General features: G+C 44.5%; 4 protein-coding genes, 1 non-coding gene and 1 pseudogene across 19 annotated transcripts; 2 read left to right on the top strand and 4 right to left on the bottom strand.

Moving 5' to 3' along the window:
• Nucleotides 1–80,465: 80,465 nt before the first annotated feature.
• ATP7B (ATPase copper transporting beta) lies at nucleotides 80,466–165,237 on the bottom strand. Of its 9 annotated transcripts, none has more exons than XM_053564026.1 (22): nucleotides 164,949–165,237; nucleotides 152,704–152,897; nucleotides 122,115–123,352; nucleotides 116,820–117,077; nucleotides 113,934–114,097; nucleotides 110,035–110,196; nucleotides 107,884–107,960; nucleotides 106,361–106,526; nucleotides 105,199–105,432; nucleotides 104,397–104,488; nucleotides 97,831–97,958; nucleotides 97,575–97,729; nucleotides 97,225–97,359; nucleotides 94,361–94,555; nucleotides 91,700–91,882; nucleotides 90,450–90,618; nucleotides 89,032–89,175; nucleotides 86,967–87,109; nucleotides 85,211–85,414; nucleotides 85,015–85,132; nucleotides 83,583–83,685; nucleotides 80,466–82,708 (listed from the first exon to the last, which is right to left on the bottom strand). In XM_053564026.1, exons 3-22 carry the CDS (start codon nucleotides 123,304–123,306, stop codon nucleotides 82,435–82,437), a joined length of 4,296 nt encoding a protein of 1,431 aa, XP_053420001.1. In that variant the 5' UTR covers nucleotides 123,307–123,352; nucleotides 152,704–152,897; nucleotides 164,949–165,237; the 3' UTR covers nucleotides 80,466–82,434. The 9 variants fall into 9 exon arrangements, with proteins under 9 accessions (XP_053420001.1, XP_053420002.1, XP_053419999.1 ...); XM_053564027.1 differs by lacking the exon at nucleotides 164,949–165,237 and adding an exon at nucleotides 154,891–155,038; XM_053564024.1 differs by lacking the exon at nucleotides 152,704–152,897.
• Nucleotides 165,238–165,534: 297 nt separating this feature from the next.
• On the top strand, nucleotides 165,535–184,595 carry ALG11 (ALG11 alpha-1,2-mannosyltransferase). Of its 3 annotated transcripts, XM_053564036.1 has the most exons (5): nucleotides 165,535–165,606; nucleotides 168,908–169,138; nucleotides 173,816–174,744; nucleotides 180,425–180,718; nucleotides 181,706–184,595. In XM_053564036.1, the coding sequence occupies exons 1-4, from the start codon at nucleotides 165,563–165,565 to the stop codon at nucleotides 180,694–180,696; spliced, it is 1,476 nt and encodes a 491-aa protein (XP_053420011.1). In that variant the 5' UTR covers nucleotides 165,535–165,562; the 3' UTR covers nucleotides 180,697–180,718; nucleotides 181,706–184,595. The 3 variants fall into 3 exon arrangements, with proteins under 3 accessions (XP_053420011.1, XP_053420009.1, XP_053420012.1); XM_053564034.1 differs by lacking the exon at nucleotides 181,706–184,595 and having other exon boundaries at nucleotides 165,549–165,606; nucleotides 180,425–180,800; XM_053564037.1 differs by lacking the exons at nucleotides 180,425–180,718; nucleotides 181,706–184,595 and adding an exon at nucleotides 179,944–180,402 and having other exon boundaries at nucleotides 165,549–165,606.
• Nucleotides 184,596–213,837: 29,242 nt separating this feature from the next.
• LOC128567014 (U6 spliceosomal RNA) lies at nucleotides 213,838–213,944 on the bottom strand. Its single transcript, XR_008374690.1, has one exon. It is a non-coding gene; the product is annotated as a U6 spliceosomal RNA (small nuclear RNA).
• Nucleotides 213,945–220,096: 6,152 nt separating this feature from the next.
• Nucleotides 220,097–250,619, bottom strand: NEK3 (NIMA related kinase 3). Of its 3 annotated transcripts, XM_053563112.1 has the most exons (17): nucleotides 250,491–250,619; nucleotides 250,170–250,308; nucleotides 246,550–246,725; nucleotides 242,692–242,785; nucleotides 242,507–242,604; nucleotides 241,236–241,319; nucleotides 240,646–240,713; nucleotides 240,470–240,556; nucleotides 237,002–237,056; nucleotides 232,797–232,997; nucleotides 231,757–231,829; nucleotides 226,914–226,963; nucleotides 223,958–224,060; nucleotides 223,283–223,426; nucleotides 222,930–223,064; nucleotides 221,140–221,266; nucleotides 220,097–220,694 (listed from the first exon to the last, which is right to left on the bottom strand). In XM_053563112.1, the coding sequence occupies exons 3-17, from the start codon at nucleotides 246,664–246,666 to the stop codon at nucleotides 220,610–220,612; spliced, it is 1,521 nt and encodes a 506-aa protein (XP_053419087.1). In that variant the 5' UTR covers nucleotides 246,667–246,725; nucleotides 250,170–250,308; nucleotides 250,491–250,619; the 3' UTR covers nucleotides 220,097–220,609. The 3 variants fall into 3 exon arrangements, with proteins under 3 accessions (XP_053419087.1, XP_053419088.1, XP_053419089.1); XM_053563113.1 differs by lacking the exons at nucleotides 223,958–224,060; nucleotides 226,914–226,963; nucleotides 250,491–250,619; XM_053563114.1 differs by lacking the exons at nucleotides 223,283–223,426; nucleotides 223,958–224,060; nucleotides 226,914–226,963; nucleotides 250,491–250,619.
• A 9,765-nt stretch (nucleotides 250,620–260,384) lies between these two features.
• On the bottom strand, nucleotides 260,385–280,861 carry CKAP2 (cytoskeleton associated protein 2). 3 transcript variants are annotated; one of them, XM_053563109.1, is made up of 7 exons: nucleotides 280,532–280,861; nucleotides 279,572–280,431; nucleotides 278,148–278,355; nucleotides 274,893–275,063; nucleotides 271,886–271,955; nucleotides 262,416–262,656; nucleotides 260,385–261,660 (listed from the first exon to the last, which is right to left on the bottom strand). In XM_053563109.1, the coding sequence occupies exons 1-7, from the start codon at nucleotides 280,532–280,534 to the stop codon at nucleotides 261,408–261,410; spliced, it is 1,806 nt and encodes a 601-aa protein (XP_053419084.1). In that variant the 5' UTR covers nucleotides 280,535–280,861; the 3' UTR covers nucleotides 260,385–261,407. The 3 variants fall into 3 exon arrangements, with proteins under 3 accessions (XP_053419084.1, XP_053419086.1, XP_053419085.1); XM_053563111.1 differs by lacking the exon at nucleotides 262,416–262,656 and adding an exon at nucleotides 264,641–264,714 and having other exon boundaries at nucleotides 261,454–261,660; XM_053563110.1 differs by lacking the exon at nucleotides 260,385–261,660 and adding an exon at nucleotides 264,641–264,714 and having other exon boundaries at nucleotides 262,422–262,656.
• Nucleotides 267,441–267,530, top strand: LOC128567137 (uncharacterized; annotated as a pseudogene).
• Nucleotides 280,862–288,358: the final 7,497 nt, after the last annotated feature.

Here is a 288,358-nt window from a genome sequence, read left to right as displayed (position 1 = left end):
TCCCTGCCTGTCCTGCACATTTGGCACACAGGTCTGTAACGAGGCTGTATGAGAAATGCCTTGAGATTAGAGCATTACAGATGTGTCCCTTCACAAGAACACTTGCCTAGCAATGGCCGTCCACACCAATGAGTTAGCACCAGCTCCTGCGACGAGCCTCCGCCACCAGGGGTTTTTGTTTCAAAATTTCTCCTTTGCCTTTTGAAAGTTTCCCTTTATCCTCCAGCCTCTCCGAATATGCCTACACTCGACTACAGCTTGTGTATCCTGAATCACACACCTCCTGTCACTCGAAATAAACTTTTATTGAGAGCCTCTCTGTGTGTGATTAATATGAATTCATACCCTCCCCCCACAGACACACGTATCATGAGTAAGGACAATCTTACCTTCCCTTATGTCCATGGGCATAGCTATTCAACATTTTGCTGGTTAGGCTTTCCAACCTTTCCAGAAGACCGTCTTTCAGGATCTGATACATTAGTTCTGTTTCCTTTGCAAAGCCTGTGTCTGCTCCATGGGGATTCATTTATTCATGTTTGGTTTCAACAAACTCTGGAGTGTAGTCACTCTCCAAATTATGACCGATCTCTCAACTAGGAACTATATTTATTAAAGAAGAAGTTGTGAGCTTTCATTATCAGTCAGTACAAATTACTGGAGAACTTTGGCAGTTAGGTTTAGTAGAGTGCAGTTGACTCTATGCAAGGACAGCTTTCAGCCCACTGCGGCTGGGCCCCCAGCATTCAATAGCACGGTTTTTATTGCTTCCATCACATTCCCTTACCTGATGCTCTTCCTGACCAAGGGTGAGAGTGCTGTTTAACCAGAGTCATCCATTGTCTTTGAAAAGGTTAAAAATAACCATAGAAAGAGTCTTTACTCAATTTTTGACTTTCAAAAATCAGTTCTTGACCTGCTTCAGAAGCTTTATGAGGGGAGAAAGAAAGAAAAGAGAGTAATTTTCAAATCAAAGGACAAAGCCCAGAAGAAGCAAGGATGAAAGAAAAGAGGAGGGGTGTTCAGATGACTCCCTACCGAAATCTCGATAACATAGCAAAGGGATTGTGTAAAAAAACAGACATACATCTTCAAGAGCAAAGAGAAGCAGAGGAAAGCCAAAAGAAACAACATTTTGAAAGTAGAAAACAAATGGACAGGTGGGAGCTGACTTAGCAGAAACGGTAAAGCTGAATTTGAAACTGACAGTGGGGAGAGCCGAGAGCCCGCCCAGCGCACACAGAAGATCCAGCTCTCTGCCCAAGGCTCCAGAATTAGCAGGCCAGGGGCTTCCAGAAGCGCAGGTAAGGGGGCAGCCAAGGACAGGAAGACCACGAGAAAGTCTGTAAGAAGCAGACTCCTAGATCCTCTCCCCTATAATCTGCTCTTCCATTTTGTAGGAGATAGGATGTTTATTCTTTGGGGAGGACAAAGGTCAGCGTCCTTGAACTGAAGACATCAGATATTGCTGAAGATGACGCTATCTTGCTGAACATGGCTAAAAAGCAAAATTGTACTTCGTGTGTTAATACCTCCCTCCCTGGACGGTACCTGTGGCTCAAAGGAATAGGGCGCCGGCCCCATATACCAGAGGTGGTGGGTTCAAACCCAGCCCCGGCCAAAAACTGCAAGACCTCTCTCCCTGCCACCCACCAGAGTAACCAACCTGCAAGATGGCTCCTAGCAATTCTCCCTCCCAACACGCATCCCCCCAGTGGTCCCCTCCCACATTGATCTGGTGAATGATAGGACGTTAAGGAAAATGGCAAAATATGACCTTGGAGGTAGGTCATCAAAGACATTGTGACTTCTGCCCCATTCCCTCTGGAGTCACTTGCTCTGGGGGAAGGACACTCTGGGAGGAAAGGAAGCCTCCTGCCAACAGCGAGCATCACTTGCCACTTGCCAGGATGTAAGTGAGCCACTTTGGAAGCAGAACCCTCAGACCCAGTAAGATGATTGCGGCCAGCCCACATCTTATTGTAACCTCACGAGAGTCCTCAGCTAGAACAGCCCAGCTAAGCTGTTCCAGGATTCTCAACCCACAGAAATTGTAAAATAATAAAACTTTATTTTTTTAAGTCATGATGTTTTAGGGTAATTTGTCTATACAATATTAGATAACTAATAATTCCTCCACCATCTACACACACACTCACCCACGCATAACACCCAGCCTTCCTTCCCTACTCAGAATGCTGGCAGCCACACTTGTCCCCTCTACAAAGGAGACTGGAAGCATCTTCCTGGGGAAGTTGACCATCTCAGGAGAATAGACCTCGAGGTGCTGACTCTCAGGGCGCAGCCATGCCAAAGAAGGCATTCGAGGCCGTGTCCCACAAAGAGCTTCCAGTGGCTCAACAATAAAACTCAGCTTTATTGCTCTTAAATGTAACATCACAAGCCTCTAATATGACATAGCCTAAAATTAACAGAGGACCATAACTTGGAAAAGATAGAGACTATACACTAAGAAGAAACTTAAAAGTTACTAGATTGTTATTAACATCCTTAGAGAAACAGGAGAAGACACTGCATGTCTTAAACAAGAACAAAATGTGTGGAATATTCAGAAAACCAAAACAGTAAAAATTAGCAATATGGTGCAACAAGCAACAAGTGGGTTGGAAGTGAAGGCTGAAGGACGCTCTGAGAAAATGAGCAAAAGGACAAAGATGGGTGACAGAAATTTACAGACAGAGAGAGTGAGGCCCAGGAGTTCCATCTTCCAAATAATAAGATCCAGAAAGAAGAAAGGAAAAGAGCGTAGGGGAAAGAGTGATCAAAGGCATTCGAGGCCGTGTCCCAGAACACAAGTTTGCAAATGAAAAAGATTCCTAAATCCTAAGAACAGCAGATGAAAATAATCCGACCAAGACATATCACTGTAGAGTCTCAGAGGGCTAGAGGCAAACGGGAGATCCTAAAAATCTCAAGAGAGAGGGAGAGAGAGTAAGAAAAAGTAAAAATAAACGCCGCATTAAAAAAACCAGAAAGCAAAATAGTTTCAGCTTCCTCCACACCACGACAGGGCGAGGTTGGAATAGGAGACACGGAAAGAAAGACAGCAACATTCTGAGGGAGAGGATCTCCAACTGCAAGTTTACACCCAGCCAAATTCTCAACAGAGAGGAATAAAGGCACTTTCAGGCACACAAGATCTCAATTTATCACTGGGCACGTTCATCCTGTCCTGGGAATCCCCATGAAAATGAGGGCGACCAGGACAGATTTGGCCTCGGGAAACATGAAATCCAAGGCCAAGGGACAGCTGTGCCCAGCCCCAGGCAGGAGCCCAGTCCAGAAGGCATTAATCCTGTAAGTGCCTTCTTACAGGAAGACTGTCCCCTGCGCTCTTCTTCTGTACGCACTTCAAGTGGTCCAACATCGCCCTGTGGTGGTATTGAGGAACCTGAAGCTATTTTGGCTTCTGGTCTTCTTCACGTGGCATTTAAATTTTTTTTATTTTTTACTTTTTCTTGCCTCCCTCCCTAAAGCAACTGAATGTGTTGAGCAGAGAGAGTGTGGGAGTAAATAAGTGGTAATTATGGAGAAAACTCAGCAACTGGGGTGAGAGCAACAGTTACCTATTAATGTAGAACAAAGACCTGTGCAGGAGAGGAAAATAGCTCTGGATGCCACATATACAGCTGTGGATTGCACCATGTAGTCATATAAATCTGCACAACAAACAGTGATCGGCCCACATTACAATGCATAATAGTGGAATGAAAGGAGAGATGGGAAATCTGCTCTTTTTTTTTTTTTTCTTTTACTGAGACAGAGCCTCACTTTGTTGCCCTTGGTAGAGTGCCGTGGCAGCATCAAAGCTCACAGCAACCTCAAACTCTTGGGCTCAAGCGATTCTCTTGCCTCAGCCTCTCTAGTAGCTGGGACTATCGGCGCCCGCCACAATGCCCAGCTATTTTTTTCTTTGTTTGTTTAGCAGGCCCAGGCCAGGTTCGAACCCACCATCCCCGTAGCACGTGGCTGGCGCTCTAACCACTGAGATACAGGCACATAGTCCTGCTCATTTTTTTATTGTGGGAAATCATTGTATACTCCATAGCACTGAAAAGTCACAGGTTGCAAGATAAGCATAATATTTAGAGCTGTGTTTCTCAAACTTTAGCATACAGTGGAATAATCTAGAAAGCTTGTTAATTCACTGGTTGCTGTGCCCCAGCCCCTCCGGTCCCCACACAGAACATCTCTTCCTTTGAACATGCCCTTCCTAACTTGAACCACACATCTGGGTTTACACCCAGGCTGTGCAACCTCAGACCCAAAAGGAGGAGAGACAGCCCCTTGATCCATGGAGGGTTCCATTCCAAAGAATATGACCATCTCTTTAACCCCAGGAAAGGGTGGATATTTGGGAGATGTGCCTCATTGCTGCTGGTGGGTAGGAGCCTACCTCATCTCTTGTTTTCTCATTTTCTCACCCACTGTGAGCTCCACTAGCCAGAAATGCTGTTTTTGCTCGGGCCTTCTGACTGGGCTGTCTGGCCTGCCTCCCTCCTCCTACACAATCCGAACTGAGCTTCTAAGTAATATAAACAATGCTTAGCATAGTCTGACTAGGTGGGATTGCTGGGGGCAGTCATTGCACACCCAGCTGCAAGCTTGCACACTTGGAGAACTCAGAACTGGTTGCTTAGCAACAAAATGAGATGCTGGCTTAACTAGTTCTAGACCCACATTTCCCTAATCGATGCAGCTTTAACCCATTTCTGTAGAGCAGAGACCCTAGCAAATCCTGGCGAGGGGAGAATATGTTCACTGAAAACCTATTCTGTCATGTTATATCCCAACTGATCCTGATGACAAGCCAGCCAAGAGGCATGGGCATTAATTTGCTCCAGTTACAGATGAGGAAACCAGGGCACAGGGAGCTGAAAGTCACACATCCAGTAAGAAATGGAATAAGGACTTTGATCCAGGGCACCTGGCTCAAGAACCTGTTTTATTCAACTGAGTTAAAATGCCCCATTCCATAGCCACTGTCACATGCCTTTTACAGAAAGCAGCTAAGTCAGGAAGCTGATCTGATGGACAGATGTGAGTTCTGTAGCCTTGTGAACAGTTAAAGGTGGACGGACATACTCCCTACAGCCCCAAGCACTGTCTCTGTGAATGACCAGCTTCTGACGCCAAGGCCCTTACCACAACCTGACACATGACCAAGAAGGTATTCTGATGACAATTCCCTTGAGCTCTACCCCGTCCCCCTCTCCAAGCACAGCAGAGTATCAGCCAAACTCTGCCTTGGCCTGGGAATCATTTCTTTTCTTTTTTTTTTTGAACGGGATTTCTCTCCACCCTTCACCCCCCTCCAAACTAACACAATAGCGTTAGCAAGATAGTCTGAAATTTCTTTTTCACTCCTGAAGGTTACTAGAAATGGGAAAAGTGCAAGAAAAACCACTTTTGAAAATTCTTAATTATTCTCCTTATATGAATGTATCTGGAAGAAAAAAGTAGATCCTTTCTGTGAGAGGAGTTGAAGCCTTTATGGGTGTGTTTTTTGTTTTGTTTTGTTTTTTTTTTTTTGAGATAGTCTTGCTCTGTCGCCCTAGGTAGAGTGCTGTGGTGTCATCAGAGCTCATTGCAACCTCAAACTCTTGCTGACTGAGCTCAAGTGACCCTCTTACGTCAACCTCCTGAGTAGCTGGGACAACAGACACCTGCCACAACACTCAGTTAGTTTTTCCTATTTTTTTTTTTTTTTTTGGCAGTTTTTGGCCAGGGCTGGGTTTGAACCCACCACCTCCAGCATATGGGGCCGGTGCCCTACTCCTTGGAGTCATAGGTGCTGCCCTAGTTTTTCCATTTTTTTAGTAGAACAGGGGTCTCATTCTTGCTCAGGCTGGTCTTGAACTCCCAGGCTCAGGCAATCTACCTACCTCAGCCTCCCAGAGTTCTAGAATTACAAGCGTGAGCTGCCACAACTTGCCAACTGGGAGTCATTTCTTGAGGGATGACTCAGGTTAAGGAGAGGCTGTGGCTATGTGAGGAGCCCAGCTGGGGGCAGAGAACTGGGAAAGAAAGAATCTACTTGCAGATGCTGCTGACCTGGATGTGACCAGCCCTCCCTGTTGGGCCTGGCTCCTGGTTCCTGTGCAAAACCACCAGGCCTCCCCTTCCTGAAGGCCTGTAGATGTGACACCTGTGTCTCTTCCGCCTTAGCCACAAAGATCTTTGTAGACCCCGACTCCAAAACCAAAGCTCTTTATTTCTCCCCTGCCCTTCCTCCCTTTGGGGTCTCCAGCCTGAGGTAATCGTCTTCCAGCCTTTCACTGTCTGCCTCTGGCCAGCCCGGCTACTTCCTACAACAGACGTCTGTTACTAAGTTGGGGTTTCACTGACTACCTTCCTTTCCTCCTCAGCCCTGTGCCCTCTCTCCAGTTTGTCCTTTGAAACTCTTCTGGAGCAGCTCCCGGAAAGAAAGGACCATTCATCACCAGAGGGTGACCAGGAGCCATTTGTCAGAGAGCGCTGGTCTCTTGGCTTCTGCAACATCTCCCACATCCTCACTAGACCCTACCCTGACCTCTTCCCAAAGTATGCTCCCTTTTAATTGTTCCTGGTGGATTTGTCCTTGAAGTGAGGTCAGCAGACCACAGTGTGGCCCCTGGTGGTCTGTTCATTAAGGGGTCCTCAGGCAGGGGATTCAAAGAGTCATGGAAGCATTTCATGAGCATGCGTAACACCAGTTTGAAACAAAGCTTAATCTGGAGTGCAGAAACCCTGTTAGGTTCTTAATAATCATTATGTATGCACAGATCTGCACACGCTACGGAGATGAGTCTGTGTGTGCCCTGCTTAATACGCAGCAAGCTTAACTTCTTTTCTTATTCTTTAAGTTCATGTTACTGTTTTCTCTTGTTAAATTTGCATGCTCTGATTTTATTACTGTGTTGTCTTATAGCCTCATTTCTGAAACGGAATCATTGGCTCCCGAGTGGCTTATTAAATGGGAATTTGATGGAATAGAGAGGTGTTATAGGGAACAATTGGTGGTGAGAAAACAGGTAATGGTGTTGCAGGACTGGCAAATCGAAACTGACAGGCTCTCACCAAAGAGTGTAGAGGAAAAAATTTTACTAGCCCATAGGAAACTCAGCAGGCGGTGAGCCTTAAAGCACTAACCTCCCGCCCCCACTCATTCCCCCAGAGCTCTTTTGTACTATGTTAGCAAAACATACAGTGCCGGTTATAGTTATAGAGTTACTGTTACAGATGTTCGGTCACGGGAAATTTTTAGTTAGCAGGCAAAAAAGTCATAACAAGTTAGTGATTCTATTTCTCAGGAAACCAGAATGATATTTTGTTGCATAGTTTATTCTTGTTGAGTGTATCTCTTAAAGTTCTTTCTTATCTTTGGAGGCTGATTCTTCTGCAGCTGTTTGCTGAATTCTCAAGACCACCAGGAAGTATAAAGTTTATTTCTCCTTCCTCAATGAGGGCCTGGAAATTTAATTTTTCACACACAGATTTATTATCAGGGATTGGGGAACCATGACAATTTTTTGTCTGCTTGTTTGCTTTTGTTCATGAAAATTTCTTTTGCTGTTTAGAACCCAAACTAACTTAGGGGAGATGGAATTGCATCAGACAGAGGGTCCTTTGTTCAAGGAATATTCTGACGAGTTTGAGATGCAAACTGGGGATCGGGATGAGAGAAGAATTTCTCTGGAAAAATCTTTGGAACTCCCAATGATGACTCCAGAATTTTTACACTGTAGGAAAGGGAAGATTTGGTTGGAAGGAAAACCTGACGCTAATGTGCCATCTTCTGGCCCAAACTTGATACTCATCATTGTTCTCAGAAGTGACCCGAGAAGCAGGTAGTGAGGACCAGAGATGGGAGAGAGAACAGAACCTGGAAAGATGCAAACAGCTCTATATAAGCTGTATGATGTGACCTCAATTTATCATTTAAATGCTGTGTGGCATCATAAAGTCCCAAAGCTGTGGATGTGGAGAGAAGGGAACACTTTTACACTGATGGTGGGACTGTAAACTAATATAGCCTCTTTGGAAAGATGTTTGGAGAATCTTCAAAGAACTCAAATTAGACCTCCCATTGGATCCTGCAATCCCATTACTAGGCATCTATCCAGAAGAAAAAAATCACTTTATCATAAGGACATTTGCACTAGATTTTTATCACAGCTCAATTTAAAAGATGTGGAAACAACCTAAATGCCTACTAACCTAGGAATGGATTAACAAGCCGTAGTATATGTATACCATGGAATACTATTCAGCCATGAAAAAAGAATAGCGACTTTACACCTTTTGTATTAACCTAGATAAAGTTGAGGACATTCTTCTTAGTAAAGTATCACAGAAATGGTGAACCATGTCTCCAATGCATTCAATACTCATCCAAAGCCAGTAGACAATCTAATACACCCTCATACAAAAGAAAAACTCAATTTAATTCAAGGGGAGGTGTTCTTAATCTAAGAAGCACAGCGTGAGGGTATATGGCACACCTCCTGGGTGCAGAACACAACTGCAACAGAGACCTTGCCTAACAAATGCAAACATTATAATCTAATTGTTTGCACCCTTTATATTACTCTGAAATAAAAAATAGATAAATGCTGTCTAAAGGCTAAATAAATATGCTAAATACTTCAGAGGATTAAATGTGATGATATATGTAAAATGCCAATAGCCCCTCAATAAATGCCTACTTCCAGCCTTTTCTCCTCACTGCTGAATAATATACCACATTGCACCACAGGTAGGGCAGAGAGTTTGCCTGTTCATCTCTGTAGTGTCGGCTCCATGCAGAGAGCCCGGCTGTAGCAGGTGCGGAGAACCCGGCTGTAGCAGGTGCGGAGAGCCCGGCTGTAGCAGGTGCTCCATGAGTGTTCGTGCTTGAGAGAAGGGACCATAATTGACTCAACTCATTAATCATTGAAGGCCTGTTTTCAATTTTTATTCATTTAAACATCACTACAATGTATATATTTGTTCCTATTTTGGATTGTTTCTTTAGACTAAAGAAAGTAGAAATAATAAATCAAGAGGTAAATTTTCCCTTATTATTTTTGACATGCCTATAGTGATCACCCTACCAGAGTTTTTAGCATTTTTCTTAGCAATTTGTATGACGTATTTAGGTATTAAAGATACTTAACTTGTCTTATCTGCAGCAAATGCTTTTCCCACTCTGCTGTTTATTGTGTTATTTAGTACTGATATATGGTTTCCATTAAGATGTGTTCCCCTTCAGTTTTTTGTGTTTTTTTTTTTTTTTGAGACAGAGTCTCACTTTATCGCCCTCAGTAGAGTGCTATGGCGTCACACAGCTCACAGCAACCTCCAGCTTCTGGGCTTAGGTGATTCTCTTGCCTCAGCCTCCCAAGTAGCTGGGACTACAGGCGCCCGCCACAAGGCCCAGCTATTTTATGTTGCAGTTTGGCCGGGGCTGGGTTTGAACCCACCACCCTCAGTATATGGAGCTCACACCCTCACTGAGCCACAGGCGCCGCCCTCCCCTTCAGTTTTTAAGAAACTTGAATATGTGATTTTTTTTTCTCTAGGAAATTTATCCTTAAAAAGTCTTTTCTACGTACAAGTTTGGTAAATATCACTTCTATTTTCTTCTGTATTTTTCCTCCTCTGATAGATTGTTTTTAACTATGTAACACTTGAATGTATATGAAATTAAATTGGCACTTGGTAGCTAGATAGAGGTAAGGGCCATAGATATTTTTATGAATTGATAATTAAGAATTCCCTCACATTATATTAAATAACTCTTCCTTTTTCTATGTGGAGACTCTTTCATATATTAAATTTATATGTAACGTATTTGTATCTGTTACATCTACTTAATGTTTTATTGCATTTGTTAGAATTTCCAAGAGCAAAGTATATACAAATGGTAACATTGAACTTCCTGGTTTTGTTTTTGGTTCTAATGACAGGTTGATTTGTATTTATGCAGAGATTTTTCTTTTTTTTTTTTGAGATAGAGTCTCACTGTGTCGCCCTGGGTATAGTGCCATGGCATCACAGCTCACAGCAACCTCAAACTCTTGGGCTTAAAATGATTCTCTTGCCTCAGCCTCCCAAGCAGCTGGGACTAAAGGCACCCACCACAACACCTGGCTATTTTTTGGTTGTAGTTGTCATTGTTGTTTGGCAGGCCCGGGCTGGGTTTGAACCCACCAGCTCCAGTGTACATGGCTGGCACCCTAGCCGCTGAGCTACAGGCACGGAGCCTGTGCAGAGATTCTAAGAATTTAAGCCTTCTTCTCTTAGGAGAAGCCCTGGACAAGAGAACCCCCCACATTGGACCCCACAGATTATAAATGCTAACAAAGATTTAGGGGTTTTATATGCACTTAGGTCAAAGGGGATGATAGGAGAAGGACCTGGGAATAGAACTGGGCCTCCAGGCCAGAATATGGTGAGCACCCCAGCCTCAGTTTGACAGCTATTTTGAAAAGAGATTATAAGGTCAGGAGCTCCTGACAATGGACATGCTCTGCTCACAGGGGTTGAGATACAGATAAAACCAATCTGCAGCAGGAAAACAACCCATGTGCAGAAAAAAGCAGAGTGAAAGCCAGGGGCAGGGGCTCTCTGTGCTCCTCATAGCATGCTGGTTTCTGGTCCCCCATGTCCCCCGCCCAGGTTTCTCTGTGAGTATTCCAGTGTCCTTATAGCATCAGTACGAGGTCTGACAATTAAGCTTGAGAACTTGCCCCTGTGCACTTACGCTGGCAGGGCTGTACAGCTTGGTGACGTTGTATAACCTTAGTATATCAGGGTCTCACGGTTGTGATTATGTCAGTGTGTGGCCGTGTCTTGCTGAGTGGCTGAGTGGCCTTCATTATTGTTGTGTTTGTGTGCTGTTCCAAGAATGTCGGAGCTTAAATTAGAGCAACAAAGAAGCGTTAAATTTCTTGTTAAACTTGGCAAGAGTGGAAGTAAAACCAGGAACATGTTGGTTCAAATGTATGTGGATGCTGCCAGGAAGAAAACAGCAGTGTGGAAATGGATTGAATGTTTTTCTGAAGGAAGAGACAGCATCACTGATCATGAGACGGCAGGACGGCCAGTAACAAGCAGAACTGACAAAAAGGTTGCAATAATTTGTCAAATTGTGTGTCAAAATCATTGGCTGACTGTGAGAAGCATAACAGACCAAGTAAACATTCATCAGAAACAGGAAAACCTTACCTGAAACTCTTGGGAAGAAAAAGATGTGGCTCTTCCATCACAACAATGCACCAGCTTACACAGCACTGTCAATAAGGGATTTTTCAGCTAATAAACAAATAACAACTAGAGCACCCTCTCTACCCACCTGATCTGGCCCCCAGTGACTTTTCTTTATCCAAAGATAAAGGAAATATTGAAAGGAAGACGTGTTGAAGGCATTCAGGACATCAAGGGTAATATGACAACAGCTTTGATGGCATTTCAGAAAGAGTTGCAAGATTGCTTTAAAGGATATAGTGGGTGCTGGCATTGCGGCATAAGCTCCCAAGGGAAGTGCTTGAAGGTGACTGTAGTGACATTCAGCATTGAGGTAGGTAGCACTTTTTTCTAGGAAAAAAACTATCCCCTCTTCTTACACTAGTTGATGTTGCTCCTATTTCTGAAAACGAAAAAGTCCTAAGTGACAGGAGCTACTGTGGATCACACAAGCTGTCCCCAGTCACCACTCACGAGAGGAATAGATCAAACCAAGGAAGGAGAACATTGCTGATGACTTTGAGTGTTCCCTGTGTCGTCCAAACCGGCATAGAGAGAGTGTGACAGTTGGAAGAAGTCTCTACAGTTTAGGGGAAGGTTTGGAATATGGGTTAAGATAGGCGGTGTCTGTATAAAGCCAAGTGAAAACGTCTTCTTCACCTTCTCACGCCCTCTCCCCTCATTGTCCAGGAATTTTCAGATCCTCTGTTTCTACCAGGAACTTCAGATCGCCAGCTCTGTGCCAGCACTAAGTGTACAATGGCCACTTATAGATAGATAGTCCCTGTCATCAAAGATAGTAAAATATAGTGGGGGAATAAGTCTTTATTTCAATAGAACATGATAAAGGCTTAATGAGAGGTTTGGGGAGTGGAGAAGGGTCACAAAGTGTGCCGTGTCAAGTTCTCGAGCCTAATTGTCAGACCTTGTATGCGTCTAAGGACACTGGAGTACTCACAGAGAAACCTGGGCTGGGGGACATCAGGGACCAGAAACCTATGTCATTTAGCACAGGAAGAGGGTTCAGAAAGGACTCCCTGGAGAGTAAGAGAGGAGAGACAAGCCCTTGTGGATGCCTCATGTTACAACCTTGGTAACAGCAAGAGTTAGATGCTCTAAATATTCTCTTGTAACAACCAGAGTTCACCGCTGCTTCTTCTAACGTGCCCCATCACCCACAAGGAAGGATGCTGTGGGGTGCTTGGGATGGTCAACCAGCCACAGAGTGTCTGTTTTTAAGCTTCAGTTTGATTTGAGAATATTATCAATGAACATGCACAGGTAATAAATAACAGAGTCTGTAGTTCTCCTGGGTGCTTATTTTTGGAAAGCAGTAGGCGGCAGCAGTAATTTTGAAGCTTCTAGATTGTTGACTTTTACATTCGATTCCTTCCCCTCAAAAGACGTAAGAATTCTAAGCTAAGCTATGAACAAAAACAGACTGAGAGGCAACTGAAATGCTTGAAGAGAATCTCTGTAATTATGATTCTCTTTCCAGAGGCATGGGCCTGTAGTGGTAGGATTTGGAAATTAGAATTGGTTGTTTTTAAAAATGTGATTGGGATGTTTTTAAGAGCCTGAATAATAATGATACATGTTGGGGAATTTTTTTAAATTAATACTTTTTGCTGTACAACGTGGAACAACAAAGAACAATACAGAGGAAATCATCAGTCCCCACCCGGCCCTCCCAACCTACAGCAATCCCTCTTTAATGAAAAATAAATTGACCAAATAAACAAACATTAATGACTAAAATGAGAAATCTATAAGTGGAAATGGTTCAAGACTATTTTTTCCCCATTGGGATCACTTTTTTTTTTTTTTTGTAGAGGCAGAGTCTCACTTTGTCACCCTCGGTAGAGTGCCGTGGCATCACACAGCTCACAGCAACCTTCAACTCCTAGGCTTAGGTGATTCTCCTGCCTCAGCCTCCCGAGCAGCTGGCACTACAGGCACCTGCCACAACAAGGCTATTTTTTTGTTGTTGTTGTTGCAGTTTGGCCAGGTCTGGGTTTAAACCTCCCACCCTAGGTATATGGGGCCGGTGCCCTACCCACTGAGCCACAGGTGCCACCCAGGATCACCTTTTTAAACTTAGGTGTCAGCCCCCATAGTGGGCACTGTGAGAAAGCCAAGGTCCTGGAGAAAGTCAAGGAGATGTGACTGAAGTGGTGAAAGTTTATGCTGAAACATTAGAGGAACTAAGTTTGCTCAGCCTGTGGGAATGGAGGCTGAAGTGTGAGTTGTAACAAGCGTGGAGTATTCTGAGTGTGCCCAAGCGCTGGAATGTCAACGGGAAAGGTGTGGAAGCTGCAGCACCTGGGAATTCTGGGCACACCTGCTGAGGCGCCTATCCTGATGGTTGTTCTGTCCTGGAAAGGCTGAAAAATCCCTTCTCTGGGGATTTCAAGAACAGGGTATATTGTCATCCAGCGGGGAAGGCTCTAATGTTAACAGCCTGAAAGGATACATGAGAACTTATGCTCCTGGATGGTTCATTACTGTTTTTCCCAATGATGACTTAAAAAAAAAAAATTAGCGAATGGGAAATGAAGGAAAGACTAGAAAGGTGGGAGGAGGAATGGAAGAATTGAAACCATCTTATCTCATAGAAAATATAGAGAAACGAAAGAAAGAGGGAGGGAAAGGAGCAAAAGCTGCAAAGGCTGGACACAGTGGTGAGGGACATCAGTGAGTAAAAAGCTGCAAAGGCTGGACACAGTGGTGAGGGACATCAGTGAGTAAAAAGCTGCAAAGGCTGGACACAGTGGTGAGGGACATCAGTGAGTAAAAAGCTGCAAAGGCTGGACACAGTGGTGAGGGACATCAGTGAGTAAAAAGCTGCAAAGGCTGGACACAGTGGTGAGGGACATCAGTGAGTAAAAAGCTGCAAAGGCTGGACACAGTGGTGAGGGACATCAGTGAGTAAAAAGCTGCAAAGGCTGGACACAGTGGTGAGGGACATCAGTGAGTAAAAAGCTGCAAAGGCTGGACACAGTGGTGAGGGACATCAGTGAGTAAAAAGCTGCAAGGAATAAGTGCTATGGGCTGACTGTGTGAAATCCTAACCCTCAAGGAGATGGTATCAGGAGGTGGGGTCTTTGGGAGGTCAGTAGTCTGAGGCAGGAGCCTTTGTGAATGGGATTCTGTCCTTAGAAATGAGCCCCAGCGAGTCACCTTGCCCCTTCCACCTTGTGAGGACATGGCGAGAAGGCATCATCTATGAACCACGAAACAATTCCTCACCAAGATGCCTTGACCATGGACCTCCCGGCAATAAATATCTGCTGTTCATAAGTGACCCAGTTTAGGATATCAGAACTGCCCAAAAGTACTAAGATACTAAGGGTGCAAGCCAGAAGGGAAGAAAAGAGGTGCTGAAGAGAGCACAAAAGATGGTCTTGTTTGGTCTGTGCCATCGTCTGCCATCCTCTGGCAGTGCCGTACCAGGGTGCTGAGTAGAGAGAGGATCTGTGTGCCTGGGGACGGGAGAGTGAAGTGATCATGGGGCTTTGCATTGGAACTCAGGGCCACCCCATCATGGGGAGACACAGCATAGGGCAGAATTCTGCTGCTGCCCATGGAAGGAACATTTAGAACAGCCTGGCCAGAAAGAAACCCTCCTCTCAGAAACCTGAGTTCCAGCCAGCCCACCACTGGATGGCAAAAAAGCAGCCTGGTCCTGAAATACATTCACAAGGCAGTCAGGCCACAAAGGTGCAGTCCTTGGGCAATTCCTGTGGCTGTACAGGCTCAGAGCCAGTAGATAGGAAGTGCACATGCCCAGTGAGACACCAATGGCAGTGGCCACACCAAGGCCTGTGTTATCTCTCCCAAAACTCCAAGCAGTGCAGTTCACAGAGAGTCTTCTTAACACTGGGGAAAGGAAAGGAAAGCATCCAGAGGACTTTTTTTTTGCGACTTGGGTATCAGCTCAACCACAGTAAAATAAAGAATCAAGCAGATTCCCAAAGCTCCTGATTCCAGGCCTTAGATCCTGAAAGGTATTTTTTAGACCCACCCTGGGCCAGAAAGAAACACACTGCTCTGAAGAGAAGAACCCAGTTCTGGCAGGATGCACACATACTAACTAAAGAACCCTTGGGCGTTGAATAAACGTCAGCTGTAGGCAGGCGGCAGTCACCACCAGTGAGAATACACTGGCTTCAGGTGTGACCTGGGCTGATGGCCCGGAGGAAATGTGGGCATCACTCCTCCCTCAACTCCAGCAGCCCAGCATGGAAAATGAGATAAGATAGTGAGAAAGTTTGCATGGTAATCTAGGGAATTCTCCCATATCTTACCCAAGTCTACCTACCTGTTTAATGCTCAGGCATCAGCAAATATTCACAAGCATCAAGAACATCCAGGAAAATGTGAGCTCACCAAACAAACTAAATAACGTACCAGAGACCAATCCCAGAGTGATGGAGATATGTGACTCTTGCTTCAGTCTCTTGAGGAGCTGGGACTACAAGTGCCCACCGCAATACCCAGCTAGTTTTAGAGATGGGGTCTGGCTCTTGCTCAGGCTGGTCTCAAACCCCTGAGCTCAGGTGATCCACCTGCCTCGGCCTCCCAGAATGTTAGGATTCCAGGCGTGAGCCACCACACGGGCCCTGAGTTGTTCAATATGAAAGAAAAGGATTTTAATGAACAATAAGAAATCATCTGAAGATATAAAACACATTGATAACATTAAGTACACAGGTACTGAATACTCTATTGCTGTAACCGTGGTATATAAACCCCTTATATCTTGAGTAGATAGACTAAAAGATAAACCTATCAAAATAATAACTAAAAGGAGCAAAAGCTGCAAAGCCTGGACATAGTGGTAAGGGACATCACCACCATGAGAGAGAGATAGTATACAAAGATATAAATGGGAACAATAAAAAGTGAAAAAGCAGGAGGCAGAGGGAGTTAGAATTTTTTAGATTTCTTTTTGATTCCTTTTAAGCAAAGTTGTCATAGTTCAATGTAATTGGTTATATAATGTTTTTTGCAAGCTCGTGGTAATAGCAAATCAAAAAATATATATATAAATAAAATGTGAAAAATTAAAACGCACTAACCAGAGAAAATCACTTCCATCAAAGAAAGACAGGAAGGAAGGAAGGATTTCAGAACAACCAGAAATCAAATAACAACATGGTAATAGTAAGTTCATACTTATCAACAATAATATTGAGCATAGGCTCAGCACCCATAGCGCAGTGGTTACCGTGCAGCCACATACACTAAGGGTGGCAGGTTCAAACCTGGCCCAGGCCAGCTAAACAACAATGACAACTGCAACAAAAAATAGCTGGGCATTGTGGCGGGCGCCTGTTGTCCCAGCTACTTGGGAGGCTGAGGCAAGAGAATCGCTTAAGCCCCAGAGTTGGAGGTTGCTGTGAGCCACTGCACTCTACCCAGAGCGACACAGTGAGACTTTGTCTCAAAAAATAATAATAATATTGAGCATAAATGGATTACACTTTCCAATCAAAAGACACAGAGTTACTGAATGGATAAGGAGACAAGATGAACTATATGTTGTCTCCATGAAAACCATTTCACCTATAAAGACACATATAGACTAAAAATAAAGGGATATAAAAAAATATTCCGTGCAAATGGAAACAAAAAATAGCAGGAATAGCTATATTTCTTTCAATTAAACTAAATTTCAAGGCAAAAACTATAAAAAGAGACAAAGAAGGTCATTGTGTAATGGTAAAGGGGTCAATTTAGCAACAAAATATAACAGTTCTAAATATATAATGCATCTAATACTAGAGCACCAGGACATAGAAAACAAATATTATAAAAGCAAAAGGGAGAGCTAGATGCTCAAGCAGTCATCACTGGAGAGCTCAGCACCCCACTTTTAGTAGTAGATTTTCCAAACAGAAAATCCACAAAGAGATTCTGGATTTAATGTGCACTGCAGACCAAATGGGCCTAATAGATATTTACTGAATGTTTTGTCCAATAGCTACAAAACACACATTCTTCTCAGTGGATGAATCATTTCCAAGGAAAGAGCATGTGTCAGGCCACAAAACAAGTTTTAAATAATTTAAAAACATTGAAATCATATCAAGGACAGTAGAACCCCCAATCGATCACCTCTTTACATTGACCACCTCCTTAAATTAACTTCATTTTTTTAGACTGGACATGTACCATATGTACATATTAATATAGTAGGCCTACGTCTTTATGTTGACCACCTCTATAGGTTGACCAATTTGTTACAGTTCCTTGTGTGGTCAACTATAAGAGGTTCTACTGTATTTTCTCTGATAACAATGGAATAAAACTAGAAATCAATAACAAGAGGAACACTAGATATTTTGCAAACATGGAAATCAAACAATGCTCCTGAATTACCAGGAGGTAAATGAAAAGATTAAGAAGGAAATTAAAAATTTTCTCAATACAAATGAAAATGAAAACAACATATCAAAACCTATGGGATGCAAAAAAAAATCATACTAAGAGGAACATTTATAGCAATAAGTGCCTACATCAAAAAAATAGAAAAATTTCAAATAAACAACGTAACAATGCAGCTCAAAGAACTAGAAAAACAAGAGCAAACCTAACCCACAGTTAGTAGAAGAAATGAAATAAGAAAGATCAGAGCAGAAATAAATGAAATTCCAACAAAATAGAAAAGATCAATGAAATGAAAAACTGGCCTTTTTTTTTTGCAGATTTGGGCCAGGGCTGGGTTTGAACCTGCCACCTCTGGCATATGGGGCCGGCGCCCTACTCCTTTGAGTCACAGGCGCTGCCCCCAAACTGGCCTTTTTATAAAATAAAAAATATTGACAAACTTTTAGCCAGACTAAGAAAGAATACTCACATAAATACAATCAGAGATGAAAAGGAGACATTCATCTTCTACTAAAGAAATCCAAAGGACCATCAGAAACTACTCTGAGCAACTATATGCCAATACATTGGAAAACCTAGAAAAAATAGATAAATTCTTAGACACATACAACCTACCATGATTAAACCAGGAAGAAATCCAGAGCCTGAATAAACAAATAACAAGTAATGAGATAGAAACAGTAGTAAAAATTCTCCCAGCAAAGAAAAGTCCAGGACCTATGGTTCACTGCTGAATTCTACCAAATGTTTAAAAAATACCAATCCTTCTTAAACTATTCCAAAAAATTGAGGAGGAAGGACTACTTCCAATTCATTCTACAAGGCCTATACCACCCTGATGCCAAAACCAGACAAAGGTATAACAAAAAAGAAGATCATAGGCCAATATCTCTGATGACCTTAGATGTAAAAATCCTCAACAAAATACCAACAAACCAAAAACACATTAAAAGCACATCAACAACACATTAAAAACATTATTCATTATGATTAAGTGGGATTCATCCCACAGATGCAAAGATGGTCCAACATATGCAAATCTATTACTGTGATACATCATATCAACAGAATTAAGGACAAAAATCAGGTGATCATTCAACTGATGCTGAAAAGGGATTTGGTAACAGTCAACATCCCTTCATGATGAAAATTCTTAACAAACTGGGTATAGAAGGAACATATCTCAAAATAAAAACTATACATGACAGACCCACCGGTAGTACCATACTGAATGGGGAAAAATTGAAAGCTTTTCCTCTAAGATTTAGAACAAGACAAGGATGCCCACTTTCACCACTGTTATTCAACATAGTACTATAAGCTAGAGTAATCAGAGGCAGAAATAAGGGGCCTCCAAATTTTGAAAGAAAGAAGTCAAATTATCCTTGTTTGCAGACAATGTGATCTAATATTTAGAGAACCCAAAGACACCAAACACACACACAATCAAAACTAATAAACAAATTCAGTAAAGTTGAAGGATACAAAATCAACATGCAAAATTAGAACCATTTTTATTTAACAATAGCAAACAATCTAAAAAAGAAACCAAGCAATACAATAGCTATGAATTAAAAACTATCTATGAATAAAATTAACCAAGGAAGTGAAAGATCTGTGTAATGAAAAATAAAAAATATTGAAAGAAATTGAAGAGGACACCAAAAAAATGGAAAGATATTCCATGCTTATGGATTAGAAGGATCAATATTATTAAAATGTCCATACTATCCAAAGCAATACACAGGTGCATTGCAATGCCCATTAAAATTCAATGATACTCTTCACAGAAATAGAAAAAATAATCTTCAAATTTATATGCAACCACCAAAGACCCAGAATAGCCAAAGCCATGCTGAGAAAAAAGGACAAAACTAAAGGAATCACATTACTTGACTTCAAATTATAGTACAGAACTATAGCAACCAAAACAGCATAGCACTGCCATAAAGACAGACAAATAGTCCAATAGAACAGAACAAAGAACCCACAAATACACCCACACATCTGTAGTGAACTTATCTTAGTCAAAGATATCAAGAACAAACATTGGGGGAATGAACAATGTCTTCAAAAAATAGTGCTGGGAAAACCAGATATACAAATGCAGGACAATGAAATTGCACATATACAAAAATAAAATCAAAATAGATTAAAGACTTAAATCTAAGACCTGAAACTATGAAACTACTAAAAGAAAACATTAGGGAAATGCTTCAGAACATTGGTCTTGGCCAGGACTTTTTGAGCAATACCCTCAAAGCACAGGCAACCAAAGCAAAATTGGACGAGTGGGATCACATCATACTAAAAACTTTTGCATAGCAAGAAACAAGAAAGAGAAGCAGTAACCCACAAATTGGGAGAAAATATTTTTCAAACTACAGACAAGGGATTAGTAGACTAGAATATATAAGGAGCTCCGACAATTTCAAAAAATTAAATAATCTGATTTTTAAAATGAGCAAAAGGTATGAATAGACATTTCTCAAAAGGAGACATACAAATTACCAAGAGGTATGTGAAGAAATGCTCTACGTCATTAGTCATCAGAGAAACGCAAATAAAAACCACAATGAGATATCTCACCCCAGCTAAAATGGCTTTTATCAAAAAGACAGGCGATAATGAACGCTGGTGAGGATGTGGAGAACGGAGAACACTCACACACCATTGGTGGGACTGTAAATTAGTGTGATGCAAATGTAAACTGGTAAAATGGAGCAAATCATACCTGACTCAGAAGGCTAGTGTGAGACTAAATGAAATAATTCAGCTTCTTTCACGGTGGCCTGGGGCATAGCAAAAGCTTTCAGGATCTGTGTGGTCAGTGCCATTTTTCCTATGCCAGTTAAAGTCAATCAGGGTAATTCTACCCTTGGCCTCTGATAAGTTTAGAAATGAGCACCTGACCCATTTCTGTCCAAGGGCCTTCCATTTAATCTTTTGTAGGAGAGCCAGAGGAAAAGACTGCCTCTGATTTGTGTCTTTTCACTGAATTCTCATATACAGTAGAGCGACAAATGAACATGCCTGTATAAAATTGGTGGTCGCCAATAAATTATGGTATGACAACATTTCTGTAGGCAAAAAAACTGGTAAGAAGCCCAGCTCTGGGCTGGGTTGAGTCTTGGATACTGATGTTCAGAAACCGGTCTTGTGGAACTAGAGGTCTTAGAAATATGACCTTACTACCCAAACCACAAGTTCCCAACATTGAGTCTCTGTCCCACCTGAAACTTAGGCAAACGAAGAAATGTTCTAAAAGAGCAAAGTGTTTCTAAAATTATGGCAAGGGACCACACACAAAGCTTGCTGGCTTTATACCCAGACAAGAACTTCAGGATTGTGAGGTTTCTTAGATCACTGAAAACTCTTGTTCTGGAAGAACTTCTTAGTCTTCAGAAGGTTCGTCCTCCACATTCAGCTTCACAGCCTTGTGCCTGGACCTTTGACCAATCTGGCATCTTCTTTATTTGCTGTCAGGCTTTTCCTCCCCGGATTCTGGCCTGGGAACATAGCACAGTGATCCAGAGAGAAAAGAGACGGGCTGGTACAGGTGTCAAAGGGGCAAAGGACAATAGACTCTAGGAACAAGGAAAAAGTGCTGGTTGGAGACACAGGGGTTGAAGAGCCAGCAGATGGGGTTCTTTGCTTTTAGTTTTAAATAACTTAACTATCGAGTTATTAAGTAATAATACACGTATTTGTTGAACAGTTAGCATGTACCAGGTAATCTTCCAAATGCTATAAGAATATTAATTTATTTAATCCTCAAAATACCTATGAGGAAGGGACTTATATTGTTCCCATTTTATTTTATTTTATATTATTACTTATTAATTTTATTATTTGAGACAGAGTCGCACTATGTTGCCCTCAGTAGAGTGCTGTGTCATCACAGCTCACAGCAACCTCTAACTCTTGGGCTTAAGTGATTCTGTCTTCTCAGCCTCCTAAGTAGCTGGGACTACAGGTGCCTGCCATAACACCCGGCTATTTTTTATTGTAGTTGTCATTGTTTAGCAGGCCCAGGTCGGGTTCGAACCCGCCTGCCTCCATGTATGTGGCTGGCGCCCTAACCACTAGCTATGAGTGCTGAGCCCATTGTTCCCAAAAATAAGACACAAAGATGGTAAAGTGACTTAGTCAAAGTCACATAGCTAGTAAATGGCAGAACTAGCATTGAAACTAGGCAATCTATCTCCAGACAATGCTCTTCACGTTTTCACTGTTGGCCTAGTAAATAAATTAAAACTTGTATTTCCTTAGATACAAATTCCCTACATCATTTTTACTCCAATCCAGAGTAACTACAACATAATCCATTATAAACAAAGATTTGGGGCAATATCTTGAAGCTAACTGTCATGGTATTTCACCTGCAATAAGCTCCCAGTTATGGGAAATTTGAGGCTGGTAAATAAAATTTAGTAAAGAGACCAAGCACAGTTTCTTGCCCCTGAGTTAAACAATGCTGAGACCAAACAAAACTAACTTAGTTGCTTGCTCCAGAAATAATTGTTTCCAGAAGTACAAATCAACTAAAATAGTTAATTGGGGAAGACTATTAGCTGGCTTCCGGAAACTAACTATAAGATGCTTATTTTCCTGTGCTCCCCAGTTCAGAGCTGTTATGTCAGAAATTCTGCCCAGTCTCGACCAATTTCTCACTTGCAAAATCCACTTTAAAATCACCCAGCCAAAGACCTAAAACTCTATAAAGATCTTTCCCTTGTGCTCCCCTTCTGAGACACGGCTGAGACCCTATAAGATGGTGTGCTCTCTGTTGTGGGAAGTTTAATAAACTCAGCTTTGCTGGGTATGCGGTGTGTCTCGTGGTCTTAGAGTTGACAGTGAGAACGTCTTCCCTTACTCATGGTGGGCTCCCCATCCTCCTCTGAGTCACTCATCTGACCAACTGGGTAATTACTTGTCAATCATTTGAGCACGACTTCTCTTCTTAGATGTGCTTTGGCTTCAGGACTTTGAGGAACAAGGTCCTTGAGACCGTTAAAGGTGCATCAAGGGAGCTGTAATTTCAGCCTCCTGTATTTTATTTGTTACTATATTTTAAAAATAAAAAAGTGATGATATTAACAAATTCTTTGCATTTCAGAAATGAAGTCCATCATTCTACTAGCCGATGGGCTGCCCAGGACAGCCGGAACATGAATGTCTCGTTGTGACAGTCCTTGGCCTTACGCTGTCTTTGTCACACTAATCCAGCAACATATATCAGCGCGTGCTTGTTTTATTTGCCAACTTACAAGGAATTAGAGGTATTTGTTTCCATGACCAGACGGCAGCATGAGGAGAATTGTGAGTCCTAGGGGACAGTAAATTCTCTGTCAACTGTTCTCAATCCTGACTCTCCCATTCTAGAAGGTTTCGGGCCCACCAGGAACAAGAGGCTGCTGAGTGGAAAGGTGAGTCAGGCTCCCATCTCTAGCCTGCCTGTTCTGTCTCGTCAACGTCATGTTATTCCGCTGCCTGGGCACCTCCAGGCAGTCCTTGTTCACAACCTTGGTAATCGCACAGCAGCATGGCTCCATGGAAGGTTTGCTTTCCCGTTGTTTATAACCACCTGCTGCACACGTTCCTGCATCTTGCTCTTCTCATCCAGTAGCATATTATAGGAATGCCTCCCAACAAACTGGTACAGTTCAAATTCACCCTTCTCAATGGCCATATAGTCTCTGGGGATGTGTGTGGCACCGTGACTTTCTTCAACCCTTTCCCACAGATGGACGCGTACATTGCGCTCAGGTGTCAGTTTGCCACCGGTCAGCGCAGTGCTGCCTCAGACACAGGTCATGTTCACGTGGTTTTCTAACTGTGGGATAGTTTTTTAGAATAATGCTGGATTAAAAAAACATGTTTTAAAGAATTTTAACATATATAATAGATACTGCCACAATGCTTTTGTGAAAGGCTGTAGTATTCACACTTTTCCTCACATTTCTCCTAGTGTGAACTGATGTCCTTCCAAAATCCACAGGTTAAATCCCCAACCCCTAATGAGACTGTAATGGGAGATGGGGCCTTATTTAAAGAGGTAATTTAGTTAATCGAGGTCCCAAGGGGAGGGGCCTAATCCACTCAGACTGCAGCCCTGGAGAAACACCAGGATGCACGCAAAGGCATGTGAGGGCACAGCAAGGTGAGGAGAGAGGCCTCAGGAGAAATCGAACCTGCTGGTACCTTGGTCTGGGACTTCCAGCCTCCGTAACTGTGAGAAAATAACGTTCTGTGGCTTGAGCCATCTAGTCTGTGGTATTTTGTTATGGTAGCCGAGAGAGGGTAGCAAGGAAGGACAAGGGCTGAAGGTGGAGGCCTCCCAGATCCCTTAGGGGTGCAGGCCTAGTGTTTGGAGTGCCAAGCAGCTGTAGCAGTGGCTGTGAGGGGCCCTGACTCAGGATGAGCTAGAAATACAGAGAGGCAGTGCTCATTTTCAAGGATTCCACAGATGGTGGGAGCTACAGGTGTTCCCTGGAGACAAGTCAACACTCTCCCCTGCCCTCCTGCCCTAACTGAGTGCACACAGACTCATGTGAAATAAAACTGATGGGAGGCCATTGTTTTAGACGGAGCTTCTACACTGGGGGCCCCAGCAGACCAGACAAAACCATAATGGAGTGGCTTGTGCTAAGTGTTACAGATCAAACTGAACTTTAAAACAAGCCAGCTTTCAAAAAAAAAAAAAAAATACCTGCAGACTCACAGCAGCCAGTCGGAATGGGCCCAGTGTACCTAAACCACATGGTAAGGAAGTCCCCTCTCTTTCAACCTTGTAAGGAGAGCATCTCTGAACCCACCAGTCTGCTTCTCGCTCCCCAGTTCTGTCTGCTTCTTCAGCTCATGAAAGCATCTTTTTTTTTTTTAGACAGAGCCTCAGGCTGTTGCCCTGGGTAGAGTGCCATGGCATCACAACTCACAGAAACCTCCAACTCCTAGGCTCAAGATATTCTCCTGCCTCCGCCTCCCAAGTAGCTGGGACTACAGTCGCCCACCACAATGCCCGGCTATTTTTTGGTTGCAGCCGTCATTGTTGTTTGGTGGATCAGAGCTGGGTTCGAACCCACCAGCTCAGGTGTATGTGGCTGGCGCCTTACTCACTTGAGCCACAGGTGCCAGCATCTTTTAAATGCTTTGGATAGGATGCTACTTAATTCATGAAAGTCTAATAAAAGCCAATTAAATCTTGAATTTATTGAAATGTTGTTTTTTAACATTTCCTTTCATGAATATTATACACAAGTCTCTTGGAGTGGACATAAGGGCCCAGGAAGCGTATTGCTGTGGCCACCTCTATCTCAAGAGTGCCGTGACCAGGGAAGGGCCAGGCCACTGCCCAGACATTGACACAGCAACGGACTTGTGTTTGGGGCCCACATATGCTGCACACCACCAGCCCGCATCGTCCAGCCAGTGGACACCAAGGAAATGCCCGTGGGTGAGGTTCCTGCACCCCCTTTCTCTTCTGTCTTCTTGGAAATTTCTGTCAAAGAAAAGAAGATCACCAAAGGAGAAACCTTGATATTTGTTTAGAACTTACAGTTTACAAACCACTTTCAAATCAATTATTTCATTTTATTCTTTCCTGCAAACTCTCACCGCATAAGAATAGGGATTATTTTCCTATTCTGACACACTCATATTAGGCAAAGAGCAGACAGATAGGAGCATCTGGAAATCTTTGTGACAAACCTAATATACATTCTGTCTCCCAAAAGAGTTGCTAAGGAGTTTGTGTTCTTTTACTGAATTGCCCAGGAGCAAGACTTTGTACAAACTCTCCTTTGAAAAGGCCCAGGGGTGCCAAGAACGTGTCTCAGGGTTCTCAGGTTGGGAGCCATGAGGAGAGGCTTGTGGTGTCCAAAATTGAGGCTCCTGTGCCCAGGTCAGACCCAGCAGCTTCCCTTTCCCTGCTTTGTGTACCCTGTTTCCACAAAAATAAGACAGTGTCTTATTAATTTTTGCTCCCAAAGATGCGCTAGGTCTTATTTTCAGGGGATGTCTTATTTTTCCATGAAGAATATGGTACACATTTATTGTTAAATGAAAATAAAGGAAATTTATTACCTGTATACAGTACAGTAGTATGGTAGTTGTCAACACAAACCAGACGAACTGTGAATCCTACCTTCAGTCATCATGAGGGCGGTGCATCAGGCAGTGTCACCAGAGACGGACCAGCACTCACCACCTTCGCTTCCTGTCCGCTCTGATCCTCCTGTTCTTGTATGCGCATCTGTGAAAGTCTCCTCCTCTCTCCCGCCCCACGCTCACTCCAACCTCCGCTCCGCCTCCACACAGCAGTGACGTCAGGACTCCCCATAACATCACTGGTTGCTAGACGCCAGTCGGGGCGGCCCTAGCAACCAGTTTAAGGTAAATTAATTTTCATTCCGAGACAGAGCCTGGGGGTCCTTATTTTCAGGGGGATGCCTTCTATTTCACCCAGAAGGAAACCTGTGAGTAGGTCTTATTTTGGGAGGATGTTTTATTTTCTGGGAAACAGTATTATTTGGAAAGGATTCTACAGGGGTGGGTTGGGGAAGAGAAACAACTACTGTTTTAAGGAAACAGAAGAAAAAAGGGGTAGGACTGTGTCTTACTCATTTTCGAATTCCCAACTTCTAGCCCCGAGTAGATGCTCAATTAGTGTTTTTGGAAAGAGTATTTGGAGAGTAGAAGGGTGAACTTGATCAGCATTATTTAAGGCTCGGGCAGGGACAGTCAGCAAAATGGAAGTGAAAGTCAAATAAAAGTGTTGGAAGGTCGATGATTTTTTGAAAATATTTGTAAACTTGGATTAAGCAAAACTCTGAAGATCGGGTAGGTAAGAAGTATGATGCAAAGTAACGTTTAGGGATTTTGCTTTCTCTGAGTGGCAACAAAATCTTACTTTCATGCTGGGAGGTGGAAGAGGAAATTGGGGCCAAAAAGGGGGCTGAAAGATTCTCCATTCACTACCTAATCCAAGTCTCCCGCAGCAGCTGCTGGTTGTTGGGAAATTGAGGGAGAGTGATGGAGAGGCTGTTGTTGAATGAACAGTCTCATTTCCTGCTGTGCACTATAGCCAATAATTGCGGTGCCCGATTTTGAGAAAAGAAAGGCTTTTATTATAAAACCGGTCAGTAAAGAGACAGGAGCAGGCTCAAATACGTCTCCCCAATTTGGAGTTTGGGGTAAATTTATGGGCTTAAAGGGCAAAGGAAAGAATTTAGGAATGTTGGCTTGGCTGGGTCTGATTAGAGGGCTTTACTTCTGCCCATTTATGGTGAGGTATGTTGAGGCAGATTGTAGCCCCAGATTTTCTGGGGCAATGGACCCCTCACTTGTCCAAAAAGTAATAGTGTTCAGGCTCAGGTCCTGTCTTGGTCTTCTTGGTTTCGAGAGGAGAAATTGCTGGTTCTGGGTGTTGTTAGAGGTCAAAGCTTTTTTTTTAACTAAGAAAAAAAAGAAAGCCTGGGCTAAATAACTTGCAATGTTTAGCTCTGTTATACCTACAAGGTGACTTGACATTTTGCTACCAACAGAGTAGGCCCAGTTTGGGCTGGTCTTATTGTTACAACCTGCTCCTGTTTTGTTTTTGGATTATTCTTCACTCTTGAGGGAACGGGACAATGACAACTCTAGCTGCCTTTTGTTAACAACGGGGATAGGTATGGGTCTGAGGAATGAAATTGTTTTGTAATTAGTTACAAATACTCACCAAATAGGAGGATCAGGGAACTTTTTCTACATTGGTGTCATGAGCCAGTGCGGTGAAGGGGAGCCAACCACAGTGGAATTGGTGGGGAATGAGGAAAATAAAGAACAAGAGAAGACGCGGAAACAAAGTTTGGAACCAGGACTGATTGAGCTGATGGCTACAGCCAGCCCCAAAGCACAAAATCAGCTTTATTTTATAGTATCTGTACAGGGTTGTCCAGGGGGAAGTAGCATAGACAAAATGGGGAAATAGCATAAACAAAAGACATAGTTTTGGTCTTACAGTACAATAGAAAAATGTAAATGACAAAGACAAACCATCTTGTTAATGGTTTCTGCTCAACTTCGTTAATATATGACAAGAAGTAAGAAGGGTAAGATCACAAGGATTTCAGCATAGTTGACAAAACAAAGGAAGAACTATGCGACTTAGTGGTTACTACTTAACTTTGTCAGCATATGACAAGGAGAAAGAAGGGAGAGATCTCAAGGATCTCTGCATAGTTAACTAAACAAAGAAAGGGCTACATGACTTCTGGCAGAGGGAGCAGGAAGAAATGAAAATGGCTGTTTCGGCAACGGAGGAGAAGCAGTGGGGGTTCATTCTCTGAATGTTCCCCAGGCTGTGAGGGCTCTGCTGTCTCACAGCATGCTCTCTACATATTGGATACTTAATTTCTTAACAAGGGAGAATTGATTTAAAAATGCTAGATAGACAATAGCAGGTACAGACCTTGACTAGAAGGAAGAGAATTTTCAACAGATTTATAATTCTTAGTTTAAATAGACTCACAAAAGTAGAATTTATTTCCAGTGGAAACTATGAAACTGGGCTTGCTAACATATCTAGGTTTACTAGGGGACACTTGATGGAGCCGAGTGTCTTCTTGTCTAATTTTATTCAGGTGGGTCTCAACTTTGTAGACATATTAATGTAAACACAGGATGACTAGTTAGCCACAGCACAAATGCCATCTTGTTTAACCAATATATACTCTAGAGCAGGGGGTCCTCAAACTGCGGCCCACAGGCCACATGAGGCAGTGTGATTGTATTTGTTCCCGTTTTGTTTTTTTACTTCAAAATAAGACATGTGCAGTGTGCATAGGAATTTGTTCATAGTCTTTTTTTTTTAAACTATAGTCCAGCCCTCCAGCAGTCTGAGGGACAGTGAATTGGCCCCCTGTTTAAAAAGTTTGAGGATGCCTGCTCTAGAGTAATTCTATTATCCAATACTATTTTATTAAAAAAAAAACTCTGGCCTCTTCTGTTGAGGCCAATGTGATCTTATTGGCAAGACTTTCTAGGCTGAAGAAGGCAACAGAGTTTGCCCAAAGAAATATCTCACATCACCTAATAGGCTGGCTGGTATTTATGTAGGAGGGGGTCAAACATAGATTTCTTGGCTTGTGTAAACAGTTTTATGGTGTTAGTCTATTGCCAACCACAAACACTATGGATGGAGAATGCAGGTCCTAGGTTCCCTAGTAAGCAGATGCTTCCTAGTGCCAGCTGTCAATGCATTTGTAACCCCAGGGCTATTCATTTGTTCTGTAGACAAAGATATACCCTGTGGGGGCGATGGGCTACTAGACAAATTATTAAAACTTAAGTTCTCATTTTTAGGGATTTTATTTAGGACTTGTTCAAACCAGGGGTCAATGTATAGTGGTGTCCTAGAGGAGTTATCTAACTTACAAGGTGGTAGGAAAGTGGGCAGCCTTTGAAAGTATATCAATTTTTGCTATTAAAAATTTGATGTAAGTGTGCCAGCAGTGTCCAACCCGTGGCCCACGGACCATATGTGGATTATGTAAGGACTTTTTTTGCTTAGCTGTGGTGTTGGATATCATGAAAATTATGCATGAACCTTCCTTTTTTTCTCATCAGCTTTTGTTAGTATTTATGTATTTCACATGTGGTCCAGGACAACTCTTCTTGGACCAGAGAAACCGAAAGGTGGACACCCGAGCTACAGATCTACAATTTGAGGATGTACCCATGTGTCAGTGTCAGACTAGATGGTAGAAAAAGGAAGTGGAAAGCAGGTATTACCAAGCAAACAGGTGATAGTTGTCCCTGTTAGCCAAGGTCTAGTTTATGTGGGCACCTGTACCAACCTACACCCAATCTACCATCTACAGTGGTAGATTCTACAGGTAAAAGCAATACCCATTTATAGTCAGGTTTCTCCTTGCCTACTTTATAATTCCCAGGTAGGTCATACCTTTGATAGACAAAGAAAAACGAAAGGACCAGATTAACAAAATGCCCACTGACTGTGAAGGCCCATGACTGACTTTTCCACCAGGAAATACACTTGTGAATCCCTAACTAATCTTAAATTACTTTTCAGAAACAAACAAACAAACAACAACAACAAAAAAAAATAAAACCAAAAGAGCTCCTGGATCTCCAGATAAATAAAAGCTGTTCCTGTCTCTAAAACTAGCCTTCACCTGATCAAACGGGGTGACCAGAAGCAGATGGTAACTAAAAGAGACAGCTTGTCCAAGACACCCAACCAGACCTAAATGAAGTCACCCTAATGTTTATGTTGTTGTCACACACACTGCACTACCTAACTAGTCATCCCTAAAAAGATTACTCAGAAACTTTGATTCCTCCCTTGAGTAGAGTTTCTTCTGATTCTTTTCTTCCTACAAGTCAATTGTCTCCTCTGAGGACTGAACTAGTTCCTCTGTTAAGAATGCCCCATTTTCCCTTACCTTTTGCTTGCCTTAACTTCAGCATGGAAGAATAATTCCTTGATAAGAATTCTGCAATTCCCAGCTGCCTATCAGTCTGTTTAGGTTGTAGTTGGTCTTCATGGTGGTGATTTTTTTCAGGTTGTTCTTCATTTGAGACAGAGTCTCACTCTGTTGCTCTGGGTAGAATGCTATTATTCATCATTATAACTCACAGCAACCTCAGACTCTTGGGCTCCAGTGATCCTCCTGCCTCAGCCTCCCAAGTAGCTGGGACTACAAGTGCTAGATCTAAATATTGAGTATGTCTTCCCTTACCCTCCTCTGTCCCTCCTTGAGCATGCTGATCCTCTGGTTGTCCCTGCGATCTATTTCTCTAGTGTGCCAAATTTTACAATGACCTATGATCAAAAACCCACAAGTACAATCTATGGCTGGCAAAAGGATGCTCAGTTCCCTGTTTTCCATTAACCTGACTCACAAAGACACCATGATAACATCTAAAAAGCAATGTAAAGACAAAGAGCCTGTGCCACTGTGGATTCTACAGGTGGTTCTCAACCTTCTTCATGCCTCCTAATGCTGTGACCCTTTAATACAGAACCTCATGTTGTGGTGACCCCCAACCATAAAATTATTCTCATTGCTACTTCATAACTGTAATCTTGCTACCATTATGAATCGTAATGTAAATATCTGATATGCAGGATGTATTTTCATTGTTACAAAGGGGTCGCGAACCACAGGTTGAGAACCGCTGCTGTAGATGAGGAATCCAGACCCTTAACCCTCTTATCTTTACTGAGGAGTAAATCACCAGGAGAACTTTATAGGGTCCATTCCATCACTCTACTTGGATTGTAGTTGGTCTTCAGGGTGGCGATTTTTTTTTTTCAGGTTATTTTTTGTTTGTCTTCTATTTATTTGTTTGAGACAGAGACTCACTCAGTCACCCTGGGTAGAATGCCATGGCATCATAGCTCACAGCAACCTTAAACCCCTGGACTCAAGCGATCCTCCTGACTCAGCCTCTTGATTAGCTGGGACTACAGGTGTTAATTTTTCTATTTTTAATAGAGATGGGGTTTTATTCTCGTTCAGGCTGGTCTCAAACTCCTGAGCTCAATCAGTCCTCCTGCCTGAGCCCCAGCCAATTTTTTCAGATTTTGAGGTATACCCAGTCTCCTGGGCTTAGACAATGTAAAGGAACATCTGTAGGAGACATTTGTCAATGGAAAAGAACCTAAACTCTGTGAAATAATTTAAAGAGGTTTACTCTGAGCCATTCATGTATGACTGTGGCCTAGGCAGTGACACTCAAGAATCCTCGAGCAAGAGGTCCCATGGTTTGATGGGCTATAGTTTGGCTTTATACATTATAGAGAGATAGGAATTACATGTAAAATCATAAATCAGTACATGGAAGGTGTATGTTAGTTTGGCCCAAAAAGGTAGAACCTCTGGAGGGCGGGTGCTTACAGGTTACAGCTAAGTTTAAAGATTCTTTGATTTGAAATTGATTAAAAATTGAAGCTTTGTCTAAGGGCTTGGACTGTTTTAAGTTAAGGATTAACTGTTAAGGATTGGGCTGTTTTGGGGTAGCGCCTGTGGTTCAAGGAGTAGGGCGCTGGCTCCATATACCGAGGGTGGTGGGTTCAAGGCCCCCCCTCCTCCAGCCAAAACTGCAAAAAGAATTGGACTGTTTTAAGTTCAAAATTAACTGTTACTCAGAGACAAAGCAGCTTACCAAAAGTCAAGTTAGCTGTTAAGCAAATTGACGGCCTGCAGGTGTGGTTTAACTTTTGCCTTATTTAGTATCTTATTGTCACATATAGTAACTCCAAAAGGGAGGGAGCATGAAGAGGTGTGTCTGACCTATCCTCTCCTCATGGCCAACAACTCAGTTTTGAAGTTTTTCTGGGATCCTCTTGGGGTCCAAAAGAGAGGGTGTCCATTCAGTCACCTGGAGGCTTAAGATTTTATTTACGTTCACATGTTAAATGGCTAAAACATACTTGTGTATAGCAGGCAAATTTGTACCCAGATATTGTACACATTTTATTGTTAGGCCTAGTAGGCCTAGGCTAAGACAGAAAGGTGTCAGGCCTAGGCTATAATGGAAAAATACTGTCGGAAGCCATATAAGGTACAGCTTGGCCTTACTTCCTTTTTAAGTAAAAAACAGTTTTACCTTTTCCCGGTAACTTTACCTGGCAACTAGCCAACCAATCACCTTATGCCCCATCTTACTTACTCTAGCCAATCCCCAGTTAACAACTCCTCTGAACCTCCCAACAAGACCCACCCACCTTCCCCGTAATGCTTATAAGGCACAATTTTTTTCAATAAAGTTGGAGACTTGATCAGAAAACTGTCTTGTCTCCCTTTCTCGCACCCCTTGTTTGTTTTTCTCCTTTAGGTGGTTCCTGCGGCCCCCCTTGCTGTCCCGCGGGTCGGGACATCCTGGCTCCCAACGTGGGGCGATAGGGACCCCCTGGAGGAGAACGCTTGCCTACGGAAGCCCCGGCCGGGCACCCTTCGGAGCTGCAGCGAGGACCCGCGTGCACTCCCCATTCAGATCGCCTCGGTTCACCCACCGTGAGACGGATCAGAAGAGAAGATAGGCAAACGATAACTTACAAGATTTCAAACATTTCACCCCTTTGTCTTGGCTGTTATTATTGGCTCTCCCGGATCTAATTCACTTACCAAGCTCACAGGGCCAAAGCGGGGAAGGACGAGAGGTACCCGTTTCGGCAGTGAGAACTCCAAAACACTTGGACTAGTTTTTCTGCCTAACACTCTCTAACAAACTCTGAGCTCACTACGTCTTACACGGTCGTCCCAGGGACGCTGCCTCCCAAAGGCTAAGCCTGAGGGCGGTAGGCAGCTGTCCTGCCTGAGAGGGTCCGAGCAGGCGGATTATACCTGCCGACCTATGACATGCGAGCAGAGATCATAAGGCACAGGGAGAGTGGTCACAGAGAAACTTAAGTTCCGAGTCGACTGGAGACTTGCGTGAACCGAGATCCTGAGAGAGCCATCCAGCCAACATAATGGGGAATTCGCTTAGTACACATGAAATGTTCCTTGACCGGGATCAAGGGATCACTCAGAGTGCAAGGAGTAAGGGTTAAAAGAAAGGACCTTAAAGAATTTTTTAATTTTATTCATGAAACCTGCCCCTGGTTCCCTTTAGAGGGAACGATCAGCCAAAAACGCTGGGAACGAGTAGGAGATGCCTTGCAGGACTTTTACCACACCTTTGGTCCTGACAAAGTCCCAGTTACAGCCTTTTCCTACTGGAATTTAATTCATGACATGTTAAAAGTTCATTCACTAGATCCTGACATTCGAGATGTCATCAAAGTAGGAGAAGAAGTCCTTAAAGAGGCTTCTCGCCCTCCTTCCACCTGCCCCTCTGTCACGGTAGAAATTCCTGACAACCCCCCAGTTTCCCCTAAACCCCCGAACAGCCCCGACAACGCTCTTAAAACTCCAAAAACTATATGGGGCACCTTGTGACTGTAAGGGAGGAACAACTACAATAATACCCACCTCCCATACTAGCCAAGTTGATTGCAGCGGCAAAACTGCCTATTTAACTTTCACGTCACAGATAGGAGGAGGACATAAGCAAAACTGGCAATGTGTTAATGCACCCAAAATAATACTCCCAGTTCAAAACAAACCAGGACCTTGTCCCACGGAGTGCGAAATAACCGATCAAATGCACTCTATGTGTTACAATAGTGTCCAACAGTGCACCCACACAAACGGCAACACATATCAAACAGCCATTTTACAAAGAACTTATTCTGGCTCCTTTGGAGGTGAGCTTGATTCTACTCATAACCTGGGACACTCCAAATATGCCCAAGCCTCCTGCTTAGGCACTATTGGCAAAAATGTTTGCTGGCCACTAAAACCACCAATTCACACATCTGATGGCGGTGGGCCATCAGATAGGGTAAGAGAAGATGCGGTCCAAAAACAAATTGAAAAAATAATTAAAGAGAAATATACTCCCCTACAATACCACCCCTTAGCTTTACCTAAATCTCGAGACATAGATCTCTACATCCAAACCTCTGATATTTTAGAAGCCACTTTCAAAGCTTTAAATAATTCCAACCCAACCCTCGCGGAAAACTGCTGGCTATGTCTAACTCTTGGCACACCTATGCCCCTAGCCCTACTAACAAACACCTCCACTTCACATCTAAACAACTCACATCTAAACTGTAGCGACAGTCTACCTTTTAGAGTCCAACCTATAGAATTTACACAAACCCCTTGTATATACAAACCTCCCCAGAACAATAATTATGATGTAGACTTAGGAAGCATCACCTTCACAAACTGCTCCTCCATTTCTAACATCACCTCACACCGGTGCCCCCCTCCTGGACATGTTTTTGTATGCGGAGGAAATTTGGCCTACACGGCCCTACCAGGTAACTGGACAGGCTATTGCGTAACCGCCCAACTACTCCCTGATATCTCTATTATACTAGGAGATCAACCTGTTCCTCTCCCCAGTCTTGATTATATAGCTGGACATCCACGCTCTAAAAGAGCTATTCAACTTATCCCACTAATAGCAGGACTAGGCATCACTACAGCAGTAGCCACAGGAGTTACCGGAACAGGAATATCTATACATTCCTACCACAAACTGTCTCATCAACTAATAGAGGATGTCTCAGCTCTTTCTGAAACAATTCACGATCTTCAAGATCAAATAGACTCCCTAGCAGAAGTAGTCCTACAAAACCGTAGAGGCTTAGATCTCCTCACGGCAGAGCAGGGAGGTATCTGTTTGGCTTTACAGAAAAAATGCTGCTTCTACGCCAACAAGTCAGGCATTGTTCGAGACAAGATAAAAAACCTGCAAGACCAGCTCGAAGAAAGAAGAAAGGAACTTCGTGATAACCCCCTTTGGTCAGGACTCAATGGACTTCTTCCTTATCTCCTCCCACTCCTAGGCCCCCTATTAGGTTTTCTATTAGTCCTTTCCTTTGGCCCCTGGCTATTCAAAAAGGTCACCACTTTCATTAAACAACAAATAGACTCTGCCCTAGCAAAACCAATTCAAATTCACTACCATCGCCTGGCTCTGTCTGACCAAGAAACCGACTCTTATGGCTTCCCCTCATAATGAGGGCAGTGTATAGATCAGAGGTACACTTACCCATTCCTAATAAAAGGAAAAAAGGGTATGGGCACCGAGTTGAGTGCACAGCAAGGCATTGCAAGAGAAGGTCCCCAATCCTTCGACCTCCCGATCCCAAGGAGAAGTCAAATGAAGGATCAGACCCCCTCTGATTTTTCTCTGAGAGCAAACCTGGCTTGCATAGAGGTTGGTATCAAAAATTTCGCTTACCTCTCCTCTCCAAAAGATACCGCAAATAACAAATGTGGATCTGGGAAATCCACGAGAGGAGCCAGGTCACTACTCCCTCTCTCGGTTAATGCCCACCTCCTTAAAACAAAAAGGGAGGAGATGTCGGAAGCCATATAAGGTACAGCTTGGCCTTACTTCCTTTTTAAGTAAAAACCAGTTTTACCTTTTCCCGGTAACTTTACCTGGCAACTAGCCAACCAATCACCTTATGCCCCATCTTACTTACTCTAGCCAATCCCCAGTTAACAACTCCTCTGAACCTCCCAACAAGACCCACCCACCTTCCCCGTAATGCTTATAAGGCACAAGTTTTTTCAATAAAGTTGGAGACTTGATCAGAAAACTGTCTTGTCTCCCTTTCTCGCACCCCTTGTTTGTTTTTCTCCTTTAGGTGGTTCCTGCAGCCCCCCGTTGCTGTCCCGCGGGTCGGGACAAATACCAGTTAACTCCTGGCAAATTTCTGAACTGTAAGCTTTAAAAAAAAGAAAGAAAGAAGTCTAGTTCACTCCCAAGACAGATGAAAAAGTACTAATTGATTTCTTGTTTCTAGTTCACTCCCAGTTTCTTGCTTGGCTAACTCCTTGGGAAACGAACTGGGAGGCACCAACTGTCCCCGGACTGACCTTTAAACAATATCAGGTGGGGAAAGTACTGAAACTAAGATGTATGGGAGGAAAATACTGAAACTAAGATGTATGGGGGTAAATATTAAAACAAAGATGTATGACATATGACTAATTAACTGCAAAATTCTGCTTCTGTACAGTGCTTGCCTGCTACCCTACCCAGATGCAACTGGACAGCCTGCGTGCCAACCAGGATACAGACCAAGCCTTAAAAACCTGACTCCTTGGGCAGCGCCTGTGGCTCAGTGGGCAGGGTGCTGGCCCCATATACCGAGGGTGGTGGGTTCAAACCCGGCCCCGGCCAAACTGCAACAAAAAAATAGCTGGACATTGTGGCAGGCGCCTGTAGCCCCAGCTACTCGGGAGGCTGAGGCAAGGTAATTGCCTAAGCCCAGGACTTGGAGGTTGCTGTGAGCTGTGTGACACCATGGTACTCTACCATGGGCGATAAGTGAGACTGTCTCTAAAAAAAAAAAAAAACCTGACTCTTTAAGCACTCAGCTGCTCTCAGAAACCCCATGTTGGGAAACTGAGGCAGTCACCAGCTGGCTTTTCAATAAAAGGACTCCTCTTTAAATTTAACTTGCCTGGCAGTGTGGTCTTTGTGGAACTCCTGGGCATAACATTATAGCATCTAACTCTTTGACGGCATGATCATTTTTAAAACAGTAATATGTAGTCTTAAGGAAGGGCCATACAATGCAGAGCAGGCAGCCAGGACCAAAGAACCTTTTTATAAGGGCTTAGTCAGAGCTTGTTTTTAGGGGCTACTCTTATTGTCAGGAGAGTAACTAGCAAGACCTCATCCCTTGTTAAGTTGGGTTCTTGACATACTTTGGTGGGTTTTTTTTTTTTTTGAGACAGAGCATCAAGCTGTCACCCTGGGTAGAGTGCTGTGGCATCACAGCTCACAGCAACCTCCAACTCCTGGGCTCAAGCGATTCTCTTGCCTCCACTTCCCAAGTAGCTGGGGCCACAGGCACCCACCACAATGCCTGGCTATTTTTTGTTGTTGTTGCAGCCGTCATTGTTGTTTGGTGGGCCTGGGCTGGATTCGAACCCACCAGCTCAGGTGTATGTGGCTGGCGCCTTAGCCGCTTGAGCCACAGGTGCTGAGCCTGCTGATTATTTTTTAAAAGTATGGTTTATCTTTTTAGTGGTCTGGGGCCTATAAGAAACATGGAATTTTTATAGTATCTCAAGAGCTCTAGACCCTTCTTGGGTAACTTTGGCAATGAAAACACCCCTGTTGTCACTTCGTGTTGAAACTGGCAATCCAAAGTAAAGAATGATGTCTTTAGGAAAGCATTAGTTAGTCTTTTTGTTTGACATGGAGCAACCTTGACCCATCTGGTGAGGGTGTCCGCATACACTAGCAAGTATCTATAAGTTTTTCTGATTCTTGGCATAACCATGAAGTCTATGTGCCAATTTTTTTCTTGGCTTTATGTGTTGGGATTTAGACCCCTTTGACTGCTGGAGGGGGTGCTGTTTTTGGATTATTATCCTCAGCACAAATAAGACAATGGTGAACGATCTTTTGGATAGTCTTTTGTATGTGTGGCCCAACAATAAACTTTTATAACCAGTGATAGGGTGTGTCTCTTTTTTAATGCATTCTCTGATGTAAATGGGCAATAATCATTTTTATCAAATGCTTGAAGATAAGCACTATTTCTTGTTTATTACAAATCTTGCCTTTTTCAGTTGTCTTTAGTGTCCTCTGTCTATGTCCCAAGTATCAGTATAAAATTCCCATTTATTTGTTCTTTTTTAGATCTATTTTTTTATTATTATTAAATCATAGCTGTGTACATTAATGCGATCATGGGGCACCATACACTGGTTTTACAGACCATTTGACACAGTTTCATCACACTGGTTAACATAGCCTTCCTGGCATTTTCTTAGTTATTGTGCTATGACATATATATTCTACATTTAGTAAGTTTCACAAGTACCCTTGTAAGACGTACGGCAGGTGTAATCCCACCAATCACCCTCCCTCCGCCCATCTTCCCTCTCCCTCCCCTTACTCTCCTCCTTCCCCATATTCTTAGGTTATAGCTTTCCTATGAAAGCCATAAATTTCTTTCATAGTAGGGCATATTAGATACTTTTTCTTCCATTCTTTTTTTATTAAATCATAGCTGTGTACAGTAATGAGATCATGGGGCACCATATACTAGTTTTATAGACCATTTGACACATTTTCATCACACTGGTTAACATAGCCTTCCTGGCATTTTCTTAGTTATTGTGTTAAGACATTTATATTCTACATTTACTAAGTTTCACATGTACCTTGTAAGATGCACCGTAGGTGTAATCCCACCAATCACCCTCCCTTCGCCCACCTCGCCCCTCCCTCCCCTCCCTCTCCCCCTTCCCCATATTCTTAGGTTATATAACTGGGTTATAGCTTTCCTATGAAAGCCAGAAATTAGTTTCATAGTAGGGCTGAGTACATTGGAAACTGTTTCTTCCATTCTTGAGATACTTTACTAAGAAGAATATGTTCCAGCTCCATCCATGTCTTTTTTAGATCTATTTTTGAGAGTTCTGGGGCTTAAATAAGGATCCACTATACCTGGAGTCTGCATCAGAGCCTTTGTTTTGGGTTCTTTGGTCTTGGCTGCCTTCTCTGTTTCCCAATCAGCTAGATGATTGCCCTTAGTTATACAGCCGTCAGTCTTTTGGTGGCCTGGGCAGTCTGAGACTCTTGGTAACAATAGGAATTTTTCTTTATCAACCATCTGTAGTTACACTAATTTATGTTCATTGAAGCCTGAAAGTGGGAACATCCATTCCCCAATATGTTGCATTTTTTAATCATCACTGTCATCTCATCTCAGCCAGAGACATCCGCTATGCTCCGAAGTACCTCAGACTCATGTGGCCGGGAAATAGCTGGCACAGGTGGGCAGGTATCTGCTCATTTGCTTCCAGACCCATTCCCCATCTTCCCTTGCTCTACAAACTACACTTCCCAGGCTCCTGTGCCCACTTGCCTCCTATTAGGTTGAGCCAATGAGAGGCCTGGAAGGGGGTAGCTGAGCATCACAGTACCCCTTCACCATATATCCCAGCTTTCTCCAGGGTAACAGTTATCTCTCTGTGGATGACAACATTTCTTCCTTGGACCCAGGTTCAAGAGACTCCTCAGGTGGCACCATATGTAGCCCCCCTTCCAGAGTTCCAGCTTACAGATCTGGGTCTAGACTTAGGCTTCTCCCTTTGTTCTGTAAACCTGAAATAATTGAAGGGATCAGAAGCCAATTTAAAAGAGTTTATGCAAGTGCAAAGCTGAAAATGGCCTTTCAGATAACACAGATGCCAAAGGAATGGGGTTGAGGCTCCAAAGTTATAATAAAAGTTAAGGTCTTGTCTATATAGTCAGAAAATGAAGAAATTTAGTAATATAACATTTTCTACACAGGCTTGTTTCTGAGTTCCAACAATTTAGTCACAGTTTAAGGCTTGTTTTCATTCTCTTTCCAATTTAAAAGTGTATATTTGACATTCCATCTTAGACAATGTGATAGTGACAAAGTCTTTGTGTAAGAGAGGTAAGAGGAAAATTAATCTGTAATGAAGACGGTCTTTAGTCATTTACAGTATTTCATGCAACAGTAAGAAAGAAGGCTAGCATATAATCAGAGAATCAGAGCAACAAAGGTTATGACTCTGCAGGTACAGCTGCCTGTCATGTGACTCATGCCCAGTGATCACCTTCCTTTAAGGCTCAAAAGAACGTAAAATTCCAACAGCTTAGATTTTAAAATACTGATTTTCACAGTTCCTCCAGCCCTGGCAGTGATAGTGGGTTTGTGCATTTGCACGAGGTGGGTTGCCTCACCCTCCCCGGCTCCATAACGTCTTTGTAAGTAGCCTGCCTGTTAACTCCTCCTACTGAACTCCCTGCCCTGTGATCTGCTTTTTAGACTGCACCCTGACTACAAAGATGGAGGGTCAATTAACCCAGTAAAAGTTCTCAGGGAATTTGTTTGTATCTCTTTCCATTCTCTGATGAGCATTGTAAATCCATCCTTCCCACTCCTGGAATTGCCTGTATTGGGGTTCAGGAAACATTACCCCAAGATTAAGTCCTCAGAAGCAAGAGTTTTTCTCTGACCTTCTCCTGCACTCCTGTCTCCCAGCCCCATTCTCTCCTAAGGCTAGCCATAGAAACTAGAATCCTCTTCCCCTAGGTAGGTCATAAAAGCCAGAATCCCATGTGAAAACTGGCCATAAAGAAGTTATCTGACCTACCTTTTTTGACTATAGGTCATAAGATCCCTAGGCCAGAATGGCCCTGCCCCACACCCAAGGGAAAGGTGCTGCCCAGAAAGGCCAAGGAGAATCTAGACAGACAGGCCTTGCTGGGTTTCCTCACTCAGTCTCCAAGCCTTAGATCACACCCTTCTGTCCAGTCCTACTTCTACACAGCTATCTATCCTTTGTTGAACCTAAATACAAAAACAAACAATTTCCCTATGTCTTTGAATCTTCATTTTGAAGTGTCTCGTGTATACATATTAAATACATTTGTATGCCTTTTCTCCTATTATTCAGTCTGGCCATGGCAGTGATTTTTCAGCAACCTTTTGGGGGCCAAGAGCCTTGGTGTTGTGTGAGGGATCATGGAGTGACTGTCATCACAGGTATAAGCCCGCCACTGAACTGGTATGAAAGCAAGAAAGGGCTACAAGCTCACAGTGGCAAGTAGCAATATTCTTTATTTCCAGCCAGCTTAAATAGCCAGCTAGTCACATACATACTGTTGATCTATAATCACACAGTATTTTACATAACATATTGTAAAGCTTGATTAACCTTTTCTTGGTGTTTACTAATCTACTGATTGACTGATATACGTTTTTCTGACCCCAAAATAACTATCACATGAAACATACATCAGCTGCTTTGCTCATGAGCTGATAAGTCACAAGACCACAATAAAGAAAGAGTAGATTGTTCCTTTAAATCTCTGGAAACCCATAACGACCTAAGGGGCAGAAACTTAGTATCTGGCTTAACCATGGTCCAGAGGCCATTCAGCTTATTGATTACATGACTTGCATGCATCAGCCTCTGGGCTATATCTCTGGGAGTGGAGCTTTCTGCTTCAAAGACCCCAGGCTTAACAGCCACATAGTTGTGGCACTGAGGTTGGGCTTCTATCTCCAAGCCTCAGGCTATCAACTCTGTTTACCAAGGTAGCCAGGCCTGCAATGAAACCTTTTTGTCAGCGAGAAATTGAAACTGCTTTTCTCAGGCAGCTTGGGCACAGAGCATATAGGCTTTTAGCCTATACCTTGGTCCCTACATCTGCACACACACCCTAAATACCCACCAGTCCTTTGCTGTGTTGCTCCCTGGCCAGGACTTTGTACCAGGGTTCTCTCCAGCGGTTCACAGGAACAGAAGTCAGCCAAGGAAGACCTTGTCAGATGGAGATTAGTTCAATTTGTTTTCTTTGCATTTCTCAAAGATTTGTTTAGGAGATTGAGAGAGAGTTCAAACTCCATGTGTTGCTTCAGCCATTTAAAAATAATTTGCCTGGCAGCGCCTGTGGCTCAAGGAGTAGGGCGCCGGTCCCATATGCCGGAGGTGGCGGGTTCAAACCCAGCCCCGGCCAAAAACCACAAAAAAATAAAAATAATTTGCCAGTATTAAATGCATCAAAAGCTCCATCTCCCCCAGTAAGGAAGCAGAAGCAAAAAGATCCTAAATTGATGGTTTGGTCTTGTCCCTGTGCTATAGACTGTGCCTCCCGGCCCCCCATCCTCTGATCTTCTCCTCCTTTCCAGTTCAACCAGGGCCTGGTGCCTCAGGATCACTCGGGTCCTACAACTAGTTGGAAGAACAACAGCAACAGCAAGGAATGTGCGCTTTTCTGGGGCTCTCCAAAAGCCATTTTTATTTTGAAGAAGTTGTGCAGAAACCTCGTCCTCTAGCCCTCTCCATCTGTGCTTGCTTGTGTTCAGCTGCTCCACCCTGAGACTATGAACATTCAAGGGATCACCGTCAGCCAAGGCCCCATCACCAGGGAGTGTGACAGTGCTAAAGAAGGCCACACAGTCGGCTCTGTGTTTTGGAAAAATGCTTCTTATTTAATTAGTATTACTGTTTATTGGATGCATGCCCAGAATTAAGATGAGACCTGAAAATGATGTTTTCTAAAATGTAAAAATCATCCCCCAAATTTGCCATCTTGTGGAAAAAACAAATATATGACATCCCCAATGCCAAATGTTGTAATCATGATGATAATAAATGACAGAAATGGCTCGGCTGGAAGCAGAGCCAGGAGGGAAAGGGTCATCATACAGGACAGAGTGTAGGACCCGCGACAGACCAGCAACATTTGCTTATTTTAAAATAGAAATTAAACGGATAAAGACATCCTGTCACCTGTGTTGGGGAACTGCGTGGGGAACAAGATTGTATCAACTGCAAATTTAAAGGTTAAAAATGTGGGAATCTATTGAAATAGTCAAACGGAGAGTAGAATCTGTTGATTAGGGACAGAAGGGATCTCCGGCACAACTGGACACGGAAACTAACGTGAGGGCGTCAGCACTCTCCAGCTCTCTGCAAGTTTTCTTGCCTGTCCTCATCTCCAGCTTCCTCTCTCCTCCCAGCTAGACCCTGACATATCCCCCATCCCCACAGCCCTCTCTCTGCCCTGAAATAAGGGAAAAGTGAAAACAGCCCATCTGGTGGCTAACAATGGTATTTACGACTCCCAGCATGGAGTATTTCCAAAGTGCTAAATGTTTCACATGCCTTATGGACACCACCCCTGTGATGGTAAATATTCCCTCCACTTTTCAGATTCCAGGACACAATTCCTGAGAGTCAAGATGTTCTTGCCACAAATCTGTCTTAATGGTTGTCTGATCCACCTACTTTTAGCCCAAAGGCCTCATCTCTTTTTTGTGGGCAGTGCCTGCTTTAAAACGTCTCCTTTTTTTAGGGAGAACAAGAGTGTGTGACACTATTAGCTCCCAGCAGATGCTGAGGGCCACCCCCAGCACTGGCATAGGGACCAGCTTTCTGTCTCCCTTACCTAGAGGAGCCAGCACATGCGAAATCTAACTCTCAGCCTACCAGAAAGCTCCACATCACTTTTCTCTTTCTCTAGCTTCTTGGAGCAGCGCCATTGGGACAGAAGCCTGTAACAGACCATGCAAATCGAGGGGGAATAACACAAATGTAAGATTTTTTGGCCACAATTATTGAATTTTTTTTTTTTTTTTTTCAGTTTCTGGCCGGGGCTGGGTTTGAACCCACCACTTCTGGCATATGGGGCCAGTGCCCTACCCCTTTGAGCCACAGGCACCGCCCTTTTTTTTTTTTTTTTTTAATCATTTCAGAGACTCAGTTTTAAATTTGTGAGGAATGTTTGGCAATAGCATTTCCAGGAGAAAGTACCCTCTCACAGCCTGGCTAAGATGCTCTGGGCAATTCCAGGGTCTATGGAGTCACTGCCCTTCAGGAAAGGTTGTTCTCTGAGAAGTTGTGGGTACACTTGCCCTACCACCTCTCCTACCCAGATGCCTTGACGGGGGTGTGGAGGGGAGTGCTGTGGTTATCAGGCAGAGCATGGTGAGATCACCAGAGATGCCCGTCTTTTCCCACAGGCCACCAACACACCCACCTTCTCACTGTGCAGAGTCTCCAGAACCCCTCTGGGTACTTCTGCTGTGCGCTCATCCCTGTCAGGAGCTTGGCCAGCCTGGTAGGCCTGCCAGGGAACCCAACTATCATGAAAACAGTGGTCTCAGCTGGAGTGTGCTCAGAGCCATCCAGAGACTCATGCAAACCCAGGTGCCTGGATCCCACTCCAGACATACTGAATTTAAATTTCTGGAATGAGGCCCAGAGTAGTATGTATTTTTGAAGCCCCAGAGATGACTTTATATGCACCTTGGCAAGAGTTATGCTGTCACAAGTTAGCCTTCCACAGATCCACAGATCCTTCCGGAAGACATAAGATTCAAGAGGCCTTATTATTCACAGTATAGTAGGCGGCAAAGGTTTCATGTTTTGGGTGGTTCCCCTTGTTTCCCTGGTACCAGGGAGTGATGCAGAGTAGACAGGGTAGATACTGTTATAGTTCGGATATGGTTCTTAATCCCCACCAACTCTCACATTGAAATTTGATCCCCATTGTGGTGGTATTGGGAGATGGAGCCTGGTGGATGGTGTTGGGGGTAGATTCCTCCTGAATAGCTTGGTGCCATTTTTCTCAGTAGCAAGTTCTTCCTCTCATGCAAGACTGAATTGGTTACCTATCAGGGGAATGGATTCATTCTCCTGAGAATGAGCTATAAAGCCAGAAGGCCCCTCGGGTTTGGTCCCTATTTGCATGTGTCTGTCCCCTTCGACCTTCTTTTCCATGTTTTGATGCAGCAAAAAAGTCCTCAGCAGAAGCTGAACAGACACTGGCACCAAGTTTCTTGTACAGCCTGCAGAGCCGTGAGCTAGATAAACCTCCTAAGCGCATAGTGGGTTTGTCACAGCAGAAGAACCCCGTGTTTAAGGAACCCAAATCTTTTAGAAGGACAGCAAGAAAAGCTGCCCAGGTTTTATGCCAGCATGAGACATTATTATCCTAGACAGCAAGCAAATCTGCCCTCTGCCCTGGAGTGAGACATAATTTCTGTCTTCCAAGGTGATTTGTTTTATAATCTTCTTGAAAAGGGTAGTCAAGAAGAGTGGTAAAGCTAGTCTAGAGCAAGAGCACATTGCCCCTGCTCACACACGGGCAGAAACACAAGAGACCATGAAGAATTTCCTCCTAACACTCTCGTGGTTAAGAATCACTTGCGTGGGTGAGGCATGGAAGAGGCTCCCAAATGGGCAGCTGGGGAGATCTTTATGCCTAAAACATGGTCAGTCAGGATGTCCAAGCAGGAAGACTTGTCAGGCCCAGCTCTCCCAGAACAACTGAGAAACCAGAGTCAGTCAGGCGGGCTTTGGATAGGAGATTTTGCCTGCAGCTGTGCCTGGGGATGGATGCCATGTGAGGTGATGGGGTGCTGGTTGCTGTAGGTGAACTGGAGCCGCGGGGCAGAGATCTGACACCAGAGGCAAATCTTGCATGGGCCACTGGCAGGAGGCCTGGGCTGCAGCCCCCTCTGTGAGCTGCGGAGGTCAGAAGCAAGGAAGCCTTTTTGCAGCTTTGGGTTCGCAGGGGAAGGATGTTGAGTGGATTGCCTGGAAAAGTGGGCAAACCTGAACAGTATATAGCACCCAGAATTGAGGGCTGGATGGAGCGGACTTGCCACCCGTTCGGCAACGGTAGAGACAGCCCTTCTGAGAAGATCCTGGCAGCAAGGGTCAGCTGTTATGGCAAGGTCGTGAGGCGGGCCCCCTACAAAAACATAGCCATTTTAGTTCCACCCGCTACTATCGATCCTCTAGTTGTGACAGGCTCAGGGACTCCAGCACCACAGGAGAACTGTTGTCTGGGGGCACAGTGAGACCTAGCTCTGAAGGATTCAGGAGAGATCTGAGTTCCCACCCCAGGGGAACCTGAATGCTGAAGAAATAACCAGTGATCACTATGGACAAGTTGGGGATCTGGTCTATGCCCGGGCTCTAGAGAGAGGTTATCAGCTGTGTTGTCCGACCCCTAAACCTACATCGCCACCTGCTGTCCCAGCAATATATTGCAATACAAATATATTCCTACTGAAGTTGGACCCTCCTGCCATCTATATACATATATTTATTTATTTATTTATTTTATATAGATAATTAGTTTTTTTTATATACATATTTTTTTCTTCTTGTTGTTAGTACTTTCTCCTTTGTTGTTGTTCTTTTGTTTATTTGTTATTGAGGTTGCTTTTTTTTTTTTTTTTTTTTTGCGTTTTTTGGCCAGGGCTGGGTTTGAACCCACCACCTCTGGCATATGGGGCCAGGGCCCTACCCCTTTGAGCCACAGGCACCGCCCCTGAGGTTGCTTATTTAGGGTTATTTAGAGCCGTTTGATATTTTGTGTTGATGTGTTCTGTTTCTTGCTTATTTGTATGGTTGGTTCTTTTCTTAACCTTCATTTTTACTTTCATCAAGGACAAGAGCTCCTGTCTTTTTTGGTTATACTATTTTAGCCTCATTTATTCTCTCTCCATATTTCACTCCAGTACATTCTCTCTTTGGACAGAGACTCTTCTACTTTTCTCATCTTTCCCACAATAATCGCCTCTACAACAGCTAAAATATTCCTTCCCTTTTTCTGGTCTTTTCCTTTCATTTTTACTCGACTTCCCTCTCTCTCCTCTATTAGATACAACAGTAATTTTTTTTTTTTTTTTTTTTGGAGACAGAGTTTCACTACGTTGCTCTTGGTACAGTGCCATCATGTCACAGCTCACAACAACTCGTGCCTCAGCGTCCCAAGTAGCTGGGACTACAGGTGCCTGCCACAATGCCAAGCTATTTTTTTCTTGCAGTTGTCATTGTTGGTAAGCTGGCCCAGGCCAGGTTCAAACCCTCCAACTTCGGTGTATGTGGCTGGGCCCGTAACCACTATGCTACGGCCGTTGAGCTAAAATACAGCATTATATATATATATATATATTTTTTTTTTTTTTTTTTTGTAGAGACAGGGTCTCACTTCATGGCCCTCGGTAGAGTGCCGTGGCCTCACACAGCTCACAGCAACCTCCAACTCCTGGGCTCAAGTGATTCTCTTGCCTCAGCCTCCCAAGTAGCTGGGACTACAGGCGCCCGCCACAACACCCGGCTATTTTTTGGTTGCAATTAGGCCAGGGCCGGGTTTGAACTCACCACCCTCGGTACATGGGGCCGGCACCCTACTGACTGAGCCACAGGCGCCGCCCTACAGCATTATATTTTTAATTTCCTTTATCCACTCTTATTATTATTATTTTATTATTATTTTTGTTTTTGCTGAGAGCTGGGTGGGGACACAGCTGTGGTCTGGCAGGTAGGCCACAGCAGTGATCAAGCTCAAGCAGGCTAAGAGACCTGTCTACCTCTGGCCCCAGGAAGAGTATATTGGCAAGACCATGCTGCAGAATTTTTCTATTTTGTTTTCATACTTACTTAATTTTTCCTTAGTGTTTTTCGTTTTTGCTCTGTTCCTTCCTTTCCTAGTTTGGCAAAGGAAGAGTCTGAGTCTGCTCAGGCTGGTAAGGACTGCCTGATTTTAAGGAATCCTCCCAGTTCAGCCCCCTCAAAACCCTTGAGTTATAAGTGTGACCTTAGCGCCATCCTGATCAATACCATTTCTTCCTTACTCTTAGCCTCTCTTCCTGACCTCCTTCTCTTCTGTTCTCCAAATTATTTTTCCTCTTTCTTCTTCTATTATTCCTCCTTACCTTTTTTTTTAATCTTTTTCTTTTCTTTTCTTCTTTTTTTCTTTTTTACTCTTTCTTTCCCCCCTGTTTCTCCCTGCCTGCTCCTTACCCTTCTCTGCATTTTGGCCTCACACCAAGAGGTCTCTTCATCCGATAAACTCTGAGATGAGGTAATTTGAAGCAATGGAGGAAGTGCGAAGGAAAAAGGTGAACAAAGAGGTGAACAAGAAGAAAGCACACATAAGGAAGAACCAACAGAAAAATTCAGGCCCCATGAAAAACAAAAATAGAGCAACTCTTCCAAGGGACCATGAGGCACTTTTACAGAAGACTCATCCTATGAAGAATTAATGGACCTGACAGAAAGGGAATTTAAAATATGGATGATTAAGACAATGAAGGGAATGGATGAGAAAATAGAAAGACAGAACCAAAAGTCAACTGAGAGATATACAGAATATAGAAAAGATATGGATGAGCTTAGGGTGGCACCTGTGACTCAGTGAGTAGGGTGCTGGCCCCATATACTGAAGGTGGTGGGTTCAAACCCAGCTGCAACAAAAAATTTGAACCCGGCTGCAACAAAAAATAGCCAGGCTTAAAAAAAATGATATGGATGAGCTTAAAGAAATGAAGGAGACAATCAAGAAATGTAAAGAAGCAGTAGAAAGTATCAAAAATAGATTAGATCATGGAGAAGAAAGAACATCAGAGTTAGAGGATAAGGTCTTTGAGTTAACACAAGTAGTTACAGAGTCAGAAAAGAAGAGAGAGAAAGCAGAGCAGGCACTTAGAGACATCATGAAGCATTCAAACACACAGATAATTGGAACCCCTGAAGAAGAAGAAGATTGTCCGAAAGGTATGGAAGAAATGTAAACTTCCCAAGTGTTACTAAAGATCCTAACACCCTCCTTTCAGATGGATATTGAACCCCAGGTGATTTCAACTCTAACAGAGCCTCTCCAAGACACATTGTAATGAACCTGTCCAAAGTCAAGATGAAGGAGAAAATACTGCAAGCAGTTAGGAGTAAGCACCAATTGACCTACAAGGGCAGAACCATTAGGATGACAGCAGATTTTTCAACTAAAACTTTCCAAGCCAGATAAACATGATCATCCACCTTCAAAATCCTTAAACAAAATAATTTTCAGCCCAGAATCCTGTATCCTGCTAAACTTAGCTTCGAAATTGATGGAGAAATCAAGTCTTTTGCAGATATACAAGCACTGAGGAAATTCACCACAACAAGACCAGCTCTGCAGGAAATACTTAGACCTATTCTCAATACTGAACACCAACAGTCAAGCCAGAGCTTAGCTTCCACAATGGCACAAAGGATAAAACTGCACAACATCCTATCTCCTAATGAGACAAATAGAATTCTACCACACTTATAGATACTCTCAATAAATGTCAATGGATTGAATTCCCCACTGAAGATGCACAGGCCAGCTGATTGGATAAGAAAACACAAGCCATCCATATGCTATCTCCAGGAGACACACCTAGCCCTGAAGGACAAATCAAGACTCAGGGTTAAGAAATGGAAAACAGTGTTGTGGCTCAGTGAGTAGGGCGCCGGCCCCATATGCCGAGGGTGGCGGGTTCAAACCCAGCCCCGGCCAAACTGCAACCAAAAAATAGCCGGGCGTTGTGGCGGGCGCCTGTAGTCCCAGCTGCTCGGGAGGCTGAGGCAAGAGAATCACGTAAGCCCAAGAGTTAGAGGTTGCTGTGAGCCGTGTGACGCCACAGCACTCTACCCGAGGGCAGTACAGTGAGACTCTGTCTCTACAAAAAAAAAAAAAAAAAAAAAAAAAGGTGGTGCCTGTGGCTCAAGGAGTAGGGTGGCAGGTTTAAGCCTGGCCCTGGCCAAAACTGTAACCACCACCCCCCCCAAAAAAAAATAAAACAGTGTTTCAAGCAAATGGAAATCAGAAGAAAGGAGTGGTTGCAATTTTATTCCCAGATACACACAGATTCAAAGCAACTTTAGTTAAGACAAAGATGGACACTTCATATTTGTCAAAGGAACAATACAACAAGAAGACATCTCAATTTTAAATATTTATGCACCTAACTTAAATGTTCCCAGATTTATGAAACAGACCTTGAGGGGTCTGAGCAATGTGATATCCCATAATGCCTAAATAGTCTGGGACTTCAACACCCCTCTGACAGAACTGGGCAGATCCTCTAAACAGAAACTAAACAAAGATACAAAGGACTTAAACATGACTCTAGAACAAATGGAAGTAATAGATCCAAAGCAAAACATCCCAAATCAAAACACTATACTTTTTTCTCACCAGCTCATGGCACATACTCCAAATAGATCGCATCCTAGGATACAAATCAAAACTCAGCAAAATTAAATGAATAGAAATTATACCATGTCTCTTCTCAGACCCCCAGCTATAAGGGTGAAGCTCAACTCCAGCAAAAATGTTCATTCCCCACACAAAGACTTGGAAACCAAACAACCTTAGGCTGAATGATAGTTGGGTCCAGGAAGAGATAAAAGAGGAATTTGTTAATGTCCTCAAACATAACAACAATGAAGACACAAGTTACCAAAACCTGTGGGATACAGCAAAAGCAGTCCTGAGAGGAAAATTTGTTGTGCTAGATACCTACCTTTGAAAAACAGAAAGTGAGTGCATCAGCACACTCACAAACCATCTTATGGAAATGGAAAAAGAGAACAATCTAACTCAAAACCCAGTAGAAGAAAAGAAATAGCCAAAATTTAATCAACGATTAATGAAATTGAAAACAAAAAAATCATTCAGAGAACCAATGAAACAAAAAGTTGGTTTTTTGAAAAAGTAAATAAAATAGATAAATCTTTGGCCAGACTAACTAGAAAGAGAAAAGTAAAATCTCTAGTAACCTCAGTTAGGAATGATAAAGGGGAAATCACTGCAGATTCCACAGAGGTACAGGAGATTATCTCTGAATATTACAAGAAACACCATGCCCCCAAATTTGACAATGTGGAGGAAGTAGATCAATACCTGGAATCACACCCTCTCCCTAGACTTAATCAAGAAGAAATAGATCTTATGAACAGACCAATTTTAAGCACTGAGATCAAAGAAGCAATAAAAAATCTCCCAACAAAAAAAAAAATGCCTTGGTCCATATGGCTTCACAACAGAATTCTATCAAACCTTCAAAGAAGAGCTTATACCCATACTGCAGAAATTATTCCAAAAAATGAGGAGGAAGGAATTTTCTCCAACACAGTCTATGAACCAAACATCACCCTGATACCAAAACCAGGAAAAGACCCAATTAAAAGGGAGAGCTACAGACCAATTTCATTAATGAATATAGATGCAAAAATTGTCAATAAAATCCTAGCCAATATATTACAGCTTATCATTTAAAAAGTCACATATCACAATCAAGTAGGTTGCGTCCCAGGGAAGCAAGGTTGATGTAGCATACGCAAATCCATAAACGTAATTCACCATATCAATAGAAACAATAGGAAAGACCATATGATCCTCTCAATAGATACAGAAAAATCATTCAATAAAATTCAACATCCCTTTCTAATTAGAACTTTCTAATTAGAACACATTTCTTAAACTGATCGAAGCCATCTATGACAACTTTAATTAAGAAAGACAAAGATGGACACTTCATATTCATCAAAGGAACAATACAACAGGTAATATTATACTGAATGGAGTAAAACTGAAAGCTTTTCCACTCAGAACTGGAACAAGACAAGGTTGTCTTCTCTCTTATTCAACATAGTGCTGGAAGTTCTTGCCAATACAATCAGGCAAGAGAAGGAAATAAAGGGCATCCAAATGGGGGCAGAGGAAATAAAACCCTCCCTCTTTGCTAACAATATGATCTTATTCTCAGAGAACCTCAAAGATTCAACCACAAGACTCCTGGAAGTGATCAAAAAATATAGTAATGTCTTAGGAAACAAAACCAATGTCGACAAATCAGTAGCCTTTGTGTATGCCAATAACAACCAAGACGAGAAACTAATCAAAGACACAATTCCCTTCTCAGTAGCTTCAAAGAAAATGAAATACCTAGGAATATATCTCACAAAAGAGGTGAAGGACTGCTACAAAGAAAACTACAAAACTCTAAGAAAAGCAATAGCACAAGTGGCAGCAACCATAGCTCAGTGGGTAGGGAGCCAGCCACATACACCGAGGCTGGTGGGTTCGAATCTGGCCTGGGCCAGCTAAAGCAACAATGACAACTACAACAGAAAAATAACCAGGCATTGTGGTGGGTGCCTGTAGTCCCAGCTACTTGGGAGGCTGAGGCAAGAGAATCGCTTAAGCCCAAGAGTTAGAGGTTGCTGTGAGCAGTGACACTACAGCACTCTATCCAGGGTGATAGCTTGAGACTGTCTCAAAAAGAAAAAAGAAAGAAATAACAGAAGATATTAACAAATGGAAGAACATACCATGCAGAGCCGACCCCTGGGATGGTTTATTTGTTTTGGTTTTTTTGACAGATATTTTTATTTTTGTCAAAGTGAGAAGTGGCTCGGTGCCTGTAGCTCAAGTGGCTAAGGCACCAGCCACATACACCAGAGCTGGCAGGTTCAAATCCAGCCCGGGCCCGCCAAACAACAATGACAACTACAACCAAAAAATGGCTGGGCGTTGTGGTGGGCACCTGTGGTTCCAGCTACTTGGGAGGTTGAGGCAAGAGAATCACTTAAGCCCAGGAGTTGGAGGTTGCTGTGAGCTGTGACACCATGGCACTCCACCCAGGGCGACAGCTTGAGGCTCTGTCTCAAAAAAAAAAAAGTGAGAAGTAAGCAACAAAACATTTGTTGGAACTTCATTCATTCATTCATTTCATAATTGGCACAATCAACTTCCTTGGTGAATTAAAATATAATTTTTTAAGCTAGAAGAATGTTTTTTCAATGGCTATTCACAAAAAAATGGACACAGAAACAACCCAGTTTTAAATTTAACCCACATGGACAGTAACAGGGTGTTTTTAAAACATGTTCTCAAATTCTTTGGCCCTTCTCCCTTCAAAAAGGGGAGCTATGAATGAGGGCAGGACTTGCCTATCCAGCGACAAAAATTTGTGATGTCCGATGACTTCTGAGGTGAGGTCAGAAAAGGCTTTGCCACCTTGCCTTGTTCCCTCCGAGTTGCTCCCTTGGGGTAAACCAGTTGCTGAGTCATGAGGATCCTCTGGCAACCAGGAAGGGTGCCATGGTTAGAGGAACAGAGCATCCTACCAACAACCAGCACCACCTTGTCAGCCACACAGGTGAGCCTCCCAGGTCTGCCCACCTCAGCTGAGCCTGCAGATGCCTACAGCCCTGTGGACATGCTGCCTGCAGCTCCAACCTAAGCTGGAATCATTCAGCTAAGCTGCTCCCAAATCCCTGGCCCACAGGAACTGTGAGATAATAAATGTTTATTGTTATTTTAAGCCACTAACTTTTGAAGCAATTCATTTTGAGAAACAGGTAACTGACACAGCCCTGATGGCAATCAGTCATTGATTGTGGTATGACGAGGACATGGATGGCCTCCTGAGCATGGTGGCTCCTGTTCTGCCAGGAGCAGTTCTTCAGGAAGCTGGCAGCTGCTGTGAGCCAACACTTGAAGACGCTGGGGGATGGGTGCACCCTCCTGGTAAAGGGGGCTGGGTGAGGTACCAGTAGTATTCACGTAGGTAGTGATTATAAACTATCTAAATATGGTTTTGGTTTTGATAGTTCTGAGTACACACACACAAACACACACATGATTACGGAAATATTTTGGCACTCCCTTTGTGGGCACCATGTTTTTAGTTTGTGTAACCAGAAGTGCACATCTGGAGCTGCATTCTTTAGGAGGACAGCGGGGGCAGTGGTGTGGGAAGCAGCAAGGTGGTCTGGGGCACTTTATTACTAACAGGTCTTGAAAAGCGCTTGCCCGTGTAGAAAGTGCATGAGGAGATGATCGATAATAACTAGCTAGAGTGTCTTCCTTTCATTACTATTCCAGCCTTGTTTCCCAGTGTGACACTTCATAACTCACTCCTGAGTGGGCCATTGGAAGAGAAGGGGAGGGGCAGTGGCCCTGGGAACAGGTGGGGGAGGGGAGAGCCTCCAGAGCAGGGCTGACAGCGCCTCTGCTGTCACTTCAGATTCCGGTTGCTTTCCCCACTGGACAGGTGAGGAAAGCCAACCGAATAGAGAGCAGACTGTCCCTAACGTGCCCCAAGGCAGCCTTTATCTCAGTCTCTAAGTATGGAGGCAGGAGGGCCTCAGCATCTCACTGAGTGAGACGCTCCTGGAGCTCTAGTTTCTGAGGCCCAGGGTAAAAGGCAGAATGCAATTTCCACTCCACTGGTAACTGAAAAGTGGAAAAGACTTGTGGGGTAGGGGAGGATGCCCCAGAATACCCAAATTGTGGCTTTAGTAGACCAATGGTAGCCATGAGGGTGGAGGCAAAAAAGAGGTACCAAGTAGGGGCTTTTGCTCTGGCAAAATCGCACCTTGTTGGGCTTCTTGCTGGTTTCTCCGCGTATGGGGGGTGGGGGTGCTATGCATGCATACACACATATTTATTTATTTATTTATTTTTATTTTATTATTTTTTTTTCAGAGACAGAGTCTCACTCTATAGCCCTCGGTAGAGTGCTGTGGCCTCACACAGCTCACAGCAACCTCCAACTCCTGGGCTTCAGCAATTCTCTTGCCTCAGCCTCCCGAGTAGCTGGGACTACAGGCGCCGGCCACAACGCCCGGCTATTTTTTGGTTGCAGTTTGGCCGGGGCCGGGTTTGAACCCGTCACCCTTGGCATATGGGGCCGGCGCCTTACCGACTGAGCCACGGGCACCGCCCCCTATTTTTATTTTTTTGAGACAGGGTTTCACTATGTTGCCTGGTAGAGTGCTGTGGCATCACAGCTCACAGCAACCTCCAACTGTTGGGATTAAGCCATTCTCCTGTCTCAGCCTCCCAAGTAGCTGGGACTATAGGTGCATGGCTATTTTTTGGTTGTAGATGTCATTGTTTTTTGGCAGGCCTGGGCTGGGTTCGAACCCGGCAGCTCCGGTATATGTGGCTGGCACCCTAGCTGCTGAGCTACAGGCACAGAGCCATACACGCATATTTAGAAAGAAAGACCTGGTCACCAGGGGCTCAGGTGCCAGGAACTCTTAACAAAAAGGCATTCACATTAGACTAAGTGGAGACTCAGGCCCAAGGCGGTGTGTGGCCCCGGGCTGTGGGCAGTGTGGCAGAGCTCTGCTGCACTGTTCCCCATTCCCCATTAGGATCTGCTTTGCCTGGTTTGCAAAGATCATGACAATGGTGTTGCCAACCACAGTGATGCTGCTGCTGATGGTGGTGTTGATGAGTCCACAGACCAGATTTAGTGCTGCCTACATTGAAATTAAGAAATACATGAAGGCCAGAAGTGAACTCAGGCAGCACTGGGCTATAGGCAATGGATTGATGATTGCTCATTGGGTAGCTTATATGCAATCCTTGTAACGACCCCAAGGTCATTATCATTAATGATGATGATGATGTTGTTGGAGGGATAAGTCTGGGAAACCATCTGGCCTCCAGAAGCTAATGGATAGTGGTGGATATAGTAATGGATGATTTTTCCCAGACTTTTATAGGATTTACTGTTATGGTCCTGGAGGAGAAGGAGGCCCTGGATCAAAAGAGATACCACAAGCATGGTCCATTTTTAAGGCATTGTAAAAAGTGTAGATTGTACACCTCAAACTCAAAAATTTGAAATCTGCAACTTTTTGAGTGCTCACATGACACTCAAGGGTCAGGCCCAAAGGAAAGGGCATTGGAGCATCTCAGATTTCAGATTTCAGACAAGGGCAGCTCAGCTGGCAAACATAATGCAAATATTCCAAACTCCAAAAAAATCGGAAACACCTCTGTTCCCAAGTATCTTGGATAAGAAATACTCAACTCGGGGTGGCACCTGTGGCTCAGTGGGTAGGGTGCCAGACCCATATACCAAGGATGGTGGGTTCAAACACAGCCCTGGCCAAACTGCAACAAAAAACAGCCAGGTGTTGTGGTGGGCGCCTGTAGTCCCAGCTACTCGGGAGGCTGAGGCTGTTGTGCCCAGATCTTGAAATCCCCAACAAAGACCACTAAGGACTTGAGTCCGATGCAAAAGCAAAAGAGCCGTTTATTCACAGACTTGAGTCTGGGCTTCTCATTCCTGGCACAGCAGGAGGGCAGACAAGCCCCGACTGCAGAGGGAAGAGCAGTTTTAAGGATACAGAAAAGAAAAAAGCGGGGGGAATAGGGGCTTAGGGACCTAAACAAAGTTTGAGTTGGGCTGAGTTTGAGTTTGAATAGTTGCTTAGGGGAAAGATTTACTACCACTGGGGCCAAGGGTGGGGGGCCGTTATTGCTCGGGGCAGACACGCTGGAGCCCGGGGTAGGGGAGGAAGCAGGTTGCCTATCACCTTTGGTATGCAGCTGTAAATTGAAGGCTGTGGGGCAAAGTGGGGTCAGTGAAGGCTGTGAGACAAAATGGAGTTAGCTTGGGCCTTTCATTCCCCCCTTTTCTAGTGCATAGAACATCCAATCATGGGCCTTCAGCAGGTTCTACGGGCCCTAGCTCTATGCTCTCACCAGTGAATCCAGGGCTGAGGGGAGTCTCCTGTGCCCGTAAAACCATTATTTGAACCTCATTGATCCTGGATCAGATGAGGGCTAATAACTTGTTAATTATGCAGGGATCGAAAGTTAACAGTAGTAACAGGATTGCAAGTGGGCCTGCTATAGTCGAAATTAAGGTTGTGAGCCAGAGGGATTTACTGAACACAGATTTATTCCAGCTCTGGGACTGTTCCCGTTCGAGTTTCCTCAGGCTTCAGCCACGCATTGACCAGCCAGCTCCCAGTATGTGGCTGGAGCAGGGCATGTTGGATGTCAGGATAATGGTGTAAAGTTCTTTTTACCTTGGTTTCCGGGGGACCAGGTTCTGATTCTAAACTTAGACTTGGTCCTCTTGATCTTCCAGAGAGACAAGAGGTACAGACACAAAAGACTGGAAGTCCTCAAAGAGCATTGCTCTATATGACTGGATTCTTGGGGGTACCGCTGGTCCTTGGCACATGTTGAACTGGCTGCCAGTGACACACTGTAGACGGACAGTTTTGGCTAGGGCTGGCAGGTGGGAGATGTAAAAGTACTGGCCCAGCAACTTCATCGAATACTCCTGTCACTACGGTGGCTCTTAGAATTTGGGAGACTGTTACTCGTCTGTCTGGCATCTTTACTTATCCTCTCTCTGTTTCCTGGCTCCCCTCCGCTGCTAACTATTTCTTTTCCTCCTGGGAGTAGATAGTAGTGAGCTCCGGAAGCCCTGGGATGAGGGGAGCTACTCGTGTCACCTGGTAAGGCTGGGATGCAGCCCTTTTTGCCTCAGTACTAACCCTAGTGTTCTCTTTAGCAATGGTGGAAGCATTTCTTTGATGTCCACAACAGTGCATAACTGCCACTTCTTGGGGTTTCTATACTGCCTCTAACAGCTGAAGTTATCTCCTGCTGATACTTAATGTCTTCATTTTTTCCCCAGAATTTAATAGTTCTTTCTCCTGGTACAATGTCCTGTGTACTCAGAGAGTCAGAAAAACATTTAAATTTTTCCCTTGACTTAGTTCTAAGGTTCCAGTCAAGGCAATTAGCTCAGCCTTCTGGCTCAATGTCCCTTGAGGGAGGGGCTTAGCCTCCACAGTCTCTGTTAAGGTGACCACTGCATACCCAGCCCATCGCTCACCTTGCACTGGCATGCAACTGCTTCCATTTACATATAAGTTCTAGTCTGTATCTGTCCAGGGCTGGTCACGCAAGTCAGGTCTGCTAGAGTACACATTATCTATAATTTCTGTACAGTCATGCTTAGTCTCTCTTCTATTGACTGGAAGGAGCGTGGCTTGGTTCAGAGTGTTGCATTAGAGAGTCAAAAATGTCCCTCAGTGTCCATTAAATTAACCACAGAGTGCAGTACTTTCACTCTGAGACCCTGCCCAGAGTCAGCTTATTACCTTCTTGCATAAAGAGAGAAGTAGCGGCTAAGGCCCGTAAACAGGGTGCAGACCTTGGCCAGGACCCATCAGCTGGGTTAGCACACCCATGGCCATTTTATTTTTCTCTGACACATATAGTGTAAAGGGCTTGGCCAAGTCTGGCAGTTTTAATGCAGGTGCAGCTATCGGCCTCATCTTTAATTGGGAGAAGGCATGTTCTTGTTTTCCTTTCTACTCCAAGGGCTCTCCCTCTTTTAGTTGCCTCATACAGGGGCTTAGCTAAGAGGGCAATCTAAAGACGACAGAAGCTGACCAGGCCTGAGAATTCCCGAACCTGCTTTCGCCTCTTTTGGGGAGGTGATTAATGACCTGCCTTTATTTCATGCCTTGATACTTCTACCCCTGCTGGACAGTAAATCTTAGATAACGTACTTGCTGCTGGCAGACCTGGGCCTTCCTCTTAGACATTTTATAGCCACATACCTCTAGATGTCATAAAAGACAGTCCATGCCTCGGGCGCAGCCCTCCTGGGTAGGGTGTCCTGAAAGGAGGTCATTGACATATTGGAACAGCACACATACCTGGATTTAATACAGGTAGGCCACAGCCTCTTTTTCCTCCTTTCAAACTATTTTTCTCTCTCCAATTTCTCTCTTTACTAAAGGCAAATTATAGTAGAATTAACTTAGTTGCCAAAATAAACTGTACTTTCAATATACGGGGTCTTATTATTTGCATAAAGTGCAGTAAGAATAATTATTAGCCATCTAGGCTCTTTCCTTTAAAATTGGCTTTGCTGGAACCTTTTATAAGGAATCTCAGGCTGGACTTTTTGAAAGCCTTTCAGAGCCCAGGTTTCATCTGTGCCATTAGATACCTGTATGCATTGGGTAAATTTTTCTTCTCTTGAGGTCCCCAAGCACATTTTGATTCCCAAACCTGTCAGCAAGCGACCTTCGTTACTTACCACAGATAAGGAAATGTTACTGATGGGTATCTGGCCAGTTTTCCAAAGGGCTTTTTTATTGGCCTTATAAAGTCAATCTGAATTCCTTAATGCAGTCTGGACACCTCTGGAAATGTTATTCCAGCCAAAGCCTTGGTAAAATAACCAGCGCCTTCATTATGTTCTATAGAAACAAAACAGATTCTTATTGAACTTATGCAAATTACTGTATTGTCAGAAATTAAGAATACTTACAAATGGCTTTCAAATTCTAGAGAAATCAAGGAGAGAAAAAAATACATGTTTCAAACTCTGCTCATAAGTACATACATTGCTTAAAAAGTTACAAATAGCTCAAAAGACAGAAAATTATTTTCTTGACTTCTGGAAAACAGAACACAGACAGAATCAACAATATTTCGAACAAAAAGCCATTACAAACTAGCCCAGTTCCACGTAACTGATTTCTGTTCTTTTTGAAGTTAAGTTAGCAATACTTACAGACATGTTATCTTTCTAATGAAAGTTTTAAAAATCTGCTTTTAGTCCGAAAGTATTCAATTTTTAAAGACATCAGTAATTTGAATTCAAGAGAATTCATTGGCCTCTCTTAATATTTCTTTTCTTTTTTAGGACAAACTTTGGACTTGGTCAGTTATAAGAAAAACACTTTTTTTAGACGAATTAAAATTATTACCAATAACATGTTAGGACAGACCAATGTCTTATATGTTAGGACAGACCAATGCTTTATACATTGGAACATATATAACTATAATCCACACAAAATTAATCACCTTTCATATTTGAAAATGTTTCTTATATATATTTAACAAATTCAACAAGTTTAATTTGTTTTCTCATGACTTTCAGTGGTCTTAATATTTCAAAAAGACCAAATTTAAAGTTGTTGTTGTTGCCCTGGGCCAAGTTTGAATCCTCCAGTCTCAGTGCATGTGGCCGGCGTTGCAACTACTGCTCTCTACGGGCACCAAGCCCCAGATTTAGAGTTTTGATTTTGGAAGGTTTATCAAATATCAAAGGCTTAAAACATTTGTTTAAATAAAATTACAAGCCAAAAGATTTTAAAGGAAATACATAGTCAACTGGATCATACGTAAAACATCTTCACAAATTCCTTTTTATGAGCAATTTAACCTTCACAGACAATCTACAAACTTTCTAAACTTTCTTTAACTTTTGCCCTGCCTTTCACTTCTTTACACAACCATTCTGTTTCAGGACAAAATTTATCACACAAGATTCTTTCTTTACACAATGCCATTCTCTTTACTCTCAAAAACTCACTTTCTGGGTGGCGCCTGTGGCTCAAGGAGTAGGGAGCCAGTCCCATATGCCGGAGGTGGTGGGTTCAAACCCAGCCCCAGCCAAAAACCACAAAATAAAAAACCAAAACTCACTTTCTATAAAACAGGATCCCAGTTTACCATTAAGTCACCCATTCATTCAGCCAAACTGATAATTAGAAGGTTTAAAAGGTAAGAATCTTATCCTTTGACAAAGATTCAGTTTGTAAAAATATCTTTCTATTTATACAAATTACCAGTAGCAAAGGGCCAATAATAAAAGGTTCTTAGCTTTATCCAGGCATCAAGATCCACCAGCACTGCTGCCAGGGGGCTGTAACACTCGGGAGGCGGGCCTTCTCTGCCATCCTGGAGCTGCCCGGTGGCGGCTGGGCCCCTGCCGTGGCTTTCATGCGAGTCCCCAACTTGTGCGTAGGTGTTAGACTTCTTGGTCCATGTTTCAAGACGGGTGGGGTGGGTAGCCGACATGGCCACTGACCCCATGCACTCACTTGGCTTTTTTTTTTTTTTCTCGAGTGGTCCCTGGAGAGATAAAAAGTCCTCCAGGCCCAAAGGCACGACCAGCCCCCGCCCTCACAGCGTCCCCACCCCATCCTGGCCAGGACAGAGGGTTAATGCGAAGGGGGTGGGGAGAACAGTCGCGCCGTGGAAGGGGCGGCCTGACCCTGGGAGAGCACCGGCGCAACCCCCGCAGGGGAGACATTCAGCAAGGGGTGATGCAAAGGAGGGAAAAGTAAATCTGGGTCTGCACTATGCTGTAAAACGGAGTAAAGCGGTACAGAAGGTTTATGAGGTTAGGGGGACTTAGGAGACTCTTGCTGTGAGAACCCAGAAGTGCTTTCAGTCAGGGAGGGGGAGATGAAAAGTTCCCTCTGGAGGCTGGCCAACATTGAATGTCCTGCAAAAAGTAATCAGTTTAGCTCTCTTTTTTTTCCACCATAAGACCCAAATTTTGAGCTCTGAGTTCAGCCACACTAAAATTCCAACATAATACAAGAAACATACACACTGAAGACATACAAATCCACGGCCAACAGAAACAATAGGATGACGGTCCCTGACCATGCTGCTTCATCCACCCAGAAAAACTGCAAGCCACCCACACCCCAAGGGTTCCACATCTCGGGGGAAGGGCCTGCATCCACACCACACCCCGAGGGTTCCACATTTCGGGGGGAAGGGCATGCGTCCACACCACGCCCCAAGGGTTCCACATCTCGGGTGGGGGGAGGAGCCGAACATCTTCTCAGCACCCCTAGCCAGCAGTCTCCAGCATGTCCACCTTGACTTTACGCTGACCATTTTTGCAGATTCCAGACTTCCAAAAACAACCATGACAGACAAGGCAGACAAGACAGACACTTACCACACAGCGGCTTTTCAGGTCAGATGTCCTCAGGGGTCTTGGGAGACTTCCCAGCCAACGCACCAAATGTTGTGCCCAGATCTTGAAATCCCCCACAAAGACCACTAAGGAGCCGAGTCTGATGCAAAAGCAAAAGAGCCATTTATTCACAGACTCAAGTCTGGGCTTCTCGTTCCTGGCACAGCAGGAGGGCAGAGAAGCCCTGACCGCAGAGGGAAGAGCAGTTTTAAGGATACAGAAAAGAAAAAGTGGGTGGGGGATAGGGGCTTAGGGACCTAAACAATGTTTGAGTTGGGCTGATTGCTTAGGGGAAAGATTTACTACTACTGGGGCCGAGGGTGGGGGCCGTTATCTCTCGGGGCAGACACACTGGAGCCCGGGGTAGGGGAGGAAGCAGGTTGTCTATCACCTTTGGTATGCAGCTGTAAATTGAAGGCTGTGGGGCAAAGTGGGGTCAGTGAAGGCTGTGAGACAAAATGGAGTTAGCTTGGTCCTTTCAAGGCAAAAGAATCGCCTCAGCCCAGGAGTTGGAGGTTGCTGTGAGCTGTGATGCCATGGCCCTCTACCGAGGGTGATAAAGTGAGACTCTGTCTCTAAAAAAAAAAAAAAAGAAAGAAAGACTCAACTCATTCTGATGCTATGCTTGAGAACACTGGGTCTTATTTACTCGTAAGGGGGAAACCATGGTCAGCGGAGTTTCTTAACCCTATCACCAATGGCATTTTGGACTTTCTAACTCCTTGCTATGGAGGCCTGCCAAGTTCAGATGGGAAATTTAGCAGCATCTGTCACCTCTGCCCACTTGATATCAGCAGTGCAGAGTTCAGGGGAAGGTAGGCATGCAGAGCAGTCTACAAAGAAGAGTCTGAAGCAGGAGAGGAAAAGTTGGGCTGAAGGTGGCTCATGTAGGAAGAAAGAAGATTGTCCTTCCTATTCTGTAGAAATCATGTGGTCTTTATCTCCACCTGGATGCAGGTGGGGTGAAATCAAGAAAGGAATTCCACACATGGGTTACAGTGGATGGGGATTTAAAGGGTCAGGGCGCACAGCAATTGGCAGCATTCCTATTTCCTGGGAGGGACATGAGTCTGACCCTTCCTGGGTAGGTCATGCACCTAATCCTGCCTGGGCGATGCAGGTCTATTTGGGCAGGTACACCTCAGAGAGGGCCCTGCAGGTGTATCCATGGGGTCTCCTTAAGAAGACCTGTTCTCCTAGACCTCACCCTTCCCAGGTATCCTCTCTCAATATCAGGTATCCTCTCTCAATATCCTCTCTCAGAGCAGCAAACTGGTGCCTAGCAAAAAAATAATCAGGGTCTGCAGAAACCAATTAAGCAAAAATATTTATAGAACATCTAGTGCGTGGCAAACATACTACACTGGAAACCTCCTGGGTCCCTGTAGGAATTTTAAAAATCTCTGAGTTCCAGGAAATGCAGAATGTGTTCATGGCCAAGCAGCATTTAAGTGAATACACTCTGGTTTCCAAACAAACAGGGTGTTATTACAGGATACTCCATCCTCACCAGCCTCGGTACTGTCAGTGTCTGAGGAAAATGTCACATGTACCACAAGGGAGAGTGACTCAAGCAATGATTCAACCTTCTTTTGCCCAACTGGATAACAACAGCTTCACTTGGGGTTCAAAGCCAACAGATGGGGGTGTTCCTCAGACTCCCCACAATGAATCTCTATCACTGTATAGTAGAATATTCGCTGCACCCCAGAGGCCACCTGGGGCTTTGACGGCATGTTTGGCTCATCACAGGCTGTGTGTTTGGGGGGGACGGAATTCTTCCCCCAGCAAAAGTGGGTGAGGAGCTAAGGAAATTTCACCCCAAAATATGATTCCTTGGTATAAAGAATATTTAAAATTTTTTTTTTTTGTAGAGACAGAGTTTCACTTTATGGCCCTCAGTAGAGTGCCATGGCATCGCATAGCTCACAGCAACCTCCAACTCCTGGGCTTAAGCGATTCTCTTGCCTCAGCCTCCCAAGTAGCTGGGACTACAGGCGCCCGCCACAACACCCGGCTATTTTTTTGTTGTAGTTCTGCCGGGGCCGGGTTTGAACCCGCCACCCTCAGTATATGGGGCCGGCACCTTACCGACTGAGCCATAGGTGCCGCCCCAGAATATTTTAAATTAAAAGGCTAGTTTTGACCAGAAAGCACTAGCCTCTCTATAAAACCTGAGTAACCTGATTTAGAATCAGAAAAGGCTTCTGACTTCCTTATCACATGCTAATAGACCTGGCCTTGAGGTCATCTGAAGCACAAGACCTGACTCTCAGGGTAATTTACACATCAATCTGTTTCCACCCATCTACCTTCTCCCTCACTAGCAACCACGGGCTACACGTATCCTTTCCAGTTTCTCTCCCCCTCCCATCTAATAGGCACCTTTAAAAGACACTGACCATCACTGAGATTCTGGGAAATCATCCTGTGGTTCCCCCCATGCTCATGGTATTTGGAAATAAACCTTTCTCTTATTAATCTACCATAATTGTGAGTTGATCTTTCAGCGAACCAACCAAAGGAAAAAGGGCAGGTTTTGCTGTGACCCCTACAGGGGACCAGGCTGGGGTCCTTGGAGTCAGAGCTGGTGGAACAGCAGGCAGGGCTGGGTTGTGACTGGGGAGTCAGGGAAGCACCCCAAGAAAGGCTAACTCCTTAGCACATTCAGGGCACTTCCTGAAGCATCTAATTCAAAGGACAAAGTAATCTCCTAGTGAGTACAACCAGAGAATAAGCAGGTGTGAGGGACAGAAGTGACTTACTGAGAGCACAGGTGTGTGGTGGGAAGGTTTTGTAGGGCACCATAGCTTCACCCTAGATCTCCAGCTAGTCCCTGAGCCCCACAGCCTCAGGGTCCTCATATGACAGACTGGGATAATGAGGCCTACCCCACAGGTGACCGTGAGAACAAACGAAAGATAGGAGAAAGTGCTTTCTGGGCCCTAAAGTGTGGGGTAGATGTTGGTTATTATTGGCCCAATCCCACAGCTTTATGAATGGCACTTTTTATTATAATAAAGCATCTGTGTTTCTTTATGGGAAAGTTATAGGGTTACTTTACTCCTGATAAAAAAATAATATGTCCACAAGAAGGCCGACCCTAAAGCATTCAAACAATTTGCGAACAGGCCTGGGCTCCCTGCCAGAGTGGGCAGACAATCTCCCAGGATGCCGGGCCTTCAGGCAGCCAGAGGGACAGAGTCATGCCAACCCACCTCGGAAAGTACAAAATGTCCCTGCAAGGCTCCCGGGCAGACACTCAACTGACCCTGTGTGCTGGACCAACTGTTCTGAGGAAGTCATACTCCATCCACACTCTGGCAAAGACAAACGAGCTGGAGCTCAACTTCTCTCTGTTCCTCCTGTTGGCTCTGATCAGCTAAGAAAGGCCCCCACAGGGCAGTGCCTGGGGCTCAAAGGAATAGGGCGCTGGCCCCATATACTGGAGGTGGTGGGTTCGAACCCAGCCCCAGCCAAAAAAAAAAAAAAAGAAAGAAAGGCCCCCGCAGCACTGTGAAGCCCCATTTTCTGCAGTGGCTTTTGTGCAGAGATGGCTGCAGCAACCCTCCCATCCCACACAGTGGGTGTTTGTCCCTTCTCATCAAGAGCAGGGTCTGTGACTTGCTTTGACTTGTGGACTGCAGGGAAGTGATGTGAGCTTGGGCCTTACCTGGCCTTGTGGCTTCTGCTCTTGCTGTCTTGGACTGCCCTTGACATCATTTAAGGAAGCTCCCCGCAGAGCCCTTAATGAGAGACCATGTGGACAGAGAGGGTCTGATGCTTTTCTGTATCCTGACGTTTTGACATCTGGAGGTTCGCTGGCTTTGGAGGGTCTCTCCCTCCCAGGGTTAGTTCCTTGCTGGAAATCCCTAACTTATTTCTTCAGGACTTTTCCAGGAAGCCTCCGTGCCCCAGACACAAGCATGACCCGGACCCTGGGCTTTCTCTGAGAGCAGCTCTGACCTTCCCCCCAACAACGCAAGAGCAGGGACAGGATCCCCAGTGTCCAGCACAGTCCCGGCACATGGACGTCACTGAATGGATGAGTGACTGTAGGAACCAACAATGCAGAAGAATCTGCAGCATTAACAATGGGAATGACTAGTAGAAGGGATTTCACCTCATGAACCCAGAGTTCCGTCTGCCATTTGAGACTAACAGGTGTCCCTTAAACAAAGCTTTGCAAGAAAAAAGAATTACACAACGTCCCTTCTTCACCAAATTAAGAAATAGTTGAGTGGGCAATTTGCATCCCCAGGCTGGGTCTGTGCTAACTGCTTCTCATGGAACCCACCTGAGGCCATTGGCTCCTCCCTCTGCTCCTGGGCACCAGCTTTCCACAAAGGCGGGTCAGGGATTTCAATCTCTTTCAAAAAACCATTCTAAAGAGACACATTAAATCCTAAGCAAATCATCAAGGAACCAAGTGAAGCAATTTACTTCTATCTGTGGCATTTCGAAATTTACCAGAGGTTTTTTAAAAAATTGTATGGACACCAGAGAAATGGAAGGGGTGCTTCCCAAAGGGGCCATTCAGCAGAACCCATCTCCTGGAATGACTGTAATTACGTCGCCTCCCTGTTCTCTAAGCCAGGGCCAGCTTGTGCTTAGCAAGCGATTCCCTGGTGAGCAGGCCCATGTTCCTCTTTTTCTGGATTTGCATCTGCGTTGCAGGGACAGCTTAGAATAACCCAAATCCAGACTGGGCCACAATGGAACAGCAGACCCTGCGTCTACAGAGCTGAGGGCAGCACAGTCCAGAGTGTGCAGTCCGTACGGTGCCTGTCCCTGAGGGTCACCGACAACCAGGGAGCCTCCAGGGGAGCAGGACAGCTGGGGACACAGCAGGTCTCCATCTGTTTGCATTTTCTCCTGGAAAGTGGAAACATCTAAAGCCTCTAGGAGAGAAATGCAGCTACACATGCGCTAAAGACAACAAAAATCACCAGGCAAAAACCACCTGTCATCATCAGGTGGGCCTGTGGTGAGCAAGGGAGTGGCCAGGAATTTCGGTGCATTTGGGAGGAAGAAGGGAGAGCATGCTAGAGGCCGTCACACTGAGAGAGACAGATAGGGCAAGCTGACATCCATCAGGGGACAAATTAGCTGCCATTAAGCCCTTAGCCTCTGCTCAGCCCTCTGCAGGATATGAGACGTTTCCAGATGTCCTTGTCGTGCACACTAAGCAGAAGGAAGCTGGGAGCAGGTGCTGTGAGAAGTCGTCACCTGATTTCCAATGTCAGCTTAGCCCAGGAACAGCAACAACCAGCCTCATGGGGGCCAGGAGCCAACATGCACAGAGAGGTATCATAGAATTTGCCACATTAAGCTCTAAATAACTATGAGCTGCGTCCTCTTAGGCCCATTTAATGCACAAGGAAACCGAGGCTCGGCAAGGCTAAAGTTCTGCCTCTAAGGTGGAGAAAGCCAGGCACAGCGGTCACACTGGAAACTCCAGCGCTCTCCTTGCAGGCTGCTCACCTTCACAGGGCCACGCACCTCTCCAGGTTGCAGTGAGAGAAGAGGGGCTTGTTAGTGACACGGACGCCATTCACGGGAAGCAGTTACCATGATCAGCACGTGGGGTTATTTTGTGGTGATCCTGGTATGAAGGAATCCAGGAGGCATTTTGATAGTGATTTACATGCTTGGAGTCAAAGAACATCCTCTCAGCACACTGTTTACATATTAACAGAAAAACGAGGGCCAGTTTCTGTATTTTGCACCAGTGCTTAAACAAGCATCTGGTAAAAGCTAGTTATAGAGTATGTATAGTTTTTAAACTATAAATAGAGTAGTTAGTAGTTTTTCAGATGAAGGGAAACCACGTCGTCTTAAGCCAGCTAAAACTAGACAGAGAAAAGACAACAGTTTGATGGCAATTTGGCCAATATATATGTGACTTCTGCTCCATGCCAGGCAGCTCGGGTGAGCTCCACGGCCTCTTCACCTCCCATGTCCCTCTCTTCCTGAAAACCCACTAAAGTCTTCTGGCCCCCGGGAACAAAGGGTTGGCTTCTTGCTCCGCAGGCACACCCCCTGCAGATCTGGCCTGCCTCCTCCTACTCCAACAGCCCTTCCAGCCTCCCCCACCCTCAGTCCCCTCAGGTCTGTCACACCACAGGCCGTCCCCACCCCCACCATCACTGCCACCTCCACCCTTATGACCTGCTACGGACATGGAGGCACTTTCCACTAGCAGAAATTACGGGATTTATTTGCCTACTTGCCTATTACCATTGTCTCCTGAAAGACTTGGGGCAGAACCCCCCACTCTGCCCGGAGCTCTGATCACCCCAATCAACCGCAAGAGACGTCGCTTGATGCAAAAACGCAAGAGGATTTTTATTCCTGCATGCCGGGGCTTGACCCACAACTCTTTTAGAAGCCGAGGAGTCAAGCCCCGCACAGCAGTTTTTACAAGCTTATAAAGGCAAAAACTACAAAGTAGGCGGGAATAGCAGACATGGCAGGGGCTCTAACCATAAAGTAAGAGGGAGTAGACATAGCAGGGGCTCTAACCAGATAAGAAGAACTCTGGTTCATTATTCAACTGTCTTAAGATAAGATCAACAGTCAAATATTTGTCTTTAACAATAAACATTCGCTTTAGCTCTTCTGGAACAGTTACAAAAGGTCACATTCCTATGGTAGGGAGTGAGAGGTGGTCACATTCCTATGGTAGGGAGTGAGAGGTGGTCACATTCTCATGGTAATATTTTCTTTCACCTATTACCATTGTCTCCTTGTTCCACTAGAATCGAAATTCCTGAAGGGCAGAAGCCTCGTCTGTTTTGTTCCCTGGTTGTGGACTCAGCTCTCATGATTGTACAAGGTGCCCAGTGTTGGGGCTCAGAAAACAGTAGCCAAGACAAAGACCTCAGAAGCAACAGCTTTTCTCGGGGCATCTCCTGTGCTCCTCTCAGTCCCCTTTGCCCCCAGGACTGGGCATGAGATACATGTGGTGTGAATACTGCGGAGTCAGTCAGGGTAGGGCCGACAGGACAAGGCTGGTCTGGTCAGTTTAGTTTCTGCGTGACCTTTACTTCCTCCCGTTCTTAATATTTTGTAAATTTAGCTCCCACCTGAGAGATGCCTATTTTGAATAGTTTAGGAGGATTGATTTAGGAGATTAACTTTTGAATTGGAATGTTGTTTGGATGGTAGGTTATGCTAATTGTTACAGTTTAAGATAAAGATTAACATGGTTTTTACTTTGAACTCACATGTATAAAGCTGTGATTTTGGAACTGGAAGAACTAAACAGTCTTGGAGAGGCTATTCTCACTCTTCTCCAGAATTGCTGGCCTTCTGACAAAGTTTGGAGGACCTACCCTGGTCTCTGCATGTTGGCTGACAGTGACAGGCAGCCGACTCTTCCTCCCATAACAGGCATAGAAACTAGAATCCCTCCTCCCCAAGCAAGTCAGAGAAACCAGAACCCCTTTTCCTGAAAGCCATAAATCTAAAATCATTATATGTAAAAACTGGCCTTAAAGAAGTTATTCTACCTGCTTTGACTATACGTCATAAGACCCCTAGGCCAGAATGGCCCTGCCCCATACCTAAGGGAAGGGTGCTGCCCAGAGAGGCCAGGGAGAATCTAGACAGACAGGCCTTGCTGGGTTTCCTCACTCAGTCTAGACCCTTACATCACACCCTCTGTCCAGTCCTACTTCCACACAGCTGTCCATCCTTTGTTGAACCTAAGCATAAAACTGGACAATGTCTCCTTCATCCTTGAGTCTTCATTCTGAAGGGTCCTGTGTATACACATTAAATACATTTGTATGGCTTTTCTCCTATAAATCAATCTGGTTCATGGCAGTAATTTTTCAGCAAACCTTTAGGGGACTGAAGCCTTGGACCTTCCATCAGCCATATTAGCTGCATGGAGGGCTAAGGGCTCCTGGTGGCCTGCAGAAGCCCCATACCCTATTGCCCCATGTGCTCCCGCACTCTCCCACACCATGAATCCCCCTTTGGCCTCAATTAGTTTGATTTGGCTTCTGATTCCCACAATTCGCAGTTTTGCCAAGCCTCAAGGGAGAGGAACTGGGCAGGAAGCTCTTGGAGGAGGAGGCAGCCGTGGCTTCTCCGATGTGCTGAGACATTGAGGGGGGCTGGCAGTGACTGCACACCCCTCCAGCTGTGCCTGTGATGAGCAGTAAGGTGTATGTCCAGGGATGGGGGCCAGCCTGGGCTTCTCCTTTGGTACTGGTGGTACAGGGTTCCCCCATTCAGGGCTGGACAGGACCCCCATTTTCTAGGCCTGAGCAAACAGACTTTTTTCTCCAAACAGCACTCTCTGAATACAAGCTGGGTAGGAGAAAAGCAGTTTGGCCAGTATTTCCTGTAGGCAGGCCCCTTCTGAAGCGGGAGCATACTCCCTGCAGCTTTGCCCTGAGCTAGAGGGGTGGCCTTCATTTGTTAATAGGCTCCGTGGCTCATGAACGCTGGGAAGATGTTTTCTGTGTGCCAGCTGCTGGCTAAGTGATTTTTACTCCCAAGACCTCCCTGTTCCGCTGTTCTGCTGCCCTTCTTCCTTCTGTATTCCTTTCCGTCTAATAAATCCTGTCCTGTCACTGATCTGTGTGGTCCCTGGGTTCATTCTCCAAGTCTCTGAGATCAAAGACCCTGCAGCAAGAAATTCCACCCGCGCGGCTATAGAGGAGGCACTCGGACAGCTGGCAGGTTTGTGTCTCCCTGGGTAAACTCAGGTCTCTAGACAGTCGCTGTTGCAGCCCCTAATCCAACTGGGATTTACAAGTCGGCCATTACTGGACTCCGGGCACTCTCCACGTCTCTCAGGAATCCAGGAGCCCACATGATCCAAGAGCATGAACCGGGCCTCGTATCCCCAGCTGAGCAGGTCTGCTCCGAGTGTCCCAGGAAGGAGTGGGACTGGGGGCTGTGCCTCTCTGTGTCACATTAGGTAGCCCTGCCTTGGCCACCTGAGCACGTCCAGGCAGCACCTGTGTTTGCCGGCTCAGGTAATGAAGGACCTCCAGGCACCTCCTCTCCCAGGGCATAGACGCTGCACTGGGAATAATGGTGGGCTCTACTTTTTTTTTGCTTTTGTAGCCAGAGCCAGGCTTGAACCTGCCAACCCCAGTATATGAGACTGGCGCCCTATTCCTTGAGCCACAAGCGCCGCCCCTCGTTGGCTCTACTTTCAAGCTATCAGAATTCAAGGGGTTTTCAAGCATTTTCCCCCACAAATATATGCCCTCTTATCCCCCCTCTCTCCTACTCAGCTGGGGTATCTCAGTCACTCTGGGTGGGTGTGTGTGTGTTGGCTCAGCCAGTCACGCATTCTCTCCACTCTTTCTTTCATACATCTGGGCTGTTCCTTTTTTAAACAGGAGGGCCGCCCTATGTCCTTGGTCTCTGGTTCCTCAGTCACCCCTCTCTCCTGGCTGGCCCTGAACAGGGAGGATCACAGGTGTAGGTGAGTAGGCCAGAGAGGTGGGGGTGCATCACTTAATCCTGTACAGACCGTTAACCACAGAATCAGCCCTTGAAAACAGGGTTTCAGGCTCGGCACCTGGGGCTCAAGCGGCTAAGGCTCCAGCCACATACACCTGAGCTGGTGGGTCGAATCCAGCCCGGGCCCACCAAACAACAACAATGGCTGCAACCAAAAAATAGCTGGGCATTGTGGTGGGCACCTGTAGTCCCATCTACTTGGGAGGCAGAGACAGGAGACTCGCTTGAGCCCAGGAGTTGGAGGTTGCTGTGAGCTATGATGCCATGGCACGCTACGCAGGGCAACAGCTTGAGGCTCTGTCTCAAAAAAAAAAAAAAAAAAAAAAAACAGTTCACAGAGTGTTGGGAGAAGGCAAGATCAGCCCCTTTTCCTGAATACTCATGAGGTAAAATAAACACATAAAAGGTTCCGAGAGGTTGTTTCCAGGAAAAAGCCTTGTTTACAAAATAGTGATTCCCAAACTCAGTCAGGGTGAGAGGGTTCTAGGGAGAACTCTTGGGTGGGTGTGGTGTGGCCTCACTGCCCCTTGCTTGCATCTGGGCCTCTGACAGGGCCCCTCAGGAGATACTTTGATGGGAAATGCGTTCCTGTCACCAACACATCCACCCGGGAGGCAAGGGAATGGGTGGCTTATGAAAGGAGAAACTGATAGGGTAGAAAGTACCGACCTGCCCAAATAATATTGACCCACCTAGGAAGGAGTGAGCCCATCAGCGTCCCACTGGGGAAAATGAATGCTCCAGTCCCTGCCCCTCTGACCTTTTAAATTCCCGCCCGCCATAACCCACGTGTGGAATTCCTTTCTGATTTCACCCCACCTGCACTCAGGTGGGGTGAAGACTGCGTTGCCCACATAGAACCAAGTCTCCGTTTTCCTTTCTCCTCACTTCTCGGCATGATCTCTCATCTTTGGGTCTTTAACCTCTCAGAAACAACACACTGTCAGCTGTGCCAAAGCCACGCTGAGGTTTGGAAAGGCATCAGCCAGCTGCCAGAGCACTATTCTCAGGCCAAGCACCAACCCCTGGAAAGGGCGCAGCCACCAGCGAGGTGGCTCTGGGGCTGGGGCTGGAAGCGCACCTGCCTGCGATCAAAGAAGGAAAGTGGGGAAAAGGGCAAAGGGAGTGGGGACGGTGGGAGGGAGGGATGGGGAGACACGGTCAGGAGAAGGAGGGGGAACCCCCAGTACCCAGTCAGCCCCTCAGCCACCCAGGGGGCTCTTTGGTTTCCACTGCAAGTGAATTTCCTTTTAAACAGGAATTCCATCCACTGCAGCCTTGCCCCAGGTGTTCCGTGGGTCTGGGGGCTTGGTGAACAATGCCTGTCAGGCCCCCTCAGGGCTGCTCTGGAGGCACAGGAGGAGCTCCCTTCCTGGGTTTGGTTTGGGAAATCACCCCTTCCCCAGCCCTTGTCTTTGCCATCCCACCTCACAGCCTCGCCACCCCAGGGCCCTGTCCTTTGGTCACCTGCCTATTACTGACCATAGATGACCTTCTAGAGGCCAGAGCCCCACCCGGGAACCCCTGCTCTGAGGCTGGCTGGAATCTCCTCCTCCACTTTCAAAGCAAAACAATAATAAACACCCTCTCTTGTCTTTCCCCCAGTCCCAGGGGAGGGAGTGTCTGTCTGCTAAGGGTCCTCACAGAGCTGCCAGAGGGCTGGAGTCCAGGGACCGGCCTCTGGGTCAGCCTCTGATATTATTCCCAGGGGTCTCGGAGAAGGGGGGCGATGGCAGAGCCTCCTGAGCTGGGGGAAGAGAAGAGAGCTACCTCACAACTGTCCCTGTGTCCCTCTGTCCACCTCCAATGTGGCCCCACCTGACAGTTCAACCCCATCCTGCTCCTCCCCCTCCCCACACGCAGCACCCTTCTCCCACCCTAGACCGCAGGCGCTGCCTCTCCTGCGGCAAATCCCTCCTATGCTTGTGCCTCACTCAGTTCGCACCCTGTCTGAGAAGCACCCCCAGAAGATGCCTTCTCTGTATGTGATCATCCGTGTTGTGGAAGGAAGGATTCTGAGGTCGCTGCAGTGTGTGGGAATCGTGATTTCTCTCCTGCAGGACTTGTCAGATCCTTCGCTGTCATTAACAAGGCCCGCCAGCAGGGGGCGCAGCGTGGGACCGGAGCTGTCCTTCCATGCCTGCTCCTGCAGCTGCTGGAGCTCCCTCCTTTCTGAGCTTCTGTATTTAGGCGCAATGCTACTTAGCTCTTACTTCACTCTTGGTTCCCCACAACTCCACCGCCTCATCTAGGCCACCTAGCAAGGCGACTGGAGGGCAGGATTTCATACTAGGGTCCTGTGCGCACCAAGCAGGCACTTCACACTTCCTCGATGGGCTCCCTAAACACAAGAACTGAAAACGGTGGTGGCGAGGCAGGAGAGGATCACTGGAGCTCAGGAGCTGGGGACCAGCCCATGCAAGAGTGAGACCCTTCTCTACTAAAAATAGAAAAACTAGTGGGTTGTGGTGGCAGAAGCCTGTAGTCCCAGCTACTCCGGAGCTTGAGCCCGGGGGGGAGTTTGAGGGTGCAGGGAGCTATGATGAGCCACAGCATTCTAGCTAGGGCAACAGACTGAGACTCTGCGTTTAAAAAATAATAATGATCATAAAAATAGGAATAGGATCAGTTTTTCTTTTTTTCCCCTTTTTTTAAAATTTAAGACAGAGTCTCACTTTGTGGCCCTCTGTAGAGTGCCAAGACGTCACAGCTCACAGCAACCTCCAACTCTTGGGCTCAAGAGATTCTCTTGTCTTGGCCTCCCGAGTATCTGGGACTACAGGCACCCCACAACGCCCAGCTATTTTTTGAGATGAGGTTTGGCTCAGGCTGGTCTCAAACTCATGAGCTCAGGCAATCCACCTGCCTGGGCCTCCCAAAGTGCTGGGATTACAGATGTGAGCCACCATGCTGGCCTAGGGTCAGCTTGTCTAATTATTTCTCAACTTAAAGGCCCTCTTCTACTACCAACAATAGAATTTCCTGTGAGTACTTTCCATAGAACTTGAAAGAAAAAAGGAAATAATTCTAACAACATATGCTAACAAAAGCAGAATTAACTTTTTACTTTACTAATATGGACATTTAACAATAGCAACACACACACAGATATAGAGATATCCAAATGTCTCCTCGGTCCTGTTAGTTATGGGGAGATACCTAGAAACATGAGGGCCGTGCCTGTGCTCAGTGAGTAGGGTGCTGGCCCCATATACTGAGGGTGGTGGGTTCAAACCCCGCCCCGGCCAAACTGCAACAACAAAAAAAATACCCGGGTGTTGTGGCGAGTGCCTGTAGTCCCAGCTACTCGAGAGCCTGAGGCAAGAGAATCACTTAAGCCCAAGAGCTGGAGGTTGCTGTGAGCTGTGATGCCACAGCACTCTACCAAAGGCAACAAAATGAGACTCTGTCTCTAAATAAAAAACAAACAAATACACAAACGAACATTTCCTTGCAACTCACACCCTTTCCTCACCTTCCCCCACAACTTGCCATGGAGAGGTCTTCTGTCCATTCCTGAACTGTAGCCAATGTGTGTTTCCAGTTCTCGGAGGGCCACCTGTGACACTGCCAGGCTGCCTCCCAGCACAGCCCTGACCAGCCAAGCTGGCCACTGGGCTCTCTCTTGAACACCTTTTGCTCCCTTTAGGCTTCTCCCTTCATGGTCTTCCATAAAATCACACTTAGCACCCAGCACAGCCCTGACCAGCCAAGCTGGCCACTGGGCTCTCTCTTGAACACCTTTTGCTCCCTTTAGGCTTCTCCCTTCATGGTCTTCCATAAAATCACACTTAGCACCCAGCCCAAATGCTCCCCTTCCTCGCCAAATCCCTCTGCTAAGACACAGGATCTCTTTCTGCCGTTATTTGCATGTGTAATGTTCCAGGTGTGTGCAGTACGGTGGAATTCGAGTGGCCTGGGGGTTAGAGTAGCCTGACAGTAGCCTGGGGGTTAGAGTGGCCTGAATTTCAGGCTCAGGAAGGAGGAAGAGCACAGGAGAGGCAGAACAGAGTAAGGCCCCTTTGTGGTTGCTGCTGTAGTTGTTTGTTGGGGGGCACATAGGCATGGGGGTAGAAGCTGGGGGCACCCTAATTTGTGACAGGGAGCCAGGATAATTGAAAGTGCAAGCACAGGTAAGATTAAAAAATTGATCATTTCATGTATATTTATATTTCAAAACATGACATTGTACATGATAAATACATACACTTTATCATCAGCTTAAAAAACAAAATAAAATATAAAGCACTCTTCCCTAGCAAAACCCCCCCAAATCACGTAGAGATGAGTGGAGCCTTAAGTGAAAAAGGAAGCCGCCAACCTGAGGAGTCTAGTATATTTCATTTTTTTTACAGGAAACCCTGCTATACCCCAAATAGCTGTATCCATCCAAAGTCACAGACAGGTAGCATCAGATTCTTCTAGATTCCCAGAAGTAATAAATACAAACATTTAACCGAGTTCTAAGCTCATATGGATTTTGGCCTTAAGTCTGAGCATTCAACAGCAAAGAGAAAACACAAGTTTATAAAACACCTACATTCCTCCAAAAAAAAAAGTACAAGATCCTAGGAACTATTACAAGCAGGTTATTCTGTGACTAAATGTACACGATGCCGCAGCCCACTTGCTTCTAAGATTAGCCCACATCACAAAATCAAATTTTGTGATTTTCTATCACGAAATCTATTTGTGATAGAAATACCACACCACTGTGCTGGGGTTTATATTTAGCCCCCAAAGCTGGGTCATCAGAAATAGCAGAGCAACAGTGTTCTATTTAATCGAAAATTAGTACTTTTTTTAGGAAACCATACCTAAAGATGGTGATGTAATTCTATCCAGGAGCAAAGGGAAAGACTGGTGAAAATGCTCAAATTCCTGAATACAATCCGGGTGGGTTGAATGAGGCAAAGTCCTGCCTTCTAAACCCAGACTAAAACGCCACATTTCCACAGCTCTTGCTCACAGCAACCCTGAAGATAGGAACTCTTATTACCCCCATTCGTGTGGACAAGAAGGCTGAGGCCTCAGATCACATTTTTGTTATTTTTTCATTTGCAAAGAGATAGAACACCAGCACCCTTAGTGCTCATGTTCCCTGCGTTGTGTGCTCAGTAAACACTTCCCAAGAGCCTGCATCCTACTCCAGGGCCATCCCAGATCTTCCCTGACAGCTTTTGCCCTGTGTCTCTCCCTGGGGGCTCCACAGAAGTGTCATTTTCATGCTGAATGCATTTTACAAGGGTCTACCGTGAGCTAGGCACTGCACATACATAATTCCACACAACCTTCACATTGAACTTTCATGAGCAATAGAGAAGGAATGAACTCATTTTACACTGATTCAGAAGTTCAGAAAGGCAAATAAAGCCAGATTTTGAACTCAGGTCTTCCCAACTCCAAGGTTGGTTATTTAGCCTCCCCTAAGTTATATGGCCTTCCGTGGAAATGTAGTCTTGAACACAGAGCATGCAGAAGTGGAGGTCAAATGCTAGGCCCACCAGGAAATGAGACAGTGGGGGTCTGGCCTGGCATTCCGAATATGGGCAAAGGCAGCTCCTTTTTAAGCAAACTTCCATGGACAGTCCTTCTAAGTCTGATTGGCAAACCATAAATAAAGAGGTGCTTCTGGGGCGGCGCCTGTGGCTCAGTCGGTAAGGCGCCGGCCCCACATACGGAGGGTGGCAGGTTCAAACCCAGCCCCGGCTGAACTGCAATTAAAAAAAAATAGCTGGGCATTGTGGCGGGCGCCTGTAGTCCCAGCTACTCGGGAGGCTGAGGCAAGAGAATCGCTTAAGCCCAGGAGTTGGAGGTTGCTGTGAGCCATGTCACGCCACGGCACTCTACCGAGGGCCATAAAGTGAGACTCTGTCTCTACAAAAAAAAAAAAAAAAAAAGAGGTGCTTCTGTCCCAACAAACAAGGATGGCTTTTATCTGCTCAGGGCAGAAAGGCTGAGTTGTTTTATTTTATTTATTTTTTCTAGAATACAGATACCATCATTCATGACAGCAATGATGCCAAACAGTAGCAGCTGACCTTGCTGAGCCCTCAGGATGTGCCAGGCCCCAGTCTGAGGGCTTTACTCAGACTGCCTCATCATACCCTCACAGCAACCCTGGGAGACAGGAACTCTCACGACCCCCATTTGTGTGGACAAGAAGCCTGAGGCCTCAGATCACACTTTTGTTATTTTTTCTTTTGCAAAGAGATACAACAAATGGTCTGGAGACTGGACAGCACATTCGGTGTCTGTTGAGACTGTCTGGGACCAGAGGGCATCCTGCAAGGCATGCTGGCTTCCTGTGGGCTGCCCCTTCCGCCCTTGTATCTGAGGAGAGCAAAGAGGGCGGCTGTAATTGGACACATGAGAAAATAGAGGCTGGAGCAGGCAAACCCTCCTTGGGGTCAAGCAGCCAGCCCCCAAGGGCTTTGGTGAGGATCTTCCAGGCCACTAGGGTACCAGCTCTGTCACTGACACTGCTGAGGGCTGCCACCCAGAGGTTGAGGCAGAGTCCTGTAGACCCAAGGCAAACCTGAACATGGTGCTCTGGAGCCATGGAAAACACTGTGAGCCCTTTACAAAAATCCTTTTTTTATTCTTAAAAAAAAAAAAAGTTCAAGGCCGGAAAAAAAACCCAAAAAACTTACCCAAACATGCAAGAGTATTTAATGTGAAGCTCAGATGAGCATCATGATAAAAAGAAACGTGGAGATTGCTACATCACCCCAACATGCACTCTGCCTGGCTAACGCAAACTTGAGGAGGCCCCAAAAGCCTGGGCTGCGAGTATAGGGGTTACATATATTGTAGGTACCCAGGGGCAGGGCTAAACCCAGCCTCATTCTCTTCCCCTCTTCCTGCGTTTTCATCAGGATTATGCTTATCTGAATTTCCAGGTACTTATTTTGGTCAGGGAGACATCTGGTGGCTCTTGAGATAAACCACATTGTCCTGCCAAAAGACAGTCAAGGGGGGCTGAGGAAGCGCAACCTGTGTAAAGGGGTGCGATGGCATTCACTTTGGGGGGAGGAGTGAGCTTTCCAGAGGGAGCATTGGCTGTGGGGCAGAGCCCAGTGGGTTTGAGCGCCCCTGCTGCCTCAGGCCAGGACAGGTGCACCCTGTGGCTCAGTACCTGCCTGTGGAAATGGGGCCGTGTGATGCAAATGGCAGGCCTGCCAGATGAGAGATGGCACCTACCTCAGCGCCAACACCTGGCCTGACCAGGGGCTGGGTCAGCTCACAACAGGTCCACTGAACACCCCTGTTCAGACGGTTGCAGCTCAGTCATGAGTCGGGCACCCGTGGCAGGAAGACTTGGCCACCTGTGTCCTGACACAGGCCACTCATAAAGGACAACCTCTGTAACATGAATTATGAGCTTTCTTCTGTGGCTGGGGTGAAAGCATTATGGGAGACCTTCTCCCCTCTTTTCTGTATTTCTGTATGCTTATATTTTTGCTATAAGCAATTGTGTTTATACTAAGAAGAAATAATAGCCATTTCAAGTTCAGAGGGGAAAAATGCTAAATTTCCACCGATTCCTGTTTTCATTTTATTCTTTGGATGATTTTACATCTGTTTATTCATCTTTTTTGAATAGAATAAAGGAGACTCTAGGATTTCACAGCATTACTTAACATTCTCATATTCTATCCTGTAATTCCAATCATCGTCTTCGCACAAAGGGAACAGCAGACGAGTAGACATCTCCCTCCGGAATGAAAACCCAGACAATGGTGTTTGTATGCCTGCCCAAGTTGAGCTTGAATATGAAGTAGACTGGTTTCATTCCTATCAGCTCCACACCACTTCCCAATCCCAGTCAGCTTCCTCACACATCGAGGGAGTCTGAAAATGAACTGAGAATCAGCATGAAATGCTTAGAGCATTTCTTGTATGTTGCTTCTATTTTTAACAAAATAAGAAAAAAAAAATTTGTATGAGAACAAAAATTTCCTAACTCAATTTTATGCATGTTAGGGAAATTACTGAAATACTAACAAAAATTTTAAAGGAAAAATAACCCTCTGTAATTCGAATGATCATTTTATCTTTTTCTTTTTCTTTGAGACAGAGTCTCAAGCTGTGGCCGTGGGTAGAGTGCTGTAGTGTCACAGCTCACAGCAACCTCCAACTCTTGGGCTTAAGTGATTTTCTTGCCTCAGCCTCTCAAATAGCTGGGACTACAGGTGCCTGCCACAACACCCGGCTATTTTGTTATTGTTGTTGTTGTAGATGTCATTGTTGTTTAGCAGGATGGTTCAAACCTGCCAGCCCCGGTGTATGTGGCTGGCACCCTACCCACTGAGCTATGGGCACCGCCGCCATTTTGCCTTTTTCTAATTAAATTACTTTATTGGCTGATTTTAATCTATGCTGGATTTTTAAAAAATAAAGGTCATCTTTATTAACCCTGGTTCCTTAGTAAATTAGAAGAATAATTTGAGGACCTATTATTTTACATGGTCAATTTCCAGAAGTCATTTTTTTTTTTTTTTTTGTAGAGACAGAGTCTCACTTTATGGCCCTCGGTAGAGTGCCGTGGCCTCACACAGCTCACAGCAGCCTCCAACTCCTGGGCTTAAGCGATTCTCTTGCCTCAGCCTCCCGAGTAGCTGGGACTACAGGCGCCCGCCACAACGCCCGGCTATTTTTTGGTTGCAGTTTGGCCGGGGCCGGGTTTGAACCCGCCACCCTCGGTATATGGGGCTGCCGCCCTCCAGAAGTCATTTTTAAAAGAAAGCTAGAATTACATTCATTTATTTGAAAGGTAATCCTATTGCAATTCTCCATTAAGATCTTAAAACTGAAAATTGATCAGGAATGCTGGGAGTTTTCTGGTGCCTGGTGAATCTATCAGGGAAATCTGCTCAAGTTTTAGAAAGTGGTCCCAACTCTTGCTTTTCATAATGGGACATGCACACAGCATGAAATTTCCATGTCTGGGTATCCAGAAAGTTGTGTACCTGTGACACTGAGCCTCCTAGAGGGCGCTGGGGGTGCCAGCACATGGGATCTGGAGCTGGCCAACTAGCTGTACCTGCTGTTTTGAGCACATGATAATCACCTCAGTGACTCAATGAGAAGTGTGGGCGCCAAGATGTGGATATGGGGGAACCTCAAAATGTGATAAGGAGTAATGTCACTAGCATGCCTCTGGAACCTACAATTGTGCACACTTGTAAAGTAGGCAGTTTGTCAATGGTGACTTCATAGTTTCTATTGCCCTTTGAAGAAGGTAAATGTCCCAGCTTGCCTGGAGAGTCCCAGATTAGGCCAGTTGTCCCCACATAACTATTAATAGTGTCTCATTCTACCCAAAGCATCCTGGTTCAGATGACAAATCACACTGTCACCTCCCTTCATGTACACCCCATGAGGGTCCCCTCGCCACCCCAGGTGCCCACAGAGGTTCCCAGCAGAGCTCCTCAGCTCAGTTTTCTGCTATTCCATCTGCCTTACTCTTTCAGGGCCAAGAAACCCAAATCAGATCCCCCCTGACCAAGCTATGAGTGTCTGAGAACAGCCATTTGTAGAAAATCACCTTAACGCAGAGAACTGGAGAGATGGGGTAACTGAAGCCCTACCCCTCCTCCCTGGTGGGGGAGGGACTCGGACAGGGGCTGCCTATGAGTTCTCCCCACACTCTGAGGCCACCTGCACCTGGTACTCAGGAGAGGGGTTCACCAAAGCTGGCAGGTCAAGAGCACTGCAGTCACCCTCTCATCCCAGCTGTTCAGACCTCCCCCCTTCCGCCTCCTAAAAGCACAGCCAGCACCCTGAGGTTCTTACCACAGACAGGCTGTGCTGGCCTCTGACCCCACTTTACTCATAGACTAGCAGGGCAAACTTTGAAAGGGATAAAAGAAACTTTATTCTAGTAGTATATGGAAAGTTTTTGAAGAAGGAATTATCCAACCACAAAAAAAAACAAAACAAAACATTCCTTATCCTCGAACACTAAAAAATTATTTTCTGTAAAATTATATAAATATTTTTATGCTCACATATGAACATGAAGTTTATGGTCCTAAAAGTTTTAGAGATCAACATAATTTGATTCTTTAGATAGAAAACAAGAAATATTCCCCGAGTAACAATGAGAGGGCACAATTGGGGCACAGGGTGGGCTGGGTGTGGGGGGAGAAGCAGAGACTGAAAACAATAAAAACACAGCAAAACCCTGTGCTTGGATTTTAGAAGATAAAACGTGGCAAAAACTACATTAAAAGCAAAAACTGAAACTAACCATCCAAGGTGAAGGTGAGATGACCTCAGCAATCAATTGCATTCTAAGTTGATACAACTAATATGTCACCTGGCTGATCTGTCATTCCAGGAGGCAAGGACCTTTCCCCTGTTTATTCTTATCAAGCAAACTGGTGTCCAAGGCAGCAGAATTAATGAAAAGCCTTCAGGGCCAACAGACGGGGCATATGCACTGGGTGCTGGCTGAGTGACCCCGAGCCAAATTCTCAGCCTCTCTGAGCCTGTTTTCTTGCCTGTGAAATGTGGGCAGTAACAGCTACCTTGCTGATTTAGTGGGAGGATTAGAAGCAACCTAAAAAAACACGCTGCTAACGTTGCCCCTGGCAAATAATGGACACTCAATAGAGACAAGGGCTTCAGTTTAGAAATTAATCTCACGCTCCCTTGTAGTCACAACTGACTTCCAAGTCTAAACCAGGCCCATGCCTGACCCTCTGATGTCACACAACCACAAAAAGACACTGACAGGTAAAAACAGACTTTGGGGAGCTGTGGCCCCTCCCCTAAGGTATCCACACAGCAGGTGGAAGGCAGGCTCGTGGGGGCACGGTGCTCTCCTCTCGCTTGGGGAGCACTGCTTCCTTGGAGTCTCCAGGGGTACCAGTGACATAGATTCTCTACTGGACCCCAGGAGGTGACAGAAAACCATGTAAAGGAAGCTCCTGGGGCCATGCAGGGAGTCTCCCGCGTGCACACACCTCCCACTGGGCATCTGTTTCAGCACCACAGGCTGCAGCAGAAACACTGAGGATGCCCTGGCCACAAGTGCCTGGACGGCACAGGAGGCCAGTATGGGCTCAGGTTAGGCTCTGGGATGTGCACTCCTGCTGGTGGCAGCAGCGCTCAGCCCTGGGAGGAGAAGCCAGGGCTCCGGGGAGACGGCTGAGGTGTGAGTGTGAGAGCCAGGGAGCAGATTCTGGCGGGAAATGTACACACCACCACCACCACAGGACAACAGGCCTGTCCTCTGAGGTGACAGATAAGGGGTGGGGGATACCCAGTGTCAAGGGTGCCAAGCACAGAGAAGGGGAGAAAAAGCAGACTGTGCCAGCAGAAGACAACAGGTGCACCTGAGGTAAACTGTAGTTTCAGAAATGCAATGCACGTCGATGTCTCAGCAAGAGTCCAACAGTGAGTTCTGATTTAATACAAGGTCTCTGGAGAGGCCCAAGCTAGGTTTTCAGTCCCACTGAGATTGTTCCTCATTATACAGGTAGTCAACCCAAACACCACAAGCAGAGTCTCTGAGAGCTGACTTGCTTCTCGTATTCTGGAGTCCAGGCAGGATTCTGACAGCACGGTGAGGCCACAACACTCAGCCCAGCACCAGCAGGACCCAGGCAGGGTAATCCTCTGCAGGCCAATGCCAGCTATATCTGGACAAGGCCATGTGCTACAGGGTGAGATGACTGGAAATGTCCAGGAAGTGGAGTCCCCAAAGCTGAGCCAAGTTTTGCCCACCCTGCTTGCTGGCCATGGGCTCAGCACCTGCTTCCCCTGGGGAGCAGGAGAGCTGGCCGCGCGGCTGGAGGGAGCCGGGTCGGCCCCACCCGGGGCTGTCAGATGTACTGCTCCTCATCCCTGTCATTCAGGAGCAGAGACCACTTGTCCCCACCACCGTCCACAGAAGTGCTATGCCGACGTGGCCTGTCGGAAGTCAGAGAGGACAAAGACACCTGGCTGGCATAGCTGACCTGGTCCCATGGGGTGGCCCTGGGGGAGTCGCGGCGCCGGTCATCCATGCCAATATGCACACTGACTTGCGACACGGTCAGAGGCCTCATGCGGCCGTGGGCCTGCGCCTCGTACCTCTCCAGGTCGGGCTTCTTATAGCTGAAAAGCAAGAATGCAAGAGCATCAGAGCCATTCTGGGCACAAGACTCTTTTGTTCTCTTTCTTGAAGTCTGGTGAAGACCTCTCATCCATCTTTCAATAACATGCAGCATGAAAACCTCAGGGGTTTTAAAGAAAAAAGGATATTAAACTTCAATGGTTCAAGTTCGCCTGATTTAAAAACTTCCTAATAGGGCAGCGCCTACGGCTCAGTGGGTAGGGCGCCGGCCCCATATACTGAGGTGGCAGGTTCAAATCCAGCCCTGGCCAAACTGCAATAAAAGAGCAGCCGGGCGTTGTGGTGGACACATGTAGTCCCAGCTACTCCGGAGGCTGAGGCAAGAGAATTCCTAAGCCCAAGAGCTGGAGGTTGCTGTGAGCTGTGACGCCACAGCACTCTACCAAGGATGACAAAGTGAGACTCTGTCTCTCTCTAAAAAAAAAAAGAAAAACTTCCTAATAAGCAAATGCCTTACATATAGCAGGCTGCCATTACCTTTTATTAAATCCATACATTAACAAATATATGAACGTCTTCTGTAAAGAAGGAAAAAGATAACATATGCGGGGATCCCACATCTCCATGATATTCACATACACAGCCCTTGCACAGAGCGGTAAGAACAGCCCAGCAGGTGCGACTGCTCAGTGGCAGACCACCTGGCTCAGGGCTGCTACATCGCTCCACACACAACCCCGGCTGCCACGGTGGGGTTTGCCTCCCATGGTGAATGGGGAGTGGGGCACAGGCGCTCAAGCCCACTCTCAGCCCCGATGCACGCCAGTCAGCCCCGATCTGCTGTGAGCAGCAGCAGGGCCTCCCAGAGGCTGACACACGCTCCCCCCACACCCCCCACACCCCTGCAGGACTCACCACTTGAGCTGCAGGGAGGACAGCACCACAGACACGGAGGAGGCTGCCATGGCCGCCGAGCCCATCCATGGCTGCAGCACGATGCCGATGGGCATGAAGACCCCTGCGGGGGAAGGAGGCCGAGTGAGAAGCAGACCTCCAGAATCCATCTAGGACCTACCTCTAGCCGCCCTGCCCACATGGCACCTACAGGCCCCTTGGGGGGTTATCCTAAAAGCTGGGGCTGGGGTACTGTCAGGGACCTGGCTCTCCCACACCCGCCCTGCCCTTCCCAGAGCCGCCCGTGGGAGCACTCTGAGGAGCAGTGAGTGCAGAAGAGGGGCTGCAGGTGGCACAGGAGCCAGCTGTCCTGAAACGAAGCCTCGTCTACACAGAGCAGCCACCTCCAGGGCCTCACAACACCTTTATGAGAGAAGTGAGTGCCAAGCCCACAACAGAGCCAGGACGCAAGGGTCAACTGTCCATAGCTGGCCCACGGACCCCGGAGTGAATGAAGTTCCTGAGCCAACTCTGGGGGAAGGTGACCCGCCTGACTCACCAGACGCACCAGGAGACTGAAACGGACACACCGGTCCCACAAGAGCGACTAACTGCTTGGACACAACAGTGGAGACCAAGTTCTCCTCCACCAACGGAGGAGCGCTACCACACAGAGGGGCCTGGAACTCTTTCTCACCAGGTTCCATAAGATTTGAAGGGGCAGGGGAAGTTAGGAAGCAAGAAAGTTTTCATTTCTTTCCACAATCAGAGGAAACCTGGGCAGGATTAATTTTTTGGTTTTTTTTTTTGACAGAGTATTGCCTTTGTACCAGCTGGGGTGCAGTGGCTTGATCACAGCTCACTGCAACCTCAGACCCCTGAGCTTAAGAGGTCCTCCTGCCTCAGCCTCCTGAGTAGCTGGGACTACAGGCGTGCACCACCACACCTGGTTAGTTTTTCTATTTTTGGTGGAGCTGGGTTCTCACTACTGCTTAGGCTGATCTCAAATGAACTCCTGCCTCAGGCTCCCGTGAGTGCTAGGATTACAGGCCTGGGCCTCTGAGCAGGATCCATTTTTAAGACAAGGTTTTGAAGCACCAGTCACTGTGCCTTGCATGCATGGTAGCAGGTGACCCATGACTACTAATAATGAGTATTTTCCAGACTGTACGTCTTAATAAATGGTTCAGAAAATAGGGCCACAGTAAGTAAAGCCAAACCTCTCAACCAGCTTTGTAGAAAGGACCAGTATGAATAAAGGTCTGGGGTCCCCACAGCAGTTTCTCATTTACCTTTAGAGATATGCACATTCATAGAGACACGACTCATTACAGGGCACGTAACGACACTGGTCTTTCTAAAAGGCCGCCAGCCAGTCAGCGAGGCAGCTCCTCACCAAGCTCTCTAGGAGCCTGGCAGGGAGAAGGCCGGAGCAGATGACAGCCACCCCTACCTGCCGCGATGGGGACCCCAATCAGGTTATAAATCAGCGCCAGGACCAGATTGACTCGGATTCTGCGGACAGTCCTCTTGGAAAGGTGAATGCTAGCCACCACATCGAGCAAGTCATTCTGGAGGAGAGAAGCAGGAGGTGAGGGAGTCTATCCCGACCCTCCCCTGCCCCACCCACCCACAGCAGTGGTGCTCACTCTGATGAGGACGACGTCGGCCGCCTCGATGGCGACGTCTGTGCCAGTACCGATAGCAACACCCATGTCCGCCTGGGCCAAGGCCGGGGAGTCGTTAATTCCATCTCCCACCATGGCGACTTTCTTCCCTGTGTCCTGCAGCTCCTGGACTTTGGCCACCTTGTGAGAAGGTAGCACCTCCGCAAAGACCTTCCTGATCCCCACCTGAGAGGAGAGAAAGGGAACGCCTGGTGCTGACAGCACAACCCACATCACCCACACCTGCCACTACAGCCGCCAGGTCCAGCTAGGGAGGCCAGCCAGCCATGGCCTGCAGGTCTGTGGCCACAGGGCACATTTCCACCCAGCTCCTAGCTCAACCACCTGCACTGACTTAGGCCTGTCCTTTCTCAGATGGCCACCAGCCCCCTGCTGGCCTCCCTATCCACATCTCAGCACCCCAACTCGCCCCTCACAGAGGTCTTTCCAAAACAACAATTGCTGGACTAGCAATCATGTGGATCTCCTGCTTCCTGTCCTCTGATGGATCCAACCTGCCTGCCTGGTGGCCACACTGGGTGCCACTCTGGACCTGTGGCTGCAGCTCCCTGCAGCTTCTCCAGATCACCAAGCTACTGCACCCACTCTGTGCCCTGATGAGGCTCATGCTGCCTGCTGCAGGGAAGGTTCAGTCTCCCTCCCCAGACCCTCCTGATTCTCAGATCTCGGGCCAGTCGCTGCTGCACCCCGTTCCTTGTCCACCCTCCTGTAGGATCAGGAGCCCCTCTTCACCCCCCCAGTGCCTGGCCCTGGGCTTCTCTGTCACATCCCTGGTGCTCTGTACCCCTGCTGAGTACAAACGACGTCTAAATGGGAAAAGGGGGGAAGGTATTCAACAAGCCCATCACTAGCAAGGAAGACCACCGAAAGCAGCAAGGTTGTGTCTTCCCTCACAGGATGCAATTACTTTTCTTTTCTTATTTTTGAGACAGTCTCATTTTGTCACCCTCAGTAGAGTGCCGTGGTGTCATAGCTCACAGCAACCTCAAACTCTTGGGATTAGATTGTCTTGCGTCAGCCTCCCAAGTAGCTGGGACTATAGGCACCCGCCACAACACCCGGCTATTTTTTCTATTGTAGTTGTCATTGTTGTTTAACAGGCCTAGGCTGGATTTGCACCCACCAGCACTGGTGCATGTGGCGGGTGCCCTAACCACTGAGCCATAGGTGCCACGCCAGGATGTAATTACTTTTCAAAAGCATACAGCTCTGTACACCTTTGTGGGGAAAGGGGAGTATAATTTTCAGGAATTCACTCTGGAGCTACTGCTGTGTGTGCAGGCAGGCAGCTGGCCTTCAGTGCTGTCTCTCAGCCCAACTCAGCACCCAGGGCTGCTGGAGGACTGCCCAGGCCTGCGCTGTTCAGCTGGGCACATGGATGAGAAGCACCACGCTGGCAAAACCTCCCCCAACATAAAGGGTAGAACATGTCTCTTAGCCCCCGAGCCACACATTATTTTTCCCTATCACAAAGCCTGGGAAATGGTTAGAGAACATTGGAATAGCTTTTTCCAGAATGTGTGACCCAGGCCCTAGGGACGAGATCTCCCTGGTAGCAGCACAGTGATGGAGACGCTGCAGAGCTCGGAGCAGAATGGAGCACGTGGGAAAAGCAGCTGAAAGAGAAGCCAAGCTGAGCGTGGGTGCCCCGTGCTTACTTTAGTCTCCAACTACTCCTCTGAATTTAACAGTCTGTAATCTCTAAGGGGGACTGTACCTGAGTAGCAATGGCTCTGGCCGTCTTCCGGTTGTCCCCCGTGATCAGAACCACATCAATACCCATGCTCTGCAGCGTGTGCACAGCCAGGGCGGCCTCCGGCTTGACAGCGTCTGCGATGGCGATCAGTCCGCACAGCACACCTGCGCAGAGCAGCCGCGTCAGTGCGTGGGGCGGGGCACACCGAGCCCACGAAATGTGAACATTTGCAAAAGTTCTCACCACGTAATGTGACATAATACAGGCAATCCTGAGTTACAAACACCCAACTTAGGTGCAACTTGCACTTACAAACAGAGGCTCTTAGAGTAAGTCCCTGAGTCCAAGAATCCGACTGACATATGAGTTGCACTTACAAACGGAGGCTATTACAGGTAATAGATAAACATGCCTGTTCCAACTTACATACACATTCAACACAAGAACAAACTTACAGAACCTATCTTGTTTGTAACCCATGGACTGCTGGTATGGTTTCCTAAAAAATTATACACATTTATTTTGCAGGGTTTTCTTTTTTTTTGGCCAGGGCTAGGTTTGAACCCACCACCTCCGGTATATGGGGCTGGCGCCCCACTCCTTTGAGCTACAGGCGCCACCCAAAAAATTATACACATTTAAAGATGCACACAAAACTCTGGAAGCAGTACCAAAATGTTCACAGAGGTTCCCTGAGCACTTTCATTCTCTTCTTTAAGGCTGTCTGAATTTTCCAAATTTTCTGCAAGGAGCACGTAGTATTTCGCAAAGTACCTGGCTCATAACAAGAACTCAATACATATTATCTATTAAAACTTGGGAAACATAACAGACATTAAAGTGATGAATGTCCAAACTAGAAAAATCAGTCCTTCCTTTTTGTCTTTTCCTACAGATAACATTTCTGCAGAAGTTTTCTTCCAGTGCACCTTTAAACACAGAGGCAGGCATCTAGGGCTGAGGGCTGAATGGACAGAATGCAGGGGGTGTCAGAGGGCACAACTCCTTCAGTGGTGCCACTTCTAGTTTGACAAACTGCGGGGACAGTAGGATTACAAAGGCTAGGATAAAGGGGGAGAAAGAGTGGACAGTATCATAAATTATTTTTTATTTGCATACAGTGTTACATCTATTAGCAGAAACTAACATTGCCAAAGCAAAGCAGGTGGATTGCTGAGCTCAGGAGTTTGAGGTTGCTGTGAACTAGGACACCACAGCGCTCTACCCAAGGCCCAGAGCGAAACTGTCTCAAGAAACAAACAAGTAACAACAAAAAATAAAGCAAAGATTCTGCTCTCTCTCAAATGCAGATAGACAGAATCTGAGTGCTAAGGCACACAGTCTTGAGGCTCTGTGCACATCCAGTCTGCACAAGTAGGCACGGATAGCTGCGTACTATTTAAAGGTGTCCTGTAGTTGAAGCTGTTGGGAAGTGAATGCCTGGTTTGCCTACAGGGATAAACAAGAAGGATGACTTTGAACCACCCACATGGACAGTAGCCGTGATAATGGCAAAGACAGTTTAGGATACCAACAACAAAAAGACCAATGCCAGGGCAGAGCTGAGGTCAGATGAAGACAGTGAGGAAGAAGGAATGTCAGAATGGGAATGAAGAGAAAAGACCTTGCTGGTCTCCAACTCCTGAGCTCAGCAATCCACCTGCCTCTGCCTAGCAAGACAACTTTCTAGAAAACAGACCTGAAATTAACAGAGAGGAAGATTTGTTTAAAAAAAAATGAAAGGAGGGGGCGGCGCCTGTGGCTCAGTGAGTAGGGTGCTGGCCCCATATGCCGAGGGTGGCGGGTTCAAACCCAGCCCCGGCCAAACTGCAACCAAAAAATAGCCGGGCATTGTGGCGGGTGCCTGTAGTCCCAGCTGCTCGGGAGGCTGAGGCAAGAGAATCACTAAGCCCAAGAGTTTGAGGTTGCTGTGAGCCGTGTGACGCCACGGCACTCTACCCGAGGGTGGTACAGTGAGACTCTGTCTCTACAAAAAAAAAAAAAAATGAAAGGAGGACTCTTTTTGCCTGACATCCACAGAAAACTGCATTTTGAGAGACTGAAAAGAAGGTCTGAGTGGGAGTACCATCAATGGCCACCAGGATGGCCGTCTGCCCTTTCATCTCGTGGTCCGTCATAGCGTCACTGATGTCACTGGAAATGGTTAAGCCGTTGCGCCTCAGCCATTCCCGATTTCCAATCAGCACAGAGTAGGTGTGAGGGGCTGCATCTATTCACAACAGACTGTGGTTATTCCTCAGCAGTCCAATTACATTATGAACTGAAAATCATGCAATCCTTTTTATAGCAAAATATGCATTTAACCATTCTGAAAAACCATAACCTAGTCAGCGCCTCCTCTAATGCCATCCTTTAAAATGGGAAACAAGTACAATAAATGTGCAGAACAGATGGATATGAATTAAAATGGGGTGTTAATAGCATATGCTGTATGTGTGAAAATGTCACAAGCATATTAGAACATCATCATGAGATGTCCTTACCTGTCTCTAGACCAGCGGTTCTCAACCTGTGGGTTGTGACCCCTTTGTAACAATGAAAATACATCGCGGCATTAGGAAGGTTGAGAACCACTGCTCTAGACGTACCCACTGACTTGTGGTTATTAAGACCCAGTTGTCAGCCCCATATCCAAAGCATGTGTTGACTGGATTCACTACTGCTTGGTATCAATGGCCCAAGGTAGTGAACAAATAATCAGACAAGTCTATTTCTGTGAAATGTTTTCTCCTATACCTCCTGAAAGGCCAAGTGCATTTCTGACCCGTCACCTTCTAGCAGTGTGCTCTGAGGTGTCACTGTGCAACCCAGCCCCTGAAAGCTATAGTGGAGAGGTCACCCTAGGGTTTTAACTCAGTAGAAGGTGGCAGACAGAATCTAGCACAATGTAAATCAAGATTTCATGACCCAAATTCTTAGGGAAAAAACACTACACCTGAGTTTTGGGGTGGTCCCTCCCCCCTTATACTGATGGCTGGCAAGCTGCCCTCAGAATAATAAAGGCCGTTTTTTTAAAGCAGGTGTTGCTCTGAGCAGTGCCCTTCCTGGCTTGGACGGGACACTTTGTGTGCTTTCCCTGAATTCTTCTGCTGGTTCTGTAAATACTCCTTGTCCCGTGGTTCAAGCACAAGGGAGGGAAACAAGCAGAACGAAGTCCAAGCGCTCTCTCGGTCTGTGCTGCAGCTTATGAGAAGCACGATCAATTAGCAATAAGAAGGAAAATCAAACTAGTGGGTCAGCTAAGCACTGCTCTGTGAATCTAAGCCACGTGTACATCTGCATGCTGTGAGCATCAGAGAACACCGGGGACAAACTGAGGCTTTCCTGGGGAAGGCAGGTGCAGGTGCCCAGCCATGAGCCTCTTCTGTCACAGCAGGGGAAGTGTGGCAGGCAAGCCCGCCTGGCAACTCTCTGTGGTTTGGCACGCCTCCACTTTACCCAGCCAGACCCAGATCCAGCTTCAGAGACAAAGGCCGCAGATACCTTTTTCCACAGGAAGGCTGCCAAGCCCATTCAGATGACCGGCCCGTTCACCTGGCGGGCGCTCCCTGTGGGCCAGGATGCCTTCCACGTTGCTGACTTTGCACCCGATTCCACAGCCTGGTACAGCCTGGAAGTCTGTGCAGTATCCCAAGATGTCTGTTCCAAGTTCCTGCAGGGACAGGACGAAAGGGGGAAAGGGAGCTGGGACCAGAAACCGAGAGGGGTGCAGTCAAAGGGAGGACAGGGTCACAAGCGAAGGCAGTAAGAGGGGCACAGGGCAGGACAGGGGAGGGGGACAGGTGGGGAGAGCAACTAGGAACAGCGCTAACTTCTGTCACCTGCCCCTGACATCATAGCGGGGAAACTGAGGCCTGATCACCCCTGAGTGACACCCCATGGGTGACTAGGCCACAGACTGGAATGGAGAAACGAAAATTCACACCAAACACCGTGAATTGAGGAGGGGCGCAGGTGCCAAAGAGAGGAAGACGCCACGTTTACGTTGTGAATGATTTCATATAAACAACGAAACAAGCAGGTGGCGGTGATGCTGCTTCCAGGCTCTCCGGAGGTGAGGAGCGGGGGACGGGGCGCCAGGGAGAGACAGAGCAGAGCCCTGTGAGGGCTGCTGTGAGCCTGGGTCTGTCTGACTCTCCACCAAAGGAAACACAAGAAATCAGGTTTCTGGAAAACCCCTTGTCCGGAAATAGCTGTCAGCTTCTTTTCAAGGCACCCATCTTGCCTTTCCTACATTCACTAATAACTGTACTGCTCAGGCTGTTTAAAAACCGTCAGGGTGATATACTGGCATATTCTCATGCCTCTATATGCAGACCGAAAACAGAGAAGAAGAAATGGGGAGAGCAACGCGTCTCCACGACTGTGCGGGCCCTGCTGGTGCCTCTCCATTGCAGGCGTCCCCTGGGGATGCATCTCCCCCAGTACTCCCCTTTCACAGGTGTCCCCTTGCACTCGGTGCTGACAGAAGACAACAGTTTCTAGACAACCTCCCTCTCACCCTAGGCTATAAGCTCCTGAGGGCAAAGTTCACACCTCGCGAGTTCTGTTGTCCTGAGATGCCCAGCAAAACATACCCTGGGACTGTGACGGAGGCTGCCTAGGAGCCTCCTCCAGAGGGGCCTGCTCAGTGGTCTTCTCACCCACAAGGCAAAGGCCTCCTCCAGGACGGCTAGGAGACGAGGTACAGGGGAGTGGGGAGGGGGGACAGAGCCACGCCCAGGACCACCTACCTCCTTACAGTATCTGGTGACTGCCACCCCCAGGGGGTGTTCACTGCTGGCCTCTGCAGTCCCCACCACAGCCAGAACCTTCCTGAGGGGCAATGAGGCCTCGTCAACCAGCAGGAGGAAGCGCATGACTCTGGGGACCCCGTGGGTGATGGTGCCAGTTTTGTCGAACATCACAGTCTTTATCTGCAAGAACAACCGAGCCTCCGTGACCACAACACAGATGCAAGTTTCGTAGTCCACACAACCTTGAGGCAGAACTTAAGCCAACCGCCTCGGGAAGACAGCAATACTCCTTCTTAACTTCTTAACACAACCCTCTATAGTCAATCTTGGGGCTCAATAACGCCTACTGCCAAGAAATGATTTCTCTATCTGCCAACCACAACCACAGGGGCTTCACCCTGACTGGATAAGGCCAGAAACTCTCACTTGGCTGTAAAAGAGGCCGCATGGCAGTCTCCAGACCCTGATGTCCTCACAGACTTCCTAGGTCAGGGGTCAGTCTCCCGGACCCTGATGTCCTCACAGACTTCCTAGGTCAGGGGTCAGTCTCCCGGACCCTGATGTCCTCACACACTTCCTAGGTGAGGGGTCAGTCTCCAGACCCTGATGTCCTCACACACTTCCCAGGTTAGGGGTCAGTCTCCCGGACCCTGATGTCCCACAGACTTCCCAGGTCAGGGGTCAGTCTCCCGGACCCTGATGGCCTCACATGCTTCCTAGGTCAGGGGTCAATCTCCCAGATCCTGATGTCCTCACACACTTCCCAGGTCAGGGGTCAGTCTCCCGGACCCTGATGTCCTCACAGACTTCCCAGGTTAGGGGTCAGTCTCCCAGACCCTGATGTCCTCACACGCTTCCTAGGTCAGGGGTCAATCTCCAGACCCTGATGTCCTCACAGACTTCCTAGGTCAGGGGTCAGGACCATGGGTGTCCTCCCAGCTCCCCTGTCCCCAGGGCTATGCACAGAACCCAACCACTGTTTTCTCTTGCCTGCGTAAGTGCAGAAGCTACTAGAAATTAAGTCGTCACCCACTTAAGCCTCTCAGCCCAACTCACAGCAACTTCAAAGTCTTGGGTTCAAGTGGATCCTCCTGCCTCAGCCTCCCCAGTATCTGGGACTACAGGCACCCCCCCACATTTTTCTATTTTTAGTAGATGGTGGGAGGGGGTGGTCTCATTCTTGTTCAGGCTATTGTCAAACTCTTGAGTTCAGCCTCCCGAAGTATTAGGACTACAGGTGTGACCTACCGCACCCCATCTACAGTTCTCACTTGTTAGCAAACAATGAATTCAGCTTTTGTTTCTGAAGTGAGTGGTGGCCTCCTCCTTCAACACCACTAACCCATCTTCCCCTGGTGATTCTTGCCTCCTCCTTCATTTCTACAGCCAGGTGATCTTTGGAAGACGTAACCCAGTAACACCACCTGGGTGCCCCCACAGCCCTCACAGCTCTTCTTCTTAAGGTGAAGTTCAGAACCCTTTACCAAATCTCCAAGTCTTCATATTCTGGCCCCTCCCTCAACACCTTCATCTCCAGTTTCTCTCTTTCTGTCAATCATTTTCTTCCAGTTCTTCATTTATTTATTTAGCAAATAACTCCTCCTGAATGCCTTGAATGGGCTAGGTCCTGGGCTAGATGCTGGGGATACAGTGGCCAGGAGAGCGTCAGTCCCTGACCTCACAGAGCGTACGCCACAGCAGCACAGCCTCCTCAGGCCTCTCCACCTGCTGTTGCCATTGCCAGAACATTCTTCCCATCTTCTGCTGAACAGCAAACTCTCATTCAACTGTTAGGGCTGGCAGAGCCCTGAGCCCTTGCTTGCAGGCTCCCCTAAGCCCTCCTAAAGGCCAGTGTGTTGCTCTGTTCAGACTAACCTTTGAATTCTCTTCCCTGACCACCAGCCTTCTTCACTCCAAGAAGGACAGGAGCCACGGGGGCTGTGACGCACCCAGGTGATGTTACTGGGTTACATGTTTGGAAGATCATTCTGGCTGCAGAGTGAGGAGGAAAGAATCACTGGGGGAAGATCAAGTCCATACAGCGGAGTCTAGGTTAGGACCCTGCTAAAGTGTCCCCATGACATCTCACTGTCCCCAAATACTCAGCATATCTGTTGTTCATCTGTCTTTCCACTTAATTTTTAAGGTCCTTGATAGCTGGGAACCATGACCTCATCAGAACCTTCCTGGGGTCCACACGCACAGTAAATAAATGGAAGTGTGGAAGGTAAGGCTGGTGTGTTGGACAAAAGGAAGCTGCCGTAAACACCACAGCCACTGCTCTCATGGTCACAAGACCACGCACCAATGCCACGCACATGGGGCTGGCGCTCTTCTCCTGGAGCCTGGCTCTGCTTTAACTGCAGGCCTCTGGGCAAGTCACCTAACCTCTTCCTGCTGCAGTCTCCTCAACTGCAAAATGGGAATAACAAGCACCTACTGCAAAGGGATGTCAATGCGATTAAATGACTAGTATTTATGCAGTTGCTACAGTCACTGCTGCTGTTAATCCCGCTTAGACGCGTTGACACCGTTACCCTCAGGTGGCGCTAAGGCTTTTCTTTCCATCTAAAATAGTAAACAGATACTATTTTCATTAAGACTCTTAAGAAAATGGCCCCCCAGACAGGTGGGAGGAGAGGGTGGTGAAGGGCTGACCTTGTGTGCCATCTCCAGGGGTTTCCCGCCCTTGATGAGGATGCCATGCTGGGCGGCGACACCAGTGCCCACCATGACGGCCGTGGGCGTGGCCAGCCCCAGGGAGCAGGGGCAGGCGATGCACAGCACGGTGATGGCTGTCTGGAAGGCGAAGCGGACCACCACCTCCGTCTGAGAGATGTGTTTGGAGGGGCTCTGAGGGGAGGACAGAGGCAGAGGTGGGTGATGAGGGACAGTGAGGAACCTCCCAAAATTCTCAACATTTCAGCGGGACAGTGGGGCCCAAGACAGCGCAGAGAGCTCAGGTTCAGGAGCCCCGGTCACACTGTGCTGCTTTAGGACCAGAGTCCATCTCACTACTCCACACCCCGGCGTAACCTGATCCCATTGGCTTCCCTCAGAGAGGCATCACAGGCGCACAGACACTGGCATCGGACCAGGTGAATCCTGGCTCTGACACCAGCTTCACCACCCTGTGCCTCAGTTTCCCCATGTACAAGATGGAGATAATACCCAGCTCACAGGTTGTCATGAGGATTAAAAGAAGCAATACACATGGAAACACATGTTGTATAAACATACAAACCTGCACAGCACAGCAGATGGCACAGGAAACCCATCTCAGACACTATAATTGTTTCATTATTATTTTTATCATAATTTTCATTTGATGGACCTCCAACAATCTATCCTGAGGTTATAATCATACAAGCGAAAAAGATACAAGGATATTCATCACAGTGTTTTGTTTTGTTTTTGTGACAGTCAACTGCACTGTGAACATGGCGTGCACAATGGAGGAGTATTACACAATTGCTGGAATGATGACACATACCCATGCTTAGTAATACAAGATACTAGTAATGCAAAAGTAAAAAGCGAGCATAAAAAGGCATGTGCTGTGATTTTATTCATGCAAAATTATCTATCTACATCTGCATATCGGGAAGTACTGGGAAGATGTCCCCCACAGTCCAAATACAACTACTTCTAGGACGTGACTCTGAGTCATCTTGTCTTCTCTGTATTTTTCATTATTATTTTCTCTGTAAACCCCAAACAAACAAGGAAAAGATGGGTCTACTTTTCCCAGATAGCTGGTGGCACATGCTGTTAATATTAGTTGAATTCTAATAACCTGAATTATCTGGGTTTAGTTTTCAAAATGGCTGGTTGCTATGGGGTATAATCAAAGGATAACATATTCACTTAATTATAGGAAAAAGCATGTTTTCTAAATTAAGGACACAGACCACAATCTCTCTAGCTTCCCCTTACACTTTTTGATTTCAAAAAGCAGGATTTTAAAATAAAGTATTTTATTGAAGTGTTATTTAATTTTCACAGAAACAATTCTATTAATATTTAGGTAGAAGAGCATGCTGTGTAAGACAAAATTTGTAGAAATAAAGATGTAATTTTTTTATAAACCCCAGTAATTCTCATCAAAGTAACACCTGGCATTATGACAGGCCTGGGCAAACTTCCAGAAGTTAACCCAGACTCTCCCTAAGATGACTTCTGTGTACCAGAGTGATGACAGGATCTTAAAGGAGCATGCAGTACCTCATTTGCCAGCATCCTCCCTGATATTGCAGATAAAAACAAAAGAAGCCAAAGTAAGACAGAAGAAAGCCACATCTTCCCACGTGTTTGGGACTGAGTCCTCCCAAGGCCACACACCAAATGCACTGCTCTCCCAACAAAGCGGAAATTCTAGGCAGCCAGGTGCCGTGAACAGCCAACGGCAAGTTCTAGGAATACATTCTTAGGTTACTCTTAAAAGCACTGAGGTTCCCTTAAAGGGCACAGAGGGCTGAACTTGGACAATTTTTCAACTTAAGATAGGAAATTTGAGGGAGAAAATGACATTTTAGCAAATGACATGCACTCTAAGAACATGTAATAGATCTTAAAATATGGGCAGAAATTTCTTTTAAAGAAAGAAAATCTCCTATTCCCTATTTCTAGTTCTTATTCCACGGCTCTAAAGTAAAATAAGCCTCACGCTGGGCTCGGGATGAGAGAAGGTGAAGTGCTGCTTCTCTCCTGGGGCAGCTATTACACAGCTTTTCAACCTTAGCACCACTGGCATTTGGGGCCAGATAACCCTTTGCTGTAGGGTCTGTCTTGTGCCTTGAAGCACATGCAGCGGCGTCCTGGCCTCTGCCCTCTAGATGCAAGTAGCAGCCTCCCCCAGTCATAGAACCCAGAGCTGTCAGCGCTCCCAGTGAAGAGCCATTGACAGATGTGGTTCCCATTTCTCAAACAGGTAAACTTTGAGAGAGGAACTGTATTTCCCACTTTTTTTTTTTTTTGAGGTTGGATAAAACTATGTTTCCTACAATAGTATTCTTCATCTACTTCTTTTAACTCAAAAATGTATATTCTATTGTCTCACATAAAATTGTTCAACAAATGTTTAATTATTAAAAAGCGATCAGCATTACTTGGGAAGTTGGGAAGTCAAAGATAGTACTGGTGGAAATAGAGATTAAAAAAAATGTGTTTCCTTTACAATCTATTAAATTACCATGCCATGAAAATTTGAAGTGCACTACTTTCTATAATGTATGTATCCCTCATAATCTCCAAAATGGTCAAGAAAGCATCTTGTAAATGCCAGCATTACAATGACAGCCAATTGGTGTCTGTGAAAATCATCTAAGTAGGAAGCAAAAGATAACTTTAATAAGAATCTGCAGAAGGGAAGTGACTGTCCTACTCTGGTTTAGACTTTGCTGCCAATAGTGAAGCAAGCAAATAAAATATAATGAATAATCAAACTTAAGTGAATCTAAGACATGAAAGAATAGGATTAACGGCAGATTATTTAAACATAACAACTAAGGCATTCGACTTACAGGAAAGTATTTCTGAACAACACCAAAATCGATAAGACCGATTATAATCCATACCACCAACGTCAAAGTTGAAATGATGACGATAAATGGGACAAAATACCCGCTGAACCGGTCAGCCAGCTGCTGAATGGGCGCCTATGAAGACAAAACACCAAGAGCAGGGGAAATTACAACCCACAAAGAAACAGACACCGTCTGTGTGGACGCAGACTGGGATCCTGATCGCCCTCATTCAACACGTTTACTTAGCAATCTCTAATGAACAAAACTGCCTGATTCTATGGAACTCCTGAAATAATTTCTATAATGAGGAAACTGAAGTTACACTTTTTTTTTAATTCCTCCATTACCTTTGACATCTGAGCCTCTTCCACCAATTTCACAATCTGAGCCAAAGTGGTGTCGTTGCCCACGTGGGTCGCTTGAATCAGCACAGAGCCATGTGCGTTTATGGACCCAGCGATCACGGCGCTCCCGGGTTTCTTGGTGACTGGCATGGCTTCACCTGCAGGGGGGACAGGACTGACACTCAGCCCCACCCGGCACCCACTGTGACCTGGCCCCCCTGTGGTGCCCACCAAAGGGAATAGGAAACAAGCACCTAACCTGTGATGAGGGACTCGTCAGCCATGGTATTGCCTTCTAGGACTTTCCCATCCACTGGGAACTTTCCCCCAGGGACCACCTTGATGATGTCACCCCGCTGCACCAGCTCCATCGGGACTTGCTCCTCTCTGCAACAAATGCCACTCTCGTCACACACAGGGCCTCTCCCTGTGGCCCACTCTCTGCTCTGTCACCCAGGTCAGGTTTTAGACCGATGCATGAACTAGTTACACTACACTTGGCTTTGAACTAAAGCAGTATTTATTGTATCTGTTCACTTACAGCTCGAATCAAGATCGACTATGCAGCTACTAAATCCCAGGCACTGTTTTAAGCACCGGGAATACTGCTGTGAACAGCGTAACCACGTCCTTACCCTAATGAAGATAAATTCCTAGGTGGAAACACACAAGCAAGATAGCATCAGGTATTAGATAAGTGCTATGGTGGGGTGGAACCAGGACACTGTGGCCAGAGGGCTTTGAAATGGTGCTCGGTATAAATATGTTAAACTCAGTAAGCATATGCAGGCAGGTATATTAAATATTTGCATATGTTCCTTTTAAAGAAGGAACATTTTCTGTGCAGTGAGCATTAGAGGCCTGCAGGGGTCCCAAGGCTGAGCTCCATTCACCATGTGGACACCTCCCTCCAAGGGTGTGAACACCCCTGCTTCCAGCCAGGTCCTCAGTTCTGAGATGAGTTCTGAGAGGTGCCGAGTACTGAGAGATGAAGGCCGCTTGATAAGACTAAGCCCAAGCTCTGTGCTTGTAGCTCAGCAGCTGGGGCACCAGCCACGTACACCAGAGCTGGGGGGTTCGAATCCAGCCCAGGCTTGCCAAACAACAATGACAACTACAACCAAAAAAAAAAGATAGCTGGGCGATGTGGTGGTCGCCTGTTGTCCCAGCTACTCAGGAGGCTGAGGCAAAAGAATCTATTAAGCTGAAGAGTTTGAGGTTGCTGTGAGCTGTGACACCACAGCACTCTACCCAGGGCGATAGCTTAAGACTCTGGCAAAAAAAAAAGGATAAGCCCAGGCGGCGCCTGTGGCTCAGTGAGTAGGGCGCCGGCCCCATATGCCGAGGGTGGCGGGTTCAAACCCAGCCCCGGCCAAACTGCAACAAAAAAATAGCCAGGCGTTGTGGCGGGCGCCTGTAGTCCCAGCTGCTCAGGAGGCTGAGGCAAGAGAATCGCTTAAGCCCGAGAGTTGGAGGTTGCTGTGAGCCGTGTGACGCCACGGCACTCTACCCGAGGGCGGTACAGTGAGACTCTGTCTCTACAACAACAAAAAAAAAAAGACTAAGCCCACCCAGAGATTTACTTTGTGCTGCTGGGTACCAGCAGGATGCTAGTGAGAATCAAACCTGGCCCTGACCTCCTGGGGCTCAGAGTCAGCATTTAAAGATCTAGGGGCAGCCTGGTTCAAAAATCACTGTCTCCTCCTTTCTAAAGAGGTGGTTTTGTTCCCAAGATTAAGCAAAATGGTATAAAGTGCTTAACACGAGCCAACATGCAGGAACTGCCCAGCAAATGCTGGCAATTCTTACTGATGACATTCCCACCATTGTTTAGCCTCTGTGATGCAGGCACAGGCTAGGCTGGGGTTACAAACAGGACAATGTAGAGCCTTTCTTTCAAGGGGTTTACAGCCTTGCAGCTAAAATCAGACAAGGAGATGGGAAATTAAGACAATACATTCAATAATGGTGATGATAAATGGAATACTGAAAAGCAGACTCTCAAAGTGTGAATCTTCTGTGCTGGGAGGTGTGTGTAAGTTGGTTTGACAACTCGGGTGGGTCAGTAGACCAGAAGGGAAGGACCTCGACCACCCAGGACCATCTTCTGCTTATTTTCTAAGTCTTCCAGCTCTGATGTACCTGCTGACACCCCTTTTACACAACCAAAGGAATTCTCACCCAGAGGCCACTCCGAGTGAGAACAGGCACCACCGTACAGAAAACACACCCAAGGCCCATAGGGCAGACGCTTCTCCTCAGAAGAACCTACTCACTGAGTTTTAAAATGTCTGTTTCTGCAGGGAGACTTAAAAAAAATTAGAGCAACAGTCCAGCTGGGTGTCTTTTAAAAAAATCATTAGTAATGCTATAATCTCTGCTTAATCTAACTTTGAATTTTTTCTTTGATCTAAATTAACCACCCCTCTAACTCTAAACAGCTTAATTTAAAGTGAACAGTCCTTTATGGGAGTTAATATGGCTTTTTCTGGTCAACTCCCTGCAGTATTTCTTCTTCAGAAGGTGATATTCCCCCTAAATACTCAGTGGCGGGCTTTGGGTTTTTCTGTCTTTCTTCATATCTAAGCACTTCTGCCAACCATTTACCTCCCTTCTCAACTCGCTTTCCTCATCAAACATAAGAAAAAGATAAAACAACGGTCACTGCTGTGGAACAAATGTATAATTTTGTTTCCCCTCCAACTACAAGATACAGAAGATCCCCACAGGCTGCACCGGCCTTTCACTGCCCAGCAGGTGCACGTGTGCAGCATCTGACGGGAGCCTCGCCCGCGCAGCTGGTGCAGCAGTGCCAGCCGGATGCAGCACACGGCGCTCACTCTGAGCCAGGCCTGGAGAATTTAAATTAGCTTCAGGATGTGGCCTCCAGAACAGGACCTGAGGACAGGGAGCCTGGGAAAGGAGGAGGAAAGAAGTTCAGGCCTCCAGGAGAGCAAGCCCTTCCTAGGAGGCAATGGTGAGAAGGAGAGCAAGGCAAGGGCTGGGCAGGACACGGAGCCCTGCTGCCACGTTACCGGATGTGGACGTCATCCTGAGGACAACAGGGAGTGGCTCAGGAATTTTCCAATACGGTAATGTGGTTAGGTCTGTGCTTTCTAAAACATCACAGGTTTGGAAGTGGAAATATTTTTAAGGAGACAGGCAGCAAGCAGGTGGCAATTAGGAAACTGCTCTGGTGCTTTAGGGGTGGGGATCTGGACAAGGGAGGAGGCAGTGGGGCCAACAGACTGCGGCCCTAGGAATCAAAGAGCTGCATGGATCCCTGAAAGGTGCCCAGATGTGTCATGGGAAGGGGGCGGCCGAGGCCGCACACGCTCTGCTCGGGCAGCAGGCACAGAGGGAAGGGGGGTGCTAAGCCTCTGTGAGCCACCCAAGAGAAGGGTTCAACCAGCAGGTGATCCCTGGGACCTGGAGGTAGGTTTGAGCTTCCCAGGCTGTTAACTATCAACATGGGGTTGACATGATGTCCTAGGGACAGTCTGTAACATACAAAGGGGCTACCACCAAAACCCCAAGGAGCACCTGGTGTAATTAAGGGATAAGGAGCAAAGAAAGTCCACACCAGAGACTAAGCAGCAAGGGAAGGAATTATAACATGCCAGATTGACTGCAGTGACCAATGCTCTCGTCACCCGAGGCTGAGGACAAAGCGAGGACAGGTGTCCCAGCAAAGGCAGGGAGGGAGGGAGGGAGCCTCACTAAAAGGAGCCAGTTACGTAGGAAACTCCACCGGCCTTCAAAGGCATCTCGGACTGTCCACACCATGGGCTGTTCACATGAGCAGAGGCCCGGATACAGGATGCAGAGGTGACCAAGAGGCCTAGCACCCAACATGACTTGTAGGACATAATACTGAGCCCCTCAGGAGAGGCCTAGACTGCTACATCCACGGGGCAGAGGGAGTGGCCTGGACCTGGGAGAGTGAGATGTGACCATGGGCCTGGCACACCCTGTCGGGAGGGCAGATAGGAACAACTCCCCACCCCAGAATTGCACAGCGAGCACACTGGACATGCTCTGAGGACACAGCCCCCACTATGGAAAAGCCAGAATGAGCTCTGGCTCCTGTGATGGCAGCAGTGTGTCCAGAGCCCCAAAATGAATCACCGTCCTTGGAAAAGAACTGAGTTATGACAGAGGTAGCCCAAGTTTCATGGGAATTTTAGCTGGCGTGCACCTTCAGGAGGAGGCCTACCCCTGTGTTCAGATCCCTGGAGCGGCTCCACGCACCGGCAGCAGGTGCCATCAGAGCACTGCAAACTAGAAAGCAGACCTGGGAGAGCTGCAGGGCAGGTGAGGCAAGCACATGCACATGCAGCCACCTGCAGCTCTGCTACTCGTCTGAACAGTCTCACTCTGCAGGAACTTTCATGTTATTCATTTATGAAGAAGGCAGGGCGTGTGATTGCTATGGAGGCATGAGGACCCGGGAGCCCAGAGTGCCACCTGCTCTGCCATGCAGGTCCCCTCTTTGGGGACAGCATGGTGTGGTGACCAATGCCCTGTGCCTCCAGGAGACCAAGCCAAGCTCTATCGCTTGCCTGCAGGTGGACTTCGGGTGAGTTACTTCACCTCGCTGAACTGACGTCCCTCCTGAAAAAGCAGGATGATGACTGCACCAGCCTCGCGGGGTTGCTGTCAGGGCTAACTGGACAATCTGTACAAAGTGCTGACGAGTGTGCCAGTGCATCCTAGGGACTCAAATCCCAGCTGTCACTACCATCATCATGACTATTATTTAAAAGCCAGCATTGGGGCTGGGCATGGTGGCTCACATCTGTAATCCCAGCACTCTAGGAGGCTGAGGCGAGTAGGTTGCTTAAGCTCAGGAGTTCGAGAGCAGCCTGAGCAAAAGTGAGAGCCTGTCTCTACTAAAAATAGAAAAACCATGGCAGGAGGATCACTTGAGCCCAGGAGCTCGAGGTTGCTGTGAGCTATGATGATGCCATGGCACTCTACAATGCTATGCTATAATTATGTTGCCAGGGCAACAGAGCGAGCCTGTCTCAGAACAAAAACAGTACTAGGAACAATCAGTGCTGTGCTGCAGTCCACCTGGGCCTCATTAACTCCTCGGGTGTCCGTGTGGCCCTCATTGGTTCAACACAAGATCATCAATCCCACAGGGAGCCCTCACAGGGTTGCACACAGATCTGCAACCTGGCACTGGTGACAGAGATGACTTGGGCATGAGCCGGGTGGGGAAAGGGCAGAGGCTCACTGGTTCTGACGATGCTGGATGGTCGGAATCACCAAAGATGGATCTGCTGAAGACCACTGGAAAACCTGGGGCCCTGAGCAGCCACCTTTTCCCCTGGTCAGCAGAGGGAGGTATGGGGGAGGCCAGCTGCGCAGGCCGAGTGCCAGGGGACTGGTGGGTTTCCAGTCCCATGCCTCTACTTTCAGAGTCAGAAGAAAGATCACAAGCTCAAGGGGAAAGTAGTGGGGCCGGAGAGATGTAGGAACGTGAAGGAGACCTGAAATTACTCTTGTTCAGATGATAAAGCAGCAGCTAACCAAGGAAATACAGAAGCTTTAACTCATAAAAATTTCCATGTTACTAAATGTGCTTTAAAAGTCAGTGTAAGGATTAAAAACGTGGAGTCTGGATCCACTGGCCTGAAATATCTCAATTCTACTGCTCAGTACCTCTGTGACCTTGGGCCAGTTGATTTAGCCTCATTGAACCTTAGTTTCCTCATCTGAAAAATAAGGGTATTAACAGTCTTATAAAGTTGGGGGTTTTTTGACACAGAGTCTCACTCTGTGCCCTGGGTAGAGTGTTGTGAGCATCACAGCTCACAACAACCTCAAAGTCTTGGGTTCAAGTGATCCTCCTGCCTCAGCCTCCCAAGCAGCTGGGACAACAGGCACCTACCACCATATCTTGCTAATTTTTCTATTTTTATTTTATTTATTTATTTTTTTTTGAGACAGAGCCTCAAGCTGTCACCCTGGGTAGAGTGCCGTGGCATCATAGCTCACAGCAACCTCCAATTCCTGGGCTCAAGCAATTCTCCTGCCTTTGCCTTCCAAGTAGCTGGGACTACAGGCGCCTGCCACAACGCCCGGCTATTTTTTTTTTTTGGTTGCAGCCGTCATTGTTGTTTGTCGGGCCCGGGCTGGATTCGAACCCGCCAGCTCAGGTGTATGTGGCTGGCGCCTTAGCTGCTTGAGCCACGGGCACTGAGCCATAATTTTTCTACTTTTAGTAAAGACGGATCTCGCTGTTGCTCAGGCTGGTCTTGAACTCCTAGGCTCAGGCAATCCTCCCACCTTGGCCTCCTAGAGTGCTAGGACTACAGGAGTGTACCACGGAGCCTGGCCCAGTATAAAGTTTTTATTCTCCCTTTGGTTAGATGAAATACAGGAAGATTGGACTAGTGTCTGGCAAACAGTAAATGCTATATGAGTTCCCAGCAATAATGATATTATTTTATGAGGAAGATAAATAAGTTGAAGCCCTTATCTCTCCCTGTCTGAATTCAAATCTTGCAAGGAAGGCCGAGTTCATATTCTAGGTTCTCTGTTAGGCTTTCTCTGACTCCCACGAGCCTTCCTCTTCCAGACTCAGGGCACACTCGTCACCCTCACCTCTTATGTGCCATTTAGACACATACACCTCCTCCAACTCTTGTTTTTTCATATTTAAATGCCTTGTTTTTAATACCTGGACTGAGAGGTAGGATCTTACTAGAAGTGTCTCTCTGCTCGTCCTCACGAGGTCTAGTGCAATGTCACCTCACCAGGGGTGCTGGATGCATGACGTAAACTGGTCAAGGACTTCCCATGAACACAACCCACCTGATGATTAAGTTGTCCTCACCAAGGGTCACAACAGTGGCTTCTGTGGCTTGGAGAGACATGAGTTTGGCAAGGGCTTCTGAAGTTTTACTCTAGGAAATAACCAGAATATAAAATGAGAGCTAGCATAAGCTGACCTGTGCAGACACAGACCGACATTCACAAGGCTGGGGTGAGAGGGGTCAGAAACAGCTGTAGAAATGGCAGCTCCCTACCACAGCCGCACCACACAACAGCAGGCTCTGTGGGGTGGCATGACTCACTATGCCCACATGTCACTGCCACACTGATACATAGTGCCTGTGCACGGAGTTCCAGGGATTACACGTCAGACCGTACACCAGTCTGCCCACTGACTGCTCTCTTTTAGGTTCCATCTAATTTCTTTTAGGGCCTGAGTAGCAGTCTCTTACGGGGTATGTTTCAATGCTAGGGTCAACACAGGGTATTAAAAATGGTGTGATCCTGAGGTGGCAATACAGATTTCTAGCCCAACAACCTATACACACACTCAGCTATGTAGGAAAATGCAACACAGGCTCTGACCTGAGGGCCAGACTTCTTCCCTTTACAGAATACATCTGAACAAAGGTTTAAATAATTAACCAGATTAGCTGGGATTTTAGAAGTGGCCTCCAATTTGGAGATTAGCGCCTGGAGCACCTAATTATATGGAGGTTTCCTATTTCTTCAAGTCTGTCTCTACCAGGTATAATCAGTAACTCTAAACACGGTGCTGAGAGGCCCTGGGGTTTGTGTTACTGAAGGAGCAGCTTGCTCCAGAAGCTGGCGCTGCTGGTACCTTCGCCACGTGCTCCAACCAGCGCCCCAGGGCGATGAACAGGAAGAGCATAGGGGGGGTGTCGAAGAACGTCACAGGGCTCCTTTCAGCCCTCTCGAACACTGCGACCACCAAGATGACCAGAGAGTAGACGTAGGCAATGCTTGTGGCCAGGACAATGAGCACGTCCATGTTGGCAGACCTGTGTCTCAAGGATTTGTAGGCCTGAACGTAGAAGTACCACCCACCAAGGACCTGCAAGACAAGGTGAGCAGAGGCAGGCAGGAGACGTCATCAAGCGGCCTGGGGCCATGGACCCGGATGCGGAGACTGCAAATGCAAGCATGCCTGTCCTCTGTACGGGGCCAGCTGGAAAGATGCAGGCCCTGCTACAGGAAGCCGGTGGCGATACTGGGCAATGGGACTGGGCTTGGGGCAGGATGTAATAAGCAAAGAATATCTGTCCCTCTTCATACTTCAAAATGACTTAAATTGTAATAAGTATGTATGTTTTCAAGTAATTGAAAAAACATAGAAAAAACAATTTCCATTTCTTTAAGTCTATCTCTATATTATGTATTATTAGTAATTCCAAACATGGTGTTCAGAGGAAGTAAATACAAACTACAAATGCTTGTCCCCGCATATCCCTAAACATCTAAGTTAGGGATAACATCCCTAAAGTACTAAGTTATGCTTTAGTTTTATATTTAGTTTCCAAAATACTGGCTAGTTCCTTACTATCACCATCAAGAAGACATTCTACAAGGTCTGTCTTTCTACATCTCTGCCTTTCAAGATAGAAGCACGAGCTCCAGGGTGATCCAGCCGCTTCCTCTAACGACCATGGTGAATGTAGCAGAGTAATGTTCTAAGAGGAGAAACACAGCTTCACCAGTCCTCACCCAGAGAAGGCTGTGACTCCAGGGAGAGTTCTGATCTCCTGTAATCAGCTGTGAGACTGACAGTGAAACCAGGCCCTTAGTCCCTCACATGGGAGGACACTTCTGCTCCTTGGCTGGTCAAGACAGAAAAAAGCAGCAACTGCCAGAGTAGGGCAGGAAAACAGCAGGAGTGTGACACTTAAACCGAGCTACGGACCTGTCTGGCCTATGAGGGCACAGTATCTGCTGGCCCCACACAGGAGCACAGGCAGCGGTCTGCTCATCTTTCTCACACGCACCTGGACAAAGGTACACAAGATAAAGAAGAAGAGATTTAAAACGGACAGTCCGGGAATGATGTTGTGGTCCAGGACATGGGGCTCATTGCTGGGTACCAGCATGTAGATCATTAAACCCATGACAGGGACGCCAAACAGCAGGCTGCACAGGAAAGACTTCTTCCACCTGAGGAGCAAAGGCAGCAACACAGACAGATCAGACACCCCCTGTCACGGGGCCACTTCCCTCCTGAGGGCCAGGCTTTAATGCTTGCCTTTGTCACATGTCTGGGACAAACCACCAAGGGCTAAAATGAAACTAAGGATCACTGCTAGACACTGGCCATCCGAGGGACTATCTAAAGGTCTACACCTTGGTGCAAGGATGTTCCAGAGATGCCCAGGCCCAGCCCCTGCCTTTACAACACTGATATGTCACTGCTGATTCGCAGGTGAGGCAAGTGAGGCCCAGAATCTGAACATTCAGCCCCAAAGAGGTCTAATATCCTCAGCCTGTGGCTGTCTACAGTTCTTAGTTCAAAATTCAATGATATCCAATCCCCCAAAGAAAAAAAATCAATAAAAGCAGTGTTTTATTAGTATAGACTTACTTATGCATGCAATTTTTGAATAATTATGAGGATAATGAGGCTGTCTTGATGAACACCAGAGCTGGATAGCAGGATATGCCAGCTGTGTCTCACATCAGCTGTAGCGCTCATGAAATTCCAACTGAGAGGTTGCAGAGCCTCCAAAACACCTTAACTGGCCTGGGCCTGAGAGGCCAAAGTCCTAGGCTCTCTCAGGCTGCTGCCCAAGGCCTCTGGACAACCAGTCCCCCACAGTGCCCCAGATGCCTCTCCTGCACCCACCATGCCAGTCAGACCAAGCACGTGAGCCCCTGAAAGGCCCCAGGAGATCCCCAGCCCCGTCGACTCCTTCAGCCTTGCAAACATCCACTCATTTTTTGAGCCTAGATCTTTAAGGCCCCTGGTTGGAGGTTTCCTACACCTTCCAGAATCTCCCTGAAATACTGCTGTCATTTCTCACTCTTGCTCCCAGACCATTTTCTTTCCACTCTGCCATAATGCCTGTCCTCAAATCCTAGTTCTAGAAATCATACAAAGTCTGAAAACATTGTCAAAGCAAATAAAAAAACTACACTCTCTTCTTCCTCTCCAATTTGGAAGTGCTGTTCAATCTGTTACCACCAGTTGCAGGTGGTTATTTAAATTAAAATTAAATAAAGATTAAAAATGCCTTTCCACAGTCACACAAGCTGCATTTCAAGCACTCACTAGCCACAAGCGACAAGGGGCTTCTACCATGCAGTGCAGACACAAGGCCCTCCCTTGTCACAGAAACCCCTTTTGGACAGTGCTGTTTTTAAAGGGTTAACGTGCCAAGGGTAAAGGCCACGATCCGTGACAGCAGCCCGGGAGCCCAGAGGCAGCAGGCACGCATGCGCGCAGCGTGCGTCAGCCCAGGCAGAGGAAGACACCAACACCACCAAGACCACCATGTACCTTGCGTGTTCTACTTACTGCTTTATTTCCATCTTGTGGTCCAAGTGATGAGCTCTGGGGTTTCTCTGGGCCGGGGAAGCATGAAAGCCAATTTCCTTGTTATTAAAAATAGAGGGGTGGAGTGGGGAAGGAGGAAGGTGCTTGGTTAAACCACGCACTGGTAGAAAGCACGTCACAGCCTTGGAAACCAGCAAGTGAACTGAACACTGTTTCAGACAGGTGTGGCATGTTTCCCCTTGCAGCTGCTTTACCCAAGTTGCCCCAAAAACCTTGCTCAGAAGTCCAGCGCCCTTTTACGCTTAGAGATTGCCCCACTCCCAAAAGGGGGTACAGGCCACTCCTATTCTGGCACTATAGCTTCACCAGGCCCCAACACCAGCCAGTGCTGACTTATACAAGCTCCTACATTTTGAGTTAAGAAATCCCAAATACTTAATTGTGAGCCATTTTCATTCCACCCACGAGGCACCGAATGTCAGAGAGGTTAAATGCTGTGCCGGAAACCACAGTGTTATCAGAAGAGCTGAGTCCAGAGCTCAGTCTTCAGACTTCCAGCCCAGGCCTCCTCCCAGTGGAGCTGAACGTGGCTCCTGCAGTGTCTGGAAGTGTGGCTTCCACTGTGGCCTAAGAGAGACTGCACCTACACATTGTGCTTTTCTCATGGATTCAAGCACTTCTGTCCCCACTTTGGTCTGGTCACTGTCTCTGATCCTCTTTCGGAATAAATGCAGAGAAAACTGTTAGAAAATGTCTTGTCAGTCAGCACAGCATAGAGGGGCCCCAAAACTCTGGTGATGGGACTTTTATACAAAATTAAAAGTTATACTAGGAGAAAGCATCTAAGACTGTCTAAAGACAAACCATTTATGGGTGGCTCCTGTGGCTCAAAGAAGTAGGGTGCCAGCCCCATATACCAGAGGTGGGGGGTTCAAACCCAGCCCCGGCCAAAAACTGCAAAAAAAAAAAAAACAAAAAAAACAACAAACCATTTACAACTAATACCATCCTAATTACATCAGGAAAAGATCCCCCAGAGATGCAGAAAGGGGAATATGCCTCCCACAAGAGAGACCACATGTGGGTAAGATGCCTCGTGCGAGGGAGACCACACGTGGGCAAGATGCCTCCTGCGAGGGCAGAGGCTCCGTGGGCTGGGCAGAGGTGCACGCTCCTTATGGCCGACTGTAACAACCTAACACCTAAGCCTCACCAATGCCCTATCACTGCTGCTCATTCAGATTTGTGGTGTCACAGAAATAGAAAGGCTTCTGAGCTTGGAACTGTAAGGCCGGGTTTGAATGCCAGGTTTCTCATCTGTGAGCTGGTACCAGTGAGCAAAGCCACTTAACCTCTCTGACGATCTTCCCTTGGACAGCTATGGTGTCTGCCTCCAAGAGGGAGGCCCTAGGTCAGCAGCAGCAGCAGCAATATGTCCACATCTGAAAGTGCCACTGGGCCATGCCACAGACATCTCTCTTTAAATACACACATACACACACACACACACACACACACGCACACGCACACACACACACAGAACATTAAAGATGATATCATATGAAGACTGCTCCAAGAAGTCTCACTTCATAAGCAGCTGCATATGGAACAGTCCCACTAAACTTAACAGGCCCTGGCCACTAGCTGCTGTAGGTTAACCTTGTTCAGTTTTGACTATCTCGCCCATTCAGATTGGATGCGCTCTCTCATATGGTCTGGTACAGTATACACTTTAAAAAGGAAATGGGCTCTGCGGACAAACTGAGGAAGGGAGTGGGAGGCAGGGCATGCATGAAGATTTTAACTGATTTTTCAACACAGAAATGGCCCAACTCTCCAGTAACCAGGCCTCCCAATACAGCAAGAAGGTAGCACCATTCCTCCCAATGCCAACATTTCTTTGTGCAGACATAAAGAATACTTAAATATGTCTCAGGGATGATCTAAAATTACAACAACAACGTCTTTTCCCTGATATCCCCCCTCAGATTATTTAATATTTACTTATCTTCGCAGTTTATTTTAAAATGATTGAGCTCGTTTCCCTGAGAAAACTTGAAGGATTTGAGGTGATTTTTGTTTCTTCTTTTTTGTTTAGCTCTATTTTCTCATTTTTCTTCAATGATCATGTTTTTTAAAAGGTTAAGTATAATTTTTTAATGAATGACTTACCTCAATAATTCTGATAATATCCCGTGGACCAATAATTTCTGGATCAAATTTAACAAGGGCTTTACTGGTGGCAAGGGCCACAGAGGCGTAGGTGATGCCATTTGTCCTTGTGAGCTTGGACTCGATGGTGTGGACACAAGACGTGCAGGTCATTCCCGTGATCTGCAACACAGGATGGCAAGAATCCCACAGACACAAGGTCAAGACGAGTCTATTGTCAAAGGCACGCCAAGGAGTCTGCATACCAGACAGCTACGAGACTGCTCCCCATTCTAACATCATTCCCAAGACTCTGGACCCCCTTGACTTCCAGCTCCGATAACGAGAAGCCTCCACAAGCCACTCTCCACTCTGTCTCAGATATGTGACTGGGATAGTGACTGCCTCCAATGAGAAGCCTTCACAAGCCACGCTCCACTCTGTCTCAGACATGTGACTGGGATAGTGACTGCCTCCAGTGAGGAGCCTTCACAAGCCACGCTCCACTCTGTCTCAGGCATCTGACTGGGATAGTGACTGCCTCCAATGAGAAGCCTTCACAAGCCACGCTCCACTCTGTCTCAGGCATCTGACTGGGATAGTGACTGCCTCCAATGAGAAGCCTTCACAAGCCACGCTCCACTCTGTCTCAGGCATCTGACTGGGATAGTAACTGCATCCAATGAGGAGCCTTCACAAGCCACGCTCCACTCTGTCTCAGGCATCTGACTGGGATAGTGACTGCCTCCAATGAGAAGCCTTCACAAGCCACGCTCCACTCTGTCTCAGGCATCTGACTGGGATAGTGACTGCCTCCAATGAGAAGCCTTCACAAGCCACACTTCACTCTGTCTCAGGCATCTGACTGGGATAGTGACTGCCTCCAATGAGAAGCCTTCACAAGCCACGCTCCACTCTGTCTCAGGCATCTGACTGGGATAGTGACTGCCTCCAATGAGAAGCCTTCACAAGCCACGCTCCACTCTGTCTCAGGCATCTGACTGGGATAGTGACTGCCTCCAATGAGAAGCCTTCACAAGCCACGCTCCACTCTGTCTCAGGCATCTGACTGGGATAGTGACTGCCTCCAATGAGAAGCCTTCACAAGCCACGCTCCACTCTGTCTCAGGCATCTGACTGGGATAGTGACTGCCTCCAATGAGAAGCCTTCACAAGCCACGCTCCACTCTGTCTCAGGCATCTGACTGGGATAGTGACTGCCTCCAATGAGAAGCCTTCACAAGCCACGCTCCACTCTGTCTCAGGCATCTGACTGGGATAGTGACTGCCTCCAATGAGAAGCCTTCACAAGCCACGCTCCACTCTGTCTCAGGCATCTGACTGGGATAGTGACTGCCTCCAATGAGAAGCCTTCACAAGCCACGCTCCACTCTGTCTCAGGCATGTGACTGGGATAGTGACTGCCTCCAATGAGAAGCCTTCACAAGCCACGCTCCACTCTGTCTCAGGCATCTGACTGGGATAGTGACTGCCTCCAATGAGGAGCCTTCACAAGCCACGCTCCACTCTGTCTCAGGCATCTGACTGGGATAGCAAATGCCTCCAATGAGGAGCCTTCACAAGCCATGCTCCACTCTGTCTCAGGCATCTGACTGGGATAGCGACTGCCTCCAATGGGTAAGAATGTGCACCTCTGCAAAACCCTCTGAGCTCCTGGAATCCTCTCTGTAATCCTGAGCGTCACGCGCATGTGGTTTGCAGCTGCTACTGGGACCCTTCCTATGCAGTGCTCTGCTGGGTCCATGGGTGGCAATGTCAATACCGTATTATCTACAGGAGGAAAGGACTTAGGAAGGAACTGAGGGAGAAGGTAGGTCAGGGGTGGCTCCAAAGTGTGGACAGGGTGCTTCCAGGCAAAGGTAAGGGTACCCAGGGACGCGGAAGCTTGGAAAACACAAAAGGCAGAGCACTCAGGCAACCACCAAGAGACCATCAACAGCCAGGTTGGCTGGCACAGGATGGCAAGGAAGAGTGGGAAGGCTGTAGTATGGCTGGGTCCTTGGCCTGAAGGCCCTTGAGCAGCCAGCTGAAAACTGTTGCCAAGCCAAGACTCAATGCAAAGTCACCAAAGTCACCAAGGGGTGAGAAGCATTGGAGCTGCCCTGTGAAGTCTGCATCAGTGATCCCAGAATAAATGCTGGAAGAGATGAGAGAGTCCCATCTGGAATTAGGGAGGAAGAAGAGGGCTGATCATCTGTAATCAAAGCTCAGTCAACTTGGCATGAGACCAAGGAGAAGGTGAGGCCCAGCAGGCAAACTTGGGAGTGCACCTGCCGGCACCTCTAAGCTCCCCTTTGACTTTTCCAGCAATAACAACATACTTCGAATGTGCCTAGTACTGTCCCTGTCACTGTGCTGCTCACACCAACCCCACAGGTAGGTCTCAAAACTGTAGTTTTAGGAACTCATCTAGTTACACAACCAGGAAGGGGCAGAGCTGAGCATCTCCAGTCTGCTGCTGGAGGGAGCCTTCACAGACCAAGCCAAGAAGTAACCCTGCCGTGAGGCAGCCACGCAGCGACGGGCAGGGCCAGAACTCAAACCCCACTGGAACCTATGCCACCGAGGCTGGAGCCTATGCCACTGCAGCCACATCATGCTGTGCATCCTGACATGAGAAAAGGAGCCTGAAGGGTGGCGTGCCAGCCCTGGGGCACATACCAGGAAATTGGGCAAGTCACTCTTCTGAGTAGCAGTACTCAGCATTTCCTAGAATACTAAAATGCCTGTGACCATGTGATAACAAAAGAACTATTGATAAAAGTTATTCAAGAAGTTATTAAAAAGTAGTTTTTTAAAAAGAAACTGCAATAAAAAACTGTTGAAAAAAAGTTTTCACCTTTTCCAGTAATACCCCTTGCTTCCACGCAGTACTCTGAGATGTCTGGTGTGGAACGGGAGGTTTGCAGTGAGCCCCTGCGCCTCTCACTGGCTGATGCAGCTGTACCCTCCACACCCAGGAAGTTCTGCCCGAGAGCAAAGGAGCTACTTGGCAGAGAATGCTCACCGAGAACTCACATGCTACTGTGTCCTCAATGCTTTCCTCAACCATTCACTCAGCACTGATTGTAGAAAATTCTTAATGACCAGATGCACTAAGGCAGTGGTTCTCAACCTTCCTAATGCCAGGCCCACAGGTTAACACAGTTCCCGTAGGTCGCAACCCACAGGTTGAGAACCACTGCACTAAAGGGTAGAAACCCCTCTTCCCTCGGTGAAGCAGCATTACTCAGTTCTCTGCGGGTTCTTCTAAGATTTCCTTTGTTTACACAGGGAACTGTGTACAGAAGTGCTTTCACACATAGCATGTTCTAGACACCACACACACATGTTGTTTTCAATGATTTCTTGATATGTGCAGCTGGTAACATCAGACAATGGGAAACAACGTTTCTCCACCCATCCTGGGAACCACAACCACCTTGGGTGCTCCCCTAAGACTGCGTGTGCCTGGGTACAGGCCTTCTCCATGTTGGAGGGCACTTCTACCATGAAGCCTCACCTCTTCTGCCTCAAGATATCTATAGGCACGCTAGCTCCTCTTTAGGCTTGAAGGACTGTTTATATTCAACCTCCTTCAAACCATCCAATTCGGGACAGCCCGCTGCTTTTAATTCCTCCTTCTCCTGTATTCCTGCACATCACCAACACTTTTTCCTGACACTCTGGATACTCTTGGTACAGTCTCTCCTGTGACTGCTGACATAAATGACCTCCCTGCACAAAATGAATGAGTTGCTGGCTTCAAAGGAAAACAAAACAAACCAAAAACCCAGCAACAACAAACAGGACAGATCTCATGTGAGGGAAACTAATAAATCACAAAGATGATCGCTGCCAGAAACTCACCTATGACTTGTCAGAAGCCTGCAGCCCCCTGACGTGGCCATGATACTTACAATCAGCTCGATGTCGCCACTGCAGCCTGCGTAGTCCTCCATGACCGCAGCCTCAAAGCCCAGGTCTGTGATGAGCTGAGCTATCCGGGGCGGCTGGATGACTTCTGGATTATACTTGACCTCTGCCTTTCCCGCCATCAAGGCAACCAACACGGAGAGAACACCTGAAACCACCAGGTCACGGGTATAGCACTCTGGGAAGGCCTCTGGATGACATGGCCAACATAACCTAATAAAGACAAATGTCTTCCCAGAAACCTCTAGACGGTGGCTCCCAAACTTGGCTGCACATTAGGATTGCTTGAGGGGCTTTTAACAGTTGTGGTGAGAATCTCTCAGTATAGGTGCCATTGATTCTAATGTACAGGCAGTCCCCAGATCATGAACAAAATAGGTTCTGTAGGCTTATACGTAAGTTGGAACAGGCACATTTACTTACTACCTAAAACACTCCCCATCTCTAAGTGCAAGTTGTATATAAGTCAGATGTTTGTAAGTCAGGGACTACCTACACAGAAAAGCTTGAGAAACACTATTCTAGAATAATGCTCCTCAAACTATAAGGGGCATCTGAATACCCAAGGACCTTGTCAAAACAGCTTCTGACTCAGTTGGTCTGAGATGAGGTCCCAGATTCTGCATGTCTACCCAGCCCAGGTGATGCCCATGCTCCAGCCTGTGACAAAAGCTCTGAGTCAGGCTTAGAAGACACCCAGGTGTGTAGTAGCTCACACCTGTCACCCCAGAACTCTGCAAGGCTTGAGCTCCCAAGTTCAACACCAGGCTGAGCAAGAGTGAGACCCTATCTCTTCTAAAAATAGAAAAACTAGCCAGGCATTGTGGCAGGTGCCTATAGTCCCAGCTACTCAGGAGGCTGAGGCAAGAGGATCACTTGAGCCTAATCAGCAAGAGTTTGAGGTTGCAATGAGCTATGATGACACCACAGCACTCTAACTAGCGTGACAGAGCAAGACTGTCTCAAAAAAAAGACACTCATGAAGCTTTCAACTAGTCTTACAGAAAGGATATACTTTTTTCTCTAGATACCTTCATACAAGGAGAATAATTAAGAATTTTCAAAGGTGGTTTTTCCTACACTTTTTCCATTTCTAATAACTTTCAGGAGTGAAAAAGAACGTTCAAACTATCTTGCTAATACTATTGTGTTAGTTTGGATGGGGATAGAGGGTGGGGAGAAACGTCATTCAAATAAATGAAAGGAATGATGTGCTTTGGAAAGCATGCCATAAGAGATAAAAATGGGTGATCCAAGTTAGGAACAGAAACACAGGCACCAGGGGACTAACGGTTACCTTTATGAGTAGCAAGCCCTGGAGTGAGAAAGGCACTAACTCCTAGTGACACCTCAATATGAGAACAGTCATCCTGGAGCTCCAGGAAGCCATAACCTTGCAGGAAGAGTGCAACCATGGCCCGCAGCTGGCTCTAAATGGTTATCTGTGGTGACAGAGACCATGAAAATCACGCACAGACCTTCTTTGCTCATCAGCTTCCATGTTTGCTCTTCCATGAGCATTCACAGCCAGCTGCAGGCCACAGGTGGACTCCCTTGCATGAAAAGGATGGTAAACAAGAGGCTAGAAAACTGTATCACTCAAATTTAGGGTTGATTCTAAACAGCAGAGAGTCCCAGCAGAAAGATACATGGAACCACTGGGATGAGGAAGGAAAGTGACTCCGGAAACAAGGTAGAGTCACAGTTAAGAGGACAATTGATGAGACCACACCTATGGTGCATCTTACAAGGGTACATTGAAACTTACTAAATATAGAATATAAATGTCTTAACACAATAACTAAGAAAATGCCAGGAAGGCTATGTTAACCAGTGCGATGAAAATATTTCAAATTGTATATAAAACCAGTGTATGGTTGGGTGGCACCTGTGGCTGAAGGAGTAGGGCGCTGGTCCCATATGCCGGAGGTGGCGGGTTCAAACCCAGCCCTGGCCAAAAACCACAAAAAAAAAAAAAAAAAAACCAGTGCATGGTGCCCCATGATTGCATTAATGTACATAGCTATGATTTAATAAAAAAAAAAAAAAGAAAGAAAGAAATACTCCAGGCTCAGCACCCATAGCACAGTGGTTACAGCACTAGCCACATACACTGAGGCTGGTGGGTTTGAGCCCAGTCCAGGCCAACTAAATAACAATGACAACTGCAACAAAAAATAGCCAGGCGTTGTGGCAGGCACCTGTAGTCCCAGCTATTGGGAGGCTGAGGCAAGAGAATCGCTTGAGCCCAAGAGTTTGAGGTTGCTGTGAGCTGTGACGCCACAGTGCTCTACCAAAGGCAATAGCTTGAGTCTCTGCCTCAAAAAAAAAAAAAAAGAAAGAAAGAAAAGAAATATTCCAAACAAAAAAGTGGCACAGGATTTCTGTTGTACTTTCGGGTTTAAAAACATTGGGAATGTAGTGTGGAGGACACAACTTTGGCATTTCCACAACATTCTATGGTTTATAGGGACAACAGGACAGAATATTTGAAATTGGAACTTCTACACAAAATACAGGCTAGTTAGTGATTTATAGTAACTGGTTAATGGGATGGGAGGGAGAAAATAGAAAATAAAATTAGGACAAGCTAATTGAGAAGTCTATCTGTAGAATGTACCTTGATCTATCTTTAAACTGTATTTTCCACGGCTAACTCACTCAGAGATATATTCTATCTCAAACTAAGTGCTTCTTAAAGAAAAGAATGTTAATTGTACAAGAACATCAGACAAACTTTAACACGATCACATAATGAACTGGCCACTAGGTTATCAGAGCTACTGACAAATACAGTTGAGGATTCTGAAAGGAGAACACAATGTCTACAGATAGCGTTCCCAAGTTCAGCATGGGCGCAGGGCTCTTACCAGCTTCTTTCTGCAGATTCCTTTCTATGTTAGACACACAGGATGCACAGGTCATGCCTTTGATTTGTAAAAAACATTTCTGCGGCCCGACAGTTCTGGTGGCTTGAAGGGCCTTTGGCAAGTGACTGGGCCCGTGGCTTTGAGAAAGCTCCCCAGCATGGGGAGCCACTTCCTGCACAGACGCAGGTGGGACGCCCGTAGTTTGCACCATGGAATTGCTACCACTGAGGTTTCCAGCAGGGTTGAAAGAATAGTTTCCTAGGATAAATGTCAAAATAATTCAAATTAGAAGCACAAGTACTAATTTATTTTTCAGAACAAGAGGTTCACACCTGATAATTCTCAGATTAAAGCTCCTGGAGAGGCTAAGTGGTGTTTCCATCTCTGCCTCTCCCTCCCCACAACCAGAGGCAGGCCCACAATCAGACATGTGAAAACATGCCAAAACTTCAAGAAGAATCATTCTGATTACGCAAATGTTCTAATTAGATGATAACATCAATAATAATGATAATAATTCAGCAAGTGGTCTGCTAAGTACATTACATGTGCCTTCCTTTAATCACTAAAATAGCCCCATGTGGCAAGTACTATTATCTTCATTTTACAGATGAAGAAATGAGTTATAAGAAATTAATTTATCTCAGATCCCTCGGGCAGTAAGTAATGAAGCCAGCCTCTCAGCCAGGCCCCTCATCTCCAGGGTCTGTCCGTCTACCCGCTCCCTCATTCTGGCTAACAGACGTCTGGCTCCCTTTCCATGAGAATCACCTTGACTGATGGGTCCGCCTTTTTCTCATTGTTTGTACAAGGTGTATATGTATCTAGGTGTGCATCTTTTGTCAGTTGCATGAGTTGCTAATATCTCCTCCCAGTTATACTTTTAGTATCTTTTGATAAAAGAAGTCCTTAATGAAGTCCAAATTATCCATATTTAATAGTATTTTTTTTGTGGCTTGGTGCCTGTGGCTCAAGCACCTAGAGCACCAGCCACATACACCGGAGCTGGCAGGTTCAAATCCAGCCTGGGCCTGTCAAACAACACTGACAACTACAACAAAAAATGGCTGGGCGTTGTGGCAGGCACCTGTAGTCCCAGCTACTTGGGAGGCTGAGGCAAGAGAATCGCTTAACCCCGAGAGTTTGAGGTTGCTGTGAGCTATAACACCACAGCACCCTACCCAGGGGGAAAGCTTGAGACTCTGTCTCAAAAAAAAAAAAAGTATGTTTTGTGCCTTATTAATAGATGTGTCTACTCAACAATGAGTCTGAAACTATCCAAGATGTTTGCTTCTAAAAACTCCATTGTTTTAAACTCCCACATTAAAGTCTACAATGCATGTCAATTATTTCCTGTGCAGAGTGTGAGGTGATTCACGTGGCATCTGGGCCCTCAGCATGTTCTGGACTGAGGGAACGGTGCCTCTGAAGTGACACCTATTTACCAGGGTGGGACGCAACAGTAATATTCATTCACCCATTCACTCAAAAAAACATTTACCACACAAACAAGTAAGCAAACCCAGAGCTGCCTTCTAGGCAAAGACCAGGTCTAAATGTATTTTCAGTGGGGTGAATTTCAATGCCTGTCCTTGCCCGTCTTGTAAGCTGTTCCCCTCCCTTCAATCACAGGGTGGAGGCGGTGGGAGAGGGGCCTGACCCTGCAAACCACTCTTCCCAGGCTTCCTTGCCAACTTGTTTCTGATTACACTGGCCCACGGGAGGTAACAAATGGAACAGGGGAAAAAAACAAAGTGTTTCTGCCTCTACGAGGGTCCCAGTTCCTCCTGTCGCCTTTCCCTTCTAGGGTTCCAGTGGTCCCAGTTACCACCAAGTAACCTCAGCCCCAGGGCCCCAGTAACTCCCCTTGGTCTCTCAGACCCTCCAGCCCTCCAGGAGTTGGCTTTCTGGGGTTTTCAACTCTGAGACCTTTGTTACTCAGTGCCTGTATTAAATGCCTCCACTGAGCCACCTGCCACTCCACCTGTCACAGCCCACAGCTTCCTCTCTCACTGCCTTCACAAATACCTACTCCGTCCTGGGTACTAGAGAGTCTTAGGAGAAACAAATCATGCTGGTTTGAAGACTGTCTTCAGGGGCCTCCTAATCAATCAAGGACTGATCAAATACAAATATGAGTTTAGCATTTAAGTGGTTATAAAAGACAGTCATTGGCACACTAATGGTTTATTCTAAATTAAAGTTGCCGTTGCCACATATAATGCAGGACACTCAGTTAAATTTGAATTTCAGATAAACGACAAATAATTTTTTAGCCTAAGTATACCATAAATATCTTATGACGTACTTACATTAAAAAAGTATTCACTGTTTATCTGAAATTCAAATTTAACTAGGTATCCAATATTTTTATTTGCTAAGTCTGACACTCTAAATACTTCTTGGACTAAATATAATTCTCATAATTCTTCCCAATTAAAAAAAAAAATCACTGTTCTTTTCTTTCTAGGTTTACCTAATCAAACACGATTATTCTGGAATATGTAGTTGGGTGCTAATTTCTTTTTACTTCCAATAACCAGACTGCCCTCTGGAAAGGCTTCAAACATCACACAAACACAGCAGATGTTGACTTAATACTATATATTTCTTACCTTTGAGTATGGGATTTACTGTTCTATTGTGTTTTCCTTATTTATTTTTGTCTTTTAAAAATTCCTTCCTGAAATGTGGTACGAAAGACAAAATACACACTGTGGCTAGGCTGCCCCTGCCCTGCTGTGTGCACCACGTGTGCAGAGGCGGAGCAGGGAGAATCACGATAGAGGGAACTTTTCAAGGACACAAGCCTTATCTCAGTGGCCACGGGAACAGGGTGTGGGAAACCAAAGTCCACTTGGCTGAGTGTGGAGCGACTGCGACTGGTCCATGATGCTGAAGGCAGCTCTTCCTGGTGCTAGGCCGGCTAGTCCCTATGGCACCACGCTCAGCCGACAGCAGAAGCAGCCAGCAGCATGAGTCTGGCCTACAGTGGTGTGCACATACAGGCCCTGTGCCTGGGACCCAAACAGTTAAAACACACTACCCACGGGCCAGGTATGGTGGCTTACGCCTGTAATTCTAACACTCTGGGAGCCCGAGGAGGGTGGATTGCTTCAGTTCAGGAGTTCAAGACCTCTCTGAGTAAGAGTGGGACTCTGTCTCTACTAAAAATCGAAAAGAACTAGCCTAGTGGCATATTGGTGCATGCCTGTAGTCCCAGCTATTTGGGAGCCTGAGGCGAGAGGACGGCTCGAGCACAGGAGTTGCCCCTCTAATACAACCTGTGCCTTTCCCTCCTTATCTGCACCTTTCTCTATCCTCACCCACCTATCACCCTCTCCAGTACTTCTGGCCTAAGCTACTGGTAGCCCCTAGCCCCTCCCCACAAGGCAGGCTGGGCTCCCACCTTCCTGGGTTCCTGATGCAGCTGCCAAGGCTTCTACTGGCCTCCCCTAGTTCACCCTGAAAGACGTGGTTCAATCCTGAGTTCCTGTGCTCCAGTGTCACATCCGTGTTGCCTGGAAACCGCCATCCCCTGTGTCCCCTTCCGCCCTCTGCTTCTTTCCCGTCCTATACTTACTCTTCCCGGGCCTCTGTCATCTCCCAGGGCCCCCATACTCTCCCCTGAAACTCAAGACCCTTCTATCCCATGGTCCCCCAGCACATCAGCTAGTGGCCCACCAGGCCCTGCTTCCCTCCCACAGTCACCCTCATCACAGCCCCTGGTTGGCCCCCAAGCTCTACGGAGCTGACCTCCTTGTGTCTTTCAGATCCACATCCTGCTCTCCAGACCCACTCAGTCCTTGCCTGGCCTCCCATGCAGCCTCACTGCCTCTGTTCACACTGCCTGACACCAGACTGAGCCTCTGAAACATACTCTAACTTTTGTTAGACCTTTAGGGGCTCCCTTGCCTCACAGCTATCAAAGGGGACAAAGGAAGTCACTGTCATCCTCTTCTCTTAAATCCCACTTCTAACGCAACTAAAGTTCTGCTGTTTTTATTGTTCTGTTTTGTCTACCAAAGCAATCTCTGGAGTTGGTTAATAGTTCCTTCGGTCAGTTTCTGAGTGCTCTATCTCAGAATGCAGAGTTAAAATCTCTCCAGAAAGGCGGTGCCTGTAGCTCAATGAGTAGGGCGCCGGCCCATATGCTGAGGGTGGCAGGTTCAAACCCAGCCCCGGCCAAACTGCAACAACAAAAAAAAAATAGCTGGGTGTTGTGGCGGGCGCCTGTAGTCCCAGCTGCTTGGGAGGCTGAGGCAAGAGAATCGCGTAAGCCCAAGAGTTAGAGGTTGCTGTGAGCCGGGTGACCTCATGGCACTCTACCCGAGGGCGGTACAGTGAGACTCTGTCTCTACAAAAAAAAAAAAATCTCTCCAGAAAGAAGCCCCAACTCAAGGAGTTTCTGGCATTTAAGTCTGCTATGGTTTGGATGTGTCCCGCAGATTTCATGTATTGGAAACACAATTTCCAATGTGGCAATAATGAAGGGTAAGGCCTTTAAGAGGGGACTGGATCATTAGGGCCCAGCCCTGGTGAACCGATCCATCCATTCGTGGGTTAACAGATTAATGAGTTTTCCTGGCAGGGGAACTGGTGGCTTTACCAGAGGAAGAGAGACCTGAGCAGGCATCTTAGCACACTCAGCCCCCACCCTGGCCACATGATGGCCTGCGAGTCCCCACCCACAAGAAAGCTCTCACCAGATGCCACCCCTCAACCTTAGATTTCTCCTTAACCATCAGAAACTGCTTCCGTTTCTTTATAAATCACCCTGTTTCAGGTATTCTGTTATAAGCAACAGGGATGGACTATTACAAAGTCCCAACTACATTTGAGGCAAAATCTAAACATTAGAAATTGTACTTCCGGGCGGCGCCTGTGGCTCAGTGAGTAGGGCGCCGGCCCCATATGCCGAGGGTGGTGGGTTTGGACCCAGCCCGGGCCAAACTGCAACAGAAAAATAGCCGGGTGTTGTGGCAGGCACCTGTAGTCCCAGCTGCTCGGGAGGCTGAGGCAAGAGAATCGCGTAAGCCCAAGAGTTAGAGGTTGCTGTGAGCCGTGTGAGGCCACGGCACTCTACCCGAGGGTGGTACAGTGAGACTCTGTCTCTACAAAAAAAAAGAAATTGTACTTCCTCTGCCCTGATGACTGTAACACGTGAGGAGCGGCTGCAGGAACTTGTTAAAGTGTGGCTACGTGCAGCACGGAGCAGGCTCACCTCTCCACCATCCAGGAACCAAACAGAGGAGACACCCCAGGACACGCTGCACACACAGACCAGCTACGTACCTGCAGGAGCGACCGAGGCCACAAACCCCATGTCTTCCACAGCAACTCTGAGGTCTTCTGAGCTAATTACAGAGGGATCGTGAAGAACCGCTCCAGTCCCTTCAGCCAAAGAGACTGACACCTGCTGCACCCCTTCCCGCCGGGAGATGGCGCCTTCGATGGCCTGGGCACAGGATGCACAGCTCATGCCTGCAATGGTCAGCACTGTGGGACTGCAACTGCCCTGCCCCTGGTCTCTCTGCGGGGAGCCAGGGTTGTGGCAATTGGATGACCCGAGACCTGTTCCACTGCCCTCTGCTCCATCAGGAAGAGAAACTTTAAAGTTCCCGGGTGGAAGCGCCTCAATGGCCCTCCGCAAAGACATGGGGCTAGTACGAGAAGGATGGTACTGTACTCGGGCAGTTCTGTCCTCCAAGGACACTTGAATATTTTGAACCCCTGGGAGTTGGCCTATATTTCCTTCAATATTCAAGACGCAAGACTTACAGTGCATTCCCTGTATTCCCAGTTGGAGGGTGACCACATGGCTCCCTTGGTTGCCCCGGGTCTCAGAATTACTGGAATTCTGGTTAGCAAAAGCTGACGGCATCTTTGGGTTAGTGCTCTGTAACTGCCTAATATCAATTGGTCCCAGGCTTAAGGGCGTCACTTTGTTCTTGATGGCAGCTTCAAATCCCATGTCATTTACATGATCCCTGAGGTCTTCTGGCTGAATGAGATAAGGCTGGTATGTGATGATGGCCTCCTGGTTGCTAAGGGAGACTCTGGCCCTCACTACTCCTTGCAGTTTCCGGACCTTGCCTTCAATGGTGCTGACACAGGACTGGCAGGTCATGCCCTTCACACGGAGCCTCACCACAGCCTCCTGGGAGGGCCAGGACCTGGAGGGCCAGGAAGCAGCCTTTCCGGGTGTGACGCTGGCTTCAAAACCCATGTCCCCAATTTGATGGCAAACCTGCTGCAGGCTGATGACTGATGGCACATGTTTCACAGTGGCGCTGCCTTGCTCCAGGGAAACCTCAATGCTCACGATGCCTTTCAAACCGGAGATCATGCCCTCGATGGACTGGACACATGACTGGCAGGTCATACCCCAAATCCTGATCAGGTTCGTGGCCACCTGAGGGGAAGGGCACAGACCATCCGGACTGCCTTCGAAGCCAACATTGTCGAAGGCAAAACTCTGCTTCATTGCTGGTTCCCAGGCCACAAGTAGGCAAAGAAAGTTTAGATGAGATCTAAAAGGAAAAGACATAGCATTTTTTACCCTTAAAACTAAATATTTTCTACAATATTTCAGTTTTCCTGATACTGAGATAATACAAAAACAAAGCTACTTGTGTCAAAACATCCCAAGGGTACGAGAACATAAAATACTGAGGTAGAAAGTTAAAGACATCATGTCTTTAACTCCCATGGGCTCCCGTGAGCTCTGACACTGTGATTCTGCCCTCCTTAATGAAATGTCTTTCTCGCCCAGCAGGCGTGGAGGATCTGAAGGAGAGAAGGAAGGCACAGTGCAGCTTTATGCACAGAACACAGCACTGCAGCCCGAAATGGGAAAGCACGGGTGTTACAAGAGAGCTCCCAACTCTGGCTGATTCCTGAAACCTCCCTGCAAAACTTAAGTCTTTTCAGCTCAAACTCTGGGGGTCCTGCTGAATTGCAAACCCCGAAATAAACAATACCACACTTCCATATCTCCCTCGAGGGCAGCGGTTCTCAACCTGTGGGTCTCGACCCACAGGAACTGTATTAAAGGGTCAGGGCATTAGGAAGGTTGAGAACCACTGCTCTGGGGGCGGGGGGGTGACGGGTGGGACCTGACTCTCTTAGCAGAAATTAAATGTGATTAACACTCTTTGGGTGCAGGCTCCCAGTGCAGTTTCCCAGGCCCCTCGGGTCAGAATCCACAGGTGGGCCACAGGCCTGTGAAAAGAACTGCTCTCTGGGCCAAGAGGGGCGGGAGGGGAAATACTGGAAGAACAGAAAGTTAAGTTGAACAAGGAACTTCACTGACCTCCTGGGTCTTCATAGGAGTTATAGTCATTACCTAAATTTTAAGTACGTCACCAAATTAAATTAAATGGCCATATTCCTTTTTTTTTTCGGAGACAGTTTCACTATGTCACCCACGGTAAAGTGCTGTGGTGTCACAGCTCACAGCAAGCTCAAACTTTTGGGTTTAAGTGATTCTCTTGCCTCAGTCTCCCAAGTAGCTGGGACTACAGGCGCCCGCCACAATGCCCGGCTATTTTTTCAGTTGTTACAGTTGTCATTGTTGTTTAGGAGGCCCCGGCAGGGTTGAATTCACCAGCCCCAGTGTATGTGGCCAGTACCCTAACCACTGAGCTATGAGTGAGGAGCCAAATGGACATATTTCTTAATGCACTACAGTACAAGAGTCATTTCCTGACTTCTATACATGATGATGTGGCCACAACCATTCTATTAACAAGACAAAATGTTCCTGGCTTGGCAGCTGTAGCTCAGTGGCTAGGGTGCCAGCCACATACACAGGAACTGGTGGGTTTGAATCTAACCTGGGCCTGCCAAACCACAATGACAACTACAACCAAAAAATAGCTGGGCGTTGTGGCAGGCGCCTGTAGTCCCAGCTACTTGGGAGGCTGAGGCAAGAGAATCACTTGAGCCCAAGAGTTTGAGGTTGATGCCACAGTTTGAGGTTGAGCTATGATGCCACGGCACTCTACCCAGGGCAACAGCTTGAGACTCTGTCTCAAAGAAAAAAAAAAAAAAAAGACAAATGTTCTTTTCACAGGCTCACAATCTTCTACTCTCTCAATTAGATGTATTTTTTATACCAATTATTAGTTAAGTGTGCTTCGAAAATTTAGAAACGGGCTCTTGAGTATCATTATAAAAAACTCTACCCAGGGCAACAGCTTGAGACTCTGTCTCAAAGAAAAAAAAAAAAAAAAGACAAATGTTCTTTTCACAGGCTCACAATCTTCTACTCTCTCAATTAGATGTATTTTTTATACCAATTATTAGTTAAGTGTGCTTCGAAAATTTAGAAACGGGCTCTTGAGTATCATTATAAAAATCATGTTTCTCTCTCCTGTGTACCACCCTCGGCATCCTCCGATGAATCCCCGTCAACAGGCTGCATCATCTCCACATCCCTGCACATAAAATGCAGGTCTTTCCAACTATGGCTTATGAGCAGCTTAACAAGATGAAGGTCTAAGTAACTTTTAACATGGAGACTGTAAATGTTGATTTATTATCCACAAAGGGAACAATAAGCTAGTTGGAGATTAATAATTACAAGAATTTTTTTTTTTAATCACCGTAGTGTTTCCTAAGACAGCAGAGAAAAAGAGAATAATTAAGTGATGTTGGAGAAAGCAATTCAAGTGTTTATTGAATTTGATAAACCCAGTGATACATCCCCTTCACTGGTGCTGAGGCGGGACGGGCACAACCACAGCCTGGGAAAGGAGTCATGAGGCGATTTCGTCACCAGGTGAACACCGCAGGGTGGACTCACACAAACCTACAAGGCACAGCCTCTACACAGCTGGGCTGCAGGAGACAGCCTGTCGCTCCCAGGCCACACGCTACAGAGCACGTTACCATACCGAACACTGCAGGCAAATAGAAACACAACGGTAAGCATTTGTGTGTCTAAACGCAGAAAAGGTACAGTAAAAATATGGCATAAAAGATAAAAAGTGGCAAACCCATATAGGGTACTTATCAAGAATGGAGCTTCCAGGACTGGAAGTGACTCTGGCTGAGTGAGTGAAGAGTGAGTGTGAAGGACGTTACTGAGCACCACTGTAGACTTATAAATGCCAGATACTTAGACCACACCAAATTAATAAAAAAAAATTTTCTCCCTTCAATAATAAATTAACCTTAGCTTCCTGTAACTATTTTACTTTAAAAATATTTTAATTTCATTTACATTTTTTTTTAATTAAAAAAATTTTGTAATATGTAACATTTAGGCTCGGCGCCTGTAGCTCAAGCAGCTAAGGCGCCAGCCACACACACCAGAGCTGGCAGGTTCGAATCCAGCCTGGGCCCGCCAAACAAAAATGACAACTACAACCAAAAAATAGCCGGGCGTTGTAGTGGGCGCCTGTAGTCCCAGCTACTCGGGAGGCTGAGGCAAGAGAATCGCCTAAGCCCAGGAGTCGGAGGTTGCTGTGAGCTGTGACACCACGGCACTCTACCCAGGGTGACAGCCTAAAGCTCTGTCTCAAAAAGAAAAAAAAAAGTAACATTTAGCTTAAAACACAAACACACTTTACAGCTGTCCAAAAATATTGTCTTTGTGTAACCCTAGTCTACAAGTTTTCCTATTTTTATTTTTTTAACTTTTAAAATATTTTTGTTAAAAATTAAGACACATGCACAGTAGCCTAGGCCTACAAAGTACCATCCACATTACCATCTCCACAGTTCATTCCACCTGGGGGTCTTCAGCGGCAATAACACACAAGTGACAACAAAGCTTCTGTAGAAATACTTCCTGAACTGTTCTATAGTTAACTTTTCCTCTTAATAAGTAGGAGTACTCCCTAAAATAATGATTAAAGCACAGTAAATAGAGTAACACGGTCGTTTATTATCATTGTCTAATATTATGTACTGCACATAATTGTACATGCTAGACTTTTATGACCAGCAAAGAAGTAGGTTAGTTTAAACCAGCATCACCACAAACACATGCGTAACGCTTTGTGCTACCACAGTACGAAGGCTGCGTCACTAGGCCATAGACTATCGTGGGACCACGGTCATGGATGTGCTCCATCACTGACTCAGCATTACAAGGAGCGTGACAGTCTGTGCTAAACACGACATGGCATAACAGTATTAACAGACAACGGGATGGCCACTTCAGAAACCTAACTGGAAAAATAAAAATTAGGGAGCTGTAGGCTAAAAGACATTTCAGATAGAACAAAGACTTAGATGTAAAAAGATGAAATTAATAAAAATACTAGAAGAAAACGTAGGAGACTATCTGTAATAAACTCAGAGTAGGGGGAAACTAAATATGAGAAACAAAACAAAAACAAGAAAATACAACAGGTATAAAATAAAAGACTGATGTAACTATCTGCAATTAGGAAAAAATATTCCTCAAACCACCAAGTTTGAAAAGGTAAGAAACTGGGAGGCGGAGGGAAATGATGTACTTCACACAGCTACAGTAAGATCTAATTTCTTGAATATGTCGAAACTTCCTTCAAAGAAGAAAAAGCCCAGTAACCCAAACAGAAAAAAGAAGATAGCTCAAAAGGAAATGCAAATGACTTTTAAATAGGTGAGAAAATATTAAAGAGTAATATAACATTCCAACTGCGCGGTAGCATAGTGCTCACCAGGCAGGCAGCTGAACCATAGGCATGGTCTTCCTACATTGCTAGCGCTAGTGTAACCTCTTTAGAGGGCAATTTGGTGATACCTATTAAAATGACACATTTATATGCTCTTTGACCCAGTAACTCTACTTCTAAGAATTTACCCAGTAAATGTATGTGCTTGAATGGAAAATGAAGCATGCAACAAAAATATTAAATGCTATGTAAGAATAGAAACAACATAAATGTCCACCAATAAGTGACTAGCTAAGTGATTGTACAGCCATATAGAATGGAATACTATTCAGCTCCTAAAATGAATGAAGCAGCTCTGTAAGTACTGACATAGCCTGACAGCTAATATATTATTCAATGAAAAAAGGGACAAAATATACCATATATGGTATGTGTCATCTATCGCTGCCAGAGGCACCAAATTCAGTGACTTATTAGCAATAGCTCACAGTTTTTCAGTCTGGACAGGGCTTGGCAAGGAAACCTTGTCCTTGCTACACACAGCATCTTCTGGGGGGCTTGATGAGGCTGGAGGTTTCACTTTTAAGATGGTTCATTCATCATATGGCTGCCAAGCTGATACCCACTGCTGGCTGGAAGTTCAGCTAAGGCTGTTGGAAAGGACCTCAGCTGTCTTCCATGTAGCTGTTTTATTTAATTGGGAAAGAATCTCACAGCTGGGGGCTTCTGGATTCTAAGAGGGGAAGTCACAATAGCAAGCATTCCTAAGGAACAAGTCCCAACATGCAGGCACTTCTGCATGCATTACACTTGCTAATTCCCATTGGCTAAAGCCATTCACATGGCTAAGCTCAATCAATATGGGTGGGAATTATACAGGGCCTGAATACAATGGAGTGCAGGTCATTGAGAAGGCCACAAGTCCATTACAGTACGGTAGCATGACCTCTGTAAAGCAAGAGAATAGCATACAAATGGATGCTTGTGTATGTAGAGATTACCTCCAAGAGAATGCATAAGGAACTGGTCAGAGTTTGAGGACGACAAGGCAGCTGAGGCAATGAGGTGGCCAAGAGACAGGCCAGAGTTATTTTCACTTATAACTTACTGTGCAATGCGCATGCATCACCAAATTCCAAAAAGTAATTAATTTAAAAATTAAAGAAACATGAGCACAAACAAGATTCAGAACAGTGACTTGGGTGGCACCTGTACCTTAGTGAGAAGGGTGCCAGCCCCATATACCAAGGGTGGCAGGTTCAAACCCAGCCCTGGCCAAACTGCAAAAAAATAGCCGAGTGTTGTGGCAGGCATCTGTAGTCCAGCTACTTGGAAGGCTGAGGCAAGACAGTCACCTAAGTCCAACAGCTGGAGGTTGCTGTGAGCTGTGATGCTACCGCACTCTACCAAGGGCAACAGAGTGAGACTCTGTCTCCAAAAAAAAAAATAGAATAGTGACTTGAGTGTAGATGGTATTAATTAAATGCTTGTTTAACCAACAAAGAACCAGGAATAAAAGGAAAACTAAAAAGGTATTCAAGGGGAGGCGGAGCAAGATGGCAAACTAGAGTCATCTCCTTAGCAGCTACTTGCAGTGAGATGGGGAAGAGAGGATTCCAGCCACCTCTGGCTGGGGTGTCCTGCCCAGAAACATCACTCCAGTGGCACAATGAGACAGCAGGGGACTCCGGGAGCCAACAAGGAGGTCAGAAGCAAAGAAGGCACTTCACCACCTAAGCACAGAGACAGGTAATTTAAAGTGAAGGAGGAAGTGAGAGGAAAAAGTAGAAGGAAGTGAACAAGAAGAAAGCACACACGAGGAAGAACCAACGGAAAAATTCTGGCAAAATGAAAAAACAGACCAGAGAAAATCCCACAAGGGATAATGAGGTAGCTACCGCAGAGGAATCCACCTATAAAGAAATAATGGAAATGACAAAAAGGGAATTTAAAATATAGATAGCAAAAACAATAAAGGGAATTAAAGAGAAAAGTGGAAAATAATCAAAAAGAAATCCAAAAACAGACCCAAATAATGAATGAAAGATATGAAGAATTTAGAAAGAATATAGTGAAGATTAAGGAACTAAAGGAGTTAATCAGGGAACTGGAACATGCAATAGAAAGTATCAATAACAGATTAGACCATAAAGAAGGAGGAATGTCAGAGCTAAAGGATAAGGCTCTTGAGCTAACCCAGGCGTTTAAAGTGACAGAAAATAAGACAGAAACACCAGAGTGATCACTTAGAGAATTATGGGACTTCATGAAGCATTCAAACATACGAGTTACTGGTATTCCTGAAGGTGAAGAAGAATTACCCAAAGGAATGGAAACCCTACTGGAGGATATCACAAATGAAAATTTCCCAAACATCATCAAAAATTCTGACACATCCCTTTTAGATGGATATTGAACCCCAGGTCATCTCAATACAAACAAAGCATCTCTAAGACATATTGTAATGAACTGGTCCAAAGTCAAGACAAAAGAGAAAATCTTGCAAGCTGCCAGGAATAAACACCAATTGACATACAGGGGCAAATCCACCAGGGTGACAGTGGACTTTTCAGCTGAAACTTTTCAAGCCAGAAGAAAGTGGTCATTTACCTTTAGCATTCTTTTTCTTTTTGAGACATTCTTATTTTGTCGCCCTCGGTAGAGTGCCATGGCATCAACAGCTCACAGCAACCTCCAGCTCTTGGGCTTAGGCAATTCTCCTGCCTCAGTCTCCCAAGTAGCTGGGACTACAGGTGCCTGCCACAACACCCAGATATATTTTTGTTGTTGTTGCAGTTTGGCCAGGGCCGAGTTTGAACCTGCCACCCTCGGTTTATGGGGCTGATGCCCTACTCACTGAGCCACGGGCACTGCCCTACCTTTAGCACTCTTAAACAAAACAATTTCAGCCCAGAATTCTGTGTCCCACTAAACTAAACTTCAAAACCAATGGAGAAATCAAATCTTTCCTGACAGACAAACATCTAAGAAATCTGCCACAAGACCAGCTCTAAAGGAAATACTTAGACCTATTCTCCACACTGACCATCATAAAGGACCACCCCAAAGTAAACACCCAGAAACTAAAAGACAAAACCTAGCTTCCAATTGGTTCAAAGGATAGAACTGAGCAAGTGATTTTTATCAATTCTCTCAATAAATGTAAATGGTTTGAATTCCCCACTGAAGAGGCACAGGCTGCTGGACCGGATTAAAAAAACACAAGCCATCCATACGCTTCTCCAGGAAACAAACCTAACCTTGAAGGACAAAACAAAACTTAAGACATAGGGTTGGAAAACAGTATTTTAGGCAATGGAAATCAGAAGAAAGGAGAGGTTGCAATCTTATTTTCAGATACAAGTGGATTTAAAGCAACTAAAGTTAAGAAAGATAAATATGGTCACTTCTTACTGGTCAAGAGAACAGAACAACAAGAAGATATTTCAATTCTAAATATTTGTGCACCCAATTTAAATGCTCCCAGATTTATGAAACAGACCTTTATTGGCCATATGATATCCTATAACACCATAATAGCTGGGGACTTTAACACCCTGCTGACAGGCTGAAGGGATCCTCTAAACAGAAACTAAACAAAGATACATGGGACTTAAATGTGACCCTAGAACAACTGGACTTAATAGACATATACGGAACCCATCATCCCAAAGCTAAGGAATATACATTTTTCTAGTCAGCCCATGCAATATACTCCAAAATAGATCATATCCTAGGACACAAATCAAACCTCAACAAAATTATAAGAACTGAAATTATACCTTGTATCTTTTCAGATCACAAAGCAATAAAGATGAAACTCAGCTCCAACAAAAATTTTCATCCACACACAAAGACATGGAAACTAAACAACCCTATGCTGAATGACAGTTGGGTCATGGAGGAGATAAAGAGGGAAATTATTAAATTTCTTGAACATAACATTGAAGCCACAAGCTACCAAAATGTGTGGGATACTGCAAAAGCAATCCTAAGAGGAAAATTTATCACATTAGATGCCTACCTCCAAAAAACAGAAAGAGCACATCAACAACCTAATGAATAACATCTCAAGGAAAGGAAAAAAGAAGAGTAATCCAATCCCAAACCTGGCAGAATAACCCAAATTAAATCAGAAATAAATGAAATTGAAAACAAAAGGATTGTTCAGAAAATCAATGAAGCAAAAATCTGGTTCTACAAAAAGATAAACAAAATTGATAAACCTTTGGCCAGATTAACTAGAACCAGAAAAGTAAAATCTTTAATAACTTCAATCAGAAATGAAAAAGGGGAAATAATAACAGATACTAGAGAGATACAACAGATTATATCTGACTACTACAAGAAACTCTATGTCCAGAAATTTGACAATGTGAAAGAAATGGACCAATACCTAGAATCACAACATCCCCTAGACCTAACCAGAAAGAAACTGATCTCTTGAACAGACCAATATCAAGCACTGAAACTGAAGAAACAATGAAAAAGCTTTTAACAACAACAAAAAGCCCTGGACCATATGGCTGCATAAGAGAATTCTATGAAATCTTCAAAGAAGAGTTTGCAACTGTATTATAGAATCTATTCCAAAACACTGAGAAGGAAGGAACCTTCCCCAGCATGTTCTATGAAGCAATTATCACCCTTATACCAAAACCAGAAAAGGACCCAACTAAAAAGGAGAACTACAGACCAATCTCACTAATGAATATTGATGCAAAAATATTTAATAAAATCTTAGCAAACAGACTGCAGCTACACATTAAAAAAAAAAAATTACACATCACATTCAAGTAGGCTTCATTCCAGGGATGCAGGTTGGTTTAACATGCACAAATCCATAAATGGAATTCACCATATCAACAGAAGGAAAAACGAAGATCGTATGATCCTCTCCATAGCCGCAGAAAAAGTATTTGACAAAATTCAGCATCCTTTTCCAGCATAGGTGGCATAGGTGGCACATTTCTTAAGAGAATTAAGAAATTCTATGACAAACCCACAGCTACTATCATACTGAATGGAGTAAAACTGAAAGCTTTTCCACTTAGAACTGGAACCAGGTAAGGATGTCCACTATAACCACTACTATTAGACATAGTTCTGGAAGTTCTAGCCAATGAAATCAGGGAAATGAAGGCTCTACTGAGGATAGAGGAGGTTAAACTCTACCTCTTTCCCAATGATTTAGAAAATTCCAGAGACTCAACCACACAACTCCTGTAAAAGATCAAGAAATACAGTAATGTCTCAGAATATAAAATCAATGTCCACAAATCACGATCCTTTGTATACACCAATAACAGCCAAGTCAAGAAGCAAATCAGGGACATAATTCCCTTCACAGTAGCTTCAAAGAAAATGAAATACCTAGGAATAAATCTAATAAAAAAGGGGAAGGACCTCTACAAAGAGAATTATGAAAGCCTAAGAAAAGAAATAGCAGAAGACATTAACAAATGGAAGAACATACAATGCTCTTGGCTGGGGAGAATCAATGTTGTTAAAATGTCTATCCTGCCCAAAGTAATCTACAGATTCGATGCAATCCCCATTAAAATACCAACTTTAGCTTCCTTTCAACTGGAAATGCCATCTTCCAGTAATTCACCAAAATGACAAACACAAAGGGAAAAAGGAGAGGCACCCGATACATGTTCTCTAGACCTTTTAGAAAAGATGGAGCTGTTCCTTTGGCCACATATATGCGAATCTACAAGAAAGGTGATATTGTAGACATCAAGGGAATAGGTACTGTTCAAAAAGGCATGCCACACAAATGTTACCATGGCAAAACTGGAAGACTGTACAATGTCACCCTGCATGCCATTGGCATTGTTGTAAACAAACAATTAAGGGCAAGATCCTTGCCAAAAGGATTAATGTTCGTATTGAGCATATTAAGCACTCTAAGAGCTGAGATAGCTTCTTGAAATATGTGGAGGAAAAAGATCAGAAAAAGAAGGAAGCCAAAGAGAAAGTTAACCTGGGTTCAACTGGAGTGCCAACCTGCTCCACCCAGAGAAGCCTACTTTGTGAAAACCAACGGAAAGGAGATCCTGGGACCCATTCCCTATGAATTTATGGCATAATAAGCATATAACACAGCACACAGGAGAACCAATGGAACCATAATATTAGGTGCTGGAACCTATTTATTCCCTGTGAATTCATGGCATAATAGGTGTACAGCACAGCACACAGGATAACCAATAGACCCCATGTAACAATGATACAAGGAGCTGGAACCTATTCCCCATGAATTCATGGCATAATAGTAATATAATGCTTTGTCACATTCAATGGCAAGGCACCTCCTTGAGCTACTGGAACCTTTTCCCTATGAATTCATGGCATAATAGATACTAAAAATAATAGCTTACTACTACTATAAAAATGTTTCTCATCATTCACTAAAAATGTGGTATTTTTTGCCCCCAAAAAGTATTAAAGCAAATTTTAACAGTGTCCTAAAAAAAAAAAAAAATACCAACTTCACACTTTGAAGAATGGGAAAAAACAGTTCTTCATTTTGCATGGAATCAGAAAAAAACCCATTTAGCTAAGGCAATTCTTAGTAATAAAAACAAAGCCACAGGCATCACTCTACCAGACTTCAGGTTATATTATAAGCCCACAGTAATCAAAACAGTGTGGTATTGGCACAAAAGAGATACAGACATACAGAACAGAAAAGGAAACTAAGGGATGAAACTAGTCTCTTAATGCCATCTGATCGTCAATAAACCAAACAAAGGCGTACAGCGGAGGTAAGAATCCCTATTTGATAGATAGTGCTAGGAGAGCTGGATAACTACATGTAAAAGACTGAAATGGGACCTGCACCTTTCACCACTTACAAAAATTGACTCAAGATGGATAAAAGATTTAAGTCTAAGACATGAAACGATAAAAACCCTAGAAGAAAGTGTAAGAAAAACTCTTGAAGATGTTGGACTAGGGAAAGATTTTATGACAAAGACTTCGGGGGCAATCACGACAACAAAAATAAACAAATGAGACATAAGCTGAAAAGCTTCTGCACAGCTAAGGACACAATAAGTAAAACAAAAAGACGATCTTCAGAATGGGAAAAGTTACTTGCAGGGTATGAATCTGACAACGAATTGGTAACTACAATCTACAGAGAGCTCAAATTAATCAACAAAAAAAGAGCAACAATCCCATCCATCACTGGGCAAAAGATATAAACAGAACCTTTTCTGAGGAAGACAGATGAATGGCTAACAAACATACGAAAAAAATGCTCATTGTCCCTAATCATAAGAGAAATGCAACTCAAAATGACCCTGGGAAATCACCTAACCCCAGTAAGATCAGCCCACATCGCAAAGTCCCAAGGCTGCAGAAGCTGGCTGGCATGGATGTGGAGAGAAGGGAACACTTTTACACTGTTGGTGGGACTGCAAACACATACAGCCTCTTTGGAAGGAAATATGGAGAATCCTCAAAGAACTCAAATTAGACCTTCCATTGGGTCCCACAATCCCATTACTAACCACCTATCCAGAAGGGGGAAAAAAATGTTATAAGGATATTTGCACTAGATTGTTTATCGCAGCTCAATTTACATTTGCAAGATGTGGAAACAGCCTAAATGCCCATCAACCCAGGAATGGATTAACAAGATGTGGTATATGTATTCCATGGAATACTATTCAGCCATAAAAAGACGGAGACTTTATAACTTTATATTAACCTAGATGGAGTTGAAACACATTCTTCTTAGTAAAGTATCACAAGAATGGAAAAGCAAGTATCCAATATACTCACTACTAACATGAGCCACGTTGCCAGTAGACAAACAATACATGCCCACATAAGAGAAAAACTCAATTTAATTCAAGTTGGTAAGAAGGGGAAGGAGGGATTGGTGAGCTCTCACTGAATAGGCACAATGTGGGGGTCTATGGCACACCTCCTGGGGGTGGGACACAACTACAAGTGGGACTCTAACCAACAAATACAAATATTATGACCTAGTTGTTTGTACCCTCATTAACCTGAAATTTAAAAAAAAAAAAAAAAGATATTCAAAGACATTCACTTTCATATCACATCTTAATATATAAAAATGTCTTTCTTACAGTAATATAAACCTCAACGATATAGACTGTTGGAAAAACAAATCTTTCATGATTTACTACCCAAATTATATTTTTTGGTGTAAACTCCAGCTCCAACTTCACTCTCCTCCGTACCACAGTAGTGGCTTTTTATCTCTGTGCTGTTGATTCTTACATTCCCGCCAAAAAGGTCTGAGAAGTGCTGAAAGCTATCTGTGACAAACAGCACTCAGATGTCCCCTTTCTTGACAGGCAGGTTTCTAAGGACAAGCAGTTACAGAAGATAAAGCTCTACAAATAATACATCTTTATAAAACTAGAGTACCTGTTGGTTTAGGAACAAACTTCCAACAGTTACGTGGTGTTTTTAGATATAGACACGTAGTGAATTTATGTTTTTTATTTAGTTCTTCAATAAGACAAATGCTGGGGGAGGGGAGAACCTCCTGATAAATTTTGAAAAAGCAAACATGTTTAGAGTCTATGAGCTCACTGAACAATCCTGAGGATGGATAGCAGGGCAGAGTTCTGACCGGGTGTCCAGGGAAAGCCTTGTGGAAACCCCGGTTTTGTGTAATTACCAGCAGACTCTACATTCCTTGCAGACTAATGTTTGGGACTTTTCTGCAGACCCAACACACCAGGTTGGAGAATAACTTCTGCTAACTTGTGAATTTTTGATATTAGTCTGATAGACATCAAGAGTAGAAGGGACTGGGGACGCAGGAGACCGCAGAGGGGAATCCAAAAATGAATTCCAATTCTTTTTTTTTTTTTTTTTTTTTTTGAGACAGTGTCCCACTCTGTTGCCCAGGCTAGAGTGCCATTGCATCTCACAACCTCAAACTCCTGGGCTCAAGCGATCCTCCTGCCTCAGCCTCCCAAGTAGCTGGAACTACAGGTACTCAACACAAGGCCCCGTTAGTCTTTCTGTTTTGAGTAGAGACAGGGTCTTGCTCTTGCTCAGAATGGTTTTGAACCCCTGAGCTCTAGCAATCCTCCCGCCTCGGCCTCCCAGAGTGCTAAGGTAGGCAGGACCCATTGTGCCCGTCCCTGAATTTCAATTCTTTGCCACCTCTCTAGGCACCCAAGTCAGACAGAATTTGCTGAGGGTGCCAGGGCTTTTAACACAAGATAAGTTAAGAAAGAATATTAACTGCTGATTCACCAAAATGGAGGCCAGCAAGGAAAATGAGACCTCTGGACAGGCCAGTCCCGTATAAAGAAATCAGAAACTAAATGCTATGTTTTGAAGAAAGATTGCAAAGCCAGTCTAAAGAGAAAAAAACAGAAACAACATGCCTCGTTAGAAAGCAGCTGTGATCACAAATCAGACAGCAGTACTAAAACATAGGGGCAACTAAAGGACCCCATGACATTCTGAGACCTCTTGGCTACACCTGGGGCCCCGTCATCCTCAAGAAGGAGCCCACTCACCCACCTACCCTCAAGATACCTTTCACTCTGAAGGGTACGTAGCACCCTTAACAAGTTTGGAGGCAAAAGTGTTATAACCGTATACAACTTTTCCAATATATAACCTCCCACCCCATACAACTCTAACGTTTCAACTTACACAGAATTCAAATTACAAAAAAGTTCTGATTCTTTCATATGCACTCCGATCCATTAATAGCAAATAATGATAGACACTGCATGTTATGAGGATGGCATTTTATATCCCTCTTGTTCAAGACAATTCTAGTAGTAAATGTTATTACCACTTCACTGTTGAGGGCCGGCACCTGTGGCTCAGTCGGTAAGTCGCCGGCCCCATGTACCGAGGGTGGCGGGTTCAAACCCGGCCCCAGCTGAACTACAACCACTTCACTGTTGAAACTGACTTTCAGAAGCTTAGCTAAGGCCACAAACCAAGGTAAATCCAGCTCAGAAGTCCAGCAGGCTCTATATTTTTAAAAAAAACACCTTTTAAAGTTACCTTTTCTTTTTATCCATGCTAATTACAGGAAACGACTACAATGTAGAAAATCAAAATGAAGAAAACTTAACAAAGAAAAACAGCCATATCCCACCTGCCAATAACAAGCAGGGCTACCATGTAGACGACTGAAGTGCCTGCGCCCTGATTTCAGTCCTTAGTATCTGTCACCTCAGAAACACTCACTCTGCTTTCCTCAATATTTCCAACTGCAAACACACTCGAGGCAACCACACTTACACGGGGAAGCTGGACACAAGCAAAGGCAGCGATGATTCCTGGACCATACACGTCATCCCGAACCCTTGACAAAGAATCACTGTCTTGCTCAGGCTTCTTTAATAACTCTGTGGATACCACAGATTCAATGGGGGCTGGGGATGAGGGGTTCAGGAAAAATGCCAGACTCAAGAAAGGATCTCAGCCAAACCACCCCAGGCATCCAGACGGGCAGGTGTCTTTCTTTAAAACCCCCAGTGGGTAAGAACTGAGGAAGAATCAGCGTTCCCATGATAAACCTCTGTGTACACATGTACACACTCATATTAATACACAAAACTGCAGTTATCTTTGGGTGAGTTATGCTATCCTGATTTTTAAAATATCTGTATGCGTGTTATTGTTCAATTTTTAAAACTTAAACTAAAAAAAAAGTGTTACTTTTATAACCGGAAAATCAATGTGCCGTTTGGCAAGGAAGAAAATATTTTGTTAAATCATTCTAATCCGGGAGCAACAGTGACATTAATAATTGTGATAAAGATAATCACAATGATGAATGAATGATACATTTGTGCATTGCTTCATACTCTAAAGAACATTTTCACATATATTTAATGAAATATTTGTCTTTCTTACTTGTGAATTTCTTTTCTTTTTTTGGTCTTTTTTCAAACCTCAGAACATTGAACAGAACTACTTATGAATTTCTTGAGGGCATGTGTGACAGTCTTGGGTATGAATTGCAGTCAAAGTGAGGCCTCAGTTTCCTTGAGGTATAAGATGGAAGTTGTAACATTGCCTGCCCTAAAAGTAGTGCAGGGAGGCCTGAGCACTAAGGGGACTTAACAGGTTAACATCACTAATGAATGGTTATGACGACATGCTTAGCCAAACATGGCCCAGAGAGGCTGCAGGTCACTTTACATTTTCCCTCATTTTACTGATAAGGAAAAGGATCATTAAAATTTATGTACTTCTCAACCCTCATTCCAACCTTTACCCTGTACTTCAAAATTGTTTCACAAAGCTCCAGAAAAAGCTTCCAATGGTAATTACCTAAATGTTATGAACCACGTGTGAGAGCCTACTGTGCGCCTGGCCTCTGCCCTCCAGAAGGTGGACCTACACTTGCTAGGTGACTCTGTACAAATGACTCTGTACAAATGACTCTGTCCACTGCCTGTTTCCTTGTCTGAACCACAGAGGAAAATATTAATCCAACTGAGAACCAGGATGCCGAATATTGATAGTTGCCTTGGAAAAAAGTCAACAAATAAAACTGACAGACCGCAATACACACCCACATAATAGTATGTTGTTTTCGGGTAGTGCATGTGGGTCAAAGGGGTAGGGCGCCGGCCCCATATACTGGAGGTGACGGGTTCAAACCCAGCCCTGGTCAAAAACCACAAAAAAAAAAGAAAAAGAAAAGTATGTTGTTTTCAACATACAACAAAATAAAATTTAGAAAGTCACAAATTATAAAACAATGGTAACCTCTCCAAGGAGTATTCCACAAATATTATCTCAGAAAACCCATTTGTAATCTCCGGCTACACAGCTTTACCATCAACTGTCAGACCAGAGAATTTGTTACTTTTAACTTATGCCTAATGTAACAACTATTCCTTCAGACTTTTATCAATCAACAGCACTTTTCTGCTTCGGAATCTTCTCTGATAACACTCCATGTTTCAAGGCTCTCCCCAAACAAGGGAGTTTTAAATGACAGATTGGTTTGTCACTATCAGTTAGTACCTTGCAAATTTTATATGTTTGAATGAAATAGTCTAATTTAAAATCATAAAGCCATACTTCTCTTATGTCATTTCCCAGAATTATGACTAAGATCATAATGTAAAAGACCATGGCTAATGGATGCATTGCTTTCTGCAAAGAATTAAGTGTACAACCAGCTACACATAAAACAAATATATTCCTTTAAAAGACAGGTATAAGGCCAGGCATGGTAGCTCACGCCTGTAATCCCAGCACTCTGGGAGGCTATGGTGAGTGGATTGCTTGAACTCAGGAGTTCGATGCCACCTGAGCAAGAGCGAAACCTCATCTCTAAAAAAAATAGCCAAGTGTTGTGGTGGGTGCCTGTAGCTTACTGAGGAGGCTGAGGCAAGAGGATCACTTGAGCCCAAGAGTTTGAGGTTGCTGTGAAAAATGACACCATGGCGCTCTACCGAGGATGACAAAGTAAGACTCTGTCTCAAAAAGAAAAAAAAATCTAAAAGGCAGGTATAAACCTAATGTTTTAAAGTTAGCATTGCTTTATAAATGTATCATGGGAATTTGGTATTTAAAATAATCCAAAGAAACAAAAATACAAGTCTCTGATAAACCTTTTATAAAATATGAATTTAAACAAGTTATCACTTTTCACCCAATTGGCTAGTAAAAATTTATAAGGTTGATGATGCAGCGAACAAGAGCATAAGGACAAATAGTTCTTTATTTTCTTTTTCTTTTTCTTTTTTTTGTTTTGCAGTGTTCGGCCAGGGCTGGGCTTGAACTTACCACCTCTGGGATATGGGGCCATCGCCCTTCCCCTTTGAGCCACAGGCGCTGCCCAGGAAAAATAGTTCTTAATCCCTGGGTAAATGTATACCTTTTTGGAGGGCATTTAGGCAGTATCTAACAAAATATTAATGCCATTGCCTTATACTAGTAATTCCATTTCTGGGAATTTCATCATATAGAGATACAATTAGGTAAGAATGTTCATTGCTACCTTTAAATGGCGGGAAAAACTGGAAACCATCCAGGGGTCCACAAACTGTGGCCTGCGGGCCACATGAGGCAGTGTGATTGTATTTGTTCCCGTTTTGTTTTTTTACTTCAAAATAAGACATGTGCAGTGTGCAGAGGAATTTGTTCATAGTTTTTTTTTTAAACTATAGTCTGGCCCTCCAACAGTCTGAGGGACAGTGAACTGGCCCCTGTTTAAAAAGTTTGAGGACCCCTGAAACCTTCTATAGAGAACTGGCTACCAGCTGGGCATGGTGGCTCATGCACGTAATCCTAGCACTCTGGGAGGCCAAGGCAGGTAGACTGCTTGAGCTTGGGGGGTTAGAGACCAGCCTGAGTTCAGGAAGACCCCCTCTCTAAAAACAGTTCAGGAAGACCGCCTCTCTAGAAACTGGGCATCCGTAGTCCCAGTTTCTTGGGAGGCTGAGGCAAGAGTTTGAGGTTGCTGTGAGCTGTGACACTATAGCACTCAACTGAGGTGAGCAGAGTGAGACTCTGTCCCAAAAAAAAGAACTGGCTACATAAAATAACAGTTCCTCCAATAGACTTCCATACAATTATTAACAACAACAACAACAAAAAAAGTGGCTCGGCACCTATAACTCAGTGACTAGGGCACCGGCTACATCGAAGCTGGTGGGTTTGAGCCGGCCCAGACCTACTAAACGACAATGACAACTACAACCAAAATATAGCCGGGCATTGTGGGAGGCACCTATAGTCCCAGCTACTTGGAGGCTGAGGCAAGAGAATCGCATAAGCCCAGGAGTTTGAGGTTGCTGTGAGCTGTGGCATCACAGCACTCTACCAAGGGTGACTAGTGAGATGGTCTCATTAAAAAAAAAATGGGGGGGTGAATTCACATGCACTGATATGGCCAAAGAGGTCAATACAGTTAGAGTAAGGAAGCTTAGACACTTGTTTCTGGAAACAAAAGGGAATTCTATACATACTTGGAAGAAGTTCGTAGTAACCTCCAACCACTCCCCACCGCCAGTGCAAGTACAGAAGTGAGCCAGAGATGGAGACCTGGGAGTCTCAAAGGCAGGTATCCATCCACCCTTCTGGGCTTGAACGGCTATGGCCCAGAGAGGCAGCCCAGAAGTCTGTGGAAGCTTCCATGAGAGCACTCAGGCTAAGGCACTGAGGCCCCGGCCTTCTGGTTAGCATTCTTTCCCCAGGGGGTGTGGGGACAGGTCCTCTTCCCTATCCCTCGTCCCCTTTTCATAACTAGTTGCCTAGGAATCTCCCCAGGCTTACTCTTGTTTACATCAGCAAAGGAAACAGACTTTCTACAGGGATGGGAAGAATGTCTTCTTTAGACTTTCAGTTTTTACCAGTTATGCCTGAAAAAAAAAAAAAAAAGACTTGGCTCAGCACCCGTAGCTCAGCAGCTAGGGTGCCAGCCACATACATCAGGGGCAGGCAGGTTCGAACCCGGCCTGGGCCTGCTAAACAACAATGACAATTACAAAAAAAAAAAAAAAAAAAAAAGCTGGACATTGTGGCGGACACCTGTAGTCCCAGATACTTGGGAAGGCTGAGGCAAGAGAATAGCTTGAGCCCAGGAATTTAAGGTTGCTGTGAGCTGTGATGCTATGGCACTCTACTGAGGGCGACATAGTGAGACTCTGTCTCAAAAAAAAAAAAAAAAAAGACTTTTTCCCCCCTCTGCCTGCATAAAACACATAAGAATTAAAAATCTTACAGCTTGCTCAAAATCATGATTTCATCCAAAACTGTACAATCTACACTGTATAAGAAATATAAACACAACCCAACAAATCCGCTAACCGTAAACAGCAATTTTAAGCATACATATGTATACATACATGTTTATATCGTCACTGTTGATCGTATTCCCATCGTATATATACATATGTCGACACAGAAAACGGACCACAAAATACGAAGTAAAAATGCATGCACCCATATGTGCTATCTGATACCATACTTGTAAAAAAAAAAAAAAAAAATTACAAGTACACACATTCACATGTGTGAGGGGAAATGGTTGTTTTGATTTTCTTTATGCTTTTGTGTATTCCCCTCACCCCACAGTAAATTTATTTTTTATAGTGAGCATGTGTTACTTTTAGAATCAGAGCTTTTGGAAATAGCAGTTGCGACGGTACTGAGACAGATGACTAGGTTAACACAGTCCTATCTGGATACTTGAAAGCACATTAAACGGACCTCAGAGCTGGGAAGTCCCCCGGAAGCGTAATTCTGGCAGATGTAATGCCACCTTGCGTTTGTACAGGGATCCCCAAAGTGAGGCAACCAGGAATGGGAAGACCCGGAAGCTATCATCGGCAGGGTGGACCTACATTCGGATCGGTCCCCCCAAGGCCTTTTCCCCAGCCCTCTTTTTGGAAGGGGGTCCTCCAATCAGGTTCAGGGTAGGGGAGATCAGTGCTGGCTATTAAAAATCACTAGTATATGTTACATCCCCAAACCTTAGATGTAAACTGCAATTTGAAGTAACAGTTTGGACATTTTTAAAGAAATGTTTTCAATCATCCACCAAATATTTAATATTTCACTATCTCAAACACTCAGATAAAGGTGTAAATGTTCACCATGTATTACATAAACAGGAAACATGAAAATCCAGATTAAATGCTGTGTCATTCTTTAAGATTCTAAATGACTAAGCCCATATTAGTTCAGCTAGTTAAGAGATATATATAATGAAAACGGCACACCTACTTGGAAAGCAGAGTAGTTAAAATTCAGAGAGCATGGAGCTTGCAGGATTTTACCTATCACCTGTCCCCCCTACGTCCGAATCACACTAACCTCTACTCTGGGTAGAAGATACCCAGACCCGCAGCCAGTAAATCAAAATGATTCTACGCTTCCTGTTGTTAAATTTGCCTGGAAAGAAACCCTGAAAGAGTCTCTTGGAATTTTCCACAAATTTAGCACAGCAAAAAAACATTTTTAATATTTTAAAATAATACCTGAGAGCCTAATTATGTCCTTGGTTAAAAAGATGACAGCGAAATGCAGAATCTTGACTCAAAAAGAGTCTCTGTCTTCAATATCCAAGTACTATGTGACTAAACTCTTTTGCAAAATTTCCTCTAGTTGTAGGGATTTTTTTTTTAAGCAACACAAGAAAAATAAGTCATAGAGGAGGTGAAGTACTTAGGAGAACTTTCCTTCCTATCTAACTAGTCGAATGCCTTTAAATATACCTTTTGTTTCACCTATGTCAATAAAAAAGCCCCCATATGGACCGCCAGTCCCACAGAAAAGCTGCTAAGGTGCTATTTTACCAAATGTTACGCTGCCCGACTTTGGTACAAGACCTGACCTTTGGAGTAACAAAACTTCCATTTACTCGAGAAAAGCAGCTTCATGGTGCAACAACATGGCTTTCACAATGTTTATTTAGTTGAAATATGTACATTGACAAAATAAGGTACACATTTTACAAAAGAAAAAGGGGGAAGGGCCACGTTTATCCGACCTGCATTTTGGAAACCTGCTCCACAGCTTACAAAATATCCTAACACGAGGAAGTAACAAACCCAGACTCCACCCACGGTGGGATCAATCCCCTTGACTCCTACTCAGCGCTACATTCCCACCCTCACTCCCCACCCACTATCTCCCAGCCCCTCCCACCAGGACCTAGAGGGAGACCTCAATCTATAAACTTGGGCCAAGCCCCCTTTGGCTTGCTAGCCCACCTGCAATAACACTGACCTGATTGGAACTCATTTCCAGGTTCCATTCAAAACTCGGTGGAAATTCTGCCTCCTCTGGTGGGCGAGTGCCTTCCTCCTCCAAAGAAAGTGGCAAAGAGACTGGCGTGGCCCAGCGCCCAGTCCCCGGGCTCCTCCTAAAGGACCACTGCTGGGCATAGGAAGCAAGGTCTCCTGAGGGTCACTGAGTCACCAGAAAGGACTGCTCAGGGCTCTGCGGCACCTGGCCCCCAGCTTTCTCTATCGCCCAATCCAGTCATTCCTTCGCCTGCACTAACGCAGTTCAAATTCACCAGACTACTGGTTGAACAAAGCGCTTTCAAAGTATCCTCCCGATCAGCAGGGGGAAGGCACTCTTCTGCACCCAGGGTCAGCAGTCTGCAGTCTGGCCACAAGCCTCAGGCACTGGGTCTGACTGCACACCACTACACCTATTTGCTTCTGTCTATCCGCACATGTCCCAGGAATTGGCACCTTCTCGCTCATCACGCTGCAGGCGGCACTGGGATCTTTGCACCCGGCCCAAGCACACCCTCACACAGCACTGCCTGGACACACGGCCAGTGTGTCCAGTGTGTCCATAAGCCCAGCACGTAATCAACTCCCAAAGCTAAGCACAGCTTCCTTTTGGCCATGCTCAGTCCTAGAAACCTGGCCTAGAGGCAGGGGAGACACTTCCTCTTATTACCAAACTGCCAGCGTTTTCTTGGAGTAACTTCAGCTGCCTCTTCCATAGCTCCAATGTTGGCAGGGTGCAGAATACTTGGTATGAGAAGTATTTCCAAGGCAACATGACTTGCATTTTCAAGAAGGTGTAAGAAAGGTCCATGTTTCCTAAAGCTTTGTATTCCATTGGACCACAGGCTTGACTTCAGTAAGAACTGACTGCACGAACTCACTGGCTAACAAGGCTCATCTGTTTTTTACATGCAGCCCGACAGCCAGGAACTAATGCACAATTCAGGCTTTTCAGGCTACCTGCTGTTCCACGTGAGGATTAACAGGGGAGACACTCGACAATGTGGTAATCCACCGGCTCCGACCAGCCCCACTCCCTTCCCAGACCCATCCCCCACCCCATGGGCTCAGAGTCAGTAGAGAGGCACCCTCACTGCCTCAGGAGGACCGGCTCTGCCTGCCACTAATCCCGGCAACACCTCCAGCCGCAAATGCCTGTGGAGTGCCCACACTGCAGACTGAACTGGGTTAGGAGGTAACATGGTCCCACGGTCATGGAGGATTCTGCCTCCTTTTGAGTTGCCCCTTCCACCCCCATTAAAACTGCCATCACTGTCTCCTAGAACCCTGATCAAGAGACCCCTTCTACTTGAGGACTCGCTTGTGCTCCTTCTGAAGCACACTCAGGGCAACCAATTCCTCCAAAATGTATCCGAGTTTGCTTATCGTCCAAGAGCTCAGTCAAAAAAGAACCTGCCATTCAAACTAAAAACGCGTATTTGCTGCTAAAGGGCTCGGGCCCAGACCCCCAGCCTCCCAGCCTGAGCCACACCACCCGGAGCTGTGCAGCCACCTCTGGAGCCAGTGTGGGTAAGTCTGGGCATCTGCCCAGCTCCTCTGGATCACTCCGGCCGGCTTGCCTATCTGTGGCTCTCCCTTGCTGACAGGTTCTAACAGGATCTCTGCACGCCCAGCTGATCGCATCTCATTCACGGGAGTTGTAAGTGGGTTTTCCAGGTGACTGAAGCTTATCTCATTAAAGCACTAGATTTTTTTTTTTAATTGCAGTCATTTGGGGTGAAAATCCTCCCCAAATCTTGCTTCTTCTATGCTGTGTCTGTGAATGGTAAATAAGGAAAGTATGCTGGGAACCTGTCCCCAGTGCTCTTGGGAAATTTAAATACTTTACTATCGGAACCACTTCTCCTAGAGGCTCTGACCCAGAACACAGCCAGAGTGCCAGGTCTGGAAGAACAGGAAGTGTAGCCTTTGTCCTGTGGATGGAGTGCAAAGTCACTAGGAGTTTCTGGTTTTCTTTCCTTTGCATTTTTTGAGTCAGAGTCTCATTCTGATGCCCAGGCTAGAGTGCTGTGGCATCACCATTAGCTCATGGTAACCTCAGATTCTTGGGCTCGAAAGATCCTCCTGCCTCAGCCTCCCAAGTAGCTGGGACTACAGGTGCCCACCATAACACTCGGCTAATTTTTCTATTTTTAGAGATAGGGTCTCACTCTTGCTCAGGCTGGTCTTAAACTTCTGACCTCAGGTGATCCACCTGCCTCAGCCTCCCAGAGTGTTAGGATTATACAGGTGTGGGCCACTACTCCCAGCCAAGAGTCACCAGGAGTTTTAAAACAGAGAAACTGCAGAATTACATTTATGATCTAGAAGTCCAGTTTGGGTAGGAGTAAGAATGAAGATGGGGCAGGATTACATGAGGCAGGACAATAGTAGAACAGGATAAATAAAGTACACCAGCAAGCCCACCTGGCACAGTGATCATCAACAATCACAGCAGGTGACAAAGAGGACTGGAGGCTGGCATCGTCACTTCTAGTCTGGCAGACTGGGCACATGGTGACATGTAAACCAAGATGAGGAAGAATGGTGGGAAGAATGCAAGTCTGGGTAACAACAGTGGATTTTCCTTTGTTCCCATGGAATCTAAGGAACCTATAGAAAAGCCAAGGCCTGAGCCACTTTCCCAGGCTGGAGAATTAAGGCGTCTCTTAGTGATCCAGTCGCACAATCAGTTAGCACATGGTACTAATGAGAATTAAAGCATCTCTTTCTGGCGCCTTACCCTGTCCTCACACTTACCCCTAGGTTCCTTCTCACCATCTAATCTCACCCCCATCCTTGATCCTTTAAGTCTGGCCTCTCTGTGGAGTGGCTGACAGCCACCCCAGCGGCAGTGCTCTCTCAGCTATGTGAATCCCAACATCGGGAACCTCAACACCAGTTGCTGGCAGGCACTCAGCCTTTATCACTGCTGAGGGCAAGTCCTCTCGGCCCTTAGGCTGCATGCAGGTCAGCTCATACCCATTACTGACGTCCAGGGCGTGCTTACTCTGGGAAACACACGGAGCCCTAGAACAGAAAGATCTGACATTCTAGCTGCCTCTGACCAAACATGAGGATGAGCCAATATCAGACATTAAGTAAGTGGTTACATATTTACATATTCAAATTTTAAGCGTATTTAACTATATGTAAATAAGTGTATTTGAATATATGGGTTGAACTATACACATACCAGAATGTGTTTTCTACCTAGAATGGAATGGTGCTTCTTTGCTCTCACACTGTAAGGGTAAACTCCATCAGTCTTTCACAGAATCGTTCTGGAATGACAGGTCTTCAAGGGTCTCCTTACCCTATACTATTCTGCCTTCCGCATGTGCACAGCTCACCAGCCATTTTCCAGGAAAAAAAAAAAATCATTCTGTTTACCTCCTACTCACCTTCTCAGTCCTTGTGGATCTTTTCTGTATAAAAATAAAAGTAAAAATCTCTTTGGTGTCCTAAACAATCCTGTTGCAACCTGAGAAGCCTGGGCCCAACGGCAGATGGGCAGCTCATGTTTACATGAAACTCCTAGACAAAGGTCTCTATTTGGAGGAATAACATCTAGTTAAAATATTTCAGCACTCACAAAAGCTACCTGCTTAACCCAGCTAGAGGCTCACTCTGGGAGGGGCTTCCCAGAAAACAACCCTAGGCCTGAGCTCCCAAGATGGGCAGGAGTCCTAGACGTTGTGAAAGGACAGGATGGCAGAACAAGACGCTGAGCTGCGTGCTGGGAAGCAGCAGACTGAAGGTTTTCAGACAGAGAACATGAGTGGTACAAAATGGCACTCCCACCAACTGTCAGCCTTCTTTTCCACCAGCCCATCCTTGGCCACAGAGGCAAGTGGGAACAAAGGGGCATCATTTGGAGCCAGAGAACTGATTATTCAAATGCACACGCAACAGAAGATATATATATGGCCTTCATAAGTTTATTATCAGCAAGTCAGAGAGAACGGCGGAAGGCAATATTAAAGTCTAAAAAATGATTCAAACTTGAGGAGCTGGGGGTGGGCTAGGGAAAGATCAGTGGAGTTGGGAGAGCTGCACGGCTTCTCCTCCTACCAATGCAGGTGATTTCCAAGACCGAAACAGCTCGTCTGCAGGGCTGACATCCGAGCTTAGTAACGGGAGAGAGAAACACACACAGTACCCGTGCAAGTGCACTGGAAGGAGTGCTTTTAAACAAAACCGGTTGGCTGAACAATCTTAAGTGAAAAAAAAAATTACAATTCCAAATTATAAAGAAACTGAATGAGGCCAAAAAGAAGAAACACTGAGATTACCAAAAGTAAAAGCCAACGTTCCCATTCCCCACTCATCACCTGGACCTTCAGCCTCCTTGGCCGCCCTGGTCATTGTGCTGCCACCTGCCTGAGAAACTCCAACACTGGTTACTCTCCGTTCCGATCAGTTCCACACCTGTCTCACTGCAGCTGAACAACTTGAGACTGAACACACATCCAGGCTGGCTGGCCGCACTCCGACTCAGCTCCACTGACCTGGAGAGGGCCCTGGCTGCCACCAGCAGTGCAACCGTATCCTCTAAACCTCTCCCGTTTCACTCTCCTCCACCCACTTCCCTGATCCTTAGACCTCCACCCTCCACCCCATCCTCATCTTCTCACTGCCCCAGGTGACCTGGCCTTGTCCCCAAGGTCAGCCTCCATGTTACCCCACCATCCCGGTGTTCCTCCTACCCTCTCTGCCAACAGCTCCTATTCAGTCCTTCACCAGAGCCTCCTCTTCCCCCAACTTCCAAGTGCTGGAGAGGCTCCAGCTCAGCTCATCCCATTTCTATTCACTCCTCCGTGGGTGGTCTCATACAGTCCAGTAGAAACGTCACCTTTCTCAGTCTGCTGTGGCTGCTATAACAAAAGACCTTACACTGGGTAATTTATAAGCAGCAGAAACTTACTGCTCATGGTGCCTGAGGCTAGAAAACCCAAGAGCAAGGCTCCCGCTGATCTGGTGTGTGGTAAGGGATGCTGCCTGCTCCCCAGATGGAGACTTGCTGCTGCGTCCTCTCATGGAAGAAAAGAAGGCGGCTCCCTCAAGTCTACTTTATTAAACGTCAGAGCACTAATCCCATTCACGGTGCAAGAGCCATCATCACCTCCTAAATGCCTACGCCCTATTACCATCACTTTGAGGGAGGGCTAGGTTCAGCATGTAACTTTCAGGGGAGACACATATATTCATACCATAGTTCCGTGTAGAGTCAACAACTCCCGAACTCCACACTTACAGACCCCAGTGCTTCATCAGCATCTTCTTCAGATGTTTAATATACCCCCAAACTTAACTTGTCTAAATGGAGCTCCCAATATTCTGCCCCGCCCCTGCTCCTCCCACAGGCTTCCCTGTCTGAACAAATGCAACTACTTCCCTCCTCTTTCCTAGGGGAAAATATCTTGGAAAAATCATCTCATCAGTCAAGACCACTTATTCAGCAAATCCTGTCAGTTCCACCTTTAAAATACACCCAGCACCCAACCACACATCGGCACATCCACTCCACCTCTGGTCTAAGCCAGTGGTTCTCAACCTTCCTAATGCCACAAACCTTTAATACAATCCAAAGGGGTTGCGACCCACAGGCTGAGAACCGCTGGTCTAAGCCAACAGCACATCTCACCTGCTTACTCTGAAAATATCCTACACAGCCTCCTTCCTGGCCACTGCTCTTAGCTCCTAAAATCAGTTCTGAACACAGAAGAATCCTTTTGAAAGCCTGCTGGGGGTTGCCCTAACTTAAAACTTGAAGTCCTCACAGTGACCTTAGGTTGTCTACCCCTCCCATTCCCCTTCAATCCATCCTCACACTCCCTGGCCTCACTCACTCTGCTACCCCATTCTGATCTTGCTGTTCCTGAAATAAACAATGTATGCTACCACTTCAAGGACATTAAACAGCTTAAACGCACCTCCCCCCAGCACCCCATACCCACTTCTTCCCCGCCTTGAGGCCTTTGCTGACCACCAACTTCTCAGTGACTTACCCCAAATTACCCTATTTAAAGTTCAGACGCTCCAAGCTTCCTATCATCCGTCCTTGTCTTATTTTTATCCATAGTACCCAAGAACCACATGATATAATAGTATATATTTTACTTATTTATTCAATAACTACCTCCCTAGTTAGGATGTAAGTTCCAGAAGTACAGGAATGCTTCATATCATTTGTTTATTCACCACTGTATTCCCAATACGAGGCTAGTACTTTCCTGATAATTAAAGTTTCTCAATAAACATTTGGTGAATGAATGAATGACAGAGAATGATAAACAAAAGCAACTTAAACATCAGCCTAAGGTAAAAAAATTGCTAAACTTTCAGACAAATATTCAACATTCAGATGGTACCCCGTGCAAAGTTGGCTCCCCCAGATCATCACATGAAGTGAGTCACAGGAACTTTTTTGGCATTCCAGGACACATAAAAGTTATGTTTACAATATACTGTTATCTGTTAAGTGTGCAACATCATTGTGTCTAAGAAAAAGCCATCTGTATTCCTTTATTTAACAATACTTTAGGCTGGCCATGGTGGCTCACGCCTGCAATCCCAGCATTCTGGGAGTCTGAGGCAGGTGGATGGCTTGAGCTCAGGATTTCAAGACCAGCCTAAGCAAGAGTGAGACCCCATCTCTACTAAAAATACAAAAAAATCAGCTGGGCATTATGGTGCACACCTTTAGTCCCAGCTACTCTAAGGCTGAGGCAGGAGGATCACTTGAGCCCAAGATTTAGAGGTTGCTGTGAGCTGTGATGCCACACTTCTCTACCAAGGGTGACAGAGTGAGACTCTGTCTCAAAAAAAAGGGGTGGGGGGTGGGGGGTGGAAGAGCAAGACACTGTCTCTACAAAAAAATAGAAAAAGGAGCCAGGTACAGTGGCATGGCCCTGCAGTCTGAGCTACTCAGGAGGTACAACAGGAGGATTAGCTAAGCCCGGGGACAGAGGCTGCAGTGAGCTGCGATGATGCCACTGCACTAGCCTGGGCAAAACCCTGTCTCATAAAACAAAAAACTTTACTGCTAATAAATGGTGATGATTATCTGAGCCTTCAGAGAGTCAATCTTTCTGCTGGTGGAGGGTCTTACCTTAGGCTTCGGAACATTAAGGCTGGTTTGACCTTCTATCCAAACCAAGCAAACGTTCTCCAAACAGCAGTAAGGCTGTTTTGCTTTCTTATATCATCTGTGTGCTCACTGGACTAGCAATTAATTTCCTTCAAGAACTTTACTTCTGCATTTACAACTCAGCTGTTTGGCTTAGCTTTTTTTTTTAAGACAGAATGTCACTCTGTCACCCGGGCAGAATGCTGTGGCATCATAACTCACAGCAACCTTAAACTATTGGGCTCAAATGATCCTCCTGCCTCAGCCTCCTGAGTAGCTAGGACTACAGGTGCCTGCCACCATGCCTGGGTACTTTTCCTATTTTAGGAGATATGGGGTCTCACTCTTGTTTAGATCAGTCTCCAACTCCTGAGCTCAAGCCATGCACCTCCCTTGGTCTTCCAAGAGTGCTAGGATTACAGGTATGAGACACCCGCCAGGCAGAGGCCTAGTTTTCAGCCTGTCTCAGCTTTTGCCATACCTTCCACATTAAGCACAATCATTTCTAGCTTTTGATTTAATGGACGTGAACTTTTCCTTTCACTTAAACCCTCGAAGATATTGTAGGGTTATTGCTGGGGCTGATTTCAATATTGCTGTATCTCAGGGAATAGGAAGACCTGAGGAGAGGGACAGGGGTGGGGAATCACTGGTTGGAACACACATAACATTTATTAAGTTTATTGCCTTATTTGGGTGAGGTATGTGGGTCACAGAACAATCACAGTAGTAACATCAAAGATCACTGATCACAGATCACCATAACAAATACAGCAATAATTAAAATTTTTAAATATTTTGGGAATTACCAAAATCTAAGAAAATCGGCACCAACAGACTTGCTCCACACAGGGCTACCACAAACTTCCCTTTTGCAAAAAATGCAGCGCCTGAAAAGGGCAGTAAGGCAAAGGTGTGTGTGTGCTCTCAGGAGCAGCATAGACCCGACCATTATGAGTAGGGCAGGCTGGGCGGGGCTGGCGGCCCCCTGAAGAGTTCCTTCCCCACCCAGAAGAGGCAGCTCTCCCTGAACTCCAACCAATTGTTGTCAATGAGCATCACCAGAGCTTCCTCCAAGAGGAGGCAGATAAGTGAAGTTTCACGTAGAGAAATCTTCCAATTTTAAAATGCTGAAAACTAGTTCAAAGTTCTAGCCAATGAAATATAAGGCCAAGTTGTTTATCAGAACTCCTGAGCAGGCTCCTTAAAAGATTGTGGGTGTGTTTCCTTTGCCCTTCCTTTCCTTATTTGGGCTGCATAAAATAGATGGCTGGAGCCCTGGCAGCCTTCTTAGGCCGCGATATATCAAAAAGATGGAGATGCATCCTAGCATGTGTTAAAAAATAATTAATCGGGAAACCATTAGGCTGACATAGCCTACAGCTTTGGGTACTTACCTAAGCAAACCAAAATTCAGGCCGAACCTGAATTTTGAGCCTGTTTCTACTAAAATTAGAAAAAATAGTCAGGTGTGGTGGCAAGTGCCTATAGTTGCAGCTACTTGGGAGGCTGAGGCAAGAGGATCACTTGAGCCCAGGAGTTTGAGGTTGCTGTGATGCCAAAGCACCCAGGACATAGAGAGAAACACCGTCTAAAGAAAAACAAACAAATCGAAATTCAGCTCAATGTAAACAGTAAAATGAAACTTAAGCTTAACCAATCAGAAACCACCAACTAACCTCTAACTAAAGAGTGGACCAATCAGAAACTGCCAACTAACCCTAACTTTCCACTTGAACCAATCATGTATTTTCTTTGTTTTGCTTTCTTGAACATTTCCTAAGTTTCCCCTCAGCCCCCTGGATGGGGCCCTGAACCGTGTACCCATCTGGCACAGCCCGATGCCTGCTCTCCCAGCTGCGGCTACAGCAGGGGCTCTTTACGGTGGCCCTACCTCTATAGGAGTTTTCTGGCTGGGCCTGCGGCTCCCCAAGCCACACCTCCACAGCTCTGGCCCTCTGCACAGCTGCAGAGTTAGCACCACATGAGCACCTCCAGGGTTTACTGCCTGTTCCTTGCACAGCAGCAGCCCATGTCACACCTGAGCTACAGCCGGGGTGCCACCAAGCATGCACCGGATGGCTCTGGGCTGTGGGCCCCACTGGTGCCTTGAGTCACTCCTTTGAAACTGTTCTGACCCCAAGGCCCAGGCACTCTAGACCAGTGATACCTCTCCCTCCACACCACCACCAAGATTTCCCAGATGCCCACAGGGTCAATCTTCCAAATAGCCTTTTTATTTTTCACAACCTGCTAGTTTGAGCATTTTCCAAATGTTAACATTCTGGTTCCCTTTTGTTTATAACTTCCATCTTTAATTCATTCTACCCCACATTTTGTTACAAGCAATCCAGACAAGCTGGGCAGCTTCCTGCACACTCTAGGTAGAACTTTCTTCCATCACATATCCTAGGTCATTGCTCTTAAATTCCACCTTTCACAAAACATCAGGACATGACAATTCACCCAAGTTATTTGCCGCCATGCAACAGGGGCAGCCTCTCCTGTAGTTCCCATAAAGTAATCCTCATTTCTGACCAAGACCTCATCACAGTCCTCTTCGCTGTCCCTACTCCTGCCATCATCTGACCACGACCTCTAAGAAGATCCAGGCTCTCTCTCCTACAGCTGTCCTCTTCTTCTGAGCCCTTGTTAGAATCCCCCTTCACACTTCATGCCCACCCACCTAGGCTTTTTCTGGCCCTCACTGCCACACTCGTCCAGCCTCCACCTTTTATCCAGTTGCACTGACACGTCCACATTCCATATACTTACTAGAGCAATGCCCCGCTTCTCGGTTTGTGCTGCCATAACAAAATACCACAGACCATGTAATTTGTAAACAGTTCTGGAGGCTGGGAAATACAACATCAAGGTCCTGTCGGGCCAGTTTCTGGTACAGGCCGCCCTCGGCTTTAAGGAGGAGCCTTGCTGCTGTACTGTCCGAAGGGGAGGAACTCTGTCTTCACATGCAGGAATAAAAAGGGGCGAACGCTCTCCATCAAGCCCTTTATAAGGACCCTAATCTCATTCATGAGGGTCTTAATCACCTAGAAAGGGCCACACCTCTTGCACTGGGAATTAAGTTTCAACATAAATTTTGGAGAACAAAACATTCAAACCAGAGCAGAAGCCATTAAAATAAGTCTTGAGAGTATATGCCCTTGGCATTCAGGGAAACCTAAACAAGAGAAGTCTCAGAACTGTGGTGAAGGAAACAGCAAAAGTCATTGAGCAAAGCAGTGAGAGGCTGTCCTTGCACACCAGGGACACAAACAAGAATGTTCACAGCAGAGCTGATGCGCACACTGCAAAAACCACAAACCACCCGGTATCCTCCAAGGAGACTGGACAACGTGTGCCACGGAGCCACGATGGCATTTAACACAGCAGCGAGTCTTAGACATGTGGGATTCCAGTGAGAAAAGCCAGTCCTTTAAGACTAAACATACTATACTATTTTTATAAAGCTCACAAACAAGTAAAACTAAGTATTAGTCAAGCCTACATATATTTGTGAAAAATCTTTACAAAAAAATTAAAAGCTCGCTTATAACAAACACAACATTGAGGAGAGTTGTTACCTCTGCAGCGGGTGCTTCTCTGAGTCATGCAAAAAGACACGGAAGGAACAGCTGGGTGGACGCCACGGCAGGCAATGCTTTGCTCCTGGGTCAGGTGTGGATTCCTAGGCACACACACACGTGTACGTGTGCATCTTTCACATCCAATAAACCGATCAGATAATGAAGGAAAACCCTTAAAGTGAATGGAGCAATAGAAACAAATAAGCACAGACCATTCTTTCTAGAAAATGAGGAAGAAAAGGAAGAGAGAAATAGTACAACAGCTACTGGGAAACACAAGGCCTTGAGAGGATTTTAGAATAAAAGCAAACTGGATGGCTTCACAGGCAGAAGGGGCGATGTCTACAGACAAGGGGGAAGACTGGAGGTGCAGAGACAAACATGGCCAGGAACACGCAGAAAGTACAGAGACAAGAACACTGGTCCAGGGAATGACCTTGAAAAGAAGGCAGGCCTGTCCTCTGATTTTAGAGATAAAGAGACAAAAACCAAGTTGTAGGCCAGAGGGTGGCCCACACATGCAATCCTAGCACTCCAGGAAGCCCAGGAAGGAGGACCACTTCCAAGATTCTGAGACTAGCCTGAGCAATAGAGACCTCTACCTCTACAGAAAAATTATTTTAAATTTAAAAAATAACCACGTTGTAGGTCTAAACAAAATTCCACCCACCTTCTTGTGGGTGGAGATAGGTAGAAAGTTGAGTAAAAGCTACCCAATAGTGTAAACTTCCTTGAGGTAAGAAGTCAGGTCACCTGCTGAGAATAAGGGACAACAGAAATTGACAGAGTACTGCCTGGAAGCAGTAAAAGCTGGGAGAGGAGAAGGCTGGGAGTATAGAAGCCTGGAAGCAGTGAAGGCTGGGAGAGGAGAAGGCTTGAAGCAGTGAAGGCTGGAAGCAGTGAAGGGTGGGAGTAGAGAAGGCTGGGAGCAGAGAAGGCTTGGAGTAGAGAAGGCTGGAAGCAGTGAAGGCGGGAAGCAGAGAAGGCAGGAAGCAGTGATGGCGGGAAGCAGTGAAGGCTGGGAGCAGTGAAGGCTGGAAGCAGTGATGGCGGGAAGCCGTGAAGGCTGGAAGCAGTGAAGGCTGGGAGCAGTGAAGACTGGAAGCAGTGATTACGGGAAGCAGAGTGGCGGGAAGCAGTGAAGGTTATAAGCAGGGAAGGCTTGGAGTAGAGAAGGCTGGAAGCAGTGAAGGCGGGAAGCAGAGAAGGCTGGAAGCAGAGAAGGCGGGAAGCAGAGAAGGCTTGGAGTAGAGAAGGCTGGAAGCAGTGAAGGCGGGAAGCAGAGAAGGCGGGAAGCAGTGAAGGCGGGAAGCAGTGAAGGCTGGAAGCAGAGAAGGCGGGAAGGAGTGAAGGCTGGAAGCAGTGAAGGCTGGAAGCAGAGAAGGCGGTAAGCAGTGAAGGCGGGAAGCAGTGAAGGCTGGAAGCAGTGAAGGCTGGAAGCAGAGAAGGCGGGAAGCAGTGAAGGCTGGAAGCAGAGAAGGCGGGAAGCAGAGAAGGCTTGGAGTAGAGAAGGTTTGGAGTAGAGAAGGCTGGAAGCAGTGAAGGCGGGAAGCAGAGAAGGCTGGAAGCAGAGAAGGCGGGAAGCAGTGAAGGCGGGAAGCAGTGAAGGCTGGAAGCAGAGAAGGCGGGAAGCAGTGAAGACTGGAAGCAGTGAAGGCTGGAAGCAGAGAAGGCGGTAAGCAGTGAAGGCGGGAAGCAGTGAAGGCTGGAAGCAGAGAAGGCTGGAAGCAGTGATTACGGGAAGCAGTGAAGGCTGGAAGCAGAGAAGGCGGGAAGCAGAGAAGGCTTGGAGTAGAGAAGGCTTGGAGTAGAGAAGGCTGGAAGCAGTGAAGGCGGGAAGCAGAGAAGGCTGGAAGCAGAGAAGGCGGGAAGCAGTGAAGGCGGGAAGCAGTGAAGGCTGGAAGCAGAGAAGGCGGGAAGCAGTGAAGGCTGGAAGCAGTGAAGGCTGGAAGCAGAGAAGGCGGTAAGCAGTGAAGGCGGGAAGCAGTGAAGGCTGGAAGCAGTGAAGGCTGGAAGCAGAGAAGGCGGGAAGCAGTGAAGGCTGGAAGCAGAGAAGGCGGGAAGCAGAGAAGGAGGGAAGCAGTGAAGGCTGGAAGCAGAGAAGGCGGGAAGCAGTGAAGGCTGGAAGCAGAGAAGGCTGGAAGCAGTGAAGGCGGGAAGCAGAGAAGGCTTGGAGTAGAGAAGGCTGGAAGCAGTGAAGGCGGGAAGCAGAGAAGGCGGGAAGCAGAGAAGGCGGGAAGCAGAGAAGGCTGGAAGCAGTGATGGCGGGAAGCAGTGACGGTGGGAAGCAGAGAAGGTGGGAAGCAGTGAAGGCGGGAATCAGTGAACGTGGGAATCAGTGAAGGCGGGAATCAGTAAAGGTGGGAAGCAGTTAAGGCTGGAGGCAGTGATGGTGGGAAGCAGTGACGGCGGGAAGCAGTGATGGTGGGAAGCAGTGACGGCGGGAAGCAGTGATGGCGGGAAGCAGTGACAGCGGGAAGCAGAGAAGGCTGGAAGCAGTGATGGCGGGAAGCAGTGAAGGCTGGAAGCAGTGATGGCGGGAAGCAGTGAAGGCTGGAAGCAGTGATTACGGGAAGCAGAGTGGCGGGAAGCAGTGAAGGCTGGAAGCAGTGAAGGTGGGAATCAGTGAAGGTGGCAATCAGTGAAGGTGGGAAGTAGTTAAGGCTGGAAGCAGTGATGGCGGGAAGCAGTGATGGTGGGAAGCAGAGAAGGTGGGAAGCAGTGATGGCGGTAAGCAGTGACAGCGGGAAGCAGAGAAGGCGGGAAGCAGTGAAGGTGGGAATCAGTGAAGGTGGGAATCAGTAAAGGTGGGAAGCAGTTAAGGCTGGAGGCAGTGATGGTGGGAAGCAGTGACGGCGGGAAGCAGTAATGGTGGGAAGCAGTGACGGCGGGAAGCAGTGATGGCGGGAAGCAGTGACCGCGGGAAGCAGTGACAGCGGGAAGCAGAGAAGGCTGGAAGCAGTGATGGCGGGAAGCAGTGAAGGCTGGAAGCAGTGATGGCGGGAAGCAGTGAAGGCTGGGAGCAGTGATTACGGGAAGCAGAGAAGGATGGAAGCAGTGAAGGCTGGAAGCAGTGAAGGCTGGAAGCAGTGAAGGCTGGAAGTAGTGAAGGCTGGAAGCAGTGATTACGGGAAGCAGAGAAGGCTGGAAGCAGTGAAGGCTGGAAGCAGTGATGGCGGGAAGCAGTGATTACGGGAAGCAGAGTGGCGGGAAGCAGTGAAGGCTGGAAGCAGTGAAGGTGGGAATCAGTGAAGGTGGGAAGTAGTTAAGGCTGGAAGCAGTGATGGCGGGAAGCAGTGAAGGCTGGAAGCAGTGATTACGGGAAGCAGAGAACGCTGGAAGCAGTGAAGGCTGGAAGCAGTGATGGCGGGAAGCAGTGAAGGCTGGGAGCAGTGATTACGGGAAGCAGAGAACGCTGGAAGCAGTGAAGGCTGGAAGCAGTGAAGGTGGGAATCAGTGAAGGTGGGAAGTAGTTAAGGCTGGAAGCAGTGATGGCGGGAAGCAGTGACGGTGGGAAGCAGAGAAGGTGGGAAGCAGTGATGGCGGTAAGCAGTGACAGCGGGAAGCAGTGAATGCGGGAATCAGTGAAGGTGGGAATCAGTAAAGGCGGGAATCAGTAAAGGTGGGAAGCAGTTAAGGCTGGAAGCAGAGAAGGCTGGAAGCATTGATGGCGGGAAGCAGTGACGGCGGGAAGCAGTGACGGCGGGAAGCAGAGAAGGCTGGAAGCATTGATGGCGGGAAGCAGTGAAGGCTGGAAGCAGTGATGGCGGGAAGCAGTGAAGGCTGGGAGCAGTGATTATGGGAAGCAGAGTGGCGGGAAGCAGTGAAGGCTGGAAGCAGTGAAGGCGGGAATCAGTGAAGGTGGGAATCAGTGAAGGCGGGAATCAGTGAAGGTGGGAAGTAGTTAAGGCTGGAAGCAGAGAAGGCTGGAAGCAATGACAGTGGAAAGCATGAAGGCTGGAAGCAGTGAAGGCAGGAAGCAGTGAAGGCGGGAAGCAGTGAGGGCGGGAAGCAGTGAGGGCGGGAAGCAGTGAGGGCGGGAATCAGTGAGGGCGGGAATCAGTGAAGGCGGGAAGCAGTGAAGGCGGGAATCAGTGAGGGCGGGAATCAGTGAGGGCGGGAATCAGTGAAGGTGGGAAGCAGTGAAGGCGGGAATCAGTGAAGGCGGGAATCAGTGAGGGCGGGAATCAGTGAAGGCGGGAAGCAGTTAGGCGGGAATCAGTGAAGGCGGGAATCAGTGAGGGCGGGAATCAGTGAAGGCGGGAAGCAGTGAAGGCGGGAATCAGTGAAGGCTGGGAGCAGTTGAAGGCGGGAAGCAGTGAAGGCTTTCAAGAACCCCAGGGAGCCAACAAAGAACAGTAAAAGACACTGTAAGGTGCGACTGAGATCCGAAACAGAAACTGCTAACACACCAACCACATGGTTGCCTGATTTTCTGGCTCCAACAAAACTGCCATGTTCTGCAATGACGATTTCACAACTCCCGGTGTTTTAAAAGTCAAATTTGCTATGTTAGTTACAACACAATGAGAAGTCACCCTCTGCTTTCCCCTCTATCTCATCTACCTTTGATCTGCTCAGATTTTCTCCTTTAAGTTAGTCTTAAAAAGTCTACGGAAAAAAGAAAAAGCTACAAACATTCCAGAATTTCACTTTGCAATGATTTCAGTTTTCTCCTCCAGATGAAAATAAGGCTGAAGTAGATACTTCCTTGATATCTATGAGGTAGGATCAGTGAGCAGAGAGCAGGTCACTGGGCAGTCTCCATCCTTCCCACTCATTCAGAGGAAAATGCGTGTCTGGGAAAGGAACATTTAAAATCCAGCCTTCCCGCTCCCTTAGCTAATCACCCAGCTACTCAGGTCCCAACGCTCTCTGTTCTTTCATTCTTTTTTTTTTTTTTTTTGCAGTTTTTGGCTGGGGCCAGGTTTGAACCCACCACCTCTGGTATATGGGGCCGGTGCCCTACTCCTTTCAGCCACAGGCGCCGCCAGCCAATTCTCTCTGTTCTTACAGTTATGACTGCTGTTAGTCCCTGACAGCTGATCTACACGGCCCATTTTGTTTTTTACTTCAAAATAAGATATGTGCAGTGTGCACAGGAATTTGTTCATAGTTTTTTGTTTTTTTTTTTAACTATAGTCCGGCCCTCCAATGGTCTGAGGGACCGTGAATTGGCCTCCTATTTAAAAAGTTTGAGGACACCTGCTCTAGACTGTGGGGTAAAGTCCAAACTCCCGGCCTGACAGACAGGGCCTCCTAAGATCACTATTCCAGTCTTGCCCACCCCTCACGGCTCCCTAAGTGCCCCTTCCACCCCCAGGCCCTCTGCCCACGCTGCTCTCTGCGTCTCACACCCTTCCCTCCACGCTGTTCCGCGTACCCAGCCTTGGCTCTGCCACCGAGGCCCACAAGGGCACCACCTCCTTTAATGTGCTTTCTGTGCCCATTCTGCCCACATTCTCGCCTGTGGCTGCTGTACTGCGTAGACACCTCTGTCTCAGCACTTTCCAAGTACAGTGCTCACCTCTCTTCATCTTTGTATGTCACTGTTTGGCCTAGTACCAAACAAACAGAATGTGATCAATAATGTTTGAAGATTGAAGGGCAAATGACCTAGGTCATATGGTCACTACTGCCCCACAGAGGCCTCTAAAGAAAAAACAAAGTAAGGAAATCATAATCGCATTGATCCCAGGACAAGGGCAAGGCACCTACATGTGCTGGAGAAAATATTTTTTAAAATGGTACAAACATAGTCACCACATACAAGCAGCACAGCGTTGCAAAGAAAAGCTACATTCATTATTTTTAAATAATCACACCAGGTGGTATAAGCAAGTGTCAAGTAAGTTTGGAAAACAATGTGGACCTGAGAATGGCAGGCCTGGCTAGGCCTCAATTCTAGATCTGCCCCTTGACCTTAGTTAACTGCTCCTCTGCCTCAGTTTCTCCACCTGTGCAGTGATGATAAACTTTGACCTCATGTTCTATTGCTCCGCCCCCTTCCCCCTGGACTTTCTTACTTTCCTAAAACACTAAAGTCACTCTTTCTGTATTGTTTCTGCTCATGACACTTCCGACATCACTTTCTTTACACCGACGGATTCTCCATTCTCCACCAACTGGGTGCCCTATATTTCTTTCTTTCTTTTTTTTTTATTGTTGGGGATTCATTGTGGGTGCCCTATATTTCAATTCAATTCTGACCCCAATTACTCAAGGTTAGCAAAGATCTACAGGATAAGGGCTCAGCCCCACAGGACTGCTCACAGTTCAGACATCAGTCACCAAGTCTGGCCCACCCATCCTTCTGACCAACTGGCTATAAAGTCGGGGGTTCCTACAACTCCGTCCTCCAGACAGATAATTTGCTAGAGCAGCTCACAGAACTCAGAAAAGCACTTTGTGTACCACCACTATCCTTATAATAAAGGATACAACAAAGAAACTACCAAATGGAAAAGACAGAGCAAAGGAGGGGAAGGTGGGTTTCAAGAAGCTTCCACACCCCCCTGGAAATGCCACCCCCTACCCCCCAGCATGTCAATGTACTCACTGACTAAGAAGCTCTCCAAACCTCATCATTTAGGATTTTTATGGGGGTTCCACTCTGCAAGCATACTTGATTAAATCACCAGCCATTGGTGATTAGCTCCAGAAATTGGAGGTTAGGGCTGAAAGTTCTAATCTCCAATCACATGGTTGGTTCCTCTGGCAACCAGCCCCCACCCAACTACCTGGAGGCCCATCAAGAGCCCCCTCTTTAGCAGAAACTCAGGTGATGCCAAAAGGGGCTTATCATAACAAAAGATGCTCCCATTATTATCACTCAGGAATTTGTTTGGGTTTTAGAAACTGTATCAGATACCTAAATGGATTTTTTTTTTTTTTAATCACACCACAGCCTTAGGATTTTGACACCTTTTGGTTCTTCAACCCATAATATGTCCCTGAAATCTGAACCATTCAGGTCTCTACTCAAATCTTTCCTTCTTATAGAAATCATTCCGTGACCACCTCCTTAAAACAGCATCTTCCTCCCACCCATGTCATTCTCTGAGTTCTTACTCTGCCTTTTTTCCTCCTTAGCATTTCCAGTAACTGAAATAACACTATTGAAGGAAACAAAAACATTTCATCCTAAAATATACTTCTTTGACATATTTTGAGATGGCTGTTCAGAGGGTCTACAGGTAGGAGAAGTCTTTTTGTCAGGGAGGTTATGTACCTGGAGAGAACGTGCATTGATACTCTTTCTCAGAGGCCCTCTTTCATCTGGGTCTAGAAGAGATTAACTTTGAGTCTGACACTTAAAATCTGAAAAAAGTGTTGATTCTCTCTCAGGGGTGCTACCAGTCAAGTTCCATCTATACAACGAGACCACCTTTGCAAACCAGGCTGCCCCGTCCCCCTGCCCATAACCCAATTTACCATTATAACCTGGTTTGGGTCATGCTTCCATTCCCCCATTCTTTATGTAACCTCAAGATGGGATACAAGTGGCTTCCTTTGAGATCTTATTTTGTACGATTCCCTTGGAATGTTAGTAAACTTGTATGCCTTCTCTCCTACCAGTCTACCTTTTATCTGTTGACTTTTCAATGAATCTTCAGAGGACAAAGGAGATGTTTTCTCTAGGCCCTTACTCTATTTATTTGTTCACTTCCCCTCACCATCTCCTATTAGAATGTAAATTCCTGAAGAAAGTTGATCTTCCCTAGATCCACAGTGCATAAAATGCCTGACACAAAGTACTCAAAAAATATATATATATATTTGTTGAATAAATGGTGATAACAAGATAATACCTATAACAAAGGGTTATGTGATTCAACAAAAGAGTGCAGATAGAGGAATATACAATTCTTAACACTCAAAAGTGTTGGCCAACGCTATCATCAAAAGAACCCAGAAGACAGCCAGGTCAACATGGGCAGGGGGAGTTACAGGTTTCAAGGATGTGACAGGACTTGAGCTTGATCTGGAAGGATAAGGATTTTTTTTCTTGGGCAGCGCCTGTGACTCAGTGAATAGGGCATTGGCCCCAAATACCAAGGGTGGCAGGTTCGAACGCGGCCATGGCCAGTTAAAAAAAAAAGCAGTGACAACTGCAACAAAAATAGCAGGGCGTTGTGGCGGTGGGAACCGTAGTCCCAGTTACTCGGGAGGCTGGGGCCTAAGCCCAAGAGTTGGAGATGCTGTGAGTTGTGATGCCATGGCACTCTACCCAGGGCAACAAAGGAAGACTGTCTCAATAAATAAATAATCATGTATGTCCACTTGAGAAAAAAGCAAAACACACATGTCCACTTGAGTGAAAAAAAAATCATGCATGTCCACTTGAGAGGAAAAAAAAAAAGAAACCAAGAAGCAAACAGAATGTCCACCCACAGGGAAATAAACCATGGTGCCTCCATACTGTGCAGAGGTTAATCTGAATAAGATACACACTTAGTGAAACAATCTCTAAAACATAGTTTTTTTGTTTGTTTTAATTGAGACAGTCTCACTTTGTCACCCTTGCTAGAATGCAGTGGCGTCTTAGCTCACAGCAACCACCAACTCTTAGGCTCAAGCGATTTTCTTCCTCAGCCTTCCTAGTAACTGGGACTACAGACGTCCACCACAACGCCCAACTATTTTTTGTTTGTTTAGCAGGCCCAGGCCAGGTTCAAACTCACCAGACTCTGAGCATGTGGCTGGCACCCTAACCACTGACCTAAAGACGCCCCCTCTAAAACATATTGTTAAATTTAAAACACAGTTGAGAACACACCCCATGTGATCTGATTTAGGGAAAACAAAAATTTTAAAACCACAAACAAGGACTGGTGCTGTGGCTCATGCCCATAATCCTAGCACTTTGGGAGGCCCAGGAGGGTGGATTACTTGAGCTCAGGAGTTCAAGACCAGTTTGAGCAAGTGTGACCTCATCTCTAAAATAAAAGCTGGGCATTGTGGCAGGCGCCTGTAGTCCCAGCTACTTGGGAGGCTAAAGCAAGAGGATCATTTGAGCCCAAGAGTTTGAGGTTGCTGCAAACTATGACGCCACAGCACTCTACCAAGGGAGAAAAAGTGGTAGGTACACTGTCTCAAAAAAAAGTAAAAGTAAAAATAAAAAAAGAAACCATACACAAATAAGATTTCTCTGAGTATGTGTACCTAATTTATATAGATAGATACATATGTTATTAACCACTGTATCAACTCCTTAACACTGTGCCTGAAACATAGCTAAGTTTTTGTTAAATATTAATTGAATGAATAAAAAAGGACCAAAAAATAAATCTGCTTGTCATGTTAAGTACGGCTGCATTTTTAACAGACCACATTAAAGTACTATTAAAATGAATTCATAATACTTAAAAAAGTAAAATTCCAAGACCTAGATATACCATCAAGGGGTCCAGGCACCAGACCCTAAATCATGTCCCCAGGTAACTAATTTAGTTGTTTTCAGTAATCAGAGCTCTAAGACAGCAACTTGTACGCCCACCTTACCTCTCCAGCATAAGGCCCCTTAACAGCAAAAAGTGCTAGGCTTTCGATCATTCCTGAACACCAAGTTACCAGCACGCTCTTTCTAAGGGTACTTTTCCACTAAACCGCGGTAGCTGGAGCTGGGGCTCTAGCTCTCGGCCTTCCCAGCACAGAACCGAATGTGGGCAGGAAACTTCCCTCCGGCTCCTTCCCTCGCTGTAATCTGCCTCTCCGGCTCAGGCATCATTCCCTGCGGACACCAAATTCCTCTCTGATCCCACCACCTCCCCAAAGGTCACCAAGGCAGCTGCGTTGAAACGCGGCGCTAAGACCAAGGAGAGGAGCAGAGGAGCGTGAGCGCACCTGTGCGCTCGGCTCTACCCGAGGAGGGGTCCGGGAACCCGCCGCTTCATTTAGGGCCAGGGACTCCGCAGCCGTCACCACGCGAGTGATTCAAAGCTGCGCGCTGCCGCGCCCCTGACTTGCCAGGGGAGGTGGGCCTCGCACCCAGAGGGCCCTGGCGGGGCCGGCACTACAGGGCAGGGACCTGTCCCCTCCCCGGTCTCCGCTACCTCAGGCCGGAGCGCTCGCGACTCGGTCCTCGGATCTCAGGAGTGTGCTGGAGAAGGACGCAGGGCGGGCGAGCGGCGCAGAGCCGGGCCGGGACCCGAGCAGGAGCGCCGGGGGTTCGCCCACCGCCTGGGGGCAACGAGCGCAGTGACGACGCGTCGGGTCAGCTCCGCGCTGCCACTCCTCCGGCTCTGCGCCCAGCTGCAAGACGCCGCGGGTCTCAATCGCAGCAACCGCGGCGAGAGTGTACTCTGCACCGGGGAAATCGATCCGCGACGCGCAAGGTACAGCCAGGGCCTCCAACCGGCCGCGGGCTCTGTGCCAGGAGCGGGGCGCCAGGCGGGGGCCGAGGGCGTGAGCGCCGGCTGTCCATCACAAGCCACGCCCACATAGCGCACGCCCACTACGGCCCTGCCCACGGGGGCGGGCCCCGTGTGTGCCACGACGAAAACGTGTCTCCGCCCCTTCAGATTCTATTGGCTAGAAAGCCGTGAGAACTGCTACCCGCAACCAGTTGAAATGCACAATTGGCCCGTGGGGGCGGGAGGGCGAGCCTCCCGCTTCCTCAGGAGCCAATAGAGAATGGGGAAGGGTTTCTTGAGGTGGTTGGCGGAAGATGGCGGCTGCCGAGAGGGCCTGGTGTGTGTGCGAGTTGTTGAGGTGAGCAGCCGGCGGCGTGGGTTTTTAGGCGTTTTTTGTTGCGTAGTGGCACTTTCTCGTCCAGTGTAGGTAAAGTTTACGTGGCGGGGGAATGGCTTCGTTCCTTATCTTGAGTGTAAGGCGTTTCCTTAAGCCAACGAGCCGTCTTCGTCCTTTCGGGGGGTCTTTGAGATGGGACGGGGCCGACTCGGTGCTGAGATTCCGGGTCCCGAGTTTTCTCCCGCTGGCTCAGGGGTCGCGTTTCCTTCCCTGCTTCAGTTTTTTCCCCTCCTTTTCACACTCCAATGAGTGTGTCGTAAATTATTGATACTAATTCTTCATTTTCTCTCCTGATGGAGCCACGAGAGATTTTCCAGTCTTTTCATTGTCTGTTTTTGGTAAAAAAAAAAGAAACCGAATCTTCCTTCGCATCTTAGTTTCTCCCCCTTAACTCATCCAATTTGCCATTGTGAACACGTCACTCAAATATAAAACTTAACGTTGAATTCTGTTTTTTGATCATCCATTGATTTATTTGTTTTCATTGCTGTAAATAAATTGTATTGCATTTGCATGACGTAATGCATTTGCATGACGTAAGATAGGTAATAGACTGTTTCTTCTAGAAAAGTTAGGAAATAGATAAGTAAAAAGAAAAGTCCCTGGAATGCTACCAACTGGCGGTATCTAATGTTAACATTTTGGCGAAAAAAGCTCCTAAGTTTTCCACCTTTGTTGTTTTAATACTACTGCCTTTTAAATGCCTTGCTCTACACTAATAGAAAGCCTAGTATATTCTGCCTACCTAGTTCTTTTTTTTTTTCCTACCCCGTTCTTTTAACACTCCCGTATTTGTGGTAAATATCTGAGTTAGCCTGAGTTTTCTTCGTATACTGCAACCTACACAACATATAACCACAGATTCAATGCAGAAGCAGAGAGGAAAAGCCACTATCTAGGTTGATGTTAAGCAGATGTTCAAGAGATTTGCAAAAATGTAAAACACCGACACCCTTTTTTGATGTCTTTTTTGTTTGGAAAATATATTTTTTATATAAAAACATGAAGGTAATTTGTTACTTTTTAATCAATTTATAAATTTTAAAAAATTCTTCAATTTTCATTTCTAATATGCTAAATGTTGGTAGATATATAGTCAATGTAAACCTCTGGTTCTCAACCAGGAATGATTTTGCCCTCCATGGACATTTGGCATTTGGCAATGTCTGGAGATACCTTTGATTGTCATCCTTGAGAGAGTGCCACTGGCATCTAGTGGGTCACAGCCAAAGGTGCTGTTAAGTATCCTATAATGCACAGAACTGCCCACTACAAAATTAGCTAGTCCAAAGAAGGTCAGCAGTGTTGAGACTGAGAAACCCTATTGTAAACAAAAACTACAATTGGGTCCTCAGTAATTTTTTTTTTTTTTTTTGGAGACAGAGCCTCAAGCTGTTGTCCTGGGTATACAGTGCTATGGCATCACAGCTCCTAGCAACCTCCAACTCCTGGGCTCAAGCGAGTCTCCTGCCTCAGCCTCCCAAGTAGCTGGGATGACAGGCACTTGCCACACAACGGCCAGCTATTTTTTGGTTTCAGCTGTCATTGTTGTTTGGTGGGCCAGGCTGGATTCGAACCTGCCAGCTCAGGTGTATGTGGCTGGCACCTTAGTCGCTTGAGCCACGGGCACCAGGCCGGATCCTCAGTAATTTTTAAGATTATAAATGTATTCTCAGACCAAATTATTTTAACAAATCAAATAACCTTTGCAGGTAGCAGATTTGTTCACAGCAGGATATCTCACATGAGAAATTTATTTCAAAACTAAATATCAATAAAATATTTATTTCTCAGAAAATGTAATATGTTTTCTACTTAAGACAATGAAAACTATGCAACTGTATAAAACATCTCCTATTTGCTTTGTTTGCTAAGCAAGCAGCCCATAGCCCAATTTGCCATTCTCTAATATGTACAGACTTCCAGCCCGCGTATCTCTGTCCCCCATCAGCCTCTACACTAACATACATACTATCGTTCACTCTATTTTCCCTGGTCCTGGCATTTTTTAATTTAAATTTTGGTGCTACATTGTTTTTGTATCTTCTAAATTTCTCAAATCCTTTATAAGGCATAGGCAGGGAAGAAAAAATATTGTTAGTAAAAAGAAAAGATATATTGTTAGGTACCCACTATATTAGTCAATCTTAAAAGAAACACATACCTAGAAAATTTATTTTAATGTAAGAGACATTTAAAGAGGTGATAAAATTATGCATTAATCAAACATTTATTGGTTGCCTTTTCTATAAAGCATTATGGTAGGCACTGGGGCTACAGTAATGACGAGGCTGGGCCCTTGATTTTGTAGAGCTTCTGTAGACTTGATAGTCATAGAGAACCTTTTTATAGTTTGTGAATGAGGTTATTAACATGCAGTGAGTAGAACATTAGTGGCTTTTTTAATTCATTCAGAGGCACATAAGGGAGTGGTAGTAAGTCATGTAAACAGATCAAATGCAGAATTGAGAACAGAACTGGAGAAATCTAAGTTCCATTTCTTTTTTACCCTACTTTTTTTTTTTTTTTTTTTGAGATACAGTCTCACTATGTTGCCCTTGGTGGAGTGCTGTGGCATCACAGCTCACAGCAACCTCAAACTCTTGGGCTTAAGTGATTCTCTTGCCTCAGCCTCCCAAGTAGCTGGGACTACAGGAGTCCGGCACAACGCCCAGCTATTTTTGTTGTTGTTGTTGTTGTTGTTGTTTAGCAGGCCTGGGCCGGGTTCGAACCTGCCAGTCCTGCCAGCCCCGGTGAATGTGGCCGGCACCCTACCCACTGAGCTATGGGCACCCAGCCTCTTTTATCCTACTTGAGGTGAAGTGAGAGGAAAAAGATGATTTACTACCTCATGAAACTTAATGGAATAGTGATCATTAAATAAGTGTATTTCTTTGAATTACATACTGTCATTTTGAGAGATGCCATTCCTAATCATGTCTTGTTTAGGTTAATAGTTAATTGTTTTTAATCACTTAATGGATACACAGAGTTAGATGGTTCAATGCTGATAAAAGTATATTAAATTGAATGCTGTAAAGGTTAGAATGAAAGAGGACTTATGCTTTCAACATTGGATATTTGGTAGTATTAGAATTTTCATAATTAAAAAAATTCAATACTTGAATATTAGCAGACTTGCAAACTACAATTCTCTCTTTTTTTACGTATTTGTAAAGTAGATATGTAAAAGTAGGCTGTAAATTGTAGTCTTTTCTCAATGGTCATCTTACTGATTTTCAACTTTCCCCACTTATTTCAGGTTTTTTTATTCATTATTCTTCCCTGGGTTAATTGTATGTGGAACTTTATGTGCATGTTTGATCGTTGTCCTTTGGCAAATCAGACTGCTGCTACAGAGAAACAAAAAGTCAATGTCAACTAGCAAAAATGGGAAAAATCAAATGGTGATTGCATTTTTTCATCCATACTGCAATGCTGGTGGAGGTGGAGAAAGAGTTTTATGGTGTGCCTTAAGAGCCCTGCAGAAAAAGTAGGTATGCATCTTTCTTAGCTAATTTGCTGTATTGTTGCCATCGTTTAAGAAATCATCAGCCAGAATTCTTCTTTTTCTAGTACCTTACAGATATCCAGGAATTCCTTTGACTGTTCTTCAATAAGAAAACATTTCTGACCGGGGTGGTGGCTCACAGCTTTAATCTTAAGCACTTTGAGACACCGAGGCAGGCACTTGAAGGCAAGAGTTTGAGACCAGTCTGGGCAATGTAGCAAGACCCCATCTCTACAAAAAATTAGCCAGATGTGGGAGCACGCATCTGTAGTCTCAGCTATTCAGGAGGCTGAGGCAGGATTGCTTGAGCTTGCAGGAGGCTGCAGTCAGCTGTGGTCATGCCACTGCACTCCCACCTGTGTGACAGAGCAAGATCCTATCTTTTTCTTTTTCTTCAAAGAGAAAGAAAGAAACTGTGTCTCTCACATGCCCACTTGCCTTATATGATCCTATTGAATTTTAGTTGCTATAATAAAGAAATGGACAAGAGAAAGTGTGTCCTCTTTTATGGCATAATGAGGATAACCAGTCACCTTTAGGAGAATGTATGCAGAATAGATTAAATAATAAACTGAAATATACCAAGTATTGCAGAGCACTTTAAACCTGAATATTTTTAGTCAGTGGTAGCACCAGAAATAATCTCTGAAAACATCTGTTTGATTCAAATTTTGATGTCATTACAAGTCGTATAGTCTTAAATTACCTATGTTAGAAGGAATATGGTGTTATACTTTATTTAATGTTTTAGGCTTCCTCATCCCCACCTCCTCCACCCTGAAAGTATTTATGATTTCCTTTTAGAAAGAAAAAAGCATAGTAAAGTATAGGTTCTATTGTTGTTTTATTACATAAGGAAAACTATTATCCTTTCATGGTTATCCTACAGCCTGGCACACACCATTCAATTCCAAAGCTTTCACACGATTCCGTATGCATTTTTATATTCTTGGTCCATTCCAGCTTCCAGCCACCACCCCTGTATTTGCTCTGCCATCTTCTGTAACTGCCAAGATCCAAAGAATTCTCTTCAATCTTGGCTCAGGGTCCGTAGCACAATGATTACGGCGCCAGCCACATACACCAAGGGTGGCGAGTTGAAACCTGGCCCAGGCCAGCTGAACAACTGCAACAAAAAAATAGCCAGGGGTTGTGGCCAGTACCTGTAGTCCCAGTTACTTGGGAGGCTGAGACAAGAGGATCTCTTAAGCCCAAGAGTTAGAGGTTGTCGTGAGCTGTGATGCTACAGCACTCTACTGAGGGTGACATAGTGAGACTCTGTCTCAGAAAAAAAAAAAAAGAATTCTCTTAAATCTCATCTCCTTGAAGCCTTCCCCACTCTAATCAGTATTTTTTTTTTTTTTTTTTTTTGTCTAACTGCATTATCTAACTCTTGAGGGCAGTGGCAAAATCTTGTATCTGTACACTTAGCCCCCAGCAACCCCTGCTACTCCTAACGAACCTACAAGGGAAAGAAAGCCAACTACAGTAGAACCTCCATAGTTGACCAGCTCCCTAAGCTGACCTGGTTTTCATAGACCAGACATGCACCATATGTCCATAAAGTGAGTTCCTTATGTTGACCACTTCCGTATGTTCACCAGTTTGTGATAGTCCCTTGGTTGGTCAACTTACAGAGGTTCTCCTGTAATTAGCATGACATAAATACTTTTCATCTTCCTCTGGCCACTTTTTATTATCCTCCCTGTTCCTTCACATATACTCTGCTCCAGCATGCTGAACAGAGAGCAGCTCCCTGACATACCATGCTCTCTCTAGGTTCCTTTGCTTTTGTAGATAGTTCTTTTTATTCTGAAATAACTTTTTTTCTCCCCAGTTAATCCCTGTAATTAACTCCCCAGTTAATCCTGACACAGCATGTGCTACAGTTCACTATTCATTTTTACTTTGGGGACCTGCTATGTATCAGGCATTAAGTGAATAAACAAGATATATCTTGAAATTAAATGATAAAAAAGATATATCAAGTCCCTTTCTCCTGGATCTTAGATTTTAGTTGAGAGAGATAAGCTAATAAAAGCAAACAAGAAAAATATCAAGTAAGGAAAATGCTATATAAAAAGTTAAAAATAGGATAATATTAGGGTGACTTACTACTTTGGATTAAATGATTAGGGAAGATCTCTGAGGATATTAACACTTAAATCTGAGTGACAAAAATAGCTACTGCATTCACCTCGGGTGGCATTGTTCGAAGTTCTTTATTTGTGTTAGTTCACTCAGTCCTCATAACAACTATTATCCTCATTTGACAGAGGAGCAAAACTGAGGCTGGAGAGCCTAAGGGGTTGTTTTGTTTGTTTGTTTTTGTTTTTTTTGAGACAGAGCTTCAAGCTGTCGCCCTAGGTAGGGTGCTATGGCATCACAGCTCACAGCAACCTTCAACTCCTGGACTCAAGCCATTCTCCTGCCTCCGCCTCCCAAGTAGCTGGGACTACAGGCACCCGCCACAATGCCTGGCTCTTTTTTGGTTACAGCCATCATTGTTGTTTGGTGGGCCTAGGCTGGATTTGAACCCGCCAGCTCAGGTGTACGTGGCTGGCGCCTTAGCCGCTTGAGCCACAGGTGCCTAGCCGAGAGCCTAAGTTTTAAACCACGTGCGGAGCTGCCTACCTTGTGAAAAAGACAGTGATTACTGGAAAAAGAGTACTCAGACAGAGGGAACTACCACTGCTAGCCCCCTAATGCTGGGCAGAGCTTGGAATGGAAGATTACAAAGGGAGGCAGGACCCAGTTCCTCAAGACTTGAGTGAGCAGGGTATGGAGTTTAGATTTTATTCTAAGTGCTAGAGAAAACCGTGCGAGGATTGTCAACAGAGAGACGATACTCTGATTATCTGCTGCTGTATAAAAATCACCCCAAAATTTAGTGACTTAAGACTATTATTTCTCATAGTTTGAGGATTGACTTTGTCTTATGACATAGCTTTGGGGGACCCTGTTTGGAGTCCATCACACTGTTGCAGGCAGATGGCAGCTGGGGCTAGAGGGATCTGAAGGTTTCTTCACTCACATATCTGGTCCCCTAGACTGAAATGGCTGGGACAACTGGGGACTGCTGTCTGGCATCAATCACTCTTGCCAAACAGCCTCTCCACGTGATTAGTTTGAGCTTGTGTACAATGTGGCTTTTTCAGGATGGTCAGACACCTTACATGACAGCTAGCTGTCTTCTCCTAGAACAGTGGTTCTCAACCTTCCTAATGCCTCCTAATGCCATGACCCTTTAATAACAGTTCCTCATGTTGTGGTGACCCCCAACCATAAAATTATTTTTGTGCTACTTCATAACTGTAATTTTGCTACTGTTATGAATCGTAATGTAAATATCTGATATGCAGGATGTATTTTCATTGTTACAAAGGGGTGGCAACCCACAGGTTGAAAATTGCTGTCCTAGAGTGAGCATTCAAAGAGACAAGAAGTAGGAGCTGTTTCTCTTAGAGCCTGGGACGGGAAACGGGGACAATGTCACTTTTGCTGTGTTCTATTGGTCACAACAGTTCCAGAGCCCATTTATTCCATGGTAGGGGACACTGACACTTTTCCCAATGAGAGGTGATATCTAAGAATTTATGGCAGAGGTACGTCTTCTTTTACCTTTTTTTTTTTTTTTTTTTGCCGTTTTTGGCCAGGGCTGGGTTTGAACCCACCACCTCCAGCATATGGGGCCGGCGCCCTACCCCTTTGAGCTACAGACACTGCACTGTCTTCTGTTACTTTTTTTTTTTTTTTTTTGCAGTTTCTGTCCGGGGCTGGGTTTGAACCCGCCACCTCCGGCATATGAGGCCCGCACCCTACCCCTTTGAGCCACAGGTTTAAAAAGATCATTATGGCTGCTAGGGAAAAAGTGGCTGGGAGGGTGGCTTGGGAGGAGCAGTTAGATTCTCATCCTTAGGCTTCCACAGCACCCTGTGGCTGCATTTATCAATACATATCACACAGTTTTGCAGTTATTTGTTTACACGTCTGCATTCTCCATTGGACTAAATGCCTTAAGGATAAAGACTCTCTCATCCCTGTATCCCCAGAGTTTCATACTAGATACTTCATAAATATTTTATGATTCAAAGAATATATAGTCAGAGGGAGGCCAAAGCATTAAAAGTCCTAAGAATATACATTTAGATGCTTCCATTCTAATTATATCAAATTGTGGTCTGGCTTTTAAAACCTTTTTGCATTTCTCAGTTAAAAACACTGAATAATGCTTTAGTATTATAAGCCTACCTAAAGATACATTGGGTGAATTTAGCTCTTGTTTGAGTGTTTCATTAATATTTTATTACTAATTATAATCATTTTATTTTTTTATACTGAGAACATTGTCAAAATAAAATTTATTATTTCTTAAAAATGAAAATGTATCATTTATATATAAATCAGCAGTTTTTGTTGATGCTTGCTCTATGTGAAACCCTCAGTGAAAGAAACCTCAAAAAACTAGAAGGCAAGGTCTCTTTTGAAGGACTAACATTTTAGTTGTAGGGCAACTCAGTGAATGTAAAACAGTGGAAAATTTTGTTGTTTAGCGTAAAAATAAGTTTCTTTATGTTTGTGAGAAAATAATTATCTGCAACTTCTTGCTTGATTTTAACCTAAGATAATGGCGTTCCTGACCATTGTATTCTACTTCAGGTATCCTGAAGCAGTTTATGTTGTTTATACTGGGGACACTGACATCAGCGGTCAACAGATCCTAGACGGTGCTTTCAGAAGATTTAACATCAGATTAACTTGTCCAGTGCAGTTTGTTTTCTTAAGGAAACGCTACCTTGTGGAAGATTCACTCTATCCTCACTTCACACTGCTGGGCCAAAGTCTCGGATCCATTTTTCTTGGCTGGGAAGCTCTGACCCAGTGTGTTCCTGACATATACATCGATTCAATGGGATATGCTTTCACACTCCCTCTGTTTAAGTATTTAGGGGGATGTCAGGTTGGAAGCTATGTTCATTATCCCACTATCAGCACTGACATGCTCTCTGTAGTGAAGAATCAGAATGTTGGATTTAATAATGCAGCCTTCATTACCAGGAATCCATTCCTCAGCAAAGCAAAGCTCCTCTACTACCATTTATTTGCCTTCATTTATGGACTTGTTGGTTCTTGCTGTGATGTAGTCATGGTCAATTCTTCTTGGACACTAAACCATATCCTGTCACTGTGGAAGGCTGGGAATTGCACTAACATTGTTTATCCACCTTGTGATGTGCAGACATTTCTGGACATTCCCTTACATGAGAAAAAGATGACCCCAGGACATTTACTGGTTTCTGTTGGCCAATTTAGACCTGAAAAGAATCATCCTTTGCAGATCAGAGCCTTTGCTAAATTGCTGGATAAGAAGGTGAATAAGTCATCTCCTCTTAAACTTGTCATCATTGGAGGTTGCCGGAACAAAGAAGATGAACTTAGGGTAAACCAACTGAGAAAGCTGTCTGAAGATTTAGGGGTTCACAAAGATGTGGAATTTAAAATAAACATTCCATTTGATGAATTAAAGAATTACTTGTCTAAAGCAACAATTGGCCTGCATACCATGTGGAATGAGCATTTTGGGATTGGTGAGTTTAGCTTTTAAATAACTTCTTTGATGCCACAAGATGTACATTTTAGGTTCTTTTGATAAAGTAATCCTCTGGAAGTCTATATCAAGTCCTGATTCTCTTCCCTTAATCCACCAAGTATGCTTTTCTCATTTGAGACTCATTTGTAAGACTGTAGTTAATAACAGGTAATATTTATTAACTACTTACTATATATAGGTCAATGTGTTGAGGTTTTTACAATTACTGTCTGATTTAATCCTCTGCAAAATCATGTTTGATAGATATCGTTGTTACTTCTGTTTTATAAATAAGGAAACTTGAGCATGGAAAGATTTAGTAATTGCACAAGGTAAATCTCTAGGAAGTGGTGGAGCCCAAATTCTGACTCAGATATCCCTCCTCTTAGTGCCACATTTTTTCTCCCAGTCTGACCCTCTAAGGATTAGTACAGATTCCTGAGTCCTACCCTAATTCTGCTGAGCGACCAAATCAATATCTGGATGGGCCCAGATGAGTGTATTTTGGTAGAGCTGCTCCGGTGAGTCTGCTGTGCATCCCTGCAGGTGGGCTTCTCACAGTCGTTCTTTTGTTCCTTTATTCTTTGAGCATTATTGGAATGGCCAAATTCTGTAAGTGTTCAACTTACCTCTCCTTGCCCATTAGCCATTAGTTTGCCATTAGTTTACTCTAGCACAAATTGCTGTCTCTCTTCTGACTTCCTGTTGAGTACATATTTCAGTATGAAATTAAGTACTGCTTTGTGTCTAATCTGGGTCAGCATATTTTTCTTTTTTTTTGCAGTTTTTGGCCAAGGCTAGATTTGAACCCATCACCTCCAGCATATGGGGTCAGTGCCCTCCTTTGAGCCACAGGCGCTGCCCAGCATATTTTTTCTTAAAGGCTTACTTTATGCCTCATGCTGCTAGTTCCTAGGGGAAAATGAGAAAACAAAATGAAGTTTCCTATACTAAGACTACAATCTATTTTATATATATATATATATATATATATATTTTTTTTTTTTTTTTTGTTTTTTATAGAGACAGAGTCTTACTTCATTACTGTCAGTAGAGTGCCGTGGCGTCACACAGCTCACAGCAGCCTACAATTCCTGGGCTTAGGCGATTCTCTTGCCTCAGCCTCCCAAGTAGCTGGGACTACAGGCGCCCGCCACAACACCCAGCTATTTTTTTATTGCAGTTTGGCCAGGGCCGGGTTTGAACCTAACACCCTCGGTATATGGGGCCAGCACCCTACCCACTGAGCCACAGGTGCCACCCATATTTTATTTTTATTAAGAGACAGGGTCTCACTCTGTCATACAGGTTGGAATACAGTGGTTTATCCTAGCACACTGTAACCTCAAACTCCTAGGTTTAAGCAGTCCTCCCACCCTAGCCTCCCAAGTAACTGAGACTGCATAAGTTCTGTGCATACTTCCTCTACCAGGTAATTTTTCTATTTTTTTTAGAGATGGGATCTCACTATGTGGCCCAGGTCTTAAACTACTGGCCTCAAGTGACCCTCCTGTCTTTGCCTCCCAAAGTACTAGGATTATAGATGTGAGCTCTCTTATACTTTTTTTTTTTTTTGTCTTTTTTTGTAGAGACAGAGTCTCACTTTGTTGCCTTTGGGAGAGCGCCATGACGTTACAGCTCACAGCCACCTCCAACTCCTGGGCTTAGGCGATTCTCTTGCCTCAGCCTCCCAGTAGCTGGGACTACAGGCGCCCGCCACAACACCCGGCTATTTTTTTGTTGCAGTTTGGCCAGGGCTGGGTTTGAACTCACCACCCTCAGTATATGGGGCTGGCACCCTACTCACTGAGCCACAGGCGCCGCCCTCTCTTATACTTTTCTAACCTTAGTTAATGGCAGAGTGCTTGGCCCAGACATTCAGCAGGAACATATTGATCCAATCTTCTTCGTGGGATCTCACCTCCTGTGCTGCCTGCCACAGATAGTTACTAAGCATTCACTCTATGCCAGGCACTGCAGTGAGGTGCTGGGGATGTGACAGCAACTGGAGCTGCTCTGCCTGTCAGAGACCTCTCACTCTTGGTTGGACCCAGCAGGCCACAGGTGCTGTGCTAAAAAGTGCAGGCGGCTGGGTGGTCTTGTTTGTTGAGAGTAAACAAGAATGGCTAATGGGCAAGGAGAGGTAAGTTGAACGCTTACAAGATTTGGCACAAAGAGAAGGAGGGGCCATCCAATAATGTTCACAGATTAATAAAGGAACAAAAGAATTACTGTGAGAAGCCCTCCTGGAGGGATGCTCATGCCTGTAATCCCAGCACTCTGGGAGCCCAAGGCCAGTGGATTGCCTGAGCTCACAAGTTCCGAAACCAGCCTGAGCCAGAGTGAGACCCCGTTTCTCTAAAAAATAGCCAGGTGTTGTGGCAGCTACTCAGGAGGCTGAGGCAAGAGAATCACTTGAGCCCAAGAGTTTGAGGTCACTGTGAGCTACAATGCCATGGCACTCTACCGAGGGCAACAAAGTGAGACCCTGTCTCAAAAAAAAAGAGTAGGTGAAATGAAGCCCCGAAGAGAAGCACCTACCACAGATCTGTGGGGGCAGGGAGCAGTTGCCCAAGAAGAGTACGTGATGCTGAAGCTGGGCCCTGAACAGTAATTAGAAGTTAGGCAAGAGGGGAGAATGTCCAGCAGAGGGAGCAGCACTTTGACAGGAGTGAGCGCAGGAGCATACATCAGCTCTTTCAGGGGACTAAGCACAAGGCTGCTGGAGCCCACAGGGGAGACAGCAGAACCATGGAGAGGTAATCTGAGCCAGTCCAGGTCAGATGGAAGGACATTAAATATTGGATTGAGTTAAGTGCTTTTCTGGCCAGGTGCCGCTCACATCTGTATTCCCAGCACTCTGGGAGGCCAAGGTGGTGGATCCCTTGAGCTCAGGAGTTTGAGACCAGCCTGAGCAAGAGCAAGTCTGTACTAAAAATAGAAAAACTAGCCAGGCGTGTGGCGGGCACCTGTAGTCCCAGCGACTCAGGAGGCTGCTGCAGGAGGGTTGCTCAGGGCCAAGAGTTTATGGCTGCATTAAGTTATGATGAAGCAGTGCACTCCAGCCTAGGAGACTGAGACTCTGTCTCCAAAATTAAAAAAATAAAACAAAAAAAACTTGTTCCCTAAAGTCCATTCTGGCTGCAGCATGGGCAGTGGGTTGGTGAGGAACAGAGAAAGCGAGACCCTGGAGATGGAAAAAGGAGTGGCTGCTGCGGCAACCCAGATAGGAGGTGCTGGCCAACTGGACTCGTAGGTGAACATGCTGGGGAAGGATTAAACAGGACTTGATAGTCAGCCAGATGCTTTATATGAGGGAGGAGGAGGCCTAAATAACGGGAATGGTTTGGCTATGAGCAGAGGCCATTGGTGGGTCAGGAGCAGTTGGTGAGCCAGCACCGGTAGTATTTGAACTGTCCGTGGGGTCCATGAGCGCCTGTGCCTGGGAGGTAGTTGTATACCGTGAAGGAGAGGAATCTGATCTGGTGATACAGATTGAGGCATTGTTCTTGTGCAGGTAGGTACTGAAACTCCCATGGATGTGGATAAGATTGTCCGTGGGACACGTGCAGAGTGGAATGACGCTCTTAGTGTAAAATGCAGGAAACAGGAACGGCTGAGAAGTGGGCAGAAGAAATGCTAGGGGGCGGGGGAGTGGGGGACCAGCTGAGCATAAGCTGAGTACACTGACTCTTCAGAAAGAAGGGGAAGGGCAGACATTCCAGTGCTGCTCAGATCTAGAAGGACAGTCATTGGTGACCTGGGCAAGAGCTTTCTCAAGGGAGAAGTGGAAGCAAAAGTCAGACTGAGCAAAACGTCAAAAGTTGAGCATTAAGAGACAAGCGAATGGAGTTAATGAGTGCAAACCACATTTTTAGGAAATTTCTCTGAAAAGAGGAGTGGAGGAGGGAGTGGCTGGGAGGAGCCTACCACACCCGAGGATAAGCATGAGGTACAGAATCTACCGTGCTGATGGAAAGGGTCCAACAGAGGAGGCATGAAGTTGACTAGACCAAGGCCTCTCAGAAAGGACCAGGGTGCTGTCTGTCCTCAAGCAAATACAGTCTGAGCTGCAGATATTTTCCCACTGTCAAACACTGGAATGGTTGCTGTCCTGGGCATCTGAGGTATCAGCTCTCTACCATCTTTCAGAGATTTGAGAAAGCAGTCCCTTAAATCATTCTCTGAAGGGCTTCATTCTGCCAGGATTTTGGCTAAGAAAGGCTGGCTAGAGGAATTTATACACTCACCTGTATCATTTGACAGAAATTAACCACAACTTCCATTCAGTTCAGCACTGCTGTTGGGCATTGCCGTGGTCTCCAAAGTGCCGGAAATCCAGGCAGGAGCACAAGCTCCACCTTAGTGTGCTGCACTGAGGTGTTTCACGTGGTTTTTTATTGTTGTTTTTAGTGCTAATAATGTAATTTGAACTCTTAAAATTTTGCTTTTGGTATCTTTTTACTCCTTTTGTCTTTCTAATATCTGCTAACATTCTACCACCTTGCTAATACTCTCTAGTCTTCTAATTTAATTATCTGTGATGTATCCATGAGGTTTCACAGTTCACAAACTTGCCACCATGCCCTTAATGTTGGCAGTGCTGTACGAACAACTCAGAAGGGCTTCATCACCGTGGTGTATCAGTGTCTCACGGCTATGTTTGTATCGACGCGTGGTGGTGTTAGCGTTCTTGAGTGTTTTTGTGTGCCCTTGCAAGAATGTGGGAGCTTCAGTTAGAGCAACAAACAAACATTCGTAAATTTCTTGTTAAACTTGGCAAGAGTGAAAGTGAAATCAGGGACATGTTAGTCCAAGTTTATGGGGATAATGCCGTGAAGAAAACAGCAGTGTACAGATGGATTAAATGTTTTTCTGAGGGGAGAGAAAGCGTCACTGATGAAGGGGGGAGCAGTAGCAAGCAAAACTGATGAAAACATTGCAGGTTTGTTGCATTGTATGTCAAAATTGTCAGCAGACTGTGAGAAGCCTAACAAACTGAGTTACTTTCCTGAGAGAATCAGGAAAAGCTTAACTGAAAATGTTGGCATGAGAAAGGTCTTACATCACTGCAGTGCACCAGCTCACACAGCATTGTTCGTGAGGGAGTTTTTAGCCAGTAAAAACAAATACTTACATTGGAATACTCTCTCCACTCACCTGATCTGACCCTCAGTGACTTTTTCTTTTATCCAAGGATCAAAGAAGTATTGACAGGAATCCATTCTGATGATGTTCAGGACATCCAGGGTAATACGGTGACAGCTCTGATGGCCATTCCAGAAAAAGAGCTCCAGAATTGCTTTGAAGGGTGGACGAGGCGTTGGTGTCAGTGCAGAGCTGGCCAAGGGGAGTACCTCGAGGTGACTGGTGATGTTCAGCAGTGAGATATGGAGCACTTTTTCTAGGATGAGTTCATAAACTTAATTGTCAGATCTCATATTTGTTGAAGGCTATTCTTACATCTACTTGTCTATTGTAATTTTGGTATTATTGTGAAGACTAAACTTAAAATTTTTTATTTTGCACCATGGAAGTTAAATAAGCAAATTTATAGACATGCAGACATTGAATTGAATTTTTTATGAATCTCTTGAAATTGGGAGGTTTCTGCTCATCCTTGTTCTGTGAATATACTCAAAAACTTAAAAGACTACATGATTGTTTTTCTTTCTCAGGAGTTGTGGAGTGTATGGCAGCTGGCACAATCATCCTTGCACACAATTCAGGGGGCCCAAAACTTGACATTGTTGTTCCTCATGAAGGAGAGAGAACTGGATTTCTGGCCGAGAGTGAAGAAGGCTATGCGGAGACTATGACTCGTATTCTTTCCATGTCTGCAGAAGAGAGACTCCGAATCAGAGAAAATGCTCGCGCGTCTGTAAGCAGATTCTCTGATCAGGAGTTTGAAGCAACATTCCTGTTATCTGTGGAAAAGTTATTTAAATAATGCAATATATGTACAATTAAAGGTATTTTATATAAAATTATTAAACATCTTCATATGTAAATATTTTTCTAAACCTATTCCCTATTGTAATAAAGTCAGCCTGTGCAGTATTCTTTTTTTTTTTTTTTTTTTTTTTTTTTTGTAGAGACAGAGTCTCACTGTACCGCCCTCCGGTAGAGTGCCGTGGCGTCACACGGCTCACAGCAACCTCCAACTCTCGGGCTTACGCGATTCTCTTGCCTCAGCCTCCGGAGTAGCTGGGACCACAGGCGCCCGCCACAACGCCCGGCTATTTTTCCGTTGCAGTTTGGCCGGGGCCGGGTTTGAACCCGCCACCCTCGGCATATGGGGCCGGCGCCCTACTCACTGAACCACAGGCGCCGCCCCCTGTGCAGTATTCTTAGCATTATGTACATAGGCCAAGGTATTTACTTCAGTCTAGAAAGGCAAAATCAGATTAGTATGTAGCCCTAAGCTCTAAAACATAGGAATCTGAGAGAAAAAAATTGTCATGAAATTTGCTATAATCCATATTTTTAAAATTTCATTTGTCAAATCACTTTTAAGAAACAGAAAAGAAATTTTCCTTTTAGAAAAAAATTAATGTTCTGTCGGCATCTATTTTTGCTTAAAAAACAAAAGGGAAATGAAAATGTTGAAAAGAAAATGAATGACTGATAATTGACTAGCACTTTAGAATAATTCTTCTGACATTTTTGGAACACAGAAAAATTCTGATACATTTAAATTCTAAACAATATTGTAGGGGACCCTTTGGAATGTACCTAACGATTTTCTTGAAAGAAACTTTAAACAAGCTTATTTGATCATGTTCAAAAAGCATACAGTCAAGAGACTAGCTGAGTGACGTTTTCTGAGTGTATGCGCATGTGAGGGGAAGGTACTGCCAGCAGCCCTTTCAGTAATGAGGAGTTTGTTCCTAATTTGAGAATGGTTTTTGTGTAGCACTGTCGGCACTTCATGTGACTCTCTCTCTATCTCTTAACAGCTCCACATCTCAGAGGCTGGAAGCTACCTTTAAGTCATTCAGGAGAACAGCAGTTGGTTTTTCTGACATAAGCTCATCTGTAAAATGCATTTTGAAAAGAGCATTGGATAAGCAGTTAGCATTCCTAAGCCTACCCTTGGCCTCATCATGACAAACGTCTGACCTTTTGACACTAAAGCTGCTCCTTAATCTTTCTGAGGCTTAGAGTCTGCATGTATAATCTGGAGATGTTAATCCATATCCTCACTGCCTTCTACGGTTGTGATACTGGGATGGAAAGTGAGTGAAACTACTTTGAAAATTATAAACGTTACTTTCTATAAAAGTAACAATATACAGGATAAACATAAAGTTCATGTGCAATTTAAATCAGTAAACGTACATAGTTATTAGGTAATCCTATGCTTATGGATGCATTACAACTCTGTAGATTCTTTAGGAAGTGGTGTAAGTTTAATATGATTTCTGTCCTGAATAACATGAACACTGTGTGTGTTTAGACAATAACCATAAAGACCTACGGTGTCCGCATTTTCTGCCTATGTAGCATTTCCTGCTTGTTCAGGGAATTGAAACCCCTCACAGTGTGATTCATCTTTGTGTGAGGGGCACAGGCAACAGGTATGTTATTCCTTTACAATCTGCTCTCAACCATTTATCAGTATCTACTCCCAATTATGTTGTTCGTTCATCTGCAGGCCATCTTTCTGTCATCAGATCTAAAAGCAATGAAACAGAGTCAGTCACAGGGTGTTCTGACAGACCAGCACAGCTGTGTGTTCAAGATGACGCCATCTAGAAAAGAAAGACTAGTAGGAATTGGAGCGAAAGGCACCCCACCGATGCTCTAGTCCATTTCTCTCTGATTCTCAACTTCACAGACAAGAACAGTTTAAAGAATTTAGTAGACTCCTTCAGTGTACAATGCTGTTTGATGACAGAATCACGATTACAACCTGATACTCTGACTCCCCTCCCAGTGCTTTTTCTCATTTTATACCTAGTCTTTGGGGGAAGAGTCACACTCTTGCCCACTCAGCCTCCTAATCTGCACAAAGAAAATTATGGGACCAAAGATAAAATGGACAGAGCAAAAATAGAGGATGTAGTGAAGAAAGTATTCTGGAATTTCATAAAACATTCTTTAACCTTTTTTCTAAATGATTTTCAAATCACAAACATAACAGTGAAAAATATAATTTGCAAATATGTTCACTTTCCATATTCCTAATACGATATCACATGTATTTTTATTTTTTTCTGGATGACTGATAATTGTGAAAAGTGTCAAAGTGGCGTATCAGCTAGTGTCTACAGAACTTCTGGATGACGATTCTAAGACATCGCTTTTGAGGGGTCCAAGCATGCTATGTTTTGAATCCACAGTAATGGAAATTCACATTTCTAATTGTGCTCTACAAATTATGTGTTACATAATCTTTATATAATAATCATTTGTATGTAAATATTTAAACTTAATAGATACAAAATCCATTTGTATCTAAATATAATTTAAAGAAGTGATTTCTCATTATTTTAGATTCTTTTACAGTATGGTCCCTATTACACCCTTCATGTAGTCTACCAATTCTCCTACTAATATTCCAAAGCGCCACATGCCAAGAAATTTTTATTTTTCTTTAAAAAGAAACAATTTTGTTCTACCTGTGGAAACTAAGAAGAATAAATTATCAGGTTTAATAGCCTTTTTTTTTTTTTTTTGTAGAGACAGAGTCTCACTGTACCGCCCTCAGGTAGAGTGCCGTGGCGTCACATGGCTGACAGCAACCTCTAACTCTTGGGCTTACGTGATTCTCTTGCCTCAGCCTCCCGAGCAGCTGGGACTACAGGCGCCCGCTACAACGCCCGGCTATTTTTTTGTTGCAGTTTAGCCGGGGCTGGGTTTGAACCCGCCACCCTCTGCATATGGGGCCGGCACCCTACTCACTGAGCCACAGGCACCGCCCTTAATAGCCTTTTTTTAACTGAATATTTTAGAATAGGAAAAACTGCAGAGTTTTTTACACTTTATTGTAATAATTTTACATGGTCATCTTACAGGCTGAATTATGAGAGAGGCCAAAGCTGTGTTCAGCAGAGCTGTGTTCCCTCTGGAGGCTTTAGAAGAAGCTGTTCCTTTACCTTTCCCAGACTGTAAACAGCCTGCATTGCCACCTCCATGTTCAAAGGCAGCAACAGCAGCTCAGCACTGCCTTCTCCCTGGTTTTCTCTTGTGCCTTCCTCTTCCCTTTTTAAGGACCCTCCTTAAAAACCAAGGTAACCTCTTTATTTTAAAGTCAGCTAATGGCAAACAATTCTACCGGCAATCTTAATTCCCCTGTGTGGTGTGGCAATACATTCATAAATTCTGGGGATTGGGATGTGACATCTTTTGGAGGTGGATATTTGAGCTGCATTATTTTGCCTACCATATATATTATCTAAGATATCTCTTAACAGAAGTTTTAAAGTAAAATTATTAATTTCTACACTTAAAAATTAATTGTCTAAATTAAAAGAAAAATTATGAAAAATCGTTGGGATTACTAGAAAACACAATAAATGAATTTGACTGTCCTCAAAAAAAAAATACTATAGTTATTGGAGATTATTATTTAAGAAAAACTACATAATCACACATATATTTTGACTGGTTGTTGCTGTTCCTTGGTCTTCATCAACAGTACAAGTTAGGATGTTAGATGGAGTCAAAATATCCCCCAGACCTTCATCTGCTTCACATTTCAGCGTGCTTATCCTCTCTCTTTCTCCTGAAACAATAAATGGTAAAACTTAACATTGTGATATGAAAGCACTGAAGAATACATACGAAACTGGTTTCCCTTTTCACTCCCCATCCCCACATGAGCAATATCAAAGTTGCATCTCACCCAGGTAATGAATTATTTATTGTCTGGTTTTTTGAAGGATGATAAGCAACCAAGGTTGGGAGAATCAGTTTTCTGTTTAGTTGCATTTAGTTAAACATATTCAGCAAACTTACTAATATCCATCTGCTCTTAGGTTTAAAAGGAGAGGAAGAAAACAAAAACTGTTGCCACATGTTGAACCTTTACTCCAGTCCCTGTCCTAGGACGCTACACATACCACATGTCATCTACTGCTAACAACACTTTGCAGTGGACACAATTACCATCAAATCACAGATGCCAAAACTCAGGTTAAAAAGTATGTCCAAGTCTCACAGCTACTAATAAGTAGAACCAGGAACTGAAATTGTGTCTAAGACCATAACATTAGTATTTTTAGAAGGGAAGAGAGCAGGAGACCAAGAAAATCTCAAAGATCACTAAAAAATTTAAGTGGCAAATGAAGGAGACCGAGACAGCTGGTAAGAGCCAAGAAAGTGTGTATCATGGAAGCTAAGAGAGCAGTCAGATCAGATGAGGACTGAGAAGAGATCTGACAGGACAGTTTTCAAGGTAATGACAGCCCATTGGAGACTATTTCAGAGGGGTGGCATGCAGCAGGAACCATAGTGCAGCGGGTTGAGAAAGCAACGGAGGGAAAAAAGTGATACAGGGAGACTGGCCTTGGGAAGGTTGGTATTACCTACAGGACCTGGGACAGTGGTTTTTTTGGCTTCATAAGATGGAAGCGATTTAGGCATATTCATATGCAGAGGGGAAGAAAGTAACAGACACTGAGAATACAGGACATGCCATGCTCAGTGGCATATGCCTGTAGTCCCAACTACTTGGGAGTAGTGAAGCAGAATTGCTTAAGCCCGAGAGTTCAAGTCCAGCCTGGGCAACATAGCAAGACCTCATCAAAGGAGAGGTGAGGAGGGGACGGGGGTGTGGGGATGGAAGGAGCGGCAGGGAGGGCAGGGGAGGGAAAGGAAAAAGAACATAGGGGAGAACGGTGGAATAGGGACAAGGTCATTGACAAGAGACTGGGTTTTAGAGCACCTGTGGAAGGATGGGCTTTCAGCAGGAAGGGAGAAGGAAGACAGGGAACACAAAAAATAAAATTATAAAGGCATTGGGGTAAAGTTCTGTGAAAGAAAAACAATTAAATGATAGCAGATTTCTCTCTCACAATAATAGAGGCCAAGAAAAAATATTATCAACCTAAAATTGTGTGCCCAGCAAAATTACAGCTAAAGATGGAAGGCAAAATAAAAATAATTTTTAGTATGTAAAGAATAAGAAAGTTTGGCACCCACTAACCTATCATAAAGAATTTATTTTTTTTGTTGTTGTTGTTTCTTTTTGAGACAATATTGCTCTGTCTCCCTGGGTAGAGTACAGTGGTGTCCTCATGGCTCACTGTAGCCTCAAACTTCAGACTCAAGAGATGCTGCTGCCACAGCCTTTTCAGTAGCTGGCAGTGCTATTTTTTGGTAGCCACAGTGTCTTGCTCTTGCTCATGCTGGTCTCAAACTCTGGACCTCAATCATTCCTCCCACCTTAGCCTTCCTAAGTGTTAGGTTACAGGCGTGAGCTACTGTGCCCAGCCCACGAGGAATTATTAAAGGATATACATCAACAAGAAGAAAAATGAAACCAGAGAGAAAGCATGGGATAGAAAACAAAATGCAAAGTTCAGAAAATGATAAACTATGTTGGCAAACTGAGTTAAGTTTGAGAATAAGATACATATATATCATATAAGAGAGACATGAATTTCTGTTTTAAAATGGTAAAATTGGATTAAATGATTTGATATCTAAAACTTAAAATATTCTACATACAAAAAAAGTGCAGGGGAAGATGGGGATAGAGTAAATAATGTTGATAATCGTTAAAGCTGGATGATGGACAGATGAGGGTTCATTATGCCCATCTCTCTAGTTTTACTATATGTTTGACCTTCTCCACAATAAAAAATACTTTTAGTAAAATCATAATTATAGATAAAAAATATCAGAATGGAAGGGTTTCAGTGATTATTTAGATTGTGCTTGTCGTATTTGGGAGGAAGGAATACTGAGCATCTTTTGAATTTGTTAGATCAATTTGTAGGTGGTGTATAAAAGCTAAGTACTAAAAGAAAAGAAATATATTGTAGGGTGGTGCCTGTGGCTCAAAGGAGTAGGGCGCTGGCCCCATATGCCAGAAGTGGTGGGTTCAAACCCAGCCCAGGCCAAAAAAAAAAAAAAGAAAGAAAGAAAGAAATATATTCTATATTTTCAAAATTAGAATAGAGGGGGGAAAGAAGCATAGAAATTAGTCAGTCTTCTAGAACCGAGCCACTACCTGGTAGACTGGGGGTTCTTCCTCAAGTGGGAACCTGACCCGACCGCACCCAGTCTGGCAGACAAAGGGAGAGAAGGGCCATGACAAATACACAGACACACAGTGTTCTGACCATGAAAGACCAGCACCACGCCAGCCCCTCAGGAGGCTAACAGGCACCATCCCAGCCCAAGACTCAAGGCTATATTTATTTAAAAAATTGGTGGTGTGTTCTTACAAGGCAAAAAGTGAAAAGATAATAGCTTCATGCTTCAATTAAACAGGCAGCTCTTTGTTTAGGGAAGAAAGTTGTCAGGCTGAAGGACAGGGGAGTGCTAAGCTACAAATCAAAAAAATACTTCCCGGGGAATGATAAGGAAGGGAAGTTACAGCCTGCAGGTCAAGGTGCCTGGAGCTGCCAGGTATCTGGGGAGCAGCTGTCAATTACTATCTAGTTTCATTTATATCCTTGTCTCGAAGCTCCCCACCCCCATCTCTAAACAGACATTTCCCAGACTACTTTGTTATCTACTCTGCTGGATAGTCCAACTACCCTTTGCCAGCACAGGTGTGCACTGCAGAGGGGGAGCTGAAACTCAGGCCATAACCCACTTGAGACTCCAGAGGGAACCTGGCCCACTCCAGCATTCACCCACACAACCTAACAAAAGATTAGGGAAAAAGGGGGGGGAATCAAATGAAAAATGAGAGTAAACAGAAAACCAAAATGATATGGTAGAGCGAGACCCAAATATGTCAACAATTATAAGGAACTGTACTAAATAAAAGTGTTTAAAAGACAGACTATCACATAGCCAAGGAGCACATCAACCAGCTACATGAACACTATAAAAAACCGTCATAAGGAAATCACAATGAAATGATGAAAATAACAGAAAAGTATGTCATAAAAATAATATAAAAGGAAGAATTACCAGAAGTTGGAACAGCAATACCAGTATCAGCATTAAAGGGACCAAATTTACCAAATTAATATCCAACAACCATCAACTGGGATGTGGCTCCTCTATATTTAAAGTGTACTGAAAAGGGGATAGAATTATGAGAAGAAATCATCCAAACCACAAACATAGTTGAAGGTTTTAATACATCTCTATTAGGAAGTGATAAGAATATTTCAACGAAAAAGTTTAAGCATGAAATAATAGATAATTACAAAGAATATGTGTGCTCCCAAAATAATAAGAATATGCATTTGTAACAGGTATAAAATTGATACTGTGCTCAGTAGTGAAAGGAGTCTCAATGAATTTTTTAAAAATCCTTAAAATTCAGATCATGGTCTCTGTCCAAAATGCAAATATATTAGAAATCCTGATTTTTTTTTAGAAAAGTGACTTAAAAAATAGAAACTTCAAACTTGAATTATATCACTAAGAAAATGAATAAGAAAACCTAGAGTGAGGAAATATTGTCAAAGTAGATATCTGACAAAGAACTGGTAGCAAGGATGTAAGAAACTCAGAAAATGCAGAGACGTCCCTACACACCTGTTAGCTTGGCCGAATATTTTAAAACCATTCCTATCAAGAGTTAGTAAAGATACGAAGTAACTAGAACACACATACTGCTCATGTAAATGTAAAATGGCGTAGCCACTTCAGAAATCAGTTTGGCAATCTCTTAAAAATCTGACGTTCACCTGCCATACCTTTCCACTCCTAGATATTTGCCCATGAAAAATAAATGCTTGGGCGGCGCCTGTGGCTCAGTCGGTAAGGTGCCGGCCCCATATACCAAGGGTGGTGGGTTCAAACCCAGCCCCGGCCAAACTGCAACCAAAAAATAGCCGGGCGTTGTGGTGGGCGCCTGTAGTCCCAGCTACTCGGGAGGCTGAGGCAAGAGAATCGCTTAAGCCCAGGAGTTGGAGGTTGCTGTGAGCTGTGTGAGGCCACGGCACTCTACCGAGGGCCATAAAGTGAGACTCTGTCTCTACAAAAAAAAAGAAAAATAAATGCTTATGGTCACACAAAGACACGTACATAATTGTTTGTAGCAGCTTTATTTATAATGGCCCAAAATTGGAGACACAAATGTCCATCGACAGGTGATTCTATCACAAATTGTGGTGTAGCTATAGGATGAGATGCTGCTTATCAATTAAAAAACAAATGAATTATCAATACACGTAACAATGTGGATGATTTCAAAATTATTCTCAAATAGTAGGGTTTTTAGGTACACTAAGGGTGTTGTCCGTCCTTCAAGAGTTCTACACAAAACCCCAAGATAGAGAAGGGCTTATCTCAAAAAGATTTGTAGATCTGGCTTTCTAAATGATATCTATCAACTATTAGATAGACATCCACTATCTAATAAAGTGAATCCCAGTAAGAGTTGCAGAGACTTACACTTTTGAAAGAAATACACACTCAGAAATGTAGCCCATTTGGACAGAAAGGGACAGGAACACCACAAAATGAAAAGAAGCTCTTGGACTCCAAAATTCTACATGCAAAAAGGAGGCTGAGAAAACTTTCCCTCCCCTTCACTCCTCCTTTCCGTTACGCCTTTCTTTAGTTGTTGCTGTCCACTGGCCTAGTCAGAGACATGGAGGCAGACACTGCAGAAAAAATGAATGATTTATTAAGGGAGGGCTGGTGCTCACTCAGGCACAGCAGCAATCAGCTGTTTTTATTCACTTTCTTATATACCCCAAATCATCAGATAAAAATAATCCAAGAACAAAGAAGACAAAAGGTAAAGATTCCTTATCAGAGTTAATAGAGCAAAGCACGTACACACTTTTCTAAACCAAGAATAACCTGTTTAGAGATAAACAACAATGGAGATGAACCACAAAGGCTGGGTTGTCTGTTCTGTTTGCCTACTTCCCTATTATGTGACTAACTGAAAGTTATAGTGTAAATAGAGGTAGGGGATTAAGTTCAATGGTCCATTGCCCCAGGCAAATGATCTGTCTCCAGCTACGACTTGGCGAGGGTCTCCAGCATTTTCTTTCCTTTAAGGTGTGACTGCAGCCCAAGTACTGGAAATGTTCCTTCTCAGAGCCTCGTGGCCTCAAGGAGCACAAATGGGACTGATTCACCTTACAAGGGTGCAGTGGACTGTGCTCCTTCATTTACTAGACAAGCTAATTCTAATGTCAAATGGAAAAATAAACAATCAAGACTTGACACAAAATTCTGAAAAAGGGGCATGTTTAGGGAAGCTAGGTCCCCAAAATGATAAACCATATCACAATGTTTATACGCGTAGGACAATAATTAGACTGAAAAGAATAGGTATTGGATGCAAATACATATAAAAACACAGCACATCATAAAAGTAGCATTTCAAATTGGTAGCAAAAATAAAGATTTTTAATAAATGGTTCTGGAACAAGTAAAGCGTTACTGAAGGAAAAATAAAGATGGATCTACACTTGGCAGTGTAATGTGAATAAAGCTCAAGATAAATAAAATATTTGACTATAGATTAAATCACAAAAGTACTTAAAAGTCCTGGGGCCTTTTTTTTTTTTTTTTGAGACAGGATATTACTCTATCACCTGGGCTAGAGTGCAGTGTCATCACCATAGCTCACAGCAACCTCAAATTCCAGGGTTCAAGAGATCCTCCTGCCTCAGCCTCTCACGTAGCTGTGACTACAGGCACTTGTCTGGCTGATTTTTCTATTTTCCGTAAAAGCAGGGTCTTGCTCTTGCTAAGGCTACTCTGGAACTCCTGGCCTTAAGCAATCCTCCCACTTTATCCTCCCAAAGTGCTAGGATTACAGCCATGAGTCACCATGCCCAGCCCCTGGGGTCATGTTTAATAAAATAATTGATAAACCTAACTAAATACAAATAATAAATTTCTACATGGCGCAAGGCAGCATAAAAAAAATCAAAAGGCAAACAAAAAACTGGGAAAATATTCTTGAATCACATTACAGATAAAAGACTAATTTCCCTAAAATGCAAAAAGTTCTCAATATCAATACAAAGTTCATCCTTCAATTTTTTTTAATACCTCAGTTTTAAAAATGGCTAAGGTTATGAACTAATTATTCCCAAAGGATAAAATAAAGATGGCTGTCTAGTGTATGAAAAGAAAACTTTACTCATTAAAAAAATGCTAATTAAAACTGGCCCCAAATGTCATTTTTTTCATCTATCAATTGTACGATTTTTTTTTGTTTTTTTTTTGAGACAGAGTCTTCATTTTGTTGCCCTCAGTAGAGTGCAGTGCTGTCATAGCTCACAGTAACCTCAAACTCTTGAGCTCAAGTGATCTTCTTGCCTCAGCCTCCTGAGTAGCTGGGACTACAGGCGCCCTCCACAATGCCCAGCTATTTTTAGAGACAGAGTTTCACTCTTGCTCCGGCTGGTCTCAAACCATGAGCTCAGGTGATCCACCCACCTCGGCCTCCCAAAGCGCTAGGATTATAGGCGTGAGCAACCACTCCTGGCTGTACAATGATTTAAAATTTTGATAACACACCCAGCAAGAAAATATGTAGGGAAAGAGGCACTTCCATACATTGATGTTAACAGGTGTAACCTCCATGATGGACAACTTTATGATACCCAATTAACAAACTACATACTCTTTGACCCAAGACTTTGTTCTGGGAATTTAAACTGTGTATATGCTAGTCTCTGAAATGATGATATGTATTCAAGATATACTATTAAGCGAGAAAAAAAGCAAGTTACAGGATAGCCCACTATAAAATCATGTCTATAAAAAGGAAAAAGAATATACAGACATTTTTACTTCTACTTTAATAGAATTCCTCTGGAGAAGTGTGCCTACGAAGCGGATTAGATTGGTTAACTGGGAAGAGTGAGTGGCTGAGCTGAAGAGACAGCAGGAAGGCTGTGAGGAGAGTCTACTTTCTGAATTTAGAACCATGTGAATATATTACCTATTAAAAAGTAAATTATACTAAAATTTATATTTAAATTTTTTTTTTTTTTTTGTAGAGACAGAGTCTTACTTTGTCGCCCTTGGTAGAGTGCCGTGGCATCACACAGCTCACAGCAACCTCCAATTCCTGGGCTTAGGCGATTCTTTTGCCTCAATAGCTGGGACTACAGGCGCCCGCCACAAAGCCCGGCTATATTTTTGTTGCAGTTTGGCCGGGGCTGGGTTTGAACCTGCCACCCTCGGTATATGGGGCCAGCGCCCTACCCACTGAGCCAGAGGCTCTGCCCTATTAAAAATTTTTAAATTCAAAGGACTCCAAATTTTAGAAGGAGAGTATTCAGTAAAGTTACAAGATGCAACATCTATAATGTTCTATAGACTAGAGGTAACCAATCTGAAAACACAGTAGGAAAAAAATGATCCCATTAATAATGGCAACAACAACAAAAATGAAATGATACCTATACTATTAAGAAAATTATAAAAATATCAAAAAAGAGAGAGAGACAAAGATAGACAGAGAGCTATAATATTATTCATAGATGTTAAGATGTCCTGAATATGGCCAGGCGTGGTGGCTCACTCCTATAATCCCAGCACTCTGGGAGGCCAAGGCAGGTAGATTGCCTGAGCTCACGTGTTGACACCAGCCCTTGTCTCTACTAAAAATACAAAAACTAGTCATGTGTGGTGGCAGGTGACTGTGGTCTCAGCTACTTGGGAGGCTGAAGGAAGATGATGTCTTGAGTCTCGGAGTCTGAGGTTGCATGATGCCACAGAACTCAACCCAGGGCAACAGAGTAAGACTCTATCTAAAAAGAAAAGAAGTATTCCATGGCATACATATATATATAACAATTTATTTTTTTATTTATTTATTTTTTTTGTAGAGACAGAGTCTCACTTTATTACCCTAGGTAGAGTGCCATGGCCTCACACAGCTCACAGCAACCTCCAACTCCTGGGCCCAAGTGATTCTCCTGCCTCAGCCTCCCGAGTAGCTGGGACTACAGGCGCCCGCCACAACGCCCGGCTATTTTTTGGTTGCAGTTTGGCCGGGGCCAGGTTTGAACCCATCACCCTCGGTATATGGGGCCGGCGCCTTACCAACTGAGCCACAGGCGCCGCCCAATATATAACAATTTATTAATCCATTCATGGGTCGATGGGCACTTGGGCTTCTTCCATGACTTGGCTATTATGAATTGAGCTGCTGTGAATAATCTGGTGCAAGTATCTTTTCTACAAAGTGATTTTTGGTCTATGCAGCCTTAAAAAAGGATGAAGCCTTTACCTCTTTTATGTTTACATGGAGGGATCTGGAACATACTCTCCTGAGTAAAATGTCTCAAGAAGGGAGGAAAAAGTATCCAATCTACTCAGTACTTCTATGAAACCTACTTAGATTTACTCACACTTTCTTATGAAAGATAGAACACAACTATGGCCCAGGATAGTCAAATCTGTCAAGGGTAGAACATAGATGTTTTGATACAATACTCAAGTAAATGAGGTGAAAGCTATGTTTATTGATTTGATCTAACCATGTCAGATTGTATTAAAAAAAATCAGCTCATTGTACCCCACATATGCATGAATGTATTTATGATCTTTGTGTATTTGACTTAATAATAAAAAAAAACTTTATACCTCAAAAAAAAAAGAAAGAAAGAAAGAAAGATTCCTATTCACCATCAGTGCATGAGCAGATAAAGAAAATGTGGTGGTATAGATATAGATAGGGCAGGGATCCACCATCAGGAGCCAGGGGCAAACCCTGACTCCTCACACCAGCTTCCCAAGAAGTAAACCCACCAGGAATAGGTGGCCCAGCAGACATGGGTAGGATTAGGAAATGAGAAGATGTGGGGAGGGGGGACCAGGAGGGGACAGGTGGCGGAGGTCAGGGACTCAGGTCATGCAGATCTCTCTCATCTGTTGCCTGGGGTCACTCTCAGCTTCTCCACAGTGGCCAGCTCCATGCCCCACACTTCCCAGAGAGAAGGAGGCACCACTTTGTGACCACTTCCTCCCTGCCTTAAAAAATTAAAAAGAAAGGGTTTTTTCCTGAAATTTGGGCCCAAAACATGGGTGTGCATTATATACAAGAATACATTAGACTTGGCAAAACACAGTAATTAAGGCAGAATATCACTGCAATATATATAAAAAGGTGAACAGGAGAAGAGCCGGAGAAGAACCCTAGATGGCTTTTGTGCACTACCTTCTGTTTCAACAACAGCATTTTCACTTTTTTACCAGCACTTGACTTAGGGATCCACATTTGACTTACTAACGTGTCATCATCATCAGCCCTTGGACCTAATTGTTTCTCATCTGCTCCAATGCCAGAGTCCACATCCAATTTTCCTTCCTCTTCTTTAGGCTGCAATTCTCTTAATGCTCCCACTGCTAAAAAAAATAATAATAATAACAGACAGAGACATTAAAGCATCCCAGCCTACATATCCAATGAGGCATATATACCTAAAATTCTATAATGAGCATCAATTATAATGGTAAAACCTTTTCATCATTTCCATTAAAACAGAGAATAAGACAGGATAACAACCAATACCCAACTCTTCTGCATGGCCCTGACGGTGGCAGGCAACACAACCAGGCCAGAAGAAAGGGGCTGAGAGGAAGCACAGAGGAAGGAAGAAAACACCCCCACTTTGGGAGTAGACACTTTGCATAGAAAATCTAAGAAAAGTCTGCATGTAAAAACTTAAGGCTTGCAAAAACTGGATCACTCTTACTCTCCACTGTTTCTATGAAGAGCGAACCCCACTTGTGGCGAGACTTTATCAGTGATGCCTGCAGAGAAAACCCTTAGCACACACATGCAACTTTATTTTATTCTCATTTTTGCATTTACTCATGTTATGAAAAATGTCCTTTTTCTCTTAGGAAAAGTATAAATCAGGGGTCCTCAAACTACAGCCCGTGGGCCACATGCAGCCCGCTGAGGACACTTATCCGGCCCACCAGGTGTTTTTCCCGCTGCTGCTCAGCAGCCGACTCATCCCAGCCTGCAGTGCGCACGTATGGAATATGCTCCGCACTCTCCAACTCCCCTCTTTCTGTCTCTTGACTCCGCCTCTTAGTCTCGGGTGTGATGGATCCATGGAGTTGCCTGTGCAGAGCCTGCTGCTGTCTGAGGACTGAGGCAAGAACACATTAGGCTTTTTTTTTTTTAAGTTAGGAGGTCTATTTTTTTTTTTTTAATTTTGCAGTTAGTAGGGCCTTTTTTTTGCGGTTAAGGGGGGGCTCTTTTTCTGAAGTTAGGAGGTCTTTTTTTGCAGATAGGGAGCGCCTTTTTTTTTGAAGTTAGGGGAGCTTTTTTTTCTTTTTGTAGAGACAGAGTCTCACGGTACCGCCCTCGGGTGGAGTGCTGTGGTGTCACACGGCTCACAGCAACCTCTAACTCTTGGGCTTATGCGATTCTCTTGCCTCAGCCTCCCGAGCAGCTGGGACTACAGGCGCACGCCACAACGCCCGGCTATTTTTCTGTTGCAGTTTGGCCGGGGCTGGGTCCGAACCCGCCACCCTCGGTATATGGGGCTGGCGCCCTACTCACTGAGCCACAGGTGCCGCCCAGGGAGCCTTTTTTTTTAAAGTTGGTTGGTTCGTTGGAGGTGGTTTCTAGGGTGTTGCATCACAGTGATAACGCAAGTAGTCAGCGCTCAGAGGTAATGCAAATAGTCAGTGCGCAGTGGTAATGATAATTATATGTGCTCAGTGTTAATGCAAATGGTCAGCACTCAGTATTTATGCAAATTGTCAGCAGTCAGTATTAATGCAAATGGTCAGTGCTCAGTGTTATCGCATGGGGGCCCCAAACTGGTAATCTGCCTAGGGCCCCATGGGAACTTAATCCGGCTCTGCAGACAGCTGAGGAGTAGGAAACCCAATTTAATTGACAGTAAGTGCATTTATATTCTGATTGCTATTCAGTTGTGTATGATGTTGTATGTTGTGTGCTGTGTAAGCCCCAGTTCACACTGTTGCGATCTCTGAGCAGTGCGAGTTTAGCCATATGCTTGTATGGATGAACTCACATTAGATTTGGAAGCAAGAAAGGCATACGTGCCTTCCTTTTTCCTGCAGTGAGGAAGGCCCATGCGATCAGATTCCTGTGAGAGTTCACAGATCGCAGCGCAGTTCGCACAGGTAGTGTGAACTGGAAAGGTGGTGGAGGAACCAGCTCTGTAATTGTGCCGGTTCCCACACCGCACCAATGTGAGCCTGAGGTAAAAGTGGACTTCCACCAATATGGGCACTGGTGAGGCTGAAATGATGTGGACTGGCAAGGCTGCATTGATGGGCACTGATCAGACTGCATTGCAGTCTATATGTCTCTGTGTGGGCAAAGTTATTGCTGGTATATTGTTTTTCTAGCACTGTATATGTATATTGGTATTTTACTAATAGCAATTTGGAATCCCTAGGAAACAATGATATCAAGAAAGAGCCTCTTCTGGGAGCACTTCAGGGCGCTGAAGGTATTCATGGTCTCAATTCCCGCAGCCTCTCCCAGGAGCTCCTCAGGGTGCCAATGGTATTCATGGTCTCAATCCTGGCAGCCTCTCCCAAGAGCTCCTCAGGGCGCTGATGGTATTCGTGGTCTCAGTGACCGCAGCCTCTTCTGGGAGCACGTCAGGGCATTGATGGAATTCTCCGTGTTTCCACAGTGATGTTCTTTTTACAGGGTCTCTAAACACAAGGCAAGTATTTCATCTGGATCCCCTCTGAAGGAGCTATCTGGTCCAGCTCTAGAGACCCTCCTGAGAGATACGAAGATGGTTTCCCTTGTGGTGTCTTTTTTTTTTTTTTTTTGTAGAGACAGAGTCTCACTTTATAGCCCTCAGTAGAATGCTGTGGCATCACACAGCTCACAGCAACCTCCAACTCCTAGGCTTCAGCGATTCTCTTGCCTCAGCCTCCCGAGTAGCTGGGACTACAGGCGCCCACCACAACGCCCAGCTATTTTTTGGTTGCAGTTCAGCCGGGGCCGGGTTTGAACCCGCCACCCTCAGTATATGGAGCTGGCGCCTTACCAACTAAGCCACAGGTGCCGCCCCCCTTGTGGTGTCTTTAAGGGATTTTCTAGAATCATCTCAAGTAACTCAGATGTTTCCCGATGCAGACTTTAGCACCTTACCTCTGCAGATAGGTGAATTCAATGTGTGCCAGTTTTTATTCACCTCCTTCTGGGCACAAACTTACAGTTATTTTGGACTTTTTGCATCTAATCCAGCTCTGCCTTAAGGTAGTTGTTTAATAAATACTTATTGACTGACTCATTAGGGAGGCAGTCAGCAGTACTTGTAATAACAGCTGTTCCCTACTGAGAACCTCAGATGTCCTTACCATCTTGTGTGGTCCCCTCCAGTAAACAAAGGGGACCTTCAATGAGGCCTGACCCTTTTCCTACTAATAAGGAAGTCTGCGTGGTGATCTCTAGGATAAAACTTTATCTTTTCTCTGAGGAGATCATTACTTTTAATACTGGCTCAACTTATAGCTCTAAATAGATAGAAAAATGTTTCCTAGAGGAATGAATTTACCTCTGGTTCTCTCCCCACTTCTTTCTGATTTCCCTTACGTCAATGTGATACTGTTGGCGTGTTTCCTCTAATTGCTTCCAAATTTCCTGGAAAGGAAACCCATTCCAAAAATTTTAAATATGTATGAATGCATTAACAAAAATAATCTCCATACAGCCTATAATTTTTAAAATGTGCAATGTAAAATGAGAATTAGCGCACTGCTCCTAATGATGCTAATCTGCCTCGTGTTTTGGCCGTAGCACTTCAGAGACAGTGGATGGAGACACAGACCTCACTTTTATGTATGGCCCCAGCTGTGTTTTAAGTACGGTTACTTTACACATCTTCTGTATCTAATTCTGCAGTGGGTGGAATTATATTCCCTCCAGAAAAGATATGCTGAGGTCCCAGCCCCCAGCGCCTCAGAACATGATCTCATTTGAAAATGGGGTCATTGCAGATATAGTGGCTAAGATGACATCACCCTGGAACAAGGTGGGCCCTTAGTTCAATGTGACTGATGTTCTTATAGGAAAATGGCCCTGTGAAGGCAGTGACGCACAGGGAGAAAACCACGTGATCAGGAGGAGGAGGCCAAAGACTGCTGCCAAACCGCCAGACGCCAGGAAGAGGCAGAGAAGGACACTGCTGCAGGCTGCAGAGGGGCACGGCCCTACCGACAACTTGATCTTGGACTTCCACTCTTTCAGAATTCTGAGACAAAAATTGTCTGTTGCTTTAAGCCACTTGGTTTGTTGTACTGTGTTACAATAAATCCTAAATCTGTAAATGATGGACAATTATTTTCTCAACCCAAGGCAGGAAGCCTTATGAACTTGCTGTGTGGTGCTCTCTGAGAAAGTGAAATGTGTAACTGCTTCAAGTACTGAGTGTGCATCTGTGCAGAGGCAGGGAGGGCTCCGGAGGGCACGTGGCTACCACAGTCCCTGGCCAGACGAGCAGCAGGCTGGTGTGGAGGCAGGGAGGGTACAGGAGGGAGGACGCAGGGTTGTGCGGCTCCCACAGTTCCTGGTCAGGGCATGCGGAGGCCCAGTGGACGCGGGTCATGAGTTGGGGGTCACGGCACAGCTCTTATGGAGGTCCAGGCGGTGCCAAGCCCAGGAGTTTGAGGTTGCTATAAGCTATGATGCCACAGCACTCTACCCAGGGCAATAGCCCGAGGCTCCAGTGTGCCAAAACCGGTCTCACTCTGCCCATGAGGGTTAAGGCTATAAGGCAGCTCAGTCCCCACCTTTAGGCTGCTCAGTCACTAGGCTACTAGCTCCCGCCCGATCCTTGCTCTGTGACCCTGAGGGCGGAGCTTGCCGGGGCAGTTCTCTCACAATGGTTCCCTGAGGCCCACAGCTGAACACTATTAACTCCGTCCAGCTCAGGGGCTCAGTCTGGGGCCCTAGACAGTGCCCAAAGTTCTCCACACTACTGCTCAAGCTCTCCCCAAGGCAGTTCAACTGAGTGCCAAGTCCAAAAACACTGAAACAGTTCACAGGTAAGGCCTTTCCAGTTTGCAGTCTCACTGCTGCTTGTACTTACAGCTGTGGGCGGGATTAGGTCGATGAACACACACAACCACTTTCCAGTTTTCCACTGTTTTTGTCCTCCTCTTGGGGTCCAGAAGTCCCTTGCTGACTCCCTGTACCCTCAAAGGGATGATTATAGGCAGATCTCACCAGCCAGAGATGGCTGGAGTCTTATCTCCCCAGACTCACCATGCCCAGTTGCAGGGAAGCTGTTACTTGGCCACCATCTTGGTCCACCTCCCGTCGTTCAATTTTCTGATAACATTTGTCACCTTTAACACACTATATGCATATAATGTACTTAGTAATTATATTTACATTTATCATCGGTCATCCACCACTGCCCCAATCCAAGAATACAAGCTCCCCAATTGTACAGGCAGAATTCTAAGATGGCCCTGGTGTACAAACCTTGCATAATTCTCTCCCTTGAATGAGGGTAGAACTTACGAATATAATGGATATCATTCCTCCTGTGGTTATGTTATATAGGAAAGAAAGAGACTTTGCTGATGTAATTAAAGTTAAGAAAAAAGATTATCCTGGTGGTTCTGACTTAATCACCTGAGCCATTTAAATCTGGGTCCAGAGGTCAGAGCCAGAGGCAGTGAGAGATTCTCAGCTCTATTAAGGAGGGGATATGGCAGCAACAGAGGTTCACCTCTGAAAGTAGCTCACAGCCAGCAAAAAAGAAGGACCTAAGTCCTGTGATTGCAAGTATATTAATTCTGCCAACAACCTACACAAACTTGAGAGAGACCATGAGACTTAGATGAGATAGCAGTGCCCAGCTAACACCTTGATTTGTACTAAGACCCTGAACAGAGAATCCAGCGAAGCCAAGCCCAGGTTTCCAACCTACAGAAACTAAGGGGGAAATACAGATATCCAAGCCACCAAATTTGTGGTCATTTGTCATGTAGCAATAGGAAATGGACACAACAGTTTGGGAGATTTTTGTCTGTTTTGGTCCCTGCTACTCTCTAAGAACTAGAGCATAAGAGATACTGAATATTCACCAGAAGAACTTAAGTGGAGTTAATCCACCCTCAGGAAAATGTCACTACATGCTCCTTATTTCCCTGTTGCTTCAAACGAATAAAAATGTCATATTTTCCATACAGCCACGGTTCTAATGTTGTTTGCAGAGGCAAGCTGTTTGAGGGCAAACAAATCCTTTCCCTTCATCCTCTGACAATCATGTGTTTCAAGCCTCCCTGGGGCTTTTAGAAAAGCTTAGTGGTTCAAGCCCAAACAATCTGCCAAGCAAACTCAAAGGCTCTGGTTTTCCTAAACACAGGGTGCTCTACTTAAAAACAAGTCGTAGGAAAATTTAAACTTAAAATATAAACAAACCCAGCAGATTTTCTTTGTATTGTAAAAGTGACCTTAGTTCTCTAACAGTACCCATTATAAACGGTCCTCAAAAATCTACCTTGCCTGGAATAAAAGTCTACTCCTGTCTACGAAAGCGTCTGATCCACTCACTCAGTTCAGCAAACACACACTGAGCAGCTGCTGTGTGCGAGATGGTGAGCAGAAAAAATGGAGGCCCCAAATTCATTACATCTATTGTAAAAAGGGCAACGCATCTTAAACAAATTCACAATTATGTACACAAACAGACATACACACACCTAAGTCCAAGAGTGCTGTGGAAGAACAACAAAGGGAACTAGAACTTGAATCGTGCATTTGGGAAGTCTCGCGATGAGCAGGAGTTAGCTGAACAGAGAGAGTGATGATAATAAATCAAAAAAGGAGAAAAAGAAAGATCATCGTATGGCATTGTTAGGAATCAATGGACAAGAACACAGGGCTATCCTTAAAAGTCATTCCATCCCACTCAATTCTTGCCCATGTGCTCGGCTGTGCTCCAGGAAGCCTCAGAAGGGTCCTAAGACCTCTTCCAAACACCCAGGAGTAAAAAAAACTAATTCGAATGCAGCAGTCTTAACCAGTAAGAAGCAGTGTCCTGCACAGGGTAAAAACTCAAGAGATAGTGGCTGTATTTATCTACTAATTTTTACCTACCTGATGATGCTTGAAGGTTAACCCTCTGCTCCATGAACTATTTCCCGCTCCTGAATTAAAACAGCCCAGTGCTGGGGGCTGGGCTAGGTGTCCCTCCTGGTGAGCTTAACAAACGCCTGACATGTGTGTATTTACTTTTCATGTGTCTCCTCCCACTAGAGTGTAAACTTCATGAGGACAGAGATTTTCATGTGTTCTGTTCATGGCTATATTCCCAACACCTCGAACCGTGCCTGGCACACAGTAAGCAGTCAGTATCCGCTCGGTAAGTGAATGATCTCTGACCCATGTTCCTTCACTGTTTATTTTTTAACCTTTGTGATGGAGAGATAGATGGCGACAGAACAGATGTTGTATTCGTGTGTGCAGGGGAAGGAAATTCGTCCTTAAAATTCTCCCCCAGTTTGTCTGTTTGCAGGGTCTCACGCAGGTAGAGCACACACACACACAAACACACACACTCACAGATGCGTACCATCCTAGCAGGACCTGAGAGGGATGGCATGGAAGGATGCTGTCTTTCTCTTTTCTCTGGCTCACAAGAACTAGAACAACTTGCTCCACATCTGGGCTGCTCCTTCAGCCCAGACCCCAGACTTCAGGCCCTGGTGTACCACAGCCAGCATGGAATATGAGTGAGAAATAAATGTGTATTATTGTAGAACGCTGAAATTTGGGAGTTGTGACTACTGCACCAAAACTAATACACCAACCATTAACTATCTGGGGGCATGAGAATTAAGGAGAGGTGGAAACACTCAAGAAAACATAGGGAAGCTGTCTATAAAAACTCAGTAGAGAGGAAAATGGGGGGAAGGGCCCTTTATAAAAAGTAATTTATACACAGCTCTCAGAAATATATCTTTTATGTAAGTCTGCCTACCTATATTTTATTAAAATATTTGAAGAATATTGGAAAATCAAACCTTGAAATGAATTGTAGAAGGTTACAATGTCGGGATGTCTCATTTTTGCCGGAAGAATGACTTCCTTCTTTGAAGCTTCTTTTTCCTGGATGGGCATCGAAATTACATTAAGAGACAGAGTAGCCTGTAGAGGCAACTTGCTTCCAGGAACATGCTTTCCTTTCACTCCCATCTTAAATTCTCCAGGATTTCACTTGGTTTGGTGTCACTTCTAAAACTGATCTCTCAGTGGCAGGGAAATTACATTTCTACTCTTTACCTAATCAATTATTTGTTGAAAAATCAATCAAGAAAATAAATATTCCTGGTGAAGTTTTGCTGTAGTAAAAGTTGGATTGATGATCTTGTGTTCATTATCTAGACATCCGGAGGAAAGTCATTGTAATATCTATCTTTCAGTCCCAAAGGAATTATTATTATTATTTTTTTTTTTTTGTAGAGACAGAGTCTCACTGTACCGCCCTCGGGTAGAGTGCCGTGGCCTCACACAGCTCACAGCAACCTCTAACTCTTGGGCTTACGCGATTCTCTTGCCTCAGTCTCCCGAGTAGCTGGGACTACAGGCGCCCGCCATAGCACCCGGCTATTTTTTTGTTGCAGTTTGGCTGGGGCTGGGTTTGAACCTGCCACCCTCGGTATATGGGGCCGGCGCCCTACTCACTGAGCCACAGGCGCCGCCCTCCCAAAGGAATTCTTTAAAAAGTGCAACATTCTAACAGCAATTACTGCTGAGAAGAGACAACATCTAAAGAAGACAACATGTCATATAGCACATAAATCACACCAGCAAAAGTCTGTGTTAAGATTACTACATTTTTCGGGCGACGCCTGTGGCTCAGTGAGTAGGGCGCCGGCCCCATATGCCGAGGGTGGCGGGTTCAAACCCAGCCCCGGCCAAACTGCAACAAAAAAATAGCCGGGTGCTATGGCGGGCGCCTGTAGTCCCAGCTGCTCTGGAGGCTGAGGCAAGAGAATCGCGTAAGCCCAAGAGTTAGAGGTTGCTGTGAGCCGTGTGACGCCACGGCACTCTACCTGAGGGCGGTACAGTGAGACTCTGTCTCTACAAAAAAAGAAAAAAAAAAAAAGAAATTTTTTAAAATTAATGTTCTCAATTCCAGCTGTACTACATCCCAGCGTTAAGTTACTGACCCCAAGCTTCGGTGTCTCCACCCCCATTTAAACTGTGTGAGTCAGTACGTATGAGTTTCAAAAAAAAAATAACTGAATTACTACTACCGGATTAACAGATTTAGTAACTTAAACAATTTTAACTACTATTTTTCAAAAGAATATTATGAACAACAAAACAAATATAAGTTAGGTAAAAATACTGGCAGCAGGCCAGGCTCAGTGGCTCATGCCTGTAAGTTTAGCAGAGTGGGAGGCTGAGGCAGGAGGATTGCTTGAGAACAGAAGTTCGAGATCAGCTTGAACAAGAGCAAGACCCTGACTCTACAAAAAAATAGAAAAATTAGCTTGGCATGGTGGTGGGTGCCTGCAGTCCCTGCTACTTGGGAGGCTGAGGCAGGAGGATTGCTTGAGCCCAGAAGTTTGAGGTTGCAGTGAGCTGTGATCCCAGCACTGAACTCTATCCAATGACCAAGAAAGACCCTGTCTTCAAAAAAAAGAAAAAATTGACAACATATATGATAAATATATACACACACACACTATATATAGAAAGAAAAATGGCAAGGTACACAAATAGGCAACTCACAAAATAAAGAAATGAAAAGGGCTGAAAGAAAAAATATTCAACCTCATCCAGTAGTGAAAGAAATAAAAGCTAAAAATTTGATGTAATAGTTCTGTGAAGTCGACAAAGACAAAAATAACATTAACAGCCACTGTTGGCCAGAAAGCAGCAAAAAGGACACTCAGATATTTCTGGTAGAAGTATACAAATTGGAAAAATCTTTCTGGAAAGGCAATTTTGTAACATATACTCTGAAACTTTAAAATGTTCCTATTTTTGACTTCATAATTCTTCGAGAAGTTTATCCAAAGAAAATAATAAAAGACTGCCCAAGAGTTATCATACAAAAGCCTTTATTATGACGTTTTATTGTTGGCTTTTAAGTTACTCTAATGATGCATGCTTGTGATTTTAAAAATATTTTAAGCCAGTTAGAAGTGAATGAGGTTAAAGTGAAATGTCCCCTTGTCCTTCCCACCCAGGGAGAACTGCTGTTACTTGTTAGACTTTTATTTAATGCATATCTAGGTAAACATATATACATAGTTTTGTTTAATAAAAATGAGTCATACTTTACATATTAAATGTTATTTAATCATAGCTCCCAAATCAAACAACGTAACTAGCTGAATACAGAAAAAGAGTTAAATAAATTAGTGTGGCTTATTTTTTTAGATACGGGTTTTACTATGTTGTTCAGACTTGATTCCAACTCTTAGGCTCCTCTTGCCTCTGCTTCCTGAGTAGCTCGGACTACAGGCACGCACCACTGCTCATGGCTAAATGACAGGATTTTTTTTTTTTTTTTTTGAGACAGAGTCTTACTATGTCACCCTTGGTAGAGTGCCAGGGGGTCACAGCTCACAGCAACTTCAAACTCCAGGGCTCAAGAGATTCTCTTCCCTCAGCCTTCCAAGTAGCTGAGATCACAGGTGTCCAACACAACGCCCGGCTACTTTTTGTTGCAGTTGTCATTACTGTTTAGCTGGCTCAGGGCGAGTTTGAACCCACTAACTTCAGTGCATGTGGCTGGCGCCATTGACTACTGTGCTATAGGCACTGAGCCAAATGACAGTATTTTTAACATACATACAGACATACTGTGCAGTCACTAAAATTAAAGGAGGCAATGTGTTATAACAGAAAGAGCAGAGAGTTAGATGGCTCTGCCGGCTACTGTGCATCTGTGAGCTGATTACTTACTCTCTTGGAACCTCTGCTTTACAACGAGAGTAATGAGGTAATATATATGGAATTATATTATTCCGCTCACACCTGTAATCCTAGCGCTTTGGGAGGCTGAGACAGGAGTATCACTTGAGGCCAAGAGTTTGAGACCAGCCTGGAAAACATAGCGAGAACCTCCACCCCACAGGCACCAAGAACAAAATTAGCTAGGTGCAGTGGCACACACCTGTAGTCCCAGCTACTCTGCAGGCTGAGGCGGAAGGACTGCTTGAGTCCAGGAGTTTGAGGCTGCAGTGAGCTATGATCACACCACTGCACTCCAACCTGGGTGACACAGTGACACCCTGTCTCAATAAATAAATAAATAAATAAATAAAACATCTTGGATGATATGACATATAATAGGTACCCTGTAAGTGGTAACTATTATCATTATTATTATTGTGAACATTGACTATTACTATATGAGAGCACTTTATTTTACAAAAACATTGAAGGACACGAGGAAATATCCACGATATGTTGCTAAGTGTATCTTTTGATGCTGCAAAAGAGTAGTCACCATGCTATCAACCATTCCACTAAGTACATTAATGTGTTAAAATCGTCCAGAGAGACAGTCACCAAAATGTTCATAGTGATCAACAGAGAAGTTATACGTTATTTTTATTTTTCTCTAAATGGTCGTATTTTCACCTTTGGCTCATTTCACAATTTCTACAAGGAACAATTTTTATAATCCAGATAAGATACAACATTTTTTTTGAGGCAAGAAGCAAAAGAACAAGCTTGATAATAGTAGCAGATGAGAGAAAAATATTAGATTTTTGATCTCTGTAAGAAAATAAGCAATTTAAGTTCTGGGATCTAGCATTTACAAGTAGAGAGGGATTGGAGAAAAGAGAAGAAATGTAAATTTCTCTAGATGAGAAGTAATGAGAAACCACATTAGAGCAGACAGAGAGAAAGAAGGAATAAATACATGTTCCTGCTGGACACAGATACTCCTGAGCAACTTTGATAGCATGAAGAGATACGGGAGAGCGAGAATAATGAGATCTAATATAACATTCTACTTTTGTATGGCATGGACACAAGAGTAGTTCATGAGAAAATGAGGGGAAAAAATGAGTGGTGTACTAGAAAAATATAGATAATATTTTTAAAGAATAGGAGAGAGGCTATGAAATGAATTAACAGATACTTTATAGAAGATTCATCTGCCAACTACTTTCTCTTTACTTAGAATTAAAAAGGTTTTATAATTTCTAAGTATATACCAGCTTAAAAACAGAGCAAGGGGGCTTGGCACCATCTACCCATTGAGTCCTTGATCCAGTAAGAAAGTGCCAACACCTCCTGGCACAGAGCACCATCAGGTCCATGTGGGATATCAGCATAAATCAGACATGGACTCTGACAGCTCTGTAAGCAGGAGAAGGCAGAAAATGAGACCGGAGGACAGCAAAGTAGAAAGCAGTCAATACTGTAACAGAGGTGCCGATAAAAGCCACGTGAGGGGCGGCGCCTGTGGCTCAGTGAGTGGGGCACCGGCCCCATATACCAAGGGTGGTGGGTTAGGACCCGGCCCTGGCCAAACTGCAACAAAAAAATAGCTGGACGTTCTGGCTGGCGCTTGTAGTCCCAGCTACTCGGGAGGCTGAGGCAAGAGAATCGCCTAAGCCCAGGAGTTGGAGGTTGCTGTGAGCTGTGATGCCATGGCGCTCTACCCAGGGTGATAAAGTGAGACTCTGTCTCTAAAAAAAAAAAAAAAAGCCACATGAGTGTACAGAGAAGGGGAGATTATTTAGAGTGGGAAGACACTGGACGGGGTGGTGGAGCTCAGCCTTGAACAAGTGAGTTTGATGCTTGGAAACTGGCAAACTCCATGGGAGAAGCAGTCCCGTGAGTTAGCTGGAGTGCAAAGGATGTGTATGTGCAAAAAACTCAGGGTAGGAGATGCGAGCTTCGAAATGTAATTCGGGAATAAATCTGAGAGGTCTCAAAACTAACCTGAAGAGTGAAATGATATGAAAGCTCCAGGCAAAAATTACTCATAATTTCACCTTTCACCTAGATAGTAACAATCTTGCATTTTTCTCTTCACACATACGTGAACCTATGTGTAGGGAATGTGTATACATATGTACATCCATACGGAGAGAATCTGTATACGCACATACCTGTAAATGTGTAGGTATACACGGCCATATACACAGAGCAAAGACCTCATTAGTCTACATATACTATTTTCTCAATTAGCAAATGTTGCAATATTTCCCACGTCAATGCTTCACCTACAACATGATTTCTAAGACCTACAACTGAGTTTTTCATAAATTACTTAACCAATTCCCTACTGTCAGACATTCAAGTTGCTTTCTGCCTGTACATCCCTGAGTACCTTCTTTGAATAAACTCCCCGAAACAGAAGCCCTGGGCCCTGGGATGTGTGCTTTAGTTTTTCAAAATGAAGACTGTTTTTTTCTTATACAAGTAATTCATAATTTAAAAAAATATAACATATGCCCCATATAAATTATTATGGCAATTCAGAAAGATAGACATGAAATCTGTCATCACCACCACATAATATTCAGTTAATGTTATATGCGTTATCAGTGCATATATTTAACCTCAACTGTATACACATATGCTATACACATACATGTATATATACACCCACACGTATTTTTATGGCCTGATTTTCTAATCTTTACACTATATTGTGGAGTTTATCCCCAGTCAATTAATACAAACAGGGCATTGATATTCTCAAGCTTTGATACATAATTATTAAATTCTGTTTTCTTCCACCACTTTTTTATTTTTATTTATTTGTTCATTTTTTGAGACAGAGTCTCCCTCTGTCACCCTGGCTAGAGTTTAGCGATGTCATCATAGCTCGCTGTTGCAACCTCCAAATCCTGGGCTCAAGCCATCCTGCTGCCTCAGCCTCCCAAAGTGCTAGAATTACAGGCATGAGCTACCACACTCAGCCTACATTCTTTTGAATCCTCCTCAATTGTATAAGCAAAAAGCGGCATTTGTTGATTTATTTTGTATTTCCTAGTTTACTAATGAGTTTGAAATTTTTGTATAATGACGTCTTCGTGTATGGGGTTTGTCATTGATTTATAAAAGGCTAGCACCTTTTAGTCAATACTTTAAAATATTTTTTTTTTTAGGTTTTTTTTTTTTTTTTTTTGTAGAGACAGAGTCTCATCCTATGGCCCTCAGTAGAGTGCTGTGGCCTCACACAGCTCACAGCAACCTTCAACTCCTGGGCTTAGGCGACTCTCTTGCCTCAGCCTCCCGAGCAGCTGGGACTACAGGCGCCCACCACAATGCCTGGCTATTTTTTGGCTGCAGTTTGGCCGGGGCCGGGTTTGAACCTGCCACCCTCGGTACATGGGGCCGGCGCCCTACCGACTGAGCCACAGGCGCTGCCCTACTTTAAAATATTTTTGACATTTAAAAAATTTTTTTAGTTTACTCATGGTGTTTTGGACATACAGAATTTTCCTGTTTTTATGTAGTCAAACCTAGCCATCTTCTCCTCTGCAACCCTTGTCTTAATGAAGGTTTGGGGCGTGTCCGGAGCATTGTCAACACTGTGCCTTATGAAGGTTGGAGTCATGAGGAGCAAATGAAGGATCCAAGTGACCCCAGGATCCGACAAAAGGAGTGAGCAACTTCATAGAAGAGTAAGAGTCAGCAGTATTTAGTAGGTAACCAGATGTGGACAGAGAAACTCACAGATGACCCCGAGGTTTTTTTTTTTATTTTTTTTTGTAGAGACAGAGTCTCACTTTATGGCCCTTGGTAGAGTGCCGTGGCGTCACACGGCTCACAGCAACCTCTAACTCTTGGGCTTACGCGATTCTCTTGCCTCAGCCTCCCGAGCAGCTGGGACTACAGGCGCCCGCCACAATGACTGGCTATTTTTTTGTTCCAGTTTGGCCGGGGCTGGGTTTGAACCCGCCACCCTCGGTATATGGGGCCACGGCCCTGCTCACTAAGCCATAGGCGCCGCCAGGAGTTTGACGTTGCTGTGAGCTATGGTGCCATGGCACTTAAACCCAGGAGACACAGACTCGGTCTCAAAATTTATACCATTTTAACCATTTTTTGGTATAATACCAGAATTTTATTTATTTATTTTTTTGAGACAGAATCTCAGTTTGAAGCCATTGGTGGCATCACAGCTCACAGCAACCTCAAATTCTTGGGCTCAAGTGATTCTCTTGCCTCAGCCTCCAGACAAGCTGGGACTACAGGTGCCCGCCACAATGCCCAGCTATTTTTAGAGATGGAGATCTCACTCTTGCTTAGGCTGGTCTCAAACTCCTGAGCGCAGGCAATCTACCTGCCTCTGCCTCCCAGAGTACTAGGTTACAGGCATGAGCCACCATACCCAGCTCCCATTTTAACCATTTTTAAGTGTACAATTTAGTGGAATTAAGTACATTCACATTGTGCAACTTGGGTAACCCACTTTGTATGGAACATTTTACGTTACTCTCATTTATAAGTCCTCTAGGAGACAATCAATTAACATTAACTCATGCATACAATACATTATTGTTCCGATATATTTTGAAATGAACATATCATTACGTGGGTGACATAAACACTGACTAAAGTGAATTTAGCAAAAATGATTCCTTTTTAATTAAATATATTTATTCTCCAAAATCATTAATTGACATTTATGGTTTCTTCCATTCATTTGATGCACTCAATAATTTCTGAGCACCAGTTATGTGCCAGGCACTGTTCTGCATGCTGACGGAGACAGACCATAAGCAAAGGAAGAAATAAGAGAACAAAATAAGTCCAGAGCATTGTAGATGCTACTAACAAAATAAACCGGGGGGAGTGATAAGGTGTGATTGCAGCTGGGGGACAATATTACCCTGGATGTTTGCAGAAAGCCCTGTGAAAGACCTAAGGACAGATGGTCAGAGGAAGTGCACCACCGAGAAAAGTCAGTGACACAGAGGAGGTGGCATCTCACAGGGCCTTACAGGCCACCCTGCAGAGTGCCACAGTGAAGGGGCACAGTCCCCTGCACCCTTGTAAGGTGAATCAGTCTCATTTGTGCTCCTTGCGGCCAGCGAGGCTCTGAGAAGAAACATTTCTAGTACTTGGGCTGCAGTCACACCTTAAAGGAAAGAATGTGCCAGAGACCCTCACTAAGTCGTAGCTGGAGACAGAACATTTGCCTGGGGCAATGGACTGTTGCACTTAATCCCCTACCTCTATTTACACAAAACTTTCAGTTAGTCATACAGAGAAGCAGGCAGACAGAACAGACGACCCCGCCCTTTGTGGTTCATCTCCATTGTTGTTTATCTCCAAACAAGATATTCTTGGTTTAGAAAGGTGTATATGTACTTTGCTGTATTAACGCTACTAAGGCATCTTTACCTTTTGTCTCCCTTGTTCTTGGATTATTTTTATCTGATGAGTTTGGGTATGTAAGAAAGTGAGTAAGACGGCTGATTGCTGCTGTGCCCCAGCGAGCACCAGCCATCCCTTAATAAATCATTCATCTCATCTGCACTGTCTGCTTCCGTGTCTCTGACCAGGCCAGTGGACAGCAACACCACAGGACTGCTGAGTGAACAAAAATCAACTGAGGTTTAAAATTCAAAGGAAAAAAATATTTTCTTTTCATATTGGATTAAAAGCCAGCTGACTATCCCAACAATAGGAATTTGAATTTCCTAACTTTACCTTTGCAAAATTGATTTCTTATGACACAGAGCTTGCTATCGGATTTCCCTTTAACCAAGTACGCTTTCCCAAAGGCACCTTCCCTATGGCCTTTAGCACATCATAATTATCCATGGTCACCAATGCAGGGAGTTCCTGAAACTGGAGTAACGGAAATGCACCATACACTTCTTATAAAGGCTAACAAAGTCAGAAAATCGATGACTAGAGTGTACAGGAATCCACTTCGCTCAATTTTCCAGCCTCATCAAGAAAGAGATTCTGAGTATCCACATAACTTTCCTGTGGCCTCGGGTAGCAACCATAGTGAGATGGAGCTTTTTGGTGGCCTCCAAGTCAGACATGAGCTACAGCTCAGCTTTTGTATGTTGTAATATTGTGATTTTGGACAAGTCACTTATAACCTCGTAAAACCTCACTGTCCTAAGTTTAAAAATGGAAATAACAGTACCCGCTTTGCAAGTTTGTTCAGAGAATGAAGTGTATTTCCAGTGCTGGGCACCCCTCTAGTACTACTGTGGTTTCCCAGTCCGGCCTCTCAGTGGGGAGGCACTGCCCCCTAGGGGTCACTTTGGAAAAGTAGTCGAAAGGATGTAGTTTTCTGCAATTTGTAAATATTGACACAAGTAAACATATCCAATGGACTTGAAAAATGACAGACGTATAATACTCCCCATCGCCATTAAAAAGAAAGACACAAAACACCTAAGAACCAGAAAGTTTACATTATTACTTTTTCTCCTTGAAACCATTATCTACATCCCACTTTTCTGAGACAATTTTATCCCAAGACTGTCTTTTTCATGCTTGAAAGTCTTAACTGATCACCCTATCATACTGCTCTGAAAGAAGTACATAAATGGAAATTAATTTATATTTCCAGATCGTAGACCCTTAAGGATCTTTTTCTGGATCGAATTATTAAAATTAATAGTGCTAAACAATGGATCAAAATGTATCACATTTGATACTCATAAAAGATAAAAAGTAAAATTGTACTGGAAATTCATCTCTTAAAGACCTTGGTGGGCTCCCCATGCCTCATTAGGTTCTGTATCTAATAGTCGAATGCTAACTTCTTGCTATAATAGACAAGGTTCAACACTGATTCTCTTCCATATTTTCATTAAAAAAAAAAATCTGTAAGTGCTGAGAAATCTCATCCAAGTAAGTAAACGGGAATAGATGTGTTGCTGTAAGTGCCCCTCAGTTTTTGCCTGGTTGTAAATCAAGAATCATATACCACTGGGTTGATGGTGGCTCACATCTGTCATCCCAGCACTCTGGGAGCCCAGGGCAGGAGGATCACCTGAGTCTAGACGTTCATGACCAGCCTGGGCAACAAAGGAAGACCCTGTCTCTGCAGCAAATAATAAAAAAAAAAGTTAGTCCTGTGAAGTGTTGTGCACCTATACTCCTGGTTACTAGGGAGGCTGAGGTAGGATTGCTTGAGCCCTGGGGTCTGGAATTTGAGAACTGTCATCTTGCCATCACACACCCACCTGGACAACAGAACAAGACCCTGTCTCAAAAGAAAAAAAAACATATAGCACCTATTACCAAAAATGGCTATAGTTTATAATCATTAACTGATAATTCTAGTAGTCTTCTAAAATTTTGTTAAAAGCGAAACTGTGCAAAACTCATCTTTTTTTTTTTTTTTTTGCGGTTTTTGGCCAGGGCTGGGTTTGAACCTACCACCTCCAGCATATGGGGCCAGCGCCCTACTCCTTGAGCCACAGGCACCGCCCTTCATCTTTCTATTACATATATAATACATACACACACACACACACACACATATACACACTTTTTTTAAACTATCTGATTTTCAAAAAGATTTATTATCCAAGACTCATTCAGTTTCTCAATAACTATACCTAACCTCAAGTTCCCTTTGTTCAGTAGTTTGAAATGTTCACGCCCTGGGTCAGTGCTGAGATTTGAGATGACTAAGAGGAATACAGTACAGCACACATGAAAGTTGAGTATCTGGAAATATTCTTAAAAAGATCCACGCCTTTCAAACCCAGCCCCGGCCAAACTGCAACAAAAAAATGGCCGGGTGTTGTGGCGGGCGCCTGTAGTCCCAGCTGCTCGGGAGGCTGAGGCAGGAGAATCGCCTAAGCCCAAGAGTTGGAGGTTGCTGTGAGCCGTGTGACGCCACGGCACTCTACCCGAGGGCGGTACAGTGAGACTCTGTCTCTACAAAAAAAAAAAAAAAAAAAAAGGTCCACGCCTGCTTGAGCTTCAAGGCAGACGTGAGCTACCATTCAAGGAGTAAACAAAATCAGAAAATGGTGCTTAACTACAAACTGAGAGACAGACAAGAGGAAAGATACATCAACTCTGTACGTTAGTTGGTGAATTTGTTTCTCACAGGATTAATGATTTGGAAACTGCTTTACTGTAAGTATCATGGGGGTCGAACAGCTAAGAAGATGGAGGATGGTGCAAACCAGGTCTCTCACTGTCAGGGAGAGAAATTACAGACAAGCAAGCAGGGGAGACGGCATGAACCCATGTCCTGGATTAGTCGGGGCCTCAGCAGGAGCCCTACTATGCAAACAGATGGAGAGATGCTGGGAGGCTCTAACTAGAGAGACGTGCTGGTCTACATACAGGTTAGGACGCACGTAGGTCTCTCTTAGCTCTGTCTGCTGGAAGGGCCTAGAAGCAGGGACATACTACTAACAACAATCATACCAGACACTTAGATCTTGGTTTCCAAACCAATGAAGGGAACCAAGGCTCCTTGGAGAAATGGACGATTCTGAGGCTGGGGCAGAGCAGGTGCAAGAGGAGCCTGGACTACCTTCTTGTAGTGCCAGAAAGGAAGAAAGTACTTAGGACAGGAGCATGGCAAAGGACACAGGAGCTGACCTGAAACAACTCCCAGTGCTAGGACAATTCCAGCAACAAAACAAATGATTTAGTACTGAATTACACCCCACCCCCAGGGCAGAAATCAATTTCTCTCCACTTGAGTATGGGCTGGACTTAGTGGCTTACATAGAGTGAACAGGACAGGAAAATGAAAAATTAGCAATTTTACAGCAGACAGTGGGCAGACACTGCCTTAACATATTGACTGCCACACTAGAAAAAAATTTTTTCCTTGAGGCCACAGTGTTTTACTATGAAAATAGAATAAAAATACTAAAAACAAAATGATCCTAAAACATATATCAATAAAAATATAAAACTTGAAAATCAGACCCTCTCAATAGATGCAGATGAAATTCAGCATCCTTTTCCAACAAGAACACTTAAGAATACAAGCATAGGTGTTATATTTCTTAAACTGACTGAAGCCATCTATGAGAAACCCATAGCTACTATCATATTTTTTTTTTTTTAAATATGGAACGCTTCACGAATTTGCGTGTCATCCTTGCGCAGGGGCCATGCTAATCTTCTCTGTATCGTTCCAATTTTAGTATATGTGCTGCCGAAGCGAGCACCATAGCTACTATCATATTGAATGGAGTAAAAGTGAAAGCTTTTCTCCTTAGAACTGAAACCAGACAAGGTTGTCTTCTGTCAACATTACTATTCAACATAGTGCTGAAGTTCTCGCCAATGCAATCAAGCAAGAGAAGGAAATAAAGGGCATCCAAATGGGAGCAGAGGAGGTCCAACTCCCGCTCTTTGCTGACGACATGATCTTACACTTACAGAACCCCAAAGACTCAACCACAAGACTCCTGGAAGTGATCAGAAAATACAGTAATGTCTCAGGATTTAAAATCAATGCTTACAAATCAGTAGCCTTTGTATATACCAACAACAGCCAAGTTCAGAAGCTAATCATGGACACAATTCCCTTCTCACTAGGTTCAAAAAAAATGAAATACCTAGGAATATACCTAACTAAGGTGAAGGACCTCTACAAAGAAAATTATGAAACCCTAAGAAAAGAAATAGCAGAAGATATTAACAAATGGAAGAACATACCATGCTCATGGCTGGGAAGAATCAACATTGTTAATATTGATATCTATACTACTCAAAGCAATCCATAGATTCAATGCAATCCCCATTAAAATACCATCATCATACTATCAAGATTTGGAAAAAATAATTCTTCATTTTGTATGGATCCAGAAAAAGCCTCATATGGCCAAGGGAATTCTTAGTAATAAAAACAAAGCTGGGGATATCTCCCTATCAGACTTCAGGCTATACTCTAAGTCCATAGTGATCAAAACAGTGTGGTACTAGCACAAAAATAGAGACAGTGACATTTGGAACCAAACAGAAAATCATGAGATGAAACTAACATCTTATAACCACCTGACCTTTGATAAACCAAACAAGGACATTCACTGGGGGAAAGACTCCCTATTCAATAAATGGTGCTGGGAGAACTGGATATTCACATGTAGAAGACTGAAACTGGACCCGCACCTATCACCACTCACAAAAATTCATTCGAGGTGGATACAAAATTTAAATCTAAGGCATGAAACAATAAAAATCCTCAGATAAAGTGTGGGAAAAACACTTAAAAATATCAGCCTGAGGAAAGATTTTATAAAGAAGATTTCTGTGGCAATTGCATTAACAACAAAAATACATAAATGGGACTTAAACTGAAAAGCTTCAGTACAGCTAAGCAGGCAACAACCAAAGCAAAAAGACAACCTTCAGAATGGGAAAAGATATTTGCCTATTACAAATTGGACAAAGGGCTGATAATCAGATCTACAGAGACCCCAAATTAATCAACACAAAAAAGCAAACAATCCCATAGATCACTGGGCAAGAGATATGAACAGAACCTTCTCAGAGGAAGACAGATGAATGGCTAACACATGAAAAATGCTCATCGTCCCTAATCATCAGAGAACTGCAAATCAAAACCACCCTGAGATACCACCAAACCCCAGTGAGAATGGCCCACATCACAAAGTCCCAAAGCTGTAGATGCTGGCACAGATGTGGAGAGAGGGGAACACGCTCACCCTGTTGGTGGGACTGCAAACTAATACAGCCTCTTTGGAAAGAAGTATGGAGAATCCTCAAAGATCTCAAATTAGACCTCCCATTTGACCCTGCAATCCCACTACTAGGCAATCTGCTCAGAAGAAAAAAAATCATTTTGGGCAGCGCCTGTGGCTCAGTGAGTACGGGGCCGGCCCCATATGCTGAGGGTGGCAGGTTCAAACCCAGCCCCGGCCAAACTGCAACAAAAAAATAGCCGGGTGTTGTGGCGGGCACCTGTAATCCCAGCTGCTTGGGAGGCTGAGGCAAGAGAATCGCATAAGCCCAAGAGTTAGAGGTTGCTATGAGCCGCGTGATGCCACAGCACTCTACCGGAGGGTGGTACAGTGAGACTCTGTCTCTACAAAATAAAAGAAAAGAAAAAAATCATTTTATTCTAAGGACATTTGCACTAGATTGTTCATGGAAGCTCAATTTATAATTGCCAAGATGTGGAAACAACCTAAATTCCCATCAACTCAAAAATGGATTAACAAATTGTGGTACATGCACACCACAGAATACTATTCAGCCATTAAAAAGGTGGTGACGTCACATCTTTTGTAATATCCTGGATGGAGTTGAAACACATTCTTCTTAGTAAAGTATCATAAGACTGGAAAAGCAAGCATCCAATGTACTCAATACTACAATGAAGCCAGTATACAATCTGATGCATGCCCACAAAGGAGAAAAAAATCATTTCAATTCAAGTTGGGGGGAGGGGTTATGAGGGAGAGGAAGGAGCCTGGGGTGTTCTCACTGAATGGGCACAGGGTGGGGGGCTTAGCACACCTTTTGTGTGTGATACTAACCACAGAGAGACTCTACCTAACAAAACCAATTTTTTTGACCTGGCTGTTTACACCCTCACATTAACTAAATAAATTTACTTTTAAAAAAACCTTGAAAATTAGTAATGTAAAAAGTAATGTGTGGGGGCGGTGCCTGTGGCTCAAGGAGTAGAGCGCCGGTCCCATATGCCAGAGGTGGCGGGTTCAAATCCAGCCCCAGCCAAAAAAAAACAAACAAACAAAAAAAAAAAGTAATGTGTGGCTTGGTGCCTATAGCTCAAGCAGCTAGGGTGCCAGCCACATACACCAGAGCTGACAGGTTCAAATCCAGCCCAGGCCTGGACAGCGCCAAACAATGACAACTACAACCAAAAAATAGCCAGTGGCTTGTGGCGGGCGCCTGTAGTCCCAGCTACTTGGGAGGCTGAGGCAAGAGAATCGCTTAAGCCCAGGATTTTGAGGTTGCTGTGAGTTGTGACACCAGCGCAGTCTACCAAGGGCGAAAGCTTGAGGTTCTGTCTCAAAAAAAAAAAAAAGTAATGTGAAAACTTGACAAATAGTTTATAACTCGCGTATCAGTTAATATGTTAACCAGTAACGCTACATCGGTGTCACATCTGGGGTGTGATGAGAGGGGCACAATTTGATTTTCCCCAAACTCATTCCAATCATGAGAAAAACATCATAACCACTCAAACTGAGGGACAGTCTACATAGCACCTGGAAAAGTGAGGAAGGAGCAGGGGACGGGCAGGGAGCGCAGGGCACTAAAGAGGGCCTGGTGTCTAAGGGTGGACAGAGCACCTGGCAGGATGGGGTCTGCACCACAGTTTTTGTGTGTTAAGATTAAAAATGTGGGCTGGGCACGGTGGCTCATGCCTGTAATCCTAACACTGAGATGAGTAGACTGCTTAAACTCAGGAATTCAAGACCAGCCTCAGCTACAGTGAGACTCCATCTCTACTAAAAATAGGAAAACTAGTCCAGCATTATGGGGGACACCTGTCGTCTCAGCTACTTAGGAGGCTGAGGCAGAAGATCACTTGAGCCCAGTGAGGTTACTATGAGCTACAATGACACCATGGCACTCTGCCCAGGGTAAAAGAGTGACACCTGTCTCAAAAAAAAAAAAAAAAAAAAAGAGACTAAAAATGTTAAATCTTTAAACAATGTGTCTATTCCAGATTTCAGCAGATGCTTGTTAGTGTCCCTGCTGTATTTCCCCCTCATTCTTTCCTTCAGTGCTGTTCCCTATACCAGCCAGGCTTACAGCCCTGTGAGATCCCGTAGCAGAAGCCTGTTTCTTCTTTAGTAAAAAACTCTCATCTCACTATAATGTCATAGTATTAACTGAAGTTAACCCATGACAGGACCCAGCACATAAGTGCCCCGTGTTCTTTCACTCCCCAAATCATTCCATATCACTCTCTAGTTTCTGATACTTCCCGATTTGCTCACCTATGACCTCACTCCTTTGTCACCAACAGGAGCCCACCTCTGAGAGATCACAGTGCACGCCACTCTCCCCACCGCCAGCCCTCCATCCAGGACTCCCACCTCAGAGATCACAGTGCACGCCACTCTCTCCACCGCCAGCCCTCCATCCAGGACTCCCACCTCTGAGAGATCACAGCGCACGCCACTCTCCCCACCGCCAGCCCTCCATCCAGGACTCCCACCTCTGAGAGATCACAGCGCAAGCCACTCTCCCCACCGCCAGCCCTCCATCCAGGACTCCCACCTCTGAGAGATCACAGCGCAAGCCACTCTCCCCACCGCCAGCCCTCCATCCAGGACTCCCACCTCTGAGATCACAGCGCACGCCACTCTCTCCACCGCCAGCCCTCCATCCAGGACTCCCACCTCTGAAAGATCACAGCGCACGCCACTCTCCCCACCGCCAGCCCTCCATCCAGGACTCCCACCTCTGAGAGATCACAGCGCAAGCCACTCTCCCCACCGCCAGCCCTCCATCCAGGACTCCCACCTGAGAGATCACAGCGCACGCCACTCTCCCCACCGCCAGCCCTCCATCCAGGACTCCCACCTCTGAGAGATCACAGCGCACGCCACTCTCCCCACCGCCAGCCCTCCATCCAGGACTCCCACCTCTGAGAGATCACAGCGCAAGCCACTCTCCCCACCGCCAGCCCTCCATCCAGGACTCCCACCTGAGAGATCACAGCGCACGCCACTCTCCCCACCGCCAGCCCTCCATCCAGGACTCCCACCTCTGAGAGATCACAGCGCACGCCACTCTCCCCACCTCCAGCCCTCCATCCAGGACTCCCACCTCTGAGATCACAGCGCACGCCACTCTCCCCACCGCCAGCCCTCCATCCAAGACTCCCACCTCTGAGAGATCACAGCGCACGCCACTCTCTCCACCGCCAGCCCTCCATCCAGGACTCCCACCTCTGAGAGATCACAGCGCACGCCACTCTCCCCACCGCCAGCCCTCCATCCAGGACTCCCACCTGAGAGATCACAGCGCACGCCACTCTCCCCACCGCCAGCCCTCCATCCAGGACTCCCACCTCTGAGATCACAGCGCACGCCACTCTCCCCACCGCCAGCCCTCCATCCAAGACTCCCACCTCTGAGAGATCACAGCGCACGCCACTCTCTCCACCGCCAGCCCTCCATCCAGGACTCCCACCTCTGAGAGATCACAGCGCACGCCACTCTCCCCACCGCCAGCCCTCCATCCAGGACTCCCACCTCTGAGAGATCACAGCGCAAGCCACTCTCCCCACCGCCAGCCCTCCATCCAGGACTCCCACCTCTGAGAGATCACAGCGCAAGCCACTCTCTCCACCCCCAGCCCTCCATCCAGGACTCCCACCTCTGAGAGATCACAGCGCACGCCACTCTCTCCACCGCCAGCCCTCCATCCAGGACTCCCACCTCTGAGAGATCACAGCGCACGCCACTCTCCCCACCGCCAGCCCTCCATCCAGGACTCCCACCTCTGAGAGATCACAGCGCAAGCCACTCTCCCCACCGCCAGCCCTCCATCCAGGACTCCCACCTGAGAGATCACAGCGCACGCCACTCTCCCCACCGCCAGCCCTCCATCCAGGACTCCCACCTCTGAGAGATCACAGCGCACGCCACTCTCCCCACCGCCAGCCCTCCATCCAGGACTCCCACCTCTGAGATCACAGCGCACGCCACTCTCCCCACCGCCAGCCCTCCATCCAAGACTCCCACCTCTGAGAGATCACAGCGCACGCCACTCTCTCCACCGCCAGCCCTCCATCCAGGACTCCCACCTCTGAGAGATCACAGCGCACGCCACTCTCCCCACCGCCAGCCCTCCATCCAGGACTCCCACCTGAGAGATCACAGCGCACGCCACTCTCCCCACCGCCAGCCCTCCATCCAGGACTCCCACCTCTGAGATCACAGCGCACGCCACTCTCCCCACCGCCAGCCCTCCATCCAAGACTCCCACCTCTGAGAGATCACAGCGCACGCCACTCTCTCCACCGCCAGCCCTCCATCCAGGACTCCCACCTCTGAGAGATCACAGCGCAAGCCACTCTCCCCACCGCCAGCCCTCCATCCAGGACTCCCACCTCTGAGAGATAACAGCGCAAGCCACTCTCCCCACCGCCAGCCCTCCATCCAGGACTCCCACCTCTGAGAGATCACAGCGCAAGCCACTCTCCCCACTGTGAGCCCTCCATCCAGGACTCCCACCTCTGAGAGATCACAGCGCACGCCACTCTCCCCACCGCCAGCCCTCCATCCTGGTTCCTCTGTATACCCTGCAAGGTATAGCGAGCAAAGGTCTTCAAACTACCCATAACCAGGTGTAATAAAAAAAACTGCACATATTGTTATATTATGATTAAATATATTAGATCCTTAACCCTTTAGGAAATGTGCAAAGAGTTAGTTACACAGTAATAAACCCAAATCACAATTGCAAATAATAACACTAAGGGCTGCTGGTCTATGATCAGCATCTCTGAAGTAGGCATTATCATCCTCCTTTTGGATGAGGAAATTGGGGCTCATAGAGGTTCATTTCCCACAATCACACACCTAGTCAGTGGCAGTGCTGGCATCCAATATCTGCCCTACTGTCATGCAAATCCCAATGCTCATTCCAGTCTGCTAGACCTTCTCCCTTGAATTCCAAAATTCATAGGAATTTTAGATTTTTTCTACACTCCACGATACCAATCAAGGACTATTTTAAACATTAACCATTTCCCCATCTTCATTCTCCTTCCAAAGGAAATACACATTTCATGAACTAATTAGAACTAATTATGATTCCAACATGAATTGTCATGGAAGCGTCTCTTCAGTGTGACTCAGGAAGCCCTCCTTGGGCATTATCCATCAGCTAGGCCTTGCAGTCCAGCTCTCCTCTGCAGTGCTAACACCCAGTCAGGGTGGACATCGTCTTCCTCAAAGTCCCTGCGAGAAAACAGGGATGATCAGCCTCTCTAGTGGGGAGCAGGAAGGGTCTGTTGATGGATTCAAAGCGGAATCCCACTAGAGTATTTAAGTTTCTGAAAAGTGAGTTCCACAAGGCAACTGAACAGAGAAATAATTGTTAGTTCTTCCAAAAGATCACATCATGTTTCTAAAATTTTTTTCAGTGTAAAACCCAGTATATAAAAAATGACTAGTCCAAGATGAAAGGTCACATATGAAGGGCTCAGTGGGGAATTCTGTAATATCGGAACATGTTACCCATCCCAGACAAAAGATAAAGATGTAAATATTCATTTATGATGAAAGTAATACAACAAGCTCCTAGTAACCTGAAATTATTATGGTTCAAATTTATGGTTTAAATTCAATTCCAGGCACCCCTCCCCAGCCCAGCTCAAGCTCCCTCTAGTATATCACAACTTACGTGTCCTCCTCATCCAGCTCAGGCTGGAGTCGCTCCGGATCCAGACGGGCAGAATCGTGGCCGCCATCGACACTGTCTGCTGCGTCTGTGTCTTCAGACAGGGGGCCTTTCAAGAACTCTTCTGAACCTTCAGGGGAATATCAGCAGATGGTATGCCCATTTAAACAGGATTTACTTACTTCACGTACTTCAGCTAAAATCCTCTACAAGCTTGCTGGCTAATTACAGACATGCTTCCTTATTTCTTCTATAAGTATTCCCTCACATTAACCAGAATAATTTTTGGCACAAAACAGGCCCAGGAAGCATCAGTATATGGATTAAATTTAAAAACAGTGGTTTCTTCAAGAGAAAAAAACATCAGAAATTACAATAAAACTTTTCAAATATAAGAATCTATGTTAAGGCATTGAAAGTTAAATATAAGTTAATGTTAAGGCATTGAAAGTCAAATATAAGGATCTGTGTTAAGGCATTGAAAGTTAAATGTAAGTTAATATAAGTTAATGTTAAGGCACTGAAAGTCAAATGTAAGGATCTATGTTAAGGCATTTGGAATTTGGATTACAGTTAATTTTTTTGCCTTTGAGCTTTCCCCTCCCAAGTTTGCACAATGGAGGAGAGAAAAATGAGAGAACGAAAAAAAGACTATTTGCATGCTTTTACAAAATTCTGTAGGCAGTGATTACTTTTAGATTTTTTGCTTACAGAATAAAAAACTAATTAGAAATATAGGCTAAACCTTGTAAAAGTCATTTCAAACTCACTATATACTTTTTAAACAGGGACGTTCCTAAAATGACAAAGATTTCATCACTAGAGCACAAACATAAGCCAGGATCTGTAACTGCTAACTTGAAATTCAAGCTCCTAGGACTCAGCTAAATTAGTCTCCTCAGGACTCCCATGACACCCTGCGCACAGCTCTGTCGGACACGCACCCTGAAGAGCACGGCAGTTCTCTGTGCTGTCACCCCAGGTAAGGAGCTCCTTCATCCTTCTGGGTAGGAATTGTGTTTTCATTTATAAGTGAATGATGTTGGTAATTTCCCCTTTATAATAATATATTTTTTCCAATTTTAGTATCAGGTTATCCAGATTAAGTAGAATGATTCTGAAGTATTTCTTCTTTTTCTATTGTCTATAAGATTTGGCATGATCTGCTTTTTGAAATTATCTCTTATTTTTATTTATAAATATTAGTTGTTTTGTTTTTATCTTAATATCATATTCAGTAGGCACTCAATAAATAGTTACCAAATAAACAAATACGACTAAATCTGTTACAATATCGTTAAGACTTGCCGTACCATTAGATGCTCTACTTGGTATAATTTATCTTAGATTTTAACCCTAGCCACGTGGTTTAGTAACTGAAATATCAAAATTACTTACAGACATACATCCTTAGTCCATTGGCCTAAATTCCAAAGAATGGTATTATAAAATGTTATTTTATGTAATTTTAGTAGAAATGTCCATAGAAAAAAGTTAAAAATCAAATCCTAATTGTTCACCTTTTGAGCTCTACTCAATATAACAGAATCAAGTAGACAACAAAAGAAATCTTAAGAATTGTCACTAAAGTAACGGTGTATTTGCAAGGTAAAAATGGGCTAGTCTTAAAGTAGCAGCATGATTATTAAAATAAGCAGATAAGCCAGAAACGGCAGCTCACGCCTGTGATCCCAGCACTCTGTGAGGCTGAGGCGAGTGGCCTGCTCGAGATCAGGAGCTCAAGACAGCCACATTCAAAGGATTTCCATGATCACATAACAGGTATGAATTACCTGGTCTATATATTGTGTATGTTTGAAATGCCAAGCTGAGATCAGCGTTCTTAAGAATGTTCAACAAGGTATCGGGGGTCTCTTTGAGCCACTGCTTACGAGTATTATTTTCGCTGTACTTTATTGCAGAACCACCTAGTTGTGAAAAGATAAAAATTAGTGCCAAATTAAAAAATTTTTTTTTCTGCATCTATCTTTCAGATGGTATTTCAAGCAAAGTTAGTTATATTTGACCCTCATCTAAAATGTTTCACTTGCTTGTATGAGCGTGCTAAATACCCTTCACAAACATTAAAGAAAAAACCTAGAAAACATTCTATAATCAAATAAGAGTCTTCAATCTCACCACTAACCTCTATGATCCTCTGCTGTTAAACTGGAGGTAAGAATGGGTAAGTTTTCCAAAGCTGTATGAGTTGTATTGGGTGGATTTTTCTCCCATTTTCGCCTCTGGGGGCTTGGTGAACCGGCTTTTCTCAGATTGACTGATACATTACCTGATTTTAAGTATAAAAAAAGGAATGCTAAGCATATTATTTTTCCTCTCTATCCACACATATACTCTAATAATATGGTAGTATTCATATTTTTCTCTTTTAAACTCAGATCTAGCAACAATGTTCTTTCGAACCTAAGTAGTAAAGGAAATGAAAAAAAATCCAAAGTGAAAAGGTAAAATGAATAAAGTGACTGAATTTCAAGAAACTATCCATAATATGCAAATAGTTACCTATTACACACTGTCTAAGGACAAGGCCCTGAGGGACTTACCCACACAGTGTGCTGTGCTTTTCATGGCGGTAGCGCAACAAATTCTACTTTTCCTAATGGCTCTAAACACTAGCCTCTTTTTTGTGTGTGGGAATATAAAATATTCCAGCAACATTTTAAATAAATTACTAGCCAAGCAAACAAGCATCTGCTGTACACTTGCTCGTGATCCCTAAGACCTAGTAACCTGAAAATCGGTGCTCCTTCCATATTCCCCAACTCCCACCTACGCAACGATTAGAATTTTAGTCACTTACCCTTTTCTTCTCTGCTTACTTTCCCCAATGCTCTTCCAACCACATTTTTATTAACGCTTTCTAAACCACGATGGCTACATTTTCTACCTTGTTCTTCCTCTTGCTTTAAAAAAGATTAAAAGTTCTGATTAATGCTTGAATTGCTACAAAAAGGTCAACAGATATGCAAAGTCAGCTATTCTCATTTTAAACAAAAATTAATGAATTAATTAACATGAATAGTCACAGAAGCCCAAATACTTGTATATTACATCATATAGACCTACTAACGACCATATACATACATACATGCATATTAACAACCACTAACCTACATCTGTGTAAACATACATTAATAGCTATATACATAAACAGCCATTAACATCAGTGATCAAAAATATGAAGAAGGCAGCCAGGTGTGGGGGCCTCAGGCCTGTAATCCCAGCACTCTGACAGGCCGAGGCAGGTGGATCGCTTGAACTCAGGAATTCAAGACCAGCCTGAGAAAAAGCAAGACCCCATCTCTACTAAAAGGAGAAAAATTAGCTGGGTGGTGTAGGCACCCAGCTACTTAGAGACTGAGGTAAGAGGATCACTTGAGCGCAGGAGTTTAAGGTTGCTGCGAGTTGTGACAAGGCAATCTACTGAGGGCAACAGAAGAAATCTTAAGATTTCCCCCCCCCATCCCCCCAAATCAAAGAAGATACACAAAAATGACAGAGATATTTCATAGGTCTTTATTAAGGAAAAGAATAGAAAATTTTATTATGGTTGGCTCCACTGGGCTTTTCATGTTGTAATATCAAAATGAGATATTTTATAAAGTTGCTATATGAGGGAAGTATCAGAAAGTATCAGCCATGTAATATGAAAAATAAAGACAAACATGGCTGGATGCATTCCGGGCAGGACCTCATACGTGGTCAAAATGTTCCCACTTAATCCATTGCTTTTTCAGATTATCGAAGCCCTTGATGTACTTCATGTAGTAACACTATCTATTATAGTTTTTTTTAACTAAATCTGCATATATTCCCAGAAGGAATACAGATTTAGTACCTAGGTAGTCTCAGACATAGTGGTTTTCAATTATTTGTTCAATGAATAAATAAGCAGTAGGCTTCGGCTCGCATACTGAGTTTTCTTATTCCTACATAGTTGTTCTCAAACTTCTCTTTCCCACAATCAAGAGGACACAAAAATCTCTATCACATAACAGCGCTGGTTCCCTGTGGCAGTGATTTCAAAGCCCCCTAGGGAAGCAGCAGCCTCCCTCCCGGCTCCCGCAGCTGCACCTTCTTCAGTCTGGGCTCCCCTGTGCCTGACTCTCTGCCTGCCTCAAGTTCTCTGTTATCTGACTGACTTTCTGGCCTTTTCTCCATTCTGTTTACGTACTGCACTCTTTTCCTTCTGTGAACACAAATCGCTGTGGCCACTGCTCGTAGTATTCAGTACAGTGGTGGCTGCCCACAGGAGGTTCAGGACCTTCTGCAAAGGGGCATGCAGAAACTTTGTAGAGGAATGCAACTATCGTGGCAGTGATTATATGGCTATGTAATACAATTACCAAAATTCATCAAATTGTATGCTAAAAAATGGGTAAAACTTATTCCATGTAAATTATAACATAATTCTATAAAACTAGAAAAATTAAAAACCCAGCTATTACCAGGAAAAGAAGAAAAAGTACAGGAGCAGAATATATTCCATTTGTAGCAAGGTAATGGTGATAAGCTGCTATTTATAATCTAAGGTTCATTCCAACAAGTTACACGTTTAAAAACTGGTACATTCCACATAATAGAATAATTTGTTGTCAGAAAATCTCTTCCTTTATTGAATTAAAATATTGAAGGAAAATAATCACTACTAGTACATGATTTCCTAAGCTAGGCATGACATTACTATTCACAACTTTGTGGCACCTTCAGTATAAAACAGCATCACAGCTGCCCAGGGCCGGACAAGACAAATTGGACTTTGAGTGCCGGGTTGAAAAATGGTTTGTGAGATAACAGAAGCACTACGAGTTTTGAACAGAAAAAATGGTAATACAAAATAGTAATGTAAATGTTATTCAGCTGTTATAAAAGGAATGCAATTCTGACACACTCTGCAACAGAGAGGAACCTTGAAAACATCGTGCATTAAAAATAACAGAGGCCACACACAGTGAATACGGTGCGATCCCACTGACCAGATTATCGAGAACAGGCAGAACCACAGAGACAGAAAGGAATTCAGAGGCTACAGGGGCTGGCGTGGTGGAAAGGGAAGCTATTGCTGAATTGTAAGTACAGAGTTTCTGTCTGGGATGATAGTTTTAGAAATAGATAATAGTGACGGCTGTACAACATTATGAATATAATTAATGTCATTGAATTGAACACTTAAAAATTAGCTCAAATGGCAAATTTTATGTTATACACATATCTTACCACAATAACAAACAATTGAAAAGCCAGGCTAAAACAAGATATTCATGACCAAAAGCAGGACAGAGTTCTCTCACATCTGCCATTAACAATTAAAAATTTAAAGGAAGGCTCAAGGAGTAGGGCTCCGGCCCCATATACGGAGGGTGGCGGGTTCAAGCCCAGCCCCAGCCAAAAAATTAAAAAAAAAAAAATTAAAAAAAATTTTAAAATAAGCACAATAAGCTGGGTGTCATGGTGTACACTTAGAGTCCCAGCGACTCAGGAGGCTGGGCCAGGAGTTTCAGACTGGCCTGGCTAGTATAGCAAGATCCTAAGATGTCTCTAAAAATTTTAAATAATAAAAACTCCAAACACAGTAAGTGGTTAATCTGAGGTGGCTGACCTGGCAGTGCAGGACAAAGCTCCAGATTACTGCACATGAGCCACTTAAATGAAGCATCCAGATCGCAGTCTTCCAAATATCTCACTGCACTTAAGGGTACCCAGTACCCGGTACCCAGTAGACAGACGTTTCATAAATTTAATTTTAAAGCACTTACCACCATGTTTGCTTCATTTCCCAAAGCTATCCTGATTCTGCTAGAATCTGCTTCAAAAAAGAGAGAGAGAGAAGGTACAAAAAGAAAGCACTGAAAGACTCATTAAGTTAGGCTGGGTACGGGGTGGCTCGCGCCTATAATCCTAACACTAGGGGAGGCCAAGGCAGGTGGATTGCTTGATCTCAGGAGTTCAACACTAGCTCGAGCAAAAGCAAGACCTGGTCTCTACTAAAAACAGAAAAACTGAGGCAAGAGGATCGCTTCAGCCCAAGAGTTGGAGATGCCATAGCATTCTACCCAGGGCAACAGCTTGAGACTGCCTCAAAAAAAAAAAAAAAAAAAAGAAAGAAAGACTTCATTAAGTCCTTTTTTTTTTTTTTTTTATTGTTGGGGATTCATTGAGGGTACAATAAGCCAGGTTACACTGATTGCAATTGTTAGGTAAAGTCCCTCTTGCAATCATGTCTTGCCCCCATAAAGTGTGACACACACCAAGGCCCCACCCACCTCCCTCCTTCCCTCTTTCTGTTTCCCCCCCATAACCATAATTGTCATTAATTGTCCTCATATCAAAATTGAGTACATAGGATTCATGCTTCTCCATTCTTGTGATGCTTTACTAAGAATAATGTCTTCCACGTCCATCCAGGTTAACACGAAGGATGTAAAGTCTCCATTTTTTTTAATGGCTGAATAGTATTCCATGGTATACATATACCACAGCTTGTTAATCCATTCCTGGGTTGGTGGGCATTTAGGCTGTTTCCACATTTTGGCGATTGTAAATTGAGCTGCAATAAACAGTCTAGTACAAGTGTCCTTATGATAAAAGGATTTCTTTCCTTCTGGGTAGATGCCCAGTAATGGGATTGCAGGATCAAATGGGAGGTCTAGCTTGAGTGCTTTGAGGTTTCTCCATACTTCCTTCCAGAAAGGTTGTACTAGTTTGCAGTCCCACCAGCAGTGTAAAAGTGTTCCCTTCTCGGGGCGGCGCCTGTGGCTCAGTCGGTAAGGCGCCGGCCCCATATACCGAGGGTGGCGGGTTCAAACCCGGCCCCGGCCAAACTGCAACCCAAAAATAGCCGGGCGTTGTGGCGGGTGCCTGTAGTCCCAGCTACTTGGGAGGCTGAGGCAAGAGAATCGCTTAAGCCCAGGAGTTGGAGGTTGCTGTGAACTGTGTGAGGCCACGGCACTCTACCAAGGGCCATAAAGGGAGACCCTGTCTCTAAAAAAAAAAAAAAAAAAAAAAGTGTTCCCTTCTCTCCACATCCACGCCAGCATCTGCAGTTTTGAGATTCTGTGATGTGGGCCATTCTCACTGGGGTTAGATGATATCTCAGGGATGTTTTGATTTGCATTTCTCTAATATATAGAGATGATGAACATTTTTTCATGTGTTAGCCATTCGTCTGTCATCTTCTATTCATGTCTCTTGCCCATTGATATATGGGATTGTTGGCTTTTTTCATGTGGATTAATTTGAGTTCTCTATAGATCTTAGTTATCAAGCTTTTGTCTGATTGAAAATATGCAAATATCCTTTCCCATGGTGTAGGTTGTCTCTTTGCTTTGGTTATTGTCTCCTTAGCTGTACAGAAGCTTTTCAGTTTAATGAAGTCCCATTTGTTTATTTTTGTTGTTGTTGCAATTGCCATGGCAGTCTTCTTCATGAAGTCAGAAAGACTTCATTAAGTTCTTAATGCGATCTACATAAACCTTGAGAGACAGGTAATGGTTTTAAAGTCAAAGAACAGGGTGGGCACGGTGGCTCATGTCTATAATCCTTGCACTCTGGGAAGCCGAGGCAGGTGGATTGCCTGAGTTCATGAGATCGAGACCAGCCTGAACAAAGGTGAGACCCCCATCTCTACTAAAAAAAACCAGAAAAACTGGGGCAAGAGAATTGTTTAAGCCCAAGTTGGAGGTTGCTGTGAGCTATGAAGCCACAGCACTCTACCCAGGGTGACAGCTTGAGACTCTGGCTCAAAAAATAAATAAAAAAATAAAAAATAAAGTAAAAGAATGAAAGCTACTTGCTATTCTAAATAGAAATACCAAGCTGTGATCACCTAGCGACATACCTCGGCTACAGGGATACCAAGCTGCGATCACCTAGTGACGTACCTCAGCTACAGGGACACCAAGCTGCAATCACCTCGTGATGTACCTCAGCTACAGGGACACCAAGCTGCAATCACCTCGTGACGTACCTCAGCTACAGGGACACCAAGCTGCAATCAACTACTGATGTACCTCGGCTATAGTGATAACAAGCTGCGATCACCTACTGATGTGCCTCAGCTGTTGAGAGAGGCTATTTCTGTTTTTTTATTCCCAATGTCAAAATCTGAAAGTTAAAATGCATCTCTATTCACTGTGCCAACTATTTAGCACTAAGAGCTAATACTCTGCATACGTGAAGGTTGCTATCCTCCTTAGAGCATGCGAGTGGAGTCTGCTTTTCCTGACAGCTGTCACAGCAGGTGGAATAGGTGTCCCCAACAAGAAGTGAGCTGTTTGTGCCCTCACAAGGGACCGGCAGGAGTCAGGGGAGAACTCTGGCAATGGATCCCTTTGGCAGGGACAGCTCCTGCCTCATTTTCCTCTTGCAGAGCCCTCCAGTTCATGTCCCTTATTCATACAACATTTTAAAAAAATCTCTATTGAACATTTATGATGATAAGCACGGAGAATGCAGGAGTGAGCAAGTCAGATGGGATCCCTGCACCTCACTGCTCTGGTCTCACTCTCTACGGGCTAAACTGGAGATGCTACGGGACACATGATCCCCAAATGGTGGCATTTCTCTAACTCAGGAGGCTGGGTTTATTACCTAATAAACTACTTTATTCCTTTCTTTTCAACAACTGGAAAACTACTTTTCCAAACTATCTTGAAACTTCTCTTTTCTCTTGCCCAGTGTTTTAAAACAAATTTCCCAGTATTTTTGGGTGTGAACAAATGCTACAAGATAGGGAGGCATATGTGGCTCAGTGGGTAGGGCGCCGGCCCCATATGCCGAGGGTGGTGGGTTCAAACCCAGCCCCGGCCAAACTGCAACAAAAAAATCGCCGGGCGTCGTGGCGGGCGCCTGTAGGCCCAGCTACTTGGGAGACTGAGGCAAGAGAATCTCCTGAGCCCAGGAGTTGGAGGTTGCTGTGAGCAGTGTGACACCACGGCACTCTACTGAGGGCAGTAAAGTAAGACTCTGTCTCTAAAAAAAAAAAAAAGCTACAAGATAGTATCTAAAGTAAAATTAATACTGAAGCAAAGTGGCAAAACAAAAGACAACTGGCTATCTCTTAAGTAATGGAGAAAAGTTTGAATTCTAAGACTATAGGGGTTACCTTTCCAAAAATAACAGTTAAAACTTAACTTTAAGGGAGGTGCCTGTGGCTCAAAGGAGTAGGGCACTGGCCGCATATGCCGGAGGTGGCAGGTTCAAACCCAGCCCTGGCCAAAAACTGCAAAAAAAAAAAAAAAAGTTAACTTTAAGACACAACAGAGTCTCCACAGTGTTTCCTTCATTCGAACCTAACACCAGGACACCAAGCAGCAATACAGGGCTGCACAAGTCCCCACAGGGCACAAGTTTTATACTAACTCTTCTCCCTTATTCTGTTCGTATCTGCTAACTTTGTTGGGTTCCTTCAGAAAGGAAGTCATTGATGACAAATGAAAAGGAATAACAATAGCTGTGAGAAAATTCAGAGATAACAACTTCCAAACAGATAAATTAAATTTGATATCTGCTCAGGATAAACTACAGATGAATGAACATTTTTTTTTTTCTTTTTTTTGCAGTTTTTGGCTGGGGCTGGGTTTGAACCTGCTACCTCTGGCATATGGGGCTGGCGCCCTACTCCTTTGAGCCACAGGCGCCTCCCAATGTATGAACATTTTATGCAGCTATTATGTGGATGGTTCCCAACTTTTAAAACTGGATTTGTTTTTAATTAATAAAAATTTAAAAAAATAAATTAGTTTTCAGAGGGCACAGTTTTGGGTTCATAGCAAAATAAATCAGAGAGTACTGAGACTCCCACATGCCCCCGGCCCCCTCACTGAACCTCCCGCATCAGCTCCCCACACTGTCATAACCAACAAGCCTACACTGACACATCACTGTCACCCCAAGTCCACAGATCACACTAGAAGAGGCTTTTTTTTTTTTTGGTAGAGACAGAGTTCACTTTATCACCCTCGGTAGAGTGCCGTGGCATCACACAGCTCACGGCAACCTCCAACTCCTGGGCTTAGGTGAACCTCTTGTCTCAGCCTCCCGAGTGGCTGGGACTACAGGCGCCCGCCACAACGCCCAGCTACTTTTTTGTTGCAGTTCAGCCAGGGCTGGGTTTGAACCCACCACCCTCGGTATATGGGGCCGGCACTCTACCCACTGAGCCACAGGCGCCACCCAAGACTCTGTTTTTTAAAAGAACAAGAGTTCTTCAGAAACTTGGGGATACATTTTCCTGCAAGATTAGTGTCAGGAGATTAGATTAGATTCCTGGTTAGATTCCTGGGCCAGCCCACAGAAGCCTCTACCTGACCCAGGACAAGTACCATTAGTATATATGGTACTAATAATGAACAATCTCTCCACCACTAAAAGGACCAAACTATGGTTGGGGATACCTATTTTTCCAGGGAAAAAGATTAAATTAAACAAACTTAAAAGGTAAGAGGCAATATAGAATTATGTCTGGAGTAACAAAAGGAAAATTTTGTTTGGAGGGGTATCTGTGATAACAATATTGAGTAACTTGAAAATTATATTTTTCTTTTCAGTTATATTTTTAAAAGAGCACTTAACAACAAGTAAGCCTTCCAAAATCCTTACCCTTTTTGCTTGGTGTGCTGTGCTTAGATTTTTTGGTTTCTTCTAATACCTGTTCTCCATATTCTACGATGACCTGAAATGCAAAGTTGAAAATTTAAAGATATGAAATACCCTTTTCTAGAGACAATGCCATACCTGTCATTTAATCATCATTATTGTTTAGCACGGTAATATTTGAAGTTGAAAAATAAAAATGCCATTTAAATAATTCATACAGTTTAGACAGAGACAAATATAGACATTTATGTCTACAAAAAGGTCTGAAAGGATATGTAAATTGTAACCAAGATTATACTTAGGGAATAGCCTTGTGGGAGAGAAGAGGACAGGGTGGAAGTTTTAACATTTTAGTTTTTAATACACTTTTCCATCATTTGAATTTCTTTCTTTTTGGCAGAGTGAGAGGGCCTCTCTCTGTTGCCCAGGCTAGAGTGCAGTGGTCTTATCACAACTCACAGCAACCTCAAAGTCCTGGGCTCAAGTGACCCTCCTGAGTAGCTGGTACTACAGGAGCCTGCCACCACATCTAGCCCATCATTTGAATTTTCACAAGCATGTGTAACATGTAATTGTGCTTAAAAACAACACACCATTGGGCGGTGCCTGTGGCTCAGTGAGTAGGGCTCCGGCCCCATATGCCACGGGTGGCAAGTTCGAACCCAGCCCCGGCCAAACTGCAACCAAAAAATAGCCGGGAGTTGTGGTGGGCGCCTGTAGTCCCAGCTGCTCCGGAGGCTGAGGCAAGAGAATCGCTTAAGCCCATGAGTTGGAGGTTGCTGTGAGCTGTGTAAGGCCACGGCACTCTACCGAGGGCCATAAAGTGAGACTCTGTCTCTACAAAAAATAAATAAATAAATAAATAAATAAATAAATAAATAAATAAAGAGTTAAGAGGTTGCTGTGAGCCGTGTGACGCCACGGCACTCTACCCGAGAGCGGTACAGTGAGACTCTGTCTCTACAAAAAAAAAAAAAAAAAACAACACACCATTTTACCATACTCTTGAAAACTGTTCACAGCCAGCCCAAGGTGTCTCATACCTCAGGGGGTAGGCATGTTTGGACAACACGAGCCAGGCTGCCTCTAGAGAGAAGTGTTGTAGCTGAAGGGCGATGGGAAGGGTTCCTTTTGAACATCTGCTTGACAAGATACTGGAGCTCATAGGAATAATGTGCGGGCAGTGGACTGACGGGTCCTTGACATATTTTCAGGATAAGATTTTTCCAACTATTTGCCTGAAACTGAAAAGTAAAATATTTAACTTTAAAAGTGGATATGAGGAAAGATGATAGAAATCAGAAACTACCAACTCAACTGAATGCATATGGAATTATTTTAACTTTATAAGTGTGTCAGCTGTCTGGTCATTTTTCATTTTTCTTTCTAGAGGTGTCCTTAAGATACTGTTCCCTAATTTCATGGTGGTTCAGAGAAAAGGTACACAAGATTAATAAAAAGCTGCCCCCTCTAGGGCAGTGCTTTCCAGACTTTTTTAATCTCATGGCACCCTTGAACCTATAGTTAAACTTTTGTGGTACATTTAAATTATGTTGATCAAAAAAAAGAGAAAAAAAAGAATATACTTAATGTGCTTTGAACTTCTTTCAAAACAAAACTAATTTAATTGGTTTGGGGCCTGTAGCTCAGTGGCTAAGGCGCCAGCCACATATACCACAGCTGGCGGGTTCAAATCCAGCCCGGGTCTTCCAAACAACAATGACAACTATAACGAAAAAATAGCTGGGCATTGGGACAGGCACCTCTAGTCCCAGCTACTTGGAAGGCTGAGGCAAAAGAATCACTTAAGCCCAGGAGTCTGAGGTTGCTGTGAGCTGTAACTCCAAGGCACTGTACCCAGGGCAACATAGTGAGAGTCTGTCTCAAAAAAAAGAAAGAAAAAAATTTAATGAATGATCTTTAAAATTTTTTGCGGCACACCTAAGGTCCTCTCACAGCACACTGGTTGAAAATCACTGCTCTAGGGAAAGTCTTTCCCTCAACTCCTGCTGTGGGTACTTGATTTGTCATAATCAATGTTTTTGCAGATACGTATTTTTTAATATATTTTGAAAATCAAAGTAATTGGCTTTTTAAAAAGTCAAATGATACTAACAGGCTGACAGCAAGCTCCACTCCTCCCAGAACCCCCAGGCATGCTCCAAAACAGCACGTGCTTCAGACTTCTGGTTTCAAACGTTTAGTGAAATCTTTTTTACCATTCCTGTCATTAAAGTCAAAATTAAAGTTTCACAAGTACCAGAGTGGTATATAAGATGACAGAATTGAGTAAGATTTTAAAAGTTTTTAGTGTGTTGGGCGGCGCCTGTGGCTCAGTCAGTAAGGCGCCGGCCCCATATACCGAGGGTGGCGAGTTCAAACCCGGCCCCGGCCAAACTGCAACCAAAAAATCGCCAGGCATTGTGGCGGGCGCCTGTAGTCCCAGCTACTTGGGAGGCTGAGGCAAGAGAATCGCTTAAGCCCAGGAGTTGGAGGTTGCTGTGAGCTGTGTGAGGCCACGGCACTCTACCAAGGGCAGTAAAGTGAGACTCTGTCTCTACAAAAAAAAAAAAAAAAAAAAAGTTTTTAGTGTGTAATACATGGGAACGAACATGAGACGTCAGCCTCAGTGATGCTTATGGGAGAACTGTCAGCATTCTGCTCCTACTAATAAAAAATGCCGTGATATGAAAAATGAAAAACTAACAAATAACAAAGGAAAAACTCAGGTGATGAAAAATAAGACTGAATGTGCTTTGCCTCTGGGGTTTTAGCCATTTATACGAATTTTCTGCACTTCCTAAGGGTTTGAAAACAACTTCTGCCTCCATGCACACAAAAGACATAGATCTTGTACTAAATACTCAGGGCATGGCAGCCCTTAAAATTGACCTTGCAAGTAGAAAGAAGAACGTGTATATATAAGTTATGAATAAGATAAAACCTGGGAAATAAAGGACATGTGTGCATAATAATAAATAAAATGCTGGGGCTGGGCGCAGCTTTAATCCTAGCACTCTGGGAGGCTGAGGATGGTGGATTGCTAGAACCTGAGATTTCCAGACCAGTCTGAGCAAGAGCAAGACCCTGTCTCTACTAAAAATAAAAAAAATTAGCTGGGCATGGTGGTACACGCCTATAGTCCCAGCTACTCGGGAGGCTGAGGCAAGAGGACGCTCAAGCCCAAGAGTTTGAGGTTGCTGTGGGCTGTGACACCACAGCACTCTACTCAGGGGAACAGAGTGAGACACTGTCTCAAAAAAAATAATAAATAAGATGTTAGAATTTTAAAAATAATTTTATTTATAGATAACAGTGGTTCTCAACAGTGGTTCTCAACTTGGCTGCCACGCCCTGAGTATTTGGTACAAGATTCTGTACATCAGAATCACCTGTTTTAAAAACACAAATTCCCAGGACATCTTCAGAGATTTTAATTAAATCAGTCTGGGGTGGGCAGAGGCATCAGCGTTTTCAACCCCCACCCCTGAAGTAGTTCTAACTGTGCAGCCAACTTTATAAGCCCCTTCTATTGCTGAATACACATATGTGCCTTCACCTTGCGTTACTTTCATCTACCGGTGTAAAGGGCTTTTCTCAACTATTCGTTCTCCTGAGCTCTACGTGCCCTTAAGTGCATCTGTACAAAAGCTTGGCAGAGCTAAGTTTCAATTTCTTTCTATGCAGAGCAGAGACCTAGCAGGGATCAGCCCTACGGTTGTTGCTAAATGTAATACACTACTGCTAAATGTAATACACTACTGCTAAATGTAATACACTACTGCTAAATGTAATACACTACTGCTAAATAAGCAGGGCAAGTTATTAAACCTCTTCTGTGTTAATTTATTTTTTAAAATATCTTGAAAAAAATACATATGATGACAGGGCAGACCCTATCTTCTCATGACATTTCAGAGAGGAAACTCCCACGATGAGTGAAATATAACTACAAAAGGATGAATATAAAAATAGAGCAACTGCTCTGGCAAATAGTGTGGCATTTCCTCAAAATGCTAAATACAATGTGTGACCCACGTTATATTGGGGTGGGCATGGTGGTACATGTAGTCACCATGGGTGTGGGGTGGAGTACACGGGTGTAGATGACCCAGCAATTCCACTCTTAGGTGTAAACCCTAAACACTGGAATCGGGGAGTCTCATAGATACCTGCACAAACATGTTCACAGCAGCACTACTCACAAAGCCAAAGACAGAAGTGACCCAAATGTCTATTGACAGACAAAATGTCAACCAAATATGGTATACACATGGAATGGACTATTGCTCAGCTGTAAAAGAGGAATGCAATTCTAACACGTTACATTGATGAACCCTGAAAACATCACGTTAAGTAAAATAAACCAGACAGACACAAAAAGACAAATACTATATAATTCCACTTACATGAAATATCTAGGACACACAAATTCATAGGGACAGAAAGAAAAATAGCAGTTACCAGGGGCTGCAGGAGAGCAGAACGGGAAGTCATTATTTAACAGCTACAGAGATTTGTATGGGGGGATACAGAAGTTTAACAAACGCAAGCGATGGGTGCATAATATTGTCAATGAAATTCATGCCACAGAATTGTGTACTTAAAAATTATTAAAACGGAAAATTTTAAGTTATATATATTATACCAAAATTAAAAAATTAAGAATAGCAAAAAGAAAAAGAAAGAAGATAAAAAGGAAAGAAGGAGGGCGGCGCCTGTGGCTCAGTCGGTAGGGCGCCGGCCCCCTATACCGAGGGTGGCGGGTTCAAACCCGGCCCCGGCCAAACTGCAACCAAAAAATAGCCAGGCGTTGTGGCGGGCGCCTGTAGTCCCAGCTACTCGGGAGGCTGAGGCAAGAGAATCGCCTAAGCCCAGGAGTTGGAGGTTGCTGTGAGCTGTGTGAGGCCACGGCACTCTGCCGAGGGCCATAAAGTGAGACTCTGTCTCTATGAAAAAAAAACAAAAAAAAAAAAAGGAAAGAAGGAAAAAGAAGGAAGGAAGGAGAGAAGGAACACAGCAAGGCAATACAGTATCACAAAACAGAAACGAACAATGGAAATCTCCTTTCCTTTTAGGATATGCTACAAAAGTGGCTCAAGGCAAAGATGACAGCAATGGAGAGATGAGAAAACCTTTCAAATGACTTCATCCTAGAGAAGGAAACTGCCAACTGGATTATGACACATTACTTAGGACTTAGCCAGATACGACCAGCTGCCTTTTGCATCCTGCGCGCCATACTTACTGGATGTTTAAGGGTGCAGAGTTCATACAGAATGCATCCCAAGGACCAGATGTCACTGGAAGCATAAAGAAGCAATGTAAGAACAAGTGGATGATGAGTTATCATGTGAAAATACATGGATGGATTTTCTAATTAAAAAAAAAGAAAAATTATCTGACCTTTAATAAGAATAGCTATCACAAGTAATTCCTAGGTATTAAAATAAAAACATATCGTAATTTTGGTCTAATATTTAGATACTTACTAAGTGTAATGGTCCAAATATAACTCTCTGCTCCCTAACCCCAACCCATCCAAATCAGGGTGGTTCGGTTATCATGCCAGTATCATATGGGGATTCTATAGCAAGAGGGAATGTTTGCAGACTCAGACTATCACAGCTGGAAGGAGGACTCAGGAAGACATTCAGTGCAGCTCTGGCTCAGAATGCCCTATGCACAGCACCTCGCCTCTGAGACCTCCTGATGGACAGCTCTCCACCTTGGTCACGGTTCCCCTGCTGGACAGCTCTAAGGTATTGCATCCTTCCTTATCAAAAGCTAAAATGTGGCCGAGCACTGTGGCTCACACCTGTAATCTCAGCACTTTGGGAAGCCAAGGTGAGAGGATCACTTAAAAGTCAGGAGTTCAAGACATGCCGGGACAACACAGTGAGACTCCATCTCTATAAGAAATATAAAAATTAGTTGGGCATGGTGGTGCATGCCTATAGTACCAGCTACTCAGGAAGCTGAGACAGGAAGTAGCTTGAGCCCAAGAATGTGAGGCTGTAGTGAGCTTGATCACACCACTGCAAACTCCAGCCTAGATGACAGAGCAAGACTCTGTCTCTTCAAAAAACAAACAAACAAAAAAGCCAAAATGGGTCTCTGTGAACTCTCTCCACCCTCAGAGTTAGCTGTGTTCCCAAACAGAACAAGACTACTCACTCTTCTACAAAACAGCTCTTCCAAATCAGAAGAGTTTTACAGTTGGTCTATTCATACTGTTTCTGCCATCATTCTTACCATCTACAGCCGTCCTCCAGACATGGTCTTTTATTTTAAGAGATACAGTCTTGCTATGTTGTCCAGGCTGAAGTGCAGTGGCTGTTCACTGGTATGATCATTGCACACCATAGGCATGAACTCCTAGGCTCAAACAATCCTCCTACCATAACCTCCTGAGTAGCTAGGACTACAGGTGCACGCTACCAGGCCTGATTAATTTTTCTTATTTTTTGTACATATGAGGTCTTGCTATGCTGGCCATACTGGTCTTGAACTCCTGGCTTCAAGTAATCCTCCTAACTTGGTCTCTCAAAGTGCTGGGATTGCAAGTGTGATCCACCATGTCCAGCCTAATAACATTATTTAATATTTAGTCCATACTCAAATTCCCCCACTTGTCCCAGTAAGTCCCTTTAGAACTGTTTTGCCCCTAGTCCAGTTAATTTTACTATGAAAGAGATCTATTTAGATTTTCAGAGTATGAGTTAGCAGAAAGTAACAAGAACCTTTATATGTTTCTCCTTCTAGGAATCCATGCCAAGAATGTGACATAAAATAATAATATTTATGCACAAAAGGTATGTTTATCACAGCACTGTTTAGGATCCTGAAAACTGGAAATATGAGGCCAACAACAGAGGAATGATGAAGTAAATTTTGGAAGAGCCATATGGTAAAATACATGTAGTCATTAGAAATATTTAAGAAGCCGGGCACGGTAGCTCATGCCTGTAATCCCAGCATGGTGGGAGTCTGAGGAGGGAGAATTACTTGAGCTCAGGAGTTCAAGACTTGCCTGAGTGAGAGTGGACCCTGAGTCATAAAAAAATGAAAAACCCAGTCAGCTGCTGCAACAAGTGCCTGTAATCCCAGCAGCTTCCAGAGGCTGAGGCAGCAGTATGCTCACAGCCCAAGTCTGAGGTTGCAGTGAGCTATGACGCCATTGCACTCTGCTCAGGGCATACGGTGGGACTCTGTCTCAACAAAAACAAAAAAAAAAAAAAAGAAATATTTAAGAAGAATTTGGGAAGAAATGAATTTGATATAAGATCATGTGAAAAAAAAAAGGAGACCTAACTATAGATAAAATATATCATTTAGTTTTAGGGGGAAAAAGTAAATGGATAGGAGAAAAAAAACATCAAACCTGGGGCGGTGCCTGTGGCTCAAAGGAATAGGGTGCCGGCCCCATATTCTGGAGGTGGTGGGTTCAAACCTAGCCCTGGCCAAAAACTGCAAAAAAAAACATCAAACCTTAGTAATTGTGAAAAGTGGATGACTTTCATTTCCTTTCTTTTTTAATTTTTTTATTTTATTTATTTAATTTTTTTTTTTCTTTTTTTTTGAAACAGAGTCTCACTATGAGTGCCATGGCGTCACAGGTCACAGCAACCTCAAACTCTAGGGCTTAAGCAATTCCCTTGCCTCAAGCCTACCAAGAATTTGGGACCTACAGGTGCCTGCCACAATGCCCAGCTATTTTCTGTTGTAGTTGTCATTGTTGTTTAGCTGGCCTGGGCTGGGTTTAAACCAGCCAGCCTGGGTGCATGTGGCCGGCACCCTACCCACTGAGCTACAGGTGCTGCCCTCATTTCCTGTCTTATACACCTATTTCCAATCTCCCCCATCTATCCATCCCCACAATGATCACATATAACTTATATTCAGAAAAAAATATTATGTTGGCTTGGCGCCTGTAGCACAGTGGTTACGGCACTAGCCACATGCACGGAGGCTGGTGGATTCAAGGCCAGCCTGGGCCTGCTAAACAGCTAAACAACAAAGACAACTGCAACAATAATATAGCCGGGCGTTGTGGCGGGTGCCTGCGGTCCCAGCTACTTGGGAGGCTGAGGGAAGAGAATCGCCTAAGCCCAAGAGCTGGAGGTTGCTGTGAGCTGTGTCAGCACAGCACTCTACTAAGGGTGACAAAGTGAAACTTTGTCTCTAAAAAAAAAAAAATATATGTTTTAAATCATAAGGTCTTCACATTAACTTCCTGTAATCAATTAACCTAGCAACCAAGTTGTTATGAGCTAGCCATATAAATGTTAACTCAATGACATAATCTGTCAGTTCCCAAATGCTAGAAATCACATGGTGACCTTCAAAAATCACTGATACCCGCTTCCCGCTTGCTGCCCTTCTGGTTTAATTGGCATTGATGCAACCTAGGCTCTGGGATTTTTAAAATCAGAGCAGCAAAGTTTGTGAACCAGTGATATAATTCATACCATCCCTAGAAATGACTGGCCTTTCTTTCAGCATATACAATGCTCTCACCTCTGTTTAAAATAGTTGGGAAACTATGGCTTTCATCTAGACCTAGAAGATAGCTTCCATACTGATTTCAAATCTATATTTAAAAAGTCAACATGTTCCACACATCTGCTTTAAAGTGGCACCAGAATCTAGCATTGTCTGCAGGCTACACTGCCTGTCACCAGTCACCCACGCAGCAGATAAATACAACACTTACCTTTTATTGTTGTAAGGCAGGTTTTCCCAAATTTCCGGAGGCACATAATAAGGTGTTCCCACATAGGTACAAGCAAATGCCATTGGACTAAAACCATAAACAGGCAAAGAACAATTACAAAGCATTCCTGGAAGGATGTCTTGATTGCTGTCACTACTCAGAACAGGTGTACATACTTGGAGAGGAGACGGGCAGATCCAAAGTCTCCCAGTTTTACTTTTCCATTTTGGGTGAGGAAGATATTCTGCATTTAAAAAGAAGAACCTGGATTATGTCTTCCACCATTCAAATGTGAGGCAGAGATTTATAGAGACGCTGTCTTCCAAAGCTGCTGATGATGGCAGGTCCAGGGTAGAAATGCTAACAGCTGAGTCCCTGAGTGGAATGGGGCCATCTCCTCTTGACGGCCACCCATTCCCCTGCACAGGAATTGCGGATGACTGCTTCAAAATCTAACAGCAAAGTTTTAGGTCGTATCCCCACACTCACTCAACTGACTAAGAAGCCGAGTCAGAATGCCTTCACCCGACAGCAGGCCCCCGTGTCAACACACGGACTTCGTAAACAGTCACGCCAAGAGCTGAGAACACATCACCATACGCCGCCATGCACCAGACCCTAACATTGTGGTTAGCGGCAGACTGCCTATGTGCAGGAAACACAGTGGCAAGTATTTTTGTGTAGTTAAATCTATCTAAATGTAGAAAAGATACAGTAAAAATACAGTATTAGAATCTTACGGGACCTAAAAATGTATTCCACTCACCTTGGACTTGATATCTCTGTGTAACACACGTTTTTTGTGAATGTGATTTACTCCAAGGCACATTTGTGTAAACCAATTAAGTATCTATAAGAAAAAAGGTATAAAAAATTGGCAAAAATGCAATGACTTGTTCATTTTAACCCAAAATTCCAAAAGTCATCTCTAGGCCTTAGCTGACCAGGGCTTTATTTAATGTGAGTACAGAACTCCTCAAAATAACATAGTTCAACTAAGATCCAACGTTACCTGGAGGAATTCAGAAAAGCTGTGATCACCATGTTCCATCAGCTTATGTATGATCCAAAATGCAATTTATTTTATAACACTTCTACTATATTTTCTTATATGTAGCCAAATAAAATAATTTCTTAAATGCATAAAGGTAGCTCACCACTTAGAATAAATATGCTACAGCGTTTCTAGTAGAATTGTTATGTTGGATTTTCATTTACTTTTTCAGAATATTCACCTGATAATATTAAAAGATGTTATCAGATTATAAAAAATCCTTTGAGGTCAGCATTTTTTTGCTTATAAGCCCCCAGTCAATAGAAACCACTGTTTCTAGGTGCCTTGGGAGCCTACAATTAACTGTCAAACTAATTATTTTTCCATCTTGCTTTGGAAATTCGTCAAAGTTGACTTCCTGACACGGAATTCATATTTTTAACAATACAAATTTTAAATGAAGAATATGTATTTACATTTATTGATATACTTTCATAACACACTACAACCTAAATCAAACTAAGCCCCACTAGAGCTATTTATTTCAGTATTTTCCTTAGCCAATTCATTACAAGGTATTTAGTATACAATTAAAAATGTAGAAAGTCCTAGACTTAAGGGAACATCCTAGACTTAAGAAGGAAAAAGGTACTCCCAAGAAACAGAAACAGCAGACTTCATTCTTCTGATGGTCTAGTGATACAAAATAAAATCTACCTGCCTTCTAAAATTTCAGTACAATAAACGTCAAGATTTTAATTATCTAGTATAAAATATGATGAGTAAAACAATTTTGAAATTCTTCTAATTATGGAAGAATTCCTCAACATTTTATAACCTATAAATTGATTTTACTTCCTAAAACCATTTTAGGTACCACATCTGGCAGACATTAAACAGTAACACTAATAAAGAAATCAGTCATTTCTAAATAATGTGTCAGGTGATCACAGATACTCATGCTTTCATTTTAACTTAATACAAAGTTTACAAGAAAAGTTGCTTCTAAACCTTGAGGGAAACTACGTAAGCCAGTCTCTTACCATATCTTCAGGAAATAACTTTCCTTTCCGCTGTTTGATCTTTTGCATCAGATCCCCTCCATCACAATACTCCATCACAATATACAGATGTCCTTCGGCTAAAATAGATACAAGACTCTTTAGGAAATCTATATTGGCCATATAGCAAATGCAGAAATGCACATATTTGGGGGAATTCATATTACCTTCAAAAGATTCTTTAAAGGCAACGATATTGGGGTGTTTCATTTTGGCTAACAGAATAGCCTCCTTCCTAGAATTCTGCATATCAGAGAAAGACTAAGAAAAAATTTTAAATAAGCAAAATTTAATACTGCATTTAAAAATAATTTCATAATATAGTACTGTTTGCATGAAACTTCAGTGCTAAGAGGCAATTTTATAACACTGCACTTTGACCCAACTTAAGTTTATCAAACTCCAAGAGAAAATGTGGGGTGATTTTTCAACTATGGCTGTACTTTGCATGCTCGAGCTGATCTCTTCCTTGTATATTTATGCTTTCTCCGTTCCTTACATGTAACAGAATGTAAACTAGTTTCAACATGAGCATAAGTATCACCCAACTTGAACAGCCTGCATGCCATCAAAAACAGCTGGGAGTGGTGGCTCACAACTGTAATCCCAGCACTCTGAGAGGCCCAGGCCCATGGACTGCTTGAGCTCAGGAGTTCTGAGCAAGAGCGAGACCTCGTCTCTAAAAATAACTGGCCATTGTGGCGGACGCCTGCATTCCCAGCTACTGAGGAGGCTGAGGCAAGCGAATCACTTGAGCCCAAGAGTTTAAGGTTGCTGTGAGCTATGATCCCACAGCCACAGAACTCTACCAAGGGAGACATAGTGAAACCGTCTCAAAAAAAAACAAAAAGACCAAAAAAGTCAGTATATTCTAAAAGAAACAAAAAATGGATTTCATGTTTTGACTGTTTGCATCATTTTATCAGTCCACTGGCCCAAATAACAAAAGAATATGCTTGGTGCTCCATCAAGGATGAACAAAGATGATACAAAAACTAAGTTTCCAGGCTTGACGCCTGTGGCTCAAGCGGCTCAACCACATACACCTGAGCTGGCGTGTTTGAATCCAGCCCAGGCCTGCCAAACAACAATGACGGCTGCAACCAAAAAAAAAATAGCCGGGCATTGTGGTGGGCCCCTATGGTCCCAGCTACTTGGGAGGCGGAGGCAGGAGAATCACTTGAGCCCAGGAGTTGGAGGTTGCTGTGAGCTGTGATGCCATGGCGCTCTACCCAGGGTAACAGCTTGAGGCTCTGTCTCAAAAAAAAAAAAAGACTTTTTTTTGTAACTTAACTTACTTAAGTTTCCAAAACTGTTTATTTCTAACTTGCTCTACAAAGATAAAATTCTCAATGATTTATTTATCTTACAACCAAGAAATTGCCAGGGATTATATACTAGCATAAAGGTTCTCAGACCAGCAGAATAAGCAGTAACTTGTTAAAAATGCAAATTCACAATCCCATCTAGAACTACTCAGTCAGATACTAGGAGGCGGGCACAGCAGTCTGTTTTCACAGGCCCTGAAGATGATTATGATGCTGGTGCAGTGGCTCACACCTATAATCCTAGCACTCTGGGAGGCGGAGGCAGGGGTCGGGGGATGGGGGTCTGGGAATTTCTTGAGCTCATGAGTTCAAGACCAGCCTGAGCCAGAGCAAGACCTGCCTCTACTAAAAATAGAAAAACTGAGGCAAGAGTATTGCTTGAGCCCAAGAGTTGGAGGTTGCTGTGAGCTATGACGCCATGGCACTCCACCCAGGACGACAGCTTGAGACTGTGTCTTAAAAAAAAAAAAAAAAAAGTTTGGCTCAGTGCCTATGGCTTAGCAGCTAGGGTGCCATCCACATACACTTGGTAGGTTCAAATCCAGCCCAGGCCTGCCAAACACAATGACAACTGCAACCAAAAAATAACTAGGTGTTGTGGCGAGGGCCTGTAGTCCCAGCTACTTGGGAGGCTGAGGCAAGAGAATCGCTTAAGCCCAAGAGTTCGAGGTTGCTGTGAGCTATGATGCCATGGCACTCTACCAAGGGCAGCAAAGTGAGACTCAGTCTCCAAAAAAAAAAAAAAAAAGTTTGAGGTCAAGAGGACATTAGGGGAAAAAAAGGCCTACCACTCTGAGAATTTCATTAAAATGTATTTTTTTTAAATTGATGAAAGTATCAGTAAGGAGTCTCTGGGCATGGATTCTTTCATAGGATATTTCTGATACACAGTAATAGTAACAGCCTACAGAACATAAAACCTATAAACCGACCCACACAATAGGTTCCTAAGCTAAATGGTTAGTATTTTAAGTCTTTTTTGTTTTTTTTTTAGACAGAGTCTCACTCTGTCACCCTGGGTAGCGTGCTGTGGCATCATCATAGCTCACAACAACATCAGTCTCTTGGGCTCAAGTGATCCTCCTGCCTCAGCCTCCCGAGTAGCTGGGACTAAGGTGCCCACCACCACACTCAACTAGTTTTTCTATTTTTAGTAGAGACTGGGTCTCACTCTTGCTCAGGCTGGTCTGAATTGCTGAGCTCTAACAATCCACTGGCCTGAGCCTCCCACAGTGCTAAGGGTAGAGGCGTGAGCCACTGCGCCCAGTCAGCATTTTAGGTCTCTGTTCTTCGTTTTACTTTTATGTCCCTTTTTTATTACTATTGTCCCTGATCTAAAAAAAAAAAAATATATATATATATATATATATATATATATATATATATATATATATATATATTGTCCCTGATCTGCTTTTGGCAAAGAGTTCCTACACTACTTGGTATACAAAAGCGGAAATCATTACCAATAACTCAGTGAGATAAAATAAACAGTAATCACCACCAAATTTTTCTCCCTTTGTTAATTACAATAACCTAAGAATCATATAAAATATATCAAGCCAGCGGCGCCTGTGGCTCAGTGAGTAGGGCGCCGGCCCCATATGCCGAGGGTGGCGGGTTCAAGCCCGGCCCCGGCCAAATTGCAACCAAAAAATAGCCGGGCGTTGTGGCAGGCGCCTGTAGTCCCAGCTGCTAGGGAGGCTGAGGCAAGAGAATCGCTAAGCCCAAGAGTTAGAGGTTGCTGTGAGCCGTGTGATGCCACGGCACTCTACCAGAGGGCGGTACAGTGAGACTGTCTCTACAAAAAAAAAAAAAAGAATGAGATTCTGTCTCAAAAAAAAAAAAATCGCCTTAAAAAATATATATATCAAGCCCTGGCTCGGCACCTGTGGCTCAAGTGGCTAAGGCGCCAGCTACATACATCTGGGCTCACGGGTTTGAATCCAGCCCAGGCCTGCCAAACAACAATGATGGCTGCAACCAAAAAATAGCCGGGCATTGTGGCGGGCGCCTGTAGTTCCAGCTACTTGGGAGGCAGACGTAGGAGAATCGCTTAAGCCCAGGAGTTGGAGGTTGCTGTGAGCTGTGATGCCACAGCACTCTACCCAGGGCGACAGCTTGAGGCTCTGTCTCAAAAAAACAAACAAACAAAAAATATATATATATAGATCAAGCCCTTGTATAACTAATGAATAAAGCAATTTTGTCTTTTGCATGAGGCAATATTCCATGTTAAACATTAAGAAATTACTGGGGCGGCACCTGTGGCTCAGTCGGTAAGGCGCCGGCCCCATATACCGAGGGTGGCAGGTTCAAACCCAGCCCTGGCTGAATTGCAACCAAAAAAATAGCCAGGCGTTGTGGCGGACGCCTGTAGTCCCAGCTACTCGGGAGACTGAGGCAAGAGATCACTTAAGCCCAGGAGTTGGAGGTTGCTGTGAGCTGTGTGATGCCACGGCACTCTACCCAGGGCCATAAAGTGAGACTCTGTCTCTACAAAAAAAAAAAAAAAGAAAAGAAATTATTCTTGGGCGGTGCCTGTGGCTCAAGGAGTAGAGCGCCGGTCTCATATGCCAGAGGTGGCGGGTTCAAACCCAGACCAGGCCAAGAACCAAAAAAAAAAAAAAAAAAAATTATTCTCTTACACAAATGACATGTATACTTTCAACATAAGCTACTTTCTTTATCAGTGACCTTAGAAAGCCTTATCTCTTTCATGGCAAACATCTGATTACTGTTTTCCTGCTGAACCAAAAGGGCTCTCCCAAAGGAGCCCTCCCCAATCACTCTCAGGACCACGTAGTCATCCATGTTGGGCACTGCACAGCCGCACTCCACTCATGCAGTCAGCATGGGTTCTCCTCAACTACCTTCAAAAACAGAAACAATTGAGAATTAAATTTACTTTCAAAAGCAGAATTAAATTCAAAATAGAACAATTCACCAAGACAACGGCAACTTTTTTTTTTTTTTGAGACAGAGTCTCACTATGTCACCCTTGGTAGAGTACCATGGTGTCATAGCTCACAGCAACCTCAAACTCTTGGGCTCAAGCGATTCTCTTGCCTCAGCCTCCTAAGTAGCTGGGACTACAAGCACCCGCCACAACACCTGGCTATTTTTTGAGGGATGAGGTCTCGCTCTTGCTCAGGCTGGTTTCAAACCTGTGAGCTCTGGCAATCCACCTGACTCGGCCTCCCAAGTGCTAGGATTACAGGCATGAGCCAAGGCACCAGGCCTGCAACTCATTCCTTTTAAAAGGGACCAGCTTGGGTGGCGCCTGTGGCTCAAGGAGTAGGGCGCCGGTCCCATATGCCGGAGGTGGCGGGTTCAAACCCAGCCCCGGCCAAAAAAAAAAAAAAAGGGACTGGCTATGCCACACCCCAAACGTGCCACTTTATTATAAGAACTGTTTAGGGTTGAAAGCAACTTGTTTTTTGCCCTTCCCACTTCTTCCTAAATATAGGGCATAAATTTTCCTACCTACGGGTAACAAATTTCCATTTGTAAATGTGTCTTTCCTCTAGTCCCTAGGAAAAGAACTCTTATCAATGAGGAAAGCACCAACTTGAGTCAACAAAACACACTTAACTAAATAACCCTTATCTTGTTAGTTTCCCCATATTTATCTTCCTATAATCTATCTTAGAAGCCCAACCTTCCCCCTGCCTTTGTCTAGTTTCTTTTCCATAATTCATTACTCTTTGTTCAAGTGGTATAAAAACTCTTTGTTTTAATACTTCTTTAAGTTTATGCATATGTAATAACCCTTTTCTCCTGTTAATCTGTCCCTTGTTAGTCTATTCTGCATGGCCCTCAGAACATGGCCCCATGTTCTGAGCCTAAAACTTTTCTTCTCTTACACTATTCATCAAATAGGTAGACACTGAACACCAACTCTGAATCAGATGTTACAATCCTGAACAAATCTCTCATGGTCTCTGCCACTGTAGATGTCCTGTGCAAAAATAACTATGATCTTCAACAAATGTAAGGTGGTGACCCTTATAGAAAGAACCATGCCGGCCTGCAGCAAAAATATCCAGGGCATTTAGGAAATGATATTAAACTGAAGCCTGAAGGATGAATGGAAGTTGGCTGGGTAAAGAGGAGGAAAAGAAGGATCAAGGAAGAAGGAATCACATATTAAAGAACTAAGAGAGTGTGTTTGGTTCCAGAAATTCTTTTTTTTTTTTTTTTTGCAGTTTTTGGCTGGGGTTGGGTTTGAACCTGCCACCCCTGGTATATGGGACCGGCGCCCTGCTCCTTGAGCCCTAGGTGCTGCCCATGGTTCCAGAAATTGAAAGAACAATAATAGGCTGGCAAGATCTAAAGGCTACTGTAAGCCAAACTGTGTGGCTGGATTTTACCCTCAGGATAATTAATGGGCTGTGTCTGAAGCAAGGTAATCATCACATTTGAATATTAGAAAAACCACTCACTCAGGCTACAGACTGAGTAGACCAGATAGTGGAGAGGCAGGAAGGCCACATCAGAGACACAGTCCAGTTAGAAGCCTTTACAATAGAAAAGGCAAGAAAACAACAGTGAAATGGAATGGGGTAATGGCAATGGGAATGAAAAAGTGGGAAGGAAATGGTAAGTATATAGTAACAACTGACAAGTTGACAAGATTCTTAGTGATAAATTTATGCAGGCCAAGCAGCAGGGAGGTAACATTTCTTCCAGGCTTATGGCTGAACTGGATGAATGGTGATACCATTTCCTGAGAGAGGAAAGGCGCAAAGGTTGTGCATGTGGCTTTTTGTTTGATTGATTTTTCCAGTGGTGGGAGTGTGGCAGGGGTGGGGCAAAACATGGGGGAGAAGGGAGACATGATTTCCTATTTGGACATGTTGAGCTGGAGGTGCCTGGGATGCAAGAGATATTAAACACACATCTGGAATCCTTGACTTCAGCTTCCCCCCTCTACATTTCCAGGATGAAGCAGCTAGTAGGACTGCTTAATGCATAAGAGAAAATAACAATAAAGTTCCTGGGCCTGAAAGCGAGAGGATTCCTTGAAGCCAGGAGTTCAAGACCAGCCTGGGCAACTGTCTCTGCAAAAAGTTAAATAACTAGCCAGGTTTGGTGGCACACACAGATAGTCCCATTTCCTCAAGAGGCTTTAAGACCAAGAGTGTGCAGATGCAGTCAGCTGTGACTGCACCATTGTACTCCACCCAGGCAGCAGAGCAAGACCCTGTCTCTAAATGAATGAATGAATGAAGTTCCTAAGACTTTGCTTGGTACACAGAGGTTCTGAATTAAGTGGTAACTATTATTATTATTAAATCTTAGAAAGGTGATGCATTTTTTATTACAGAAAAAAAAAAAAACACTGTAATGCATTCTTTTTTTTTCTTCTTTTTTGTGGTTTTTGGCCGGGGCTGGGTTTGAACCCTCCTCCTCCGGCATATGGGACCGGGTCCCTACTCCTTGAGCCACAGGCGCTGCCCCTGGAATGCATTCTTGATTTTGCAAAAAGCTTACTTAGTGCTCTGTCTCTAAAAATCACACCAAAAAGAAATACAACACAGAAAGCAGGACGGATAAAGCAAAAGCTGCAAACTAAAACCCGTAATAAAGCTGCAAACTAAAACCCGTAATAAAGCTGCAAAACTTCCGGTTTGTATTCCTGCTTAGCCTAGAATTAACAGAGAACCCTAGAAATAATTTCTCTGTATAACCATCAGATGCATTGCCTTCAAAAATAATTCTTTCCAGGAATATTTAGGTCTTTGAGCACGTTTAGTCAAGTAAAAGAAGAGGATCCTTTACCACTTTCCAAACTGACCCCTGACATGGTTTAACAGACCAAGTTTTCCCAGGGGTCTTTATGCTACGCCACGGAGTGAGACTGAAAATCTACCAGACTTTCTTTTCTGAGATGAAAGACTTTTTCTTAGAGACTCGGTCCTGTCTGCCCTTACTCCATATGACACCCACGAGATCATCACACAACCCGAATATACTCTGAAGGTGTCCCCTGTATCCAAGGGTCCCTTCGCGCGCCCGTGGCACAAAGACCAAAACAAACAAACAAAAACCCCCCAAAACGTAAGGGAGAGTTGCACCAATGACCCCGGAAATGGGATCACCGGCGAGACACCGGCTGAGCGCGTCCAGCGCGTGCGCAGTCACCCCAGCGAGGCCACCAAGGCCCCACTCCGGGAACCCGCGGCGGCGCCCAGGCCGCGTCCCGAGACCCGCGGGCTGCTGTCCCGGAGCGCGTCGGCCCCTCGGTCCCGCTCGGCCTGGGGACCCTTCCGCTCCCGGCCGCCGCGGCTCCCTCCTCCCGGGACGCCGCTCACCCGCCTTCCAGGCGACCCGCGGCGACTCCCGCCCTGCGACGCGCGGTTTCCGCGGGCGCCCCCGCCGGGCGTCTCTCGGGTTGCGGGAAAGGAAACTGCTTGGCTCTGGCGGGAGGCACTGTTCTCCGAGTGGCCGGGCCTACGAAGAGCACGTTGTAAAGCTATTGTTCCGCATTTTTCTGTAACAAAACTGATAATATTGGGAGAAAACACCACCACCGCACCCCCGCCCCATAGCTTGAGTTCTGTCTCCAGTTTAAAGGAACAGCCTGTGCAAGTTAAGTTTCACGGGCTCAGCACTCAGTGCTCACTGGCACTTACCTGCTGGGTGACCTTGGACTAAAGCTTTCCCACCTCCATCCCCGACATGGCCACGTCCTGCTCCCTGGAACCTGTGTGTTTTTTCCCTCGTGTGGCAAAAGGAAATTAAGGCTGCAGATGGAATCCAGGCTGCTGATCAACTGACTTTAAAATAGGGGGAGGCCTGGGGCGGTGGCTCACACCTATAATACTACCAGTCTGGGAGGCCGAAGCGGGTGGATGGCTTGAGCTCACAAGTTCCAGACCAGCCTGGAGCAAGAGTGAGACCCCGTCTCTACTAAAAATAGAAAAACTAGCCAGGCATTGTGGCAGGCACCTGTAGTTCCAGCTATTCTGGAGACTGAGGCAGGAGGATCACTGAACCCAAGAGACTCGAGGTTGCTATGAGCTATAACACCATGGAACTCTACCCAGGCCACGGAGTGAGACTCTGAATGGATGGATGGATGGAGCAGGGGGTAATCTTGAATTAGGGGTGAGCTCAGAGTCATCACAAGGATCCCAGGAAGTGGAGGATGGGCCAGAGAGGAGGTCCCACGCACAGATTTAAGTTGGATTGTAAAGGGCCTCAAGAGGCTGGAAAAGCAAAGCAAAGAAATTTCCCACTAGAGCTTGCAAAGGAAACAAAGTCCTACTGACACCTAGATCTAGTAGGGATTTCTGACCTCCAGAACTTTAAGATGGTAAATTTGTGTTAAGACACTACATTTGTGATAGTTTGTTATAGCAGCAGTAGGAAACTAATGCAGCAAAGTAAGTAAACTTCTTGGTGTAAAAATATAGTATCTGCCTTAGAGGATCATTGTGAACAGTATCTAGTTACTGTTTTTGTATGTGCTGAGTATGTTCTCTGTCACACGTGTCAACCAAAGTCACAGAGACTGAAATCCAAGTAAAGAAGTTTACTAGAGGCCTAAGAATTGCAATTTAAGGAGCACAGATTCCAGAAGCATCTGAAGTTGTGTCCTGACCGATGATTTTTGGGTAGGATTTTTAAAGGAAATAAAGAGGAAGTCAGTACGCATTAGCTCATTTGTAACCTCCTACTGTTTTTATTGGTGGTAAAGGATTATCATATCAATTTGTTGGTTTCTAGACCGAAATCCTTGATTCAGGAGTTTGGAAAGTTTCAGTACCATACACAGCATAAAGTCCTTTTGACAAGTGGCAGGAGTTTTGTCTGCAGCATTAGCAGGTACGTTTCTGCAGTCAGGAAGTTGCAAAATGACGTTCAGGAACAAAACGGCAGGCAGGAGCAAAATGGTGTTGTGCCGGTCAGCTGATTTTCTTCCTTGCACACACTCTAGAGTGTAGTGATAACAGTGTGACTCTGGAGGAAAATACTACAAATGGCCAACATTTTCAACCTTTGCACTGGTTTCGCTGACTCAGTAAAAAAAGACTGGTTTCAATTCATAATGATCAACCAAAAATAAAAACACGCTTGTACCCAGAATGCTGCTGCAGCTTGCCTTTCTATGGACTACTGCTCCTGAGAAATGATCAAGTCACACAGGTCTCAATCACCTTAAATTAGGCACAGCATTAGGGGAGAAGAGACAAAGGTGTTGGACTCTATCCCCCCACCCCAGTGTTGACAGTCATGAAAGGATTCCTCCCTCTGTCCCATCAGTGTCTGAGTCTGCTAGAGCTGCTATAACACAGCACTGCCGGCTGGGTGGCTTAAACCAGCAGACCGCACTGTCCCACAGATCTGGAGGCTAGAAGGCCAAGATAAAGATGTTGATGGTGTTGGTTCCTTCTGAGGGCTGGGGGGACAGAACTGTTTCAGGCCTCTTCCCCTGATTTACACATGGCTGTCTTCTCCCTGTGTCTCTGCATGCCTCATCTTTCCTTTCTGGGTGCTGTCTCTGAGTCCAAGTCCCCCCCCCCTTTTTTTTTTTTGCAGTTTTTGGCTGGGGTTGGGTTTGAACCTGCCACCTCTGGCAGATGGGGCTAGCACCCTACCCCTTTGAGCCACAGGTGCTGCCCCAAGTTTCCCCTTTTTATAAGGACACCCAAACCCAGCATGCCCTCATTTTAACTAATGACATCTGCAAGAACCCTCTTTCCAAATGAGATCACATTCTGAGGTACTGCACATGAGGACTCCAGCATATCCTTATGGAGGGCAAGGGACACAATCTGACCCATAATGGTGATGGTAGGGGAGAGGGAGTAATGAAGGCAGATCTGGGACCCGTCTATGCAGCTGTTGCCAAGCTGGGGGTACCCAGCCCGGGGAGCTTCTGAACTAGGGAATAGCCAGAAATAATAAAATGCTTTTTTTTTGTTTTTTGAAACAGAGCTTCAAGCTTTCGCCCTGGGTAGAGTGCCGTGGCATCACAGCTCATAGCAACCTCCAACTCCTGGGCTCAAGAGATTCTCCTAACTTTGCCTCCCAAGTAGCTGGGACTATAGGCATCCACCACAACGCCCGGCTATCTTTTGGTTGCAGCCATCATTGTTGTTTGGCAGGCCTGGGCTGGATTTGAACCCCCTAGTTCAGGTGTATGTGGCTGGCGCCTTATCCACTTGAGCCACAGGCGCCAAGCCATTAAAATGCTACCCTGTTTCCCCGAAAATAAGACAGTGTCTTATTTTAAGGTATGCTCCCAAAGATGCGCTAGGTCTTATTTTCAGGGGACGTCTTATCTTTCCTGTAAGTAGGTCTTATTTTCGGAGGATGTCTTATTTTCGAGGAAACAGGGTATTTATTTATTATTATAGACAACATACACAAGTAACTGATTTAATATGTATAAATTAGCCAGGTGTTGTGGCAGGCACAATGCCTTTGATTAGGACTAGAGAAGTGTTAGGTATTAACTCATCTAATCCTCAAAACAATCACAAAGGTAAGCACAGTTATTACTACTGAATTACAGAGAGGTTAAGTTATTCGTGTCAGATCCCATAGCCAATATGTTCTAGAACCAGAATGAGAACCCAGTGATTCCATAGCCTGGTTCATAACTACTGCACTACAGCAATATCAGAGAGATGTTGGAGTGGTAAACAGTGTCCAAAGCTGAAGAGGACCCATAGGATTGAGCAATGATAGAAAACACACTGCAGGGGTTGAGGAGGGGTGTTCCAAAGAGGCTGGGAGCGTAGAATACTTTTAAGAAATTTAGGCATGGGCTCGGCACCTGTGGCTCAAGTGGCTAAGGCGCCAGCCACATACACCTGAGCTGGCGGGTTCAAATCCAGCCTGGGCCTGCCAAACAACAATGATGGCTGCAACCAAAAAATAGCCAGGTGTTGTGGCAGCGCCTGTGGTCCCAGCTGCTTGGGAGGCAGAGGCAGGAGAATCCCTTGAGCCCAGGAGTTGGAGGTTGCTGTGAACTGTGATGCCATGATACTCTACCCAGGGTGACAGCTTGAGGCTCTGTCTCAAAAAAAAAAAAGAAAAGAAAAAGAAATTTAGGCATGGCTGGGTGCAGTGCACATGCCTGTAATCCTAGCATGCCAGGAGGCTGAGGTGGGTGGATTACTTGAGCTCAGGAGTTTAAGACCAACCTGAGCAAACAAGACCTCATCTCCACTGAAAAGAGAAAAACTAGTCAGATGTCACGATGGGCACTTGTAGTGCAGCTACTCAGGGGTCTGAGGCAAGAGGACCTTTTGAGCCCCAAAATTTGAGGTTACTGTGGGCTATGATGCCACAGCACTCTACCTAGGGCAAGAGGGTGAGACTGTCTCACTCCTACAGGTCAAAGAACAAGTAGAGGGCAGGGGAGAAAGAATGCTGTTGGAGAGTAGTTCAGTGGCAATGTGGAAGTCCATGTTGTGGCCTAGGAATCAGTTGCTGCAGTAGGAGGAAAGTCCATGGGATTGAGCATGGGGAGTGAGAGTCATGTAATTACATGACATTAACGAGGAAAGAGGAGACAGTGATCCAATCCAGTATTTCTCAACCTCAGCACTGTCGAGGTCTGGGGCCAAATGATTCTTTGTTCTTGGGAATAGGAGTGTGTGTGTGTGTGTGTGTGAGAGAGATTGTCCTGTACATCATAGAACATTTAAAAGTATCTCTGGCCCCTGTGGACTAGATACCAGTGGCACCCACTACCCACAATCATGACAACCAAGAATCTCTCCTGGCTTTGAAAATGTCCTGGACACAGTGAGGGTATGGAGAGGTGGTGCTGGTGCGGGACTGCCTGTGGTTGAGAACTTGCCATTCAGCTGGGTGCTCTGGGCCTCAGACGATGAGGGAGGGAGAAGTAAGTGTCGTCAGGTGAGAGTAACATGGTGGGCAACTGCAGACATCTCTTGCCTTTGCAGTGTATCATGTAGAATGGGCAGGAGGAACAGATTAGAGAGCCAGGTTCCTGACAGTGTAAGAACATGCAGATACTACAGCCAATAGGTTCAAAATACTAAGCGGACGTGATGGATGCCTAATGACCTTTGAATCTTAGAGTTAATTTGCCTGAGTTCCTAATGAGATAAATGGTTTTAGGTTCTAGTCTTTGGCTTGGCGCCTATGGCTCAAGCGGCTAAGGCGCCAGCCACGTACACCTGAGCTGGCAGGTTCAAACCCAGCCTGGACCCGCCAAACAACAACGATGGCTGCAACCAAAAAATAGCCGGGCATTGTGGCAGGCACCTGTAGTCCCAGCTACTTGGGAGGCGGAGACAGGAGAATCCCTTGAGCCCAGGAGTTGGAGGTTGCTGTGAGCTGTGATGCTACAGCACTCTACCCAGGGCAACAGCTTGAGGCTCTGTCTCAAAAAATAAAAGAAAAAAAATCCTAGTCTTTGCTGATGGAGAGAAACAAGATTGTCTTAATTTCTTTTTTTTTGAGACAGAGCCTCAAGCTGTCACTCTGGGTAGAGTGCTGTGGCATCACAGCTCACAGCAACCTCCAACTCCTGGGCTCAAGTGATTCTCCTGCCTCAGCCTCCCAAGTAGCTGGGACTACAGGCGCCCGCCACAATGCCTGGCTATTTTTTTGTTGTAGTTGTCATTGATGTTTGGCAGGCCTGGGCCATATTTGGATCTGCCAGTCCTGGTGTATGTGGCCAGCGCCCTAACCACTGAGCTACGGGTGCCAAGCCCTTAGGGGCATTTTTCAACCAGGCATGAAACTACTGTTTCTTTTTTTTTTTTTTTTTTGGCCGGGGCTAGGTTTGAACCAGCCACCTCCGGCATATGGGACCCTATTCCTTGAGCCACAGGCGCCGCCCCGAAACTACTGTTTCTTAAACACTAAGAAAGGGATCGGGTCAAACATGAGGACCAGCTACAGGCAGCTCCCACGGGTGTGGCACAGACTGGTCAGCTGGGCTCCTCCTGCATCTGCTACTTCAGCAGTGATGCTTAACCAAGTGTGCCCTGGCACCCCAGTGTGCTGTGACATATTTTTTTTTTTTTTTTTTGTAGAGACAGAGTCTCACTCTATGGCCCTCGGTAGAGTGCCGTGGCCTCACACAGCTCACAGCAACCTCCAACTCCTGGGCCTAAGCGATTCTCCTGCCTCAGCCTCCCAAGCAGCTGGGACCACAGGCGCCCACCACAACACCCGGCTATTTTTGTTTGCAGTTTGGCCGGGGCCGGATTTGAACCCACCACCCTCGGTATATGGGGCCGGCACCTTACCGACTGAGCCACAGGTGCCGCCCGACATATTTTTTTTTTATTATTTTTTTTGTAGAGAGAGTCTCACTGTTTCGAAAGGAGTTCAAAGCACAGCAAGCATATTTTTTTTTTCCTATCAACATAATTTTAAGTGTGCGGTGGAAGTTTAACTATAGGTTCACTATAGGCTCAAGTGGTGCTGTGAGGTAACGGATTGGAAACAAGCTGCCTTATGTGGTTAACTTCTTGAGGATGAAAGCCTCACCCCACCCTCTACCTCCCCACAATGGTTAGAGTTGTATATTCTATTTCTATTCTTTAAGTGTTTTTACTTTAATCTTTTAGAGGTATAATTGACATAAAAGTCACCCATTTTAAGTGCACACTTTGACGGTTTTGGTATATAACCACTATCAGTATATACAGAGCATTTCCATTATTCCCTAAAGTCCCTTTATGTGCTTTTATAATCAATTTCCTCCCCAAATCTTTGGTCCCAGATAATCACTGACATGTTTTATTAATGTTTTTTTTTTTTTTTTGTAGAGACAGTCTTATTTTGTCACCCTCGGTAGAGTGCTGTGGCATCACAGCTCACAGCAACCTCCAACTCCTGAGCTTAGGCGATTCTCTTGCCTCAGCCTCCCAAGTAGCTGGGACCACAGGCGCCTGCCAGAAGGCCCGGCCATTTTTTTGTAGCAGTTTGGCCAGGGCCAGGCTTGAACCCATCACCCTTGGCATATGGGGCCGGCGCCCTACTCACTGAGCCACAGGTGCAGCCTGACATGTTTTATTAATGTAATTTTACCTTTTCTAGAATTTCATACAAATGAAATTATTGATGAAAAAAAACCAGTGATTGCCGTAAAATAATTTAGAGAGGTTTATTCTGGAGCCAAATGTGTGTGACCATGGCTCAGGGACCAACCTCTTAACAGCTCTTGAGAGAATGAGTCCCCAGGGGCCAGGTTACAGTTTGGAAACACATTTATGGAAACATGATTATAGGTAAAACCCTAAGTCGACACATGGAAGGTGTTCAGACTGAAAAGATGGCACATCTTGAAGCAGGGGCTTACAAGTTATAGGCGGGTTTTAGGGATTCTTTAGTTGGCAATTGGTTGAAAGAGTTAAGCTTCGTCTAAAGACCTGGAGTCAGTCGACAGGATTAGGATGGGCATCTGCTAGAATGCTTGAGGTAAGATAAAGTGGTCTTTTGTCGTATCATGCTACCAGAATCACATTGTAGAGTAAACAATTCTACCAGGTTCATAAAACCCATTTGGTGAGATTTTACCGTTTGTAGGCCTGACCCACCGGGCCTTTTAGAAAGGATCTGGGGAAAAGAGAAAAGGTCAGAGTTCAATCCTCAGAATCGTATCATATGTAAATTTTTGTCTGGTTACTTTTATTGATGTCTTTGATCTTCATCTTTATGGTTACCTGTAGCAGTTCTGTTTCATTGCTTTCCATTGTGTAGATACAGAACCCAGTGTTTTTTTATTCACTGGTTGATAGACTTTTGAGTTGTTTGCAGCTTTTGACTAATCTGAATAATCCTGTTATGAACATTTGAGTATGATCTATGGGGAGGACATATTTTTATTTCTCCTAGATACTTAAGAATCAAATTGCTGGTTCTTGACCTTACATTACGTATTTTAAATATTTAAACCTGCATTACTCAATAGATGAGATTAAACACAATTTTTTATATCCTTCTCTCACTTTTTAAATCTTAGATTTACTTTTGATTTGACTGTACTAAGGCTATTATAAACATTTTCAGATACATTCATAAACAGTAAACTGCATGTCACTTTGCCCTTAAACTTGAATGGTAAATAGGGCATAGAATTTAGGCTCATCATCCACTTTTCTTAAAGACCTCAAGTGCCACAATTGGCCTGCGCAAGAATAAAAATCTTGCGCGTGTATCCACAGATGTGGACTGGTCTTGCTGCTACTATGTGCTGCTAAAATCAGGGACTCTACCACACCTATCAATGTTAAGGATTCCTTTATAAAAATAAAAAGGGTCTTTTTTTTTTTTTTGTAGAGACAGTTTCCCCTTTATCGCCCTCGGTAGAGTGCCGTGGCCTCACACAGCTCACAGCAACCTCCAACTCCTGGGCTTAGGCGATTCTCCTGCCTCAGCCTTCCGAGTAGCTGGGACTACAGGTGCCTGCCACAACGCCCGGCTATTTTTTTTTGTTGTTGCAGTTTGGCCAAGGGCTGGGTTTGAACCCGCCACCCTCGGTATATGGGGCCGGCGCCCTGCTCACTGAGCCACAGGCGCCGCCTCATAAAGGGTCTCTCTTAAGAAAGCCCTCCTTGTCCTAAGGATAAAAATGTATTTTACATTACCTTTCAATATACTTATCTATTTATCCCACTTGGAATTTTTGCAAGTTGTGTTGTCAATTTGGCAGTCTCGGTTTTTTTTTTTTTTTTGCAGTTTTTGGCCAGGGCTGGGTTTGAACCTGCCACCTCCGGCATATGAGGTCGGCGCCCTACCCCTTTGAGCCACAGGCACCGCCCATTGTTCTTGGTTCTTAAGTGGCCAAAGAATGACCAGATCTACCAAAGGCAGGCAAGAGGTGAAATTTACTGAGTGGGAGCAAGATAAGATTATAGAGCGAGAGCATGGTATAGGTTTACAAAACAAGAGCTAAATACATATGCCATGGATGAGGACTGGCGGTGAGAAGAGAAAAGTGGAGTTGGTCATGGTCTGGGTCTTATTTTCAGTGTCTGGAATGGGCCCTCCCTTTGGTCCACACATGTCACTGTCACTATGAAACCACTCAGATGGGTGGTTAATGACATAACTAGCATTAGGTTATTCTAAGTCACTTTCCAAATCCTTTGTGCCTGAGCCACTGGTCACACCTCCTCCTCTCAGGTGTGGAAGCTGTTTAGGACAGGGCCAAGGTGGGGCAGCACCAAGGCAAAGCACCCACTTTATCCCTTAGAAGATCTCTGAGGTCCCTAATAGTGTGAGACAGGGATTTTCCTCTTCCCAAAATGGATAGCTAAGTGACTTATAGCATTTCTTTCCCCCACTATTTTGAAATACAGTAGAACCTCCGTAGTTGACCACCTCAAGCTGACCTAACTTGCATAGACCAGACAGGCACCACCGGTACCTTTAGTACAGTGGGCCTAGTTGCTTATGCTGACCACCTCCATACGGTGATGTTACAGTCCCTTAGCTGCTCACCTTACAGGGATTCTACTGCTATATATTCTTTACTAAGTGCCCATGGAGTCATAATTAATGCTATATTACGTCAATAAAAAGTTCTCCAAAACTTAGTTACAGAACCATATATGAAGTATGGTGGTATTTAAGTCCAACAAAGCAAAACAAAGCCCACTAAATAAGTTTATAAAGTTGTATTTAGATGGTCTGTGTATACGTTAAAGATACAGGAAAAAAATTAGGAAGTTACCATACTACCCCGTTTCCCCGAAAATAAGACATCCTCCGAAAATAAGACCTATTTACAGGAAAGACAAGATGTCTTATTTTCAGGGAAACAGGGTAATGTTGCACCTAAAAAGAGTAGTGGTTAGAATAGGACTTTTGCTTTACTGTGTCTGTATTTAACCACAGGAATGTGGTGATATACAACTGATAAGGTCTAGACAACCCGAGGCAATAGTCTCTGCTTTTCCTGGGTCCTTTGTTCCTCAACCGTCTTACAGTCACCCAGTGCCTCCTACTGACATACTAGAGGTCTAATACATGAAACAAGGTTATCTCCATCCTGATTTCAAATTCCTAGGGAAAGGTGTCTGACATGCCCAGCTTGGGTTAGGTGGCCTTTCCTGGCAAGTCAGCGGGTATAGGTGGCAGGTAGATAACATGGTACAAGATGACCAGAGGGGATTATATCTATTTACTCTTCAGAAAGATGAAGTTCAGCTAAGAAAATTCCCCAAGGCCACACAACTTTTAAGGAAAAAGCAGAAGTTGAGATTCTGTAATAGTGGTCCGTCTGAACTCATGTACAATGTCGCATCTTCAGATATTAGCTTGGAACAAATGCAGCTCAGAGAGGTGACAACTGTTCTTAAGCACCTGAAAAGGATTTAGACCTTTGGCTGTAAATGTTAGAACTAGGACCATGTAGAGACAGATTTTTCTCTCAGTTAAGGAAAACTTGTCCAAACTTAGAAGTTTCTATCTTGAGTTCTCTTTCACTGAGGCATTTCAAGCTATGCTATATAGACAAATGAATTCTGTGGTATAGATATTAAAAAGCTGAAAAGTGCATGACATCTTGAACTTTATTTGAAAACAACATCTTTTGGGTCATTCATCATACAAAGTATGAAAAACAAACTAAAGAACATAGTTGTTGTTTCTGTTAAAGTGAAAAAAAGTTAAGTTGCACATACTTAATTCATGCGTCAAAACCCCCAAATCAAATCTCACTACAATGTATTTCAAAAGCAAAGCTCAAATTCACTGTAGTTCAGCTGCATTTCATAAAATATTTATTGAAGTAAATATCACATCTTTGGGAAATCACTTATAAAAATCAGATATTTTTATTGTATGCACGTTAGGCACACAGGTAATAAGAGTAACAATCCTACTGTCTAGAACATAAGACAACAGTGCAGAGATTTTATGCACATGGAATAAACCTAAATGAGACCAAATATGTGATGTTCAATCACATGCATATTATATACCTAGTTTCTAAAATAATCTCCTATGATTAAAAATTCACTTATTTGAAATTATAGAGTTGATAGGGGAAATATGCCATTAATTATAGAGTTGATAGGGGAAATACGCCATTAAGTAGTAGTATTAATTAAAAAGCAGTATTACTTGGTGGTATTTGTGAATGGGGAGAAGAAAAGTGTTACTATATAACTATCTTGTTTTAGGGGACACAATTTAACAGTGATGTTTTCTCTAAAGTTAAAATTTTAGCATTTTATCTAAGTCAAGTTACAAAAAACCAACTTGGATTAATATTTTGAATATCCACTAAACTTAGCATCTTTTCCTTCTTATACAAAGTAGCTTCTCCTAGAAATGGGATCCATAGTAAACCATCCTTCTTTGTGGCCGCAGGTACAATCTAAAGCGGCCGAGAGACCACAGACACAGACTCATATCATTCATGATACAAAGGCACAGCAGTCTGGGTTGTAAAAACTCCTGTAACGTGACTGTTGGTAAGGGAGCTCACTGCCAGAATGCTTAGGATACATAGGTACTTGGTCAACTCCTGATATTACGGATATACAAAACTACACAAAACAAAACACCCTAGGAATAATGAAACCCTATTCCTTAGCAGACCTTTATTTTTTTTCTGTTGTTTCAGTCTCGGAGTACATCCCACACAGTGCTACGTTAGGGCGGCAAACAAAAGCATCAGTTTCACTTTCCAACGCTGTTAACTGTTCCAACGAAGATACACAAGGATAACAGTCTTTTAACATTTCTGGCAATTTAGAAGCCTTTTCTTGAAGACGCCGAGAACGTCTCACTGGTGTTAAAAATTTCAGCTCTTTAAATATTAAATCTGTTTTGTCAAATTGCACCTTTTTCCCACTGAAACAACAAAAAATTGTTCCCAGAATTAAAAAACACGTTAACATTTTTACATTGTACCTTGCTATTTATCATATTTCACTTGTATGCTACAGCATGTGACTGCCTGACTTACAGAAAGGGGGAGGTACTGCAAGCTCCTTGAAGGGAGGGACTTAGCCTTGTCTCTGTTGTTATATAACTTACTTGAGTATCAGGAGAATTAACTAATTCCTCAATTTCAAGACCAACTGGAATTATTATTATTATTTTTTTTTTGTAGAGACAGAGTCTCACTGTACCACCCTCCAGTAGAGTGCCATGACGTCACATGGCTCACAGCAACCTCTAACTCCTGGGCTTACGCGATTCTCTTGCCTCAGCCTCCCGAGCAGCCAGGACTACAGGCGCCCGCCACAACGCCCGGCTATTTTTTGGTTGCAGTTTGGCCGGGGCTGGGTTTGAACCCGCCACCCTCGGCATATGATGCCAGCGCCCTACTCACTGAGCCACAAGTGCCGCCCCCAACTGGAATTATTAAGAACAGAGACCAAAGTACAATCATGTAAAAGTTTTCTTTTTCAAAATGATGATATTTAGAGAAAAAGCAAATATAGTATTTAAAAGGTGAAATGTTTCAATGATATTCCACTTATTTGAAAACTTTATTAATAAATGGTGGTTCTAATCTCAAACTATCTCAAGGATTTAAAAATACCTTATTTATGATCCCTAAGCATGAAGACGAATCAGCACATTACATTTTAAAAGCTTACCTTTGTAAGTTTGGTGTATTAGATACAATATATTTAATTAAGCAACTTGCCCTAGCTTCTGCACTGGGGGTTTTAACATTATCAGCTGGCTCTTTCGTATTGTCATCTTGCCCTTCTTGACAATCTCGAAACATCACATTTCTATGATGTTCTTTCTCTGTCTCTGGTTGTCCTGGCTCTGTATCTCCACAGCTGATTTCTTGGATTTGTTGCTTGGTTGCACAAGCCTCAATATTTTCTCCTATAGAAAATTCATGTACAGATTAAGCTTTTGGCTAATTTAAGAACAAAATCAGAAGACATTAAAATTATTTCTAGTTGGCAAAAATGTTTAAAATAAAAGAACTGCCATCTCCTGGCCATTAATTTTCCTATGTAAATACAGCTATCCATTTGATAAATATTTACTATTTTGTATGTGTCAGGGATTTATATGTGTAATCAACCACCTCCTTAAGTTGACTTAATTATTATAGACTGGACATGCACCACATGTACTCAGTGGAAAACTGACCTCTTGGACTGTGACGCACAATGTTAATTTACCCTCTATAACTTGACCAGTGAGTCAGCTCTACACCAAGAAGTGGAAGGTGTGGCCTTTGCCCCTTAGTTGTATTATTTTTTCTTCAATATAAATTCTTTTTTCATTTTTTATTGTTACCATATTTTAGATTAGGCCTCTGTCTTGTTTTTTGTTTTATTTTTGACAGTCTTTTGTCTCCCTCAGTAGTGTACCGTGGTATCATGGCTTACAGCTACCTCTAACTCTTGGGCTTAAACGATTCTCTTGCTTCAGCCTCCCAAGAAGCTGGGATTATAGGCGCCCGACACACGCCCAGTTATTTTTAGAGACGAGGTTTCACTCTGGCTCAGGCAATCCACCTGTTTCGGCTTCCCAGAGAGCTAGGATTACAGGCATGCGCCATTGTGGCTGGCCTTGTCCTACTGTTTATTACATGTTGTGGAAGATTTTTTTCAACATGCCTGAGTGATCTGAATTGTAGGTACATCCTACAATTACTAAAAAACTTTGCAGTTAATCAAGACATGATGGCCCAAAGGAAAGAACTGAAAGGGCTGACATTAAAGAAAAGATTGTTCTACATTTTCTGGAAAGCAGCAGCCAAAGAAAGATAGCAGAACATTTTGGTGTCAGCAAGACCACAGTTAGCAACACCCAAAAACATAAACATGAGTAGTTGGAGAGATATGGTAGGGAAAGTGGAGCCCGACAACACAAAAGAAGGGAAACTTCTCTTGATGAAGTCAATGAACCCACATTAAGCTGGTACAAATAAAGGAGGGCAATTAATCCCCGAACCTCCAGGCTAATGATCCAAGGTGCCGAAAAATTTGCATAGGAATTTGGGGTGGCATATTTCTAAGCTTCAAGTGGTTGCCTCAAGAAATTTAAACTAACATGAAATCTCCCAGAAAGTCTTGTGTGGTGAATCTAATGAAGCTCCAGGAGAAGTTGTGGAGAGTTCACCAAAAGTTCCTGGACTTCGCCAGAGGCTTAAAAGATAACATCTTTAACATTGACAAGTGCGGATTCTTTTTTTTTTTAATTTTTTTATTAAATCATAAGTGTATACAATGATATGATTATGGGGCATCATACACTCACTTCATAAACCATTTGACACATTTTTATCCCAGTGGTTAACATAGCCTTTCCGGCGTTATCTCAGTTACTGTGCCAAAACATTTATATTCTACATTTACCAAGTTTCGCAAATACCCCTGTTCTTTTTCAAGAAATTCTTGAAAGAAATTCTGTGATTTCAGGAACCTTGCAATGAAGGGTAACAAATGTAAGAGCAGAAAAATTTCTAAAGGATGCTCAGAGTTCTTTACACTTGCTCAGCTGGAGAGAAGAAACTAACGCCCTTGGTGACTGTTAAATCAGCAAATCACACATTCAAGGACCTGAAGCTTGAAGACCTCCCTGTCACTTGGAGATCAAACAAATGCATGTGGATGACTGGTGCTCTGTTTGAGGAGTGGGTGAGGGGTATCAATCTAGAAAGAAGAAATGGTCTATTCTACTGACAGTAGACAACTGTCCTGGCCACCCACAAATGAACTATCTCAGATGTGACACTAAAATTTCTGCCTCCAATGTGACCATCAAACATCTAACTTCTTGACCAAAGCATCAAAACATTTAAAATATGCTGCCAAGCCCAGTTCCTGCAGTGGGTTGTTACTACAACACAAACCTGGGGTCTGCCTGTGGAAGCAACTTCATCCACTGCATCAGAGAACACTCTGGATGGTGTCTTCTGGATCAGTTCTGCTTAGAATAAAGTTGAATCAGAAATGATATAGAAATGTTTCAAGTGGGTTGGATTTGTCATAACCAAAGAGCACAGTGTTTTGGCCCCATTATTTTGAAGGTTTTGTTGCAATGGATGATGAGGTGGCAACCGGTGGTGAACCTGACCCAGAAGCAATTTTCCGGATGATATTAACTGAAGTACAGACCCGTGTCCACATGCATGAAGCAGCTGATGAAGGGGAAGAGGCAGATAAGGATGACACAGACATTGCAGAGAATGCAAAAGAAGAGGGGGTCAGGACTCTAATAGTGCAGTTAGTTGATGTCATTTGCTGTGTAAAAATGCTCACGCATGCTGAGTGGTATAGCCAGTGTTGAGAATGCTTTCTCCACTTACGTTTGTAGTAACAATAAGAAACAGGCTCGGCACCCATAGCTCAGTGAGTAGGGCACCGGCTACATACCCCGAGGCTGGCGGGTTCGAGCCCAGACCGGGCCTGCTAAACAATGACAAGGGCAATCAAAAATAGCCAGGAGTTGCGGTGGACGCCTGTAGTTCCAGCTACTTGGATGGCTGAGGCAAGAGAATCACTTAAGCCCAAGAGTTTGAGGTTGCTGTGAACTATGACACCATAGCACTCTACTGGGGGTGACATAATGAAACTCTGTCTCAAAAAAGAGTAAGAAACAGACCAAGGCCAGGCGCGGTGGCTCACGCCTGTATTCCCAGCACTCTGGGAGGCCGCGGCAGGTGGTTTGCTTGAGCTCACGAGTTTGAGACCGGCCTGAGCAAAAAGCGAGATCCCGTCTCTATTAAAAATAGAAAAACTGAGGTGAAAGGATCACTTGAGCCTGTTTTGGAGATTGCTGTGAGCTATGACGCGACAGCACTCTACTGAGGGCGGCAAAGTGAGACTTTGTCTCAAAAAAAGAAAAGAAAAAAAAAACAGACCAAGATTGACTCTTTCTTTCAGAAAGAACAACTAAACCATGAGAAACACTAAATGTAATGATTGTGTGATAATACATATATGGTATTCACTAATAAAAGGTGTATAAGAAAGTAAAGTACATATGGAGCATCCTGCAAGGTTACAAGTCTAATCTATTGAGTGTAGAACACAAATGTCTTAACACAATAATCAAGTAAATGAGGTGAAAGCTGTATTAATTAGTTTGATGTAAGCATGTCACATTGTATAAAAAAATCAACACATATGCATAAATGTATTTATGATCTAGGTGCATATGACTTAAAAAAAAAAGAAAGAAAGTAAAGTACATGGACATATCAGTACTGTCGGTCTAGTTCCTCCTGTTGACCAACTTGTTACAGTCCCTTGGGTGATTAACTTACAGAGATTTTATTGTATAAGAATAAAATTATCAGGCTCGGTGCCTGTAGCACAGTGGTTATGGCGCCGGCCACTTGCACCGCGGCTGGTGGGTTCAAACCCGGACCAGGTCAGCTAAACAACAATGACAACTGCAACAAAAAACAGCTGGGTGTTATGGCGGGTGCCTGTAGTCCCAGCTACTTGGTGGAGGCAAGAGAATGGCTTAAGCGCAAGAGTCGGAGGTTGCTGTGAGCTGTGACACCATGGCACTCTACTGAGGGCAACATAGTAAAACTGTCTCAAAAAAAAGAAATTATCCTTGTCCCTTAAATTTACATGTTCTGGAAGAGTCACACTTGAAAATAATCACAAAATGAAATAAACGTTATAAGAACAAAAAGTTATCGAAAAACATATGGGGAATACTTATGCTGGATAAAATTGAGTATTTGACAAGACCAAGGAAAACAAGAGATGATCTATTCAGACGGCATTAAAGAGCGGTGTGTTCAGAACACAGTAAGGAGCAAGGTGGGGGTGGGAGCAGGGATGATGAGCACAGGCGGGGCTGGACTCTAACAAGCTTCATACACAGTGGTTTGGTAAAATATTCACTGGAGAGACAATTAGATTTGATCAGCATGAAGGACTGTTTAGAATGGCAGAGAATGAAAGTAACACTCTGTGATGATAAGAAGACAAAATCATCCTAATAGCCGAAGCAAGTCAGTAGGAGGTAAGACAGGAAGGAAGGGCCCAACATGAGAAATCGTCTCTGAGTCAGGGATACACGCCTGCGTCTGAACGCCTGTGCGCGTGCACTCGGAGCATCTCTTCTGAAATGTTTTGTAGGAGTCCTTAATGCCAGGAGCATTTCTTTCCCTTTTCTTTTTTGGGAGAAAGAGATGATGAATATGGGGAAGTAGTTAGAGCACACAAAGAGTTCAAAAGAAAGCACTACAGATGTGAAATACTTGTGAGGCATCCTGGTAAATTTAATGAACTGTAAAGACCTCTGGAACTCATTATTAGCAAAATTATTAGAGATTTTTACTGAGATGTTTAGTAAGATGATATAACTCTTTTTTTCAGTCAGTGGATGTTCAGAAGTGGGCGGTGGGGGGGGAGGTCTATCAGGGGAGTTATCAAAGGCTGCTCCAAGGAAGAGACATTTGAATTGAGCTTAAAGGATGAGTAGTAATTAGCTGAAAAAAGTAGAAGACAAAGACTATTTTGGAGAGTCCTGGAGGGAAAAGACAGTATAATCCCTTCTAGGAAATGAAAAAAAAAAAAAAAGAAAGAAGAGCAATTCAGGGATTTCAGGGAGAGGGAATGTAGTAAGAGGCGGGAATTAAAGCAGATGAGTGACAGGGCATTTTGGCTGCAGTGTCAAGAAAGGACTGGAACCGATTGGTGATGATTGGGTTTCATGCGCATGCGGGAGATGTGCCGCCCACAAATCTTATGACCACTCAGCACTTTACCCGTCTGACTTAAAAGGAAAAAAAAAAAGAAAGAAAGAAAGGACTGGAACGAAGCAAGAGCTGAGAGGCAAGAAACTAAGGTTTGGAAATGACTCTTATAGTCTGGGTAAGGTTGTGAGAGTGAGGATGGAGAGAAGTGAAGGCATTTTAAGAGATAACTTAGAAAATTAAACCGAATTTGATTGGCAGGGAAAAGGACTGGGAGGCAGGAAAGAGAGGAAATTAAAAAAAAAAAAAAAAATCGCACCCCGATTCTGACTTGGCCACCTACACAGTGCTACTCACTGAGATGAGGAACCAAAAGAAGGAACAGATTTAGGGAGAACTGATGCATTCAGATTTTGCTATTTGGGCTTGAAGTAACAGAAAGATAACCCAAATGGTGCTCATTTCCATTATTACTTGTTTTATATTTCTCACTTAATTTCTCTTGCTGTTTACAAATAACTTGGATTTGTAAATTTGGTTTTATATTCAGTACATATAATTATACATTTCAGAAAGCCAAAGAGTTTATAGCTTTTATTTTCCCCCATCTAGAGACTAACAAATATTCTACCTGCTTAAAAAAAAAAGATCTAGTGTTACTCTATTAAGGAAAAATAAGATAGGTAGAGCAACCTAACCAGATAAAATACTGGTTTAATCTACCCACATCTTTACTGCCAGTTTGAATTATAAGGAAGGGGCCAGGTGAGGTAGCTCACACCTGTAATCCTAGCACTCGGAGAGGCCAAGGCGGGTGGATTGCCTGAGCTCACAGGTTTGAGACCAGCTTGAACCAGAGTGAGACCTTGTCTCTAAAAATAGCCAGGAGTTGTGGGCACCTGTAGTTTCAGCAATTTGGGAGGCTGAGGCAAGAGAATTGCTTAAGCCCAAGAGTTTGAGGTTGCTGTGAGCTGTGATGCTACCGCACTCTACCAAGGGGGACAAAGTGAGACTCTTATCTCAAAAAAAATAAATAAATAAATAATTTTTTCATTTCCACTTTGTTGTTTTTTGTGAGCAAGAGACAGGATCAGAAAATTCTTTTTTTTTTTTTTTTTGTAGAGACAGAGTTTTACTTTATGGCCCTGGGTAGAGTGCCATGGCATCACACAGCTCACAGCAACCTCCAACTCCTGGGCTTACGCGATTCTCTTGCTTCAGCCTCCCGAGTAGCTGGGACTACAGGCGCCCGCCACAATGCCCGGCTATTTTTTTGTTGCAGTTCGGCCGGGGCCAGGTTTGAACCCGCCACCCTCGGTATATGGGGCCGGCGCCTTACCCACTGAGCCATAGGTGCCACCCCCAGGATTGGGCAATTCTTAAAAATGGTCTCTTCCCTGTTTTTGGCATACTTCTCCTTCTGCGTTTCTTTTCTCTGTCCCTGACCATTCCTTCTCAAGCTCCTTAAATAAATATTACTAGTAAGATCAGATCATATACATTTTCCATTTCTACCCAAATGCATATTAACCGTCACCATAAATTAAAATAATCCCCGTTGAATAAAGCATAACTGCCAACAGAAACAGAAGCTCTTAGAACATAGCCATTAGCATATTAACCTCCTTGAACAAGTTTTTTTTTTTCTCTTGGCATTAATAGATAACCAAAAACATATATAACATAATTTAGAATTTCAGCATGATTGCCTGAGCTCATGAGTTCAAGACCAGCCTGAACAAGAGTGAGACCCCATCTTTAAAAAACAGCCACGGGTTCGAATCCAGCCCTGGCCCACCAAACAACGACAGCTGCAACCAAAAAATAGCCAGGCATTGTGACGGGCACCTGTAGTCTCAGCTACTTGGGAGGCGGAGGCAGGAGAATCGCTTGAGCCCAGGAGTTGGAGGTTGCTGTGAGCTGTGATGCCACAGGACTCTACCCAGGGCAACAGCCTGAGGCTCTGTCTCAAAAAAAAAAAAAATAAATAAAAAAATAATAGCTAGGCATTATGGCAGGTGCCTGTAGTCCTAGCTACTTAGGAGACTGAGGCAAGAGACTCGCTTGAGTCCAAGAATTAGAGGTTGTTGGGCGGCGCCTGTGGCTCAGTCGGTAGGGCGCCGGCCCCATATACCGAGGGTGGCGGGTTCAAACCCGGCTCCGGCCAAACTGCAACCAAAAAAAAAAAAAAAAAATAGGCGGGCGTTGTGGCGGGTGCCTGTAGTCCCAGCTACTCGGGAGGCTGAGGCAAGAGAATCGCTTAAGCCCAGGAGTTGGAGGTTGCTGTGAGCTGTATGATGCCATGGCACTCTACCAAGGGCTATACAGTGAAACTCTATCTCTACAAAAAAAGAATTAGAGGTTGTTCTGAGCTATGACACCACAGCACTCTACCAAGGGTAACTGAGACTCTGACTCAAAAAAAAGAATTTTAGTATGATCTTTGATTTTATTTAAAGTACAGCCCTTAATCTATAGCTCTACATTTTAAATTCATTACTTAAAATAAGAGTACATAGCTAGGTAGAGTGATGTGGGCCTATAGTCCCAGCTGCTCAGGAGGCCAAAGCAGGAGGATGGCTTGAGGCCAGAAGTTCAAGGTTTTAGTGTGCTATGATTGTGCCTATATATATATACACACATACACACACACACACACACACACACACACACACACACACATATACATAGCCAGGCAGGGTGGCTCATGCCTATAATCCTAACAGTCTGGCACAACGAGGCAGGTGGATTGCTTGAGCTCAGGAGTTTGATTCCAGCCTCAGCAAGAGTGAGACCTCAGCTAGCTGTAGTTGTAGTGGGTACCAGCTATTTGGGAGGCTGAGGCAAGAAGGATTACTTGAGCCTTAGAGTTTGCAATTGCTGTGAACTGTGACACTACAGCACTTTACTCGGGGTGGCAGAGTGAGACTCTGTCTCAAAGAGTATTGTCTGAAAGCAATTTAGTAGCACAGTATCATTAAAAAACTCCAAGTGTTTGACTTTCGTTAAATTAATCAAAAGAAAATAACCAGATATAAGCAGACTGTATATAATATGCACTTAAATATTTGCTAGCTAGGTGACACATAATATAGAAAAAAATTGGACATAACTTTTTTTTTTGAGACAGAGTCTCACTATGTTGCCCTTGGTAGAGTGCTATGATGTCACAGCTCACAGCAACCTCTAACTCTTGGGCTTAAGCGATTCTCTTGCCTCAGCCTCCCAAGTAGCAGGACTACAGGCGCCTGCCACAACGCCTGGCTATTTTTTGTTGCAGTTGTCATTGCTGTTTAGCTGGCCCAGGCCAGTATTCAAACCCGCCGGCCTTGTTGTATGTGGCTGGCGCCGTAAGCACTGTGCTATGGGCGTTGAGCCTGGACGTAACTTTTTAAAACATGGGTACAAATTAACTTTCAATGACACACTGATTTTTTTTCCTATCTAAGGTAATTACTATTAATGGTTAAAGTTTAATGAACTTACTATGTGCACAAAGACTATGATACTTTATATACATCTCATTCAGTGGTCCCAACAATCCCCATTTTACAGATAAGGGACTTTTTGCTTACAAAAGTTTGGCACAACCTTCATCTGAATCTAGAAAATGTTTAGACATTTTATATGAGTGATAGTTGATGAACCTACTATCCAGAACAGAGAACTCTTAAGTTTTTCTACAGCATGTAACAGATCATAGAATTTAATAGGTGAAAGATCTTTAGAGCTCATTTAAACAAACTGCCTGCCTTATTTTTAGACAGAATATTAAAGCCTAGCTGGGTCCAGTGGCTCATGCCTATAATCCTACTACTCTGGAAGACCAAAGTGGGTAGATCACTTGAGCTCAGGAGTTCGAGACCAGCCTGAGCAAGAGGGAGACCTGGTCTCTTAAAAAAAAAAAAAAAAAAAAAAAGCCAGGCATTGTGGCAGGTGCCTGTAGTTCCAGCTACTCAGGAGGCTGAGGCAGGAGGATCACTTGAGCCCAAGAGTTTGAGGTTTCTGTGAGCTGTGATGCCACTGCACAACAAAGTGAGACTCTGTCTCAAAAAAAAAAAAAAAAAAAAAAAAAAGAATATTGGAGCGGCACCCGTGGCTCAAAGGAGTAGGGCGCTGGCCCCATATGCCGGAGGTGGCAGGTTCAAACCCAGCCCCAGCCAAAAAATGCAAAAAAAAAACCCAAAAACAGAGTATTAAAGCCTAGAGAGGTAAAGTAACTTTGACAAATTTGGGTTTTAAACCAGAACTCCTAATTAAAAAGGAGGTCTTTATACTACAGACATAAAGTCACTTATCTTAGAGGTAGGTCGACAAAATGTATGGAAAGAAAGAATCTACATATGTTAGGGTTAAAGAAGATAAAAAACTAATTGAGTAAAGAAACTTAACTAAATCACAATTCACCTGAAGGAAACAAAAGAAACTAAAACTTACCGAGTTTAACTTTTTCTTGACTCTTCATTGTTAGAATATCTACAATTATGGGTTGCAGCTCTTCAATAGGCTTGATTTTTTATAATGAAGAAAGCATAGCCATGTAAGTTTTATATTCTTAGACATGAACTAGATTGTCTAGACTGAGCATATTAAAACCAGTGATTAAAATTTCAAACAGTATTTTAAAATAAGGCTGAAGATCTTAAACCATCCTTCTCAGAACACTAAGAATGATAGACTAAAAATAAACTTAAAGGGGCAGGGCATGGTGGCTCCCGCCTGTAATCCTAGCATTTTGGGAGGTCAAAGTTGGTGGACTGCCTGAGCTCAGGAGTTCAAGACCACTGAGCAACAGCAAGACCCTGTCCCTACTAAAAATAGAAAAATTAGCTGGGTATTGTAGCAGGCGCCTCTAGTCCAGCTACTCGGGAGGCTAAGGCAAGAGGATTGCCTGAGGTTATTGTGAGCTAAGACGCCACGGCACTACCCAGGGCAGCAGTGTGAGATTCTGTCCAAAAAAAACAGAAAGAAGAACTTACAGGATAGAATTTCATCAGTTTGAAAATTCCTCTCCATAATTAAGCCTTTTATTGCAACTTGTGTGATATGAGCAAAATTAATGAACAGATGTCAAATTAACATTATTAGTATCTACTAAAGAGCTGATTATATATCAAGCTTTAACAATTTTACTCCTACATTTAAATTTACAGTTTTTTTTTAATGTTTTAAATACATCTCTACACAGCTTACAGCTGACATATTTCATTCATTCAAAAGTTTACTAAGTGTCCATTATTTGCCAGATAATATAAGCTCTTAGTTTGTTCTGTGCAACACATTCAAGTATTCTAAGGGAAGCTCTGGCTCAGTCTTAGTTCCGGAATTTACCCTGAAATACTCAGCTACTTTCAATTTTCTTGGCTAATTTTTATTTTAAGAGACAGGGTCTCTGGGCGGCACCTGTGACCCAAGGAGTAGGGCGCCGGTCCCATATGCCAGAGGTGGCGGGTTGAAACCCACCCCCGGCCAAAAAACCAAAAAAAAAAAAAAAGAGACAGGGTCTCACAATGTTGCCCAGACTGGACTTGAACTCCGGGGCTCAATCTGCCCACCTTAGCCTTCGGAGTACCTGGGACTACAGGCACATGCCACCATGCCTGGGTGTCTTAGATAATTTTGATTCTTGTTTTCTAGGTCTCTGTAGAATCAAACCCCTCTCTTTATATTACTGCTTTCTATGTGAGCCCTGGCTCCAGTTTTGCATTCTAGCCATACTGCAAAAAGCTGCCTTATGTATAATGTCCCTTCTGGGTCAACGCAGTAGAGACCTAACATTCCCTTCCAGGTTCCACTGTTAATAAAATTAACCTTCTAGAAAAAGTTTTACATATAATAGCCACTGAAGACTATCTGATTTTTTAATGTCAAATAGTATTTTGTGGCTTTGTTGTGACTAAACTGAATAGATCTTTATTTTAAAAAGGGTAAAAAGAAGAATTTTTAAAAATTGTCTATCTTGGGCGGCGCATGTGGCTCAAAGGAGTAGGGCGCTGGTCTCATATGCCCGAGGTGGCAGGTTCAAACCCAGCCCCAGCCAAAAACTGCAAAAAAATAAATAAATAAATAAATTGCCCATCTCAGACGGTGCCTGTGGCTCAGTGAGTAGGGCGCCCCGTATACTGAGGGTGGCAGGTTTAAACCCGGCCCTGGCCAAACTGCAACAAAGAAATAGCCAGGCATTATGGCCGGTGCCTGTAGTCTCAGCGACTTGTGAGGCTGAGGCAAGAGAATCACCTAAGCCCAGGAACTGGAGGTTGGCTGTGAGCTGTGTGACGCCACGGCACTCTACCAAGGGTGACAAAATAAGACTCTGTCTCTACAAAAAAAAAAAAAAAAAAAAAAAATTGCCTATCTAAACAATTTCCAAGCATGTGTTTGAGAAACTTGGTTGTAAAGTTTTAGGAATATTTATCCATAAAAACAAAAAAAATACTGACCAAAACAATATTCTGGAGAAATGACTTATTCCATAAGTGAAAGAGGTATGGTATCAAACTACCACGATAGTAATAATATTAGAGAAACTAGTTTATTGTCATTTTCTATATGTAGGCAGGACCAACTTATGGTAAATACATTCAGGTACATGCCTACAGTGAAAGAGTTCTCTCATTAAACGATAAGAGGCTGAATATTTTATTTTATTTCATTTTATTTTTTTTGGCCGGGGCCAGGTTTGAACCTGCCACCTTGGGTATATGGGGCTGGCGCCCTACTCCTTGAGCCACAGGTGCCACCCGGTTGAATATTTTAAAAGCTAATTTTATTCTATTTGTTTTATATTTAAAAAGTAAATTTTAATATTAAAAATTCAGTTTCCAAGGTAAATGTCATAATTAGGAAACACAATAACATACTAAAAAAAAATTTATTTAGATATTTTAGTATGCTATTGTGTGTGTATATATATGTATATGATATATATATTTATTTATTTTTCTTTTTTTTTTTTTTAAGACAGTCTCAAGTTATCGCCCTGGCTAGAGTTCTGTGGCATAATAGCTCACAGCAACCTCCAACTCTTGGGCTTAGGTGATTCTCTTACCTCAGTTTTTCTATTTTTAGTAGAGATGGGGGTCTCATTTTTTGCTCAGGCTGATCTTGAACTCGTGAGCTCAAGCAATCCAACCACCTCAGCCTCCCAGAGTGCTAGGATTACAGGCACGAGCCACTTCGCCCAGCCCCATACTAAAATATTTCTCATAGTTTCATTAAGTTTACATTTTAGCTTATATCCATTTCTTAAAGTCTGATTATTCCTAGTACAGAAGCAAAGTTTTAGAAAGTTAAGAAATACCTTTTATAAAGTAATCCTTGTGGCCCTTAAGCATTCATTACTATTACATATACAACCCTAATTTTATAGTTATATTGTGATGTGTTCCAAAGTAATACTAAATTGTCTACTGTAATAATAAAGATGAGCAAATTTTAGTCTCACCTGAGCCCCTGACAGAATGGCCTTCTCATAGATTGCAATAATATTTTCAATAGGACTTGTGATTGGTTCAATGCGTGCAAGACATATCCAATATTTAACAAGTTTTGTGGCATCTGGAATTTTTGTAATCAGGTCATTCAGTGTGACCAGTATTTCTTCTTTTGGACATCCCTAAAAGAGCAAGAAATAAAGCGTATGATATATTTTAGCCTACAAACTGTGAACAATTACAATAATTGGGCCTACTATAATCAAGATCAGTAATAAAGCTTCTTCTTAGCCGTTCAGAATAAGTTTGGAGTAAGGAGGATGATAACAGTGACTGTTTTTACGAATATCTTTCTACAAACTCTTCTGTCGTTATCAGCCATGAGCATAAGGCAACAAAAAACATTTGTTGGGAAATTCATTGTAAAAAATGACGAATGCTTTAGTCGGTCTTAATGTTTACCCTCTTACACATACTGTGGGATTCTATTTGTTAATACTTTTTACCAAGCATTTATTAATGAGGATAAGCCTGTGGGAGTTTTTTCTTCTTAACTATTTTTGTCAGTTTTTTTAAAAGGTTGAAATGAATCTGTAATGGTTTATTTAAGAGTTATATACAGTTAAACAGCAGGGCAGAAAAATTCTATAGTATTAAAAAAAAAAAACCTCAATTGATCAGGAAAGAACAGAATCAGAGTTTTCATGATTATACTGGTCCTCAGAACCACAAAAGGTTTAAAGATGTTCATGAAGAGTAGAGTAAGGTTTGAAATCATACCTTGTATTCAGTCTTGCTATGAATTTTAGACACTAAAATCCAGAACAAGATTAAAGAGTAGTAAGGAAATAAAACCAATACTCTCTTCCATAGTTGGTAACTATCAACTCTAATACAGTTATCAACTCAACTGAAACTAGAATTTTAGTTCAAATAGCAAAATTATACAATAAATTCAGGTGATTATGATGTTGGCTTACATGAGATTTTGATTGAGAATATTTTTGTTAACTTGAATTTAATCTGTGATAACAATGACTCACACAATAATAATAATGTGTTGCTAGTCTTTGGTAAAATATGTAATGAGTGGAAAAAAATTTATAAATATATTGAACAAATGCCAGAAAGTATTAAAAGTACTTTAAAAGTGTGAAAAGTAAACATACATCCCAGCCTATTTTATATTAACATCTTAGAGAAATACAATATTTATAACTCAGGCAAAACCTAATTATCCCTTTGATGCAGGTTGAACACCCCGAATCTGAAATGCTTCAAAATCTAAAACCTTTTGAGTACTGACATGATGAAGAGGATGTCACTGCAGAAAAAGTGCCCACAGACAACACTGTAAAAATGTGTGACGGGCTTACTAAGGACTAGAGTGGTATGCGTTCATAACAGAATAAAGCACCTTGGTTTATAAAATCAAAGAGACTTCTAAGACAAAAACCATTGTTAATAAGACAGATGACTCTACAGGTTAACATTTAAAAAACTGATTTAGAGGCTCGGCGCCTGTGGCTCAAGCGGCTAAAGCAACAACCACATACACCTGAGCTGGCGGGTTCGAATCCAGCCTGATCCCGCCAAACAACAATGACAACTGCAACCAAAAAAACAGCCAGGCGTTGTGGCGGGCACCTGTAGTCCCAGCTACTTGGGAGGCAGAGGCAGGAGAATTGCTTGAGCCCAGGAGTTTGAGGTTGCTGTGAGCTATGATGCCACAGCACTCTACCCAGTGCGACAGCTTGAAGCTCTGTCTCAAAAAAAAAAAAAAAAGATTTAGAACAAAAAAAATTAAAAGCCCATTTAGCAGAATGCTCCTTTATCCCTAGAAGACCCACTTTTTGGTCACACAGTGCTTCTGATGTTTCTTTTCACCTAAAAAAAGAAAAACGGGTACAATAATCTTTTAATCAAGATATAACATGAAAAGTGGAGACTGAAAGCCTGTCATTATTTGTTGTTGTTAGAGCTGATCCAGGCATTCCGGAAATGCTGCCATGCTGCTTAGTTACCCTGAACACATTGTCACTTTTTTTTTTGTAGAGACAGAGTCTCACCTTATGGCCCTCGGTAGAGTGTCGTGGCCTCACACAGCTCACAGCAACCTCCAACTCCTGGGCTTAAGCGATTCTCTTGACTCAGCCTCCCAAGTAGCTGGGACTACAGGCGCCTGCCACAACGCCCGGCTACACATTGTCACTGTTAATGGTATGTCATTTGTTTTACTATAATGTACTTACGTGTGATTAAGTTTGAGAAAATGATTGCTCATAGGTAGCATATAAATTCATAAATTCATAGTCAGAAATAATAGTGATGGCCAGGGCTGGCAGCTCAAGCCTGTAATCCTAGCACTCTGGGAAGTTGACATGGGTGGATCACCTGAGCTCACAAGTTTGAGACCAGCCTGAGCAAGAGTGAGACTCCATCTCTAAAAATAGCCAGGCGTTGTGGCGGGTGCCTATAGTCCCAGCTACTTGGGAGGCTGAGGCAAGAGGATCACTTGAGCCCAAGAGTTTGAGGTTGCTGTGAGCTATGACACTATGGCACTCTATCCTGGGTGACAAAGTGAGATTCTGTCTTTTTAAAAAAAAAAAAAAGGTGATGCCAGACAACCACTGATTCTCTACCAAGATGACACAGTGACACCTTTGCTTTCTGATGGTTAATGTACATGTACATAAATTTTCATGCACAAAATTAATTGCCTTTAGGCTATGTGTAAAAGCTGTAAACATAAATGAATTTTGTGTTTAAAATTTGGGTCCCATGTCCAAGATATCTCATCATGTATATGCAAATGCTTCTTGGTAGAGTGCCATGGTGTCACAGCTCACAGCAACCTCGAAGTCTTTGGCTTAAGTGATTCTTTAGCCTAAGCCTCCCAAGTAGCTGGGACTACAGGTGCCTGCAAAACGCCCAGCTATTTTTTGTTGCAGTTGTTGTTGTTTAGCTGGCTCATGCCAAGTTCAAATCTGCCACCCTCAGTATATGTGGCTGGCGCTATAACCACTGTGCTACGGGCGCCGAGCCATCAACCTGTATATTAATATGAACTCAATGTATAATGAAGTCAGTTAAAAGCTAATAATCTCCCAATTAATGAAGCAGTGTATCTCACAATTAGTGGTAAATCAACATAATATCCCTGATGTCACCTTCTCAAAAAGATTGATAATATAATGAGATAATGTTCATATGAAGGTAATCTGTCAACTATAAGATGTTATACAAATATAAGATAACAACTCTACCTTATCAATCAGGTTGAGGCATTCAGAAAATGTGCTGTTTACTTTATCAGTAAATAATCTTTGTTCATCTTCTTCTACCATGGTGGTCCAGAAAGATCCAACTGGCTTTTCATTTTGTCCTTCAGGCTCGCAGTGGTGAGTAACCACTGCATTAGGGGGCCTCTTCAGCACTCTTCCTTTGTCAGCTTTCCACTCACTCAGACGAGCTCTACAGTTTGAAGAACCATACAAACATTACTCTGATATTGCTGATATACCTCTGTCAAACAGAGGGAAAGTTAAAAAAATATTTCAGGTCTGCTGGGAGGTGGGGGCAGGGCGGGGTTCGTCCTAGCACTCTGGGAGGCTGAGGCATGTGCACTGCTTGAGCACAGGAGTTTGAGACCAGCCTGAGCAACAGCAGGATCACATCTCTACTAAAAACAGAAAAACTAGCCTAGCTGAGCATGGTGGCACATGCCTATAGTCCCAGCTGCTGGAAAGGCTGAAGATGGCTCAAGTCCAAGAGCTTGAGGTTGCTGTGAGCTGTGATGACACCATGGCACTTTACCAGGAATGAGAGTGAGAAAAAAAATTTCAGGTCTTTAAGTAGATCTACACTAGTGGCATACATAGTTCATATTTGAAGTAAAAGAAATATAAAACACAACAAGGTCAGTTACATGTTCAAAGATGCCACAAATACACCTTCATTTATTTATTTATGTTTTTAGGTTTTCTCACCTGAAACAAATGTACTTATTTTTTTTTGTAGAGGCAGAGTCTCACTTTATTGCCCTCGGTAGATGGCGTCACACAGCTCACAGCAACCTCCAACTCCTGGGCTTTAGGCGATTCTCTTGCCTCAGCCTCCCAGTAGCTGGGACTACAGGCATCCGCCACAACACCCAGCTTTTTTTGTTGCAGTTTGGCCGGGGCTGGGCTTGAACCCACCACCCTCGGCATATGGGGCCGGTGCCCTACCCACTGAGCCACAGGCGCCGCCCCACAAATGTACTTTTAAATGGAGGTTACATTTCCCAATTATTATTAAGCATTTATTTTAGATTAAAAGAATCATTTTGACCATACACAGTGGCTCACTCCTACAATTCGAGCACTCTGGGAGACATAGGTGGAAGGATCATTTTCACCCCAGGAGTTGGAGGCTACAGTGAGCTACCACCATGGCACTGCACTGCAGCCAGGGCCAGAGGACAAGACCCTATCTATCTCTTAAAAAAAAAAAGGGCAGCCTAATAAAACACATAAGCACGGTAACTTTTAGATCACATTGTTCTGTAACATAAATTAGCCTGCATATGACAGAAGAGGAAAACATAAAAGAAAATTCTAATACATTCAAGGATATTACAAGCCAAACCCACAAATAGTAATCTATTAAAAATTAGGGTAATAAAATGAAGAAAATCACATCTACTTACTTTCTCTCTTCTGATGTTTCTTTGGGTCGAGATGATCTGTTATCCACAGTTGCGTTTGCTGTAGTGTATCTTCGCTGGTGAGTGGATTTCGGCTTTTCTATCAGTTTGGAATTAGAAGAGAAAGCAGGTCTGTCTATAGTTTCAGATGCTGTGTTTCTAGACAGGGCCCCGTTTCTTTTAATGTCCTGAGAAGAACTGGTTTTGATATTAGACAAAATTGGTTTGGACTGTAATAATTCTTTTTCGCAAGGTCCTTTCCGGGTTGTAATGTTGCCAGAGGTTCTACTGAAGGCTTGTTTCCTGGCGCCCTGGGTATTGTCATGGTGACTTCTAATAGGGGGTCGCACAAGTTGTGCGTTCTGAGACGTAGTGCTCACAGACTTAGTGGGAGCAGTAATATTTGAGCTTCTATCACTTTTCACCGTTACACTGCTGTTTGTAGGCTGAGGCTTTGTGGCTTTAGGAATACTTGAAAGTTTCTTTGTTGCTGCAGAACTCTCATCTTTGACTTGTAGAGGTTTTCTAAATGAATTAACCTTAGATTGAACAATTTGGCCACGATAAGATCCGAGTACAAGTTTCTTGGGCATATTAGCATTTTGCTTTGGTTTTTCTGTTATCTGTTTCTTTTTACTATTGTTTTTAAGGTGAAATACCTGGCTCAGTGTCATACGTTGACTTTGGAGATTATCATCATTTGGTAACAACCGCAGAATTTTATTATTATCCTCACATTTATGTGTGTCAATTATTACAGTTGAATTGGTTAATTCATTAGAAGCTTTTAAAGGAATATACTTTTTCCCCACAATTGTATTATTTTTGCTCCCTGGAAGTCGACTTACATTTTCTTTGTTAGCCTAAAAGAGTTTTTTAAAAACAAATCAGTGTTTCAGAAAGATTTTAGGAAAGGAAAAGGGAGAAAAGAGACAGTTTATGAGTGTTATGTCCACATCTTACCATTTTTGCTTTAGGATTCAGAATTTCTGTCCTTTCTTGGCCTTGATCTTCAGAAGTTACTACTCTTTGGCTGCGTCTAGTACTTAAAAAAATAAAAGAATTAATCAATCACTCCTGAGCCAAGGTGGTTTCCTTTTTAGCAAGACTAGGGAGCTACTAACAATTAACTGAATTCATAATTTTAAATTTAAGCAAGACCTGAGTTGAGATTTATTTGTCCTGAGCAAGACTTTTAATAGTTTTTAATAGTGTAAACAAATGGCAGAGGACTTCAAAGCTTATTTTCTTAACATTCTCTCCCCAGATATATAAACACTTGATAATCTTATTCCAAACCATTCCTCTCTAGTCATTCAAAGAAGTTTTTGAAAAACCTTCATTAGGGCGGCGCCTGTGGCTCAGTGGGTAAGGCGCAGGCCCCATATACCGAGGGTGGCGGGTTCAAACCCAGCCCCGGCTGAACTGCAAAATAGCTGGGCGTTGTGGCGGGCGCCTGTAGTCCCAGCTACTCGGGAGGCTGAGGAAAGAGAATCGCTTAAGCCCAGGAGTTGGAGGTTGCTGTGAGCTGTGTGATGCCATTGCACTCTACCGAGGGCCATAAAGTGAGACTCTGTCTCTACAAAAAAAAAAGAAAAACCTTCATTAACAACTCCATCTTGGGTTAGTTTTAAGACCTTAGTAACAGAAATACTATTAATACATTCAAAAAACTTTTTTAAAAGAACCTTTCCAAAAGAAATCTGAAATTTGGCTCGGCGCCTGTAGCTCAAGCTGCTAGTGCACCAGACATGCACACAGGAGCTGGCGTGCTCAAGTCCAGCGGGGCCCACCAAACCACAATGACAACTATAACCAAAAAATAGCTGAGTGTTGTGGCAGGAGCCTGTAGTCCCAGCTCCTTGGGAGGCTGAGGCAAGAGAATGACTTAAGCCGGAGAGTTGGAGGTTGCTGTGAGCTGTGACACTCAGGCACTCTACTGAGGGTGACATAATGAGACTGTCTAAAAAAAAAAAGAAACCTGAAATTTACCATACACCATTCACAGCTTAATCTCCGTTAAGATACATGTAGAATGTGGACTTTAGTTTCTATATTGCATGTAGGCTATTTATCCAAAGGAAATGCTTCCTCAAGCATCTGACCTACACCCATTTTTACAGCTATGAACTGGCTAATATAGGCCATGAGAATCTCTTAGCAGGTAATTATAAAAGTTTTGTGTAGTATGAAGACAGGAAAAAAATACTGTCAATCAGACAAGGCATTGATTCTAAAATAAATCCCAAGTTCAGAGATCATGTTAAATGTACTTTCTATAATCAACAAAATCTGATATCTTTGTAGTTAATAATTTTGCTCACATTTATTTGCTCAGTCAGCTTGGAGAAGGGACAAAATTTGACTAACCTGTACTATCCGTTTTGAATAATGTTGAAGAAAGATCAAAATGTGCCACTGAATGGAGTATCTGGGTAGCTAACTGCTACCTTAAAATTCAGGACAAGGAGAACCCACCTTACCTATCCAGCGTGGAGACTTAAATGAAAAACACATGTATATAAAAGCCTATTCTGTTTTGTTACTCTAAAACTGCCCTCAGAGGGTTACTTGAACAAATGAATCTTAGGATATCCAGATTTTAGAGATTATAAAATACAACTGTTTCAGCTTCTGAAAAGCTGCAATTCTTCTTGTTTTACTTAATAATTTCTTGCTCAAGTAATATGTTTTAGAATTTTTTTCTTCCTATTATGTTTAAAAGAATTATAAACCTCTGATCCTGTTGGACTCCTTATTTAAATAAACAGTTGAGGGTCAATGTCTTTTTTTTTTTTTTTTTAGAGACAGAGTCTCACTTTGTTGCCCTCGGTAGAGTACCATAGCATCACAGCTCACAGCAACCTCCAGCTCTTGGGCTTAGGCAATTCTCTTGCCTCAGCCTCCCCAGTAGCTGGGACTACAGACGCCTGCCACAATGCCCGGCTATTTTTGTTGTTGTTGTTGCAGTTTGGCAGGGGCCGGGTTTTTCTGCCACCCTCGGTATATGGGGCTGACACCCTACTCACTGAGCCACAGGTGCCACCCAAGAGAGTCAATGTCTTATTTGAATATCACATTTACTTATTTCCCTAGTAATCTCATTCTTTCCTAAGGTTCTTTTTTTTTTGGGAGACAGAGCTTCAAGCTGTCGCCCTGGGTAGAGTGCTGTGGCATCACATCTCACAGCAACCTCCAACTCCTGGGCTCAAGCGATTCTCTTGTCTCAGCCTCCCAAGTAGCTGGGACTACAGGCACCCGCCACAACACCCGGCTATTTTTTGGTTGCAGCCGTCATTGTTGTTTGGCAGGTCTGGGCTGGATTCGAAACCACCAGCTCAGGTGTATGTGGCTGGAGCCTTAGCCGCTTGAGCCACAGGTGCTGAGCCCTTTCCTAAGGTTTTTAATAAACATCACCTTTACGCTGATAATTCCCATTTACGTACCTGTTCTAACCCTTCCCCTGAACTTCAGACACATTAGCTATTTGGCTTATCTTGTTAGTAACTTAAGCTTAACCTGAAACAAAACTCCTAATTCCCTGATTTCTCCGTCAGTCTTTTCCAATTCAGCATATGATATCATCATCCACTTACTTATTCAAACCGAAAACCTGGGATCCCTTTTTTGTCTTTAAGATGTATGAGATTTGTGAAAGAGAAAATGTTTATCCTAAATTAAAGCTACTTACTAATGAAAAGTGAGGAATTATCTTTAAATTTGTATTTGGAAATAATTACAAACTTACTACAAAAATCACAAAAATACAAATACCTGTAGTTCAAAGAATGTCCATATTCTCTTTATCCACATTTGCCTGTTAGTAACATTCTTCCCGTTTGCATTATCCTTTGCACTCTCTGAATGTGTGTATGTGGAGTATACACAAGTTTTTACAAACCAAATCATTTGAAGGTAAATTATACATACCATGGCTCTTTATCCCTAAATAGTTCTCTTATATAGCCATAGTACAGTTATCAAATTCATAAATTTACTATCTACAACTTACTGTCTACATTTAGTTGCCAGTTGGCCTAAACATGTCTATTACACCCTCCACCCATACATACAGGACGCAGTATAGCATCAGGTGGCGCATTTAGTTGTCATCTTCTTGAATCTGGAACCTTAAGGATATTCTTTAACTCCATGCTTTTACATCTCATACCTAATCCATTACTAAGTCCAATCAGCTCTATCTCCTAAAATTAGCAGAATCTGACCACTTTCTTCATAAAAAAGTGGATCAAGCATTCATTAAGGCAAAATGTATCAATAAAGTACCTAACACAAGTAAGTGCAGATCAAAGTGAGACCTTTTAATTCATGAGGATGGCAGTAACGCTGGAAGAACATTAAGGAAACAGGAGAATAAAAGTATTCCAAGAACCAGTCCACTGTATGTAATGCCACGGAGAGATCATTAAAAAATAATAACACTACTAGGCTCTCTCCATATACCAAGCATACACAATGCATTCACTATCTTATTTAATTCTCAAGAAATGAATTACTACCCCATTTTGGGGGGGAGACAGAGTCTCACCATGTCAATCTCGGTAGAGTGCCATGGCGTCATAGCTCACAACCTCAAAATCTTGAGCTTAAGTGCCTGTCAGAACACCTGGCTATTTTTTTGTTGTTGTACTTGTCATTGCTGTTTGGCAGGCCTGGGCCAGGTTTGAACCCGCCAGCCCTGGTGTATGTGACCGCTGTAGCCGCTGAGCCACCCCATTTTAATGTAAGTAAAAAAGACTCCAAGATGGTGAGTAATTGCCTGAGGTTACAGAGCTATAGTAGCAGACTTACGGATTTCAGCCCAGGTCTTTATCACTCTTAGATGCAAAGAGCCTGGAAGGATGCTCTTAGTTGTAGTCTCCAGAGAGTGAGGGGACCTTCTGGCTTCCTGCTTCATCTACTTTCAAGGGTTTTGTTTTTGCTGCAACTATGTACCATTTAAAAAATTGTTAACAAAGTAGGCCGGGCATGGTGGCTCACACCTGTAATCCCAGCACTCTGGGAGACTGAGGCGGGTAGATTGCCTGAGCTCACAAGTTAGAGACCAGCCTGTGGTAGAGCGAGACCCATATCTATAGAACAGTCAGGCATTGTGATGGGTGCCTGCAGTCCCAGCAACTCAGGAAGCTGAGGCAAGAAAACTGCTTGAGCCCAAGAGTTAAGAGGTTGTTCTGAGCTAAGACACCACAGCACTTTATCAAGGGCAACTAAGTGAGACTCTGACTCAAAAAAAAAAAAAACAAAAGAAAAGAAAAGAAAGAAAGAATTTTAGTATGATCTTTATTTAAAGTACAGTCCTTGATTTATAGCTCTACATTTTAAATTCATTACTTAAAATAAGAGTACACAACTAGGCCTGAGCAAAAAACTTTTCCCAAGCCACACTCTCCACACTCTCTGGATACAAGCAAGATAGAAAAAAAAAAAAAAACCCAGCTTGACCAGTATTTCCTATAGACGGCCCTCCAGAAATGGAAAACATACACCCTGCTGTTTTGCCTAAAAGAAAAGCAAGAGACTGCATTCATTTGTTAAGTCATTCGCTAATCAACATAAAGTTCTTTTCTATCTGCCCGTCCCTAGGTAAGGGTAGTTTTTACTCCAAGACCTACCTCCCGGCTTGCAGGCAATACATGAACCCTTAAACAAAAGACCCACGCGGGTTTCCCATTTGGGTCTCCCCCCTCCGCTGCCAGGGATTCTGTTGCCCTTTATTCCTTCTGTATAACTTCCTCACTCAAATATATCCTGCCCTACCACTGATCCGTGGGGTCTGTAGGTTCATTCTTCAAAATTCCGATGCCAAAGACCCGCTGCACAAAGAAATTCCGGCAACATCTTCTATATAACAGAAAATTTCTCAATTTCACACTGCCTTTGAGAAATAAAACCATTAATAAGAGATTGTTACCATAAAAAAATCTCCCCCCACCACTAAACATAAGAATCACATTCTCTTATGGTGGAAAAATCTGGAGCACATTATTTTCAGCATACGGTTACTGAAAGCCAAGCTTTAGGAAACTAAATGGCAGAGATGAGAAACTAGATTTCCAAGTTCAAATTTACCAGAGTTGGGTTAAATGATAATTTGTTCTGTTTTCCCATGTGTCGAATAAAGGAATAATATTACTTTCGAAAACTCATTCATCCCTGGGTTTCCATGAAATGGAAAACGAAGGTGTGAACCGCAACACCAAATCCGGCAGCCCTATCCCTGCAGAAACTCTCTCCCGACCTCGCAGGCGGGAAGGCGCCGCGCAGGCGTACTCGGCCCGGGCCCCGCCAGCCGGGTCCCCGCGCCAACTGGGCTCCTCTGCGGGCCGGCACTGGCTTCACGATACGTTCCACAAGTGCCAAGAATGTGGCCGGGCCAGGCCGAGCGATCCGTTCAGGGCTCTCCCACAAGAGTCAGGGATAAAGGTGGGCAGACCAAGGAGGCCCTGGCCGCTGCGGCCGCGTCCATTCATTCACACGCGTCGCGTCCTCTCAGGTAAGCCAAAGGCTCGCGCCGCTTCGGCCACGGTGGCCCTCACCTTTGTACGCTGATGGGCCCTCTGACTCGCGGGCAGCTGCCGAAGCTCACGACGCGCGTCTCGGCTTTACCTCCAACTCCCTGGAAGAACCAAGCAGACCGACCACACACGCCAACACCGCAGGACCCTCGGCCGGCGCGTCAGCGCCAGCGCCCCCTTCAGCGCTGCGGGAATTGAACGAGCCAATGGGCGTAGGGGGGCGGGGCGCGGGTGCCGGGGGCGGGGCGCGGGTGCCGGGGGCGGGGCGCGGCTGCCGGGGGCGGGGCGCGGCTGCCGTTGCGGGCTTCTGCTGGTTCGGTTGGGGTGAAATTCGCGGGTTTCAAACCTAAGTAACGCTCTTCATCCTGGACGTGCGACGTGGGAGGGGTCGGTCCGCGAAGTCCCCACCACCTGGCGGGGCTAGGTCGACAAAGATACGAGATGGAACACATCTTTAGGCCCATGTTTGCAAAGCTTGCAAACGGGAACTGAAATTGGGGATCTACTTTCCATTCTTTTATACTATACAATTGTCAGATGCCAAAAATGGGAGGAGGTAAGGAAAAAAGGGTAAAATGAGAATAGTCTCCACCATCTCCCCAGGGTTGTATATAATCCTCCCGTGAAGATAAAATAGCACTTGTAGGCAGTTTACGTTTGTGCGTTTTTGTGCTGCTGTAATCTTTCCGTCCTCCTCCCCAATTTCACCTTCATAAAACCCACTGAAACACCCAATCCACAAAGCAAAAGTAATTCAGCAAGAAGGTCCCAGGGCTGAGAGTAGGGAAGTTAGGGAGAATCTGGACTGTGCCTGCCTGTTTTTTTCTTTGTGTGTGTGTGTGTGTGTTTGTGTGGTTGTTGTTTTGAGACGGAGTCTCACTTTGTCACACTGGGTAGAGTGCCACGGTGTCACAGCTCACAGCAACCTCAAACTCCTGGGCTCAAGCAATTCTCTTGCCTCAGCCTCCCCAGTAGCTGGGACTAGGCGCCCGCCACAATGCCCAGCTATTTTTAGAGACTCGTATCTCGCCCTTGCTCAGGCTGGTCTCAAACTTCTGAGCTCGAGCAATCCACTCACCTCGGCCTCCCAGAGTGCTAGGACATGTGCCTGCCTGTTTTAAGCCCTGCACTCATATTTCATATTTCTGTCTTACCTGATCACTGCAGGGAGGCTGGAAGGGATTCTGTTCCAGTGAGGTTTTAAGTTGGGGACAGAGGCAGAAGGATGCGATTTTCCTTTATCAACCCCTCCCAGGGCCTGAGGGCCTCCACAGCTGTGGTCAGTTTTCCCACTTTTGGCTTTTTTTTTTTTTTTTTCTTCAGACATCTTATGATTGCTGCTTGCTAATGAGGAATTTGGTTTAGAATTTTCAATAATTTTTTACTTGATGAAACATCCCGGTTTTAATGTAACTTTGCTTATACTTAAGGTCACCTCTAGGAGAACCAACAGCCAGCAGGGCTTGTCACCATCCTCAAGACATCACTGCTGTTTACCTACTGCTGTCACTGTTATTGGTAATTTACTAAATTTCACCAGATTGGGTTGGCAGGGACTCCCACTAAGTGGTGGAGAACAGTTTAACAAAATAGGACAGGTGACAAGTGACTCAGGAACCTCTGAAACATTGTGCTATGTGAAAGAAACCAGGCACAAAAGGTCACATATGGTATGATTCCATTCATTTAAAATACCCAGAATAGATATAAAGAAATAACACAGATTGGTAGTTGCCAGAGGCTGGGGGCAGGGGAACCTGGGGAGAAACTGCTTAATGAGGAAGGGATTTTACTTTGGAGTAACGGAAATGTTTTGGAATTAGATAGAGGTAGTAGTTGTATAACATTGTGAATGTATTAATGCCAGTGAACTGTTCACTTTAAAACTGTTAACTTTACGTGACTTCCACCCAATAATTTTTTTAAGTGAGTATGGCAAAAAAAAAAGTAACTCAAAAAAGACCTTGGAGATCTCAAGAGGCTGAGATTTTTGAGCAGCAAAACCTGAAAAACTGCTGGATTTTTTTTTTTTGTAGAGACAGAGTCTCACTTTATGGCCCTTGGTAGAGTGCCGTGGCCTCACACAGCTCACAGCAACCTCCAACTCCTGGGCTTAAGCTATTCCCTTGCCTCAGCCCCCCGTGTAGCTGGGACTACAGGCGCCCGCCACAACGCCCGGCTATTTTTTGGTTGCAGTTTGGCTGGGCCGGGTTTGAACCCGCCACCCTCGGTATATGGGGCCGCCGCCCAAAAC

The sequence above is a fragment of the Nycticebus coucang genome, chromosome 15 (genome assembly GCF_027406575.1).
Source record: "Nycticebus coucang isolate mNycCou1 chromosome 15, mNycCou1.pri, whole genome shotgun sequence".
Classification (NCBI taxonomy): Eukaryota; Metazoa; Chordata; class Mammalia; order Primates; family Lorisidae; genus Nycticebus; species Nycticebus coucang.
Note: the sequence above shows the minus strand (reverse complement) of the source record. Positions and strands in the feature narration are given on the sequence as shown.

What these genes read in the sequence shown, in the direction of transcription:
- ATP7B (XM_053564026.1), bottom strand. Translation starts at nt 123,306, where the DNA reads ATGAAGCAGAGTTTTGCCTTCGACAATGTTGGCTTCGAAGGCAGTCCG. An exon ending in TCTTGTGTACCTTTGTCCAG is followed by an intron (nt 105,433 to 106,360) that starts GTGCGTGTGAGA and finishes CTTGTCTTGCAG; the next exon opens with GTCCTTGGTGGGTGGTACTT. An exon ending in TCACCAGATACTGTAAGGAG is followed by an intron (nt 90,619 to 91,699) that starts GTAGGTGGTCCT and finishes CTGTCCCTGCAG; the next exon opens with GAACTTGGAACAGACATCTT.
- ALG11 (XM_053564036.1), top strand. Translation starts at nt 165,563, where the DNA reads ATGGCGGCTGCCGAGAGGGCCTGGTGTGTGTGCGAGTTGTTGAG. An exon ending in TGTGTGTGCGAGTTGTTGAG is followed by an intron (nt 165,607 to 168,907) that starts GTGAGCAGCCGG and finishes CACTTATTTCAG; the next exon opens with GTTTTTTTATTCATTATTCT. An exon ending in TTAAGAGCCCTGCAGAAAAA is followed by an intron (nt 169,139 to 173,815) that starts GTAGGTATGCAT and finishes ATTCTACTTCAG; the next exon opens with GTATCCTGAAGCAGTTTATG.
- NEK3 (XM_053563112.1), bottom strand. Translation starts at nt 246,666, where the DNA reads ATGGATGACTACGTGGTCCTGAGAGTGATTGGGGAGGGCTCCTTTGGG. An exon ending in ACAGAGATATCAAGTCCAAG is followed by an intron (nt 240,714 to 241,235) that starts GTGAGTGGAATA and finishes TTTTAAATGCAG; the next exon opens with AATATCTTCCTCACCCAAAA. An exon ending in GAGCTGGATGAGGAGGACAC is followed by an intron (nt 220,695 to 221,139) that starts GTAAGTTGTGAT and finishes GTTTTCTCGCAG; the next exon opens with GGACTTTGAGGAAGACGATG.
- CKAP2 (XM_053563109.1), bottom strand. An exon ending in GCCTCAACCTGATTGATAAG is followed by an intron (nt 275,064 to 278,147) that starts GTAGAGTTGTTA and finishes TTGCTCTTTTAG; the next exon opens with GGATGTCCAAAAGAAGAAAT. An exon ending in TCAAGAAAAAGTTAAACTCG is followed by an intron (nt 262,657 to 271,885) that starts GTAAGTTTTAGT and finishes AATTTTCTATAG; the next exon opens with GAGAAAATATTGAGGCTTGT.